At 37.7% G+C, this 224,444-nt stretch overlaps 7 protein-coding genes across 7 annotated transcripts; 2 read left to right on the top strand and 5 right to left on the bottom strand.

Moving 5' to 3' along the window:
* Nucleotides 1–4,087: 4,087 nt before the first annotated feature.
* On the bottom strand, nt 4,088–103,859 carry samd12 (sterile alpha motif domain containing 12). The gene is made up of 5 exons (XM_055023677.1): nt 103,695–103,859; nt 85,466–85,674; nt 76,647–76,776; nt 65,645–65,785; nt 4,088–10,786 (listed from the first exon to the last, which is right to left on the bottom strand). The coding sequence occupies exons 1-5, from the start codon at nt 103,753–103,755 to the stop codon at nt 10,755–10,757; spliced, it is 573 nt and encodes a 190-aa protein (XP_054879652.1). The 5' UTR covers nt 103,756–103,859; the 3' UTR covers nt 4,088–10,754.
* Nucleotides 103,860–107,212: 3,353 nt separating this feature from the next.
* Nucleotides 107,213–109,930, bottom strand: LOC129354167 (zymogen granule membrane protein 16-like). Its single transcript, XM_055023679.1, has 5 exons — nt 109,848–109,930; nt 109,733–109,753; nt 109,607–109,659; nt 109,400–109,520; nt 107,213–108,000 (listed from the first exon to the last, which is right to left on the bottom strand). Exons 3-5 carry the CDS (start codon nt 109,656–109,658, stop codon nt 107,688–107,690), a joined length of 486 nt encoding a protein of 161 aa, XP_054879654.1. The 5' UTR covers nt 109,659; nt 109,733–109,753; nt 109,848–109,930; the 3' UTR covers nt 107,213–107,687.
* Nucleotides 109,931–112,760: 2,830 nt separating this feature from the next.
* Nucleotides 112,761–114,417, bottom strand: LOC129354166 (zymogen granule membrane protein 16-like). Its single transcript, XM_055023678.1, has 5 exons — nt 114,311–114,417; nt 114,158–114,195; nt 114,018–114,070; nt 113,791–113,911; nt 112,761–113,327 (listed from the first exon to the last, which is right to left on the bottom strand). The coding sequence occupies exons 3-5, from the start codon at nt 114,067–114,069 to the stop codon at nt 113,009–113,011; spliced, it is 492 nt and encodes a 163-aa protein (XP_054879653.1). The 5' UTR covers nt 114,070; nt 114,158–114,195; nt 114,311–114,417; the 3' UTR covers nt 112,761–113,008.
* Nucleotides 114,418–115,721: 1,304 nt separating this feature from the next.
* LOC129354158 (zymogen granule membrane protein 16-like) lies at nt 115,722–118,415 on the bottom strand. Its single transcript, XM_055023671.1, has 2 exons — nt 118,411–118,415; nt 115,722–116,215 (listed from the first exon to the last, which is right to left on the bottom strand). Exons 1-2 carry the CDS (start codon nt 118,413–118,415, stop codon nt 115,897–115,899), a joined length of 324 nt encoding a protein of 107 aa, XP_054879646.1. The 3' UTR covers nt 115,722–115,896.
* A 633-nt stretch (nt 118,416–119,048) lies between these two features.
* Nucleotides 119,049–120,247, bottom strand: LOC129354170 (zymogen granule membrane protein 16-like). The gene is made up of 4 exons (XM_055023681.1): nt 120,160–120,247; nt 120,014–120,066; nt 119,750–119,873; nt 119,049–119,673 (listed from the first exon to the last, which is right to left on the bottom strand). The coding sequence occupies exons 2-4, from the start codon at nt 120,063–120,065 to the stop codon at nt 119,340–119,342; spliced, it is 510 nt and encodes a 169-aa protein (XP_054879656.1). The 5' UTR covers nt 120,066; nt 120,160–120,247; the 3' UTR covers nt 119,049–119,339.
* A 34,399-nt stretch (nt 120,248–154,646) lies between these two features.
* Nucleotides 154,647–162,258, top strand: LOC129354175 (mRNA cap guanine-N7 methyltransferase-like). The gene is given in 13 exon segments (XM_055023688.1): nt 154,647–154,698; nt 156,131–156,279; nt 157,003–157,132; nt 157,822–157,850; nt 157,853–157,946; nt 158,690–158,735; nt 158,737–158,803; nt 158,898–159,079; nt 159,162–159,326; nt 160,441–160,558; nt 161,561–161,662; nt 161,729–161,762; nt 161,880–162,258. Coding segments are annotated over 12 exon segments (1,146 nt in total). The 5' UTR covers nt 154,647–154,698; nt 156,131–156,138; the 3' UTR covers nt 161,918–162,258.
* A 2,864-nt stretch (nt 162,259–165,122) lies between these two features.
* abrab (actin binding Rho activating protein b) lies at nt 165,123–170,274 on the top strand. The gene is made up of 3 exons (XM_055023689.1): nt 165,123–165,571; nt 166,321–166,645; nt 168,636–170,274. The coding sequence occupies exons 1-3, from the start codon at nt 165,205–165,207 to the stop codon at nt 169,117–169,119; spliced, it is 1,176 nt and encodes a 391-aa protein (XP_054879664.1). The 5' UTR covers nt 165,123–165,204; the 3' UTR covers nt 169,120–170,274.
* The last annotated feature ends 54,170 nt before the right edge of the window (nt 170,275–224,444 follow it).

The raw sequence follows: 224,444 nt of genomic DNA, 5'->3' as shown, positions 1-224,444 counted from the left end.
ACGCCGTGTTCCTTAAACCAGCGTGTTCCCTAAACCAGCGTGTTCCCTAAACCAGCGTGTTCCCCAAACCAGCGTGTTCCCTAAACCAGCGTGTTCCCCAAACCAGCGTGTTCCCTAAACCAGCGTGTTCCCCAAACCAGCGTGTTCCCTAAACCAGCGTGTTCCCTAAACCAGCGTGTTCCCTAAACCAGCGTGTTCCCCAAACCAGCGTGTTCCCTAAACCAGCGTGTTCCCCAAACCAGCGTGTTCCCTAAACCAGCGTGTTCCCTAAACCAGCGTGTTCCCTAAACCAGCGTGTTCCCCAAACCAGCGTGTTCCCTAAACCAGCGTGTTCCCCAAACCAGCGTGTTCCCCAAACCAGCGTGTTCCCCAAACCAGCGTGTTCCCTGCCTCAGATGTTTAATTCGTGCAGCCGCCGGTTGGAGGAACATGGGAACGCTTAGCATCGGGTTTGACAGAAGAAAAGGAGAAATGAAAATAGCTACAGCTGGAAAATGTGTCTCACATTTGTTTCGGTTATTACGGCCCAAAATCAGAACTCAGACCCAAACCTTCAGACACACATAGAGAATATTACAAAGTCGGTCTTCTATCAGATGAAGAACATTTCCAGGATTAAAGGACTAATCCAGATCTAGAGAAACTCGTCCACGTGGCTGATTGTTGGGAATAGTTGTGTTTACATTGACCATGAAATTGTCCAAATTGGATTTATGAAAATGAATTAGCTGAATTGAAACATGATGATTTAAAACAAAAATCAAATTTTTGATGAACAGTTTTTGTGTTAGGATCAGGCAGTTTTTCTGCTCTATCGTTATTCGCAAACCTGCAATGGAAACAATTATTATTATCTTTTTTTTTTTTTTGCATCACACATGTTCAATAACAGGATGTTACCACTGGTGGAAAAGACAAAGAAGAAAGAATCTCACACGTGAAAAAACTGATATTAACTGCGTTTATTTAATGAAAACACAGCAGTTGTGTTTTAACATTAGCAGAATATCGTCAAAGTTTTGCGTGTATTTGTAATGGGAACGGAGCTCGGTGGCGGCGGCGGCTGCTCCTGCTGTTGCTGCTGTTCCCACTAAAACCAGGAAGTTAGAGAACATCACCCAGTTCGGGCTCCCTGCAGCTCAGAGAGCAGACGGTAAAATAATGCTAGTTCACAAATCACTGTTGTTGCATCAACCTTCTGGTTAACGTCCATGTCCCCACAATCAGAGAATCAGCATTCAGCGTCTGGGATCCATGAATCCAGAACAAACTTCAAAAAAACTGCAAAACAGCCGAAACACTGAGTTGCTTTAAATCTAGACTAAAAACCACCTGTTTAGAGTTGCCACTTGGAACAATGATCAACATGTTGGTTGGTGGGATTTGACTAAATTCAGTGTTTATTTCCGTTTCACACTGTTTACTGTCTGATGTTTTTAAGGCGCTTCGAGCCGTCATGTTGGATACAAGTAAACTTGACGTGGACTGTCAGATCCGGCCACAAGCAGAATGAGTGACAGTCAGAATCAAAGTTGCAATAAAAACCGAAGGAGAGAAAACAAACACAAATCAACAACAACTCTGGGAATCAGGACCAAAAAGCTCAGAGTGCTGACAGGGTTTGCTTGGAGACTCAGCAGAGGACGGCCAGGGACTGTCTGCAAGCGATTTTCTGTCATATCTCTTTTCCTCTTCATCCCTCACGCCTGCTCTGCAGCTAATCCCCCCTACACACACACACACACACACACACACGCACGCACGCACGCACGCACGCACGCACGCACGCACGCACGCACGCACACACACACACACACGCACCACCTGACCTCGCCTCAGTGGAACTGCCGGGATCAAAAACTATAAAAATCTCCAATTCTGGTTCTTTATAAGACCCGGTTTAATGTAGCATCCTGGCTGATTTGTTTGTCCTCCAAATCAAGAATCCTTTATTTTTCCTCTGTTTTCATGCATCATAAAAGTTGGTTAGGTAACGCTCAGCATCATAAACCCGGGAACTCAGAGGCTCTCGGTTCGAGACGCAGAGACATTAAATTGACAGCAAAAGTCAACTCATGATCAGCAGAAAACCATTTTTTAAAAGGTTGTCTATCATATTTTACCTTAAGAAAACCTCAATGATTTCTCAAAGTGAGTAAGCAATTCTGAAAAATACAATAAAAGCCTTTTCAGCCACAATCAATGATGATAAACTGCCTGCTTTACCAGGTGATGCTCTACCTTTACAGAGATGAATATACGTCAGCTAAATTCAGAATAATTTATCTAACTAACTAGCTTCTCTCCATTATGATAAACAACATAACAAGTTCACCAAACATGGCCGCTTTTCACCAAAAACTATGACACAACCTTAGACTTAACAGAAAAATGACAGAGTGCTCTATCAGGAAGAAAACTCCCAAAGTTTTAACTTTTATTGTTCCCTCTTAAAAAATAAATGCCCATGAATCGCGACACATTTACCCACAATTATCAGCCGTGGATGTAGCTTGTAGTGTTAAACATTTTAGGGCCGAATGACAACAAAGAGTCTTATAAACAGCCTGGTTATGTGGAAAAAAGTGAGACTTGCACAAAAACTACATAAGTAAACTGCAAGTAAACATAGTAAATTCAATGTTCATGTTCTGTGGAAAGTCCATAAATCTGACTTTTCATATCAGATTTATTAAAAAGTAAGAAGTAAAAAAGTAAATGAGAACATTTGGAATTCTCACAAATATTTCTATATGTTAATTAATATGCTATGAATATTGATCTTCTCACCTTGTAAAAGTGTTTGGTGCAAATCCGTGATTAAACGTAGAGCTGCCAATCAAAATGATTAATGGCCGCCATCGCTGCCATCTTTCTTCTTTAACATTCATAAAATAAATTGACAAGTTTGGTTTGGATCCTTGTCTGTTTATGCAGCCGACCCAAGAGCAGCTGATAACCGTTTAAAGTAAAACCAACTGAGCGATATTAGTTTACCAGATGTCTGTTTTCAGTCAGGTTGTTTTAACGACCGTCATGGCGGAGCGGGCCGAGTCGGGCCGAGTCTCGAAGAGAGTGACGTCACGTGCGATGGGTTGATATGGATTGTCCAGAAGAACAAAATGTCCAACGTGAGAAAGGCTTCAGACATCCCATCAGTAACAGGTACTGACAGTCAACCGCCTGCCGGGCGTCGGTGTAATTTAGTGGTATTATTAGTAGGAACCTAGTCAGACAGTTTCTGGATGAAGATTAACTCCAATAATAATAATAATAATAATAATAATAATAATAATAATAATAAATCACTTCCAAAATCCTCAGCCAGCTTTAGAAATTACTTCCTACATGCTGCTATAGGAGACAGTCTGCATGTTTTATCAAGACAATGGTTTTTATTCAGGTCAATGCATGGAAGAACTGCAGCGTCTGGTCTAGTTCAGAAGAGCCTGAAGACAATTTCAGACAATTACATTCACCTCCCCAACCCGCTAGAGACGGCCTGCTTTTCAGAGGAGGGCTCCCAAACATTATACTCAACATATTTACTCAAGTAAAAGTAAGAAGTAGCCCACTGATAAATTATTCAAGGAATTTCTTAGACACTCTCAAAATTTGAACAGAAATTTACCTGGAATAGTTTCCATCCACAGAAAAATGTCCAAGCTTTTTGCCACATGGGCCAAAACTGTGGACTAGAAAAAAAAGGAGCAAATTTCTGCCAGAAACTCAGAAATTGTATACAAAACTTGGACATTTTTTAGAAAAATGTCAACAGTTTTAATTCAGAAATTTCCAATGTTTTTCTAGAAAATTTCTGACATTAATATCAAAATTAAAAAAATAAATAAAAAAAAGACAAATCTTTGACTTTTGGAATTCAGAGTTTTCTTCTTTTTGCTTGAAATTTTCTGAGAATACTTTCAAAATGTCTGAGTTTTCTGACAGAAATGTTCTGGGTGTTTTCCACAACATCGGGTCGGTGTTCCCAAAATATCTCTGATATTTGTGATTCTGTTTTTTTGTTCCAAGCACAAACACGCCTCCCAGTAGCAAAGTCACATGAGAATAAGCACAGTAAACAGAATACATTGAGATTAATGACTTTATTGAATATACTCATCAGTATTCTCATCGATATCCATCATTAGGATCCTCACATGTAGCTCAGCGGGGAGCCGGGTCGTTCTCATGCCTTTTTAAAACAACAGAACCGAAACATGCCGCCAACAGGGTCCAAACTGAAATCCTTCTTTAGTTTTTCGCTTTCGATTGTAGTTTTGTTGATGCATAGCTCGCGTTGGGTTTCTACTGAGAATGTATCGTTTATGTAAATCCCACAGTGTGTGTTTGTGCATGCCTTACATACGTGTGTGTGTGTGACATATTGTGCAACATGAAGTTTGTTCTTTAACACGGATCAGCATCTTGGTGCCAAATGTCTTGGAGGGTGTTAGGAGAAGTGTGCCGGTTCAGGCAGGTTCCTGGACACCTCGGCGCAGCGGCTACGTCTCGAGCTGATTATACCTGAAAGTCAGAGCCAGGAACACAGTGGCAGAGTTCCCAGCATGCCTCTGGACGAGGAGCTACTTACAACCAGCGAGGAGGGAGCGAAGAATCTGCAGTACGGCAAGAAACAAAAAATTACCCCGGCTACAGTTCAGATTGATGCACGGCTATAGTGCACAAGAATAATCTGAATTTCTGTGAGTGTTATCGTTTTAAAAACTGAAGAACTAAAAGCAGCTAAAACACATCAGGTACTGATACTTTATTTCATTCAGTTTAGTCTCTTCTGATTGTATTGGATCAAAAATTTGACTTGTTCTGTTTTGGAAACGTTACATTAATGTGAAAACGTATTTGCTCCCCACATGATGATTTCATTTATTATGGGAAACAATTCGTTCAAACCAACCTGCTCGTAAAATCATAGATTCACATTGACTAGCTTAATTTCAACAGGCCAAACAGACGACTAGAATCAACAAATAACTTAAATACAACCTGAAATATTTATACAAAAAGATTAATAAAGCTACTTCTAAGGCAACATGTACAATTACACAACCACACATCTTTGAAAAGCAGAAGTGGAGCCTCCTTCTCAACAACAAAACGTCTTCCAGAAAAAAATCTGATAGAAACTTCTGTGTTCTGCTGCAATTGGTTGAATATTTAGAAAAAAAAAGAAAACATCAACTCTACAGACAAACATGGTGGTGGCAGAGTCATGGTGTGGGACTGCTTTGCAGCTCGATGATGTGGATAATTTACATAAACTCACGATGTGAAGAAAATCTGAAGCAGAACACCACAAGTGAGTCTGAACAGTTAAAAATAAAGATTCTGAATCGGCCTAGTCAAAGTCCGGAGGTCAAAGATGTAGCTGAATTAAAAACTAGAGGGAGCCAGAATTATTTCACAATGACAGAAAAGAGTTTCCCCAAACACTTATGAGGCTTATTGGGTAATTATTCTTTCACTTTGGTTGGTTTGGGTGAATTAAACATTTGGAAAACATTTGAATTTCACTGAGATTAAATTTTATCTAAAATACTTGAGATTTGAAATCATCTGTGGGAGCAAATACTTTGTAACGGGACTGATGGAGCCTCAGTCTTGTTCTCATCCTGACTAGCATCGTTCATTTTGTTCCTCGCCGATTTCCGCCATTTTGTGCCAACAAGCGAATTGTTTTGGATCCATTTACTTAATTATTGAGACAAAGTTTTGACATTTTGTCACAATGAATTTCTATTTTTTTCAGATTTTATTTTTACATCCTTGCTTGTTGCTCTTGGCTTGGGAAGGGAAAAACCGTTAGCGCTTTAAGCTGCTAATAATTCAACAGATTGGATCGGCTCTTGCTTTACAGAAGCATTTCCCCTCATCAATCTCTGTTTCCCACTTTCATTCTGAACACTTTCCCAGCTTGGAATCAGCCGTTGGGGGGAAACTCCAATTTGAGCTCCATCTTTTCCGCTTCCTGCTGAAACACAGGAGCGCAGCGTCTCCCCCCAACTGTGAAATAACCAGTTGTGCTTCGGCCGTCTCTCCGTGGCCGGTCAACACGCTCAGACGCTTCCTGGAGGATTCTGCAATCCCCGGCGGCCCGACCGTCCGCGTCCAGGAGAACTGATCGATACCATCCAATCAGCAGGCAGCTCTGTGTCTGTGCTGTACAAGCGACGAATGAAATCCCATTAAATGCGGCGGAGACCCACTTCCTGGAGACCAGGGTTTTGCCACTTGCACCAAAAATGTAGATTCAAACTTTTTCACCAAGAAAAGATAAAAACAACCTAAAATTAAGCAAATAAATTGCCAAGATATTTATTGTGGGTCCAAATTGTGAAAAGAATTCTTATTATGTTGGTCTAGTTTCTAGTGCAAATATCTAGCAAGTGTCTCTTCAGCAAGAAATATGAGCCGTCATGTCAATAATTATTAATATTGATAAAAAAGAAAGTTTTAGTTTCACTGCCAGATTATTTCACGTTTGAAAATAAATTTTTCTGCAAGTTAAATAAGCTGCCAGTGAAATTAGAACTTTTTTATATATATTTAGGAATTATTCACTTAAAACAAGCTATTATGTCTTGATGAAAAGTCACTTTAAGTTAGTTTTGTCTTGTTTCAAGTGTTCAGAGATATTTGGACTAGAAACTAGACCAGAAATAAACAGAAAGGTTTTTGCAGTGCAGGTCGAGAAACTAAGAAATTTTCAGATTTATCTCAGAAAATTAGGAAACTTTTTAGAAAAATGTTAATAAAATTTTCAGCAGTTGAAATTCAGAAATTTCCAAGTTAATTTCTGACAATTTAAACGTTTTTGTTGGTTTTTTTTTTTTGCTTCCAAATCTTCAGCCTTCGAAGCTCAGAAATGTCCTTATTGTTTCCAGAAACAATAAGGACATTTGTACAATATGCTGTGGTAAATTTTGCTATACAAATGGAAACATGTAGTTTTTAGATTCTTTTGGGCTCAATTGATTAAATTTATCTTCAATAGTGACAACAAGGTTTAGGTTACCTTTCTTTAAAAACCCTCAAAACTTAAGAAAAATAAAAGCGGATTTGGTGCAGCCAAGTTGGCTTTTCAGTAAAAGTCTCTTGGTTTTGCTAAATTTTGTTATAAAAAGATGAATACTTTGTGTTGTACTTCACATTTTCCTGTATAAGTAAATTATATTGGCGGCCATTTTTAACCTGGTTCCAAATGAAAACTTTTCCATCTGGACAGAAACAGCTCAGGCTACATCAGCGTCTGGTAAATATCAGCTGACGCCGTTATAGTGGCGGCTAAACGTTGTATTTACACATTTAGAGGAGAAGAAGTCAACAGTTCAGCTTCATTACAGACACGTGTGCTTCTATATGCAGTTTAAATGCCTATAATATCAACAGTGAGTGGCCATAATTCACATTTACAGCTGAGGTTTAAGTCACTGATCACACTTGAATGACGCTCCGCCTCGCAAAGGTTTTCTCTCGGCGTTTTGTCCAGTCGCAGCTGAAAGGTTCGGAGTTTCAGGTTTTAAACCAAAACAAAGTAAAGCAGAAAAACTGTGGAGGGAAATGATAGTTTGACCAAATCCTACCAAGAATATCTCTAGTTTCTAGAACTTGAATTACGCTTGTTTTAAGTCAATAAGTCTTGACTACTAGATCCATTTAAAAAATGTGCAGAAACGAGTTAGTTTGACTTTTTTCAGGTAAGATATTTGCACTTGAACTAGACCAAAATATCTTGGTAGGATTTTGTGTTTTTGCAGTGTAATAAGCCCCTTTTAGTCTGCACTGAAAAAACACAAAATCTTAACTTTGAGGAGTTTTATTTCAGTCAATAATTCCCTAACACTGATTAAAAGAATTACTAGTGGATTATTTAACTAATAACAAGACATTTTCATTGTGTTATAAGTTAAATAATCTGCCAATGAAACTATAACTTTTAAAAAAAAATCAAAATTAAGAAATTATTGACTGAAATAAAACTCCCCTTTCTTGCTGAAAAGTCTCTTGTAACTTACAAGAAAGTTTTGTCTGAGTGCAAATATAGAAATTAAACAAAAATACCTGGTGAGACTTAATGTTTTTGCAGTGGAGGGCCAGAGCAAATTTCAGCCCAAAAATTTTAAATTCTTTCTAGAAAACTTGAAATCCTGGAGGTTTATTCACTGGAAGTGAAATAATCCATCAGCTAGAACTTTTTATAAATCAATATTAATTACTGGAATTAATATTCATCCAATAATTAATATTCATCCAATAATTGATATTCATCCAGGAATTACAGACTGAAAACAAGCTCTGATGCGTTTCTGAAAAGTCATTTTTAGGTTAGATATTTGACCTAGAAACTAAAAGTCAATTATTTGAATTCCTTTCTTAGACCGGAACCCAATTCCTCCATTATTATTATTATTATTGTTATTATTATTATTATTATTATTAGGGTTAATCCTAACCCTAAATAGCAACTATATGTTGCTATTTGACCTAGCAACATTTGAGTTTGTAGATGTACACCACACTTTCCAGATTTTTATGTTTCATTTTGGCTCTCGTGGCTTTTACTTTTCAGACGTTTATTTGTAAATAAAAACGTTCCTCCCACTTCGTGCGGCTGAATCCGAACATTTCAGCTGTTAAAAACGACAAAACAACAAAGTTCAAACGCTTTTGTGAGGCGCCGAATATTTGGTTTTAACGAGTAACAAATAACAGCAGGACGAGCTTCGGCTCACAGCACGTCTACACTTTCTGCAGATAACTTTTCTAAAAATAGCCGAGATAGAAAAGCAGACAAAGCAACGCGAGGCGGAGGAAATGAAAAAGCGGCTCCTCTTTTGTCATTTCTATCGTCTTTTCTTCTTGTCCTCTCCTCATTAGAGTGAAGGATCTCAACTCAAAACATTTCCTCGTTCCCAGAAACGCTTCTCCTTTTTTCCTTCCCATCCACAAATTAATTCAACTCCCAGAATCCTTTTGGGGACAGCCAGCGAATTTCCTTTCTGCACTTTCATCTCTCTGGAACTGTTTTCCCTCCTGGATCAGAGGTGTCCAAACTTTTCGCCACGTGGGCAGAAACTGTAGAATCAAAAGTGAAATAAACTAAAGACAAGCAAAGGAAGTACAGATGTGTGTTATAGATCTAAAACAAGAAGGAAGTTTCTAATAAGGTGTATTAAAAAAATTTCTGATAGAATTTCTGAAAATGTTCTGAATTTTTGTAGAACGATTTTGACAATTGAAATTTCCTCATTTTCTTTCTTTTTTTTTCTTCTGACATTAATGTCAAAATTTCAAAAAAAAATTCTGGAGCTCAGAAATTTCCTTAATTTCTGTAGAAAATTTCTGCGAGTGCTCAGGAATTTGTTCGTGTTTTTGTACGTTTACTGCTTTAAAAGAAATACAACTAGTTTTCTATTTCTTTTGGGCTCAACTGAATAAATTAATTTCAGTAATAAGAACGGGATTAGTAACCGAACATTGTACTCAAGTAAAAGGAAAAAGTAACTGTCCAAAAAGTTACTCAAGTACTGAGTAACTGATCTGATGATCAAACATTTAATACTTAAAAACTTCATAATCAGATGAACCAAAATAAAAAGGTAAGCGGAAAGGTTCATATTCTAAGAATGAAAATTAAAATAACTTGGATTAGTAACAAGTAACAAAATCAAGCAAAATAAATTTTCCCAAATCGGTTTCTTTTAATGAAAAACGTACAAACTAACAAAAACTGCAGGTTTGTCTCTGATTCTGTTGATTTTTTGGTTAAAACGTTTGTTTTTCATTCAGTGGGTAGAAAAAACAGAAATTTTATTCAAATAAAAGTAAAATGCGCAGCGTCGTAAAAAGACTCCTAAATGTGCCTTTTTTCAAAAAACGTATTCAAGTAAACGTAAATAGTTATCACACAACTTTCAAAAGTTAAACTTTATTTTGCCAAATTAGTGCATCAAATTTCTCTTTCCAGTAAAAGTTTCTTGATTTTCAAAGTTTGTTGTACTTCCAGAAAATTATGTTTCCGATCATTTTTACAAATCAAAAGTCTGAGGATCAAACCTGCATCGTTTTTGGTTTGCCGTTTGGACACCCCTGACCTTAGTGACCCGGTCCGTTTTTTACACCAGAACCTGTTTTTCCAGCCCTGTGGTCCAGAACCCAGATGCAGTGAAAAGCATAGAGAGACATGGACACTTCACCACGCTTCATCTAACACTTTGTGACGGGCCATTTCACAGAATGACACACAGAGACCGGAGCACAAACATGGCGGCGGCGGCGGCAGAGTGAAACGCGCCGCTCTCCGAGGATGAAGAGGAAGAGGAGGGCGCAGCAGAAGAGGAAGAAACTGGAGCCGCAGACGGACACAGGGAGGAGATGCGCTGAAATTATTGTGCAGCTACAAAGTAAACGGTGCAAAACCTTCCTTCATAAATGTTCCTTCACGAATCAAGTGTGCAAATCTCTGCAGTCTGAGAATCTCAGTCAAGCTTGAAGGAAGTTGAAGCACTGGACTGGAAACGGCCCAAAAGAGACGGGAGGACGTCAGCAGGGGGCAACGTTCAGGAACACACGGAGAAAAAACAGAAAACGAGAGTTCTTCTAATCCAGGTCTGTGTGGAGAAAACCTGCGAGGCGAGGAGCTTCGACTGGAGGAAGTTCTGGGTGGATGTGAGGAGGAGGAGAGGCGGCGAGCGTCCGGCCCGATCCGGCCCGATCCGGCCCGATCCGGCCGTCTACGGCGAGGACGGAGAGCACTCCAGAGACGCTGCGGAGAAACGGAGCAGATGGAAAACGTTACCAAATCATAGAAATAGGACAGGACGGCGTGAAATGAGAGGGAAATATGATACAGCTGGAGAAACCGGGATGAAAACACAGCAGAACCAGAGCAGAACCACTCCAACATACTGTTACCACGGCAACGGCAGTGAACCATTACTCAAAAGGTAGAAGTACAGAGGAACTGATCGATCAGTTAACTGATCAATCAGTTAACTGATCAATCAGTTAACTGATTGATCAACTCATTAATTTAATGTTTAAAAAATTTAAATATGAAATATATTTTTTAAATTTTATATTTAATTTTTATAAAATTTAATATTTAAACATTTTAAAATGTTTAAATTTTAAAATGTATTAGTATTTCAAAATGCTAAAATATTTAAATATATTTTAAATATTAGAAATATTTAAATATTCCTAATATTTAATATTTCCATATTTTTTACATTTATTAAATATCCAAAAAGATACATTTTTATGAGGTTTTCAAAACTTATCAATTTGAATTAATATTTAAATGTGCCAAAGCATAAAGTTACCTGGAAATGTTGGTATTTTAACTTCCAAAATGGGAATAATTCATATGAATAATTACAAAATTACGCTGGAGGATGCATGAAATAAAATTACAGGAATAAAACGAGAATTATTGAGAATAAAGTTGTGACGAAGTCAAAATATGAGAATATTCTCATATTATTTTAGCTTTTGTCTCATAATATGAATATTCTCATAGTTTTATGTTTTCATTCTCATTACTTTGACTTTATTCTAGTAAAACTAAAACTTTATTATTGCACAACTTTATTCCGTTATGAACATTTTGTTTTCTTAGTGTGGCCCTAATACTCTGTCGTACTTACAAAACTAAATCAGACATAAGAAACATGAATAAAAATCAGTTTTCTGAAACTTAATAAAAACTGCAGGTTTGTGTCTGTTTATGGTAAATCTTTGGTAAAAAAAATGTTTTTCATTCGGTAGATGGAAAATTCAAAAAAGTAAGATAATCCTCAAAAGTACATTTATTCAAAAAAGTAACGAAACTGAGTAAGAGATCCTGATGACAGAGGGAGAGGAAAACCTGCACAGTGAAACCAAACGAAGTGAGAAAAGAAATTAAGAAGTTGAGATCAAATGGAAAAGAAAAGAGAAAAATGGCTGAGATAACAAGCAGTGAGTCACAAAAATGGATCTGGAGGGAGGTCGGGATTAGAAAAATAGAAGTGAGAGCGGGGAGATAAGAGCGACGCGATGAGAGGGAGGAAGAGGGGAAACGGGGGAGGCAAATGAAAAGAGGAGACATAATTATAAAACGGCAAAAGAAAATCATTGCAGAGGGCGTCGCTGCGCTTTCGGGCGCAGAGGAGACGGAGAGTGGCGGCGTGTCCGTCAAACGCGTCACACACAAAAACAGGAGCTCTTCAGGTGCAGAGCGAAGACAACAGGCTGAGAGACGGTGACAGGTTTCTGTGAGGACAGAGCCGCGCCTGTTGGTGCGTTTAGAGGAGGATGGGATTCCTCTGACGTCTTAATAAGAGCTCCAATCCCACAAGCAGCAAATTAAAGCTAAGTTTCCACTATATTGGTCACTCAGAGTCCCGACGAAAAACAATAAAACTTGATTTTCTTCAGCTCATCTTTTCTCTGCTGATGCTGAGAACACTGCAAAAACACAAAACCAAACCAAGTAGTTTTTAGTGCAAATATCTCAGTGCAGCTGAAGTTAGACAAAGTAACTTTTCAGAAATAAGAGCTAGTTTTAAGTCAATATTTCCTTAACATTGATTTAATCATTGGCAGATTATTTCACTTGTTAGAAATTTTTCTAAAAACAACATTTCTGAAGTTCAAATGCTGAAAATTTTCTTAAGAAAAATGTTCTTAGATTTCTACATTTTTTAAAAATTCTCAGTTTCTGGTAGAATTTTTTTATTCTTATCTACAATGGAAAAACAAAATTGTACCAAGTTTTTTTGGGAAAGTTTCTGGTGCAAATATCTTAGTAACTTAAATAAGACTAAACTAAACTACAAGTAACTTTAGCAAAAAGTAGAAGCCTGATTTCTCCTTAACATTGACAAGAAAAACCCTCTGGTTTCACTAGCAGATTATTTCATTTACAACACAGAAAAAATTTATTTTAAAAAGTGAAATAATCTACCAAAGGTACTTGAACTCTTTTCATCAATATTAAGGAATTATTTACTGAAATCAAACTCCTATATTTTGATAAAATGTTACATGTAAGTTGGTTTGTTTTATTTCAAGTGCACTAAGATATATGAACTCGAAACGAGACCAAAGATACTTGGTTCGGTTTTGTGTTTTTGCAGTGTAGGTGATGAAAACTCAACCATTTCTTCATCCTCATCATCGACTAACCCTGCGAAGCGTCAACACGGCTCAGCTGAAAAGCATGTAAACACAATGCCAGCCAACACACACCCTCACACACACTCCTGTTTAACTGAATTAGTGCTCGGGACCACACACACACACACACACACACACACACACACACACACACACACACAGATCGGAGGAGTGGAAATCATAACAGTCGTAGGAGGTCGTGGACAAGCTGTCAGCGTATTTAGAGTCTCTTTAAATCCCCTCCTCGCTCTGAGCTCCTCACAAAAAGTAAAAGTCTTTATTTCAGCTGCAGCCTGAGTTAATGCAACAAATAAAATAATAAGATATTTTCCTGTGTGACATTTTAAACTTATGCATTAACTTTAACATGCATGCACATTCATTGTTTTAAAGGCAGCTAATGTTAGCTAGAAAATGTTAGTTTTGTTTAGAGGCGGCAGCGCTAAATAAAGCTAACGTCTCAACAGGAACTTTTACTATGAAACAAAATGGCATTAAATAATCTGTGTATTAAATAATCTATATCTAATATTCTTCTGAGCTGAATAGCTAATTTACTTTTAGGTGAAAAGGTGGCAGACGGCATAAATTTACACTTTTTTCTGCTCCTTTTTTTAGTAGTTACATAAACTACTCATTTTTCCTACCCAATGGTTCAGTAACAGATAAGAAAATTAAGAATAAAATGAAATCTTTAGTGACGCAGCTGGGAATAAATGGGATTAACTTTGAGTATTTATTGTAAAAAGCAAAGAGGAGCATGACGACGACTTTAAAAACTGTTTGTTTCATAATAAACATTACAAACTCACAAAAAGAGGTTTTGATCTACTAAATAAATATCTGTATACGAGAATAAATAAGAGCAACCACAATAAAATAAAAGCTATTTGAGTCTTTTGTATAATTTACTCCGTTTATTAAAAGCCCAAAATCGATATGGCTTTGAGATCCAAACACCTGATTTCACATTTGACTTATTTTATTACAAACAAACATTTTCTCCTTCATCCTCTCAGCACCACTAATGTAAAGTTTTTAATTTGAAACATTGATTCTCAGACGATCAAAGGAAATAAATTAAAAGTTAAGTTCTTTACACCTTGCATGTTTGAGCTGCAGCTGCTCCAGCTGTCAAGGACATAAAAAAGGGCAGAGTGCTCCGCCAATCTGTTCCTCCACATAATAACTATAATCTGCCCAACTGAAATTAAACAGACCAGCCTGTGGAGGCTTCTCTGGCCTAATTATGATGTGTGTGTTTGCCAGTTGCAAAATCTGACAGAAAAATTACAATCCTGCTTCTGTTGTGTGCGATCGAGGAAGCTCTGGTTATTAAACAAAGAAATTATAAAGCCTACCCTCACATTTACGTCTGGGAGGGAGAGGAAGGTGACTGGTGGAGGTGTTGATCTGTTATCAATTCCCCATGTCACACACACACACACACAAACACACACCCACACACACACACACACACCCCCACACACACACACACACACACACACACACACACACACACACACACACACACACACACACACACACCAGGTTTCCTCCTTTATTTTCCAACAACTCGTTTTTTCCCCAGTACGATTGTTCCCTTCTTCCTCCTACCAGGCGTCACTTGAGGTTTCAGCTTCCTCTTCGCTCCATGCATTTGTAATCAGGGATTTCTTGGCTTAATCAAAGCCCACCTTGGCGTGCAGCTACACCTATCTCCTCTCTGCTGGGCTGGAAATCACTCTGTGTGAGATTTTCCTTGATTTCTTTCAATTTTGTAATCAAAAACTCAAACTTCAGAGTGGTTTGGATCAATATTTATCTTGCAAAGGACTTTTCAGGCGTCCATTTTTTCCTGATTGTTCTACTTTCTAAAACGCAACACTGTCAAACTCGAGGCCCGTGGGCCAAATCCGGCCCGTCACAGCTTTTTACGTGGTTCTGTAGAGTCTAAACACTGTGTGCTTAAATATTATGTTATCAATTAAATCAATTCAGTCCCTCCAGAACGAGACCAAAAAATCCTGGAGGAACTGAAAAGACGTTCATCACTATTTAGTTTTAAGAATTGATTGATATTTCCAGAGTTTGTGAACTGGTTTTATCAGTACATTCTGGAACAACCGGCCCTTTAAGAGCATTCAGGATTTTGATTTGGCCCAAAACGAAAATGAGTTTGACACAAAGAATAAAAAAATCAGGCAAATATAGACAATATTTAGTCTGTATTTATCTTCCTCCCCCAAATAATACATTGATTTATTATTAATGACATTATTATTATGACCTCTCCACACTAATATCATTCAGATCACATAATTATTTACACACTGTCTCACAAATTAGTGAATAGTAATATTCACTAATGAATACAAAATATTTTCTGTTTGCTCGTATTGTGTTTGTAAAAGAATTTTTAAAAATTAGCCAAGAAAAACTGAAATAAACTGAAACTGCTGATCTTCCTCAGCAGTACCATTATAAAAGTTCTCAAAAATGGCTGCCTGGGAAGAGAAGCATTAAAACATTTTACAGCTCTGCAGTTGCACCGATTCTGTCCCTCCAGTACCAATTATACACTGTATCAATTCTCCAGCAGAGCTGCAACTTCTGCACAAACTATCAAAAACACATAAATGGTGTTTTTATTTATTTAGCTCCCGGTTTTGCTGCTTTGTCTGTGGAAATGTGTATTAAAATGAGTCTATAAAGGTGGAAAAAGAGACAAAAAGTCTTTAAAAGCGTTTTAAAAATCTGGAAAGATTAACGTTTCCAGAAGAATCTGAATTTGTTTCTTTAAGTTATTCAATAAAAACACCTTTCTGACATGAAAGGTTGGAGTATTAACAGGTGATTTATTTGCTTTTAGAAGTTAATTCTGGAAAATTAATTGTCCTTTGGTACGTTTGCTAACAGTTTCGTTAATTCACATCTTGAGTCTTGCTTCAATGCCTTGAATGTGTCGATATTGAATCACAAGAGTTTTTCAGTCCATTAGAAAAGCATCTTTTTTGTTTGACTTACTCTGTGGTGTACCTCAAGGATGTATTCCGGGTCCCATCCTATTTTCTATGTGCTTCATTTTCCATTTTCAGGAAGCATAATATTGATCATTTTGACGATTATCTCCAAATCTACCAGTCTGTCTCTGGAGATAGATCAACTTAAAGGGGATTTGTTATGCAAAATGAAAACCTTCCATGGATTTGTACTTCCATTTGGGCCTCTAATATTTCTTAAAACAGCCCAAACACTAAAAAAAGACGTTACAAAAACCTCCAGAATGTAACATCGCAAATCAGCAAGCAGTCCTTTACGCAGCAATCCCAGTAAATCCCAGCATATTACCTAGCAACCCAAAATGGAGTTCCAGCACATTCAGTCAGCTGGTTTTACCACTGGCTGTGCCGTACAATGGCTGCTGGAAAAGACAAGTGTGTTGTTATTAACTTACCAATCAGAAACCACTTACTGAATACTTCCTGTTTGTGCAGGAGGCTCTACTTCTGCTTTTCAAAGACATGTGGTTGTATAATTGCACATTTGTTTGCAGATATTTGAGCGTAGATGTCAAGTTTCTGTCGTGCTTATAAAGATTTACTTATAAAGATTTAAAGTGACAAGACGCCTTAAAACGTCTCATTCTGGAAGGATTTTAAAACAGGCAGAACTGATTGAACTAAAATATCATTTCAAAAGTTAGTGAACATGTTTTCTGTATCCTAACCTCTTTAAGAAGCACTCTAGGTCACCTATATTCTATCAAAGGAGTTTGAAAAAAATAATTCATGGTTTTATTACATCTGGCTTAAATTATAGTAATGCTTTCTATGTCTGTCTCGATAAATTGTCTGTTCAGCAGCTGCACGCTGTACACAATGCTGCAACTCGCCTTCTGACAAGAACCCAATGCTATTATCAGATTACACCAGCGCTGGCGTCTCTGCACCGACTTCCTGTTCCAGTCGGGATCCAGTTCAAGATATTGCTGCTGTTAGGAGTCCATCATGTCTGTCTGAACTGGTCCACCTCCACAGGTCAATGAGTGCAGCTGTGTTATGTTTGGTGCATGTTTTTATTGGAAAAATAATGTCAAACTCTATAAACGTTTACAAATGAAGGTGTTTGTCTTTGCTGCCGTCAATATTCAGTTAAAAATGTCGAATAAAGCTATAAATGACTGAATGAAGTGCAAGTTCATGTAATAAACTGAAGATAAAAACTAAAAACTTGAGAAAAGATATTTTTTATAAGTGTCCTTGTGAGCCTCCTGCTTTATTGTTAAATTGAATATAATTTCAGATTTTTGTGTAATTTCTGTCCATGTTAATTTAAAAAGTGAGCTCTTATTGTTACAGGTTAATTGTTAGTGATGCACAAATATGGAAAATTGGGCCGATGTTGATATTATATGTTGTCACTGCTGTTATCTCAGTACCAATAATTAGCCAATTTTTTTTATTCAATCACTCAATTAATCATAACAATAAAAACCAAAACAATTCAGTGTTTGTGTCAAGTTGTATTTGTTTAGCGGCGCATTTTCCCCGCTCTGCTCCTGTCAATATGCCGACACGTGCGCAAACCGTACCTCCATGTTTGCAGAGTCCTCTCGCTGCTCAGCAGGGGACACTCGGATTCGGCTCCACAGTTTTTGTATTATTTATCCTCCTGCTTCATCGACGCAGCAAATCTCTCCTGACGTAAATCTGTCAGGGCCTCCAGGGCTTAAAGGCGGCACAGAAAGTGGAACGGCAAAAATAAGCCTCCTCGGTTGTGTCACAACAAGCGAGCTGACATGCATGCTTCTGAATATGCGGCTGCAGAAATCTGAGGATGAATCATGCAGCCGCAGCTTCTGCAGAAACACACAGATTCGCCCAGTTCTGTTGTGACGGTATAACTGGTGTGAACTCTGACAAACACCGGAGGGTTAAACATATCTAAGGTCACAACACCCAAACAAAAAACAAATGAGGGAACGCCGCAAACTGCAAACCTCAGCTGGGACTTTTACAGCTGAAACATTATGTGAAATAAATGCAGGACTGCATAAAAAACATCAGGATAAAAGCAGATATTTATCACTCTGACTGACAATAAATCAAACTAAGCTTTTTCTGTTTGAGATCAGCTATGATTACCAAAATGATTTTCTAAATGTCAAAAATAATGAGAAATATTTTTTTTATTACTATTATTTGTGCCACATTACAGACAAATTGGACGTCCAGTTATCACAACGTTCAGAACAAGATTAATGTGTTTTTACTCAGCAATTGAATAAATAACAATCAGTGCATTAAATAAAAATTGAATAATTTAGGCAATCTTAACTGATTTAATGTCACAGTGGAAAGTTGTGTGTGTTATTTTTTATTCAGCAAAGTATCTGGACTCAACTGTCTGTGTACGATACATGAGTTTTGTGACAAAGGAAGAGTATTTGAATACATCTGTATATTTTGGTAAGACTGCAATGTCATAATTTCTCAACACCTAAATAAAACTGTTTGTTTTGAAGCTGTCTGAAAGTTTTTATTACCTAAATTGGAGTTAATTAAGTTAATTAGGCCTTTGGGGACTCCATAATGATCCTTCATTTGCTTTAGCTGTGAGGCACAAATAAATCCCATCGAGATTTTAAATGCGAGTTACAATAAAAACAAAGGAGCTTCCACTGCGGCTGAGAGAGAAGATTATTTCATCACGCCTTAAAGACCTCGAGCGTATGGAGATTTAAAATAAAAAAAAGTAATAAAACCACTGGAAGACAGTCCAAAGTTTCATCAAGAGCCCTTAGCTACTTAAAACAAAAAAGAAAAACCTCTGTGACTAAGAAATCTGCAGGCGAACAGATAAAAGTCTGAACAGGTGATTCAGAGGCTACTAAGGACAGGCAAGGAAAGGAATCATCAAAAGTCAGGAAGAATCGAGACGGAAATCAAGAATTTCATGAGACAGAATGAAACCAAAGAAGCTGTTTGCACAGTTTTGACACCAGTATGAGAGCAGTAATCAGAGAGGCCAGGGCAAATATGGAGGAGCTGCAGAGATCCTCCGCTCATGCTTCTGCAATAGTAGCAATATAAACTGAACATTTTGTGTTCAGTTTATATTGAATAAACAACAGTGACAGCTGATATCAGCTCGATGTGCATTGGAGCCTCTTGCCTTTATTTATGGTTTTATTTGCTGAAATCATTTAGTGGGTCGCCATCAGCCGCATCAGTGCCCGAATCTCCTGGGAGGACACCAACTGCAGGTCGCTACATCACGTAGCAGAGTCGATTCCATTACAAATATTTGCAAAACTTTGTCAGTATCAACGCCGTTATCCTCCAACTACTTCCTGTTGTCGTCCTCTCTGGCAGTTGTAACAGCTGGTTATTAATATCAAAGTTTGTGTGTTTTGCAAACTACACAAACTTTGATACAGCCAAAAAACTTCACATCATCTTAGACAGAACTTATCAAAAAACAGATTTTGAAATGAGTTTTTTATTAAAATATGAACATTTTATCTCAAAATTAGCAACTGTCTCCCCAAATTGAACGTTTCCTACTCACAAACACTAGAGACTGTAACTACAGAAAGTGGCGGTTCTGCAAATGGATGGATGTGTCTATCAACATCAGAAATAAAAAAATAAAAAAGTTTATATTTTTTCTTCAGCTCATAATTATGCACTGTTATCATAAAAACTGCAGTGAAGTTTGTCACGGCAGTGCAAGAAAATGCACTGCATCTGTTTTCAAACCCACTGTAAACCTGGAGTCCCTCGTACTTCTTCTGCAGCCGGTAACCAGTGAGAGGCAGCGGAGAGGTTGGCTACAGCCATTAACCTTGTAAAACCTCAGCCAGGCCCTGTGATTAACGACGCCCCATTATGTGCTATTAAACAGCACTGGAGGAGGGTCTTTTCTCACAAACCCAAACAACATAATACAGCTCCAGAGAAACTCTCACTGTATTCTCCCACAAAGACAAGAAAGCATGAAAAATAGAGCTGAAAAAAGACGAGCTGGCACGTAGAGCAGTGACCCAGTGTGGCCTGATATCCTCTGACTGCGGCCACATGCATGTTTCTCCTCCCTGTCTTGTTCAAAGCTGTTATTGTTTATTACAATAGAAGTTGGTGGATTCCCCACAGCAGGCGCAGTGATAAGGAAAATACTCTCGACACAGAAAAGAGGCTTTTACCATATAAAAAGGCACAGGGAGAAAAGACAGAGGGGAGAAGGAGACGAAGAAACGCGTGAAGTGAGGGAAGATGGAGGCGCGGGGATGTGGGGCCGTGTGGCAGGCAGGAGGGGAAGATAAAGGCAGAGCTGTATTCCCTGATGTGGCTTCTGTGCTCTTCGCAGCTCCTGCTCCAAGGATTACTGCATTTACACTTCAGCTTAAAAATAGCCCCCGTGATAATTTATTTAGCTGGAGCTCACCATCCTGCATTGTGTTTCAGGAGAATGGCTTTTCCCTCAGCCTGGGTCTCTTTCACATACTTTCTTTTCTGTGTATTTGTATTCTTACTTTGTATTTTTGCAGATATATTCCTGTTCGCCGCACAAAAGCAGCATCCAGCAATAATTTTAGCAGGGAAGGTGGATTCGTGTACCTCTGATACGGTTTGACTCTTTGTGCTGAATTAATGGAATCGTAGGGTTCGTTCACACCAGCCCTGGTTAGTCCACTTTAACCGAACTCTGGTTCATTTGGGGGGATGTGAATGTAGACCAAAAAAGCAAACAGTTTCTTCCAATAAAGAAACTAGATCTAGGTGAACCTGGCGCAGTTTGAATGTGTATGTGATGCTCCAAAAGCAGGAATTGGACTGTGGCACAATGCATTCTGGGTAAATACAACCAAAACAAATGCATGTTTCTAGCGCTAGCAGGAAAAATTACTCAGTGTTTTTTGCCGAAGACAAAAGAGAAATCCTACAACCGCCAAAATCTGACGTCACTCCATTTTCGTTTACATTTCATGAAGACAAAATGGAAACAACTCCTGTCTTCTTCAAAGGTTTTCATGTTGCTTCCTTCAGTGGATCTTGGTGCAGCGCCACCAAAGGCGAGGATGGGAATAGGTTTTTCAATTCGCCAGGCATGATTAAAGTCATTTTTAAGCAACATTCCTGACTCCTCGTCTGTAGAGGAAATATCGGTCGACGTCTCGCTGCATCAGCATCTCTGCTTCAGAAAGCAGGAAGGGAAATATTATTCTAACTACGTAAACTATTTACAACCAAGTTAATAAAATAATATATAACTTGCAACCAGCACAGATCACCTTTCTTCGTCTGGTGCAAATCTCTCATGATGCGGCGTCTGCATTTTGAAAATAGTATGCGGCTTTCCTAAATAAATGACTGAAAATACTTTTGGTCTCCTTTTCAGTTGCCTGTTAATCTGAGTCACGGATTCGTTTTGTTGCTGAAGGCACCGTTTGTACTGATGGCATCATTATCCTTTTTCACTCAGTCCAACTTACAGAAACAGCCTTCAGCAATTAAACACACACTGAGCAGCACTCTGTTCTCCCCACAATCCAGTCAGTCCAAGAAAATTATCTTAAAAAGTGATGAAGCTCTTGCAGTTCTGCCTTATTATTTTTTTTAGAGAGGTGCTGGATATATTCTTCTAATATGAAAAGTACAACAAAGTGTTCCTCTTTGCTGCGTCGCCAATCACAATGAAGTAAAAAATTATTCGCTGAAAACTTTTGGTGTCACTTTAATTCTCCTTAATTTGATTGTCTGGTAAGTAAATAAGAAATCAATTGGTGCATTTGAGACAGTAGGAGAACAGAAATACTCATACAATATTTCTAATGAGTTAGTTTCCTGGCTAGGAAATGTATTATAATCACACAGCAATTTAATTTAAGCTGTTTTCTAAAACTTATTTCTTTTTCTGGTTTGTTGCCATGATGCGTCTCTGCAGGAGAGAAAATAAATTAAAAAATAAAACAATAAGTTACTGTAGAGTCACTGAATACGAGCCAAACACAAAATTAAAAATATTTCTCCAGAGAATATCAGAAGGTGTGACATAAATACACAAAAATAATGAAATAAAAATATTCTAGAAATATATTTGACCTTTTCACACAACTTGTTTTGTTTTTAATCACACTCTTTCACTCCCACCGCAATATTTGCTCAAGAAAAAGTTAATTTCACATAAATTATATATTCATAAACATTTAAGTAATTAAATTTATAAGGACTTAAATAAAAAAGGACTTAAATAATCAGGAATATTCAATATTCCTGATTGAATATGATTCAATCAGGAATATTAAATATTCCTGATTGACTATGATTCAATCAGGAAGTTGGTAAATTAGTAATCTAAAATATTTCAATAACATTTAAATTAAAATATTTTATGTATATTATATTTATGCATACACATATATTTCACTGACAAACATTGATGACAAAAGAAAATTATATATAATATGTGTATATATGTGTGTGAGATATATCTGTCAAATATTTCTTTAAAACGACTAAACAAAAGAATAAATCATAGTTATATAAATATTATGCTAAATAAATGAGCAAATAGCAAATATGCAAGAATGCAAGAAAATAAAAACTGAACTTAAAATTAAAATGTACATATGCAAAATGATAATACATTTAATACCAAATAACTGATCTATAAAATATGTAAATAAATGGTTTGAAAAATATATATGCAATAGTAAAAAAAAAAAAAACCTGAATCTTGGAAGTAAATAATTTTAATTTAATATTTTCATTAAATAAATCCATTACAGAAAATACTTTTAAAATAATGTTTCAGTCAGAGTTTTAAGTCAATTCCAGGTAAATAATGGCTACATATTTCCCAGTAATTGGGTTTTTCTCTGTTTTTCAGCCTGGAACCCTCCCTCTGGTTCCCTCATGTCCCTCTGGTTCCCTCATGTCCCTCTGGTTCCCTCATGTCCCTCTGGTTCCCTCATGTCCCTCTGGTTCCCTCATGTCCCTCCGGTTCCCTCATGTCCCTCCGGTTCCCTCATGTCCCTCCGGTTCCCTAATGTCCCTCCGGTTCCCTCATGTCTCTCCGGTTCCCTCATGTCCCTCCGGTTCCCTCATGTCCCTCCGGTTCCCTCATGTCCCTCTGGTTCCCTCATGTCCCTCTGGTTCCCTCATGTCCCTCTGGTTCCCTCATGTCCCTCTGGTTCCCTCCGGTTCCCTCATGTCCCTCTAGTTCCCTCCGGTTCCCTCATGTCCCTCCGGTTCCCTAATGTCCCTCCGGTTCCCTCATGTCCCTCCGGTTCCCTCATGTCCCTCCGGTTCCCTCATGTCCCTCTAGTTCCCTCATGTCCCTCTGGTTCCCTCATGTCCCTCTGGTTCCCTCCCGGTCCCTCTGTTCCCTACAGTTCCTTCCGGTTCCCTCCCGGTCCCTCCGGTCCGGCTGCTGTGAAGCGCACCACCTGAAGACGTCGTGTTTCCTGTGAGCGCCGGTCGCTCCCGCTGACTCTGCAGCATCAAATGTATATTAACCAGCTGGGGGTCTGAATGCTGGACGACGTTCCCCCTGTGGGACGGCACTGTACCTGCCGCAGCGCCGCGCCGTCACCTGAGCTAAGCACCATCACCTCACAGTTGGGTTTGTGCGCCACCTCAGCTGTGTTAACGCATACATTATTAGTTTCGGGGCGTGTAGGTCCCGGCGGGTACGATGGGACATCTGCAAGCAATGATGTGGGAATATAATGAATAATAATCATCATATCAAGTTCAGATGTGAAGGGGGAAACTGGTAGAGAAATTCCTGCAGGCGATAAACTGTTTTCCTTTAGCTGCATACATTCACACCTGCTGCTGCAGAAAGGTGTTTCGCTCCAGCATGCTCTGCTCTGTACCGAGACTAGAAGAATATTTCACCTCAACATGGATCTGAGAGCAGCACATCTCCTACCTGTAGGAGTGTAATGGGTCTGGGTCAGCAGACAGTGGGTAAGCAGAGGGAGGTTAATGTGGAGCAGAAAGTGTCTTTGCTCCACTGCTGCTGAACATCAGCGTTGCTTTTGTTGTGTTAGACACAGCTGGGTAACGGTGGCAGCTAGCTGCAAATACCAATCTAGATACACACAGGTTAGATGGGATTAGATGCTTCAGCCCTGAGTGTGTACAGCTGTGGATCCAGGAGGACACTGGCGTCTGCTCCAGTCGCCCACAGCAGCCTTTAGGTACTGCGTGGAAACGTGACGTTACGGTAGCTCAAAATGCGACGCCACAGCTGGCTAACCAAAGGATTGTGTATAAAAATAACGATGGATCAATGGGTCAAACCGAGTCACTCATTGAAAGGAAAACAAGGCCAGGATTGATGATCAGAGGAAGTCAGGTTACACCTGCTGATGAATGAATCGATTCTTTTGAACAGCTCTGTTGATGAGAACTGTTCTTTGCTCAGACGTCAACAACTATTGTTATTCCATTAAAAATGATTAAATTGCCTTAATTAAATACAATAGCTAAACAGTATTGATAGAAATGGGTGGATAATTTTAAATTAAATGGTAAAGAAGAGGATTTTTATTTTTGGCAATGCAACACAAGTCTATTTTTTTTATTGTGCTTCTAAATTACAAATATAAGCACAACACTTGGTCGTAAAGAACAACTCCTTTGTTGTCAGTGCATTTTTGATTTCAGAATCTGTAAATAACTCAACATGCCCCGAGTAGACGTGTTCGTGACCTGCTGTATCGACCAAACAGCATGGATGAACAAAACAACAACAATCAGTGCATTAAGCTACTAATATTTTCATTTCAGGTTAACGTGTTATTGGGGGGAAATTTCTAGTTAGGTGGTTGGTGAAATTGTTCCTGATCCTCTGGATCTTTAAGTAAAAGAAATGAGTTATCTTTCAGCAGAAGTATAAGTCAAGCCCCAAGTATTTCAGTGAAAAGTCAAACCACTTTATATTCATATTAGTTTGTCAGGACCTTCAGTCAACAGCACACCTGTTCTAACATTAAAAAGTTTGCTTAAACTGTCTACATGGTTGGAAAAGTAGTCCCACAATGAAGTTATTATGTTAAATTGTGTCATAAAGAAATTTTGGTTAGACCTTTGGCTTTATGTGGATCATACATAACAAAAAAAGACACATTTGACCTTTAATTGCATCGACTTTAAGCAGAGTTTTAAAAAAGAGGCAGCAGAACTCGTCTTCTGCAGATGAAAGCAGAGCAGAAGAGTGGAGAGCACATAAAGCGTTACACAAGTACGCCGTTAAGAGGGGGAACTCGGTGTGCTGCAGAATAATTCTCATGCATTAACGGCAGGCCTGGAACGAGGTGGTATCACCTATTCACAGAGCAGAAGCCGCGTGTTTTATGGAAATAGATCTGCGGTGGAGCTGGAAGGTGGAGACCGCCTGGTGACCGACCGCGTTTGATTTAGGGAGAAAACCGGTTTATCTGGGAAGTGAAAGTGGAGACAGGGAACATTTGTACAAATGATGACTAATTGCCAGAGTCTTGTTCCCACACGCCCCGCAAATAAATGTGTCACCTGTTTTTACCGCCTACTTGACAGTGAGTAATCGCACAGTGAGAGACATCTGCCGCGATATAGGATGGCGTCTCACCGCCGGATCGGCCAACATGAGCGCCCAACGAGTAAGATACTGCAAAATTAAACCTGACCTCTTAAAAATCAGAGAGAAACATCCATATTGAGAAGTTTTGCTCCTCAGAAAATCAGCAATCAATGCATAAAACTAGCCGTAAAATAAGAAGATGTTTGGAGAAATGACTAAAAACAAAAGTAGAAGGCGGGGAAGCAAGAGAACAGTTTAGCTAATATCAGCAGCAGATGGTTAGGCTAAAATTAAACCAACAAAAAGATTCACAGGGAAGCTTTCTGGCTTCGATTTAGCTTGTGTGTTTGTGTTGCAGCTTCAAATAAGCCTTGAATGTTTTACAAGTTTGTTTGAAGTTTTGCTGCATCACTTGGCTGAGATGAAATCAGGTACATTGGATGTAAGCCAGTGGCGCTTTAATAGTGTTTGTTATTTATATATCCTCCTCTGTAAAGCCCTGGTTATTTGCTGCTCCAAGAGTAACTGTGAATCTGGGAAGAGCTCATTGAAGAACAGATAGAAATACTACATAACTTCCTCCTTCACTCCTCTTTTTTTGCAGAGCTATGAAAAAGTATTACACATTTCTTCTGTACTGTTGTTAGCTTCTTGTAGCTTCGTACTGATAGATCCAGTTTTTGCATTGACATTTAATTGCTAAAATAGCTTAATAAACATTTATCACAATTAAGAGCAACCTGTCAGAGTAGTACTTTGACTTTATTCAACGTAGTGAAATAAATTAATAAACAAAGTTGTATACAAACAGAATTAAATTAAAACAAAACAGTAGTAATCTGTGGCATCATCTGATAAACTGCTATTCATGCTAACTTGGTTTTTATTATTTTATATATCTAGAACGTCACCACTTGATATCTACGTGTCTGTCTATCTGCACAGCATACCCACTGAAAGGAAACAAACACACCCAGTACAACACTTTGATTCTATTGGTTGAGAGGTTGCCAGGCAACGTTTCTTTTCTGTTCCAAGAACGAGCAGAAAATGTTTCACAAGCGAGCAGAGAGGTCTGCAAGCGGAGATTTGATTTAAGCAGAGACACGTTTTGAGAGGAGAAAGGTTTGTAAACGCTCAGTGAACATTTGAAAGAGAGGTGAAGTTTTTACTAGAAGTATTAAAGGTTTTGAGAGCAAAAGACATAAAATTCTGCTTTCAAACTGAAAATGTGCGCTCTCGAATTATGGCAGAAAAATTCCCACACAACCTTAAAGTTGGAATTAGTGATGTGAAAAAATGCAAAAGGTTTGAATACTTCTGGCATGACAGAAGAATGTCAAATCAAAACACAATTTCATCTATTTCAAAAGGTTTACAGGCAAGGGGAAAAAATAAAAACGCTAAGTAGTTTAATTCCAGAGATCTTGACGTTGCTAACCACGGTCTCCATCACGCCGGCCGAGCCTCAAACAGCCGCACATCATTACCAAGTCATTGAGCTTTCTCTGAAGATCAAAGGCAGCAAACTAACAATGCATGCTTGAATGGCTTTTTAAATGAATTAACTGTCACACTGAGAAAGCTCAGAGTTCTTCAGAAAAAAAATCCAACTGACCTCCTTCAAGTGCTCACAGGAGGAAAGACAAACGTGAGCCAGTCCCACCGCCATTAAACAAAAACGTCATTCTCTACAGCTGCTGGAGGAGAAAATGAGTTTGTATTAATGGATCAGTGATCATGAGACGAGCAGGTAGAATGCAAATCACCTCGGAGCTCACCTTGACAACCAAAAAAATAAAATAAAAAGAAAGAAAGCATACAGCCACATAACACGGGGCTCCTACTCGGCACGAGGCCGACGCTGAATAGCTAGCAGTGATTCAGACAGTTCGTTAAAAGGAGTTGATAGACTCCCTCGCCTCGCCTCTGCCTCTCTTCGCTCTGTGAAAAGCTGCACTGGGGTGATTGATGGCTGAATGCAGGCCTTAATTTGTGGGACGTGAAAAGATTGCCGGGCTACAATGGCTGACAAAACAGGAACAAAGGGAGAGGAGATATAGATGGACGACAAGCGGAAAATGAAGATGTGAAGATTCATTGTTAGTCCTCGTCACAAGGCAGGTTGACATTTTTTGGTGTGGTGCAGCACTGATGTCTTCTTAATAAGGCAGTAAATAAAGCCGCATTTATATTAAAACCGTTTTAGATTTCTACAAAAACAGATAAATACGATAAATGTTAAGAGCTTTCACAAAATATGTTCACTTGAGTCTTTATTGATGTATTGCTTAACAATCTTCAAGTTTTGCTGATTTATAACATACAGTGTCAACATTTCTCCTCCTGTAAAGCTTATTGTAGTTCTATTAAGCTGCGGGATTAAAACTGGATTTAAAAATGTTTGTTAACCAAAGCTGAAAGTTGCTAAAGATGGAGGATGTTATGTTTCTAACACCAAACCTTCCCAAGCTGTTAATGTTATTGTGTAATGTTTGTTTATGTTGTTTTCTTTTCATTTAAGTGCTGCAAAACAATTTCCCTACTTGGACAAACAAAGCTATCCGTCTGTCTGGAAGTTCTGATTGTAAAGTTTGAATTCAAGTCCATTGATTCAAGATTATTTGGTGAATCAGGATGAAAAAGTCAGATGGAGATCTAACAAACCAGCACCCTATGCAGAATTTTAAAAGCACCAAGACTAAACCACAGGACTAGGTCTGACTGAAAAACCAAAAACTATGACAGCATTTCATTAGACCAGGGGTCTGAGACAATGCCTCTTCCTATTTGGCTAAAAAAGTGCAAAACAAAAAGTTTTTTAAAATATAAATATCAGAAACGAGGATTTTAGAAGGTTCCCATATATTATTTTCCACCAAATAAATCCTGAAATGAATTTCCACAACAAAATGACAAGTATCGCTAATATTTCATATTTTTCTCATCACTACATTGATGAGAAAAATCAAGGACAAGTAAAAAAAAGTGCTTTTTTAAAAAAATTCACACCATTTTCCACAAACATCGACGTTCCATAGTAGAAAATTAATCTATTATTCTTTTTGTAAATGTTTTGTTTTTCTTTCTTTTAATAACTAAAAGCAAACACAAAAAGGTGTTTTTTTTTGAACACTCCTGCTGATTTTACCATTGCTGGAAAAGGCAAATGCTTTGTTGTTCATACATCATCCAGAAACTATTTGCTGCATTCTTGTTGGTTGTGCAGAAGGCTCTACTAACGCTTTTCAAAGATGCATATAATTGCACAGCTTCTCGAAGCCATTATTTGTGAGTGTAAATATTGAATTGGGGGCGTGGCCAGTAGTAGCTTATTTAGATTTAAAGTGACAGAGGCAGAATAGAGTAGCCTGAAATTTCATCATCTAAGAGTGATTTTGTGCAAAAAAAATGTAATGAACGTGTTTCGTGTCGCCCATATACTTGTTAAAAGAAGCATTATGTAGTAGTCCAACTACAAAACAACAAATGGTTCAGTCCGAAAAGTCTGGTTTTGTGTGGTCCAGGGAGGAACTCCAACAAGTTTCACTCTTTAATGAACAGAAATCTTTGTTTCAATGTGAGCCACAGTTCAAAGGTCAGCACCAGATTTCAGACGAGCTTAACTTCCTGCTAAATAAAAACTGAGCATCCAAATAAATTCTGGTTTGTTTAAGATGTTCCATTTCACCAACTGAACAGTCGAGTGTAAAAGCGTGTTTAGAGTGAAAATTTCGTTTTTGTTTTAGGATTTCTGTTCCTGTTTTTTCCGCATGAGAGAAGTCAGAGATTCACAGAAAGATAAAAGTTTTGTCAGGAGGAGACTTTCATTTTGGCTTCCAGCTCCTCATCTTTTTAACTCAGTTTCCATTATCCTCCATGTTTCTTCTTCCCCTTTAACTTTCCTTCTCTGCAGTGTCTTTAAAGCTCGCAGCTAATTACGGAAAATGTGACTCAGTCACAGGTATCTGCAAGTGTTTCAAGATCAGTTACAGTCCACTTGTCACATCTGTGCAGAGAAGTCAGCCATGAACATAATTATTTACACAAATTGGTGTTGTTGGAGCAGAGAGTCTTCTGCTTCAACTTGCAATTACAGAAGCTGCCACTCTTCGCAATTTGAAAGCAGTGACAGTAGACTGAAGTGTTTACATCATCAGCGCCTCCGCAATTGGAGGAGAGCTGGAGACGTGTGAAGATTAAAGAGCAACAAGTTGGGTAAATGGCGCCTTTCATGGGACGCTGACGGAGGCGAGGAGGGGAAATACGCAGAGGTGACAGGTAGAGCTGAGCGGAGTAAAGCCGGCCGGATGACGATCGGCTTTACAACAGAAAACACCGCCAGGCATCCAGCTTCATGCTGAGAATGTTAATGTGAGGGAAGAGAAATGGTTTTCAGGAATGCGTTAGCAAACAGACGAACTGCTGCAGATCCAGCTGATCGGCTGGTAGAGGATCAATAATTATAAGAGATGGCTGGAATTCAGAGGAGGCGATTCGCTAACAGAGGGAAAACTTTGTACAATGAATCCATCCATCCTTTTGTCCATCAGTCTATTATCCATCCATCCATCCATCCATCCATCCATCCATCCATCCATCCATCCATCCATCCATCCATCCATCCATCCATCCATCCATCCATCCATCCATCCATCCATCCATCCATCCATCCATCCATCCATCCATCCATCCATTTGTTATCTTCTATGAATTCATTTTATTTTTTCATTGTCTCTGTCCTCTTCCTACATTGTTTAGCGTTGTAATAATACACCTTTAAGCTCCAAAGTAAATCTGATGCATTGGATTAGCAGAAACTGTCTGTTGCTCAGTTTGATGCACAAAAGACGTTAAACTTGTGAACAGCAGGTTCAGAGTCAAACTCAACATCTAAAATCAAACGAAAGTGAAACGACATCTGCAGTGATTTTAGGGAATCTGTGATTCTGACAATCTGTGAAGGTAACAGTTTCCAAACTATCTGCAATGAGAAATAATATTCACAAGGCTGGAAATGGTTAGGATATCCCCAAATCTTTCCAGAAGTCAAAGCTCATACAAAAAGGTTGAGATTTTCAAAGATAAATCAAAACAAACTCATGATAATTTTTACTTTGACGGGTTGTGGATCAGTCATCCAGTCTTTTTGGTAAAGATTTACTTTTTTTTTCTCCACTGCAAGGTAAAAACTACAAACACATTTAGCATCAAAAAGCTGGAAGGAAGAGAGATGCTGCCTTGATTGACTCCTCTAAAAATGTTTCCCACCAAATTAATATTGAAGAGGGAATAACATTAAGATGAAGTAAACAGAGTTCTGCCATTTCAGTTGCTGCTTACACGCAGCAATTTTCTGTTAAATATAATTCTCAGGAAGCTTGTCAATAGAGCCAGTATTCCTGGGTTTGTGTGATGCATGCTTCAGTGTTTTCCATCAGTGTGTTCTGTCAGGCAGCCCCGTTTGGCCGAACCATCGTGGCAGACGGTCGCCTCTCCTCTCCCCGGAGCCAGTTCGCGTTAATTGAAGCGCCGGTGAAACACTGCTGCAGCTCTCACAGCACCGTTATCTCCAGCATCTCTGCCATCCTCAGAAATTAGACCGACAGTTCACTGGTCTGCAAACCTGCAGGGTGACAAAGTGCTGGAAACAGACCCGCGCATATTTTCTTTAAAAACAAACACACACGCAGGGAGAGCGAGTTAAAGTGGCCGCCGATCTCCGTCCGCAGACAAAATTTGGACCAAATTGGAATGAGGTGCAAAATAAAACAGAGCAAAGACTCAAAGCGGGAAGTGGAGCGAACCGTGACGGTAGAAACCAGGGAGAACAACACCTGGAAAAGGACGAGAAGGTGAGGAAAAGGGATGAGGGGGCGGCTCTGTGTGAACAGAAAATTAATGGCTGTCATCTCTGCGGTTTTCATTCCAGCTCCTCTTATGATCCGGGTTAAGGTTGAAGGCTGAGAACTAATTATTGTTTAGGTCCAACAACAATAAAGGAATACAACGATGACTTGGTTTTTCATACTGTCTGAATATTTGATGAAACGACCCTGAGACTCAGCCGATGAAGTTCAAGTTCAACACAGAGCAAACCTCAGGAAAAAATAATGATTGAATTGAGTGAAAATGAATTTTTGCCAATGCAACATAACTTTAGTTGTTATTATATCGATTTTATAGAGCTAGTTTGCAAACGTATCTGAAACGTTGTGTCAGTTATGAGCTTTTTTTCACCGTCCACGTCTCTCATGGATCTCATTTCTACCCATTTTCGTTCTTACGTTGAATTGTCAAAGGATTAAATTCTTTAGAAGTGAATTCACACCAAGCCCTTGTGGTCCGCTTTAATTGAGCTGTAGTTTGTATTCAAAGAGAGTCCGGTTCGTTTGAAATGTGAATGTACAATCGAACTCTGGTGCGCCTAAAAACCGAGGTCTGGGTTCGGCTGAAGTGAACTCTGATGAGGTTTCTGGGTAAATACAACCAAAACAATTGTGTACTTCTAGCGCTAAGGGAGTTATGTTAAACTCATTTTGGTCCACCACATGATCAAGAATGTCTTTAAAGGGCAGCTTGTGTTGATAAAATCACCTATTAATATTAATAAACAGCTGCTTCTGCATTCTGTGAGAACGTTTAAATATTAAACATGTTTTCTTCTTTATCTATACAAATGAAACTGCTGATTGGTAAAATGATATAGAAAAAACACACAACTTTTATCTTAAAGATTCGACTTCCACAGGCCAGAGGGCCACATTAAATCTTCTGGCGGGTCAGATTTGGCCCGCGGGCCTCGAGTTTGACACGAGGGTTTTTTTCCAAATATATGGAGAACTCCTACAATCATTAAAATCAGACAATACTCCATTTGTTGGTGGAATCAACCGACTCGCTCGCTCTGTGGTGACAGAAGTTTGAGGTTCTGTTTAGCATGCAGTAAGTGGTTAAAAAAAAAACAAAAAAAAAAACAACTAATCAATAATTATTGATGTGGAACATTGATCCATATTTTATCCATATTGAACAGCCCTTCTAGACTGATGGATGTTGATTTCTCATTTTTTTCTTAATTTTCTGTAAGAGATTGGTTGATCTACTTCATGTTGTTTCTGAGTTATTTATTGAATCAGCAGGCCTTGCTGGTAAAACTGAACTAATTTTTCAAAAGCAACGTAATAAAGAGTGAGAAAATACTTTGACATGCATTTCTTTTGTCTTCCTTAGCAAAAGAAATCTGCACCATGTATTTCTGTTTCATAGAACAGTATTTTCAGTTTCTCGGCTTAACAAAGCATGACCCAATTATGAAATCCATCTAAAAATGCTTCAGAGGTTGTGGGCAGTTTTTGGCTCACAGCAGCTCCACGCTTGTTGATCTGAAATGCTTTTTGATTTCACACTTGCAGCCAAATGGAAGATGAAGAGGCAGTGAGTTATCAATAATTGATCAGCCTCCAAACCCTCGGGCGTCTCCCTTGTTTCGAACCATGACTGGATCTTCTGGAAGCCAAGGTCACATGGTAGAGACTACACTTCATCAGCAGCAGCAAATTTCACACAGTTTGCTAATGTATTCGCACCATTAGCGCCTGCATAATGAGCAGCAGGACACTGTTTAGCATGCAGTAAACACCTGCTTGGCCCCAAATCATATTTCACCGTTTCTCATCGTCAGCAACTCTGGTGGTGGAAGGTGTGGGAGAGGACGGAGGGAGCGATTTGTATTCTGCTAATCGTCTGGTCCGGCGCTGCAGAGGCTAATGGGGGTTAACGCGGACCTCCGTTTAAACACACGGCGAGCGCCCGGCTCCCACTTCGTTTCTGAGGGGCCGGGGGAGCCAGACGTCCGCGGACTGACCCTTCAATTTGCTTGTTCGCTACAGGCTGGGTCGGCCCTGGAGGGGTTTGGAGGTGTGTGTTGGAGGAGGCTGGAGAGAAGAGGATGGTGATTAAAACTACAGCGGTGATGAAAAACCACATGTGGTCGTAATAAACTGTTAGTGGAGTTTGTCTGTGGACTAACATACACACTCATTTATAATTTTAGAACTTGCTTTTCTTTTAGTTTTATCATATTTCCAGATTAACTGCAGATCGTTTTAGTTCTGTATGGGAGCATTGACCTAACAAATCAAAAATTGCTCTTGGAGTCAACAATCTTTAGATCAAGCTGCAGCTAATTAAATGTATTGATCCAGAAGGATGAACTTGGTTTCTGCAAAAACACTAAATCCTTTCACAAAGCATTTTTCATCTAGTTTCTAATACAATAGACATAAGAAAACTATCTTACAAGATATAGGAGTTTAAACCAATAACTCCTTAACATTGATAAAAAACTACTGGCTATAAATGAAATAATCTGTCAGTGAAACAATAATTTTAACATATTTTAAATTAAAATGTTTAGTCCACTAAACTTTATTTCTTATTTGTTATTAATATTTATTGATACTCTTATAAAACAGTGGAGAAAATAGTAAAAATAATCCTGACAATATGAATTTTAAAATAAATTTTTTTTAAAAAATTACTATTTTGGATTTATTGTAACAATAAATTATTTGCCATGATAAACGATAAAATAAATGCCCAAAAAATGGTTTCACACCATGGATGGAATTTGTAAAAAAAAAAAAAAATGGAGCTAAAATTGTCTCATAATTAACAAATGCACAAGATCCATAAATGCACAGAACAAGATCCACACTTGTATTTTTGATGCAAACACAAATATATCTTGATTTACGATCTGTTTCTGGCCTGCAAGTTGCGCTGCATTTGTGTGTGAATTTTGAGACTCCACTGACGTCTCAATCCGGAAATGTCTTTTTAAAATAAATGGTCAACCAATCAATAGCTTCCTTGTTTCACCCAATCATGTTGGGCTGGCCTATGTTTCAGCCAATCACATTGACCCATTCCAACAGCGCTGTCGCTGTGGCGAAGCTCAGACAGTTTAGGCCTCAGCTTGGCTTCTAGAAGCCGTTATTGAAATATCTATCTAATGTATTCAGCTATTTATCTCCACGTTATCATTATTAATGTTGATTGATTTAATTGTGCAACTATCATCACAAGCTATCAATCTGAGTAAACTACAAGTGTGGATCTTCTCCTTTGCATTTGTGAATTATGAGACAATTTTAGCTCCATATTTTCCTGCAGTCAAAATGTCCAGACTCAGCAGGAAGTTTGTTTTAAATGGGTGTATTTCATTTTGCTTCAATGAATTATTAAAATAGAGAAATCTAGACAAATGACCACATCTTCCATTATACAATGTAGCTACAAAATTAGCATTTTACATGCAGGTCTCACTTCTTACAGGTTCAATGCATCTGCAATATCTTACACAAAATACCACACTCTTATTTTGTTTTGCATAGTTTATGTTCGGTTTTGAGAGCCAGAATGAGCTTGTCAAAGTAAAACAACCTGAATTAAACCAGAGTTATGCTTCAGTACATATTATAGAACATATGATAGCATCAAACATTACTTCTCTTATAAGCTAAAACAAAGAAACTCTGTAGTAAAACCACTTCATTCCTGCAAATACGTAAGTTAAATTATTGATTCTGAATGTAAAAACACAGCGGCTCTAAATCATATATTAGCTTTACATTTGCACATTCCATTTACTGCATGCAAAGGTTTTGAATTATAAATTCCCTGTGAAGAAGATTTGACCCGAGGCTTGCGGAGCAACCATGAGGCTCATAAAGGGAGTATCATGATGTTTTTGTTGTGACTAAGCCCTGAAATGTCTTTATAGATGATTAGTTTGTGTTTTACAAGCCGGTCACTCCTTGGAAACGACGATGGGAAAACATTTCCAATTTAATTTTGTTTATTTGTTAGATTTTTGCATTTGATGTACAGTAAATACATATATTTTTAAGTCAGCTCTGGATCTAAACGGAGCGGGAACTGGAAGGAGGTGGAACAGATTTCTTTTGAATTCCTTTTAAATATGGTCGGGCAGGAAGTTCTGTAAATGCTTCCCTTCAGCCATAAACTCCACAGTTCAGGCTGTGACGTTTGCAAGTATTCAGCAAGATGAAGCGTCTTAGAGCTAACCGGCGAAGCATTGTTCTGGATGTGACCCTGCAGTCACCTCAGAGAAGAGAGAAAACATCTCTTCCTGGTAGCAACTCCTGAAATATTTAGAGCTACAGTTTTCTTCAAACAAGATGACCAAGGTGCAATGAATAGATACAACCAAAGGAAGCATTTCTGAGCTTTAAAGTTCAGGCAGGGAGGTCACTTAGTGTTCAATACAACACTGAGGGCTGAATCTTACAGAAAAATATCATTTTTATCTCATTTTTTCTCCATTTCTGATTTTTGGAGCTGATTCACACCAAACAAAAGCTGCCATTAAAGGTGCTAGATATGCTAAATGTTTGAAAATTAGCTTTGTGCAAAGTTTGCTATGTTTTAAGTTTTATGCTTTCACATTATGCACATTTAACTCGTTTTATGGAGCATAAATGACCTTAATTATGATAGCAGATGTTGTATTTATGGTGTAAAAATAGTAGAAAATATTAAGAAACATATTGGGTCAGTTGTAATTTAGGTCATAACTATTTTTACAATACATTTAGAATATATATAATGAATATGTATAGTCCTGATACTGTGCAGCCCTGTTTGCAGGTTTGAAGGTTACGACATTGGGGGCAATGAATGAAACTTATATTTATCTAGAAAATTAGTATAACAGTTCATCTGAGACATTACATTTAATATTTGACCATTTTGTAGGTTACATGAAATTTTATGAGCATAATCTCACGGTTCTGTAAGTGACCTTGTGTTTGCAGCTGTGCTTGAAGTTTGTGGAATAAGCGAATGTGATACTGTGAGGAAGAACTGTTTGTTCTGGAAATGTCTCCAAGGAACTGATTGTTGCTTCTGCTGCTTCCACAGATGTTGGATCTCTGTGAAATCTACAACCTGCTGAAGCTTAATGAAGATGTAGGTAACCAGTTTGCCGTTTTTAATTTTTAATTTTCCCCTCCAGAGTGGATTTAATAGACCATCATGTCCTGTCACGGCTGTGTGTTGCTTTTTGAGATGTTGCGGGTTTGAATAGTGCTGCGTTACCGGGATGAAGGTTGAGGAACTCAGTGTTCTCCTGCGTCAGAGCAGGGCATGTTATTACTGTGATTTTCTTTATTTTTTTATGGTTTATACATCACAAAACCCGCTTTAAGTTAAATGTCAACGCTCTATGCATAGTTCTCACAGGTTTGAAGTGATCCACGCCATCTTAGTAGGCAAAGCAATGCACAGCGGACAAAAAGAAAATATATGGACACTCTTGATCACTGTACAAGAGAAAATAGATGAACAAAATGGCTGCTGTTGGGTTTGACCTGTATGATTCGGAGATGTTAAATGTCCAAAAATGTGGACAAGCTGCCTCCAATTCCAAACTACGATATAGTTCAGTCCTTGATGAACAGGAAGTGTGCGTACAACATGGAGGAGCTTCACGGTCTGAAATCATTGGACATATGTGATCAGTGTTTAAATGGCTTTGTAAATAATGTAGGAACTCTTTGTGAATAAAAAAGTTCTGGTGACTGGCAGATTATTAGTTACTATAATCTGATGTTATAACTCAATGAGACTGAGTTATAACATCAACATAACATCATTGTAGTAGTTCTGAAGGTGGTGAACATGCACAATTTCTGTGACTTTGCGTACACACCTCCAAATTGCGCATATATTTATGATGATTGCTGGGAGACCAAGTGAAGTTGTCTGTTTTTCAGGCAAAGGTTCATAAAGACAATCGTGACAGAGAGAAGTCCTGGAAATGTAATTAACAAGGAGGAAGGCCAATTAGGAAAAAGACTAGTAATCAGATTTTAGAGTTAATGTGTGTAATAAATTCTTACTTAAAGCTGAAGACAACAGAATGGCTGGAACTAATGGAGGCACAGAAACCATTTTTATTTTGGAAATTCGTTTAAATTATTCAGAAAGATGTGTTGCGTAGGGCGACAACATTGGTAGAAAAAAAATCTTTGATAGTTAGTAGTCAGTATGTTGATGTAAAGGACCATTAACATTTCTCTGTGCATGTAAAATAAAACAAACAGTTGGATGAAAAGCTAAATCTGTTGTTGAATCTCAATATTAACTTTTAAAAGTACAGTTTGTTACTTATTCAGTTGTCTTATAGACCATTAACATTTTCTCCACAAGTCAAAGTTGAATACAGGAAGCTCTGAAGACAGAATTAAGTGACATTTAAAAGTGAAATACGACCTCACAGAACTAATTATGCACCACATTCAGTCATTAAAGAAATGAGTCACAGTCAAGGTTAGCCTATCCATTTTGTAGCGGTGCAAAAAGCCCATCACTGAAGCAATTAGAGTTCACAGAAACACTAGCAGCTCCGACCTACCTTTTCTGAGATTTGATAGGCTTAAACTTGAATGACCTCTTTCATTACTGGAAATTAAAATTTTATACCTTGTATGGGACTTTTTTTTTCTCTTGGGAGATAAAATATATATATATTTAAAAACAACATGAAACGAGACTTTACAATCAGTAAAAACATCCAGATATCTAAATATTTTTTTAAAAATTTCCATTTTAAGAAAATGCCTACTAAAAAATAACTACTTTTTAGTATGCAGTTGGCTTTAAAGGGAGTTTATAGAAAGGGTAATAAAAATCTAACCTTCTACTTCCAAAAAAAAAAATAAAATAAAGGATATTTTGCCCATAAATACAGACTTTGAGACCCACTGATGCAGCTTTACCAATGAACAGCATCATATTTCACAATGACTGAACATCCGTATGGAGCATTTTATTTTTACTTTCTGCAGAAGAAAATGCTGACTAAATGTAAACTCCCGGTATTCTCCCCATTGCCTCGTGATTCTGTTTCATCTTTTTCACTATAAAACCCTAAAGGTGGACAAAACAGCCGGGCGCCAGAGACTTCCCAGAAAGATTTTATCAAAGCAGAAATCTAATTTGCAGGAGAAAACAAACTTTACGTAACGGTGAATAAAGACAGAACATGAAACTGTAATTCAGACACAAAATTCAGAGCATTTCATGTTCATACAAAACGTAATTCTAGATCATTTTAGAATACCAGCTTATTGTAGATAAGCACAGGCTTCTCCAAAAATGCACCATTTTAACTGATTTAGTTAAATTAGAAACATATTTAATCCCACTGAACATTCGGTGCAGCCTCGACGTTTATTTCCAGGATTTTTATTTTGTCTTTAATCCGGATCACCATGATCACCGTGACAACTAAGAACATATAAACATTAAAATACAAAACATGAGCTTACAAAGCAAACAACACAACAAAGCAAATCGTACTTCACTGCTTCCACCGGGGGATACAAAGCATTGCTCTTTGTGTCTTTATGCAAACATTTCAATGTTCCAGCCATTCATTGGTCTTTTATTCGGCCTGAACTTATTGGCTACGGCATCCCACGAGCTTCAAATGAAAAACTACATATCAAAACTAAATATAAACACCATCGACAGAAAATCTACACAATCTGGAAAGTAATTTTAAATAATTTACAATCCGTTGCACTTACTGTTATTTTTTTTAATGAGAAAAAAGCCTTCCTTCAACCAGCTGACCGGCAGTGTGCAGGGTCTTGTAGGTCTTGACCAGTGCTGCATGTTTCACTCAGGTAAATGTAGGTTTGGATTTGTTTCAAAACTGCATTTTGTGTTTATTTGTGTTGTTTTTAACTAATATTTAAATTGATTTGAAGTTCTGAAAAACTGACAAATAGAAAATAAGGAAACACATTTTCTCACTCCATTGTTGGCATTAATATCGAGGTTAAAAGTGGGAACAGTGACTGGACTTTAGAGCTCCAGTAAACAGTTCATTTTGTTTTTCAGAAAAAGAAAACAGTTGGAGGAACAGTGCTGAGAAATCAGGTGTTGTTGCCACTGATCCAGTAAGAATGAAAGTTTATCTCATCATTCGGAGCTCAGCTATTTAAAGCTTTGGAGTAGATCTAGATTAGATAACGGTAGTGTTATATAAAACGCACATACAGAAAGCCAAATGTCAAAGAATTATCAAATAAATAAATGAAAAACTGCCAGAATACTTGGAGGTGTTTTAAAATCGAATCTCAAATGGGAAAACTAGTTTTTTTCTGTCTTTTCTCCGATAATCCACCCTACAGGCACAGAAGCTGTTACCACAGGAAGGTCACCTGTGAGCCTCTTAGAGCTGGGTCAAAGGTAAAGGTCAGACAAGATCATAAACGCCTTTGGACGGAGGGACACTGCAGAGGTGGAGCTCCACACCGTGACCTCTGGGGCCCGCAGGGTCAACACATTCACACACTGTTTGCCGGCTCCTGGCTGCATGCCCTTTCCTTCCAATAAGTCAGTGTTAATGCCTTTTTCCCACAGTTGTATATAAAACCGGCCACAGAAACGGTAAGGGACATGCGCTCAATATCTTTGTCAGATAGTATTGTAATTGCGTGGGGCGAAGGTGGCAGGAGCGACGCGCCTTGGTTTGGATATTGCCCGGATAGATTTCCCACGAGCCTGATGCAAAGTAAGTGGTCTCTCCTGGTGTCTCCTCTCACACCTCTGCTGCTCCACCTCCTGTATTTTTCACACTGCCTTCATTTATTGCACCAAAAATCACCTGCACTTGGTTACAGTTTCTTTTTTTTTTTAAGCAAAAGAAAATTTAGTTTTTTCACAAAAGGAAACTGCAGCAACATGCAGGCTGGAAAACAAACCACCCACATCATGGCACTGCAGAAATGCTAAATCACAAAATGGTGACGGAAAATGTAACAAAACTCCAGAGTCAGTTAATCTTTCAACAATAATTAAATGCATTTCGCTGAGTATTCATTACCAATTCATGTATTTATAATCACAATAAAATACTCCGACCTGAATGAATGCTGCACCTAAAGAAGTGAACCCTTCTCCACTGAATGTGTCGACGATGATCCGTAATACTGCTACACTTTGCGCTATCTGAAAAATTCCAATAGTTTCTGAAAGGGGAGACGTTGCACTTTCCAGCCAATATCGAGTAATTACGGTAATTTCATTCCAACCGAAGCAGGAAGTGAAGTTAATCTGAGGGGAACTCTTAATAAACGGTAAATTGTAAAAATAATTTGGTAGATATTGAAAGTTTCAGTTGTTCAGGATAAATGGATAAACATGTTTCCTCACAGGACATTTTCAAGAGCTTTGTACAATTAAAAAAAGGAAAAATATTAAGGTGAAGATTTGAAACCTTCTGAACTGAACTGTTCAGAAGGTTAACCAAAGTATGAAAGTATGTTTACAAGATTTAACTACTTCTTGTAGTAGTTAAATCTACTACTACAAGAAATAAAAACTAGCAAAAACATGAGAAACTAATTAACGCTAATTGAATTAGACAAACAAAAAGTCACAATGAAAAACCCAGAACTATTATGACTCTGCTTCACAGCAGGATTTTAAAAAAGTAAAGAAATGCCGTCTGAATCTGGATGTTGGTTGTTTGGTTGGATACAACACCAGAACTTGTGCTTTTCATTCTCATTCCAGTCAAAATGCAGACAAAGAACCAGGCCTAAAAGGGACTGGAAGGAGGAATGCATAAAGAAGCAGACAGAGATAATCTGCACCAGGGACATCTCTGAAACCGCTCAATAAATCATATCGCCACATCACACTTTCTTTGTGTCGTAATCCGTGCATCTTTCTCACATCCTTCTTGTTCTCCTTTTGCTTTTCTTTTCCTGAACACACATGGCTGGAAATCACATGTCTGGCCTCCCCGACTCCCCTGCTGCAGCCATGATGAGCCGGCCGAGGAAACGGGGCCAAATTCGGAAATAGGATTAAGGGGGAGAAAGTTCAAAAGTACAGGGGAGGAAAAAGACAGCAAATGACAGCTAGGGAAAGACAGAAGAGAAGAAGAGACTATGAAAAGGAGCTGGAATGTGTGGGAAGAGGTTTGACACATCATCTTGTGTTCTTTTGCAGAAGGGAAATAAAAAAAAACGTCCTGCAGAGACGGGCGAGTCAGACAGATGGGCTATAAGTTGCTCTGCAGCGTTCTTTCTGCACCGCAGACGGAAGTGATGAATAAGTCAGCGCTGTTGGCAGCTAGTCAGGATTAAACTATGCAGATGTACATTTCAGTTATGACAGATGCTAGCTGTTAGGAAAGGTCAGGATTTGATGGACTCCACGTTTTAAAGTTAAAAAGGCAATGCATAAAAAGTAAGAAACCAACCGATGGCTCTTTATTGCATCTGCAGCGCGGTGGGTCAGAGTTTGGATGCGAGACATAAAGGATAATCCTCATCCGTAGCCGAGTTCAGTGAAATGAACTTTCAAGTGTCTGATATTTTCCCAGAGTTCCCATGTGACGGTAAACAAGGATGGATGGCGTCCCGAGCTGCACATAATAACAGCGGATGATCATCACCATCGCTTCTCGCGGTGTTAAGTGAAAGATGTTACTTCCTGTTGAGACTATTTGTCACACTTATTGTGTTCCCCTTCAGTTTAAAGTCAGTTTAGAAACTGAAATCCTGTCAGAAATGCAACCAATGTATTACATTAGAAAATGAAAAATGCCAAATCACTAAAAAGAAATGTAATCTGAATTTTAGAAAAGTTCCTTGAATGAAGCACAAACATCTATTGTTCACTTTAGAGTTTGTTAAATTTTCTGCAGAACGAGATTCTGCCTACTGCAGAGCAAAAAGACAAAATATAATTTATATTTTGGGTGTAGTTTCTAGAGCAGATATCTTACTGCACTTGGAATAAAACAAACTAACAAGTAACTTTATAGCAAGAAATAGAGGCTTTTTTAAAGTAAATCATTTCTTATTATTGGTGAAAATGTACCAGTTCTATTTGCAAATTATTTCATTTATAAAAATAAAATTTTCCCACTCTACAAGTTAATTTATCTGCCAACGAGGCAGCACATATTTGTCTATAATAAGGAATTATTTACTTAACACAGACCTCTATTTCTATCTAAAAAGATACTTTTAAGTTTCTTATTTAAAGTATATAAAGATGTTTGCATGAGAAACAAAACCAAAAATACTTCAGATTTGGTGTTTTGCAGAAATGGTTTAGATAAAATCTTATTCAGTTGTTAGAACAGCCTAGTCAAAGCCAATTACGGAAAGACTGTAAAGTCAATTTCCACAGACACTCCATCTTATTTTGGTAAGATTCATGGGAACAAATAATCTCAAAACCTATAGAGACATAATCTGTAGCTTTATAGTATTGGCTGAATATAATAATCCCACACTTTAGTCCTTCACATTGTTTGTGATTAATTTACAACACATTTCCCTGATAATTGTGCAACACTATTTTTTTTCCATCAATGTTTTTATTGTATTTTTTACAGATATAGCTGCCATATAACTAATACAATCAACAAGACCAACAATCGCCCTTGAAGATACATATCTGCATAAATTTCTTTAAGTATCCAGGAGATAATATTCCACTGCTGAGGCTCCCTTGTTTAACATTATGGTCTGACATTAATCTTGTCTTTAGGTGGCTTCTTCATCTTTGTCCACTCCTTCAATAAAATTATATTTTATTTTACTTCAAAGGTGATTTCCAGCCACTTATTTATTACCAATATCCATTGATCAACAGCTTTATTTTAAGCCATTAATAAAGATACAGCAGGGGAAGGATAACACTCCCCTGTAGCTGCTGTCATTAGATTAAAATCTCCACTCACACTGAACATTTTAATTTTGAACCACAATAAACCTGTCTGTAAGTCTCACCTCTTAATAACCTGGCAAATTATGACCGAGAGAATCATAATCAGCCCCTCAGTCCAACACTTTATTACATCAGCCTCGGCTCTACTGTTCACACACACGTAAAATATAGCCTCCAAGATGGGATTCAGCTGTTGCACTGAAGTGATATAAAATACGGTGCGTCGTTGGTCTCCCTGTTTATCAAATGAGAATTTCATTTAATCTAATAAAACATGAATACAGTTACAGCCAGGAACAGTGAGGAATGCAAAATTTATGAGGAGCTCTCTGCAGATCCTTCATGGTGGCAAACCACAGGCGCTGCGCACATTTAAATCTTGAAGCAATCTCTGTAGCAAGACAAGAAAAGAGCCATTTTTATCTGAAACGGCACTTGAATGTGAGGTTAGGAGGTTTCACTTTTATCTTTAGGAAACTGAGCTTCTCAAAGAGAAAATTTCACTTCAATATAGTGTTCACCAGACTAAATTCCATACTATTACTTTATTAAAATACAACTAAATGAACAGAAAGGTCACTAGTAGGAATAATTTCACAGCTTCCACTCCCACACTGACTGACAGGTCCTGACAGGCAGCTATTAGCCAACTCCAGCCTTGTAATTCATGTTTTTAATAATAAAATTATTCAAAATTGTGATTGAGAACCATAGAAAATGAGTGAGTGGTGTGAAATATACAACTAACTCGTTAGAGATTAGGCTAAATCAGTAAAAATCTCCTAAAATTAATGTTAGCACTCTGGGATATTCTGGTTTTCTGGGTGCTCAGTCCAACTGAGCATGCTCAGATCAACATCCTCACCAGAATAAACAGTGACTCACAGAAACGTCTCATCTGTTATAACTTGTTCCTGTATGACGGGAAAACACCGTAGCTTTAATTTGACTGGGTCAGCCAGGATAATGTGCATAAAACCAAAGAACAGTGCAGCAGTAAAGTTAGTGTTAAGCTTCAGCTCACAAACCACAACAAAGATTTAACCAAATTTATCTCTTCCATCTGCCAGGAAAGACAGATATGCAAGTAGTTTGAGCCTCCAGAAGCTTTTTATTGTAAGACTGTTTTGGTAAAAACTGTTGCAGCTGTGAAAATGAGGCCCTGTTGGTAATAAGTGGCATAAAGTGTGCCAAGAAAATATTCCCAGAGCTATTATACGCCCAGAACCAGTCTGAACCATTGATTCAAAGAGATCCATGCTTTTCTGGTTATTGGACTACGGCTGCCACTTAGCTTAGCATAACAAGAATTTCTTTTAGGTGCAGAGAAGAAAACGACAGCGGCTTTCGCTTTAAGAAAGAATGAAAGGGATTTTAAGAAATCCACTGCGCCCAGAAATATAATCATTTACTCCTCTAATTTCAGGTTTTTAGTAAATTCAATTACATTTACTGTCAAACCAGATGGAAAGCATCATGTTTAATTGGTCACCTTTTAATATTAAGAACACATATCTCAACAGTCTTGACATTTTTCAAGTTGGATTTTATTTGCGTGAAGTAACATTCAGATTCACGGGTAAGTTAATAGAATGTGATTTATTATGAAAATGACTAATTAACTGTGATGCTGCAGCAGGTTACAGTCTGGTTCACTGAAAAACCATATCTAAAGACGCCTTTAAGACTTTATCATAACTAACAATAAGTTTTGGTCGAGTGTTTCATGTCATCAAATTACCGTACAATAATAAAATTAGATTCTTTAAAAAAGGATTTTTATAAAAAGAAGAAGATTCTTCCTGTCAGTCAGAGGCTTCTTCAGAGCTGCTTGTAACACAGACTGCTACAGGAGATTATTTTTGCATTGAAACTGAATCTGAATTACATTTAATTTTCCTTTGGGGATTAAATAGACACTTAAAATCTGACTAATATGCCAAGTGTTTATTCTATACTTTAAGTGAAATAACAGTAAAGAAATGCTAACGATCCTGTTAAAATAACCAATATTAAGGAAGTTATATCACTTTAACTGCAGCTTTTTGTTTAAACAAAAGCAATTAGGCTATGTGATACACTTTTATCTTAAATTGTGACTGTGAGCCTGTGCTGTTTGCCCAAACCCATTTATATCTGAATTATGACTGCTTTGATAATGAAGACATCGTTCATGGTTCCGTTTTCCTCCCAGACTGTAAATGAGAAAAACACCAAAGTCCCATAAAAAGCCAGAAGATTTGCAGCAGTTATGAGCGCCAGCCAGCTGCATATTTCACCGTTGGTGACGGCGAGCAGGAATCTGCACCGAGGCAAAGCAAATCTATCGTTAATGTGTTCAGAAATGAACGATTTCCAAGTCGCTGCGGTAAGAGGGAAATAAAAGTCTGAAGCAAAAACAGGAGTTCTTGCAAATGTTTTCAGGCTCTGAGATGAAATCACGCCCGCGGGAGGGGCCCAACATTTAAACTGATGATTTAATGCCTGCATAATTGCAAATAATCCATCCCCCATAAATATCCACAGGGTGGATTTGGTGTCGTGTGCCCGAGGTGTGCACTGCATCATGATATCGGTGGATGGTAAATGACGGCCGTGGAGCTGCAAAGCGCGGCTAGCCAAAGCGCGGCTAGCCAGCCTCGTTCTGCACCTTATGGGTTCCCTGCGCTCATTTTATACCAGCGCAGTTAAAAAACGGTGACATGCCGTAACTCAACGCTTTCTGCAGCCAAAAGCTGTGACGGTAATAGACTTAAAAAAAGAAGAAAAAAGGTGGAGGTGAGTAGAAAGAGTCTAATGAAGGAGGCGAAGAATAAAGAGTTGAGTTTACATCCAAATGGTTTTGTTACGAGTCGTTGGTCGATGCAGAACAAATTACGGTGAATTAAATTATTAGTAAACATGGTGGGAAAAGAGGAGTTGAAATTAAAGTGTTGCTCTCTAACTCTGCATGTGCGTATGGATATGAGAGTGTGACCAAACAGGTGAGATTTACTCCTGTGTAGGAAGGAACAATTTGTACAACTTTCAGTTAAACAGTTTCTTGTGGTCACTTGACGTAAATAATGTTTTAATGCTTAAGCAAAAATGCATATTTTGTGCATTATTTAATGAACTGACTCAGTTGTACATTCCTCTCGACTGGAGTACGCTTTTATTTTTATAACTAAACGTTTTCTGCATTGCATGTTTAATTTTTGCTTTCATTTTTGTTTGATTTAAATATTCATTCATGTTGCTCTTTTGTTTTTCACTTTAGCACTACTTAACTCTGTAGTTTGTTACACCTTCACTGGCTTTAAGCCTCATCTTCTCATCAGGTTTAATCCTTATTTTCAGGATGTGAATCTAAGTGAATCAAAATGTGAGGAACAGCAGCCATAAAACTGTACAAATTGAAATTATAAAAATAAATCTGCTCAATGGAAAAGGGAAAATAAATTTTTAAAAGTTTTTTTGTTAGTATTCCGCAAAACCACAATGGAAATTTTTTTTCCCCGCATCATCAACAGCCAGATCTTAGAACTGGAGGAAACGACAAAGAAGACAACAGGAAGTAGGAAGATGATGGTTTGTTGAAGTTTCTGTTTTGGACATTATTCAAACATGTTGAATCCATAACTCTTCTGGAAAATCGCAGATTATATTTTCTCCAAAACAGTGCACATGCTGCCAGTTTAAGGTTTTAGGGGCTCGTCGTTCTAAGGCCTGAATAAGACGCCGACGTCTCCTCTGATGAGCGCTGGCAGTTGAAATACCTCAGGTAAGCATTTACAACCATTGCTGAAATGATTATTAATGACTTACTGCATGAACAAGCTTATTTCCATGTGATTTTAATGTAATTTCTTATTTAATGGAAACATAGCAATTCCCAAACTATTGTTTTTCTACAACAGCATCAAAGATTTGTAATGGAAATGCAACTAGTGTGAACTGGTAGGGATACTCAAACTCTGGCACTCCATCATCGTTATTCTGACAGGTCCTGTACATTTTCACATGACAAAACATGTTTTGTTCCAAATGTGGAGGAAATGAACTTCCCCTGCATTGTTTGTCATCTTGAATGTTTCATTTTGCTTCTCTTACTCTGCTTCTTTTAAATATCCACTCATATTTAGCAGTACTTAAGTGTTTAGCTTCACATCAGTTCCCTATCCCATCGCTGGATGTGAGCGAATCAGAGTGTGATGAAGCAATTTCCTGCAGAAGACATTTATCTGCTGAAATCCCTCCAGGCCAAGAGCTGCTGTTTAGCATCAACACGCTTGTCAGCAAAAGACCAAAGCAAGGCTTCATCAGTTGCAGAGTAAACTTCATTATTTGGTGTTTAATAATATGAGGGAATACAGCCGCAGGTGTGAAGGCGGTGAAACAATAAATCAAGGAGTCAGCGAGCAGTAGGGAACGTCGGGCGTTCCTCATTAGCTGCAGCTGGCTGGCTGCTGCATGAAGGCCGGGCCGTCCTCGGGTCAGGACAGAACCATAATCAAAAGCCAGAGTCACATCAGGAGCTGCCCTCCAGCACTGCCACGGTCAGGGGCAAAAAGGACCGGCAGCCAGAATCAGAGACAGAACATGAAAGATATGAGCAGATATGAGCAGAGACAAAGAGGAAAAGAGCGTGATAAAGATGAGGAAACGCCCTCGAGGAAGAAAAAAAAAAGTTTGTCCTGTTCGAATAAAAAATAAAAGAATTGATGTTACATATTTACAGCACCCATCTAAAAACAAGAAATGTGAGGAAATTTGGTGGCAGTGGTGAGATAAAGGTCAAATGGGGAAAAACAAAGAAAAAAAAGGCAGGTTAAGATCATTAAACAGTCCAAAGAACTGGTTTTAATTAAGCCTCACTCACAGCAGCAGGACACCAACTAAAAACAGCCTCCCCTCTGTGAAGAAACTGGATTTTTAATAGTCCTGCCCTCCAACTCCTTACCGGAACAAAGGTGCAGGCATGAATGAGTGCTGGGAAGATCAGAAGAAAAGGATACCTGATCTGAGCCATTATGTTGTACTTTAATGTCCACAGAACCATGACTACACCATCCAAAAACTTCTGGTCTGTTAAGTCAAAGCAAGCAGAACTCCAGCACATTTGGTCTGCTTGTTTGACCGCCGTACAATGGCTGCTGGAAAAGAAAAGAGTTTTGTTGTTGACATATTATTCAGAAACCACTCACTGCATTTGTGTTGGTTGTGCAGAAGGCTCCGCTCTTGCTTTTCAGTTGTATAACTGTGTATCCATTTGCAGCCATTTTGTACTGAGTGTAAACATCGAGTCGGGGGCGTGGCCAATAGCAGCTTATTTATATTTAAAGTGACAGAGACACTAAAAACGCTCATTCTGAAAATAACTCACAATAGGAAGAACTGAGCAGAGTAAAATCTAAAATGATTCTGTAATGATTCTGAATGTAATTAACATGTTCTGTGTGGACCACAGAGCAACCCTAACCTGTTCAAAGCAGCACAACAGGTCACCTTTAGGTAAATAAAAGTGAAAATTGAATTCCTCTGAAACAGGGGTGTCAAAAACAAATTTTCTTTGAGCCAAATCAAAAATCTGAATGTTCTTAAAGGGCTGGTTGTGCCAGAATGTCTTGATAAAACCTATTAAACTGTTAAAATATCAATAAATATCTGTTCAAGCATTCAATACGTGTTTTTTAACATTAAATAATACTGAACATCTTTTCACACTGATCAGTCCATTCAGGATTTTCTGATTGTTTTTATGTGTTTTGTTGCGGGGTTTTTTTGCAATCAAAATCACAGGTTTTGTGGTGCTAATTTAAAAATATTCGTAAGAAATTTTTGCTCGGTGTATCGTTCACAGACTATAACTACCACTAATGCTGAGTCACTCAAACTGAATGTTTTTGGCAATTTTGAGAAAAGAAATTGGAGTAAAACAAAAAAAAATGTTTGCAGATTTGTAAAAAAAAAATGGAGACACTGATGTAATTTGGAGTCTAGACGGCCACATAAAAAGCTGCAGCGGGCCAGATCAGGCACTCGGGCCTCGGGTTTGACACCTCTGCTCTAAAGCACAGCAAACACCCAGATTTGCCACTTCACATGGCTGTGAAAAAATATTTGATGGACTGTTAGCCAAACAATGTCTCATCTAGAGCCAAATCCTCAAAATGTATGAGGAAAGTGGTAGCACACATGATATTTTTCAGATTTAGATGTTCAAAAAACTTTCAAAACAGGGCATGAATGATTCCTTATGGATTGTGATTAATGCGTTGGATTAAAAAGTAACTCAGTTTCTTAAGAATCAGTGCCAATTTGGAAACCTTGAATGTTCAAGCAGCTTCAGGGCAAGGTAACTTTCATCAAAGAAGATTTTTGCATTTCTCAACTCTGACATTAAACATTATGGTAAAAAAAAAAAAAAACTATTTTCAGATTCAACTTTTCTAGCAAGATCTGGCAATTCTATCGATTTATAAACTTTCCTCCTGGAATCAGAAATGAAAAGAAAAAATGAGGACAAACTAACGGAAAGAAGGCAACCAAGGTGAAACCAAATCAAGCTTGATTAGCCAGTTAGAGAATATTTTTGTAACTTTTGTAAATTTTTCCGTCATGTTTTTTCTTCAGAGCCAATTAAATTGAGGAGTGATCGAAACCATCCGGTGACCTTGGGCTGACCAGCCAGCTTTGGCCTGACTAACACAGGCTGACCTCCTGCAATGAGAAACAGCTGCCGGGTTGTTTCTCCTGTCAGTGAAGGTGAGAAATTAGAGAGTGAAAACTTAAGGTCAGGAAACCGGATCACTACAAGATCCGGATCACAATCAGGTGATCTGTAACGTTTTAAAAAAATAATTCAACACTGAATTCATCCCGGTTTCCTCTTTCTTCTCCCTAAACTTCCACTGTAAAATAATTAATTTGGAGTTTTTTTATTCATAAATCACCATGAGGTTGTTAAAAATGACATAAATCCTCAGAGTTGTGGATTTTAGCTATTTCAAACAAGTTAACCATTTCACCACAGACCAAGTTTAGTGATATTTATTATTTTAGCCATAAAAAAACATGTCCTTATTAGTTGTTTAAACCAAAACAGAATAACCTTATGTCAGCTTATGTCTCATTTTTTTGGATAAAAAGTTACTTATAAGTTTGTTTTATCTCATTTCAATTGTACTGAAATTTGCACAAGAAACTAGACCAAAAAATACATTGTCCGATTTTGAGTTTTTGCATAATTAATCTATATTATGCTGAATTAATAAGAAATATTAAAGTAAAATGACAGACGGTTGAGACACAATTAACCAGTGACAGAATAGAACAAATTGTTGCTTGTTTGCAGCATTTTTAAAATTAGTTTTATTTGGTCTACATGCATCGCTGAAAGCCTAATTTTCCTGAATGTTCAATAAACGGCAGCGTTGGAGTCATTCAGGACAGAGTGTTATTTCTCTGTCACGTTTAATTGCCTCCATCACGACCTGAGCAGCAGGCGGCGTGCGGCGCAGCGTACCTGCCAGGAGGGCGTGCTCCAGGATCATGAGCTCTGATTGCCAGGCCTCTCGCATGCGGATAAAAAAACTCTTTTTCCAGTGCTATATTTTTATGTCAAAAACTGCCAATTAACAATAAAAGGCGAGACATGCATTTAATTACTTAGAATTAAGTATAAAAACCCCTTAAAGTTTGATACCGCGAAAACAGAGAACGACAAATGGGATCAATTATGGGTTATCAGCGTTTTCATTTGGGTTTTTACAAACCAGCCTTTAAATTGAAGCAGTTAAAATGAAAATAATCATTTAGCTTTCCCATACAATAAAAGTTTCAGGGACTTAGACAAGTGTTCAATGTGGGAGCTGCACAAAACAAGTGAAAATAAAAAAACGCATCTCATAAAAAAAATTCTTAGAATTTTAATTTTGATTTCAATACTTTTTTTTATATTAAATTGAAGTTTTGAAAAAATTATTTAAATTCACATTTTCAGAAAGCCAATTGGCTGCAAGCAAAAAATGGTAAAAATCTTTCAGCAGCATAAAACCGCAACAAATGTGGAAATAAAATAACATTTGATGTGACTTGGTTACATAAAAAAGATTGTAATGAAAAATTATATTATCTGATAATAAAATGTTCTGTCACAGAAGCCATGGCCCGTATCTGAAGGTTGCAAATGAATGTAATAATTATTGAATAGTGAATAAAAACACTATAAAGGTTGTTGTTTCTTTACATGTTTGTGGTTTTGCAAAGAGGTTAATGCTCTTTCCTTTCAAAATTTTATCAAACTACAAGGTTATGCTCTAATTAATCTGCACAAAAATATTTAAAAAAATATGTTTTTCACCTCAATCTTCATTTCTCCTGGCTCCTAAATCAGTTACTAGTGACAAGTTAAATAAATGTCTGTCCTTTAAAGACGATGCCCAGTGGCCGATGCCACCTTTCTAAATGCTCCGTGTCACTTTTGTGGTAATTATAATTTCAACCCAAAGTCATTAGCAGCTTCCCATCCATCATGTCTGCCCCCAGAGAGAGAGATGTTACAATAATAATGGATGGTCAGGTGTGCTGGAGCACTGTTGTTGAGTACGGCGCCATAAATCCTGGATACGCAAACCGTGATCCCGTGCTGCCAGAGCATACATCACTTCCTTTTATGTACCCGCTCGCTGCACCCCATTTCACTCAAAATGTCCTTGGTATCCCTCTCCCTCTTCAGTCAACACTCTCCCCTACATATAAGGTTGTGCACTAAAAGACCACTCAATAAATGTGGCTTTTATTCTCATTTATCCAGCCTTGAGCGTAGCTGGATATATCAACTTGGAGCTCACCTATAAGCCACTTTGTAATTTACATTTCACATCATTCCTCATGAAAAATGGAAAAAGTGACAACTTTGTAACGTCATAAAGCAGGTAAATGGATTGTAATAGCGCTTTCATACTAAAACTACTAATGGACTCATTAATATAATCAAAGCCATTTCAGATACAACATTTAAAACGAGGAATTGTTTTCCTAATGCGCTACTCATTAAGCAGGCTGTGGACTTTCAAACTAACCCTATTAATAACTTATCTCAATTAAATAACCACAGAAGAGTACCACATTAGCACATTATCTCGTCTCTCCTGATTATGCATTAACTGATGGGCTCCAGCGACTCAAAGCTGCATAATGGTTGCCTTGACAAACAGCAGCCAAAACAACTCCTTGAGTGCCATTTTTCCCCCCATTCTTCTCCATTACACACAGCAGCTCTGGAGCCAGTGCTGGGGGCATGTTTATGGGAGTAATGGATTGTCTCGGAGTAAAAGTGAGTGTCCTCTGGATATTGATCCAACAGATTGTCAGATCATGAGCGAATGCTGGGAAGCTGGAGGCGCGCGCTGAGGATTCTGGTCTGTCCAGGCCGGCTGGGCTCCTGGATGTCCGGAGGTGGTCAGGGAGGCTGGAGGCTGCAGCAGACTGACTGGAACCGGCGCTGCTGCCCACGCGACTGATACCATGACTTCCTAATGGGTTCTGTTCTCTTCGTAAACTGATTACATGTGTGGGAAACCTGACCACTTCCGGTTCGAAAAGGCGACTTACAAGAACAAAATCAACGAGTTTCAAGAGGCATCAACTGGTGCTGCTGTTTTATAAATGAGCTCAGGTTGTGGTTCCAGAAAAGAGGTTCGAGACTGACCCAACTTTAACTGATCGGATGGACAATAATGGTGTGTTCACAAAAACATGTCCAATGCTTCAAAGTTTGCTGTGTGTGCACTTTGAAGACAGACATCTGAAGTTTTGTGCGTCGGACGCATCAAAATCATTCTGGGCAGCATTGAGAGAAGACGCCTTGGCATACGTGTTCTTCAGACTCTTCCAGCATGTCCTGCATATTTCATCTAAATTTATATGTTTATTTTTACTGGACAGATTTGCAAAGCTCAAATGCGGAGAAATATTTTCAAACAGTAAAAATATTCCATCTTCCTCGCCGATCCTTTTCGAAGCAAGATTTCTGTCTCTGTAGTTATAACTTGATTGGTCGTAAATTATAGGACAAGAGCAAATAGTAACAATTAGTTTATCCTGCATAGTTTCTTTTTTTTTTTTTTTTTGCTGAGATCACGTTGGAAAATGCGCTATGTACCAGTTGATACTCTGTATTGAGCGACGAAAGTTCAAACTTTTCAACTCCAATGTTGGACGCGCTTCAAATCGGGAGAGCAACTCAACTTCGACATGTAAACTAGTCTCGCCTGAAGCTCAAAATGTATTTGGTGTGAACGCATAAATCAGCAGAAACATGACTGATATCAATGGACACATCGTCTGATAGAATATTCAATAAATTCAATAAACTCAGGGACCGGACTGGATAAGCCACAGCTTCTTCTTGCTCCCTTTTGGACCAGCTTTTGTTTTGTTTCACTAATTTATGCTACTAATTTTTTTTCTGCACATATTTATTCTGTATATCTACATATATTCTTTGTAACAGTTTGAAACACATAAACAGATAAATAAAAATAACTCAGATGCAGAACTGCATAGCATTCTCTGGGATGTAGAGAGAGGAAAGACGAGCCGCTCACTGCCAGCTCAGCAAAGTTGGTGGAATCAACTCACTCACTCGCTCTCTGGTTCCCTCGCAACCTGTTGACTAACTGTGTGAGGTTTCTCCAGTGTTTCATTACTACTCAAAAGTAAAAATAAAAAATGGAGTGAAGTGGAAACTGTGTAAAGAACAGGAAAGATCACATAAGTACGTTTGGCTGCATTTCAGATATTTAAAAATAAAAACTAAATCATAATTATCAATATCTACCAATATAAAACGCTTACATTGTGATATATTTTTCAGCCGCATTGTAAAATCCAACTCCAAGACTGAAATTTAAGTACATGTGGAAAACGTCCGCTCTCGGCTTTGTACTTGACAGCAGATGAAAGGAAACTAGTCTGAATCATCGGCTCTAAGTGGGAACAAACCGTCCTCACGACGGACACCAATTAACGCGCAGTGGATATGAAACCTGCTGCTAAAGTACAACATGGTGAAGGAGCCAGAAGACCAGCACAACATCCAGATTCTACCATGACTTATTCATTATTTTGTAAAATCATGTCTCATGTAACATAGCATCCAGACAGCCGAGTTTCCCCTACAACAGTGACATTACAGAGCTCTCTCTCTCTCTCTCACTGCGGTGAAGCCTTAAGCCCTGCTGGACATTTGGCAGCCAAAGACTCCCGAGAGACTCTGGCAAAAGAGCAGAACATCTCATGATGTCAGTGGACCTGTCAAAGCAATCTGTTTTCCTCCGCCAAGGGTTAAAGGCCAGGATGTTGAGGCACGCATGCACACACACACTCAGACACGCACACAGGACGAGTGCTGATGCTGTGCCTTTGGGCAATTCCACCTGTGCTCTCCATTTCTTCCTCAGAGTCTCTCTCTCTCTATTTATCTTTCCTGATTATCTGTAATACTTTCTGCGTACTTTTCTCTTCATCCGTTTCCTGGCTTTGATTTGAATTCAAGTTGTTATTCACAATGGGATTTAATGCTGATTGAAGTAAAAATATAAAAAAATAAACAGCATTAGCATTCATCCAGGCATTTTCTGACACCCTTGTCCCTAGTGGGGTTGGGAGGAGAGCTGGTACCGATCTCCACCTACGTTCCGGGTGGGAGGCGGGGTCACCGGGGTCATCGGGGGGCAGGTCGCCAGTCTGTCGCAGGGCAACACAGAGACAGGCAACCATGCACACACACTCACATTGAGGGAGAATTTGGAGAGACCAATTAACCTGATAAGTCATGTTTTTGGACTGTGGGAGGAAGCCGGAGAGAACCCAGGCCTTCACTGGGAGAACATGCTAACCCCGTGCAGGAATCGAACCCAGGACCTTCTTGCTACAAGGCATCAGTGCTACCAACTAAAATAAAGAGATTCATTTAATTTAAAAACAGCTATTTTTCAACTAAACTTGTATTGTTGGTAATTAAGAATAATATATGATTTGAAAAATGTAAGAAAAGTTCCAAACTATTGTTATTGTACAATGGGGTGTTCAAAGTGTGGGTCAGGGGCCATACACGGTCCGTGGAATAATGACGTGTGGCCACAGCTCAAGAGTGATACCAACAGATCTTCCTTTTATGAGGCATGTTTGTTTTAGCTTTCATTTTAAAGTAATACACTCCATAACCTCACAAAGTATTTTTTGTCTACTTTTTCATGCAAATATCTAAATATCTAAACTAACTTCCATTAATCTTTTCAGTGCAAGTTTATTTCATATCAATAATTGCTTAATAGTGTTTTAAATGAAGTACTATTTCCACTGGCAGATTCTTTTTCAAATACATTTTTCCCAGGTTATAGTTGAAATAATCTGGAACTGGTACTTTTTTTCCTGATATTAAGGAACTATTAACTTAAAACAATCTCTTAAATCTTGCTGATAAGTTAAATTTCCGTCAATTTTGTCTCTTTTCAAGTGTATTTAGATATTTGGATTAAATACTAGACCAAAATTACTTGGTAATATTTTGTGTTTTTGAAGTGTAAGCCTACAAGCAGCAAAGTTTTACTAAAAATAAAAAAGCAACCCCCCAAATAAGGCAAAACAATCTTTAACCTTGGCTTCATACAACAAAATAAAGCATTTCAGAAAGTTAGGTGAAATGCAAAACACTCAGAAATACAGAAACCCCAGCAGTAAAATTTGCTCAATTTCTAAAGTAATTATACTGATCATTATAATCTGATTGCATCGATGCTTTGGTCTCGTTCTTTTAGCATTTCGCAGTACCTTTGTTTTAAGAGTTAGTTGCTCGTCAGTCAACAAAAGAGGCCTCTCAGCAGGGGAAGTTATTATTCCGTTTTGTGACATTATTACCAATAGAACAGTGCAGCTTCATAAAGGATGTCAACTTGTGGTATTAGGTAATCATTTAGATATAAATGACATTTTCTTGCATAGAAACCTGAAATTGCTCCTAAAGTGGAGTCACCCATGGCACCGACATTGTTTTCGTATTCAAACAGAAAATGAGACTTTGGTGCACTTTAAGAGGGATATTGGACACCCAGTCGCCTCTTTGAACAAGAAAAATCACATTATTCACTTTGTCAGACACAGGTGTTTCACTTTTTCTCAACCTTTATCACATCTCTCAAGCTTGGAGCCTCTGAGGGAAAAATCACAGACATATATATAAATATATATATAAAGAGTTAATCTGACCTTCACCAGAGGTAAAAAGAAAAAAGAGCCAAAGAGGAAGAGCGAGGGAAGAATGGAGGGGACGTTTAAGGAGAATTTGCCCTCGCAGAGAGCAGCAGCCTGAGGAGAGGACTCTGATAATGAGAGCTCTCGGTTCCCCACACACTCCAGAAAAACATCTGATTCTCAGAGAAAAACGCTGAGGAAGGACAGGAGTTACCGCCAGCTCCACGAGTCTTTAGAGTTAAGGCGCTTCATTTCAATAAATATTCTGGAGGAATGAAGCTTAAAAGTATTCATCCCTGATGCCCAACGGGACATACTCAATTTGTCATCCATCACTGGATACAGAGGTGAAATAAAATCCGGTTTACATCGGTTTAACAAGATCAGTTACACTTTTTTAAAGAATCTTCCTCGTTCCTTGCTCATGATTAGCCGTAGCATAAGGATGTTCGTACCTCATACATCAGGAGACTCAGTTTAGCTGGGGGCCAAAATGGCAACATTGGTTAAATTTTCAGCTGCTGTGCTTCACTTTAAATGGGCAGAAATATGTAAAGTCAACTTTGTTTTAGCTATACGTTATGTTATACGTTATTCCCAATCAGAAACATTCCTGGAGTGTTTGATTCTTTTATGCATCTCCAGGGCCCTGGAGATGAACCTGGGTGGACTTTGAGGTGCAGCTCCTTCAGACTAGTCAGCAGAAATCAGAAAACACCTGGGGAAACATCTGCTAAGCTCACCATGCGAGCTACTTCTCAGTGAAACGCTGGTAATGTTTCCAAAAGTTTAATTCTCGCATTTCTACAACAATTGAAGTTAACAGTTGATTAATTGTGATATAAAATTGCACGTTGTGCCAGGAATCGACAATATTTTCCCTGTTCCACCGCGCTGCATTAAATGATGTAAATGGAAAAAAAAACTGTTCCCCTCCTTGCCAGAGGTGGCGCTGCATGACGAACCGCTGAAGGAAGACGTGTGACACTGTGTGTCAAAGGAAGACATGAGCACAACTTCACAAAATGTAAACAAAAATAGAGAGGCGTCAGATTTTATAGATTGAAGGATTTTCTTTCGTCTTTGGTAAAAGACCAGGACTCATTTCTCACACCGGCGCCAGACATGTATGTGTGTTTTGGTTGCATTTACCCAGAATGCTTTGCACTTTAGTCCGCTTCCCGTTTCTGGAACGGCCTCCAGTTTGCATTCGAACTGCGCCAGAGTTCATTTAAACTAAACAGCCACCTGGATGTTCAGGTCAGTGTTCACTTTTTTGGTCCGCATCAGAGTTTTAAACGCATTCACACTAACAAACTAGAGTGTGATTAAAGTGGATTAAACAGGGCTGGCATGAATGCACCCTTAACATTTATGGAATTAAAATTATATCATTTTCATTTTGTTTAAATTGTAATTGTGTTGCTGTATTTGACAGACAAACTCCTGGAAAGTTTGCTTGAAATCACTGTGTGTAATAAATCGATATACTGAGTAATTAAACAGATTCAGATATTTTCAAGATGCACCTGCATGGAGTTTCTTTTCACAGTCATTTATTGATTTGCCTTCTTGTTATGAAACAGACTCTAGGCTGTAAAATTGAGTGCTACTCGATCAGCGTCAACATTTTCCCTTCCTTTGTTCTCGGCGCAGTGAAAGTTCTTACGTCGTTACCGAGCTTCACGTCAGCAAACTTTAGATGATCAAGTGTAAAAAGACAAATATGCAGTTTAGCAAAGCGCTCCGATCGGAGTGTTTCCTTTCATGAAGCGGTGAGAAATAATTTATTACGATGCCTGCAGCAAAGGAAGCGAGGTCTGCTGGAGCAAAACAAGAAGACTTCCTTCATTTACTGCCCGAGGCCACAGATTTTTACAGACACAAGCACACTGGGGCCTGAATAACAAATTCAGACAATCATCCCTAAAGACTGCAACCAAGAAAGTCAGAGCCACTCTTGTTAAATAGGAGATTAATAAAAAAATAAAAGTAAACACTTCAATAACGACGTAATCCATGAATATAGAATTATTATTCTCACACTTAATTATACATGATGAACCTCCTGCAAACTTTTTTTTTTCAATATGAAAACTGTGGCAGACAAGGAACAATAAAGCTGATTGATTTCCCTAAAGTTGACTCTGTCTCCTGACTCAAATGAGACTCTGTTACAGTAAATGAAGCGTACGCAGTGAGCCTGTGTCTACATTCACAGATTAGCACCACATTCTCAAAAAAGCACTTTCCATGAGCTCCGTCAGCTGTGTAATTCAAGTAATTTAAGTTGCTATTAAAAGTGATGATTTCACAAGTCAGTAATAGCATATTTACTGGCATCAGGCTGTTACTGAAAACCCTGAAATGTTTACAGGCGTGAAATTAAATACAAAAGCTTCTTTCTTTTTGGTTTAATCAATTAAGAGGAGCAGAGAAATGACGGTTTAGCAGGTTCCAATCTATGTTGAGTTAATTTTGCAGGTTTAGAAGCACCTCTTCTCACGAAAATCACAATGTCAGACATCTTGATTAAACAACCAACTGTAATTTTCTTTCAAATTGGAGTTTGAATTCCAGCAATTAGCCAGATGCTTTAGTTTATAACCACAAATTTTTCCTAGATTAGAGAACCACTGCATCGAGTTGAGAATATTGCATTCAAAAACACATGCATGACTTTTGTTCCTGGGTTTATTGTCTACCTTCAGTGCAGTAAAACCTCGAATCTGTTGCATATATTTTTAATTCGGTTCAACATCAACTCTGGTTTAACAGTCTCTTTAATGCACATTTTGGATCTTTTGTATCATATATTTATTTTAAATTCACCAAATGACTCGAAACGACTTCTTAATTTACTTTTTGTTTAATTTTGCTTTTTTATATATATATATATACTTGAATCCGTAAAGCAGGCCTGCAAGCATAATTAAACTGAGTAAAAGCCGGTCTCGTTGTGGTCATTATTTAAATAAATTAAATAAACATAAAATGCTGCCTTTTTATCAAATGTTTGAGTAAAGTTTGCAGCCAGAAGGAGTTTGTGTCGGCATCAACAGCGGCTTTAGTTTTGGCTTCAATCAGGCATTGTTACCTTAACTAAGAGAGTAACTCTTAGGCCTGGGTGCTTACATTTTACTGTATTTAAATTTGAATGAATAGCATGTTATCATGTCATTCCCTCATCAAAGACATGTCTGGGATGTTGTTTTGACTCTTCATGCACATTTGAGAAATCTTTTCATCTCTCATAGCAACCATTCAGCCCTTCCCTGCAACTCCTCCAATCAGCTTCTTCAGACTAGCCAGAAGCAATTAAACTAAAAACCCAGCTGTTTAGAGTTTCTTTTGAAACATTATGAATGAAACACTGACCAACATTTTGATGTGCAACAGCCGCACTTCACAAAATGTAGCACTTCAAAATGTAGTTCCATGACTTTCGCTTTTCTATGATGTAAAGCACTTTGAACTGTGTTGTTGCTGAAATGTGCTTTACAAATAAACTTGATTGACTGTTTGAAATCGCCCTGAACTGAAAACACCAAGAGTAAATGAAGAAATCGCGAAAAGACTCCCACCATTGTCAGTATTCCACCTGTAAGTTCAGAGTTTCATCTGCATTCCTCCTGCTGCTGCTTCTTATCCCGCCATGCATAATAAATGGTTTTAAATATGAAGAAACAAAGTGCATTTAGAGGAACATCAGCTCTAGTCGGGTATAGGAAATATGTGCTGCTCATGTCCTCCTGCTCATCAAACGGCTCTAACTCTATCCAGACTGTACCCCTGATGCTCTGAGGGCTTTGTTGTTGAATATCGTTTTCTGTTTGGAGAGCCTCAGCCCACCTTTGATGATTATAAGCAATAAGTGATCCTGAGCCTCTACCGTCGACGACGGTGAGGGAAATCTAATTATTTCCCTCCCATGGCTCGGCAAGCCTTAAAGGTTAATCACTGTCCATTGAGCTAATTCTGGCTGGGTACACTGGAGTAATTACAACGCCTCGCTCTCTTGACGACACGGTGCTTTTACCCTTTTGTGTACCTTTCTGACTCCAGATCCTCTCATTTCATTGCTCTCTGGTGGCCATGTTTCATCTTCTTCCTGATGCCAGCTGAAGTGCACACATTAAATACCTCTTCATTTAAAGCTTTAGCATGTAACTTCCATAAAAAATATTTATTTTACATATTTGTTTAAATCAGGGGTCTGCAACCTTTACAGTCTCGCTTACCTTCTCCTAGTGTGCTCAGAGATAACTAGAAATGAGGAAATTGTTAAGTCATAATGACTTAACAATAGCTTAATTGTTAAGTCATAATTGACTTAGCAATTATGAGATTTTTGAAAAGGCTTGTTTTCCAGACACCAAAAAACCCTCACCTCACTGCTAAAAAACAAAAAAAAAACTGCTTTTAGAAGCAGTTGAGATACCAATTGTAAAAATTTTTAGATCAGAAGAAACCAATAATAACTCAAAAATGGCCAAACAAACTTTTCCTGAGTTAATTCTTTAGTTTTACCATTATTTCAAGATAGAGCAATGTTTGCAGAGACAACATTTTGTGGGTCATCATTCCCACAAAAAGATAATTTATTTTAGCATAATATTATTGGAGAAGGATTAATATTAATTTTTACACTATAATTATCATGTGCTGTTAAGAAAATGTTGGTTTTAGTTTTTTGTCAGTGCACCAATAAAGTTTCAGTCACCTCAGCATGCTGACGGCTTGAAACTGATAGTGAACTTCTGGGCTTAAAATTCTTTCTGCTTACTTCAGATGATTTCTTTCTGACCACATGGCAAGCTATTAAAATTTCACTCAGTGAGTAAGTCAGTACTAATATAAAAAAACAAAATAAATAAGATGAGATGGTGACAGTTAACATACTCATGTTGACGGAGCTAAATGCAAAATTCCACCGTATCACAACAAAATCGACATACTTCAAAGATGTGACAGATTAACATATCTCCTCGATCCAAGATTTGAAGGGAAAATGAGTAAACTACTAAAATAGAAAGATAATCTATCCATGCAAACAAATACAGAGATGAACCAAAGCTTTACACAACTCTAGATTTTCTCCATTTCGTCGTCCAACGTTTTTGGCACCTATCTCAACAATTGCACCATTTATATTCCTCCTCTTCTTTTTCTTCATTACCTCATCATCATTCATCCGTTGCCACTTTTTCACTTCATTCGTTTCCCTCCCTGCTCTACTTCAAACTGAGTACCACTGTGTCTCTCTTTAGCAACAACGAAAGGAAGTTTGCCTTGGAACTATTTCATCTCCTTCCAAATTTTGTCTGATTTCTGCCAAAAGAACTAAAAACTAAGGGAGGAACCTTTTTTTACTTTTGAACATTTAGACTTAACATTGAAACATACAAATTAAAAACCAATCAACAAAATCATATAGTACATGTTTGTTTGCTTTGTTCACTCTATGGTTCCATTCTCACTTGTAGTAAGTTCATATTTTATTCAAAATAACGTTAAAAAAAAAAGATGCTCTTTGATTTTCTTCCTTTTGATTTTGTCTTTGCAATTCTAAATTTTTCTGCTTTGTCAAACTTCAGTCTTCTCAGTGAGTATCCCCAAGGCTCAGATATGCTCTAAAAGGCAGTGCCCTGCTGAGACGGGTGGGCTGTCTGCTCCCATATCATCAATGCAGAAAAAAGGAGATGAAGAGCAGGGAGGATGAGGCAAGAAAAAAAAGACAAAAAAAGGGAAGAAAGGCCGAGGATGCTGAGGGTAGCCTTTAGCGAGCGTCATCACTCAGCTAAATGCCCTCTCTTGTTCCTCCTCTCACTTTCTATTTTCACCTCGCCGAGGGAATAAAACCGAGCTGTGGCTTTATTTCAGTCCAAATGTTTTCCAAGAATCTGGAACCCTGGAATTTGTTCCTCGGCTCCTGCGGCAGGCCCGTTTCTCAGAGTCTGTGCAGATGGGTGTGAAGGAACAAGCGGCACCGATGCGGTGGTGGTTGGCGAAGGAAAGCTGCTGGATTTGCTGAGCGAGAAACAAGACAGGCTGAGCTTCACAGGGTGGAAAGGAGAGAACAAGGAGAACATGAAGCGTGCTACTGTGTGGAGAGTAAGAACAAACAGGTTTGAGCTGGAAATATTGTTGTTTGGTGGAACAAAGTTTGTGCAGCAATGATAAATGACAGATGTCCCAATAAATTACCAAACGGAATCAGAGCCAAGACACATGTGACCTAAACAGGGCCTCCACACCACAAGGGGGCCCCCAAGAGTACCAAACTAGTATGATAAAAGTATATATACATGCATATATATTTAATATAACATTGAACAATAAATGTCACTGAACGACATTTTGTAGTCATTCAGTGAAAATGCTATAGGATGCGTTATTGATTATGTGTCTACAGTGACATATATTGTTATTGATTTATTGCACAGCCCTGTGACGGGGCAGAAACACTGAGTCTAAGCACTATAAAAAATAGAGTCTTAAATTGTGTTTTCTTCATCAAGTTGACGAGTCAAAGTAAACCAACTAAAAACCGGGTTTTAGCTGGCTTAAAATTCAGACATATAGTAACAAAAATGCTGCAGTAAAACTGAAAACTTTAATAATTGATGGACAATACAAAGAGAAGTATTGTCCAGGAAACACTGAAACCTAAATGAACAGGAGCTGCTTGATTCATTGGGAACGTTGTCTGCTTTGTTGCCACTGATTTCAACTTTGGCAGCACGGCTATTTACCTGTGTGAGGCTTTTAGTTTGGCTATACATGAATTAAAAATGGCTCATCAAAAGATTTAATTAACATAATGGATTACCACTGCTGTTATACGTGCATAAATTGCAAACAGAGCCTCTGCATATTTTGAGGCTGAATTGATCCTGCTGCCTTTGATTAATGCTACAAAGTCATAAAAAAGGCATCAGTATTCTGAACATCGACGGCACAAAAGTATATTTATGACAAAAAAATAAACAGTGAGGAACCAAATAAAATCACTCTGAAATATTTAGCTTTTTTTTGTTGAGATATGAGGAAAAGGTCAGAGTATGTCAGCAGAGATGACTAATCTAGACTAATAGGTTCAAGACAATTAAATAAGGAAGCACAATAAACATCTAATTCATTAGACGTTTTTGTTGCCTTCATAATTGGTGAAAAAGCCTCCGAAATGAGCATCAAGGCGCTTTCAAAACAAATGTCCAACACCACTTCATAACCAACACAACTGTGACTCAAGTACCATAGCAATGACCAATGAAGTTTGATGCTTTGGTCTCAACTAGTCCTTTTTTAAGGACAATTTTGTTTTCAGAGAAGTCAGCATTTTATTTCTGTTTTGTTTATTTAGTTTAGATATTTAAAGTATCTTCCAGTTCCAGTGATAAACATTAATTAGAATTTAAAATTTATTGATCTTTGAGCATTGTATCACTTGAAAATGGTCTCACAACAACAATATTACCGTTTATCGAAATAACTTCTGGGGAAATTTATAGTTCAGCAAAATTGGTAATGATAGGCATAACTACAATTTTCCGAAATGCAGCATATATTATATACGTAGCCATTCCTAATTATAAGTCACTTGTCGTTACAAGGCCTCAATAAGACGCTGACGTCAAGTCTGATAGTTGATAGTTGATTGCACCGTGGCTGAAATATGATATGATTCTTCACATATGATTGTAATTACATTAATAATGGAAACACCATGATTGCGAAGTTGTGTTTTTCAGATTTTAACAGAATATCAAAAGAAGTTTTGCTACTGACAGCTTGACATACTTTCAGATTCTTTTGGTTAATAACTGGCTGACCTAATGGTGACACAACACAATGAGATTTCTGTCTTAGTCGACTGAAATAGATAAATATGTCCAATGTTTAAAACAAGCGGCTTCCAGTTCCTGGCGACATCCAGAAACTTCCCACAGTTATTGAAGAGATTTGGACCAAAAGCACCTGATTAATATGATGAATGGTTGCACAGAGTGAGTGGTAATCACAACAGATTCTGATTGGTTCTCTGATCCCCAATAAAGCAAAACTGCTAATTTCACAATGACCTTTTATTGTCACACACCTGTGCAACAATCAGGCCGTCTAACCAGCATCTTTGCATGGCACACCTGTGAGGTGGGATGGATTATCTCAGCAAAGAAGAAGTGCTCACCAACACAGATTTGTGAACAGTATTTGAGAGAAAATAGGTCTACGGTGTGTACAGAAAAAGGTTTGGATGTTTGAGTTCAGCTCATGACAAAATGGGAGCAAAAACAAAAGTGGTGCACTTATATTTCAGCCCGGTGTCTACAGCTTTGGACCTCTTGAGCACTCATGAATACATTAGCTGCATCTGTTACGTCTATCTGGAGCAACCATCTGGAACAACCTTGCAGCGTATCTCAGCAGATATCAGCATACTCAGGTACTATCTCTGCTTGCGACATGAGAAACCGACAAGTTCAGAGTCAGCAGAGTTGGGACCTGCGGCTACAGGAGCTCATCACGTGTAAAAGTAAATCTATAAGGAGACAACGACAAGCCATCATCATCTGGACTCGATGGCTTGTGAGCAGAGCAGCTGAAGAAAATGTTTCTGCAAGACTCTTTTGTTGCGTAATCATTTTCTGATTCATCATTTCCTCCAGGCTTTGAAATATGCAGCGATTGCCATGGCGACAGATGGCTCGTGAATAATGAATGATTGGTATATTTAATATAATGTTTGTTATTGAATATTTTTTAACCTAGAAGAAACTAAATCCTCAGCGTCGGGGACAGGATGCGTAATGCAGAAAAACGTCTCAATGTGACATTTAGATGCTGAAAAGTTTACCTTGTGTGAGGAGCTGGAGAGTCCTGACTTCCTCGCGAACACGAAGCTGCAGGACTTGCTGCAGGATGTGCTGCCTCTGGGCTTCGTGGATAATCCCCATTCGCTCCAGCTTTCTGTCTGTTAGTCTCATGAGGGCCCGTCCTGAAAATAGACAAGCGAAAAAAAATAAAATAAAATAAAACACAAGGCTTAAGGATCCAAGCCAGAGGGAGTTTAGCAAACACCGCTTCAGATGTTTGCTAAACAACATCCTCTTTACGTCCGTGGAAGAGGAAACTCACAAGGTGCTGCGGGTGAATTAAACACAAATTGGACTTTATAAGGGTAGATTAATAAAAACAGACGTCTCTTCACCGTTGTGCGACCATCAGTCTGAATTGTCCAATTAAGCTCAGCAGAACCATATGTGAGGCAGATCCTTCTTTGCATAAATATCAGAACAGTACATCCCTGGAGCAAGAATCCCTAACAGCTCTGTAGCTAATTGCAAATCCTTGTATAAAATAATTTAATCATCCAATCGGCTTCTATGAAAAGGACTTAGGCAACTAATAAAAAGGCTTGTCGAATATTGTGTGATTATTAGTCCTTGTTATGAGTGTTTTTGCAACATAGAGGATGGTAAGCGGATAGGATAATCTAGGGTAATTACGAAGCAAAATGCTCGTTTTGCTCTTGTGGCCCCGACGGCTGCTTTGACAAGATGCTGCCACCAATTAGCGCCACGGTTGGTTGGAGAAAAGTCCTTAAAATCACCAGGAAGTCAAAGCGACTCTTCAGTTGATGAACTGGGAATCTGTGTAGTTGTTAATGGCAGTAAGTATGCAATTCTAGGTTTTTATCTAAAGGACCTGACCTGAAAGAAACAAGTCTTTGCTGAAGAAATGTGTTACTGGGGTTCAGGGTCTTGAATCTTAGATGTTTCTACTCAAGTACTGAACAATGCAAGAATTTTATCTACAAAGAATCTGGAAAACTACATGATTCACTTTGCAAATATTCGCTCACAAATAGCGTAAGAGCACACTGAAAGTTAGGATGTGGACTTAAAATTTTATCATGAGATTTTGTGTTACAATTAATTACTTCCTTGTTTAGGTAAATGTATAGTTTCAACTGTGCGTCACATTCATTATAGCCTCACAAACACAAACACTACTCTTGAAAAACTTTCCCATTTGTAATACACTTCGTTAGGACAATAGTCACATTAAGAAATGTGATTTGTGTCTCCAAAATGTACACTAGCTGCATTTAATCATGTTTTCAAATTTATTGGTGATAATGTCATTGCTTAATGATCAATAAACTTTAAATTCTAATTAATACTCAACGCTGGAACTGGAATACATTTTACAAAACCAAAACAACTAGTAAAGTGATCAAGTTTCTGAAAATAAAATTGTCCTTCAAAAAAATGACTAGCTGAAACCAAAGCATCAAACTGAAGACCAATTTTGGTCTTTCTCAAAGAAATGCATTATGTAAATAGAAATTATTGAGATTATTTTACTTTATCACGGGATTAATTGATTTGCTGTTTGTTGTGACAGGCCTAGCTTCGACCAGATGGGATTAAAATCTGAGCATTTCAGTGGAGATTACATCAGATGTAACCAGTATATAAAATCCAGACAGATAGGTAGAGTCATAAACACTCACAGGTAGCAGCAACATAATGAAAGAACAGATAAAAGTCAAAGAAGGCGGCGACCAGATTGAGACGTTAAAGTTGACATGACAGCGCCAACATGAGCCATGCTGTAACGGGTCTATAAATATTGACCAACCATCACTTGCCACCTGAAACCAAAGATAGATTGGCATGGCAACTGAGACTCACATTTCTCTCTTTTGCTCCTGTAACATCTCTTGTCAATAACTGCAGGTATAAGGGAGACAACTGAGCATGACACACACTGCAAGATTGATGATATTTGGGATTTCCAGTATATTAGCATGAAAAACAGCTGCAGCATCAGGCAGTGTGGTCAAATTAGGACATAACTTGATGTAGATACAGACCAGAGGCTCTTTGTACAAGTTCTTACTCCTCTAAGTTTTTTAATGATTTGTCAAGTTGCAACCAGGCTTCAATTTTTTTTAATTTGCATCTTATAATATAGACCAACAGAAAGACAAAACAGTTAATTGAAAGCTGAAAATTTTTCACTTAAAATCTAATTGGTGAGCCCATTCCAATTTCCATTAGAGTTAATCTGATAATTTATTGGTGATACTGGTTTAAAAACAAATGTTCTGGGACGATCTCTGATGTTTGAACAGTTCATTTTGGAATGTTGTTCAAAGCTTGAGATATTGTTTGTAAAACTTTAACCATGTCTATGTTTCTAGGTGTTTATTAATTAATGTTCCCCAGCAATCATCATCTAAAAATAGAAAGAGCATGAAATGACTGGAAATGACACAACTAAGGTGGCTCATGGTGCCTGGAGGAGCTGCGGAAATCCATGTTAAACTTTTTAAGCACTCCAGAAATCTAGTTTTGTTGAGAAATTGTTAACATTCAAATTTTATGTGTTTTTGTTCTTCCATTTAGGTCTCTACTGCTTCTAAAATAGCAAAAAGAGAAAAACAAACAAAACTCCCAGCCATTTTTTTGGACAGCAAGTTAATGTTTTTTCTGGTGTCTGGAAAATGAGTCATTTTAGCACACTTCCAATTGCTGAGTCACATTCAATCGGCGCTGCTCTGTTACCTAGCAACCCTAGCAGAGCTCCAGCACCTTTGGTCATCTGGTTTTACTGTTGTATGTGCTGTACAATGGCTGCTGGAATAAACAAGTGTTTTGCTGCCGACTTTCCATCTAGAAACCACTTGCTGCATTCTTATTGGTTGTGCATGAGGTTCTACTAATGCTTTTCAAAGACGTACGGTTGTGTAATTGTGCATCTTTTTGCAGCCATTTTCAAGTGTAGAGATTGAGTTACGGGATGTGACCAGCAGCAGCTGATAAAGTTACAAAATTTTAAGTGACCCAAAAATGAAAGGAGCTAAAGTGGCACCAACTAAAATCTCATCTAAGAATGATTGTGCAAAATGAATGTACACATTTTGTGTCGCCCTGGCTTAATCTATTTATGAAAGCATAATTTGTAACCTTTAAGAAAAAGCTGACTTAGAAAGAACACCATCCAATCTAACAGAGCTTGAGTTATTTTAAAAAGAAATGCATTGACCTGTTATTCCTTCCACTTCAGTCATTGATTGCTTTGTGTTGGTCGATCAGTTTTGCTCGTAATAAAACTGCAAAAATTGAAAGGAGCAGATCAAGATGTAGATTCATCAGTCTGAGAGTCTAAATCGTATCTATAAAATGATAATTTAATGGAGTAGGTGACTGCGTCCTTTGAGATCTTAGGGCTCTAACATCGGACCAGTCAAACATCCGTATGCCAAAACATACTAGGAAAAAACAAGTTCAGAAAGCTTTTTGAGCAAATCCCAGGTTGAATCATTTCTTTTTTAGATATTTGCATGTACAGAAGCAACCAGCATGAATCTTTCACTTACAAAACCAGACTGTTGCCTTTAAAAAAAGCCAGAGCAAAGCCAGTGAAGTGCTGCAATTACTGCGATATAAGAATACCAGTGATTACAATAAAAAACACTCAGCTCAACATTCAGCCAAAGTACCATGCCTCCTTGTCAGCAAGGCAACATCAGTGGGGTGGAACAACTTCTGTAAGGAGTCCAAGCCTTTTAACTCTCTGTTCCTCCAGTTCTGAGGAGTTCTGAGTTCTGAGGTCTGAGTTCTGAGGTGGCATCGACGATCCCACCATGTCTCAGCGGGGAATTTTTCATACCACTATTAATGCACTGTGCAGTGTAGCATGGCCAGGAGGAGAGGAGGAAGAAAGGGGGAGGAAGACGAGGGCTGGAGAAGTGGAAAGTGGTCAGGAGGAAATAAATGAGGTAAGAGAAAGAGTTGCTTTGGAAGCAGTTGAATGTCTGATAGTGAGCAGGGGGGAAAGGCAAATCAGCTGTAAAAAAAAGCTCCTGAAACAGAAGGAAAAAGTAGAGGTGAAAACTAAATATTAAGACTTCTGCTGCTTACTCAATAGAGTTACAGAAACTGATTCACTTAACAATCTTAAAACATTAAAAATATCTCACTGCTTCAGTAAAATATTTACTTTCCACTTCACAATGGAAGCTTCCCGTCTCAGTGAAGTGGTTTGGGCAAGTAGGTGGATTTCTAAATGTAAAAAAGATTTTTCAACAGTCGTCTGAAAAACGACTGTGCAGAGCATTAATTTTAAAATGAGTATTTCTCATCAATTCAACCCGAGCATACAAAAAGATGTTTAAGCAGAGATGCTATTCAGTCTTACAAATTACATCTTCATTCACAAAAACATAAAATTATGTTTTATATTTCAGAAAAGCAGCGTTATAGGAAGGTCTGGTGTCCAGTAAGGCTTTTGAAAAGTCAACTTAAAACTGTATAAACAAAGATTACAACTTCAAAGGGACCCAATATAGTTCGTTGAACAGGTTAGGATAGATCTATGGGCTAAACAAAACATGTTCATCACGTCTTTAGTACACAATTATTCATAGAGATTTTAGTCTGTTGAGTTCTGCCTATTCCACTGAAACAACAGAAGCTGTTAGCATTATGCTCAATATTATGCAATCCTGAACACAAAAAGAAAAGCTGGAGATATTGGGTATACAGGTGATACATGTCGCAGAAAGGTGGCAAAAAGAACAGAGAAGGAATCATTAATTTTTACTTCTTAATGTCTGTACGACTTCATTATTTTTAAGATTCTTCCACTATATAAAGAACAAATGCAGCGAAGCATGTTGCACACACATATTTTACAAAGACTGGGTGATGTGCACACAACCACATTGTGCCTGAGAATCGGATTAATGAGTGGTGGGTGAGCAGCCGTGTTGTGCTGAAGCTGATTAATCTGCAGCTACAGCCTGGCACAGTAAACTGCGGCTTTGATGAATGGGAGCTTAGAGTGCATTTGTTTACATCCGCTTCAATATAAACACAAAATGCACACACATATATGCATTGATTCACCAGGAGTTTGCTTCATTTTGCAGGTAGAAATAAAAATAACAGGTGCACAAAGGTCATTAACACATCACCTCAATTTAATAGAGATTGGTGAATTTGAGTTTGTTTCCTCAGGTTAATGTTCTACAACAGCAGCACATTTTTTAACACTTCCTGTCAGCTGTCTGCTCATTTTTTGTCTCATCTGTGGAACAATAGAGATCCTGTTCAGACTTGGCATTAAAATGCGTTCTGGCTAATTCAGTTACAAGTGGGCAGTTTCAAGCATGACTGTTCGTGATTGTCATTAAAATCTACCTTTTTTTTTTGACTGATTTCCACCTCACGATGAATGTGACTATTGATTGCAGTCAATAGTCACATTCAGAAAAGTCTTCCTCCAATCAAGACCACATATTTTTACTGAGCTGTGTTTGTTTCAGTGAATGTGGTTTCCATGGTTTTGTTTATGAAAACTCAAGAGTTTATCCAACTTTTATGGGTGGTGCAGAAGAATGGTTCGTCAAGGGTGCTTTTAAGGGCCATTTGGTCAAAGATAAGACATTTCCACACTCTTGACACAAAGTCCGGCTTGCTGTCAGTGCAGATTGATTACAAACTTCACCAGTGATCCCCGTATAATCAATACGTTTATGGATTCATGGACAGAAACTCAGGATGTATTCATGGAGAGGGGGGTGCGGTTAGGGGCACCTCAGGGATCTTTCTGCTGGAATTTAATCCAAACTCTAGTTCGGATAAATGATCTCTAGAAAGAACGGGTTGATGAGGTGTGAACGTGTAATCAAACTCTGAAGCAGACCAAAAAAGCAAACAGACGTCATGACAGACATCAAAACAACCAATGCGCTCCTTTGAACCCAGCTTCTTTTTTAGTTTATTTCACTTTAAAGATGATCACAGGATGCAGCACGGACAAGGCTGCAAACCGAACGCGTCATTTTATTTTGTAACTTTTAGAGAGGAAAGATGGCGGCGATGGATAGAAACTGTTAATCATAACGACTGGCAGCCGACGGTTTATTCACGGGATTGTAGCAAACACTTTTTACAGCGCAAGAATTTTATACTTTATGATTAGAAAAATATCAAATATTGCATTATGGAGAAGGTAGCATCTAATCATTGGTAACACCATCATGTAGCACTTCTGAGGCCATCATGGCACCTCAATGGTTAACTTATGTAGTTGGAAAGTGTCAATAGTGCAGGGCATTCTGGGTAAAAAGAACCTGATCAAACCGAAATGTCCGGCAATAGTGGGAAGAATGACTCACAAAAGAGAAATCCTCCAAACACCAAACTCTGATGCTGCTCCATATTTGTTTACATTTTGTGAGGGAGGGAGTTGAGCTTGTGCCTGAGGTTTCTGTCATTTTCTTCAGTAGTTCTTGGTGCAGTGCCACCACAGGTGAGGAGGTGAATAGCAGTTTTTCCAATTAGTTTGGATTATTTAGCACAAACTGCACCATGTCGATACGGTGAGCAACAACGAGAAACAACTATTTAAGTGCTAGAGACGGCTGTTCCAAGTCATGATTAGAAATTCATACAGTAAAAATTGTTTAACAAGAAAAGCTTGAGAAAAAAAAACATCCCACATGTAAGGCTACTAAAGTCTAAAGCTGTAGGATCTGGGACACTTAAGCTATAGCTGTTAGAGGTAGCTAATGAATCAATAAATGCATTTTTACACACCTTTGGTTTCCATAATTGCTGATCTGAATTAAATCAGCAGCTATAATTTGTATAATTAATCATTATTTCATCTCAGTATCAAACTGTCCAAGAAATGGTCCATCAGGAGGAAAGAAGAAATCTTCATGCTACGCTGCAGCTTCCCAGCTGATGTGCAGCCCTGTTACTTCAGTCTGTTTGACTCATTTGCTGTATGTCTTTTTCTCCATTAACCAGCTGCATTTCTATGACAGCAGCCGGCGGCAGCCTGCACAATTCATCTTCGAAGGGCTAAATGGCTGTTGTGGTTAGTTTCTGCGTGTCCTCGACTGTTCTGAAATAGACTTTGTCACCTTTTGTCCTTTTTTTGGGCCTCATCAAATATACATTTAGTATCCAATGTGAGACACTCCAGTGGCAGAAAATGTCTCGTCCAGAGCTGCCTGCGCTCGTTGGTATTTTCCAGGCAGCTGAAATGACGTGTTTGACTAGCGGGGTGGATAGAGTAGCAGGACTCCAGCCACCCTTCATTTAACCACTAATATTACAGGCTATTAATTATTCAGAGCAAGGGCTTATGACACCATATATCACTGAGTTTTGTGAGGGAAACTTTCCCAGACTGAAGAGAAAAAAATGAAATGGTTGCCCCCACATAAAAATAAAAATAATATTTTGAAATCAATCAGAAGGTATATCTTAGTTGGAAACATTGTTAAAGGAGCAGTATTGTGTAACATTACATTTTTCTAGGTTTAAATCAGGCTAGAATCTCATTCTCTCATCAAAAACACCTGGAGTGTTGCTTTGATTCTCTCATGCACTTTTGAGACATTTTAATTTTCATGGCAACCATTCAGCTGTGTAAAAACGCCTGGGTGGACGTAGCCCCGCCTTCGAAACACAGCTCCTCCTCAACCATTCATCTCCTTCAGTCTAGCCAGCAGCAATTAGAAAATATTTTAAAGAGACTAAGGCTCAATTCCAAGACATTAAATCACAAAAATTGTTTTTTTATATATATATTTTATATGTATAGCATTTTTATAACAAAATTAAGTTAATATAGTTGAAATAGCACTATGTCCTTGGAAACACATAATACTGCCCCTTTAAATGGGGCAAAACGTCTGGGTGGACGTAGCCCCGCCTTCGAGACACAGCTCCTCCTCAACCACTCAGCTCCTTTAAACTAGCCATTAGCAGTTAGCAAACACCTGGTGAAACTGAGCATCTGCTGAGCTCATAATAGAAGTTCATTCTCAGTGAAATACTGGAAAAACATTGTTACGGGGTTAATAGAGGAGCCATGTTGACTTTCTGAAGGCGGAGTTTCAGAAGGCAAAGAAGCTTCTTAAAGAGAGAGAGGCCCAAATTCAAGAAGTTAAATTACAAAGCCATATTTGATAAATACAGCTTTTCCATAACAACTGAAGTCAACATATTTATGTGGCTGTGCTATAAAATGGCACTATGTCCCTGAAAAGACAGAATACTGCCCCTTTTTGTTGGAATTTGAAATTCCCAATTGTTGCAAAAACTATACAGTGCTTTTTATGTCAGTATTTTGCTAAATAACGTCACACCAACCAGTTCCTACCATCTTTACCAAGCTTCCTCATTGTAAAGATGACGGATTAGGAACTAATATCTAATTATGCCCTAACATGCTTTAATGGATTTTAAATAGAAGCTGGGTGTTAAAGCCATATTTGCAGCCGTGTCTGTTGGGGGTGGGAGGTGAGGACTGAGGAAGGGAGGCGTCTTCTTGGCAGTGGAGGCTGGAGGGAGGACGGGAAGCATTGATTCCTTTGGCAGAGGTTACAGCAGTGAAGCGGTTGCTGCATACTGAAGTCGCTCGATGCTAAAATGTTGCACGCGCCCGGTACGCTGTGAAATGCATTCCCCATGCTGCTGCTTTATGTCTAAAGAGGGCGGACGCGATTGTCTGTTTGAATTATGATCTAGAAAAGAGAGCCTGCTTATTGATTTGGTACTTAGTGAAAGGGATGACAATGTTGCCAAGACAAGTGAGATTGAGCACCGCTGGCAGTCGAAAAGAGGTATTCAGTTATGGATGGATTGATGGGAATACAGTGCACTGAATGCAAAAGAAAAAGTCTGGCGCAAGGAAGCCAGACCCCGGCCTTCCTCATATGGTTTCAATTATGAAAAGGTCACAAGTAGAGTCTGACAAACACACCGAACAAACAGATAATCTCCTATCTCAGATGCATGCCTGTATTCTCACATAAACATATTCAAACTCCTTGTTTGCTTGTCTACACATGATTGTTTTCCCAACAGTGTTACACTGGTTAGTTGTGTTTATTCTGTTGCTGCGTTGAAATGAAACAGAATGTTGGCATAATATTCCTAAGATTGATTAGGATGCAAATTGCCTTGTGAGTCCAAATGGTAAGGCTTAAACCATTTTAATTGGCTTCTGTTAATTAATGCCAAATGTGGAGACAAACTGAATTACTTGCAGATTTTCTGCGCGCCATTATCTCCCAATTGTCTCAGTTTGAAAGTATAAGTCTATAGTTCTTATTTAATTCCTTCTTTACAATAAATGGCTGCAGAAAATTCAGAAGCAGATATATTATAAAGTATACTTGAAACAAAACTATCAACACCATATTCAGAGCAGTAATTAAGTAGATAAAGAAGCTTGTTTGAAGTCAATAATTCCTTAATATTGGTGAAAAAGTACAGACAGATTTTTTAGTACTTTCTTGCTGAAAAGTGACTTGTAAGATATTTTTGTCTTATTTGAAGTATACTAAGATATTTGCACTAAAAGCTAGAACAGATATACTTGGTAAGATTTTGTGTTTTTGCAGTGATGGAGAAAATTGGCAGTCTTGGTGTAATAAAATGCTTTTGGCTTCTAAGAAACCTTGTGATGTTTAACTTTGTTCTGAGATAACCCTAATAAAACTTTATGTATTTTTTCACACAAAAAGTGATTTCTTTTGAGAAAAATACAGAAACTACTCAGACATACCAAGCAAGAGTTTTTAGTGGTAGTTTGTGTTAATCTTCTCTAAACCAGCAGCAAATTATGTTTCAACCACATCAATCCACTTCGGTGCAAAAACCTAAAAATCACAATCAATCTATCAAAGTGTGATAGTTTACAACCTGAATGAAAAGAAAACAAATCAAATGCTTCTAAAATGTTTCTCCTTGGGAGTTGCTGTCAAATTGAAGCGGCGCTTCAGCAGGCATGCAATGAACCATGGGTCATTTATTCGACCTCTTTGCAGCTGATGAGACATTTGCGCAATTCGCGGCGCAAAGCAGAAAGATTCATATTTTCACTCCATTAAACAGGTGATGTTGAAGCTCCACGTAGACATACAGCGGTTAAAATTGCATCAAAGAGTGACTCAACGCGCCGCTCATCGCAAGATTTATGTCTCCAGCCGGTCGCCGAGTTGAGGATTTCCTCAGGAGCAACAAATAAACATATTAGTGTGACCAGCCGGGCTGTGAGAGAGAAGAACGCCGTGAAAATTAATGGTCGTCTGTTTCTATGAGGACTGGAGCGCTGTTAGACCCAGGGTCACCTTGAAGGGCCTCGTTAGGGGAGTGATTGACGTGGCAACAGAGACAGAGAGGAGGGGAGGGATGGACAGACGGGTGGGCTGTTAGCCAGACAGCAGGTGTGGAGCGCACCTGGGAGGTTATGAATGAAACCTGGCTTCTCAGAAGCAAGATGTTGAAACTTATGAAGAGTGTTGGAAGAAAGAGGAGCTGGTTTGTCTCCAAGTTTAGGTCAGAAGACAGATTTCATGGTCATTTCTCACTTGTTTTTTTCAAAATAGGAGCTAAAAAGGAAGGATGGATATATTGACAGCAGCAGAACTACATTGCTCTGATAAACCCACAACGGGAACGTTTCACAGCATTTTGAGGTACATAAAAGCTTGAGGCTGAAGATTATGGTGGCTGAAAGATAAAGTAACATTGTACAAAATAAAATAATTTATTTAATAGACAGAAATGGGGAAAATGTTAAACATATCCACAAAAGAAAAACATGGTTGAAACCACATTTTTGTTCTTAAGGATCAACTTAAAGTTTTTAAAAACAGAAAGAAAATATTAACCATTTATAGTTTTATAAAGGCTTGGTTGCATTGGAGACTTACATTTTTTAATAACTCATTGTGTCCAGCAGCCATAATACAAGCTTAAGGCTCTTGTGCGAAACCTGTTGATCGTAATGGTCGCTGTTTGGGTTCAGAAACGTACCTGTGATGTCGTGCTGTTTGAAAGAGTCGCTGTAGATCTGATGCTGGTTGGGACAGTGCTTTTTCAGCCATTTGCAAACATCCTGCTGAGTCCACAGGGCCACTGGTTTGGACAGCTTCACGTATCCAGGCTGAATGAGAGGAAAAAAATGAAAAAAATAAATCAGAAAGCATTCACTGAGCGACCTTTCAAATCTAAATCTGTCATGGGTCATTTCTTAAAAGTCTTAAACTACCCCTAACTTCACAGTAAGTTTCACCAAAATCTGTGAACTGGTGTTAATAATTTTACTACTTGCTAAAAAAAATTTCAAAACATGTTTCAGCAAATGTTTTATTATAATGCTTGTACTCCAAACTTCTGCTCTCTTTTAAATACTCACTGTGCTTTCTCAAACCCGTCTCTGCTCGGATCAAATCTCCACTTGAAAACCTTTCTGCTCGCTTGTGAAACATTTTCTGCTTGTGCTCACAGTAAAAAAACACCCTCGCCTGGCAACCTCTCAGCCAGTAGAATGAAAGTGTTGCACTGTGTGCGCTTGTTTTCTTATAGTGGGTGTGCCTGTTTGGTAACTATCAATTGTAGCAACCTCTACACATAATTATTTATAGATAACCATTAACCGAAAACATCTATATTTATCAACCGCTGAATGGATCAATGTTGTGACTAAGTAGTAACCTGGCTGGTTCTGTGGATCCATTTTCTTTGGTTGGGTGAACAAACTCCATCCTACTGGCGGCTGTTTAGTGCAACACGGAGCAGAAAGCTGAGGTCGTTGTTTCTCACTACATCCAGTCGGTGGCGCACTAATTTTTAGATGTATTCTGAGCAGTTTCAGTGTGCTTTCTTGCTGAGTTGGTGTCAAATTAAGCATTTCTTAATTTGCTTATGTTCTGTACTTTCTTCAGCTACAGCTCACTGAGCTTCCTTGGCTGACATAAAAATGGCTCATAAAAGTCCTTGAATAGCCAGAAATGTTCCTCACATTTCAGAAACCAAAATACTTCAACAGCAGGCAACGCCTTATGATCTCTCCTCAAAGTGTCTGCAGTGCTTCTGATTCTGATTAAGAGGCTATTAAATTTGCAAACAGAGAAGTGATTAAAATTTCACATCTACAACCTGCTCTTCGGGCTGCTTTGTGCCGCGGCGTAGCAGAGGAAAGTCCTTGGTTTTCCCTTTTGGCTGCTTCCATCATCTCTGCCCCAAATTCAATCTCCTACAGTCCCTGTCAGATGGAACGGGTTTTTTCTCCCCACAGCTTTTCACCTGTTTCTTTTCTTCCACCACTACTCCCACTCGCTCTATATCTAGCTTCCTAGAGAGAAAGAAATTGGGGGAGAGGCGCACGCTGGTTTGGGCATATGGTCGGTATCTCCAGGGTGTAGGTGAAATGACAGACAGCCAAAGCAAGCAGGCGAGTGTGCGGGCGTGTAGAAGAGGTCGCAACTCTCAACGCAAGTGTGCATGGATAGATGTTGAGTGTATATAGAAGAGACAGGGTGCTGTCACAGGAAGAAATCACATTAACCATTAAACACAACTCGACTCTGTGCTAATTAACCCTGACTGGAAGCCCTGAGGCGACGAAGTAGAGAGGAAAGCCAAGATGGAGAAGGAAGGAGAAGAAGAGGGAGAGGAGAAGCTGACAGATGAGGTAGCGAAATAAAAAATAAAAAGAAGCCAAAGCTGTGGAGTAGACTCAGCAGATTGACATGAGAGGCTCTTCTTTTCCATGAACCCATTTGTGAGTCAACGGCCATCTGTGTTTTACATTCTGCACTGATTTAGCCCGTAGCTGTTCTCATCGGGCCGCTACGAAAGGCTACCTGGTACCTTCCTGTTCGCCAACCAGCAGAGAGAGAGAGACCACAACGGGCCATGGTAGATAAAAAATTTAAAATTCAAAAAACTAAAACTTTGAGATCAAAATGTTTTTTGGAAACAGCCAGGAAATTTCAGTTCCAGAAGTCAAATATTTGCTAGAAAAAAAAAATGTTTGATTAATGTCAGAAATTTTCAGTCTTACAAGTCAAAAATTAGCTTATGATCTCAAATTTTGAGAGCTCAGAAATTTTCTAGAAAACACACTGGATACATTTTTTTTACATCAAACAATAAGCATGATGAACAACAGGATGTTGCTACTGGAGGAAAAGACAAAGAAGACGACGACAGGAAGTGATGATAGCACGGCATGTTTTAAATGACTTATTAGTGGAATCTCTAAAAACGTTTTGTGCACATTTGTAATGGAAACGTAGCTACTGCTTTCTCTGATTCATTCTTGAATTTCATTCATGAGGGCATGATTTGTTTCTTTTTTAGATCTTTTGACCTAGGTCCTGTTTTCAAATGTTCTCTATCCCCGAGTATAAAGGAATGCAGCTTTCCCAAACTGTATAAATCAGTTTCATAATTAACTTACCAAGTGCAGCAAGACTGGTTTCTCATATACGACCATTTTGGTTTGGATAACTTTATATTCCTCTAATTAATTGAGTCACAATTAAATAAGTGTTTCTATCCATATTCTTGCAACTTTCTTGTCACTATTTGTAAATAACTTGTCTTAATTATCAAAGAAACATGCACAGTGTAATTTAATTGATCAACATTGCTCTGGACTGGAAGATTTTTTGTTTATATTCTTCTAGTCTTTTAAATGTAAAGATGGTTTAAAAACTGCACTTTTGATTTTCTCTGGTTTTCGTTTTGCTTATATAAAAGTTTGATTAACAGAAACATTTAGACGCAAAAAAGCAAAACCAAAATAGTACGGTGGTAAATCTACAGCTCCAACCCAGCTTTATATTTTATACTTCACATTGTGTCGTTTTTATTGTTGTATCGGACATGACCAATTAAAGTGTGAAATGCCCCAGAGTAAATGGAACAACAGAATACAGCTTCCAAATTTATCATAGAGAGAAATCAATACCTCTCTGATGGAAGTGGGAACGCTACGGCAGAACTGAAACTAATCCACTGCTTAAAGCAAAGTTTAAAATAAAACCCCACAGTAGATCTATCATCTTGTAAACTCTATAATCTGAAAACTTAAACTGCTGCACAAATGTTCATTCCTGGTCTCAGTTGATTTCTTGTCTTTATCCAGCAAGAAACTGCAGATTTACATTAAACCTCCACACCAGCAGGATTCACTGTCGCATAGTGCCCCCTGGTGTCCGAACAGAACACTGCACCATGAAGAGGAAGGCGCCTGCAATGACTGCAACCAAGTTAGGGTTTTTTTCTCCTAAATTTTAATTACGTTATTTAATAACACCACTATATGTGAACACATAACGCCTACCTGCTTTTTTCTAACAGGGGTTTAACTTTCCAAACTCAAATTTTCTTTTTGTTTTTCCTTGTAAATTTTTTACTTTTCAAGATCAGAAAGTTCTTGTAATTTCTACATAATTTCTGACAATCTAAATTTTTCAGAGTTTTAAGTCGGAAATTAACTCATGTTTTTTCTCTCAGCCCCAATACTTTATTGTAGTATGGAACCTTATATTATTGTTCAAATAAATGTTCTATATTAATAATTCATCTGAAACATTTATTCACCCCAGTAGTTTCTTTGTTTCTACTGTATTTTTATATTCACTCAGGTATATTTGTTTTATTTAATTATTTGTCTTGCCTTCCAGAGTTGTGCTTTCTTTCATGCACTATTTGTTTACACCATCTTCTTCTCTCGTCAGTCACCATTTGAACAGAGAAATTGGTTTCTGAATCAAGTCATGACACTAAATATCTGAATTGAATCGTTAAGATACTGAAAAATGTGCATTTCTAGTCTCCAGCAAAGTTAGAGTTGAATTTCTTTAGCTGGTCTTGATTGGCACCAAGTGACCGGCTGCTGGAGCCTCAAAGCTCCACGTTGTCTCTGCTGCGCGGCTAATTGGCAGCTCTGCTGTCCCTCGGCTCCTTTTTCAATCGGTCCATCTCTCTCAGTCCAGACCTGGCAGGAGATGAACCCCCCACCCCGACCCTCCTCTTAATTAATCTGCAAGACACACGAACACGGCGGCGGAGGCGGCGTGTGCGTCCCGGATGAATTACGAGGCTTTCATACGAAGCCTCTGTTTGAAATTGGATTTTCAGGCTGCAGCCTGAACTCAAGGAGCGCGCAGGCGGCCCTTCAGAGGCCCACGATCTTCATATTTGGTCGGGTCCATAAAACACAGCAGGGCGTGTTGAACCCAGACGAGATGAACTCACCTTGAGCTGCGTATTGATAGATGATTTGGTGTGGATGTTGGCTCCCTTTTGACTCCAATTGGTTTTTATACATCATGTTTAATCTGTGGTGAAAAGCTCTGACTCCATTATAAACCCAAGCGATGATTCATCAGCAACACGGATTCAGAAAGCGATACGGTTGATGAGATTAACCGAAATATAGCTGCACTGAAATAGCGACATTACGAGGTGTTAAGATTTAATCAGAGTCAAATTAAAGATATTTTTTCTTTTGTCGTTTGGTCTTACAAATACAGCAGTGATTTGGTTTGCTTAATTTTTGTTTATATTAAATTATTTCTTAAGGTGCTTGAAATTTATTTACAGTATTTGTATTTATTGGGGATTTAATGTGACAAACACAGTAAATAACAGCAAAATGGAGAAAAAATAATGCATATTTTTTAGGAATAAGGGGAAAAAAATTAAGTTTTAGGAGAAAAATATAAATAAAGTAACATTACAGTCATATTTAATTAATTACCATATGTGTTTGGATGAAAATAACTTAAATGACTATTAAATATAATTTTCATTAAGCCTATGTTTTGTTTAATATGAAAAAGATAAAGCATTAAGAGTTTTGCTATGTTTTGTTTTATGCCATTTTCAGTTCCATTTGTTCATCACAAAAAGTGGATTTTGTTTCACTTTACGAATTATTATATTGCTTTGGTGAAAATGAATAAAATCTAATTTAAAAGTGCTACAATAGATCCAAATGACCAAACAATACTATATTGTGTAACTGTGTAGATTTTTTAAACTGTAACAGCAACATATCCTGGAAGATACAATGAATAAAATTCTAAATCTGAAATCAATGTGCACATTTTTAGGACCTACAAAAATGATTAATAACATCAAATTATTAATTTTTTTCTTTTTATTTTCCACTCCTGACTGTTTTAGGGTTAAAAAAGTGTTTTCCCCTGAAACAAACTAAATATTTGACATGCTCGAGTTTAGTTCCCCCAAAAAAGAGCAGCTTATGTTCCTATTTTAAATAATACGGCTCTGAAAAATCAGATTTGAAGGATTTAATTTGAAATCACATGTTAAAGCGCAGCACCAGCTAAATCCAGTGTCTGGGCCATTATGTCACTGTGACTTTAATTGAAGTTAACCTGCTGCAGCTCGGTTTAGCTCAGCTTCTGCATGTATTAATGAACGCTGTTAGGCTGCCTAATGGAAAACATTAACATTATTCATAATTTAAGCTTTAATGCACTTGATCTGTTGGAAATTCTCCAAAAGAGCGAGGATGTTAACTCTAATGCAGACACTTGACACTGAGATGGCGAGCTCTGTCGCTTCAATTATGCATTATAGTGCAAAAGTTTTAAACCAGTGCTAATTTTTAACTGGCTGCCTCCAGGCAGCCATCACCAAAGTCTTGATGAGCAGCACTCCAGGCTTCCTGAAGGCAATTTGAGGTTTTTATTTTTACTTCATTCATTTCCAGACTGGTTCATCTTTAACAACAGGCAGTTTAGCAAGCACTTTTTCTGCCCAAAATGTTTCTTTGAGGTTGAAAAGGAGCATTTTTCTACCCAGAAAACCACAGGTTGCCAAAACAACCAGCTGCTTGTTGTCTTGACAATTTCATCAAAAAAAACTTTAACAACAAAACTATTTAATTACCCAAACAAAATGTATTTCTGTTTAGCTTTTAAAGAAAATATTCCTGTGAATTTTTAAATATACGGTTATTTTAAGTGTACATATTAGTATACTCTTGGTCCGATGAAAAAGGCACGAATGCTAACTGTTAGCAATGAATTGGATTCTCCATAAACCTTAGCACAAAGCTAGTAGTAACATTTATTGGTAACCCAGCATTACTTTACAGATGTTAATTGGTTTATGATAGCTTTAGGTACAGCTCATTAAATTAAAATGCAATTGAATAGTTAATTATTATAGTAATTATTTTTGTTTTGAATTAAAGATAACATAATATAAAACTCAGTTTCTCAGAAAATTGTACTGCATCAGTAAAATAGAAAATAAAATTATACTGAAATTTTAGCCAACAGACAACTTATATGAAAGCCAACAGACAACTTATATGAAATATCTATTGGTCCAAACTCTTGAATGTGCTTTGCTTCTAAATACACTTGAGTTATTCTTTTTGCAACAGTTATTCCCTTCTATAACAGTTTTTCCTTCAACTAACTTTTTTTAATTGATTTTTTATTTTAAATTGTCAATACAGTAGCCATAAAACCTCTGTTTTAGTTAGTCTTCCATAAGTTTCTAATTGTCTAAATAATTTAATTCTTATGTTTTCACTGAGTGCCAACCATAATCAAAAGTAATTATAAAAGCCTTGAACTCCATCACTACACGTTTAAACTTCTTAACTGCTGAAATAAATTAACCACTATAAGATAATTGAATATCATGAGCTGCCTCTCGATTTAAAAATATACAGCCAAGGCTTACACTGCATGTTCAATCTAAAACATGTTTATTTGTTCTTAGTAGCTACAGTTTTCCAGTGTTTTCATATGAGAAGCAAGAGAAAAACAGTCTGAAGCTGCAAAGTTTCACCATCCATGTTGTTTATTAGTCAGCTAGACTGTAAGAATGTCGACCAGTGCCGGTTTTCTAGGGGAATTTCTACCCAGATAATCTGGTTTTACTCCAGTACCAGCAGAGAAAGATAAACAACCACCTCAGAAAACTATTTTTGTTCTGCGCAAATCCATTCCTGAAAAGGAAACGCACCTTGTGTTTTAAACGAATAAGAGGCTCTGTCTGGTTTTTAAGTGGCTCATCCAGGATTTACACCGAGCCCTTTTCTCACTCTAAGTGCTTCCACTCGCTCAGACTGACAGCTGATTACCAGATGTTTTACTCTGAGAAAGGAGAACCTGAGCCTGCGTCTGTGCATTAGAAGCAGCCGCTCCTGCCTCCATCCTCGTATCACTCCATTTCTGGAGAGGAAGTAAAGGATCACTCTGTTCATACGTAACAACAAATGACAGACTTGCAAAACAGGCTGACTAAACCTTCCCTGGTTTAGTCAGAGTCAGAGCTCTGGTTTAAACAATTTCTTCAGATCCAAATATCAATTCAAACTATTACGGAAGATGTTTGAGAACAAACTAGGGACGGAAGTTATCAAATTACGAGTCAATCTAAAATTTTATTTCTATGGTCCATCAACTAACAATTGATGGACTGCGACTTATTTTCAGACTATAAGTCGCAGTTTTTTTTTCATAGTTTGGCCGGGGTTGCGACTTATACTCCGAAGCGACGTATATGTGAAATTATTAACACATTATTATATCATATCACATGTTATTTTCACTCTAAACAGCAAGAGGGCCCCTAGGTCTATGTTGATAATGTGTGCTGTAGAAGCTACCTTCGGAGTTAGCGGAGTTGTTTAAAAACAATACTGAAGATGAAGATTTCATCGCGTTTAGTGATTTGGAGTGACACATATGGTTTGGTAAACTTGTTAGCATGTTATTTATGCTATAGTTATCTGAATAACTCTTAATATGTGAACATACCAGGCAGGATCTCAGTTTGTTGTTTGTCATATAATGTTAGCATATCGTACAATTATTCAACCTGTTGTTGCCTGTATTCTATTTTATTGCCTTTCAGGATGACATGTGTTCTTGGTGTTGGATTTTATCAAATAAATTTCCCCAAAAAAGGCGACTTATACTTCGGTGCGACTTAATAGTCCAGAAAATACGGTAATTGATTGGCAGACATCTTTTTTTATCCATCTTGCATCAGTGAGGGTGTCTGTCTTTCCATAACATAAAGGATTACTTTTTCTTAGAACACTGAATTTTAAGATTTATTTGTGTTATTTGAATTAAATACTGACTGAATAAAGAGATCATTTTGGTTAAACGTAGACATATTTATAAAATATAAAGCTAGGGGCCTCCTAGGTTGCTGCCTTCCCTATAAAGTGGTGGTTTAAGAAATATTAATTCTGTGTTTTACAGAAATAAGGTTTGTGGCTGCTCTTGCATTAATATTTAAACTTCACTCCACAAAGCGCTTCAGCTCTCAAAAATCAATATTCCTTTATAAGGATCATAGCGTTTTTCTGTGATGTTACAATTTGCCTCCATCATCCTGCTCGCTTTTCTCACATCATCGCCTTTGTAGCACAGCGGTCATTTTTTTAAATAAAAAGTTCACGCTGTTCCACCATGAAGCTCGGATGAATAAAGTGAAACTTAAAGAGCTTGGCGAACGTTTTTATTTCAAAACAAACCCACATAAAGAGCATTTTGCATCTCAAACCTGACTCTCTTCCGACTATTTTCCTTCTTGCAGTATTATCTCCGCCATCTTTGTTTCTATATCAATGCCTACGCTTGAGGATGACCAGCGGCGCCCACTGCTGGATGGCGGCCAAATTACAACACTAACAGAAGGTCTAACGGACGTTACTAGCTAATCGAGTTACTAGCTAATCGATTCATTTGAACTAATATGAATCCAATACAGTAGTTAATTGTAAGTCAACTAATTGTTTGCATCCGTAAAACAGACAAGAAACACAAATGTCTTACCCGGGTGAGCTCGGACTCTGAGACGGAGCGGTGCGGCGGGGAGCGGCGGTGGTACGAAGGCCGGCGGAGGTCCGGGTAACTCGGGCTGTCGTCGTCCAGCAGGACGGCCTCCGCGTCCACCAACTCCTCGTCCTCCTCCAGCTGGGAAGTCATGTCCTCGGGACGCAGCTGGTGGTCGATGCCATTTTGGCTCAGGTTGCAGTGAACAGCTGGACGGGTTGGAAGATGAAGAAAAAATAAATAAACCAAAAGGAGAAAAGGGTCATTTTCTCCTGAAACCAAAAAACTTAACCTAAGCTGTATGTAATATGGTTCATTTGTAACAATGTGAGAGGATGACCATGACAGAAAGGTTTGTAAAAAATTATAAAATGACGAGCACCGAGTCTGAGTAATGACTGTTTATAAATTATTTCAGATTGAAATTGTTCCACTGTCCACTAGATGGCAGCAGATGGTGAGAAAAAGTAAACCACATCATGGTCCAACATCAATAAGCAATTAATCCATGATAAATTAAATTGAAGTCAATAATTCCCATTCTGATCAATAGTTTTAAGGGCAATTCTGTTCACAGAGACACCATCAAGCATTTTATTTATGGTTTCTGTGGTGTGTGGTTTTAATTTATGCTTTATTTACCATTTCTGGTTGTTTTGAATATTTAAAATATCTTCCAGTTCCATTGATGAGGTTTTTTTTTTTTTTACAATTAAAATTTATTGGTGTTTGTCATTAATATATTACTTGAAAATTGTCTTAAAAAATTGTGATCTTTAATGTGTTTTTGTCATTACTTGAAAAGGGTCTCAAAACAGCAAGTTGAAATTTTTTATTATAGCAACTACACCACAGTCAAACAATGGTTGTTCACACCACCTTTTATGATAAAACACAAACAAGTCATCACTTGATAAAGAACCATAAGAATATCTGGAGATTGTTTGAATCATGTTTCTTGTAAACTTCCATTATTTTTGCCCGTTTCACTTTGGAGTATTTATTTTTAGTCCTGTGTCTCTATGAAGTGTGAGGCCAAAACACTATTTTAGTTTCATCAGGCGGCGAGGCGGAAACAGAACCGACAGCCAGCAGTGTGACTTGTTACGTCTGACTCAGACAGACTATTTGTCATCCTCCAACCTGCCCGCTTGTTCTGAAAGCGCTGGCAGGTTATTTATGAGAAAGCAGGAGGCGACCCGCAGATTCTGCTGCATCTGCGGGTCAAAGGTGAGAGGAGCTGCTGCACATTCTGCTTCACTTAACAGGCCAAGAAGAGTGTGTGTGTAAAATTAGAAGGAACGTTGAATTTATTCAATGGTATTTGATTATATACCAAATATAAGCAGCAAAATGTTATAAAGCTGATGATATTCCAGCTCTGCGTTGGTCAAATACGAAGCAGTGAGCCCAAGATAAAGAATCTGAGAGGGATTTCAGTCTGCCACAGCAAGTCTGACACAATTTAGATCAAACTCCAGCAGCTGTAGTTTGTATGAGGAGCTGGAGAGTCAGATCCACTCCGGGTGGTCCGCTCTGCTCCCCTAAGCACAAACACAAGGCACTGAAATCTGCTGAATCACTTTTAATTAAAAATATCAGCAGTTCTGCCACAAGGCACTTTCTGGATGAAGATTGGAGCTTGGCCTGTCGCGATAATGGCAAATGTTACTGGCCGATAAATTACCCCAGAAGTTATTCTGATAAATGGTAATATTGTTATTTTGAGACCATTTTTTAAGTAACATATTAGTAAAGGCAAAATAATGCAAGAACACATTCTGGAAGATAAACTTACAATTCTAATTAACTTTTAGCACTGGAACTGGAAGACATTTTAAACATCCAAAATAAAACATCAAATAAATTTAATTGTTTACCCTCTAATCAAAAATGTCCTTCAAAACAAGGCTAATTGAGGCAAAAGCTCCAGACTGAAGACTTTTATCATCCAGATTTTGGTAGAGCGAGGAAGCAATAAATAATGCAAATGGGAATTATTGAGTTCATTTTCATTTATCATGCGATTAAACGATTTATTACTTTTTTGTTACAAACCTAACTAGAGGTCTAGAAAGAGAAATAATGGAAATTCAAACAAAATTTAAATATGTAACTTTTGTCATAGCATTACTACAACTTGTACATCTTAAACTACGTAAACATGTTGAGAAATATATTTTACATATCCTCAACAACAATGTTAGTTATTTAAATGACTGGTGTAGTTAAATGTGCTGTAGTGGTGCAGAGTTATCAAATAAATTTGTAATTTAGTACATTTATGTCTCTTTAGAAACAAAAGAGTTGGTTCAGCACCGTTTTTCTGTACACTAAAACTCAGATATCTGTATCGTATCGGAAGTGGCGCATCGCTAATTTTGCATGTTATTTTTGTATAAATCAGTAAAAATGTTTAAGACTCAAAAGGTAAAAGAAGCTTTAGATTTTCCAGCGTTTCACCGTCTTCTCCACCAGCACCATCCTATAAAATAATGTTTTACTCTAAAAGAATTGACGTTTCTGAAACAGCGCATTTCTAATTATGCAGATATCATAACTAAACAAATTTGAATACCGTTTATCATGATGTCATTTATTCTGTTTTTGTTGCCAACGAATAAAAACAGCAATAGACGCTCTGCAGAACCTCCATGAGACGGCCGAGGCTCAAACACACCCGACTTGAGATGCTCGGCACGAAGCGCCGCTTCCTCTCATTGGTTCCTTGTTCCCTCTCCCCTCCATCCTTCCCTCCATCCCTCCTCTCCCCCCCGACTCAATTCATGACTGGTGTGCAACCTCGCTGTGGAGGAGAGATGAATTATACATCCTCTGCTAAGAGGGTCTGAACAATGCGATGGGCCGACCACGGAGACAGAAGGATGACGAGATGATAAGAGGGGAAGCTGGGGGGGAGAGAGGAAGGACATCTGCAGCGCTATTTTCATCGTTTTAGGCAAAAAGAAAGAGAAAAGAAGGGCGGGCGGCTGGAGGAGGAGGAGAGGATGGAGAAACGTCTTTTTTAAACAGCAACAGTTGCTATAAATAGCCCGATTACATTCTTCCCTCTGTTCTCGCTGACACGCGCTGTGAACGCATCATGTTCATTCTTCCACCTTTTCTTCTAATCAATGAAATGTGGAGAAACAGGAAGTGAACGGAGCTGGAAACATGTCAGAATCCAGAGCTAAATTAAGAGAACTGAATCGTTCCGTCGTTGCTGTTTACAAGCAACTGGGATCAAATCAGCAAACACCAACAACAACTCCAGTTTATGTGGAGTAAATTATCAGGATACATGGATTTAAATCTTACATTTCAGGCAACAAAATGTAAGTTTGAATGTTTAATATGTGGCATCTATGTTATTTTTATAAAAGAAAATATTAGATTGAATAAAAAAATGTATTCAAACCTGCACAAACTGGTAAAATGCCTTTAAGTTTATCATCTCTTACAGCCTTCAACATCCTGTAATTAGGCCCATATGTGTTTCGGTTTTATTTATTAATCATTTATTTTCATTTGTACAGGAAGAGGGAACATCTCTGCAGACCCCACATATACTGGACATGAATCGCAAAGATTTAAATTCAGATTGATGAACTAAATAACAGTTTCCACAAAGGCATTTCTCCTCCACAGGTTGTATTTCTGACAAACACAATGAAATTCTAGCAGTCAGAATAATTAATTATTCTACTATGAAACAAAATGAAAATATTTTAGCCCAACATTGAGTAATAATGAAACATAATGCTAAAAAAGTAAGTGTTTGAGCAAAAATGTAATAATTACCTCAAAATAATTTAAATATAACAAGTGAAGCAGTGATAACAGAACATAAAACTTTTATTTTTCTTTCTTTTTACAGTTTGGAGCAATTTAGTAATAAAAGTTTCATTCAATGTCTCATGTGATTCTTAATTCAGTTCAATTAATCAATTACTGTTAAAAATATCTGACTACAATATAGCTCAGTTTTATGAGTTTATAAGTGCTTAAATTATTGGATATTATTAAATTATAGGCAAGTCTTTAAAAAATGACTCCTAGACTGATCAAAACTATCAATTTATTGGCAGATATCTAAATTATTGGCTGTCAAATTGGCTTAATTAGACACAAAAGGCTTTTTAATATTTATAGTGATACATTTTTATCTGAGTTTTAGAAAAAAAAACCCATTAATAAGCGTTTTAATCATTAATTTAAACCCCGTTTCAAAGGAAAACCGACCAGCTGAACAGCTTTTCGGGATCGGCAGTGAAAATGAGCAGCCAAATGTTTTCGTCTCATCCAGCGACCTGCAGCCTAATCCCATTATTACCTCCACAATTACAGAGTTCTCCGACGCGTGACTAAATACTGATTAAAAACTTTCCCACTGCAGTAAAAAGTCGAATGAAAGCAGGTGTTACAGTGGGTTTTATCCAGTTAATGTGGCGAAGAGTCTGGCTCAGAGAGAAGAAATCACTGAGCTGATGATGAGGACGATGAGGATGAAGATTCTGGGGGAAACAAATTCAGCTTTTTTACCCGTAAAGATGTTTTTAAGCAAAGTCTAAAGCATTTATTATAACTAACAAAATGTTTTATGTTGCCTTCTAATACGATGTACACAAAACTTTATATATGTGTGTGTGGTGTGTGTGTGTGTGTGTGTGGTGTGTGTGTGTGTGTGTGTTGTGTGTGTGTGTGTGTGTGTGTGTGGTGTGTGTGTGTGTGTGTGTGTGTGTGTAGGTGGGTGGGTGGGTGGATGGATGGATGGATGGAAATTTGAGTAAATATTCCTGGATTTCAGGACGAAGTCAGAACTTCACACGCAGTGAACTTTCCCTGTGAACTCTGGCTGCTTAATGGGTCCAAACCCAGATGAAAGGAGACAACAGAACCAGGGCAACGGGAGATTGCAGCCTCCAATCCTCCTGGACGCTTCCAGCTTTACACAGCAGGAACTGGTTCAAAGTGAAACCAGAAGAAGATCCTTAATCAAAAGTGAAGTCAGGTTCAAAGTGCTCTCTCTCTCTCTTACCAGAATAAAATCTCAGGGAACCGAAATGAGTTCTGACTCAGAAGAAAAGCCAAGAGAGGAAACTAAGGCGAGCAACTGTGCGTGTTAAACACTCTGGGATTTAAGGAGATGGATGAGCAGCGACTGACAGCTGAGTCCTGCACAGCTGCACATCTTCCAAAATATTCAGCGCGGATTTGGAAACCGGTTTCCGTCTCACAGCTGGGCGGAGAAAAAGAGAAACAGTGAGCTGATCAGCTGCGGCGCGAACGTGTTGATTGAACCGCCGAGGTTCCTCCATCTGTTTTCCGTCTCCACGTCTTAAAACAAACAAATCTGCACACACCCGCAGAGACGGGATCTGGTTATTCACAACTTCACCACAGAAAATGTATGCAGCACTAATTCTGCCCCAGTTTGATCAGAGGATCAAAGTCAGCAGATGAGCAGAAGATCTGAACTCACTTACAGGAAATAAAAAGTTTTAAAGGTTTTTCAGAAGAAACGTGACGTTCAGAGAGCATGATGGATTATCAGGACACACTGAGAAAAATAAGACATTACAACATCTCCATGTTGGAGAAAATAATATGAGAATAAAGTTGAAATAATACAAGAATACAATAAAATAGTCAATATTTTGAGAAAAAACATTGATTATATGAGTATGTATTTATATAATCAATATGAAAATAACGTTATAATATGATAGTCAAAATATTTCAAGAATAAAGTTATAATATTTTGAGAATTAAGTCAAAATAAGAATAAAGTTGTACAAAACAGATTTGTAGTAATGCGAGAATAAAGTTGAATATTTCAAGAATAAAGTCATATTTTTATGACTTTTTCCTGGTAATATTCTGACTTTATTCTAATAATTAATTTTTTCTATTTTTATGAAGGAGCCCCAACACTCTGTCCTAAGAGTAGGAACCAAGTCTTCATTGATTTAAAAAGATGGAAGAATCTACCTAGAAATATTTTAAAATAAAAGAAAGAAAGAAAAAGACAAGAATAGTTTCTGAGCAACATGACAAAAAAAGCATCACTAAGTGTCTAAAGTTTCCAGAGTTGCTCTGATAACTTTGCCTAAAAAATAAAAAGAACCAGTTAATGTTTTAAAAATAGATACAAAAACAAAAATTTTTTAAGTTTTTAATTTTTTTCGTTCAATATTTCAATTGAATTTCCTCAAAGTATCAGGTTTGTTTAGATCTGTTTTTCTTGTCATTAAGTTGGAGTTTCTGTTTTTTCCCAAAGGGGGAAAAAACATCTATTCTCTCTCTGCAGTGTTGTGTTTACCGAGCTACTACTCATTTGCAAAAGCAGATTTTATCTAAATGTGTTTTTTTTTTTCAAAAAGTTGTGACATTTACACCTCTAACAAGTTTTTGTTTGAATTGAGAGAAAAATTGTTCTTCAGGTAATAAAGATTGCAGATCCGTGATCTTTCTCTTTAAGACAAAAAGCATATTGTTCTGTAACTCAACCCAGAAAAAGCTTTAAAATGCAGAAGAAAGTAGGACAGTTTTCTCTTTCCCATCGCTGCTGTTCAAAGCTTTTTGTGCAACATTAAAATTCATGATCCGCCTCTGCAATTTGGAGGTGGAGTGCTCTAATGTGACTCTCATTCAGTGGGTCACCACTCATATAGTCATCAAATTAAACAGAGTTCAGCTTCAACACTTGTGTCCAATTAGTTACTTAAATCAGAGGTTCAAACTACTTTATGCAAATGATTAGAGTTTGATTTACAAAGTGGGAGCAACAAAGCATAAATATTGAACTGAGCTTGAATCAAGTCTTTGATATGAATGTAGCGGCTGCTGCGCATCAATTCAGGTCTAAATTCGGAGTTGGAAGGAAAATTTCAAAATAGAAAATATAAATTTTGTTAAAAACTTTATCAAAAAGGATCAAAAACATACATTTAAAAAATGTGGTTTGTGAAATAAGCTAGTTTTAGAGAACCAATTCCACTGGAATTACCTTGAACGTTTGTTCCAACGCTTTGTTTCAGTGCATCCTTCCCCCACTCAGCTCCTTCAGACTAGCCAGCAACAATTAGCAAGCACATGGTGGAACTGCACATCTGCAGAGCTCGTTGTAGGAGCTGCTTCTCGGTGCAAAAACTTTGTTAAAGGTTTAATAGAGAAGCCATGTTGTGATGACATCCTGAAGGCAGTTTCAGAAAGAGCTGGAATTTTCAAAGGGACAAAGGCCCAATTTGAAGGCATTGAATTAGGAAGTAAAATTTATTTGAATTCATATCTGATTATTTTTAGTAATTGAAGTTATAATAGTTACTTTATCAAGCTACAAAATGGAAAACATAATACGGCTGCTTTAAGATCTAAAATGTGTTGGTAAAACTAGCAGGAACCGTAAAACCTTTTAAGAGCTTAAAAAGTTAAATTTAAGAGCTGAAATGTAACTTTTTAGCAAAGGATGAACGCAGCATCGCATCAGAAATGAACAAATGGAAAAAACACTTTAGCCCTGATGGACGCACAAAAGCTAGCTGACGAGCTAATATTAGCAGCTAGCTAGCGGTAGCCGCAACCACCTCAAGTCACAGAATGCAGGGATTATATCTGTAGGTGACTCAAACTTTTGCCTGACAGAAAATTCCTGCAAGAAAAAAGAAAAAAAAAAAAACAACATGTAATGTCACCCTTCTAAAATTATGATTTTCTTTTCTGGTGCCGAAATTAGTTTTGGACCCGGTCATTATTCTAGGAAGGCGACTATAAACAAAATTAAATATTCATCACTTGATAAAACTTAAGACATTTTAAGGCTTTAAAAACTACAGTAATGCCTATAAACAGTCTGACTGAGGATGTTTAATTTTCAAACTAAAGCCAAGAACCGAGTTATGAGATCCATTCTAACAAACTTTTTCACGCTGCGTCGCTTGTAACTCCGGAGCTCGATCAGCTTTGATTGGTTGGTTCTGTGTCATGCAGTCGCAGATGTTCTTCCCTTTCAATCTCTGCAGAGCGGAGACTGAGGGAGGATAAGGAATAAAAAGGGCACGGGGAACAGAAAAGAAAAAAACGACATTAGATGAAAAGAAAAGAGTTGAATGTGAAGCTAGAAAGGCTGGAAAATGTCTGAGGAAGAGTTGGTAGGAAAAGTGAAGCGATGACCCAGTTCAAAGTGAAAAGGGCTGTTGTTCTTTTGGCTCGCAGTGAAGCGTGCATCTGCAGCATAAAGCTGTTAGTGCTTCAAAGGGAAACAGTCAAAGGATTACAAAAATAGATCGTCTTAATTTAGACCTGAATAAAAGCTATTAGTATTTTATAAAGGAGACAAAGATCCTCCATTTGAGCAGCAGGAAAGTTACTAATCCAGGCAAAAAGGGAAGTTTCTGATTTCACTGTTTTCATTTTGTGCTGCTTCAAACTTTAGATGCTCAATGTTTCTGCTGCTAAATCCCAGACACATTTCTATAGCATGAACCAGGATTCAAAAAATATGTTCAACCCCCCTGATCTGACAGCATCTGGGTCCAGATGAATGTGAGATGAAGTCCAATCTCTTTAGTTCACAGGTAATGAAGTTTAAAGATATAAAATGGAAAAATAAGAAACAAAAATGATACAAATTGAAATAAATGACCATGTTTCATGAAACATGGTCATTTATTCAGAGTTTATTTTAAAAATGTAGTTTTGTGCTAAATTAATAGACTTACAGTTTTGTACACTTAAAGAAATATAACTTAGAAACATGACATTTTTATGTCAGTATGTTAAGGTGGTAAAACAGATTACTGAGTGCTTCTTTTTAAGAGGTTTTCTTTTTGTGGTGTCAGAAAGATCATCATCCGGCCCCACAGCGCTCCCTGGCTGTCTGACCGTGACATCTGCCGCGCTCCTCCTGAGCATCAAGCGAGAGTCAAGAGACATGGTTCATTGGACTCAAGGAGCCGTCCTGGCGGGGGACAAACGGATCCCGCCTGCACTTTCACCCCATGTCTGACCGTGACATCTGCCGCGCTCCTGCTGAGTGTCACTCCAAGGCCGTGGGAGGTTAAACCAGATAATTTATGTTTTTGCAGCTGCCTTTTTAACGAAGCAAACAGGAAGCCACATGGTTACGTTATCAACAATCATTATCGCAGTTAGCCAGTCGACTACAGCTCTCTATCGTAGGCCAAATTTCCATCGCTCATTCCTACCCCTCTCCTTACATTTTTAGTTGTCACACTGAAACAGAAATGAATGAACATTTTTGCATCACCGCTTTGTTAATGGGTCTAAAGTGTCCATCCATTTCTCCCGGAGCAGATGTCAGATGAATCGACGTCCCGGCCGTGCCAAAAGCGGCCATCTTCACCTGACACCGGCTCCATCCATCTGTGCCCGATGTGTAATCAGCGGCACACAAACTGTGTCATATCTGCAGCTTCAATCAGTCAGCAGAACGGGAGGCAGCGAGCTGCTTGGTCATCAGGGAGCAGAGCTGACGCACCGCCAACTTTCTGCTCTTGGCACAGCAGGGAGCCAAATATTCAGGGGGGAAAAAAAACAAAAACACAACAAAAGTTGTGTTTTTGAGGGGATGAGCTTTAACAGGGGTGAAATAAAAAACGACTGACTGGAACATTCAGCAAAAATCTGGCCTCTCCCACAGGTTTCATTTCCCTGCTCCTCATATATTACACAAAAGGTCAATAAAGCTATAGGATGCAGTACATTCTGCTCTGCCCTCTCCAGACAAGGACCCATGCTGTCAGCTGTTTTCATTTTGCATTAAAATGCGTCACAGGGGTCAGATGTTGCAGAACAAAGTGAAAATTAAGCCCTTCAACACTTTGGGACGTTAAATAGCGACTCATATTGAGGCGTTTATGGTGCAAAAGTACATGACTTATCAAAGTTAGTGGCTTATTCACACTTATTCATGTGTGATTTTAATTTATGGGAACACCACAAATGAGAAATTGTCGTTTTTTTCAACAGTAGTAGAAAAAATATTTTGTGCACATTTGTAATGGAAACCCAGCTAGAGAAAATAAAACCATTTAACATTTTGAAAAGTTGAATACCAACGTATATGGAGGTAATTTTGGTGCAAAATATGAGAAGTTGAAGTCAGAGTGAAAAAACGTCTTTGCTAATGGATTTGCTAATTTCTTTACTAACTTGTGTTGTCATGAACTTTAATATGCAGCTCTTGGTTTTCTTTAGTCTTGCAAGTTCATTTGCTAAAAAGGTTGGCGACCATTTTGAATGTTTTCCAAGTTATTTGTAACTTGTGGGAAGGAATGAAGAATTCATGAGGGTTAAACATGAATTTAACCCTCATGAACTTTGACTTTAATTTTGTCCAAAGTGTCCAAAGAGGCCGTCACTCCGACACCTGAAGCTCGACACCGAATGGGTCGTCAATAAGACTCTCATCATTAACTAATCTATCCCAATAGTTATTGTGCTAAACGATAATATTATGGAGATGATTTTCAAATAATGCTAATGGCATAAAAATGCAACACATTCTCAAGTTTTAATTTTGAATAGACATTTAAAAACTCAACCAAAAGGACAACAAAGATGGATAATAAAGTCTCTGCAAACCAAAGAAAATCATGATTCCTAATGAGTATATAAGACATTTTAAATACCCAGGGAAAATAAACAGAACAACAAAAATGGAGATAATTGACACCAGTGAAGCTTTCTGTCGTCCAGTTTTTGGCAGAAAGAGAAACACAAAAAAAGCAATCATGCAAATAGAAATCAAGCTTGTTTTAATTTACAATGTGATTAATTGATTTATTGATTGTTCCATCAGGCCTAATCATCAACAGGACAACGGATTTTAACGGTGTGGTTAAAATCCAGGCTTCATTATAATGTGGTGGTCAGACATAAACAAAGCATTGCACAAATAAATCTCTTTAATCGTCAATGAACTGATGAAACACACAGAAAATAACAACTCAAAGCTATTGCTGCCATTTCTGATGACTCAAAAATAAACCAGCATAGAGAGGATCCTCAGCAGCTCTGAGTCGACCTTGTTGCTTTTTCCTTCTCCTGGATTTCTTCCAAGTGAGCAAACAGTCTGAGAAAGTGACGCAAGCTGAGGCAGCAGAAGCCCTCTGGCCAGAGACAGATCCAGTTTAATGGTAATGACTGAACCGCTCTCAGATGGATAGAAAAAAGGAAAGTCTTACTCCTGCATATCCGCTACAAGATGGACAGATATTTGCACATGATATTTCCTTTCGGGAAAGCAGGCAGCAGCAGCTACAGTGCAGAATTTGAAAGATGGCTGTAGGTTCCCCTGAAGGTGAATGATTACACAACGCCTCCCTCCGATGACACGTTCCTCATCTTAATCCCATTTCCCTTGAATTAGATCGGCATGACGACCCGCTGTCGGCGCGGCTGTGGATTAATCCCAGCCAGGTGTAATCCTTCATCGGTGGTTCAAACAAACATGCTCATTCTACTAAATCTGTCCCTGCGCCTCCATCATGGAGACCGATATGCATTTTCTGAACGGCTGAGCAGGCCAGGACGTCTCAGCGAGGCGAGACTGACAAATCGAAGGGAACAACTTCCGCCAGGGGGGTAAACACTGCTGACTGGAAATGACATCCAGACTCGACTCTGATCACGGCAAAGACACATGTGTCTTCATCACGGTTGGATGTTACTCACTCCACACATCGTTCTTACTCAAAAAGACAATAAACCATCATTTACTGAATAAATCAGAAATATGAGATCCAAATAACTGAACTATAAACACAACAGACTTGACAGAAAAATCTTGGAAACTATTTTTTTGATTCTAGTCAAACATTTTAGTTCACTTGAAATAAGTCAAAACTGAATTAAAAATAACTTTTCATGAAGATATAGCAGCTTGTTTTACGTGAATAATTACTTAAGTTAATGAAAAACTAGTAGTTCCGCTGGCTGATCAATAAACTTAAAAGATTTAAGTTTATTGTTTAATAGTTTAATAATCTGCCAGTTAAACTAGAAGTTTTTCATAAAAATTAAGGAAACATTTACTCAAAATAAGATCCTGTATCTTGCTGAAAAGTTACTTGTGAATCAGGTTTTGTCTTATTTCAAAGGGCTGAGATATTTGCAGTAGAAACTAAACAAAAAATAGTTGGTAAAATGCTGAGTTTTACCAACATTTTACCAAAATGACAGATTTATACTGAGGGCTGATTTTCATTTTGTTTAAAAGTATCACTAAATATGCACCACACTTTTCAGATTATAGAAACTTTAAGGGGGAAAATAAAACCTTTCAAATCTTCAGTCACAATAACAAAAACTGAAGTTTGTGAGGAAAAATACAAAATGTATGAAAGAATAAAAAGTCCTATTTCAACTTGACTTTGATTAGAATTAAAATGTTATTTTTAATAGTTGAAGATCAGAAAAGATATTGGTGAAAATGACAACAAAAAAAAACAGCAAGAAGTCACCAAAAACAAATAATCATGAGATTATGTTTGCATCAAAGAGGTCCAATTAGCCTAATTTTCTTAAATAAAGTAATTAAACTGGACCGTCTTTGGTCCCTTCCTCAGAACCAGGTCCAGTTTCCTTCACCAGCCGCTTATTTTTCCACTGTCGTCTCAGTGAAACGCGTCAGCTCAGCGTCAGTCTGGCACGGCTAAATTTAACTTCGGCCACTAGGTTACGACTTTGTCAGCTATTTTGGGAAAGATCTTCGACCTGCGCAGAAACTTAAGGTTGAATTATTTAACACAATCTGTTCAGATGAATCGAAAATAAAATGACGCCTAGAGGAGACGTCTGTGCAGGTAAAACAGAGCAAATCTCCAGAGTTATTCCTCATTATTTATATTTTCCACTCGTTTTCTGCACAATACCTGGTTATTTTTGGAGCATTTATTATTTGTCCAGCTATAAAACTGGAAGCAACTATTAATTATTTTAGTCATCGGACAGAAAAAACATCACATTCTGCAGGTTTTTCATTTAAGATCTTTTCTTACAATATTATAAATATATTTAAAAATGGAAATAAACAATTGAATTCCTTTATAAAATCAAAAAATAAATATTTTATTGCAATAATTTAGCAATAAAAAATACTTTCAACAATAACTATGTTCAGCTCTTTCTGCTTGACATAGTGTAGGACTATAATGTATTTTTTTTATTCATTGATAAATAATTGGCAAGGGAAATATGTTTAAGAGTTTATTTCTTTTCTTACAGAATTTGAACAGGTGAAGAAGAAAACTACGCCACTTTAAGCAAAACATAGTTAAATTTTTTTAAATCTTAGATGCAAAATATGCATTTTCTGTACAATGTTGACATAATTATAGTCCTGAGTGTCTTTTGAAATAATATCCTTTTTGTACCCTCCAGTTAACGATTATTTGATTGCTAAATTAGCTGATTAATAACGATTAATCGTTTTAGCTTTGAAGCTAAATAGAAGCAAATTCCAGTTTGGGCGTAATGTGACTACTGTGTAGCGCAGCAGCAGATATGATCAACTTTCACATCACTTCCGACTCTGATTAAACCTCCGCAGTGAAATTCAAATAATCTGCTGACTGGCTGCAAAGCAGAGAAAAGCAATGCACACATTTTCCAGCCCACACAGGGAGCAGGTCTTCCTAGACCTCTGCTTCCTCACACAGCTTTTTGTCATCTCAGGTTGTAAATGATTCAGTAGACGACCCATATTCTGCTTTGCACAGGTTATTAGTGCAGCACAGATGGAAAACAGTGATGCAGGAGAGCGGAGCGCCTTTTGTTTTCTTTTTTTTCCTCCTCAAAACATCACTTCTTAAAATAGTGATGTTCTTGTTCCGCTTTGTTCCACCCAAAGGAAATTGTTCTTCTGTCAGGAAGAAAGAAAGAGCAAATCTAAGCACAAAGTGCGAGGGTTTTGTCTACTGCGCTCTGCGAAACACCAGGTTAAATATAAATGCCACTAATCTGCAGGTTTCTAAAGAAACTCAAATACCTGAAGATCCAACAGAAAGGGAACTATGACGCTTCAAATCCTGGATTTCCAGAGCATATCTCTAAAGTTTACAACATGTGGGACACATTTTTAGACATTTTCAGCAAAGTCCGTCAAACTAATTCAATGAAATGGATGACAAATTAAAACATGCTCAGTAATTTACATTTGCATGATATATTTGTTTATCTCTTTCTATCAAAAACTGAAGACAAAAGTTTTCAGTCGAACGTTTTGCCAAATTTGTTCACAGAGACGTCAAAACAAATTGTTTTGTTGTTGTTTCTGTATATTTGAAATATCTTCCAGTTCCAATGTTAAATGTTCATTAGAAATCAAATCATATTAATTTTTTTAGGGTGTAGTTGCATTATTATGCTGTTTAAAACAACATTATAATTTATCCAAGTAATTTCTTTTCCTGATGGGCCTATTTCCAATTAGTTTGGATGAGATTTATTAATAAAAGATGCATAAAGTGTTGATTTTGTGCACAAACCTCAATTTGATGCTTTTATTTTGATAAGTTAGCTTTTAATTTGAAGGTAAAACCTTTTTTCTTACTCAAGCAGTAAGCGATGCGAGTTTCCCAAAGGAATCTCACTTCATCCGAGAAAATAAAATAACAGGTTGATAAAGAGCGTAAATGTAAGTCTGTTGATTTTGAATAATTGTTATAAAGTTCTGTTGATGAGAATCATGGGATCTAATTTTGTTGTACGTCTGCTATCATAAAGAATGTTAAATATTTCCAATTTCTTCCAAAAAACGCAGGAAAATCTTGTTCAGCTACTGATTTAGCCCTCAGCAATCTCTTTTCCATCCAGTGGTGGGTATTTATGGTATCGTTTATCATTTATTGTGATAGATTAACTTATCAAAAGAATTTTAATTTACCATTGTCACAATTCCAATTGTGTTAAAAAGCAGTCTGTATTGTCGTTTTTGCTAATTTTCCTGATTTTTCCATTGTTTTGTCAATAAGTTTGAAAACATGATGAAGCTAAGTTACTGTGTGCAGTTCAGTGACACATATCTCACTTTTTTATGTCCTACAGATTACAAACAGGTTGGCTTTTAAATAGCAGTACTTGTGTGCCAACAGCTCTAGTTACCCAAAAAGTAGCAATAACTAGATTTTCTTATCACTTTTAGCTTTATAACAATGAAATCACAACATTCAGAGATAAAATTTAAGTTCACATCACACTACATAAAACCAGAAGGGATTTGTGACTCGTATGTTGGTAAGATAAATAAGCAAAGAGTCAAGCTAATCCATGGCTAATCCAGGCAAATTAAGGTGATAAGCCAGGCTTTCTTCTCCCCAGAGCTCACTTGACCCACTAAGGTCCAACCTCAGACCCCCTGCTGGTGGTTTGTGGCCCACAGTCGCATCCTGACCCGAAACCATCAACCTCCAGAAACACTGCTTGTAGCTGAACATTCAGAGCAAATATCGCAACCAGGCATGGACAACAACTCCCCCCACCGAGCCAGACGGACATCAACTGGCTTTTACACATCAGCACATGGCACATTTCATATGCAAATGAAAGTTTCATATGCAAACTTTCATTTGCATATGAAAGTTTATTTGCATAGACTTTCATATTTATTTGCATAAATATGAAAGTTATGCAATTCTGTGTAACTTTTTTATGCAGAACTGTTTTAATTCAGCCATGTTGACAAGTTTGAGCATTAACAGCCCACTTAAGGTACGGTCTGAGCTCGGACAATAAATCAATCATATCATCAAACACACATGATCAATATCAATAAATGATACGCCTGATGGGATATTCAACATATCCAGAATCGCACTGCATTCTGGGAGATGCAGGCAGAAAAGAAAGGCTTTTGCCCATCAACCTTTGATTTTTGGTTTATATTGATATATTTTTCAGCCGTATCTTTCAGCCCTAATATAACTTCTCAATAGGATTTAAGTACAGACTTTGACTAAGCCTCTCCAAAATCTTTTTTCCCAGAAAACTACTCTAGTATAATATTTTCCTATAGACTTGGGGATCATGTTATTTTCTAATCATGAACTCTGACCTTCACCGAGGCCTGAAGTGTTTTACACCTTCTGGGTTCTTATGTGACCTACATGAGGTTCATAATGTGCTTTCGGAGTCATTTATCCGTTTCTGTGAAGGAGATTTTATAAATTATTGACAGAAAAGCTAAATCTAAAGGAGAAAATGCTCGATAATGACGCTAGCAGCATTTTTCAGTTTGCTAAAACAAAGAGCTTTTCATCTGGATCACTGAATGAGAAACTGTTTCAGCGCTTCATGTCTCCAGAGTTATAAAAAAAAATCAGTTTGTGCTCTCAGATGTGATGTTACTGAAGTGATGTTACTGAAGTGTCACTGAGGAGAAATATTGCTCATAAATCACGTCTCACAACGACACAAGGTGGTGAGTCACTGAAGGTACCGAGATGACCTGCAGACACAAATGTAATTGTCGCCGTATTTTATTCTTTGTTTGCATAAGAGCAGCAGCTCAAAAGAACCATGAATTTAACACTTTGGGTTTATTATTTTACCAGCTTCTTCTTGTGACCTGCAGTCAGATTATTTCCAGTTATTACCAAATCCAGCTCATGTTGCATCAGATTTTCACTTTGATTTTATTCCCTGTCCTGAGTTTGATGTTAAAATATTGTTTGTCTCTTTCAAACGCAATTATCAGCAAAAACCTTCAAAAATTTTTCATTTTAACCTGGAAAACATGTTGAATTACATTATTATGTAAAACATAAACTCAGAACAATTGAAGTGTACAGATTTTACCTTTGTGGTGTTAATACTGCAGACAGTGTTTCTCCTGTCTGGCAGATAAAAGCCATGCAAAGCTTAACATTTGCATTCGGATGAGATAGTAAAACAAATATTGTTGTAAGTTTTACGTTTAAGTTTTGATGAAGAATTCTGCAAGCTAAAATCACTGCCAGGGCTGCAACACACAATAATTTTAGTTATCAATTAATTTATCAACTATTCTGACAATCAGATAAAACAACACATTCTACAGATTAACTTAAACAAGTAAATCAATTAAAAAATAAACATTTTATTGCCTAAAATGCCATAATGTAACATTCCTTTAGTAAACAGGAGCTGGGAAAAGATAAAACATGTTTACAGACAAAGAAAATGTATATTTTTTGTACAGTTTTAGCTTAACTGTTGGTATATTGCAGTTAACAATTGATCATTATATTAGTTAACTATTAATCCGATTAATCATGTCAGCACTAATGACCACTCAGGAGACAAACATTGCACTATAACGCTGAGGTTTGCATTCATGGACCTGACTGTAGTAGGAATTTTTATGTTTGTAGTAATTTCTGAAGTTTATCAAAATAATTTGTTTCTTGTTTTGTTTGCAGCAACGCCATGTTGGCCACTTGGAACTGGGACAATTAATGTGTTAGAATGGCCTAGTCCAAGTCCAGAACGCCATCCCTTTGGATGAAAAGTATTTGTGGTTCTTGCGATATGAATGTTATGCCATAAATGGTTAAATGATTCTTATTGTCACTTTTATTAGTAGCAAAGCAGAACTACAAAATATCATGATGAAATTCTAAGTCCAACCTCGAGACCCTGAGCTGTTTTCTGAGGAAAAATGGGTAAATATTTCAAAACCTCGACTTCAGATGGAGATATACTGCAAAATAAAAACCTTATATTAAAAACCAGAGATGCAAAGTATTGACTCAGTGAGGTTTAAACAAAGCCAGTTGAGGAGTTTGGGCTAAAACATGTTTATATACAGAGAAGATTATCATATTAAAACTAAAGTGTATATAATTACTGCTCTGAATGGGGTTTTTTTCTCTGCAATTTGCCTTTTTTGAATGTGTACTCCAATTAACAATAATCAATTACTAAGTCTCACAATTTACACATCAAAGAGCCTCATTAAATCATAAAACCTTGAAGCTGTCAGTGCATGAATACTTTTTGTCATTCAAAGAAAACTGCAGCTTTTTTCGTGCATAATGTAAAATCTCCCACATCATGGCTTCGATTTTTAACATGGGGAAAACATTGCATGCATGCAAATTACTATTTAAAGGAAAACTAAAAGGGGAAGGGACCTTTAAAGGTCATGTCGCTCAACACGATCAGAGACAAGCTGATTTTGGATGCAGGAGAACCAGCCTTTACCCTCATGTCTGCATCACTAACGTACCTCTCATTGGATTCTGGATCCACAAGATGCCTCCGATAAGGTGAGGAGACTGACCGAGCATCCCGATGGACCTTAAATAACCAAGGTGTCGATCTAGGCTGACTCTAGGTCCACATGTCAGAACACCTGCTGCCCCAAATGACGAGGTTCAGACAGACTGGACTCGCTCTCTGTTGCATCACAACAGAGGAGAGGAGAGGAGAGGAGAGGAGGGGGGACTGAAAGCTCTCCGTTTCCGCTGCTCTTCCTCCAGAAAACACGCGCAGCGGCAGGTAGAGACCTGTTCCCCCAGCAGGGACACGGAGGCTGCGCGCTCACTGCTCCGCGTGGACAAAAACCCACAGATCACCCCGGCTGAGCCGCCCGGGCTGGAGGCTGAGAACCTTCAGCTGGAACCAATTAACCCCGAGAAAACAAAACTGACAGCGCGAGACAAACAAATGCAGCGGCCTCACCTTCCACCGCCATCGCGTCACTCCGGAGAGCCGAACATGGTTTCCGTCAGCCGAGAGCAGAAAGAGAAACACAACAACTCAGCGCGCTTTCATTGCACCTTGTTCGGCGTGTTATCATCAGTTTGCTGCGGGCAAGCTGCTGGAGCGCACAGCTGCTGCCTCGCAAAGCACTCTGGGAAATGTAGGCCGGAATGTCAGAGGCTGGAAGAAGCCAGGAGCTTCTTTAAAAATTTATTTAAAAAAGGTGGATAGAGATAATCATATGATGGCGAGTTTTACAGTTTATATTATCCTGTTATGAATAATGACGATCATTAATAACTTTTAAATTATATATGTTTATGTGTCACCATGTCATGAAGGTATGACACAGATTATCTATGAAAAAAAAACCTCCCTGAGGCACTATTGCTGTGTGCAAAAACAACCAATCTACGTCAGGGGGAGGGTCTTATCGCTGTCAATCATCCTCGTGTACGCTGTTCAATTACATTACAGCAAAACTGCTTATCTGCCATCGTCTGTGGCTATGCTAACTAGACTTACCTGAGGATATGTTGTTTCAGCAAACAGTTGAGGCAGAGTTGTTTTTGGTTTGGTTTACATGCAGCTTTACATGCTGTTGAAAGTATTCTTAAAAGTTCATCTGATAATGTGCAGCTCATGTGACCAAACCAGCCGAGGAGGTGAAAAGTTAAAACATTGTCTTGTTCTAGCTGGGTGACCCCAAGATCACTAAGTCGTCTTAAAAGGTGAAGTCTCTGAGAACAGTTCTTCAAAATATAGTCAGAGTTTTCAGCAAAGTTGAGCTGACTGTCCAGGAATGACCCAAGGTATTTAAAATTAGCCACAGTTTCAACAGGTTAGCCATTTAATGAGCTCTACATCCTTAAGAGAACAAAAAATTAATAATAAATAACAACGGCTTTGTGATATTATGATCTAGCAATGTAATTAGATTAGTTGTGTTACCACCACCACGCCACTAGAGGCAGTATCAGGCCCGAAAAGATGCGACTATTTAGAAGTACACAGAAAGCAACAGAATTTGCACTGACGTAAATAAATGACTCAAGTTCAAATAAATGATGAGAGTGAAACTCCTTCCCAAACATGAAGATATGTCACAGATTTCAAAAGAAAATAAAAACGGGAGTCTGTGGATAATGTAGGAAATAGCGCCCCCTTCATTTCCAGAGTGCCATGGTTCCATTTCCATATGAGTTTGGTGCAGCGAGGTGAATTTGGTTCACACAGGAGATCACATGCAGCTCGCATTTATTTAGACTACACAATAAAATAAAATAAATAAAAGAATTAGAAGTGAGCATTTAGGCATAACGACAATCTGAGCCGTCACATTTACTTAGTTTGATGTATTTTTAAACTAAAGTCTCTGGATATTTAAATGAAAGAGTTTTCATACGGATCAGTAGCGCATATCTTATCTGGTGGAAACTGACATATTAACTGGAACATACAGTAAAGAGCAACACGTGATAAACTACATTCCTGCAGAAAGAGGTGCAGCAGGTTCAGCAACACACCTGACTCAGTGATTACATTCCACAAAACTACTGTATGTCATTCCTGTGCATATTTCCACTAAATCTGTATCCTTATTGTCACAATCTGCAAAAGGAAAGAAAACATGAAGAAATCCTGTTAGATAATCGATGCTGTTTTTGTATAACTGACCCAGGTACGGTGGATTTTGATTCAAATCAAGAATCTTTATGTGTCTCCTTTGGAGACGTCATTTCTGGAAACTCAATCCCACCAAGTTGAAATGAACTCAAAGGGAAGCAGGTCAGGCTGTTGTTCCAGGAGCGACTGGCAGTACAGGTATTACAGGTGAGCGTCAGGAAAACAAAACCAAGTCGTACAGTAAATGTGTATTTATGAGGTCTGTTGTCGCTGTCTGCATCTGCAGCCGTGCATGGTTGGGACAAAGGCCGCCTGACGCTGAGATAAAAAGATAATCTGACTGACAGAATGAGGAAGTATCACTTTTCTACTGTTGGACTGATTCCCACTCCTGCTGCTCCTTCTCGGCATTCATCTTTTCCTCTTCAGCCTGGCTTGTGGTTTTTTCCCTCAGTCTTGCTGCAGTTCAGGTGTTTCATCTTATTCCCCCACACTGTCAGTTCCACATAAAAAAATAAGATGCTCGAATATGTAAGAGGCAATAAATAACTTAAAAGCCTTATCCAGTTTGATTTTGCACCTCAGGTATTTAACTCTGACGTTGGCAATTGTAATAAAATCTGTCACAGATCATGAAGGTTTTCTCCTTTTACCATCAGAAATCCAGTGGAAAAACAAACTGTATCCAAAGCGCTAAATTAGATGATCTTTGTGACTTTATTCTATTACAATGCTTTATCTATTTCTTTCTAAAAAAAAAAAAACATTGTATCTCTTATTTGTAAAGTGCCTTGAGATTAAAAAGGAAAAGATTAAATCAATCTCCCCTAAACATAGAATAAATCTGTTGAAAATCTGTTAAAAAATAAATAAAAGTGAATAAAAACAGACAATATTCTGACAGTATTATGACAGTGTGTTAGGGCTCTGGTAGATTGGAAGGGAATAAAGTAAAATAAATTTCCACCAAAGGACAAAAGTCGTTCTCCAGAAGAAAAAAAATTATGTACGACAAAATCAGAAAATTTGCAATAAAAAAGTTTTTAAAAATTTTTAGATTAATTTCAGTAATTTTCCAGAAAAATCATGGAAATTTCTGAATTTCTTTACTTCTGAAACTCTATGTTTTTGCCTCTAGATCATTTCTGAGCTTAATCTCAAAATTCCTGATTTTTTTTCCAGCAAATTTTCAACTTTTGAAACTAGAAAATGTGTAAGATTTCAGTTTTTTTAAGCATAATTTTACTCCTCCTGGTTCTATTTACAGTGACCCTGTATGACAGATAAACACGTTGGTGAAAACTATTTGAAATTATTCAACAAAAACAGATTTTTTGGAAATGTTGATCTCATCAGGAGAAGAAAAACCAGAGAAAAAACATTGTTTTAAAAGTTTAATTGCTCTTTGGAGCCCCCTGCTGGCGTGTTCTGGGACAATTTGTCAGAATTAACAAAACTCCATCTGATAAGCACCAGGCCTGCATATTCAGATTTTTACATAACATAGCATACATTTTCTTGTTGAAATCAAGAAAAAAAATGACATTTTTTAGCTGATTTAAGTAAAAGAATTTTTTTTAAAAATCACAGAAATGATGGCATGCATCATTTTTAGAGGTTTTATTCACACCCTTTCAAAAAATAGCAATAACCTGATTTGCATCTTGGCAATTTTTTAAAACCAAAAGTACACAGGAACAGCAATAATTGTTAAATAAGCACTAATTTATTAGAGAACAAAAAAAACAACATAGATTGGCTTAAATTAGCAAATGATTCCACACCTATGTAATTAGTGTTGGAAGAGGTAAAATATATTAAATTCACAATCAGATTTTTCTTCAGACAAATAAAGAAAAAGGAAACTGAGTGCAATGGAGGTCCATTTGATTCACCAGTCCTGACCCTGGTCCAGGACGGCCCAGTGGGCCTGGAAGGCGCTGAGGCCTCCATGGTAATTGCCGCTGATGAAGCGCAGCTCGGCGTCTTGGTGGGTCGGATACATGTTGAAGGACTGACCCGAAGGCTGGCCCACCTGCAGGGAGCGGCCTTTGTTGGTGACGAGGATCATGGACTGGATGTAGTGGGCGTACTTCCCAGAGACCTGGATGATCTTCTCATCTTCGAACAGCTTGATCTCGACCGGTTGGTTGTACGTGTATCCGGCGATCTGGGACCAAATGGATCCGTAGCACAACTGGATGCTGAGGGAAAGAAAAGGGGAAAAAAATCACATTTCTTTCGACTTGATTTTAATAAAGAGGCTAATAAACAGCTAAACTTTTAACGTTTACAAATCTCTGGTGATTGTTTGCTGGTTTGGACTTTGAAAAGAACCATGTGTCATTTTTTATTTATTCTGAGACTTTTACTTTTTTCCTCAACTTGGAAAATGTTTTTTACTTTCTCAGTTTAAAAAAAACTAAAAAGAAAAATAGTGAAAAATGTTGTTTAAGTGTGAAGTTTTTTTTCTAATGTATTCAAAAAAGCCAAATGTATCAAATATGAAAGTTTTCAAAGATATAAAACAAGGTGATGATTTTTTTTCCATTTAAAAAAACTCAGTTTGAATAGAAAATCAGAAATATTTAAAAAACAATTGATTTAATGGGTAGCCCTCCAAAAACCAAAACAATAACAATAATAATCGTAACAAATGAATAAATAAAAATGATAAAATGTAATTATTAGAACATTTTGAACTGTCTGGAAAAGGAAATGAATGTCACACTTCATACATCAGGTTTTTGTTTTCTTAAAAATAATCTCATCAGATTAGATCTGCTCAAAGTCTGGATTATTTTAAATTGATACTTAAAACTTATTTTCATTCATTGACATTTCATTGGTACTGTAACTTTTCTGTTGTGATGTTTTATGTTTATTTTATTTACTTATTATCATTACTCTTATTTTTTGTGTTATTGTTTCTTCTCTTTCTGTTTTCAACAACTTATTCTATTGTTTTATCGATTATGAAATTTTAAACCTGGGTTTAAATGCTTTATAAATAAATTTGACATTGACATATTATTCAGTGGCTTAAATTTCCTAACAAAATGTGGATAGTAACAATGATTATTAATGTTTGTTAATGCCAAATAAGTAAAATTATTTATTTTAGAAATAAATGTTACATTTTTTATTTTTACTTTTATTTGTTGGATTTTTTTGTTTTTTTTTGCCTAGCACTTTTACAAAAACACGCATTTTAAAAAGATCAGATGGTAGTAGCATTATTTTTGTTCGATGTGTTTTTCTTGCCATTAGGTTTGAATATTTGCTTTTTAAAAAACATTTTTCACAAATACAAACATCCTACAGAAGTAAATGTTTGCATCCTCTCTTTTGCAGCATGCACTTTTTTTTATTTTACTTTATTTTTAAAACCTACAAAATAAAAATAAAATGGTGATTCCTTAAAAACGTCAACACATTTCCTTCAATCGATACATGTAATCGATAAAAGTGTAAAAGTTGCAGGTTTTTCTTCGTTCTGAATCCAAAAATGTAAACGAAAATGAAGTGATGATCGATTCGTTGTACTATTTCACAAAGAAAATAAAGTTTTGTAGCTGTAGACGAAGCCGTTGGCGTTTCTACCCGTAGACGTGGTTCCCCCAGGCCTCCCAGACCCGGATGGCCGTGATTCTTCCCTCTCCGGTTATGCTGTACGAGGAGCCGCTGCCTGACCCCACAGACGGCGAGAAGGAATAGTGGGAGTCTGCAAACCGAAATAAACATTTCAGAACAACTATTGAGATTTATTCTTAGTAGTTTAAAGGATCCTGCAGCAGTTTGTGGTCTGACCCTCTGCCCACACGCAGGCTGCCAGCAAAGCCAAGACGACGAAGCGGCGCATTCTGTGGAACAAATGAACAAAAGTTCAACATCCATCACCTTGTTTATGAAATATAGAAGGAGGATCAACTTTACCTGTCAGATTCAAAGGTGAACCTGCAGATTAAATATGAAACACTTTAACCTCCTCAGCAATTATCATAAACACTCTGGATATGCAGCAGATCTATTCAGTTCAACAAATACTTACAGTAATAAAAAGGGTTTTTTTAGCAGCTGTTTCCTCAGCGACTATCTTCAGCCTGACGCGACTGGCAGCTTTTTATATGTTCCTCAGGACACGGCTGAATAACTTCACTGTGGCTTTAACATGCTTCATGTCTGTCATTGGCTGCTGGCTGACAGGTGAACTAGTGGCTCACTGCCCCTCTGGTGAGAGACAGGAATGAGGAGCTGCGCGCCGATCACACGTTTTTCATGTGAAAACATCCAGGAAGACATAAAAATAAGTCTCTGGTTTATTTCCTTGAGACTCTGATGAAAGCTTATTCTTATGATTTTAAAATGAATTCATTATTTTTTTTGAAGTTTGGTAAATTTAGAAACTAAGAGCATAAATCTCATCTCATCACTGGGGGGGAACATGAACAGGAAAATGTAACACGAGTTTTGGTTTGGAAAGTTTTCTAACCACATTCAAGCTGCAGGACCACAAATGACTAGTAATGAACATCAAACATGTTTTATTCTTTTAAACAAATTGTTGAGAAGTAAAACTGTTGCTTTTGTTCAGTCTCATTGATCTAATCTCTGCTGCACCTTTACAAAAATTAAGGTTGTAAATATAAGAAAGCCTCAATGAGTAACTGCTCTCAATAAAATTTCTCTTAAATGTTAATTTATTGTAATGCGTCCCAGTTATGGGCTATTTAAATCATAACTTGTTAAGTTGCTTTATTTTTAAGCCTTTTTTAGTTTTGTGGTGTCCTGAGTGACAGAAAACCAGCTGGTAGCTAGAAATGAATATCGTAATTTAACACTTAAAGCACCAGGGTTCATAGAGAGAAATATTCAGATTTTATTTTGTGGTTTTAAAGGCTCTATGTTGAAGTCAGTGAAAAATAAAGCATAGCTTTCTGTTTTTCTATCTGTTCTCGGCTCCCACACACAGCCGGGTCCACTCGCTCAAACTCTTCCAATTAACTAAAAGTTAGAGTTAAATATGAATGAGATGTTTGCTACCTTTGACAAAAAAGCTTAAGTCTAAGAAAGCAGTGTAGCATTTTTGCGAATGAAATAAAACTGACTCAAAGTAAGAAAATAAACTGCAGTCTCATTTTTATTGTTGATGTGTTTCACTCTGTTGAGCAGTGGAAGTAAATAAAATGTGTTACATGTATTTTGCTTTAAGTATTTACTTCCCGGGGTTTTTTTTATTTGTGATGCAGAGCTAGCTAACAGCTAACAGCTAGCTTCTCACTGCAGCGGCTCAGATGAGCCTGTACCATTTGCAGCACAATTTGGACTGAACCACTGTTCTAACAGTAGTAGGGGGATTGTTTTCTGAGATAAATGGCAGATTTATTTCTTTTTTTTGTTTCTTTTGTCTTTTCATATTTATATTATTTAAATGCAAACGTTTCTTCAATTTTTTATTTTTTTTTCTAGACTTTTCCAAGATTAGGGGATCTGGACCCCGTTCACCCCCCCGGGATTTACGCCTATGTTAGAAACTTAGATTCATAGTTTTAAATCTAAGTTTCAAACCTGATGTGCTTATCTGATCAGAGCCAGTTGACCAGCAGGAGGCGCCCAAGAGCCTGTAATTGTCCAGGCTTTTTATATTTAAAACAACTGTAAATGTGCAAAGCTCTATATTTTACAAAAGTTGTTAACAGAGGAACAATTTTACATGAATGTTGCTAAAAATGATAAATCATGAACTCAGGCTTTTAGAAACAGAAATAATAACAAATAGAAGATTTTCAATTTGATCATAGAACAATTCAATTGAATGATGCTAAAAGTATCAGCAATGTTTTGTAATTTGTAATTAATCTTGTAATTATGTTGGAAACAGTTTTTTATAACATAATTTAACGTAAATATCAACATCCCGTTGAAGAACATGTGTCCACTCTCTCAATGCAAAAGATTTTCTTTATTTTAACGCGCAAAAATAAAAAAATCTTGTTTCTGTAGTAGATATTTGTTACAAAATAAGAAGTTATATATTTGATCAAAAAGTACTTTTAACATTTGTGGCTCTAAATGACTTTTATTTTGCTGATCTGAGGGGAAAATTGGCTCTATGGGTTGTAAATGTTGCAAACCTCTGGACTGTATTTTTGTGTTTTAGATTTAATGTTGCTGATGCAAAAAAGAGACCAGACTCCTGGCCTTTTTATTATAAACAGTTTTTTATAGTTTGTTGTGCATCTGCAGATTTGCTCCTAATAAAAGTGAATTTATTTCTTTGTTTTCTCAGCTGTTCATGTTTTATTTAGCTTTTGTTTTTAATAACAAAAAGTTTTTTGTTTTTCTTAATGAAGCTTCCTTCTTGTCTCAGAGTTTGGGTCTGTGATGAATCATTTGTTTGTTTTTTTGGCAGGTGATATGGAGGAAGTGGACAAACATTTCTGGTGTTTATTTTTAACCTGCTGTGATATGAAGACTGACTGGCAATCCCACTTTTTAATCTCTCGCATAATCTGCACGTACCGCTTCTGGATTTAAAAAAACACTCATTACAGGAAAAACAAATGCCTTTTGTTTTCTTCAAATGATGGCCTTCCTCCGTCATAACTAGACAATTAGACTGAAGCTGGAATTTTAATTTCCGCTTTTATCCTTCATAATGGAGCAAATGAAGATATTTTATCCGGATCTGTTATGAATGAACATTTTCATTTCCTGATTTTTGGCTCATAACCATTTTTAGCTACCTGGAGCTGAGCTAACATATTAATCTTTCTTTCTACTTTCCTCTTCCACTTTCAGGGAACGTTTTTCTTCTTCAGCCACAATAAGTTGTTGTCGAAGCCACAAAAAACGTCAAAAATACCCTGCAAAGTGTGATACTGACTCCATGTTTGTTAGTTCATCTGCGTGTATAAAATATAAAGCAGGCACAAATATGAAGCGATTCATTTTATTCATTTATTTTACTTTAAAGAAAGAACAACTCAAGAATGTTTAGCACTCAAAAATTAAGAAACAGACAATATACCATATTCCCTTTACCAAATTATACATATCGCTTAATAGAAACATTTATCTTTATATTTTGGAAAAAAAAAAAGAAATAAAGTACGGTGTTTTATGTATGTTTAGTTTGATACTTATTTTTTAAAAACACAACTGCTTTAAAATGTTGAAAAGAAATCATCACTTTTTCTCCATCACTACTCATTAATCATCAGTTAAGTCAGAGTCTGGGACGGCCCAGTGGGCCTGCAGGGCAGTGGGCGGCCCACTGACCCAGCCGCTCAGGAAGCGCAGCTCGGCGTCCGGGTGGGCCGAATACATGTTGAAGGAATGGCCTGCCGGCTGGCCGACCTGCAGGGAGCGACCTTTGTTGGTGACAAAGATGAGCGACTGGATGTAGTGCGTGTACTTTCCGGAGATCTGGATGATTCTTTCATCGTCGTCCAGCTGCAACTCGCTGGCTGGGCCGGAAATGTAGCCGACGACCTGAGTCCAGCCGGAAAAATCATACTTGAACTGGAAGCTGAGGGAGACAGGAGTTTATTACATTTATGAAGATAATAACCTAACTACTTGGTGTCTCTTCTTAAATTTCTTAAATTTCAACTTTCGCAGTATGTTCCTCAAAGCTGCAGTATGTAACTTTTATATAAAGAACATTTTTTACATGTTCGTTGTGACAGTTTGATATGAGACAGAAAATCTATGAAAAAAAATCAAGCTCTTCTGTCTTCTCGCAGTGCCAACTAGAAACAACCAATCAGAGCACGAAGGCGGGTGTTAGCGCTGTCAATCACCCTCGTGTGTGTCCCTGGATCTCTGCTATAGTGTCTTACAGAAAGCAGAGCCTGTCGCAAATGCTAAGGCCAGTTATCACAGCCTCCCATGACGGCAGGTAAACACATTTCCTGTAACAGTAAGTTGTTTCAATCATTGACACAAAAATCCCAAATCATGATGATCGATATCTAATCTTGGACAATCACCCGTAAATGTAGTTGCTGGAGAGCTCCCACACTCTCACGGCGGTGATTCTGCCGACTCCCACCAGGCTGTAGGACGAACCTCCTCCGCCTCCCACCGACGACGAGAACGAATAGTGAGAGTCTGCAGGGAAAACGGTGAAAATATCAGCAAAAGCAGAAACATCACAAGAAAACTGAGGCTGTTCTATAAACACATTTCTAAACTGTTGAGTTGGATGTTTACTTACCATCAGCCAGGGCACAGGCTGTCAGGACAGCAAAGACAGCAATGAAACGCATTCTGTGAAATAAATTAATCCTGATTCAGCAGGGATTTATTCAGTTCATATTAATATTTAAATCACAGAGAAGCAGAAATACTTCTTACATTTCTGATCAAAGGTTTGCAAGAGGAGCAAAGAAAACCTGAGGAGGAAATGTTTGAACATGTTACCACTGCAGATTGTTTACCACACAAATCCAGCCATTAACTAATCATAATAATAATAATAAACACAATTTTAAAAAATGGGGTACTCACAGTGTTTTGTTGTAAATGTTTCAGAATCTGTGTCTGGTTCTTCCTTTCTTCTCTCACATGCTAAGCAACACTAACAGTGACTTTATGCCAGTGTGGAATGACTTCAAGCACATTTTCTAGGTATTTTCTCTGACTGCTTTCCGGATTCTTATTGGCCGATGGGAACCGCTTCAATCTAATGTCTTCCTGAAAAGACACACCTTTCAACACAAAGAAAGTATGCATGGTACGCTCACTAACACAGTCACTCTGACTGGCAATGTTACAAAAAGCAAATTAGTGCTTTCAGATTGGATCTGTGGGATTAAGAGGTAATCTAATGTTTCTAGTGTCAACTTGAGTTTTTCTTCTTCGTGGCGCGAGATGCGACTGGAAATCTCATCTTTTTCTCATTTGTTGCAGTCATCAGGCGCCACATCTTTGAATAATCTCACTTAAACTTTAAGGAACTGCATTAAAGCGTATCAAGTTTTCAGGAAAAGTAAGAACTATTATTTCTGTCGTAGCAAAAAATCAGCACCTCAATCTTTAAACAAAATTTGTTTCAAGTTGACCGACATGTTTTTTTTTTTGGTAACTGTTGCCTGGACAGGTCAACCAGAAGAGACTAAAGGGTTGAAGGTCACAACTGACGGTAAAAATTCTCAGTCCCAGATTCTGGAAGGAGTCGTTTTTAACACCCTTCAAAATCATATCTTATTGCACTTGAGACAAAACTATCTTATGTGAGGAAGAAATAGGAGCTTGTTTTAAGTAAATTATTCCTTAACATTGATTTAAAAGCTCCACTGGCAAATAATTTCACTTATAACATTTGAAAATGTCTTACTAAAATTGCGCTTAGGTTGTTTTGATGTCTGTCGTGGCGGAGCGGAAAGGTTTCTGGAAACGTCATGTGTAAAGCATCAATATAAATAAAATAAACCGATTTATAAGTGTTAGTGAGTCTGTTCTGCGTTGGCCTGTGATGGACTGGATCTGTCCATGTTTCTCAGAATAACAAAAAAATCCACCAAGATTTTCTTCCTTGGTAAAAAATAAAATTCATTGATCATTTAAAATCCAACAGCTGGATGAGATCTGGAGTATTTATGTATTTTTAATGTAAGAACAATAATAAACATTTACTGGAAACACAAGCTGGAGCTAAACTGGGCAGTTTTTAAATGTAGGAAGCCATGTTTGTTTGTGTGTGTAGAAAAAAAGAAAAGCCATCCACATATACATTCTGATTAGTTTTTATTAAAGTTTCCATTGACAAATAAAATTATGATTTAGAACCATATGGGATTAAAGTTAGACAGAAATACAGGTTACATTCGTCCAGAATATTTAGGACTCATAAACAAAAACAAAAGAAGAAATAAACATATTAATATTTTTTTATGAATACTAAAATCATTTACGTTGAACCTGCAGAGCAAAATGCAAAATTAGAATTTCCAGTGAAAATAAACACAAATTGTCTTTTCATTGAAGCAGATCTTAATTTAAATTTGAATATATGAGGAAACATTTTGCAAATTAAAGTAAAGATCATCCAAACAGTGTGGAGAGAATATCAGTTTGAACATGATTTTTTTCACTCAATTACCCTCGCTGCTGTTGGTATCGAGGACGGCCCAGTGGGCCTGGAGGGCAGTGGGCGGCCCACTGACCCGGCCTCTGAGGAAACGCAGCTCGGCGTCCGGGTGGGTCGGATACATGTTGAAGGCAGAGCCAGCAGGCTGGCCGACATGCAGGGAGCGACCTTTGTTGGTGACAAAGACCAGCGACTGGATGTACTGAGTGTACTTCCCAGACACCTGGATGATTCTTTCATCGTCATCCAGCTTCAGCTCGTTGGGTTCGCCAGACACGTAGCCGACGACCGGAGTCCAAACGACGCCGTAGCAGAACTGGAAACTGAAGGAAACAGGAAGTGAGGTGTCATATGTTAATCTGGGATGATTTAGGAAGAAAATACAGATGGTACCTTCAAGTTACATCAGAAATATTTTTGTAATGGAATTAATTTAGTCATAAAAAGACAGTAAGTTAAAAATATTGTTGTTTACGTTCACACTACAAGCTTTAGTGCTCAATTCTGATTATCTTTGTATGCTTGAATTAAAATGAAATTAACAGAAAAGTAGCATATCAGCAATATATACAGACTTATTTCTAGTAAATAATTTCTTAATATTGATGGAAAAAAATACTATTTAAACTGACAGATTATTTCACGTTCATCATGGGGAAATTGTCTTGTTGTAATTTATCTGCTTTTTCTTCAATATTAAAGAATTATTGACAACAACAAGTTTCTATTTGTTGCTGCTAAGTTGATTGTAAGTTAGTTTTGTTTTATTTCAAGTGTAATAACATATTTTCTGTAGAACCTACACTAGAAGTACCTGGTAAGATTTGTTGTTTTTGCCGTGTATTTTTGACTTGTCAGGGTTTTGTGCAGACTCAACACTGACTCATGTCTACATGAGCCCTATGTGTTTTTTTTAAATGTTGAAACATAATAAAATTCAGCATGTATTAGTGATTTAGTTACTCACTTACCATCAGCCAAGGCACAAGCCGTCAGCAGAGCAAATATAGCAACGTTTGCATCCTGTAAAACAAATTGATGATGACTCATTCAGTTCATGTCACTAATAAGTTAACATTAAAAAACGTTTTTACTTACATGTTTAGTGAATTTTTTTGTTGCAGGATTAGCAACTCAACCCTGTATGGAAGTTAGGAAATATTACAATGATCTGCTAAAGTATAAAGAGTGTCTAATTAACAACTAATGATTTTCTAAGTAATATAAAGTTTTAAACAAATACTTACAATTTTCTTCCGATTATTCTTGAGAATTAGAGTGGTAGCATATGTGTCCAGCTACTCCTCTAACTAGTTCAGCACAGAGGTCTTTTATACGAGTGTGGGACACACCCAGGAATATTTTTACAGCTTTCCCACTGATAACCTTCCTGGTTCTCTCCACCAGTGAACCCAGTTCAGTTGGATGTGTTGCAGAAAATGAACAGTTTGTTAACAAACAGTGTAGTGCACTAACTTTAGTCCTGTTGTTTTCAATGTGTAGAGTCAAATGTTTGCAGTGTTCATTTGTTTTTCCTTCGTTTTTGCTGTGAGATGTAACAGGAAATAAAACTTCTTCACCAGTTATCATCCACTGTTTCTAGAAATATGTCGAGCTGTACTTCTAAGAACCGGATCAGCAAATGATTCCAGGAAAGCATCCTATTTATAAATGTCAGGTTAAGAATTTTTAAATGCTCAATGATTGCTAGGATGTGTTTTGATGGTGGGACCATATGCAGAGACATCAAGTAAATAAGGAATGTTTCATGAAAAAACGAAGGAAACCATAAGAAAGGAACACAGGGAGCCAAAGCAGAACAAAAACCATAAATGAAATGAAAAATCCAGCAGGGAAGAAACAGGCAACATAATACGAGGAATCAGCAAAGTGTGAGCAGGAGACGGGTTTAAATACTGAAGATGGTTGCTGGAACAAAACACCTGGGCTCATTAGCTAAAGGCTTGCAGGTGCAAGGAAAGAGAGATAAAATGAGTCAGAGCACACAAGAGACTAGAAAATGAATCTAACACTTTAGAATAACTAGAGATACAAACTGAGTAACAAGGAATAAGCAGAAACAAGAAATGACTATAACTAGAAACACTAAGAAGGACTGAATTAAAGTAAAACAGAAAGAAGACCGATCTAATCAAAGAAAAACATTAAGGAACACAAAATAATGATCAAACCTCAAAAATAAATCAAAAACAACTCAGGACCAAACAATGATGTTTGTATTCTGATGGAAAACTGACACAAAACACTCAACATTCAATGAAAGCAGGCTTGTGTCATACATCCATAAATCTGCATGCAGAGAGACAGAGAGACACCAGCCTGGGATCCAAACCCTGGACTTTGCTGCAACAAGGCAACAGTAGCACCAACTGAACCGATGTTCTTCTTTATTATGTCAGAAAAATCCAAATGTGTTGCTAAACTCCTAGAATCTTTGTAAAAATACGTTTGGGTATTCTTTCAGCTCAATTTCTGGACAGCAGAGACGACATTTCACAGCATCGTGTGCTGGATGACATCATCAGTTGCTAGCAAACACTCCAAATCCACCTCCTTTGCTTTTCCTCTCAAAAAGCTTGCTTTAAATGTCCACCACTGCTACTGAACCTATGACACAACAACAACTCAGTTATTGCAGCAATGACAAAATACTGACATTACTTAATCTCATGCTACATTATGCAAACTGTCTGTGCTAACCCTAACCCTTCACAAGCAAGACGCTGTAAACCGAGAGCGAAAATAACTGGATGAACTTTCTATTTAACCTGGGTAAAACTCATCTGATCATCAGATAAGGAGAAAATATTTTAATTATTTAGTTTACAGCAAAATGGCATTTTAATGTGTGACAGAAAACATTGTGATGGCAGGTTTTTAGAAAATGTGAGCTCGACTGAAGTTGTTTGGTTTGGTTTATGTGGTAAAAACATATATCAGAATTTCTATATGAAATGGTTCACATACTGCAAAGATTTAACCATGAACTCATTAACTGCTGAAACGGTAAAGTATTGCAGAACATATAATGTGTTTAATTATGAATGCAAGGCTAAATGATGTATTAAACTTAACTGGGAGATATTTTTGATGTGCTATTAATGGACGGTCTTGACTGAAAAATACCACAAACAGTTTTTTAAAAGTGAAGGCAGCTGCAGTTTATTCATAAATCATATTTTCAAGTCAACAGTTAACATAAACATCATTGTGTTTTCAGAAAAAAGATCATAATTGATTTTAACATAAGTGCAAGAACAAAAACCCAGCAGATTTGACCTTGAATTAAATTTCTGATGACGACAACTTGAAGGATGGATTTTAATCAAAATAAATCCTTCAAGAGTCTTAATTGCAATTAAACCAGTGCAGTAAAAAAGTTGTGACTCAGATTTCAGATCCCAACATCTGTCGTCTGCTCAGACCTTAATATCTAGAAGAGCTGTTGGTTGGGCTCAAGGACGGATCGACGATCGCCCAGTGGGCTCCCAAGGAGGTGAGGCCTCCGTTCACATGGCCGCTGATGAAGATCAGCTCGGCCTCGGGGTGATCCGGGTACATGTTGAAGGAAGTGCCAGACGGCTGACCCACATATAGGGAGCGACCCCGGTTGGTTGTGAAGACGACGGACTGCAGGTAGTAGGAATACTTCCCAGAAATCTGGATGATGGCTTCTCCGTCGTACAGCTGAAATTCCTGGTTGTTTCCGTAGGTATAGCCAGCACCAGAGGACCAGATGTATCCGTACCGGAACTGGATGCTGGAGGAAAAGAGAAATAATGTGAATAACTGCTGGCAAAACTTTTGTGTTGTAACAAGAATTCTTGCTAACTTACCCTTGGATGTGGCTATTATAGTTTTCCCAAATTCGCACAGCGGTGATTCTTCCCTGACCGGTGATCGCGTAGGAGCTCCCACCTCCTGACCCAACCGGCTGAGAGAACGAGTAATGTGGCCTGACTGGAATGGAAAAAAACAAACATGTTACTAGTCAGATGCAAAATATCTTTTAAAAATAAAAAACACGTCCTCCAAAGTCGAAAATGTTATCTAATCATCTCTGAGATTGATGTTTTCTCATGAGCAACATGGAGACTTACGATCAGCCGCAGCAAAGGCAACCAGCAGAGCAAAGACGGCAACAAAAAACATTCTGTATAAGACAAATAAAAGATTTACTATTTTACCCTTAGACTCTTCACATTGTAAATATAAACTAACAAAGAATAATAAAAAAACATTTTACCTGACTAGTTGTCTTGCTCCTAAAATCTGAAGTGTGCTCTACGTTGTCAAAAACTAAAGAGTTATGTGTGTCGTTCTCAACCATCTCACTTTTGTATCATGGTTCAATTACGTCTAATGTTTTCATTGGCTGCTCAGCAAACCTTAAAAAAAATGTTGAAGCATCAGGAACTTGCTGACAGGTGGTGAATTGTTTTATCTGACAAAGCCAGCATGCCAGTAATCTGGAAGATATCCAGCACAGAAATGACAAACATCATCATTTTGCAGTTATGTTTGCTATTATTATAAAATCTACAACTGTAATGAATACAGAGTGTAGAGTTATGAATGAAAACAAAAAGGTTTGGTTGGTTTTTGGTTTACAAATATTCTGTTTTGCTAGACAAAGTGTCTTTAAACGTTTGCCTGCTGATCATTCTTCAACAGTTTGGGCAGATATCTTATTCTCGTGTTTATAATTCAGCAGGTTAAATCACAGTAAACAGATTTAGTTTTGTTCTCACCAGGAAGTAAACATCTTGGGACTTCACGAGAAACACATTTCTATTTTTATGAGCATCAAGGAAGAAGTTTGTCCAGTAAGTTTGTGGCTTCATTGCAGCTGTGGCATGTTCTATAACTGGAATTACAACTTTCGTGGGTTTATAACATGTAAACTTGCTCCTTTGGTACGCTCAGCATCTTTCCTAACAACGGTTATGCAAGAGACTTTCCAGAAATCAAATCATCAAAATTCACACGTAAGTCGCTCCAGACTATAAGTCGCACCCCCGGCCAAACTATGAAAAAAACTGCGACATATAGTCCGGAAAATACGGTAATTACTAACAGCAAACACAACCCTAAAATTCTTGCAATCATATATTGATTGCCGAACTTTCCAAAGTTCGGCAACTATTATCATTTATTAAAGATGTCTAGTCATTTTAAAATATTTTTAAATTGTATCAATAGTTGTTTTCTGTTTTTTTTTTTTGTTTGTTTGTTTTCTCCTTACTTATTACGTATTTTTTATTGAAATCAACATTATTACTAAAATATCTCAGAACATGTTTATTATCATTTCCACGGGCCATCATCATCATCATCATCATCATCATCATCATTCTTGTGTCGCTCCAGAGTTTTTCTCACTACCTGGAGCTCTGTGTTAGCTCAGTGTTAGCTAGGTGTTAGCTCTGTGTTAGCTCAGTGTTAGCTAGGTGTTAGCTCTGTGTTAGCTCAGTGTTAGCAAGGTGTTAGCTCAGTGTTAGCAAGGTGTTACCACATCATCATCATCCTCCTCCGACGATATTAAAGGCCCTGAATCGCTCATTTCCTCTCCTTGTCCGCTACTGAATCTCCGCCAACGGCCAAGTTAGCTTGGTAATTAACATATCGGTTAGTTTGACACATTTTTCTAAATGGGCTTATGTGCTTTTTTGCTTTTATGTAGTTTTTCTGTCTTTTTCAGTCTCGTTTCCGCTCATTTTCTCAGACACCTGTTAAATGGCGCTATTTATAACCTCAGAGGGGATTGATGGGCGGGCCGAAGAGGACAGAGGGATTTCATTGGATAAGTCCAATGTCTGTCAATAAAATCAACCAATGGGCTGTCGCGGTCGATAAAAATTAGATTTAGCATAATTTTTGTTAAATTATGACAGCGTAGGGCCCCAAATGTGGACAGTAAATACATCAGTTTGGATTTCAGACGGTCAGACTTCCCCTGGACAGAAGTTCAAACTGAATGCAGCTTTTTTTTTCTTCTTTTTTTGTGCGTTGCAACAATTTACACGCCACTTCATACTTTTACCTGCATTTGGTTTGTGCTAATTTCCACCCCTGGTATAGACAAGAGGTCAGAAGGGTCTGACGTATCAGTTATGTGTAGAATGGAACAATTATGATTAGAAAAAACCTTTCTAAAATCATTTCTGTTGATGTAGAAATATAGTCCTAAACTAGATGCAAAATGATGGTAAATTAATCTGCTGAAACCACCTGTTAAACTGTGGAAAACTTTTATGGTGAGATCCACAATATTTTATGTCCATACAAATATGTCACTAATTTGCCATGTGAATGTGATGAGCTCTGATCTGTGATGCCACAAATGAAGCTTTATCCATCTGGGAGCTTATGTGGGGATGTTATTCCACCTTGATGTTTCATGGCAAATGGTCAGATTTGAGGCTTTGGTGAACAATTTTTTTTACGTTCTGTCAAGATGTACATGTGTGGTGAATTTTATGACTGTCGGCCAAAGCGTGGCTTAGGGCTGATTTTTAATATGATTCTGTGGAGAAATTAGTCCACACCCACCAAATATTGGACCGCATTCCTGCCAGGGGTTGGACAAGGATCAATCAGTGAATTTGGTCCAGCTCGGTTAAAACAGGTGGGATTTATAGCCAAACGTATGGCAGCAGCGTAAACCGTCACGTCGCCACGCCACCATTGCCACTTTCAGAAAAGTGAGACCAGCTTGTTGTCTGTCATCAGACACACGATCACACTCATTAGGTCAAGAGATGGAGCTTTTCAGGAAAAAGTAACTTCCTGTTCAGAGGGGGAGGGGCTCAGATGACGTCAGATTATGACAACATTGTCAGGGATCCAACCAGGATCATTCATGCCAAGTTTTGTGCCAATTTACCTCAAGTTAAAATCATAACGTTTTGTTTGCGATGACGAGTACACCAAATTTGCCGCACAGCCACAGCACCTGAACATGTACGAAAACTCAATTTGTTTGATAACTTTTAAAGCCCCACCCCTTAACTGCATCCTGGCCAAGAATGAAGCCAATAGGTTGAAATCCACAGTAGTTTGTTAAAGTTCTATGTGAATGAAAGTGAAAAATGACAAATTTTTGCACAGAGGAAGACTCTGCAGATAATCATGAAATCTGCCCAGAGGACTATTTGCTGCTCTGCCATTTCTCTAAGAACATTTTAAAAGACTCCTCACAACCCGGTCACAGTTTGTTCCAACTGGCTGCAGATAAAGGAGCATTGAAACAAGGACAAACAAACTGAAGATCAGTTTATACCCATGAGCCAAAAGGGCATTTAATGTCACCTAATACAATTTATCACCCAATTTTGTTATGATTCATGTCATTTTATTGAATGGTTGATTTTACAACAATACAGTTTGGAATTATTTTTGCTACAGAATATGCCATAAAAAAAAACAAAGCATCTGTCAAGGAAAATGTTTCACATCTCTAAGTATCTCAATGTTAAGATCTAAATGATCACATTTAAGAAATACTACAATTTCTCAGCTTTATTGTCATGAAATCCCGCCAGACTTTAATTTTAGTTTTTAACCAAATCTATTAAACAGTGAACCTCAACATAAGACACACATGAAAAATACTTCTACAGCTTTTCACCTGTGTGAATCATCATGTGCTGAGTTAAACTAACTTTGTGAAAAAAAACTTTTTCCACAGTTCACACATGAATAAGGCTTTTCACCTGTGTGAATCCTCGTGCTCAGTTAATTTTCGATTTTGATGAAAACGTTTTCCACAGGTCACACATAAAAATGTTCTTCTCTTCTGATGTTGGTTCTCATCTTCATCAGGCTCATAGAAGATGTCTTGGTTCCCATTTGGTTCTGATTCAGTTTGGTATGTTTGATCATCAAGTTTAACCTAGACTGGAGATATTTATTTGTTTGTGTTTCTTTATTAGAGAAACTCAAACATTCAACAAAACAGACCATCCGCCATCTCATTGTTCTTCCTCCTATTCTTCTTCTTGGAGACTTTATGACAGTCGACATTCACATTGTTGCATTAACTTCCCCTTCTGGATAATTTGAGCAAATAGGGTGAAATATCATTCACCTAGCACTCGAAAAGTGAGACAAAGATGGGCAACCGCCGGTCAGAGATTCGGTTGTTTTCCAACTTTTTAAATCAGTTTCAATCTCATTTTACTTTAAAGGCAAAACTATCACTAATACTTTTCTGCTAATTTTTTTTTTTAACAAACTCAATCATCATATACATTCTATTGTTGAGTTAAAAAAACAAAACAAAAAAATAATCCCCACAAACTTTCTCTATTGTACAGAATAATACAAATCAATCCCTCAAGTCCAATCAAGTGGGAATGTTCTGGAAGGGAGTCAAACTGATAATGCATGAAATTAGTCACAATGGACCACAATGTCTCTTCATCTATCAGCATCAGTACTGGCTCTCCTCAGGGCTCTGAGCTGAGCCCTCTGCTCTTCACATTGCACACACTACATACAGTTTGACATAAACAGCATGTTAATACAATAACATACAGTTTATCATAATTCTTTTTTGATACAGAATATGCCAAAAACTACAACAGATCTGGGAAGGAAAATGTCATGGCTGCACATCTCCAAGTATCTAAAGGTGAAGATCCAAATGATCCCATTTAACAAATACAACAATTTTCAGCTCTATAGACATGAAATCCCTCCAGTCTTTCATTCCAATTTTTAACAAAATCAATTCTTTCGTGAACCTCAACATAGGATATGTTTGGAAATTAGGCCTGTCACGATAACAGATTTTGCTGGGCGATTAATTGTCTCAAAAAATTTGTGCAATAAACGATAATATTATTTGAAGACCTTTATACACTGATTTAATGGAAATTACATAATAATCTGGGTAAATCCGATCTAAATCAAAGATTTACCCAGACTGGGAGAGTGACGCAGCTTGTTGACTGTGACCGGTAGCCAATCAGAAAGCGCGGATTCTCCTCGTGCTTTCTGAGGGGAAACACGGAGGGAATCCCGAACAGCTGACACGATGCAACCCGAAGTCCAGCGGACATCGGAAACAACATGAATGTTTATTCAACAGTTCGTGCAAAAAAAAAAAACATAAATAACTAGGGGAGAAGTTAAATTTCTACCAGAAAACCCCGTAACTTTTCAGCTGTTCTTCGTTAACGTGACATAAATAGGTTATAATGATTTTCATTTAGTCAGGACTGACACAAGCCACATGCATTGCAGATAGATTGTAGTGAGGAATTGATTAATGCCTGGTTTCAAAGTTAGTGAACTGGACTTATTATTTTGTGCCCATTGTTGGACACAACATGGTTCGATCAAACCTTTATATCTAGGATTTCTGTCGGCTAATGTGTCTCTGAGGTTTTGATAATGAGTCAACAATTCGCGACATAATGTGTGCTGGGCATTACACTAAGGAAGTAAGGAAGGGAGGGTCAGTGGAGTGGAGCCTTTTTTCATTCAGTGTAAGAGAACCAACAGTAAGGTAAAAAGGCAGGAAGAAACGATATAGACGATAATTGAAATGAGGTTGATAGTTTTAATTTATTGTGTGATTAATTGATTTATCGTTTATCGCGATAGGCCTATATCGGAAATACTTCTACGGCTTTTCACCAGTGTGAATCCTCATGTGCTTAGTTAAATTATGTTTTTCACTAAAACATTTTCCACAGTTCACACATGAAAACGGCTTTTCACCAGTGTGAATCATCATGTGTCGAGTTAAATTCTGTTTTTTACTAAAACTTTTTCCACAGTTCACACATGAAAACGGCTTTTCACCAGTGTGAATCCTCATGTGCTTAGTTAAATTATGTTTATGACTAAAACATTTTCCACAGTTTCCACATGAAAAAGGCTTTTCACCAGTGTGAATCCTCATGTGTCGAGTTAAATTCTGTTTTTTACTAAAACTTTTTCCACAGTCCACACATGAAAACGGCTTTTCACCAGTGTGAATCCTCATGTGCTGAGTTAAACAAAGTTTTTGACTAAAACTTTTTCCACATTTCCCACATGAAAACGGCTTTTCACCAGTGTGAATCCTCATGTGCCGAGTTAAACTCTTTTTTTGACTAAAACTTTTTCCACAGTCCACACATGAAAACGGCTTTTCACCAGTGTGAATCCTCATGTGCTGAGCTAAGTTCTGTTTTTGACTAAAACTTTTTCCACATTTCACACATGAAAACGGCTTTTCACCAGTGTGAATCCTCATGTGCTTAGTTAATGCCCGTTTTTCACTAAAACTTTTTCCACAGTTCACACATGAAAACGGCTTTTCACCAGTGTGAATCCTCATGTGAGCATCAAAAACAGATTTGAAAGTCAAATGCTTTTTACAGATGACACATGAAAAAGGTTTCCTTCTTTCCTGATTTTGGTTCTCAGTTTCATCAGGCTTTTTTAAGATGTCTTGGTTCCTGTTTAGTTCTGATTCAGTTTGGTATGTTTGCTCATCAACAGGAACCACCATGCAGGTATCAGTCTCCTGTTTTAATTCAATCAGTTCTTCACTATGACTGCAGTAAACTTCTTTCTCTTCCTCTTTTATCTGCAGGTGTTCTAGATCCTCCTGTTCTTCTTTTATCTGATGATCTTCTGGCTCTTCCTGTTCTTGTTTCACCTGCAGAGGTTCAAACTCCTCCTGGTCCAGAGTGGATCTCCTCTCCTGGTTATAAACGTTACATTGCAGGCAATCTGCAGAAGAAAACAGACAAAAAGAGTAATTGTTAACTTTACTGAATTAAATAGGAGAATTCATTCAACATTTAAAACAGTTCCTTTGTTACTTGCTTTTCTAAGTTAGACAGGAAGAACTGTGGGTCCATTTCCTGTAAGTATGGGGACTGGTAAAGGACCAGCATGCACTGGTTGGGCCTGTGGGTTTTGACCAGAGCAGGAGAAGAAACAATGAAAAGTAGTGATGGTGAGATGAAGCTTCATGAAGCTCTGAGGAACTCCATCCCATCATGGACTCATGAGCCGATGCACCGCGGTGCTTCATATGCTCCACTGTGACATCAAGTGGACAATATATGTAAAATAGGCAACGTGAAAACAACACGAAGCCTTACAATGAGTAAACAAGTAAAAGATGTTTGTGATTCTGATTAATCTGTTTGTATGAAACAATGGCTGCATCAAAAAGGAAACTAGAAACAAATAGAAAACAGAGAGTTGTGATTGGCTTGTTATTCGCTGTTTCACCAGGGGCAACGATTTATTACTAAAAATAAAAACTTTAACTGTATTCTGGTTTAGGTGAGTTCTCTGTTTTATGTGCTTCATTAAAATCCTCCTGGATTACTCGGCACATCACTAATGAAAAGTTTATTTTTATTATTTGCTTGTTAAACTGGAGAAATAAACTATAAAAGGAATCTTCAAGTTTTTTGGACATTGAACTTCTTTTATCTACGTATGAAGCAAACAATCGCCACAACAATTTATTTATTACAAATTATTACATTTTACAGCTTCTAACACCGCTATTATTAGTTTATGCTGCTTTCTTTACTAACCTCGCGCTGCATTGTTCACATTTCTCCCGTTTTCAAAAGAAAAACTCAGTAGTTAAAGGAGGAAGAGCCATAAAAAGGTCATTTTCTCTCCATAAATCAGCCATTCTCATTGTGATGTCTGCCTTCATTTACCTGCTAACAAAACATTTATCCGGGAAAAGAGCGTTTACTAAAATGATCCTCATGCAGAAAGGTGCAGACATTTAGACCTTAACCTGCATCCAAACGCTGCTGTTTCCTACCTATTCGGTGTAAGATGATCTGGGGAGTCCGGGAGAAATCAAGCAGTCTGCGCTGATCATCCATCTCTTCCTCCGACTGGACGATGATTTCTTTAAACTCTGTCAATGTTTCTGCAGTTCACTGCTCGCTGATTCACTGGTTTAAGCTGGACTGGAGATATTTATTAGAGAAAAACTCAAACATTCAACAACACAGACCACGTGCCGTCCTCTTAGTCTTCTTCTACTTCTTTTTCTTCTACTACTACTTTTTCTTCTTCTTCGGGGTTTTAAGACTGTCGTTCGTTCATGTCATCGCATTACCGCCACCTTGTGGATCCTACGATCATTACAGCTACAGATTTCTCATAAAGTGCCAGTTCTCTTTGCAGAACCTAAAATCTTTTCCTAGTAACAGAATAAGCTGCAACAGAAAAGAGAAAAATACAACTAAGACAAAAAAAAAACCCACTAAATTATTGAAGACAATAATAATCAACCAAACTACAGAGACAACATGCAAGTTTTTATACAATGATAAGGAAGGAAAAACAAGGGCAAGACGGTCTGGTTCTTATTCAGCTGTGGAAAACAACCTTCCAGCCTTGTACAAGTAACCCAAATAGTTCTTTACAAGAAATTCAATTCTTTTGGTCAGAGTTCACAAACATTTCACATGACATGACTAGCAGATGTGACCTTACTGTAATTTTTCCATGACAACTCGTTAAAGCTGGACTGGAGATATTTATTAGAGAAACTCAAACATTCAACAAAACAGAACATCCGCCATCTCATTGTTCTTCCTCCTATTCTTCTTCTTGGAGACTTTATGACAGTCGACATTCACATTGTTTATTCTGGATAATTTGAGCAAATAGGGTGAAATATCATTCACCTAGCACTCGAAAAGTGAGACAAAGATGGGCAACCGCCAGTCAGAGATTTGATTGTTTTCCAACTTTTCAAATCAGTTTCAATCTCATTTTACTTTAAAGGCAAAACTATCACTAATACTTTTCTGCTAATTTTTTTTTAACAAACTCAATCATCATATACATTCTATTGTCGAGTTAAAAAATAATAATGATAATAATCCCCACAAACTTTCTCTATTGTACAGAATAATACAAATCAATCCCTCAAGTCCAATCAAGTGGAATGTTCTGGAAGGGAGTCAAACTGATAATGCATGAAATTAGTCACAATGGTCCACAATGTCTCTTCATCTATCAGCATCAGTACTGGCTCTCCTCAGGGCTCTGAGCTGAGCCCTCTGCTCTTCACATTGCACACACTACATACAGTTTGACATAAACAGCATGTTAATACAATAACATACAGTTTATCATAATTCTTTTTTGATAGAGAATATGCCAAAAACTACAACAGATCTCAGAAGGAAAATGTCATGGCTGCACATCTCCAAGTATCTAAAGGTGAAGATCCAAATGATCCCATTTAACAAATACAACAATTTTCAGCTCTATAGACATGAAATCCCTCCAGTCTTTCATTCCAATTTTTAACAAAATCAATTCTTTCGTGAACCTCAACATAGAATATGTTTGGAAATTAGGCCTGTCACGATAACAGATTTTGCTGGGCGATTAATTGTTTCAAAAAATTTGTGCAATAAACGATAATATTGTTTGAAGACCTTTATACACTGATTTAATGGAAATTACGTAATAATACATGCGGTTTCCTGCCAAAGATAGAAACACTTTACTTTCAAAAGGACACTTAACACTGGGACTGATACACAAAATAAATAAAACCAAAACCAAAAATAAAATAGATTCTCAGTCTCCATTAACAATAAATGTACTTGAATAAAAACTAAACAACATAAAGCCAAAGTGGAAATAAACACTGCATTCAACCAAAAGAGTGCAGATTATGATGTCAGTATTGTATATTGGCCTTCAGTAATAATTAGATTTAAATAGAGAAGAATCCGACTTCCTGATGCAATAGTTTAAAATACAGGATTTTTTACCCCGATGACAATCTTAGAACGATATTCGTTCAGAGATTGTGACTTGTGTGTTACGGAAGATCGTTGTGGCCGCTCCGATCTAAATCAAAGATTTACCCAGACTGGGAGAGTGACGCAGCTTGTTGACTGTGACCGGTAGCCAATCAGAAAGCGCGGATTCTCCTCGTGCTTTCTGAGGGGAAACACGGAGGGAATCCCGAACAGCTGACACGATGCAACCCGAAGTGCAGCGGACATCGGAAACAACATGAATGTTTATTCAACAGTTCGTGCAAAAAAAACATAAATAACTAGGGGAGAAGTTAAATTTCTACCAGAAAACCCCGTAACTTTTCAGCTGTTCTTCGTTAACGTGACATAAATAGGTTATAATGATTTTCATTTAGTCAGGACTGACACAAGCCACATGCATTGCAGATAGATTGTAGTGAGGAATTGATTAATGCCTGGTTTCAAAGTTAGTGAACTGGACTTATTATTTTGTGCCCATTGTTGGACACAACATGGTTCGATGAACCTTTATATCTAGGATTTCTGTCGGCTAATGTGTCTCTGAGGTTTTGATAATGAGTCAACAATTCGCGACATAATGTGTGCTGGGCATTACACTAAGGAAGTAAGGAAGGGAGGGTGTTAGCAGAATCAGTTTTCGGCACAGCGTTCAGCGTGACATCAAGAAACTCGCACCGGTTTGGCTTTCGTTTTGTTCTCCCTTTGTTTGGAGGACACACCCTTTAATTGTACACAAGTGTGTTCAATTAGACAGGTCACGTGATGTGACACAATAATCCAATAATGAGAAAAAAAAAACAACAACAACAAATGAGAGCACAAAAACATTCATAATGTCAACACCCCCACTTGCTCACATTTGGGTAGCTTCCTCTGACTCTTGATATTTCAACCAAAATACATTCATGATTCGCCAAACATAAACATTTCATACTTCCTCAACTTAATCTTTGTTGCTGGTTTAGTTAGTACATCTGCAACCATTTCATTAGTTGGACAGTACTCTAGAAATACTTTTCCTTCATTTACAACTGTTCTGACAAAATGATATTTAGTATCAATATGTTTACATCTTTGTCTATTCACAGGATTTTTGGCTAAGGATATGGTACCCTGATTGTCCTCATAAATCTTAGCTAAATAATCCAGACCATCCATGTTGAACAACAGTTGTTTCAAGAAAAAGCATTCCTGTATAGTAGCAGCTAGTGCCATGTACTCTGCATCACATGTAGATAGAGCTACTGTAGGCTGTCTTTTGGTCTTCCATGAGACTAACGGACCATCTTTATTTAGACTCATACAGTAACCTGTTGTACTCCTTCGATCGGATACGTCACCTGCCCAATCAGCATCACTGTATGCATATATAAGGTTATCACAGGCACCCCTTTTAAAACATAGTTCTTTATCTTGTGTGCCTCTTAGATACCTAAAAACATGCTTTACAGTATTCCACTGCTCTGTGGTTGGGTTTGCAAAGTACTGTGCCAGTTTACTTACTACATAGCTTAAATCTGGTCTTGTACATGTTGACAAATAGATTAAGCTTCCTACTGCCTCCCTGTATTTTCTGACATCACTCATTACTTCAGCATTATCATCATAATTAAGTTTCTGCTCACAAGGGGTAGTTCGTGGCTTACAGTTCTGCATGTCAAACTTTTCCAGTATTTTCTTCACATACTTCGACTGTAACATTTTAACACTGTCAGCCTCTTTTTCAAAGTCAATGCCAAGAAAATGTGCCAACTTTCCTAAGTCCTTCATCTTAAATTTGGATGCAAGTTTCTCTTTTACATCTTTAAGAATATTCGTATCACTGGCAGCAATAATCAAATCATCGACCCATATAATGATATGCACAGTTTCAGTATCATTAATCTTTGTGTAAACACAATTATCAGCAGGGTTTTGAACAAACTTGATTTCACATAGGTAGTCATGCAACATTTTCTTCCAGTTTCTGCCCGACTGTTTGAGTCCATAAAGACATTTTTGCAGTTTATACACCAGTTTCTCATTTTCTTGAGATTCCTTCTTGTAGCCCTCTGGTTGTTCAATATAAAGTTCACATTCAATTGGAGCATGTAAATATGCTGTCTTTACATCCATCTGGTGAACAAACATGTTCTCCTGTGCTACCTTTTGCATCAACACTGATGCTTGTCATGCTAGCAGTTGGTGAAAAGGTTTCATCATAGTTCACTCCTTTCTTTTGACTGAATCCCTTAGCAACATATCTAGCCTTATATTTATCTGATCCATCATTATTCTTTTTGATTGTATACACCCATTTACCCCCCACTACAGCTTTACCCTCAGGTAAGTTGGTCAGGGAAAAAGTAACATTGTCCTGTAATGACTGCATTTCCTCATCCATTGCTGTAACCCACTCTTTTGCATTCACAGACGTTACAGCTTCTTTGTAGGTTTGAGGTACTCCACTTATCAGTCTGTAACAATAATCAATGTTAGCTATTTGCTCTTCATCATCAATGCTACATACATAGTCATCTAAATAATCTGGTTTCTTTCTTTCTCTGACAGGGTATCGCCTCTCAGGTTCTTCATGTTTTGTTGTGTGACTGGTACTCGCCATTGGTTCTTTTTCTATGCTCGGGTCCTGATTTACTGGATCAGCATCTGAAGTTTTGGTTGCTTTGGGACTAATTCTTATCATATCATCATCATCATCATCCAAAGTTACAGTCTCATTTTTCGCTCTGGATACAATTTCCACAAGCCTGTGTTTCTGGATTTTCCTGCTGTTTGGATAGTAGACCATATAAGCTGGGCTATTCTTGTCATACCCTATAAAAATGCCTTTTTCACACCTTGAATCCAGCTTCCCTTTCTCTCGTTTGTAAGTGTAACAAACGCATCCAAACTTGTGCATCCTAGAAATGTTAGGCTGTCTGCCTGTCAACATGAAGTAAGGTGTTTGTTTTGTGCGATTATTAAAACATCTGTTTCGCACTACAGCAGCTGTCTGAACTGCATATGGCCATAACATTTTTGGTAACTCACCATCGATTAACATACATCTAGCCATGTCAAATAAAGTTCTCCAGTTTCGTTCTGCCGTACCATTTTGATGTGGAGAATATGGTGCGGAGGTCTCGTGTCTGATACTATTTCTGCTCAGTAATGCCTGATACTCTTTTCCTGTGAATTCTGTACCATTATCTGACCTCATACATTTAATCTTTCCATGTGGGGTCATGTCAGCAATAAACTTTTCAGTAGCTTGTACTGTATCACTCTTGTTTTTAAAAAAATATACAAAGACTGCACTGGAATAATCATGTGTGAAGGATAATGCATATCTGTGACCATCTTTTGACATTGGATCTATAGGTCCTGCTAAATCTGTGTGGACCATTGCTAGTGGTTCTTTAGCTCTTGCATCTGGCTCCTTGTTCCTAGTTTGAACAAATTTTCCTTTTGTGCAAACTTCACAATATGGCATTGGTTCACCTCTCCCTTTAATTTCCATGCCATGAACAACATTTTCTAGCTTCAGTACATCTCTGGAATTGCAATGTCCAAGAATCTCATGCCAACCTTGTAAGTCATAACATTTTTTACACTGATCACCACATTCATTGTCCGTCGTTTGCAAATAATACAATTTGTTACATACGTGAATGGGGAACTTGGTATCGTCTGAGAAGAACGTTCTTTCCTTCTTTGAAGATCACCGTTGCTCCGCTGGATGTTGCAGCTTTCACTGAGAAGATGTCCTGCGGATATGAAGGGATGTACAATGCGTTCCTCAGCACCGTTTTAAGACGTCGACCTCTGTTGTCGATCAAACACACTTCCGCGTCTCCTCGTTGCTTAGCAACCCCAAAACACCTGGATCCCAATTCCACGCAGTGCGTCTCGGCCTGGAAACTCAAGCTTCCGAAACTTCCCGATGTCGGTGATTATATGCGATGTTGCACCAGCGTCCACCATCAGACCTCTCCTCCTGATGTCCACTCGCGTGTCAGCGTCGCTCACCCGGAATGCAAACTCTTTGTCGCCGCCCGTCTCTTCGGCTACTTTCCGTGCGTTGTCCCGTTGTTTTCTCCGTCTGCAGGTTGCGTTGCTGTGACTGTTATTCTTACAGTAACTGCACCATTGCTTCCGCTGGCAGGTTCTGCTGATGTGGCCTTTCATCCCACATTTAAAACACACGATCTCAGAATTTCCTGCTCCAGGATCATTTGCGCCTCTTGGTGCGCATTTTGTGCCAGAATGTGCTTTAGCTTTCATCACATCGTCTTCAGATACTGTAGCACGCATATTCTCAATGTCTTCAAAACTTCTGAGTTTAGTCTTAAACTCTGCAAAAGTCAATTTATCACCATCTTCGCTTTGCGTAATGTAAACAGCAAATGGCTTAAATGTCCCTGGAAGTCCTTTCAGGATCATGGCGATCAAAAGTCCATCGCTCAGCACCTCACCTGCATTCCTTAAAGCGGTGATCGCGGTCTCAGCTCTGATGATGTACTCTGTAACCGATTCACTGGGTGATTTCTGCAGCGAAGTCAGTTCATTGCACAAGTTAATTACTCTGGGCTTTCCTTTGTCGGCATAATGGGCCGGCAGGATTCCAAGTGCCGCACGTCCATCGTCTGCCGCGTCATGCATGATAAGTGATAGACTCTTGTCATCCAAAAACTGAATGAGCTCGGCATAAGCTTCAGCATTTTTCTTCGCGTGTTCCTCTTCATCGTCATCATCGGAGGGACTTGTCAAAATTGTCTGTTTCAACCCTTGCAGTCGAAGATGTCCTAAAAACTTGGTTTCCCATAGTTCATAATTTTTCTCATCTCCATCAAAAGAAGTCTTGACCAGCGGCTGTGTGCCATGTCTTTTTCTTTTCTGTTCATTTTCCTCGTTTACTTACACAGCAGGTGTTCACGGTCTGTCGAGACATTCACCTGTTTCTTCATTGATTCTGGGCCCATAACCTGTTAGCAGAATCAGTTTTCGGCACAGCGTTCAGCGTGACATCAAGAAACTCGCACCGGTTTGGCTTTCGTGTTGTTCTCCCTTTGTTTGGAGGACACACCCTTTTATTGTACAGAAGTGTGTTCAATTAGACAGGTCACGTGATGTGACACACAATAATCCAATAATGAGAAAAAAAAACAACAACAACAACAAATGAGAGCACAAAAACATTCATAATGTCAACAGAGGGTCAGTGGAGTGGAGCCTTTTTTCATTCAGTGTAAGAGAACCAACAGTAAGATAAAAAGGCAGGAAGAAACGATATAGACGATAATTGAAATGAGGTTGATAGTTTTAATTTATTGTGTGATTAATTGATTTATCGTTTATCGCGACAGGCCTATATCGGAAATACTTCTACGGCTTTTCACCAGTGTGAATCCTTATGTGTCGAGTTAAATTCTGTTTTTCACTAAAACTTTTTCCACAGTTCACACATGAAAAACGTTTTTCATTGGTGTGAATTCTCATGTGCAGAGTTAAACAATGTTTATGACTAAAACGTTTTCCACAGTTCACACATGAAAAAGGTTTTTCATTAGTGTAAATTCTCATGTGCCGAGTTAAACAAAGTTTTCGACTAAAACTTTTTCCACAGTTCCCACATGAAAACGGCTTTTCACCAGTGTGAATCCTCATGTGCCGAGTTAAATGCTGTTTTTGACTAAAACTTTTTCCACAGTCCACACATGAAAACGGCTTTTCACCAGTGTGAATCCTCATGTGCTCAGATAAATTCTGTTTATGACTAAAACTTTTTCCACAGTTCACACATGAAAACGGCTTTTCACCAGTGTGAATCATCATGTGCCGAGTAAACACAGTTTATGACTAAAACTTTTTCCACAGTTCACGCATGAAAACGGCTTTTCACCAGTGTGAATCATCATGTGCCGAGTTAAACACAGTTTATGACTAAAACTTTTCCCACAGTCCACACATGAAAACGGCTTTTCACCAGTGTGAATCATCATGTGCAGAGTTAAATTCTGTTTACGACTAAAACTTTTTCCACAGTTCACACATGAAAAAGGCTTTTCACCCGTGTGAGTTCTCATGTGAGCATCAAAAACAGATTTGAAAGTAAAATACTTTTTACAAATGACACATGAAAAAGGTTTCCTTCTTTCCTGATTTTTGTTCTCAGTTTCATCAGGATTTGTTAAGATGTCTTGGTTCCTGTTTGGTTCTGATTCAGTTTGGTATGTTTGCTCATCAACAGGAACCACCATGCAGGTATCAGTCTCCTGTTTTAATTCAATCAGTTCTTCACTATGACTGCAGTAAACGTCTTTCTCTTCCACTTTTATCCGCAGGTGTTCTAGATCCTCCTGTTCTTCTTTTATTTGATGATCTTCTGGTTCTTCCTGTTCTTGTTTCACCTGCAGAGGTTCAAACTCATCCTGGTCCAGAGTGGATCTCCTCTCCTGGTTATAAACGTTACATTGCAGGCAATCTGCAGAAGAAAAAGGACAAAAAGAGTAATTCTTAACTTTACTGAATTAAATAGGAGAATTCATTCAACATTAAAACAGTTCCTTTGTTACTTGCTTTTCTAAGTTAGACAGGAAGAACTGTGGGTCCATTTCCTGTAAGTATGGGGACTGGTAAAGGACCAGCATGCACTGGTTGGGCCTGTGGGTTTTGACCAGAGCAGGAGAAGAAACAATGAAAAGTAGTGATGGTGAGATGAAGCTTCATGAAGCTCTGAGGAACTCCATCCCATCATGGACTCATGAGCCGATGCACCGCGGTGCTTCATATGCTCCACTGTGACATCAAGTGGACAATATATGTAAAATAGGCAACGTGAAAACAACACGAAGCCTTACAATGAGTAAACAAGTAAAAGATGTTTGTGATTCTGATTAATCTGTTTGTATGAAACAATGGCTGCATCATAAAGGAAACTAGAAACAAATAGAAAACAGAGAGTTGTGATTGGCTTGTTATTCGCTGTTTCACCAGGGGCAACGATTTATTACTAAAAATAAAAACTTTAACTGTATTCTGGTTTAGGTGAGTTCTCTGTTTTATGTGCTTCATTAAAATCCTCCTGGATTACTCGGCACATCACTAATGAAAAGTTTATTTTTATTATTTGCTTCTTAAACTAGAAAAATAAACTATAAAAGGAATCTTAAAAGTTTTTTGAACATTTAACTTCTTTTATCTACGTATGAAGCAAACAATCGCCACAACAATTTATTTATTACAAATTATTACATTTTACAGCTTCTAACACCGCTATTATTAGTTTATGCTGCTTTCTTTACTAACCTCGCGCTGCATTTTCACATTTCTCCCGTTTTCAAAAGAAAGACTCAGTAGTTAAAGGAGGAAGAGCCATAAAAAGGTCATTTTCTCTCCATAAATCAGCCATTCTCATTGTGATGTCTGCGTTCATTTACCTGCTAACAAAACATTTATCCGGGAAAAGAGCGTTTACTAAAATGATCCTCATGCAGAAAGATGCAGACATTTAGACCTTAACCTGCATCCAAACGCTGCTGTTTCCTACCTATTCGGTGTAAGATGATCTGGGGAGTCCGGGAGAAATCAAGCAGTCTGCGCTGATCATCCATCTCTTCCTCCGACTGGACGATGATTTCTTTAAACTCTGTCAATGTTTCTGCAGTTCACTGCTCGCTGATTCACTGGTTTAAGCTGGACTGGAGATATTTATTAGAGAAACACTCAAACATTCAACAACACAGACCATGTGCTGTCCTCTTAGTCTTCTTCTACTTCTTTTTCTTCTACTACTACTTTTTCTTCTTCTTCGGGGTTTTAAGACTGTCGTTCATTCATGTCATCGCATTACCGCCACCTTGTGGATCCAACGATCATACATCTACAGATTTCTCATAAAGTGCCAGTTCTCTTTGCAGAACCTAAAATCTTTTCCTAGTAACAGAATAAGCTGCAGCAGAAAAGAGAAAAATACAACTAAGACAAAAGAAACACTAAATTATTGAAGACAATAATAATCAACCAAACTACAGAGACAACATGCAAGTTTTTATACAATGATAAGGAAGGAAAAACAAGGGCAAGACGGTCTGGTTCTTATTCAGCTGTGGAAAACAACCTTCCAGCCTTGTACAAGTAACCCAAATAGTTCTTTACAAGAAATTCAATTCTTTTGGTCAGAGTTCACAAACATTTCACATGACATGACTAGGAGATGTGACCTTACTGTAATTTTTCCATGACAACTCGTTAAAGCTAGACTGGAGATATTTATTAGAGAAACTCAAACATTCAAAAAACAGAACATCCGCCATCTCATTGTTCTTCCTCCTATTCTTCTTCTTGGAGACTTTATGACAGTCGACATTCACATTGTTTATTCTGGATAATTTGAGCAAATAGGGTGAAATATCATTCACCTAGCACTCGAAAAGTGAGACAAAGATGGGCAACCGCCGGTCAGAGATTCGGTTGTTTTCCGACTTTTCAAATCAGTTTCAATCTCATTTTACTTTAAAGGCAAAACTATCACTAATACTTTTCTGCTAATTTTTTTTTTAACAAACTCAATCATCATATACATTCTATTGTCGAGTTAAAAAATAATAATGATAATAATCCCCACAAACTTTCTCTATTGTACAGAATAATACAAATCAATCCCTCAAGTCCAATCAAGTGGGAATGTTCTGGAAGGGAGTCAAACTGATAATGCATGAAATAAGTCACAATGGTCCACAATGTCTCTTCATCTATCAGCATCAGTACTGGCTCTCCTCAGGGCTCTGAGCTGAGCCCTCTGCTTCACATTGCACACACTACATACAGTTTGACATAAACAGCATGTTAATACAATAACATACAGTTTATCATAATTCTTTTTTGATACAGAATATGCCAAAAACTACAACAGATCTGGGAAGGAAAATGTCATGGCTGCACATCTCCAAGTATCTAAAGGTGAAGATCCAAATGATCCCATTTAACAAATACAACAATTTTCAGCTCTATAGACATGAAATCCCTCCAGTCTTTCATTCCAATTTTTAACAAAATCAATTCTTTCGTGAACCTCAACATAGGATATGTTTGGAAATTAGGCCTGTCACGATAACAGATTTTGCTGGGCGATTAATTGTCTCAAAAAATTTGTGCAATAAACGATAATGTAGTTTGAAGACCTTTATACACTGATTTAATGGAAATTACGTAATAATACATGCGGTTTCCTGCCAAAGATAGAAACACTTTACTTTCAAAAGGACACTTAACACTGGGACTGATACACAAAATAAATAAAACCAAAACCAAAAATAAAATAGATTCTCAGTCTCCATTAACAATAAATGTACTTGAATAAAAACTAAACAACATAAAGCCAAAGTGGAAATAAACACTGCATTCAACCAAAAGAGTGCAGATTATGAAGTCAGTATTGTATATTGGCCTTCAGTAATAATTAGATTTAAATAGAGAAGAATCCGACTTCCTGATGCAATAGTTTAAAATACAGGATTTTTTACCCCGATGACAATCTTAGAACGATATTCGTTCAGAGATTGTGACTTGTGTGTTACGGAAGATCGTTGTGGCCGCTCCGATCTAAATCAAGGATTTACCCAGACTGGGAGAGTGACGCAGCTTGTTGACTGTGACCGGTAGCCAATCAGAAAGCGCGGATTCTCCTCGTGCTTTCTGAGGGGAAACACGGAGGGAATCCCGAACAGCTGACACGATGCAACCCGAAGTCCAGCGGACATCGGAAACAACATGAATGTTTATTCAACAGTTCGTGCAAAAAAAAAAAAAAAAACATAAATAACTAGGGGAGAAGTTAAATTTCTACCAGAAAACCCCGTAACTTTTCAGCTGTTCTTCGTTAACGTGACATAAATAGGTTATAATGATTTTCATTTAGTCAGGACTGACACAAGCCACATGCATTGCAGATAGATTGTAGTGAGGAATTGATTAATGCCTGGTTTCAAAGTTAGTGAACTGGACTTATTATTTTGTGCCCATTGTTGGACACAACACGGTTCGATCAAACCTTTATATCTAGGATTTCTGTCGGCTAATGTGTCTCTGAGGTTTTGATAAAGAGTCAACAATTCGCGACATAATGTGTGCTGGGCATTACACTAAGGAAGTACGGAAGGGAGGTCAGTGGAGTGGAGCCTTTTTTCATTCAGTGTAAGAGAACCAACAGTAAGGTAAAAAGGCAGGAAGAAAACGATATAGACGATAATTGAAATGAGGTTGATAGTTTTAATTTATTGTGTGATTAATTGATTTATCGTTTATCGCGACAGGCCTATATCGGAAATACTTCTACGGCTTTTCACCAGTGTGAATCCTCATGTGCTTAGTTAAATTATGTTTTTCACTAAAACTTTTTTTACAGTTCACACATGAAAACGGCTTTTCACCAGTGTGAATCATCATGTGTCGAGTTAAATTCTGTTTTTTACTAAAACTTTTTCCACAGTTCACACATGAAAACGGCTTTTCACCAGTGTGAATCCTCATGTGCTTAGTTAAATTATGTTTATGACTAAAACATTTTCCACAGTTTCCACATGAAAAAGGCTTTTCACCAGTGTGAATCCTCATGTGTCGAGTTAAATTCTGTTTTTTACTAAAACTTTTTCCACAGTCCACACATGAAAACGGCTTTTCACCAGTGTGAATCATCATGTGCCGAGTTAAACAAAGTTTTTGACTAAAACTTTTTCCACATTTCCCACATGAAAAAGGCTTTTCACCAGTGTGAATCACATCCATGTGCCGAGTTAAACTCTTTTTTGACTAAAACTTTTTCCACAGTCCACACATGAAAACGGCTTTTCACCAGTGTGAATCCTCATGTGCTGAGCTAAGTTCTGTTTTTGACTAAAACTTTTTCCACAGTCCACACATGAAAACGGCTTTTCACCAGTGTGAATCCTCATGTGCTTAGTTAATGCCCGTTTTTGACTAAAACTTTTCCCACAGTTCACACATGAAAACGGCTTTTCACCCGTGTGAGTTCTCATGTGAGCATCAAAAACAGATTTGAAAGTCAAATGCTTTTTACAAATGACACATGAAAAAGGTTTCCTTCTTTCCTGATGTTGGTTCTCAGTTTCATCAGGCTTTTTAAGATGTCTTGGTTCCTGTTTGGTTCTGATTCAGTTTGGTATGTTTGATCATCAACAGGAGCCACCATGCAGGTATCAGTCTCCTGTTTTAATTCATCAGTTCTTCACTATGACTGCAGTAAACTTCTTTCTCTTCCTCTTTTATCTGCAGGTGTTCTAGATCCTCCTGTTCTTCTTTTATCTGATGATCTTCTGGTTCTTCTTGTTCTTGTTTCACCTGCAGAGGTTCAAACTCCTCCTGGTCCAGAGTGGATCTCCTCTCCTGGTTATAAACGTTACATTGCAGGCAATCTGCAGAAGAAAACAGACAAAAAGAGTAATTGTTAACTTTACTGAATTAAATAGGAGAATTCATTCAACATTAAAACAGTTCCTTTGTTACTTGCTTTTCTAAGTTAGACAGGAAGAACTGTGGGTCCATTTCCTGTAAGTATAAGGACTGGTAAAGGACCAGCATGCACTGGTTGGGCCTGTGGGTTTTGACCAGAGCAGGAGAAGAAACAATGAAAAGTAGTGATGGTGAGATGAAGCTTCATGAAGCTCTGAGGAACTCCATCCCATCATGGACTCATGAGCCGATGCAACCGCGGTGCTTTCATATGCTCCACTGTGACATCAAGTGGACAATATATGTAAAATAGGCAACGTGAAAACACACGAAGCCTTACATGAGTAAACAAGTAAAAGATGTTTGTGATTCTGATTAATCTGTTTGTATGAAACAATGGCAGCATCAAAAAGGAAACTAGAAACAATAGAAAACAGAGAGTTGTGATTGGCTTGTTATTCGCTGTTTCACCAGGGGCAACGATTTATTACTAAAAATAAAAACTTTAACTGTATTCTGGTTTAGGTGAGTTCTCTGTTTTATGTGCTTCATTAAAATCCTCCTGGATTACTCGGCACATCACTAATGAAAAGTTTATTTTTATTATTTGCTTGTTAAACTGGAGAAATAAACTATAAAAGGAATCTTCAAGTTTTTGGACATTGAACTTCTTTTATCTACGTATGAAGCATCACCTCAGTGCAGCTTGTTGATTGAACTTTTATAGGATGTTTGGTTTGACAATTTATTTATTACAAATTATTGCATTTTACAGCTTCTAACACCGCTATTATTAGTTTATGCTGCTTTCTTTACTAACCTCGCGCTGCATTGTTCACATTTCTCCCCGTTTTCAAAAGAAAGACTCAGTAGTTAAAGGAGGAAGAGCCATAAAAAGGTCATTTTCTCTCCATAAATCAGCCATTCTCATTGTGATGTCTGCGTTCATTTACCTGCTAACAAAACATTTATCCGGGAAAAGAGCGTTTACTAAAATGATCCTCATGCAGAAAGGTGCAGACATTTAGACCTTAACCTGCATCCAAACGCTGTTTCCTACCTATTCGGTGTAAGATGATCTGGGGAGTCCGGGAGAAATCAAGCAGTCTGCGCTGATCATCCATCTCTTCCTCCGACTGGACGATGATTTCTTTAAACTCTGTCAATGTTTCTGCAGTTCACTGCTCGCTGATTCACTGGTTTAAGCTGGACTGGAGATATTTATTAGAAACACTCAAACATTCAACAACACAGACCATGTGCTGTCCTCTTAGTCTTCTTCTACTTCTTTTTCTTCTACTACTACTTTTTCTTCTTCTTCGGGGTTTTAAGACTGTCGTTCATTCATGTATCGCATTACCGCCACCTTGTGGATCCTACGATCATTACAGCTACAGATTTCTCATAAAGTGCCAGTTCTCTTGCAGAACCTAAAATCTTTTCCTAGTAACAGAATAAGCTGCAGCAGAAAAGAGAAAAAATACAACTAAGACAAAAAAAAAAACACTAAATTATTGAAGACAATAATAATCAACCATACTATAGAGACAACATGCAAGTTTTTATACAATGATAAGGAAGGAAAAACAAGGGCAAGACGGTCTGGTTCTTATTCAGCTGTGGAAAACAACCTTCCAGCCTTGTACAAGTAACCCAAATAGTTCTTTACAAGAAATTCAATTCTTTTGGTCAGAGTTCACAACATTTCACATGACATGACTAGCAGATGTGACCTTACTGTAATTTTTCCATGACAACTCGTTAAAGCTGGACTGGAGATATTTATTAGAGAAACTCAAACATTCAACAAAACAGAACATCCGCCATCTCATTGTTCTTCCTCCTATTCTTCTTCTTGGAGACTTTATGACAGTCGACATTCACATTGTTTATTCTGGATAATTTGAGCAAATAGGGTGAAATATCATCACCTAGCACTCGAAAAGTGAGACAAAGATGGGCAACCGCCGGTCAGAGATTTGATTGTTTTCCGAGTTTTCAAATCAGTTTCAATCTCATTTTACTTTAAAGGCAAAACTATCACTAATACTTTTCTGCTAATTTTTTTTTAACAAACTCAATCATCATATACATTCTATTGTCGAGTTAAAAAATAATAATGATAATAATCCCCACAAACTTTCTCTATTGTACAGAATAATACAAATCAATCCCTCAAGTCCAATCAAGTGGGAATGTTCTGGAAGGGAGTCAAACTGATAATGCATGAAATAAGTCACAATGGTCCACAATGTCTCTTCATCTATCAGCATCAGTACTGGCTCTCCTCAGGGCTCTGAGCTGAGCCTCTGCTCTTCACATTGCACACACTACATACAGTTTGACATAAACAGCATGTTAATACAATAACATACAGTTTATCATAATTCTTTTTTGATAGAGAATATGCCAAAAACTACAACAGATCTCAGAAGGAAAATGTCATGGCTGCACATCTCCAAGTATCTAAAGGTGAAGATCCAAATGATCCCATTTAACAAATACAACAATTTTCAGCTCTATAGACATGAAATCCCTCCAGTCTTTCATTCCAATTTTTAACAAAATCAATTCTTTCGTGAACCTCAACATAGGATATGTTTGGAAATTAGGCCTGTCACGATAACAGATTTTGCTGGGCGATTAATTGTTTCAAAAAATTTGTGCAATAAACGATAATATTGTTTGAAGACCTTTATACACTGATTTAATGGAAATTACATAATAATCTGGGTAAATCCAATCTAAATCAAGGATTTACCCAGACTGGGAGAGTGACGCAGCTTGTTGACTGTGACCGGTAGCCAATCAGAAAGCGCGGATTCTCCTCGTGCTTTCTGAGGGAAACACGGAGGGAATCCCGAACAGCTGACACGATGCACCCGAAGTCCAGCGGACATCGGAAACAACATGAATGTTTATTCAACAGTTCGTGCAAAAAAAAAAACATAAATACTAGGGGAGAAGTTAAATTTCTACCAGAAAACCCCGTAACTTTTCAGCTGTTCTTCGTTAACGTGACATAAATAGGTTATAATGATTTTCATTTAGTCAGGACTGACACAAGCCACATGCATTGCAGATAGATTGTAGTGAGGAATTGATTAATGCCTGGTTTCAAAGTTAGTGAACTGGACTTATTATTTTGTGCCCATTGTTGGTCACAACACGGTTCGATCGAACCTTTATATCTAGGATTTCTGTCGGCTAATGTGTCTCTGAGGTTTTGATAATGAGTCAACAATTCGCGACATAATGTGTGCTGGGCATTTACACTAAGGAAGTAAGGAAGGGAGGGTGTTAGCAGAATCAGTTTTCGGCACAGCCTTCAGCGTGACATCAAGAAACTCGCACCGGTTTGGCTTTCGTGTTGTTCTCCCTTTGTTTGGAGGACACACCCTTTTATTGTACAGAAGTGTTTCAATTAGACAGGTCACGTGATGTGACACACAATAATCCAATAATGAGAAAAAAACAACAACAAATGAGAGCACAAAAACATTCATAATGTCACAGAGAGTCAGTGGAGTGGAGCCATTTTTCATTCAGTGTAAGAGAATCAACAGTAAGATAAAAAGGCAGGAAGAAACGATATAGACGATAATTGAAATGAGGTTGATAGTTTTAATTTTGTGTGATCAATTGATTTATCGTTTATCGCGACAGGCCTATATCGGAAATACTTCTACGGCTTTTCACCAGTGTGAATCCTCATGTGCTTAGTTAAATGGTGTTTATGAGTAAAACGTTTTCCACAGTTCACACATAAAAACGGCTTTTCACCAGTGTGAATCATCATGTGCAGAGTTAAATTCTGTTTACGACTAAAACTTTTTCCACAGTTCACACATGAAAACGGCTTTTCACCAGTGTGAATCCTCATGTGCTGAGTTAAACAAAGTTTATGTCTAAAACTTTTTCCACAGTTCCCACATGAAAACGGCTTTTCACCAGTGTGAATCCTCATGTGCTGAGTTAATGCCTTTTTTTGACTAAAACTTTTTCCACAGTTCACACATGAAAACGGCTTTTCACCAGTGTGAATCCTCATGTGCCGAGTTAAATCCTGTTTTTGACGAAAACTTTTTCCACAGTTCACACATGAAAACGGCTTTTTCACCAGTGTGAATCCTCATGTGCTCAGATAAATTCTGTTTATGACTAAAACTTTTTCCACAGTTCACACATGAAAACGGCTTTTCACCAGTGTGAATCATCATGTGCAGAGTTAAATTCTGTTTACGACTAAAACTTTTTCCACAGTTCACACATGAAAAAGGCTTTTCACCAGTGTGAATCCTCATGTGAGCATCAAAAACAGATTTGAAAGTAAATACTTTTTACAGATGACACATGAAAAAGGTTTCCTTCTTTCCTGATTTTGGTTCTCAGTTTCATCAGGCTTTTTTAAGATGTCTTGGTTCCTGTTTAGTTTCTGATTCAGTTTGGTATGTTTGCTCATCAACAGGAACCACCATGCAGGTATCAGTCTCCTGTTTTAATTCAATCAGTTCTTCACCCTTACTGCAGTAAACTTTTCTCTTCCTCTTTTATCTGCAGGTGTTCTAGATCCTTCTGTTCTTCTTTTATTTGATGATCTTCTGGTTCTTCTTGTTCTTGTTTCACCTGCAGAGGTTCAAACTCCTCCTGGTCCAGAGTGGATCTCCTCTCCTGGTTATAAACGTTACATTGCAGGCAATCTGCAGAAGAAAAAGGACAAAAAGAGTAATTGTTAACTTTTACTGAATTAAATAGGAGAATTCATTCAACATTAAAACAGTTCCTTTGTTACTTGCTTTTCTAAGTCAGACAGGAAGAACTGTGGGTCCATTTCCTGTAAGTATGGGGACTGGTAAAGGACCAGCATGCACTGGTTGGGCTTGTGGGTTTTGACCAGAGCAGGAGACGAAACAATGAAAAGTAGTGATGGTGAGATGAAGCTTCATGAAGCTCTGAGGAACTCCATCCCATCATGGACTCATGAGCCGATGCACCGCGGTGCTTCATATGCTCCACTGTGACATCAAGTGGACAATCAACACACGAAGCCTTAGAGTAAACAAGTAAAAGATGTTTGTGATTCTGATTAATCTGTTTGTATGAAACAATGGCAGCATCAAAAAGGAAACTAGAAACAAATAGAAAACAGAGAGTTGTGATTGGCTTGTTATTCGCTGTTTCACCAGGGGCAACGATTTATTACTAAAAATAAAAACTTTAACTGTATTCTGGTTTAGGTGAATTCTCTGTTTTATGTGCTTCATTAAAATCCTCCTGAATTACTCGACACATCACTAATGAAAAGTTTATTTTTATTATTTGCTTGTTAAACTGGAGAAATAAACTATAAAAGGAATCTTCAAGTTTTTTGGACATTGAACTTCTTTTATCTACGTATGAAGCAAACAATCGCCACAACAATTTATTTATTACAAATTATTACATTTTACAGCTTCTAACACCGCTATTATTAGTTTATGCTGCTTTCTTTACTAACCTCGCGCTGCATTGTTCACATTTCTCCCGTTTTCAAAAGTAAGACTCAGTAGTTAAAGGAGGAAGAGCCATAAAAAGGTCATTTTCTCTCCATAAATCAGCCATTCTCATTGTGATGTCTGCGTTCATTTACCTGCTAACAAAACATTTATCCGGGAAAAGAGCGTTTACTAAAATGATCCTCATGCAGAAAGGTGCAGACATTTAGACCTTAACCTGCATCCAAACGCTGCTGTTTCCTACCTATTCGGTGTAAGATGATCTGGGGAGTCCGGGAGAAATCAAGCAGTCTGCGCTGATCATCCATCTCTTCCTCCGACTGGACGATGATTTCTTTAAACTCTGTCAATGTTTCTGCAGTTCACTGCTCGCTGATTCACTGGTTTAAGCTGGACTGGAGATATTTATTAGAGAAAAACTCAAACATTCAACAACACAGACCATGTGCTGTCCTCTTAGTCTTCGTCGTCGTCGTCGTCGTCGTCTGCTTCTTCTTCTTTGGAGTTTTATGACTGTCGTTCATTCATTTCATCGCATTACCGCCACCTTGTGGATCCTACGATCATTATATCTACAGATTTCTCATAAAGTGCCAGTTCTCTTTGGCAGTGGCGGAGCCAGAGGGGTGGCCGGGGTGGCACTTGCCACCCCCAACAGAGCCCTGGCCACCCCTCGTGCCACCCCTACTGCCACCCCACTGGAAATTGTAATTTTAAAATATAATACTTATGAGATCGGCAAAGATTTGTCAGGAAAACTGTAATTTCCGACTGTCCCTGAAGGCAGCTCGATGCCCGACGCTGTTCATTGGTCAAACTGACATGTGGGTCCTGCTTGATCCAAAACACATTTAGAGTTACACCGCCAAGGAGTTTTGCAGGTATTTCCAACATTTTACCGCTCAGCGGTAACCGCTGTTACCTTCCTAATGAGAGGCGGCACTTGTCATAAATTTCTAAAAAGAAAAAAAAAAAAAAGGTTTTACAAACCATGCGTAGTGCCTCGTTTATTATATTAGCCATGCTAGTGCTGATAGATGGTGTTTTACACAGATTCTTTTAACATGTTTTAGTGACATTCTGCCCTGTAATGTTTTATATCTCCAGCTCTTGCTTGAAATGTGTGTGGTAAGAATATTATTTTGTGTATGCTTACTGTGTGCCACATTTTTGCCTGTGAGCTGCTGGTAACTATAATTTCCTGAGGGAGTCTTCCCAAGGGATCAATAAAGTCAAGTCTAAGTCTAAGTCTAAAACCATTAAGTTTTATAATGACTGAAATGTAAGTAGGCTATGTCATATGAAGCTTTGAATTATAACCTCACTAGTTATATTAATTAATTTGAATTAATGTATTTTTAATTTAGTATTTTAGCTAGCTACAGAAAACTAAAAACTATAGTTTAAATAATAGTTAAAATAGACAATTTCAATTGTCTCTGCCAAACAGTCATGGAGTCTAAATACCAGGCTGTCTTATTTTGTGTAGAGCCCAAAAGAAGAGAAAAGAGAATATCTCCCTGTTCTTCTTAAAGAGGCAAAAACCAGAGCCAGACCAGGACCAGACAGAACCGTGCAGCAGTGACCAGGACCAGACAGAACCCTGCAGCAGTGACCAGGACCAGACAGAACCCTGCAGCAGTGACCAGGACCAGACAGAACCCTGCAGCAGTGACCAGGACCAGACAGAACCCTGCAGCAGTGACCAGGACCAGACAGAACCCTGCAGCAGTGACCAGGGCCAGACAGAACCCTGCAGCAGTGACCAGGACCAGACAGAACCCTGCAGCAGTGACCAGGACCAGACAGAACCCTGCAGCAGTGACCAGGACCAGACAGAACCCTGCAGCAGTGACCAGGACCAGACAGAACCCTGCAGCAGTGACCAGGACCAGACAGAACCCTGCAGCAGTGACCAGGGCCAGACAGAACCCTGCAGCAGTGACCAGGGCCAGACAGAACCCTGCAGCAGTGACCAGGACCAGACAGAACCCTGCAGCAGTGACCAGGACCAGACAGAACCCTGCAGCAGTGACCAACCTGGAGAATCCAGCCAGGAGACTCCAGGCCCAAGTGTATCACCAGTGGGTTAGAGGCTGTGACAGAGAGTTATTAAGTATTAAAATCCAATAAGCCTAATTCTAAAGGTTAGTGTAACCTGGTTGAATTTATATTTGTTATAATTACTCAAAATGTTTTTCTTTGGTTATTTGTATGGGTTCCTACCTGACTGAAAATCTCTGTTATTGTTTTAACTGTGTTACTTTAAGAACGGAAGCCCCTCCCCTTTTGTTTCTTCCTCTGTGGTATTGCCTTTAAAATGTTTGCGTCCCTTAGACCCTCCCCTTTTGTCATGTTGTCCTGTGGGAGAGGTGTGTATTATTTATTTTGTATCTAAATACATCCAGTTTATTTATAGATTTATTAAGTTAATTTCTGTTATGTACTTTTGTTTATGTAGGGCTTGGAGCGGGCAGCCTGTAACACGGCTATTTCCTATTTGTTATTCTTGTCAGGTATGTTGTATAGAAAGGTTTATTTTGCATATTTAACATGTTGTGAGCTAAGACCCGCCCTTTTGTCATGTTGTCCTGTGGGAGAGGGCTTGGAGCGGGCAGCCTGTAACACGGCTATTTCCTATTTGTTATTCTTGTCAGAATAAACCCTTTTAAAGGTGAACCACGGCCTTGAAAAAGAGTCTAGCTCCGCCACCGACCCGCCCTAGCTTCGAAGTTGTTAATTTTATTTAGTATTTTTATTTATACTTTTTAATCTCCAAGTGGCGAACTTTCTATTATTTGATACGGGAAGCGCTCCTGTACCTCCAATATATGTGCCGTTTGTTTACCGCACTTTTCCAGCCGTTGCTAAAATGTAGTCAAGTGTTTTTCCGAGCCACCTTTACATGCAACACAAGACGCTTTCACGGAGACGTGTTGCTGTGCAGAGGTGGACACTGGTGCGTTAGAGTCTTGGCACAAAACCAATTAACGACAAAAAATCTTTGCACAGTTGCTTTTTTCTAAACAAATAGAGGAAGTAAAGTAGCTGTTTGCTAATATATAGTAGCTAACATATATATATATATATATAATATATATATATATATATATATATATATATATATATATCTATATATATATATATATATATATATATATATATATAAAAAGCCTGCCTTAAAAAGCCTTAAAAAAGCCTGATGAAACTGAAAACCAACATCATGAAAGAAGGAAACCTTTTTCATAAAAAGTGCATATATATATATATATATATATATATATATATATATATATATATATATATATATATATATATATATATATATATATATAAAACAGGAGACTGATACCTGCATGGTGGCTCCTGTTGATGATCAAACATACCAAACTGAATCAGAACCAAATGGGAACCAAGACATCTTAAAAAAGCCTGATGAAACTGAAAACCAACATCATGAAAGAAGGAAACCTTTTTCATAAAAAGTGCATATATATATATATATATATATATATATATATATATATATATATATATATATATATATATATATATATATATATATATATATATATATATATATACACACATATATATGTTAAACTAGTTAAGAACAATTGGTTACAATTATGGGAGTAACACTGAACTTTTCACTTTTACTAACAGTAGTAGTCCTAATAATACTTACTAGTGGAAGTAGTAATATTATGAGCTATTGATACTTATGCTTGGTTGATTTTGTATCAAGAAATAGACTTAAGTGATTGGAAACAGATTCTTAGACTTCTGCAACATGTGAGCATATGTTTATGCAAATCTGAGCATAGTTGCTTAGCATTTTCTACATGTTAGTATTTACATAATTAGTTTTTTTTTTTGTATTGACAAACACAAAGTTGTTTATGTATTTATATTAAATGAAAGGCCAATTTACGGTGGCACCCCAAAATCAGCAAAATTCCTCTGGAGCTGGGTTTGACTGTGACTGTTTTTGCAGAGTTCACCAGTGGAGTGGAAAGTGGGATCTCCTGTCCTGCATTCAGTCGTTCACAATGCACTTCCCAAGATTCTTGTTTGGAGGTGGAGAATTTGTATTGGTGATATTTGGGCGATTGAGACTGGAAAAAACACAGTTAGTTGTTAAAATAATGAACAATTGAGCAACAATCTATGGCATTAATATAACAATGAGCTGATACCAGGTTGGAAAATTGCAGTTGCTCCTTTAACTGTACAGCCATCAATATTCTGTACAGTTTCTGAGTTTTACTCAGAAAACAATTGACAGTGAGCAACTGTTGTGAAAAAATGTGATCTAGTTTCTTCAGAATATGCTTTTGCTTTTATTGTTGATCTCTCAGTTTTCATCGAGAACGATGAAAGAATTATACAATGTCTCTTGAATGTATTGCTATTCCCTTTGTCAGAGGTTGTGAAAAAAAAATCAAAACTTCACCTCGTTCTTTTTTTAATTTGTACTTTTCTTATTATCTACAGGATTCAGATGCCATGTCAGACTTTATCCAGGTTCCTGTTGGGTTATTGACTGTTATGCTATGATAAGTATATCATTTTGTTAAAATAAAACATTGAATCTTGTGAACTTAAAATCTTTAGTTGTGGTTTCTTAATTTATGTAAGGCAATCTGTTTCATAGATTCTGCTCAGTAAACTGTACTGTTCATGTAAGTTGGACTAACTTGATGTAATTGAGTTAAGAGGATCATTTGCTTGCTATTTTGAAGTTGAAACAACTTCACTTAAGTTAAATTAACTTGACACAATTAAGTTAATACAACAAGGTCTGAAGTACATGTTAAGTAAACAAAATGTAAGAACAGCAGTTCAACTTAAATAGCAATTGGTTCAAGAAATGCACCAAATGACTGAGAAAAACTGGAATACCAAAAAGAAAGGCATGCCCATTTATTGAAGATAACCACAGATCCTTTGTACAAACAAAAAACAATAAATGAATTTAAGAGTGGAATAGCTTTTAAATAAGTAATTATATTGGTTATTAAAATGTCAAATAAATGACAAACAGTTTTAATCTCAGTTTAAAAACAAAACTTGTGTTTCAATTTTAAGGTTAAATGCAAACTAAATTTTTTTTTTACTGGAAATGTCCAAGTCCCGCCAAAACCAGATTATTTTACAACAATCATGCTATTAAAACTTCTGGTCAATGAGGTTACTAATCATCAAATGATCACAGTTGATCTTTTCCACAAACTAGAAAGTTAGAGGTCTTTAATATGTGTGAGTTCCTGAGGGAAAAGTTAATTTGAAATTTGAAACAAGAAAGTCCTCCTTTCATTCTGGTTTTTATCCAAATGATTTTACAGTGAACTTTAACATCATACATAAAAAATACTTCTCAAATTACGACTACTTTTCCTTCTTAAGTGATGCATTTAGGGAGTGTTTTCTTAAAAAGTTATTACAAGGTGACTAAGTACCTTTTACTCAAGTATGTTTTAGATGACTTACTTGGACTACAGCAGATTTTTATTTAACTAAGCACATGGACTTTCATGTGCTTAGTTAAAGCATGCCTCCGACTGAAACCTTTTCCACAAGCTGAGCATGAAAAAGGCTTCTCACCTGTGTGAATTGTCATGTGATCAGTTAAGCTACATTTTTGATTGAAACCTTTTCCACAAGTCAGACACTGAAAAGGCCTCTCGCCTGTGTGAATCAGCATGTGACGAGTTAAAATACCCTTTTGACTGAAACATTTTCCACAGGTCTCACACGAAAAAGGCTTTTCACCTGTGTGAATCATCATGTGACTTGTTAAATTCTGTTTCTGAGCAAAACTTTTTCCACAGTTCACACAAATATAAGGCTTCAACACCGAGTGACTCCTCATGTGAAGATTCACAGAATATTGATCAACAAACCGTTTACCACAGGTCTTACATTGGAAAGGCTTCTCACCTGTGTGCCTTCTCACGTGAATAATCAAAGAACCTTTTGAAATAAAATGTTTGCCACAGGTAATACACTGGAATTGCTTTTCACCTGTGTGAGCTTTCATGTGAACAGTTAGATTACTTCTTCTACTGAAACTCCTTCCACACTTGACACACAGAAATGGTTTTTCACCTGTATGAACTCTCATGTGGACAGTTAAGTCACTATTACAACTGAAACCTTTTCCACAGTTCACACATAGAAGAGGTTTCTCGCCTGTGTGGTCTGACATGTGACAATTTAATTTATCTTTCCGGCTGAAACGCTTCCTAGTTGAGACAGGCCTCTCACATGTCTTTTTACTCACGTCACTACTTTGAGGAAGATTTTCAGGACCTTTTTGCTTTGAACTGTCACCATACCCTCTGGTTTTCTGATGCCTCTTCTGTTTCTTCTCTTCATCTCTTTTTGCTTCGAAGTTGTTATCATTGCTTCTTTCCTGGTTTTGGTTCTCAGCTTCTGCAGCTTCCTGAAAGATGGTTCGAGTCCTGTGTGGTTCTGGTTCAGTCTGACATGTTTGCTCATAACATGCATCAGCCTCCTGTTTCAATGCAAGTTGTTCTTCACCCTGACTGTAGTAAATTCGTCCTCTTCCACTTTTATCTGCAAATAATCAAGCTCCTCCTGCTCTTCTTTGATTTGCTGATACTCTGTCTTTTCATCTTCCTGCTTCACCTGCAGAGATTCCAATTCCTCCTGGTCTGGAGTGAAGCTCCTCTCCTGTTTACATGGCTTATCAATGTTATGCTGCAGGTGGTCTGGACAATAAAACAGATAAAAATAGGAATTGTTAACTTCATCGAAGAAATCGTTTAAGACAGAAATCAACATGTAAGAAAACTCAGGCGTGTAAACAGACAGATCCGCTGTCCGTCTGTCATCCAGGTGTTTCGTACCTGTTCGGTTTAAGGCCGTCCGGGTAAAATCCATCTCTTCCTCGGTCTTGATGACAATTTCTTTAAACTCTGTGAATGTTTCTTCAGTATGAGTTATAAGCTCTCGACGAAGCTCTACTGAAGACATTGTTTTCAGCTATCACTTCCGCTTTGTATTCTTCTTCCTCTTCTTCTTCAGGGTTTTATGACTGTCGGCATCAACATTGCCGCTTTACCGCCACCCTCTGGATCATATGAGAATCACATCGAAATGTTTCTTAGGACGTCTTCAACTTTATCTTTCTAAAACTCTGTAAATCCATGGTTAATGTTCTCTGACTCATATTTCCGACATTTTGCAAACCAGTAGGATACCAGTAAGATATTCTCATTGTAGACTTACTTATCTCCTCTTCTTTCTGACGCCCTTCAAATTCTCGTTTTCCTTTGTCAGGAAGTAACAACGCGCAATTTCCCAATTCAGGAGAGAGTTACAGAAAAAAAAGTCTAATGGAAATGTCTAGAAATATATGCTTGATATATTATGACACCTTCTTCAACCATTTAACGTTGAACAAATCATTAGGGAAAACTAAACCCATTATTACTGATACTTCTCATCCTTTGTTGAGTTCCAGTTTCTGCCTTCTGGCATCAGGCTCAGACCTCCTAGTAAGAAAAGTAACAGACACGAGCACTCTTTTGTTCCTACAGACACATCTATGTTTAATGCAGGACAAGTTAGAGGGACCTGCACCTGATTTGGTGTTTGTGGCAACTGTCAGTCATTGATGAAATACACTGGTGTGCTTTTTCCATCATGTATTGATTGGTATTTTATGTCCTTTTTATGTATGTTTTGGTTTTGTTTTTATTTTTGAATCTTTGATATGTTGTCTTTTAGTCATTTGTACTTGCTGTAACATCAATTGCCCATTTGGGATACAAAAAAATCTGAATCGAGAGACTATTTATTTATTTATTTATTTATTTATTTATTTATTTATTTATTTATTTATTTATTTATTTATTTATTTATTTATTTATTTATTTATTTATTTGCGCACACGTTCCTGTCCACACTCCAAGCCAGTTGGTGGCGATGATGCATCACCTCATCGTTGTTTGCCAAGAAGAAAGGAAACGGTTCAGAGAGCGGAAGCTGCCCACTGCGCATGTGTACTTTCTACAGATTACAGTGAGTAAAATGTGTCTTTTTGTAACTTTTGGCGTAAATATGCCTACTTAGCTTTGACCCTGTCTGTGTTTCTGGTACCATCTGGCATCAGACAGCTGTTCGTCGTTAATTCCGCCTATTTGAGATTCATCTTCGGCGCCATAAATGTTGTTTTCCCAACATTTACGGAAAACAAGCTGGTTAGCGTAAGCTAGCTAACTGCTGGTCGCTAATGCTCGCAGGTGAAAGTAGTTGGTGACTGAGAACAGGCTGGATTATCCTCCAGGATTACATACATACGTTAAGACCAGGGTTCAACGAAACCCGAAAATAAAATGGAAATTAACCGTCAGTCTTTCGTCATTTGTCTTTTAATCGTATTAATGCTGCTACTAGGAAGTTCGAGGCTAATTTCAGTCAAAATGGTGATTTCTGTCTCGTAGGGAGTCGTGATAACCGACTCGACTTGTTTACAAATTAAACTTCTAACAATGGTGTGAGTCTCTGTGACACGTCTGACCTGTTATTCGACTTTTTGCCGCTGCTGATGCCCATTATCGATACTTGATCAGTTGTAAGGACATCGTGATGATATAAAAGTGAGAAAAAGATTGGTGGTTATTTTTCTAAAAAAAAAAATTCAGCAATTGTGTCACGACTTTTAAATTTTTTTTCATGTTACTGGCAAATCTAATTAGGATTAAAAATCTCGTTTAAAAGTGATCTGGGGTCAATAAGTTGTCACGCTCAACGTCTCCATGGCAACAGAACCTGACGTCCACCGTCATGAGATAAATCAGAATACGTACAAAACATAAATAATACGCAATAAACCAAGTGAAATGACAGTGACGTTCATCTGATGGCTTTTTATGTGATCATTGTTTTTATTTGAGTTTAATATTTTTAAAGGTTTTTGACACATGGTTGGATTTTTATTTATTTTTGCCAAAATCTGTTTTTTCAAATAGAAATTGAGTAAAAAAGGTTGGCACTTCTAATATCATGTACTGCACTTCAATGTACTGTGCAACTTGAAATGTTTGCATAAGCAATTTGGAGATGAAGTCATTGAAATCAGACATTAGATTTAAAAAAAATAAAGTTAATTGAAAGAAGTTGATCAAGTAGAACAGATTTTGTTGAAGCAAATATAGGAGAATATTGTCTGATTGTTGAATATGTATTTTTCAAACTTTCTTTTTCATCTTTTGCTGTTATTTAGCTTATGTTTGTTTGGTAAGATGGAGGTTTTGCTTCCAGTTGCTGTTTTTTAACTTAAAAAAACAAATTAATAATCAAATTGTAAATCATTGAGCTCATTTGAATTTATCACATGATTGATTATAGTGACGGGGTTAAAAAGCAGAACCTTTAGGTTCTAATGATGTGATGGTCTGATTCTGTGGCGTTGATGCTTCTAAGTTTGAGTTTGACTTGTGTTCTTTCCTAGCAGAAATAATGGAGCAGGCAGAACAAAAACAGGGAGGAGCGAATGAAGAGGAAGTAGGAGGAGGAAGAGAACTGGATCAGAAGACCAGGATGAAGAGAAGACATGAGGAAGAGGAGGCTGAGGAAGAAACTTCCCCCAATAAGAAGCTGGTAGGCTCACTGACTTACCCTTGTCACCGTCTTCTGTAGGGCAGCAACTAATTCTATTGATGAATGGGATGAAATAAATTGGTATATTTTATAGACATTACATTTAACTGCTTATGCCTTTTTATACAATATTAAAGATACATGAAATTGTCCAAATATGCAATTCAGTTCCTTTTTAAAATAAAAGTTTTACTGGCTAAAATGAAATCTTTTGTGAATTAGAATCAGGTGAATATGAAAAATGTTTTGAAGAGTTTTGGGTAAAACAATTACAGACAAAGATGTTTTTCGTTTTCTCAAAAAAAAAAATAGATGTTACTTTGCACAGTCATGGCTTAATTTCTATCCTTAATATGTTGTTTTTCTCTCGAAAATAGCCCCTAAGAAAATGCAATAATGTAACATTATTTTAATGAATTTGAACCCGGTGAAGCTAAAACTGCCAGTTGAGGGGTTTTGGCTTAAACGTATTTACAAACAAATATGTTTTTATCTTAAATTTAAAATATTTATACATATATGAACAGTTTTTTGCTTCAGTACTGATCTGAGTCTTGTTTCATCAGAAAATTGTCTGTTTTTGACTTTGTATAATCCAGTTAATAATTATTTCAATAATTTATTCATCACATTAATCGTTTCAATCCTAATCTTCTGTGGCTATTCCATGCCTTGCAGTTAAAGTGTCCCACAGCAGTTATTGATCTATTATCGATCATCCAGGTGAGCGATCATGGTGAAAAGGTGGCGAGTCACTACAACACGCTGCAGGAAGTCGGACTGGTGGTTCGAAGTCAAAGCAGGATCTTCTACATGAGGAACTTCAACAACTGGATGAAGAGTGTTCTGATTGGTAAGTGATCAATGATCAATACTGTCTGGCTAATGAAATAGTCTTATGACGGCCCCACAAAAACAAATACTGCTCTTTAAAGCCACTTTGTAATCATAAAAATGTGACTTTTATCACTAAAATGCACACAATAACTGCATAAAATCATATTTTCACCATTTATTGCTATTTATTGATACACCTTTCTTGAAAAAGCAGTGAAGAAAAATAGTAAAAAAATAACAATCGGGACAATTTTAAGACTTCTCAAACATCAAATGGAAATGGATTAACAATATGACAAATGCCCGATTCTCGTTTTCCCCTTTATTTTTGTAAAGAACTCAAACATTATGTGCAAAACTAACAACCTCGTCCAAAATCTCCCTTTTAAAAATGCTTCGGTTTAACTGAACAAAAACGTATATCACAAAAAACTAGTAAAAAATAAAAGCTTATTCACATTTCCATAATAATTAGGACTCTTTGTTGTTTTTTATGTATTCCGTCTTTTACAGAAATCAGTTGGAGTCATGACTGATTAGATCAACCAGGCACTGATAAACATACAGAACAGTTTTAAATTATTTCATAAATGTCCTGGTCCTTAGCCTTGCACTAAGCTTCGATTTATTTATTCCTGGATTCTGTCTGAATCTTTTGCATCGTGGAAACCACAGGTGTTTATTTTCCTTCTTCTCCGCTAACAGGGGAGATCCTGGACAGGTGCGAAGCGCAGGGAGCAGGAATGTGTCTGTGTTGGACCTGGGCTGTGGAAAAGGAGGAGACTTGTTGAAGTGGAGAAGAGGAGGCATCAGTCACATCGTCTGTGCAGGTAACCACTCTTCACAGACTGACCTCTGACCTCTGGTCTGACTTTAGTCCCAAAATGGCAAGACAATCTTCCCCTCGGTGGTTTCACCTCTGGAAATTATTTAATCTGTACATTTGGAAACAAAAATTTGTGACCACCACGACTTTTGACCTTGTTTTAAATGAACATGTGTAAAAATCCTCAGAATAAATTCTGTTTATACTGCAGCAAGGCTGCAACTGACAGTTATATTAATCAATTATCCTATTATTACTCCGACAATCGATTTAATCGGATAAAAACATTGGCACATTCTGTAGATTATTTTTATTAAACTATTTAAATCTTTCAGGTTTATGCTATAACATGTTGTTCATTTTCTAAATCAGTCTTACATAAATTCAAGCAATGTCTAACTCATTCAGATTACTAGGTAATTAAGATAACTCCGTAAAGTAACAAGACCTTTACAACATAAGGAAAATAATACTGTGCAGTTATTATTAAAAAAAACATTCAGACAAAAAGTGATGTGCAGCCCAGTAGGAGCATGTAGAGAACTAAATTCATTAATATATTGCATAAAAATCAATTTTAACAGGAGGGTCAAAAGTGCAAATAAAAGCAGAGTTATAAAGACTCAGTGGTGGTTAAAATGTTTTAGCTTCCTGATAGCAGGAGGGATCTGAAGGAACGCTACTTTGTACCTTGAGGATGTCCTCATTCCCACTTTCATCAGTTTGTTTCTGTTTTGTTTTTCTCAGATATAGCTGAAGTGTCCGTGGATCAGTGCCGGACTCGGTACGAAGATGAAAAGAAAAAGTCATTCCAATGAGAAAATCTTCAGCGCTCAGTTCATCACCTCCGACTGTTCGAAGGTAGATCTGTCCATCTGTGCAGATGTGATTGGTTGAAAATGTTAATAGAAGCAGTAATAAGACCAGTTTCCCTTTTCGTGACCTGCTGGTGCAGGAGGTTTTGTCGGACAGGCTGGACGACCCTGAGCTGATGTTCGACATCTGCAGCTGTCAGTTTGTGTATCATTACTCGTTCGAGAGCGAGCAGAAGGCGGACATGATGCTGAGAAACGCCTGTGAGCGTCTCAAACCCGGAGGCTTCTTCATCGGAACCACGCCAGACGCCTACGAGCTGGTGTAAGAGCAGCGACTCCTCCATCCACTGTACTGCATGTGTAACGTTTAGTTTTTGTCTTTATTGTTCTTTTTATGCTTCCAGTAAACGTCTGGAGGCGTCAGACTCCCTGTCATTTGGAAACGAAGTCTTCAAAGTTTCCTTTCAGTCCAAAGGTTCCTATCCACTGTTTGGATGTCAGTACCACTTCAGCCTCGAGGGCGTGGTCGATGTTCCGGAGTTTCTGGTCTACTTTCCTCTTTTTGAACAGTAAGATTTAACTATTATTGAAATCAACACAAGAAAAAGCATATATTTGTCTTCTAAATTCCCTGTAACGCTTCTTTCTCGAGTATTTTGCTCAGCTGAACTCTGCTCTGATCCATTGCAGTGGTTTCATGCGACGACACACTGAATTTTCTCGTTTCGGATCGCTCCGTCTCGCTCTCTCTGAATTGTCTCACCAGCCGTGAAGCAGAGAAATGTTGCGTTACTCTCAATGTCGTCCGTTCCTACAAGCTCCAAATAGACGCTATAAAGTAGAATATCCGGTCAACTGCACTGCAAAAACACAAAATCCTACCAACTTTTTATGCCTGGTTTCTACTGCAAATACATTTGAACACCTGAAGTGAGACAAAGCTAACTTAAAAGTAACTTTTCAGCAAGATAGACAAGCTTTTTTTTAAAGTAAATGTCTTTAATATTGATTTAAAAAGCAGTCGTTCCACTGGCAGAATTTTTTTTCACTTATTTCAAAATCAACTGGCAGTTAATTTTACATACAACATGACATTTCCTCATATTATAGGTGAAATAATCTGCCGGTGGAACGAGAACTTTCTCTTCGATATTAAGGAATTATTGACTTAAAGCACATATTTCTTAATGAAGCGTTACTTGTAAGTTAGTTTTGTCGTATCTCAAGTGTACAAGATGTTTGCACTAGAAACTTGGATAAAAATACATGTTAAGATTTTGTGTTTGTAGTCGACACGCAGGATATCCCAGCCTAAATGTTGACCAGTTGCATCTCTATGAATTGGATCCTTCCAGGCGGAGCTGTCTGCGCAGATTGCAGGATTTTTTTCTGACGTAGCAGAATCTCGACAAAGTTTTGCACACATTTCAAATGGAAACGCAGTTAGAAACACCAGAAATGCACTTTCTTCATCGACTCAACTTTCCTCATATTGACCTCAACTTTAAAGATATAACCCCCAGACAATCAGTGACCGGCGGTCTTCTGACGTCACGTTTTCGTCTTCTCGCCTCGGCCCGCTGAGCAGAGACTGCACCAAGTATCCAATGGATTGGAGCTGAGTTGTTACTCATGGAAAAGCTGCTTCAGATTTCTATGCATACTGTCAAACTTGCGTTCCAGCATGGCAAAGCGGTACAACATGCGTCTGGTGCTGAAGCAGAGGTTCTCGGAGTTCTTTGAGGAAAAGGTGAAAAAGGAGAGTCACCGCAGCCTCATGATGAAGATGATGGCTCTGGAGGTAAACTTCTGTAAATCTCAACACAAATGACAGGAAAACCTTCCTAAAAATTATGACGATTCCAATAATTGTGACAGAAAGCTAGAATGTTTTTTTCTTAAACTACTTTTTTTTTTCTACAAATTAAACTGGTTCTTTTGTGTTTGCTTTAAAAATGAGGAACAACATTCTTCAGACATTTATAGAACAGGAGCAGTTCCTGCTCATGCAGGACTCGCTTCCAGTCTGTACAGAGACGTCAAATGACAGCAACAAACAGAAACGTCGGATTTTATGTTTAATAAAACGTCAGACTGATTTGTGTCTGGCTAATTCAGATGATCTGATGCCATTTGTCCGTATTCAAATAAGGTTCCTGGATTAAAAGACCTTTATTTTTAGATAAATGTAAATCTTGTTTAAGTGCTGTTGTTTGTTGGAAGAAGAAACTGTTCTTGTTGAGCAAAAAAAAAAAGAACTTTTTTTTTATTTCATCCATTTACTGCTGGAAAATGAAGAAACTTCACCAATAAGTTTTATTTTATTTTTGTGTTTTTCAAATAAGTGTCTTTCCTTGTATGGCAAGTCCTTAATGAGCTTTTTTTCTGCAAATTTTACAGAAGAAAATTAGCAAAAAAAAAATCTTTGTGAAAAATTACTGCGGAAGAAAACAAAAAAAACAAATATTTATATATATACAAAAATATAAAATTAAGTATTACGGTGTCTTTAAAAATTTTTTTTTTATGCTGAACATTTGCCAGTCATTTTTATTTTATTTTATTTGTTTCCATCTTTAGGTTTTAAAACAAGAAAAAAGTTTTGCATAAAAGATGATTGATTTATTCTATGGGATGAAGATATCTCTAGAAAATTAGATCAATATATAGACATAAAAATGAATCAGTTTTCAACCCTCCGACAAGAAGCAAAAATTAAAAAACAAAAATATAAGTTTTTCAAAGAAAAATGAAGACTTTGTTCTCTGTTTTTTCTCCTGTCGTTTCCGTTGTGCTGCTTCAGCCTTTTCCCTGTGACGATGGAGGTCAGCAGGCTGCCGACAACAAGGAGCAGTACTGCCATGCTAAAGAGCACTGCGGCAGACCTGGAGTCAGACTGCCAGTGGTGAGTTGCCTTCAGCTCTCAACTCCTCCAATAATCCTGATTTAACTCTGTTTTCTGTGTGAACAGGGAACCCTGAGCAAATCTGAGTGGGACGCGACCAGTAAGTTCGATTATATCACATTTTGTTTTCTGATCAAGAAACGTAACGAAAGGTCAAAATTGTTTTCATAAAGCCGACGTCTGAGCAGAATAATGACTCCCTCTTGTTTTTTTGCAGGTATCTACTTGGTGTTCGTGTTTCAGAAAATGTCCTGATACTCAAAAGCAAAATTCTCCGCCTCACAAACTTACCTCACCTGTTACTCGGCTTATCTGTACAGTTTCTTTTTCTGTTGTCATATTTGAATTTTTTTTTTTTATAAAAATGTAAACCTGCTGTAGAAATTAAGCTGGAAAGAAAAAAATAAATCAGTTGTTCAGTCCTATTTATTTTATTTTTTATGTGATGCTGGTTAGAATTGTACGCAAAAGTCACATCAGAAAAAAAACGTTTGGAAGCAATAATTGTCGACTGATGAAATGTAAGAATCTTGTCTTTGTTATGGAGCCTATGCAATATTTAACCGCAATGCGCTGAACAACGACCTAAACGCCATAAGAGAAAAACATGACAGTGTGCTGAAGGCAAAATGCCTGAAAGGAGCAGGAGCTTCTTAAGAGACAGAGACCCAATTTCAAGACTGCATTTTTACCACACCATACAAAAGCAATAACTTTACATTTAAAAGAAGATTTTAACTTACTCTTTTTTTACAACACATCACCTCGGAGCCGTTTACTTTCTTAAAGTCCCACCACAAGATGTTTAGGTTGGACTTTGACTGGGCCCTTACAGAACCATATGTCTTTATTTTTTACTTCCTCGATTTGATGGCTCTGGAGAACATTTAGCATCTACGTCCCCAAGTCATCACACCGCCACCACCGAGCTTAAGGTTGGTCTGAGATTTTAGGTGTTTATTCAAACCTCTGCCTCTTTAACTACAAACTTCACAAGAGCTTTTGCGCCATTTGTTGCTCACTTAATTCATCAGTGCTGAATTTTATGGTTTACAACTGTTGATCAGCAGCAGTTACAGCGCTAAATTCCCATTGGCTTTCATCATAAATATTTAATGTTTTAATAAGCTGGGAAGGTGAAAATCCATTTGTTGTTTTCCTACATACAGGTGAATCTGAATCAGAATATCCTCCAACACTTTGACTAATTCAATTTAAAAAGCGAAACTTGGTATTTCTGCTACTTTTACTTATTTTGTCTGCCATGTTTTCCTTCCACTCAACTTTCCATCAATGTATTTGTAATTTTATACTGGAGAACTGCCATCAGCAGCAGTCTCCATGGTCATATATAACATTTTGCTTTAAATATTGCTTTTCCTGAACTTTGCCGGGTTTATGGTGTTATAATTAAATGAAAAAATAAATTAAACTTTGCATAAAGAAATTTACATTTTCTTTTCTGAGTCACTTAAACAAATCAACTTTCAGCAATATTCTAATTTATGGAGATAAATTTGAAACCAAGTTCTGCCTGAGCAACAGGTGCTTTTAACAATATTTACTGACCCCTAGTGGTAGATTACGTTTTTTTTTTTTTATTTTATCTTGAAAATCCCAATTAGTGGGGAAAAACATGCATGACTGCTTGAGCCACAAAATCTTCTTATAAATATTTTTTTATGAGTAGTTTTATTTATTAACAAAAACTGCTGTACTGACTAAACTTCTGCAGTTTAATGAATGTCGTCTGTCTTGTTTAGTTCAAACAAGGAAGTCCTTGATTACCTGAAAATGACATTTTTTGTGATGCGAATAACAGGAATGTTTTATGTGAGTCTAAAGTACTCAGACATTTTGTGCCTGCGGTTACTTACTGTAAGTGTTTTCTGATAACGCGGAAATATAGTTTCATTGAAAGCTTTTTCACGCAGCTTATGACGTATTTTTTAACCCTAAATCAAAGCTTATCGCATTATTGGCATATTTATATATTTATGTTGACATACAGGATCTCAGTTTTTCTTTAAGTCACAGATCTGGAGCAGGAAGTGTTGGCTTGTTTCTGTGACGGATCCCAGCAGCTGCTGCTGCTATTTATGAACCAGCTGGTTCTGTAAACACACAGATGAAAACTAAACAATTACATAACAAAGTTACCATAAAACACAAGATCTCAAACCAGAATAACTGCAGAATAGCACGAGGCACTTCAGATGCTTTCCTTTTGCTGTAGTTTGACTCTAGTTTTTGTTAACAAATAAATTAAAGTCATACTTCCTGTATTTCCAACTGATTGAGCAGAGTTGTGTTGTAACTAATTACATTTTACGGTTATATTCACCTCAGCAAATTTTTGAAAAAAAAAAAGTTATTTTGTTCTTTTTACTTTACTAGAGAGTTTCAGAAGCTTTATATTGAAACAAACTGGTTTGGAATATATTATTGTCATTTTGGTCCTCAAAACACCAACATTTTTAACTTTTACTCTATATTTTGGTCCGTCTGATTGTTTAATTAAATGATAATGAGCTTTTCACCAGGTGTTACTCAGCTAATTCCTTGGATGGCTGCTTTTTATTTACACTCCTGAAGTAGGTCACATAACCATTACAGATTAATCAACTTTTCTTTATATTTGTTCAAAATAAATACTAATGTGAAGCAAAAGAGCAAACCCGTCCCAAAAATTTTGCTTTTAAGCAGCTGGTTTAGTGAAAACAGTGATGTTGACCAGATGTTACGTCTTTATGTAATAACGAAGTGACAGCACATTTCAGTTCGACTTGTTTGTTAAAAGAGGAAATAATTTGAAGACAGATAAAGTCTCTGAATGCCTCCACTTCTTGATAAGTGATGGCTCATGACACTTTCCTAATAAAAGTAGTTAGAAGTTGGGCCAAAAGTTAGTGGCAGCAGCCCCAAAGCCCCATTTTGTACTTTATATAAGAGTCATAAGCTCAAGTATTTGAAAATTATGACATTCTAGGATTTACATGGAGTAGAGGGCAAAAGACGTATTAAACCCTATTACTTTGTCATCAGTTCATGCCTAATTCTTTATAATTATACCTGTTAATGCACTATAATTTGAGTTTTACCTACTAAAGTACTGTAACTTTCATTAGCAAACACATTTTACCGAATAAGGCACCAAAACAGTTTCCAAATCTGTTTTTGAGCTTTTTTGTTTGTTTTGTTTTTGTTACAAATTCTAATTTTGATTCAAAATTTGTCAAAAAATATTTGAATGTTTAAAAAATAAAAAGCATCGAATGACTCGCCATTGCCCTGCTTACAGCTGATTAAAAGCTCTGCTATCTGTGATGAAACATGACCCCATGGGTAGGGGTCATCGAGGTCAGAGTAAGATGACCCCGTTGGAAGCCTGGGATGACTGAAATACTTTCCACCGTCATGTTTCGGTTTCCTGTGTCTATTTTAGAGGCTACAGCTGCAAGCGTGAGGCTAGAAACCAGCACACGGAGAGAAATCTCCAGAAATTCATGCAAAAAAGTTTTATTTATTGAATTCTTTGAAAAATGTCTGAAAAAACAACTGGTGAGACCTCTGAAAGGAAAGCTTCAACCAACAAGAGCCGCAGGAAGCTGCAGGCTGTGAGCCTGTGCAGCCTGACCAGCGGCTGGCAGCAGTGGGTGGCGGAAAACGAGAAGAAACAAGCCAGCGAGCCCAGCGGCTGGGCGCCGTCGTCCCACGACGAACCAGGGGAACCCAAAAAGAGATGGGCCCCTAAAGAGCCTCACTCTACAAAAGCACTTTCAGAGACTCGAACATCTCAAGGAGCGCCCAGCGACGACGGCGTTCAGACCTCAAACGGGCAGCCATCTTGCATCAGAACAAAGCAGGTGGTGAAGACGGTGTCCAGCGGCGTCCAGGAGAAAATCACAGGTGGCTTTTTCTTCTTCTTCTTCTGTTTTTAATGGTGGTTGGGAAACAATCTACGGTGCTTTACCGCCACCTTCCAGATTGATCATAATATTAATATAAGAAAATATCATTACCAGAGTTGGTAGTTTCCAAAAGTTTTATTCAAGTAGCACTAGTGCAACATAAAAGTAAAAAATAAGAGTAAGAGTAAAAAAAAAAAGTGTTGGTAAAAGTTTACTCACTGAGTACTGATCAATTTATCAATAATTTCATATTTAAAAATTACACAATCAGGTGAAACAAAATCTAAAGTATTTTAATGAGAGTAATTCATAAAAAATAAAAAATAAAATCAGACTAAAGAAAACCGTTCCTGATCAGTTTCTTCTAGTAACAAACATAAAACTGGAACAGAAACTGCAGGTCTGTGTCTGGTGAATTTTTGGTTTGTTTTTCATTCAGTTGGTAGAGAATCCAGAAATTTTACCCAAGTAAAAGTAGCAACTTCTCACAATAGAGGTTTTAGCAAAATTGTCAGTCAAATCAATTCCTGCAATTCCAATATAAGCAGGAATCCAGACCAGCATGAATAATAATCTTTCTCCTGAAATCTGAATTTATATTTTGATAAGAATTATGAGTGAATTCTTATTGACGCACCACTTTAGTCTGAACAAATTCTAACTTTCTTCAACTTCTTCAATCCATTCTAAAACCATAAAATTTGACATTAATTCTCTCGTATGCGCTGTCAATTGATCTGTCACTCAGGTGTGGCTTCCTGGCTGAAAAGCTGAAAAGGGAATCTGTTCCTTCGGGTGATGAGATTGACCGCCTGCTGAGGAAGAAGAGCTCCCCGACGCGCCGCAGGAAGTGCTCCAACATGGTGTCCTCTCTGACGAAAAGCTGGAAGCAGGTGGAGAATGAGCGGACGCTCGGAAAGGAAGGAGGAGGGCAAGGAGACAAAGGAGGCAGAGAGAAGGAGAGCGTTGAGGAGCAAGTTGCTCAGAGACACAGTGAGACGTTTTCAAAGGCTGCGGAGAGAAGCGACTCTGACGAAGACTCAGTGAGGATAAAAAGACCTCAAGTCTCAGGGTGAGTTCTGGCACCGTGTTTCATTTAAACTGGATTTATTATGCAAAATTCACCTGTTTTTATACTTTTATTTGAGTTTTTAAAAAATGCTTTGAAAAAAATCACATTTTTGGCAATAAGTTGGTGTTTTTGGTGTCAGGAAAATGAGCAGTTTCAAAAACCTCCAGACTGTTGCCTGGCAACCCCAGTGGAACCCAGGGCGTCACCTAGCAACCAAAGCAGAGCTCAGGAGCATTTGGGCGCCTGGTTTTACGGCTGTAAACCTTTTTTCACTTCCGATACCGACACAAATTTCTGAGGTTTAGTATCAGTCGATAACGATCCGATACAGAAATCAAAACTGACTTGGAACATTTTTTCTTTCCTGAATCACAAATTTATTTGATAATTCTGCACCGGTTCAGCACAACTAAATACACCGCTAGCTTCACAATGTTGGTCAAACATGCAAAAACAACAAAACTTTAATTTGTTGGTGCAATTAGAAGTGTAACAGTAAATGTAAATGTAAAAAAATAAATAAATAATATAAAACAAAACAGGCCTAAATATAGGTTGTCTACCCTGGTCAAACATTAAAACTGAACTGCAACACACTTTTGTTCAAATAGTTCATAAAGTGCAATTATAAATTCTAAATATAATGTCAAATAAATACTAAAGAGAAGCTAAGAGCTCATAACATAGAATTAGAGTGCATAGATCTGTCCCTATGGATTGGGCACATTGTCACTAATACCCAATCTAGAATTTTCTTCAATATCAGGACCAGTAATATGTAGAGTACAATGGCTGCTGGAAAAGACAAGTGTTTTGTTGTTCACTTAACAGGAAAGCACTTGCTGCATTCTTGTTGGTTGAGCAGGAGGCTCCACTTCTCTTTTTCAAAGATGTATGGTTGTATAATTGCAAATCTGTTTGAAGCTATTTTCATGTAAGAGCATCAACGCTGATTTGGGGTGGCGTGGCCACCAGCAGCTTATTTGAACGTAATGTGACAAGAGGCCTAAAGCAGTTCCAGACAGGCAGAACTAACCAGACTAAAATCTCATGAACTAAGACTGATTTTGTGACGTCCATGTAACATCTGTGCTGTGTCGCCAATTCCTAACCTGTTTAAAGAAGCGTAATGGGTAACTTTTTGTCATTTCCGAAAACAAAAGCTAGTTTAACATTCCCAAAAAGTGTTCTTGCAACTTCCGTCTGGTATGTCCCATAAAACAGTTTGTTCTCATTGTTTTCACTCAGTGACAGACATTTGACATCCTTATTATACTCATCTTATGTATTCATGTGTTGAATGGAATTAGAAACATTTTCAGGAGGTGGAAGTTTTTATAAAATGTTACAAGCTGTACTACTTCATAAAATCAGTCCAATGAGAAACGAAGAGGTTGTCGGTTTAAATCTGACATCCTCACGTAAAATCTGGAGCATCTTATATAAATCAGTTAAGATCTGCATTTTTTAAATAAATAACAATTACTTCAAGCATTAAATTAGAAGCAATTCTAACACATCCACTCATGTACATTATGGCAGGACATAATGTAGTGCACAGGGGAATATAATCTCATCTTGTTGCAGTACTCTATAATCTGAGCTAGATGGAGCATTATTGACATTTAATCTGAGAAGTCTGACTTCAGTCTCAGAGTTCTGGTTTTAATCTCAGATTACAGACATCAATCTCAGGACTCTGACTTTTTTCGGAAGTCTGACTAATCTCAGAATTCTGACAATAATCTAACAATAATCTCATTTTTTGAGATTATTTCAAAAGGCAGAAATCTGAAAAAAGTCATTTTTCAAAGGGTCCTAATCCTCTTTTGTGTAATTCACGTTACCTTAAGTTATTAACAGCTCATTTAAGTATTAAATATGAAAGAAAATCTCAAGGTCTTCCTGTGGAGCTCTGCTTCATTTGTTCATATTTTAGTGCCTTTTCATGTTTCTGTCTGTCCATAATTGGATACAATGTGACTCCCAGGTACAAAAAGGAAGCTGAGGATGCCAACAAGATCAATGCCCTCTCCAAGAAACACAGCGCTGTTGGAAATCTAAAGAGTCGCTGGCAAAACTGGGCAGTGGAGCACACAGTCAACCAGAAGCTGAACCCCTTCAGCGAATACTTTGACTATGACTACTCGATGTCGCTGCGCCTGCAGAAGGGCGAGGAGGGCTACGGACGTCCAAAGGAGGGCACGAAGACCGCAGAGAGGGCCAAACGAGCCGAGCAGCACATCCACCGTGAAATAGACGACATGTGCTACGTGATCAGGACTATGGCCGATCCGGATCCAGACGGAAAGACCCGCGTCACGTTCGGACAGCTTTTTGACAGATACGTTCGAATCTCCGACAAGGTGGTGGGGATTCTGATGAGAGCCCGGAAACACGGGAAGGTGGCGTTTGAAGGGGAGATGCTGTGGCAGGGCCAGGATGACGGAGTCATCATCACGCTGATGGTCTGATGGTTCACGCCTGACATCAGATGGAAAAAAAAGACTGAGAAAAGCTGAGATCCAGGATCTCAAGAACATGTTTGCTGCTATTTTCAGTAGATACTTGAAGATTTTTATGTTCTGTCAGTGTTGTGAGATCATATGAGTTTTGCAAAACCTGCAACTATGAATGTTTTGACTGAAGTCTCCAGAGGTCATTTGGACTGCCATAATCTGCATTATTAGGAACACACTAAGAAAGTGGAAAAAAAGAATAATTAATTAAAATGATGAGGAGAAAAAATATCATAAAATTACAAGGATAAAGTCATAGCATCATGACATGATAATAAAGTTGTACGAGAAAAAAGTCAAAATGATCCAAAAATACATTCATAATATTTCAACTTCAGTCTCATAGTATTATGACTTCAGACTCAACATATTGACTTATTTTCATATTTTGACAATTCTCAACACATATCCTTGTAAAATTATGAGTTTGCTCTCATATTATTATGACTTTTTTCTCATACAATATTATTCTGTAGATATGAGGACTTTATTCTCGTATGAGATTATTGTGGTAATTGTATAAGTTTATTCCTGTAATCGTATGGCTTTAATACTGTGTCATAGCATTCAGAGTAGCTCAGATACTTTTATCAGTTGCGCTTTATTTACAGGTGGAATCGCTTTTTGGCCATTTCCCGAATCGGAAACCGACTTCAACTTCGTGAAACTTTTGGGTTCAACTGCAGAACTCTTGCTGACATAAAATGAGCAGCAGAAAAATGTTAAACAGTCTGCAAATCTGGTTACACAGCAAAATACTGTCAGCAAAAGTGAATAATTTAAAATCACTACGAAGGTCCCTACTTAAAAATGACAATATTTTATAGTAAGGCTTGCAAAGGTGGTCATTTATTGAATAATTTCAGTATAAAAGAGCGCAATGGCATTTAACCCATTTAGTGCAGTAGCAAGAGTGTATAAGCTAACGTTAACTAAATAAATATTAGTGAGGCAATCCATGGTAAAAATAAACAATTATTTTGTTTGTTGTCAATAACTCCACCTGGGACTTCCACCCAGGAACTGATTTTTGTCACAGGTACGTTTTTGCAATAGTACGGAGCCCCCTAGGGGACATGGGGATTTTTTTTTCTTTTGCGAGTTTTGCGAGAAAAAAAATAGACACTCCGTAAAGTAGACACTACTTCAAATTTATAATAATTTATTAAAATAAAAACAGTAAAATTTCATAAACTGAACCCAGTGGCAGAGGCTTTGCGGTCGCTGCTGTCAGGTCACATTGGTTGGATCTCCCTCCATCGATCCATGTCGATCACGGGAAAAGCCACAGCAAAAGGGGGCGTCACCGTCAAGGCCAAAACGCACCACCTTACTGGTTTATGTAGTTGGTGTGATTCTATGGAACATGTTTTAATAAGTTGTAGAAAATATGTAAATCAAAGATATGAGAATTTGAGACACAGATATGAGGATCCAATAGGTGGCAGTAGTGCAAGAGCAATGGATGCAAACTGCCGTTACAATGTAAAGGAGAAGAAGAAGAAAAAGTAGTAGAAGAAGAAGAAGACAGAGAGGACAGCACATGGTCTGTGTTGTTGAATGTTTGAGTGTTTCTCTATTAAATATCTCCAGTCCAGCTTAAACCAGTGAATCAGCGAGCAGTGAACTGCAGAAACATTGACAGAGTTTAAAGAAATCATCGTCCAGTCGGAGGAAGAGATGGATGATCAGCGCAGACTGCTTGATTTCTCCCGGACTCCCCAGATCATCTTACACCGAATAGGTAGGAAACAGCAGCGTTTGGATGCAGGTTAAGGTCTAAATGTCTGCACCTTTCTGCATGAGGATCATTTTAGTAAACGCTCTTTTCCCGGATAAATGTTTTGTTAGCAGGTAAATGAACGCAGACATCACAATGAGAATGGCTGATTTATGGAGAGAAAATGGAGTTTCTCACAATCTGAGCTTTGTGCTGCGTCAGTGTTTCGTTGTGTAGTGGAAGTAGTGTCAGTAGTCAGTTAAAACGTTGTAGCTCTGGAAGAAGGGACTTTGTAACGGCAGCCCCAAAACAAATACACACATCATGTGCAAATAAAGTTGCCGAAAGTGAAGAAGAGTCTGTTTCGTGAGTGCAACACTATTTGTGTGTTTGGTTTCCATCCATCCGTTTTCTAACTCGCTTATCGCGAGAGTTGCTGATGCATCTCCAGCAGTTGCATATTTAGGTTTATATTGTACATATTTCATACTTTAGTTGCACTTTTCCCAACTGGATTTTCTTTCATTGTACATATGTAAATCCAAATGAATTCAAAGTCTTTCTATCTTGTTATTAGAGGATGATCAGGGTCTCTGCTCCAACTCTTTATTTCTAACGGGTCGATTTGTCCAATTTTAGATATTTTTTCCATGTAGAGTTTTTTTGGGGCTTCTGGGAGAAGCTTTTCGCAATATAGCCCACTTTGTTTCAAACTGCTTTTCAGCATTATGGAAGAGGAGGATACAGCGGAAACGCTATAAAACCATCAGAAAAGGTTTGTTTTGGAATGTTGCCATACAAGATGGCGCCCAGCGACGTAAACGTCACACGCAGTGAACAGATAAAAATTAAGAAATGATTTAAGATAAATTTTCTACATCTGGGAAGGAATTTGAACAAATTCGTGAGCTTCACACATTTGAAATTTTAAGTGTCAGGTGTTTTAAACAGACATTTGATGAAGTACATTTGTCGCCTTTCTTGTTGATGCATAAAATATATACATATAGAAAAACTTTCACACATAACATGTATTGCATGCATGAGAAATATTTCACTCAGCAAACTGACAATGACTGAGAGCTCTGGCTCGGATGAAATTTACAGTTCGGACAACCACCTCCATGACATGGTGCATTTTTAGCGACTTGCAGCTTAATGCTTCCTGATGCAAAATACAATGAAATGTCCAAAACTCCCCCCTTTATTTGCAGCTTGTACTTTCTCTCTGAACTTTGTCACAACACCTGTCTTTTTCCCAATCATTGACGGCGCACCATCAGTAGCCAGGCTTATGGCGCGGGACCGGTCCAACAACAGAGCGGAAAATGTCTTCAGATGTCGTGGTGTCGGCCATTTTTATTAATTTTTTCTTCAATGGTAATGGTCCGGCTGGGGGCATTTAGACCCCGGGCCGGGCTAAATCGTTCATCGGGCCGCTTCCTGTCTAACTTAGAAAAGCAAATAAGAAAGGAACAAAACTAAACAACTATTAACCTACAAATAAATTCATGTTTATAACTCAACCCCAAGGATTTAAAGTGCACGAAAATTAGATTTAACTATTATTCAAAGTAATAAAAGAAGTAATGTATTGAAATAATACAGTTTACTATTAAATACTAACAATAATCCCTACGACATTTAATTTTGTAATCAATAAAATTATTTTTTAATCCGTTCATTTGAGAATTTTCCAAATGTCAGCTGGATTTGTCGACTGATGTGTATCTCTGTCTACGCTGTTGAATTTTCAATGTTATTTTGTTCATTTCTGTCTTAAACTGTGAACAATTTCTACTATTTACTTCAGTAAAGTTAACAATTATTCTTTTTATCTGTTTGCTTGTCCAGATTCCCTGAAGTGTAACGTTTATAACCAGGAGAGGAGATCCACTCTGGATGAGTTAGAACCTCTGCAGGTGAAACAAGAACAGGAAGAGCCAGAAGATCATCAGATAAAAGTGGCAGAGAAAGAAGTTTACTGCACTCAGGGTGAAGAACTGATTGCATTAAAACTGGAGACTGATACCTGCATGGTGGTTCCTGTTGATGAGCAAACATACCAAACTGAATCAGAACTAAACAGGAACCAAGACATCTTAGAAAAGCCTGATGAAACTGAGAACCAACATCAGGACAGAAGAAACCTTTATCAGGTGTCTTCTGTAAAAAACAATTGACTGCCAAATATGCTGTCAGTGATCATATCAGAATTCATAAGGGTGAAAAACCGTTTTCATGTGTGAACTGTGGAAAAAGTTTTAGTGAAAAAAAGGCATTAACTCGGCACCTGAGGATTCACACTGGTGAAAAGCCGTTTTCATGTGTGAACTGTGGAAAAAGTTTTAGTGAAAAAAAGGCATTAACTCGGCACCTGAGGATTCACACTGGTGAAAAGCCGTTTTCATGTGTGAACTGTGGAAAAAGTTTTAGTCAAAAACGGCATTTAACTCGGCACATGATGATTCACACTGGTGAAAAGCCGTTTTCATGTGTGAACTGTGGAAAAAGTTTCAGTCATAAACAGAGTTTAACTCAGCACATGAGGATTCACACTGGTGAAAAGCCGTTTTCATGTGTGAACTGTGGAAAAAGTTTTAGTGTTAAACTGTGTTTAACTCAGCACATGAGGATTCACACTGGTGAAAAGACGTTTTCATGTGTGAACTGTGGAAAAAGTTTTAGACAAAAACGGCATTTAACTCGGCACATGATGATTCACACTGGTGAAAAGCCATTTTCATGTGTGAACTGTGGAAAAAGTTTTAGTGAAAAAAAGGCATTAACTCGGCACCTGAGGATTCACACTGGTGAAAAGCCGTTTTCATGTGTGAACTGTGGAAAAAGTTTTAGTGAAAAAAGGCATTAACTCGGCACCTGAGGATTCACACTGGTGAAAAGCCGTTTTCATGTGTGAACTGTGGAAAAAGTTTTAGTGAAAAAAAGGCATTAACTGGGCACATGAGGATTCACACTGGTGAAAAGCCGTTTTCATGTGTGAACTGTGGAAAAAGTTTTAGTGAAAAAAAGGCATTAACTCAGCACATGAGGATTCACTCTGGTGAAAAGCCGTTTTCATGTGTGAACTGTGGAAAAAGTTTTAGTCAAAAACAGAAATTAACTCGGCACATGATGATTCACTCTGGTGAAAAGCCGTTTTCATGTGTGAACTGTGGAAAAAGTTTTAGTCAAAAACAGCATTTAACTCAACACATGATGATTCACACTGGTGAAAAGCCGTTTTCATGTGTGAACTGTGGAAAAAGTTTTAGTCTAAAACAGAAATTAACTCGGCACATGATGATTCACTCTGGTGAAAAGCCGTTTTCATGTGTGAACTGTGGAAAAAGTTTTAGTCAAAAACAGCATTTAACTCGGCACATGATGATTCACACTGGTGAAAAGCCGTTTTCATGTGTGAACTGTGGAAAAAGTTTTAGTCATAACTTTGTTTAACTCGGCACATGAGGATTCACACTGGTGAAAAGCCGTTTTCATGTGTGAACTGTGGAAGAAGTTTTACTGAAAAAAAGGCATTAACTCGGCACATGATGATTCACACTGGTGAAAAGCCGTTTTCATGTGTGAACTGTGGAAAAAGTTTTAGTCGTAAACAGCATTTAACTCAGCACATGATGATTCACACTGGTGAAAAACCGTTTTCATGTGTGAACTGTGGAAAAAGTTTTAGTGAAAAACGGGCATTAACTCAGCACATGATGATTCACACTGGTGAAAAGCCGTTTTCATGTGTGAACTGTGGAAAATGTTTTTGTCGAAAAGAGCATTTAACTCAACACATGATGATTCACACTGGTGAAAAGCCGTTTTCATGTGGGAATTGTGGAAAAAGTTTTAGTCAAAAACAGAATTTAACTGGGCACATGAGGATTCACACTGGTGAAAAGTCTTAAAAGTTCACTATAAATGTCATTGTAATAAAAATGTGTTTTATGGAGGGTTTACATCTATAAAGTGGTGGAAATTTTTTAATTAAGTTGTTAAGTGTGATATTTATTTGCACCAAGGATGTGTGTTTGTAGCAGTAGGAAGCAGGCCGATTTGAGAAGCAAAATGCCTGAAGCCGCAGCTACACTGATAGCTTGACTAGACGAAAAATGCCAGTCAGAAAGAAAATGTCATCACCTTAGCAGGAGAATGGATCAAAGACTAGAAGTCCTGAGAAACTCTTGTTTTGTAGCCCAGAGAAACAAGAAACAAGAGAAAAGTTTTTATAACCTCAAGAAATTTACAGACAGGATCTTCAAGAGCTACAAAAAATGTGCTTGGAAGACAACAGCTGCATGGATGCAGGATGACAACATTGTTTGAGCAGAGACTTGTGACTGAAATCTGGTCTCCTTCTATGCAAATGATTTGTAAGCAACGCCTCAATGTAATAAATATTGAGTTGTATGAGAGCACGTTAGAACTGGCCTGGAGACGGAGATAGCAGACGTCCTGAAGCTGGCTCTCCATTCAATTCTATTGCATTTAAAACTTCAACTGTATCTCTTTCGTCATATTGTGAAATGTTTGATAAATGTTTTGTGTTCAGATCCAACAGTTTCCTTGAGAGATTTTCTTGCTGTTGTTTTGTAATTGTTTTGCTTACAAATATATTCATGCCTTACAGTGAGTAATTATCTTGTTTGGATTAAAAACATTTAATCATTCTTTTTCAGCGTTATTCATTTATGCATTATAACAAGTAATCGTCTCACAAAGTTTCAATGTTCCAGAATCTTATTGTAGCATTCATATTAATGTTATAATATTGTGCTTTTAATGCTTCTTGGGATTTATTTGAACATTGTTCTGCAAAAGCAGTGAAAAGGTCAACTGCCATTCTCAGTGCTCTTGTGGTCCATTGTGACTAATTTCATGCATTAACAGAGTTTGACTGGACATGGACTCCCTTCCAGAACATTCTCATAAGATTGGACTTGAGGGATTGATTTGTATTATTCTATTCTGTATAGACAAAGTGTGAGGGATGGATGATGTTTATCTCAATACACTAATTATCAAAAATACAATGTGCTGTTATGCACTGATGTTACATTTTCTTTGATGATTAGATAAAAAAAAATCCATTTGAAAACTTTATGAAATCACTCATTGATTGTTCATGATTTTTTAAAAGTTTGGTTGATTATTATTGTCTTCAGTAATTCTCTGTGTGTCTTTTGTCTTAGTTGTATTTTTGTTTTTTCTGCTCTTTTCTATTACGAGGAAAACATTTCACGTTCTGCCACGAGAAGTGGCACTGAGAAAAATCTGTAGATGTGATGATCGTAGGATCCACAAGGTGGCAGTAATGCAATGACATGAATGCAGTTAGTCATAAAACCCTAAAGAAGAAGAAGACAAAGCAAAAGAGATGAAACGAGGTTATGGCTGTTAATAACAGAATTATTTAAATCTGAAGACAAAGGTATAGTTTGGAGAGGAAGCAAGAAGATTTGGAAAATTAGGTGGGATATAAATAAATGGAAGGCATTTATATACAATTGATGTAGTAATGGTTAGAGGAATAAACAAGGGAGGAGATAATTATGAATAGAATAAGAACCAGTCAGTTTTTTAAATTGAACTCTTTTTAAGATGGGGAAACATCTTACTGGTTTATGAAGTTGGTGTGATTCTATGGAACATGTTTTTATTAGGTATAGAAAATATGTAAATCAAAGATACGAGAATTTGTGACATAGATATGAGGATCCAATAGGTGGCAGTAGTGCAAGAGCAATGGATGCAAACTGCCGTTACAATGTAAAGGAGAAAAAGTAGAAGAAGAAGAAGAAGACAAAGAGGACAGCACATGGTCTGTGTTGTTGAATGTTTGAGTGTTTCTCTAATAAATATCTCCAGTCCAGCTTAAACCAGTTAATCAGCGAGCAGTGAACTGCAGAAACATTGACAGAGTTTAAAGAAATCATCGTCCAGTCGGAGGAAGAGATGGAGGATCAGCGCAGACTGCTTGATTTCTCCCGGACTCCCCAGATCATCTTACACCGAATAGGTAGGAAACAGCAGCGTTTGGATGCAGGTTAAGGTCTAAATGTCTAGTGTTACTTCACTATTGTATCCCACTTTATGTTGGATAATTACATAAAATTCTTATGAAATATATTTTCAGATGTGTTTATGTGATAAAATTTGGAAAAGTTCAAGGGTTAATACTTTTGAAGCCACGGGAGAATCAATGCAGTGAAGATGTGGCGCACCTAAAACTGCCACCCCATTATTTTATTTTGGTTGTATTAATATTTATTAAATAATTTTAAAATATTTTAATGTATGACGACTTATTCGATTTATTCCAAAAATGAACAAGTTATATTTTGTTTGTTTCGGAGCAGCAGTGGCGAAGCGGAACTTTTGTTTGGTGGACGTTGCTCTCGTGTTGGTTTTACGGTGGAGTTCCGGTTTTCTTTTTCTTTTGTTTTTTTTGTTTGGATGACTTCTCTCTTAAATGATGGAAGTTTTTTATTTACTTCAATGAAGTGAATTCCTAATTTTCTCTGTTTTCTTCTCCAGATCACCTAAAACATAACGTTTATGAGGATGAGCTAAGTCAGCAGGAGAGGAGATCCACTCTGGACCAGGAGGAGTTAGAACCTCTGCAGGTGAAACAAGAACAGGAAGAACCAGAAAATCATCAGATAAAAGGAGAAACGAAGGATCTAGAACACCTGCAGATAAAAGTGGAAGAGAAAGAAGTTTACTACAGTCAGGGTGAACAGCTGATTGAATTAAAACAGGAGACTGATACCTGCATGGTGGTTCCTGTTGATGAGCAAACATACCAAACTGAATCAGAACCAAACAGGAACTAAGACATGTTAAAAAAGCCTGATGAAACTGAGAACCAAAATCAGCAAAGAAGAAAACCTTTCTCATGTGTCATTTGTAAAAAGCGTTTTGCCTTCAGATATGCTTTTGAGGCTCACATGAAAACTCATACTGGTAAAAAGCCATTTTTATGTCTGACTTGTGGAAAACGTTTTTGTCAAAAAGAGGTTTTAACTCGACACATGACGATTCAAACAGGTAAAATGCCGTTTTTGTGTGTGATCTGTGGTAAATATTTTTGTCAAAAAAGGCTTTTAACTGGTCACATGAGGTGTCATACAGATGAAAAGTCTTTCATGTGTGTGATCTGCGAAAAGCAATTTTCTTTCAAATCTGCTTTCGATGCTCACAAGAGAACTCATAGGAAGGAAAAGCCTTTTTCATGTGGTACCTGTGGACAATCTTTTAGCCAAAAACATGTTTTAACTAATCACATGATGGTTCACAAAGGTGTAAAGCCTTTTTCATGTGAGAACTGCGGAAAATGCTTTACTTTCAAGTCTGCTTTCAATGTTCATGTGAGAACTCACACAGGAGAAAAGCCTTTTCTTTGCGTCATCTGTGGGAAAAGTTTTAGTTGCAAACAATATTTATCTGAGCACATGACGATTCACTCAGGTGAAAAGCCGTTTTCATGTATGACCTGTGGAAAGTGTTTTGCTTTCAAATCTGCTTTTGATGCTCATAGAACTCACACTGGGGAGAAACCCCTTTTAATGCGTCACTTGTGGGAAATGTTTCAGTCAAAAACATGTTCTACTTAATCATATTGTAATTCACACAAATACGAGGCCTTTTTGGTGTCTTATTTGTGGAAAAGGTTTGAATAAAAAATTTTATTTAACTGTCCACATGAGAAATCATTCGAGTAGTTATTAATTTAGAGCGCAAAAAAAAAAAAGAAATTCTAATAAAAAAGCCTAATTTGTCATTTTATTCCTGACCATAACATGGTTGTCATGGGTGACATGAATGCAGACATCTCAGATAAAAACTCAGTTTGCTAAACACCATTTTTTTTTTTACAAATTCTAATCTAGTATTGTCAAGTAAAGAGCGTCTGCCAGCTGCTAGCTACATTTATGTAAATGAAGCCTGGCATACTGTGTCTTGGTTGGACCATTGTATGACTACAGCAGATGCTCATCTTGCTATGCTATACCTAAATATCTTATGCAATATGTCCACTGTTGACCACATCCCCTTCGAGGTGTCAACTAAATGTGAACAGTAATCAAATAGCTCATTACTATGCCCAAACTGATCAATTGTTATGTACCATTAAAATACCAAGAGAGGCAGTTACTTGTTCAGACGGTAACTGCTCTATTATTGGACACAGAGCCAATATAACTGGATTATATTCTAATATAATTGAAGCTACTGGGAGCTGGCCTTCCTTATGATAAAAGTAATATAAAGATTCAAAACAGACCAGGCTGCAACACCTATGTGTCTAAATACCACAGTGAAGCTACTACTTCTTGGGCTCTAGCAGGTAAACCTAGGCAGGGCCCTTTATTTGAACATAAAAAGCGGTCTAATGCAAAATACAAATATGCACTATGGTTCATTATCCAGAATAAGAAAACCATGAGGGCTGACTGCTTGGCAAAAAAGCTTATAGGTAAGGATACAAAAGCCTTTTGGAAAGAGGTTAAAACCATCAATAACAGTAAATCCTCTCTCCCTTGCACTGTCAATGGCGCTTCTGGGACGAATATGATTGTTGATTTTTGGCAACATCACTACAGAAAATTATTTTCCTGTGTATACAGTGAACCCTTTCAAGTTGACAAGGTTAGTACTGTAGAAATGATCAAAACACACGAGGTCTATCAAGCAATTAAGGAACTGTCTGTAAATAAATCTGAAGGAATGGAGTTCAAGTGTCGCCCCTCTTCTTGCCTTGTGTTTCACTGATTTTATTATTCCTGTTTTTATTCCTGATAGCTTGATGAATGTACTTCTACTTCCGGTGATTTAAAAAAAAAAGCTGGTAAAATAGGTAGCTCTGATAACTATAACCTAGTACACACTCTGAAGTCTTTGAACTTATTCTTTTGCCAAAATTTGCAGATTGTTATGTCTGTAGACAATCAATTTGGGTTCAAGTCCAACCTGATACATGAGAATTACTGGATAATTATAACAGTAAAAACTCTACAGTTTTTCTGTGTTTTTAGACGCCACTAAGGCTTTTGATCGTGTAAATCAGAAAAAACTAATTTTAAAATTGTGCAACGCTGTGGTGGGCAAATATATAGTAAGATGTCTGTCCTATTGGTGTGCTAATCAAACTATGCAGGTCAAATGGGACAAGTGTATGTCTGCATCCTTTCGTCTGAGATAAGGAAGCATTTTATTTCCTATGTTGTTTAATTTTCATGTGAATGATCTCTCTAATCTCCTGAACCTGTGTAGAACTGGCTGCATGGATGGTGAAACTATTATTAATCATTTAATGTATGCTGATGACCGAGACGTTTTTAGTCCCAGTTCAGCTGGTCTTCAGAAACTGCATCATGTTGGTAACCTACATGATAAATTCAATCCATCAAAAAGTATCTTGATCTGTTGCACTAAGGAGGAAAAAAATAGGGCATTTCCAAATTTCAAGCTGTCTGGGACTCTATTGAATTTCTCTAATGAAGTAAAATATCTTGGTCATGTGTCGACAGACTGTCTGTGACTTACCGTCAGGTCCGAATGTCATCTGCTCAGGCAAATATCCTTGTTTAGATCATATTGTACATCACTGTATACTGCACATTTGTGGTGCAACGTTCAAAGAGCCAGTCTTCAAAGATTGAAGGTGGCTGACAATGACTTTTGTTAAATAAGCCCAGATGGACCAGTGCCAGTGAACTGTTTGTATCCGCTCGCGTCAGCATTTTGATGGCTGTTTTAAGAAAGCTTATGTTTAATTTTATTTGTCATATAAACGAGTCTAATAATAGCATTATCCTACTGTTGATGAAATATATTGCAGTAAAATATATTGCAGTAAAATACTCATCTGTACTCTGAAGACATTGGTATGACTGCCTCCTGAAACGCTAGGAGCCGTTATTTTATGTATTTTTTCTACTTTTATCGATTTGTTTTTTTTCTCTTTTTTTATGTAATTTGGACTTTGAGTCTGTAATAAAATCTATCTAAATCTATCTATAGTCTTAAACTTATTGAGTAAAATCTGCTAAGTGGCTTGACTTAGATAGGTTGGCTAAGGAGGCTATTAAACAAGAAGTTATTGATATGCCAGTAAAATGATTTAAATCTGAAGACAAAGGTATAGTTTGGAGAGGAAGCAAGAAGATTTGGAAAATTAGGTGGGATAATGAAATAAATTGAAGGCATTTATATACAATTGATGTAGTAATGGTTAGAGGAATAAACAGGAGGGAGGAGATAATTATGAATAGAATAAGAACCAGTCAGTTTTTTTTTAATGGAACTCTTTTTAAGATGGGGAAACATCTTACTGGTTTATGAAGTTGGTGTGATTTTATGGAACATGTTTTTATTAGGTATAGAAAATATGTAAATCAAAGATATAAGAATTTGAGACATAGATATGAGGATCCAATAGGTGGCAGTAGTGCAAGAGCAATGGATGCAAACTGCCGTTACAATGTAAAGGAGATGAAGAAGAAAAAGGAGAAGAAGAAGAAGAAGAAGAAGAAGAAGAAGAAGAAGAAGAAGAAGAAGAAGAAGAAGAAGAAGAAGAGGACAGCACATGGTCTGTTTTGTTGAATGTTTGAATGTTTCTCTAATAAATATCTCCAGTCCAGCTTAAACCAGTGAATCAGCGAGCAGTGAACTGCAGAAACATTGACAGAGTTTAAAGAAATCATCGTCCAGTCGGAGGAAGAGATGGATGATCAGCGCAGACTGCTTGATTTCTCCCGGACTCCCCAGATCATCTTACACCGAATAGTGTTGACATAGAATTTTAAGTTAGCACAATACTGCACAGGATAGCTTTGACACATATAAAATATAACATAGAAAGTTAAAGTACACTCTAGGTTCATATAAATTTAGATGAAACTAAAAACAACGGCTCAATCTCTGAAACGCAGATAAATTCTTAAAAGGAGGATCAGACAGAAGAAACAGAAAACAGGCCTAGACTCCTTGGATCTCTTGAGATAAGGAGCCTATATGCCAGGCAATTAACAAATTCCTGAGCATGGTTCAAAAGTTCACTAGGATCTTAAAACTTTTTATAATAATTTTATCTATATTAGAATTAACTATATTTCTTTAAGCATGTTTTTAATTAGTTACTTATTAGATCCAAACTTATAGTCATTATTTAGCATTACATTGTGTGCAAGCTTGGTTAAAAATACAAACTACTTTCTTGTGGAAACATTTTGAGGCACAGATAGCGCTGCAGCTGCAATCATATATCAAACTGGACAGCGGCTGATACGAGAAGGGCTGGGCCATATATCTGCTTTTGGGGCTCTTTAGCAGGAGGTAATAAAATTAACATTAAGACAGCCCACACAAAGGAAAAGAACACACCTCCTAATGCATATATTTAAATGATGAGATTACGCATTCTATAAAATGATTTGGTTTACAGCAGAAGTTGGAATCTCTTTGTGCTGGGTGAGAGTTTTCCCGGAGGATGCATCTTCTGTCTTTTTTACTCAGTTCTTTGTCTCTGTTCTGTAATGTCTTGGACTTTTGATGTTCTAGGTGAGATGATTATTGTAACATTCTTCTTGCATTGATTTTCTCTGGATAAAACTCTGAATATCTGAAGTCTGACGTCGTATGATTGCTCTTTTCTCTCTGCACACTTACACAGACACAGGAATTCGGGACTAAGAATTAATTAACGAGCTAAGATCAAGTTCTTCACGTTTTAATTCTTAACAATTGGGTGCTTCGTCCGGTCCTTTTTCTCTGTGTCTCTGTGTGTGTTGCAGTGGAGACTTGTTTGTTTGTGTTAGCCTGTGGAGCGCAGCTGGAACGTTGCGGAGTGATCTGCAGCGCGGCTATCCCCGCGGACTGATCTTGGTTAGTGTGTGATCTCTTTGTGTTGTTTTGTTTCTTCTTATTCTACTGAACCATTAGATAAGCTGGTTACACACCCGTAGTTGGCAGTGGCGCGCCTCAACCACACTCGACGGAGTGTGGATTTAGCTAGGTTGGCTCGACCTGAGATTTTACTACACTTAAACGGAGCCTGTGAGATGGGGTGTGAGACAGGAAAAGGTTTGAATCGACCTTGGAGTTTTGGTTCGCTCCGAAAGCAGCTGATTATTCGCAGGGCTTATGAGAATTGGCTACGGTTGTATCACCACGTTCCAGTTTTGTTCTGGATCGAAAGGACCTCCAGATTTAAAAGTTGAATCACTTAAGCTATTGCCCGAGCTTGAAAGGACTTATGCTAAATTGGGAGACGGTCTCCTTCCGCAGCAACTAGTGCTGAAAATGAAAGTGATGTGCAGTGAAGTGCAAGAGACAGACATTGGGGCCCCAAAGAATTAAACTCTTCTGTTATCGATAACAATAGGGACTTTCCTTTTGCTTTCTTATCTTTCTTAATTTTCCTCGTTTGTCTCTGTGTGTTGACGTTATTTTGATTTTTTCCTGTGTGTTGACCACCTTGTCTGTTCGTGTGTTTTCGCTGTTTTTTGTCTGTTTGTGTTGTTTCGCCGGCGTGTCTTCGTGTCTTTGTGTTTTTGTCTTTGTGTTTATGTCAGTACGTTATCTGTTTGTGTGTCGGAGTGACTGAGCCGTTGTTTGTCTGTGTGTTCGTTGTGCGGTGGCCGTGTGAGTTTTTGCCGTTGTCTGTGTGTGTTTTACGGCTCTCTGTATGTTATTGTGTGTATGGGAGACGCGTTTGAAGCTGCTGAGTGAGTGTTGTGTTATTTTGCCGCGGTTTGTGCTTATATACTATTTGAGAACTAATTATAAGAATAATACTCTCTAATATTAATAATATTAATAATACTGATGATATAATTTTTTATCAGGCTATGTGCTTATATGGCGGTTGATTTTAATAATAACGTGTTAGCTTGTTGGTCTGCTTCTGTCTCGTGGCTTACGGTACAGGCGCATGTACGGAGCTACGTTAGCATTTAATTCAGCAGTTTGGCTTGTTACGTTTGATGTGACTCCGGCTCGCTTTACAGTTCTCATGGCAGATGTAGTTTAGTCAATAAAGTGATATTTTCATTTTGATTGTCTGTTACACGTAGGCAGGTCGTGGTTGGTTACACATTGTGTCTGCAGAACAACTGCAGGCTGATTTTTCCCTGGACAGATGCTCTGTGAGTTTACAGGAGGCGACACAGGACAGAAAGTTGTGGACCCGTTTTGGTGAGTTGGCCAGGCATTGAACAATTCTTTATACAATGATTGTTATCTGTGACTTTTTATGGGGAACCGGTGAGTTGTAGTAATAATGCTAAATTAAAGCGGTGTCTGAGGTTTTGTCGCACCTCAGTCTGCTCCATTCTCTGCAGTGCTGGACTATATTTTGGTTGTTGATTAGAGTTTACAGGTAGACCCAGTTTGCAGGGTCATTTTTTGTTTTTTCTCTCTCCTGCATAAATGTTTGCTAAGTAAATGTGGTAGTTTTCTATGGTGTTAGAATTAAGCCTGTTGATTTGTATAGATCGGATTACAAGTGTTTTGCCTAGTTCCGCCTCTTAACAGATAAAAACAAAAAAAAAAAAAAACAGGGAGGTGTGATTGTCTGTGGATAGGATTGGATTGCATTACACCAGTATTAAATCCCTTCACTGGCTCCCTGTGCTCAAAGAATATATTTTACAATACTGTTGTTAGTTTACATATCACTGACCGGTTTAGCACCACAATACATCTGAAGATCTGCTGTTGTTGTATCAACTTTCCAGACTCTTAGGTTCTGATTCTGGTTCTGATTTTGCAGAGCCAGAACCAAGAGAGGGAAGCAGCTTTCAGCATCTGTGCACAAACATTTGGAAGTTAAATTAGTGGGTGGTTTTTGTTTCGCAGGGCCTAGTTTCACACGTCATAGTCTGGTGCGGTGTCATATTGCAAATCTAATGAATGAGAAATATATAAAAGTAATTGTATAATGACTAAAATATTAGACTCTTGGCTGTCAGACTATTAGGCTGTCCCGTTTCTTAGATGTGTCTCCTTTGTCATGCTGATTATCAGTCGCACCTCTGGAGAACAAATGTGAAACTTTGTTTTTGGTCTTGTTCCGTTCAAATAGGAAAGTTTGTCTTTTTGGACTTAATACTGGTGCTGTGTTGTGGATTAATTCTTTATTTACTTATGAGGATTTAAAATTGATTAGGGGAATTACAGGCCCTTTTTTTAGGTTCACCTCCAACTAAATATTTATGATTTTGCATTAAGCGCTAAATCTTCCGTTTTTTTTTCACTGACCACACACATTTTTACTTAGTTTTGGCTGTTTTGGATGGCGGACCTGGGGAATTTATTTCTCTTTTGCCGCTCCGGGTGTTATTTCTAAATTTTTGTAGGACATTTACATACATCCCTATATGTTTTTATATGAGGCCATAGAGTTGTGGAAGCATAATGTTTTTTCTGATAAACTATAAACTATATTTTTATTCTAATTTGTAGGAGCATTTTCGGCAACTGTGTTGGCGCCGTTCCTCTTCTGTGGCTGGTTTGATGTCACAAATCCTGTGTTGACCGGATGTGATCATGCAAATGGGGAAACATATTTGTTGCATAGTTTGCACATGTTTCAGGATATGAAGAGAAAAAAGGTGGACGATCAAGAAGAGTTGTCGCAGCACTTCCTTGGGCTGCAGTTGGAAGATGCTCAGTTCTCAGTGAATACACATAATAAACGGGTGACTATAGTTCCTGCTGCCCCTCCGAGGGCTACTTTTTGGCTCAGGCTCCTGTTGCAGGAACACGGTTTGGTCCACACATCTATGATGCTCCAAATTTGCAGACTGAGGTTTCAGCTTGGCATGGTGGTCACAGGCAGGGGCTCAGATGGTCTGGTGTTAGGAAAGGGTGGACGACGAAATGCCTGTCGTCGCTGTGGCGAAATGGGACATTGGGCTCTGCAGTGTCCTCATAGGTCGCCGTCATCTGCGGACGATCCTGTCCAACGGACTTCCCCTGCTGAGCAACCTCCAAATGCTGCAGTGATCCCTGGCGGTGCTGGACGCCACCCTCACCATGGAGAATGCTGACATGCCCCACAGAGGCCTTTTGATCAGGAGCGTTGGCAGATCCCCTGATTAGCGGGACAGTTGATGGACATTTATTGTCAGTTTTGGTGGAAACTGGAGCTCTTTTTTCTTTCCACTATGAACACTGCCATGCTTTTTACAAGACTCTCATATGATGCACAAGGGCTGAGGTTCTCTGAGGTGAAACACTCTGTCAGTGAATACATCTTTGGACACGGTGGGGGCAGATGGACTGATGGATCATGTCATGTCTGCTCTGTCATTTGCCTTCCTGGACAGTTTTTTGCTGCTGCTATAGGAGGAGCATATGGCTGATATGTATGGGGTCTAATTCAGCCAGAAAACCTGACAGTGCCGGAAACCCTGGATTCTGACACTTGCACCGGATGAGTAGAAGTCTGTTTCTTCATGTCACGCTGTCTAAAAATCTGAATGAAATCAAGAGCAATTGGATGTAAATTTAGCGGGTGGGACTGAATAGTAATTTTTAGAATTTTGTGGACCCAGAAGTGTTGCTGCCGCAGTTTGTCTGACTGTGGTACAATTGGTTTAACATACAGGACGAAGCAGTAACATGTTTTTTTGGTTCTGAACACAGCAATACAGTTCAGGACTTAGATGGTGTGGTAAAATGCCTTTTATAGTTTTGAATTTGAACATTATAGTTTCTCCTCCTCTATTTTTTCTCTCCATCGACTGACACGTATAAAATATAACAAACAAGAATTGTCTGTGTAAACACTGGTTTTGGGACGTCTTTGATCCCAGGAAGATAGGACAACTGGCAGGACACATGATTGTAGAAGACTGTTTTGACTTTGGTAACCTTGTAGTGCCGGTCAGTACTTTTAGGTTCCTCTCTGACTTATATTTTATGCTGATTTTGATAGCGCTTTATTTAGTTTTTCTCTTGCCAGGGTTGTAGAGATGTGTTTTCTTTTTCTTACACAAGGTGACCGTTCGTGGGATGTACTTCTGCCACAGAGGTTTGTTTTTTTTTATTTAGGAATGTTTAATTGGGTTTTGTAATGGTACTTGGCTAGTTGTCTATTTTTCAGTAGATGTGATTTTGGTTTAGTGTGTTGATAATCTCCTGCTATCTGCTGCTGCATATTTGGCTATACCTCATTATAATTTGCCGTTTAATTTTGATTTTTCTATAACAGAACTGATGTTCTTTGCAGTTCTGTTTCAGAAAAAGGGGGAGAGCAGATAATTCTCCACTAAAACATGAGATTGAAATGAGAGAACTGGAGAAAGCATTGCTTCTGTGGTGATTCATGCGAGGACTGTTGATGCTTAGATATAAAAGTTTGTAAATGGTAAGCATTGCGATTGAATAGGTGGAACAGAACCACGTGGTAAAAGCATTCAACATCAACAGAGTTTCGCCAGAAGAACTATCTATGTGGAAGGCAAGCAGAGCCATCATGAGATGATATCTAATTAAAGAGTATGTGCCATATATACAAATATGCACATCAATAACTTATTTTTGCAGCTTAAACGGAGACGGTTCATTGTGGGTGCACATGTGTGTTTCTTGGCTGGCATGCTTTCAAATCTATTTTCAGTCAGAAATTTTATCAGGATTTCTTTTGGAGTGTATTTTAATTACAACTTTATTTATTATATTCTTGTATTATACTTTAATAGTTTATTTGAGTTAGAAGGAAGTGCTTAATTGCTTAATTGTTTTGATACACTGAACAGATAGAAAATAATGTCACTATAGTAATCTCTGGCCTTGGCCCATCATTTTTGGGTGTGGTGGCCCGAGTCATAAGAGAAACCGTCACAGGTCAGGTTGATAAGGTGATTCTCCCCGTAAATATGAGAATTAATGTTTTTCCAGGTAACACAGGGAACGACACAGGTAGGTTTTCACAGGTAGGTATTGAGGTGTTTTGAAACCATTTCTCAGGATTTTTTATATACAAGGAGTACAATTAACTGTCACAAGGATTTGATTACTTATTAGATTCCAGTGATGGATTCCAGGAACTAATGAGGTAGGTTGATGCTACATTTCAGGTATCAGGATCTCCAGGAAGTGGAACAAAATCCTGGGTTTGAATCATTTTATTTTTGGTACAATATATTATCCATACGTTGCAGGCAAACGTGGGGATTGAATGGAACAAAATACAAAATTGGCTAAATCTGTGCACAGACAAAATTTTAATGGGGTAGTTGCAGTGCCTGTTATATTGCCTGTTGCTTTGTTGTCTGTTAGGATGTCCATTAATAAATTTACAGGGCTTTTCTCTTCGTACGAGCATGAGATCAGAAGAAGATTTCCAGGGCCAGCCGTCAGAACTCCCAGATGGACAGGTAACCCTGTACATTTATCTCATAAAAGATTTTTTTGATGAGTTACAGTTAATAGCAGCAGAGTTTGTGGAGTACCAGGGGTCACAGGAGAGGTCGGAGAAGTGATCTGCATCAGGATACACCTGGGTGAGGCTGAAGGTCATCACAACGGCAGTGGTCTGAATCCTGCTTCACTGAGCTCTACCAAGTCATGGAGAGGACGTCCGAGCCGCTCCGACTGAAGGTGTGATGAGAGACCTGGTTCTGATGGGGCCAGCAGAGGATCTTCACTTCACATCAGACCCAGAGGAGGAGCAACACTCTGGGCCAGAAGGATAGCAGATTTATTCCTGCTATAGGTTCTGGTTCATGGAGTTCAATGTTTTGAGGCCCAAAACAGGCATAATAATCCTTTTTGGGTTTTTCTCTGATTGAATGAGAGGATGAAATCCCTCAATTACACTCACGGTGTTGGCATAATAATCCAATATTCAGTGAGCATCGCATATTCAGGATGGACGCCTGCTAAAACTGTCGGGATCAAGAAGAAAGGAGTTGCCGATTATTGCGAACTCTTGCGAACTGTTGCGAACATTTCTTCCTATTTTTTCTCCAGTTTTTTAATTTTTCTTCACCAAAGATTTTATATCTTTCAGGAACAATCGATGGACACGAAGCAACATAAAGAAGTAAAGACATTATTGTTTAATATAAGTGTGTGTATGTATTGGTGTTATTTTTCTCTTCACAGCATTGTTGTGTTTTTCATGTTGTTGTTTTTACTGTTGTTATTTTAGTGCAGAGTTGAATGTTTTTACTGCTTTTAGGTGACAGGAAGTTTTTTGTGTTTTTGTGATTTTGTATTGATGTTATGTGATGTATGTTTTTCTTCTTTTTGATGTGACTGGGGGATCAAGTCTTGTTATTTTTTGGGTTTTGTTTGTCGGGGGAATGTTAATCTTTCTGTTAAATCCTTATGTGTTTGCTCCCAGGTAAGTATGGTCATACTTTAGGTGATCTCTTTTTTAAAGAGATCAAAAGGGGGAATGTTGACATAGAATTTTAAGTTAGCACAATACTGCACAGGATAGCTTTGACACATATAAATATAACATAGAAAGTTAAAGTACACTCTAGGTTCATATAAATTTAGATGAAACTAAAACAACGGCTCAATCTCTGAACGCAGATAAATTCTTAAAAGGAGGATCAGACAGAAGAAACAGAAAACAGGCCTAGACTCCTTGGATCTCTTGAGATAAGGAGCCTATATGCCAGGCAATTAACAAATTCCTGAGCATGGTTCAAAAGTTCACTAGGATCTTAAAACTTTTTATAAATAATTTTATCTATATTAGAATTAACTATATTTCTTTAAGCATGTTTTTAATTAGTTACTTATTAGATCCAAACTTATAGTCATTATTTAGCATTACATTGTGTGCAAGCTGGTTAAAAATACAAACTACTTTCTTGTGGAAACATTTTGAGGCACAGATAGCGCTGCAGCTGCAATCATATATCAAACTGGACAGCGGCTGATACGAGAAGGGCTGGGCCATATATCTGCTTTTGGGGCTCTTTAGCAGGAGGTAATAAAATTAACATTAAGACAGCCCACACAAAGGAAAAGAACACACCTCCTAATGCATATATTTAAATGATGAGATTACGCATTCTATAAAATGATTTGGTTTACAGCAGAAGTTGGAATCTCTTTGTGCTGGGTGAGAGTTTTCCCGGAGGATGCATCTTCTGTCTTTTTTACTCAGTTCTTTGTCTCTGTTCTGTAATGTCTTGGACTTTTGATGTTCTAGGTGAGATGATTATTGTAACATTCTTCTTGCATTGATTTTCTCTGGATAAAACTCTGAATATCTGAAGTCTGACGTCGTATGATTGCTCTTTTCTCTCTGCACACTTACACAGACACAGGAATTCGGGACTAAGAATTAATTAACGAGCTAAGATCAAGTTCTTCACGTTTAATTCTTAACAATAGGTAGGAAACAGCAGCGTTTGGATGCAGGTTAAGGTCTAAATGTCTGCACCTTTCTGCATGAGGATCATTTTAGTAACGCTCTTTTCCCGGATAAATGTTTTGTTAGCAGGTAAATGAACGCAGACATCACAATGAGAATGGCTGATTTATGGAGAGAAAATGGAGTTTCTCACAATCTGAGTTTGTGCTGCGTCAGTGTTTCGTTGTGTAGTGGAAGTAGTGTCAGTAGTCAGTTAAAACGTTGTAGCTCTGGAAGAAGGGACTTTGTAACGGCAGCCCCAAAACAAATACACACATCATGTGCAAATAAAGTTGCCGAAACTGAAGAAGAGTCTGTTTCGTGAGTGCAACACTATTTGTGTGTTTGGTTTCCATCCATCCGTTTTCTAACTCGCTTATCGCGAGAGTTGCTGATGCGCCTCCAGCAGTTGCATATTTAGGTTTATATTGTACATATTTCATACTTTAGTTGCACTTTTCCAACTGGATTTTCTTTCATTGTACATGTGTAAATCCAAATTAATTCAAAGTCTTTCTATCTTGTTATTAGAGGATGATCAGGGTCTCTGCTCCAACTCTTTATTTCTAACGGGTCGATTTGTCCAATTTTAGATATTTTTTCCATGTAACATTTTTTTTGGGCTTCTGGGAGAAGCTTTTCACAATATATCCCACTTTGTTTCAAACTGCTTTTCTGCATTATGGAAGAGGAGGATACGGCGGAAAGGTGATAAAACCATCAAAAAATGTTTGTTTGGGTATGTTGCCATACAAGATGGCGCCCAGCGACGTAAACGTCACACGCAGTGACATAACTTCCAAGCCTCTAGAGCAGGGTGTCAAATTCATTTTGGTTTAGGGGCCGCATTCAGCTCAACCTGATCTCAAGGGGCCGCACAAATTAACTCATTGCAATTAAATGGAACTAATGAAAGTGGACTCGTTGATTTTTAAATTAAACAAATTTCACTTTTACAAAAATATATTATGAATAACTTCAGACTTTTTAAGAAAAGTATATACAATTTCAACAATAATTTTACTCAGTTAAACATTTATTTAAATGCATTATGCATAAGAACTGATCACAGTGATTGTACAAAGTTGCAAAACATTTATTCAGTTTTTGGAACTTCAAACACTGTCCTGCGTGACAAAATACATCAAACAGATAAAAATTTAGAAATGATTTAAAATCAATTTAAATCATTTCCACCCCGACTCGGTCCATCCCGACTCGGTCCATCCCGACTCTGTCCATCCCGACTCGGTCCGGCGCTCCAACAACGGAGCGGAAAATGTCTTCAGATGTCGGTCATGGGCACCAACTCTAGAAACTCCTCTGACAGTCAACATCAACTCCACGAATAAATATGGCCAGTTGAGCGACATCTGCAACATCAGTACTCTCTCTCATCAATGGCAACAGAAAATGCCAGAAATGACTCCGTTTTTCGTTTGAGCTGGTTGTCCAAATTTGCCGATAGTTCTGAAATCCTGTCTGCGACGGTATTTCTAGTCAAGCTAATATTGGAAAAGCTTGTCGCTTCTCAGGACACAACTTGAGCAGCTTCAGCATGCAGTTCTTGCCGAACTCTCCCTTACAGTGAGGCTTTGATGCTAACGCTATTTGGCTAGCAGTTAGCTAGCTGGCTTTCACCGCAGCATCACTGGCCTCGACTCTGGGTGAAAACAGATTGCTGTTTCCTCAGACCGTCAACATTTCATTTATCTTCTGATTTCTCAGTTCTCCTTGCAAGTGCTTGTATTTTTCACCATGCTGAGTTTCATAGTGGCGGTGAATATTGTATTCCTTAAGCACCGAAACCTGCTGCAGGCACACAAGGCACACGGGTTTTCCATTCACCTGCATGAACAAATAAGCAGTCAATTTTTCTTGAAAAATCCGACACTCTGTGTCTACTTTTCTCTTTTTTGAGAAAGACATGTCGTTGATGAGGCTGCCGGGGCCAAAATAACACGCGGATGAAGCGATAGAATCGAAGCTGTTTACAGAACCTGAAGCTCATTTGAGAATTCTCCAAATGTCAGCTGGATTTGTTGACTGATGTATATCTCTGTCTACGCTGTTGAATTTTCAATGTTATTTTGTTCATTTGTGTCTTAAACTGTGAACAATTTCTCCTATTTACTTCAGTAAAGTTAACAATTTCTCTCTTCTCTGTTTCCTTGTCCAGATTCTCTGAAGTGTAACGTTTATAACCAGGAGAGGAGATCCACTCTGGACCAGGAGGAGTTAGAACCTCTGCAGGTGAAACAAGAACAGGAAGAGCCAGAAGATCATCAGATAAAAGAAGAACAGAAGGATCTAGAACACCTGCAGATAAAAGTGGAAGAGAAAGAAGTTTACTGCAGTCAGGGTGAAGAACAGATTGAATTAAAACAGGAGACTGATACCTGCATGGTGGTTCCTGTTGATGAGCAAACATACCAAACTGAATCAGAACCAAACAGGAACCAAGACATCTTAGAAAACCTGATGAAACTGAGAACCAACATCAGGACAGAAGAAAACCTTTATCAGGTGTCATCTGTAAAAAACAATTGATTGTCAAATATGCTGTCAGTGATCATATCAGAATTCATAAGGGTGAAAAACCGTTTTCATGTGTGAACTGTGGAAAAAGTTTTAGACATAAACAGAATTTAACTAAGCACATGAGGATTCATACTGGTGAAAAGCCGTTTTCATGTGGGAACTGTGGAAAAAGTTTTAGACATAAATATAGTTTAACTCTTCACATGAGATTCACACTGGTGAAAAGCCGTTTTTATGTGTGAACTGTGGAAAAAGTTTTAGTGAAAAAACGGCATTAACTCAGCACATGAGGATTCACTCTGGTGAAAAGCCGTTTTCATGTGTGAACTGTGGAAAAAGTTTCGGTCGAAAAGAGTATTTAACTCAGCACATGAGGATTCACTCTGGTGAAAAGCCGTTTTCATGTGGGAACTGTGGAAAAAGTTTTAGACATAAATATAGTTTAACTCTTCACATGAGGATTCACACTGGTGAAAAGCCGTTTTTATGTGTGAACTGTGGAAAAAGTTTTAGTGAAAAAACGGCATTAACTCAGCACATGAGGATTCACTCTGGTGAAAAGCCGTTTTCATGTGTGAACTGTGGAAAAAGTTTTAGTCAAAAACAGAATTTAACTCAGCACATGAGGATTCACACTGGTGAAAAGCCGTTTTCATGTGGGAACTGTGGAAAAAGTTTCGGTCGAAAAGAGTATTTAACTCAGCACATGAGGATTCACTCTGGTGAAAAGCCGTTTTTATGTGTGAACTGTGGAAAAAGTTTTAGTGAAAAACAGAATTTAACTAAGCACATGAGGATTCACACTGGTGAAAAGCCGTTTTCATGTGTGAACTGTGGAAAAAGTTTTAGACATAAATATAGTTTAACTCTGCACATGAGGATTCACACTGGTGAAAAGCCGTTTTCATGTGTGAACTGTGGAAAAAGTTTTAGTGAAAAACAGAATTTAACTAAGCACATGAGGATTCACACTGGTGAAAAGCCGTTTTCATGTGTGAACTGTGGAAAAAGTTTTAGTGAAAAACAGAATTTAACTAAGCACATGAGGATTCACACTGGTGAAAAGCCGTTTTCATGTGTGAACTGTGGAAAAAGTTTTAGTCAAAAACAGGATTTAACTCAGCACATGATGATTCACTCTGGTGAAAAGCCGTTTTCATGTGTGAACTGTGGAAAAAGTTTTAGTCTAAAACAGAAATTAACTCGGCACATGATGATTCACTCTGGTGAAAAGCCGTTTTCATGTGTGAACTGTGGAAAAAGTTTTAGTCAAAAACAGAATTTAAGTCGGCACATGAGGATTCACACTGGTGAAAAGCCATTTCATGTGTGAACTGTGGAAAAAGTTTTAGACATGAACAGCATTTAACTCAGCACATGAGGATTCACACTGGTGAAAAGCCGTTTTCATGTGTGAACTGTGGAAAAAGTTTTAGTCAAAAACAGGATTTAACTCGGCACATGATGATTCACACTGGTGAAAAGCCATTTTCATGTGGGAACTGTGGAAAAAGTTTTAGACATAAACTGGATTTAACTCGGCACATGAGGATTCACACTGGTGAAAAGCCGTTTTCATGTGTGAACTGTGGAAAAAGTTTTAGTCGTAAACAGCATTTAACTAAGCACATGATGATTCACACTGGTGAAAAGCCGTTTTCATGTGTGAACTGTGGAAAAAGTTTTAGTGAAAAACAGAATTTAACTAAGCACATGATGATTCACACTGGTGAAAAGCCATTTTCATGTGTGAACTGTGAAAAAGTTTTAGTGAAAAATGGGCATTAACTCAGCACATGATGATTCACTCTGGTGAAAAGCCGTTTTCATGTGTGAACTGTGGAAAAAGTTTTAGTCAAAAACAGGATTTAACTCAGCACATGATTTTTCACTCTGGTGAAAAGCCGTTTTCATGTGTGAACTGTGGAAAAAGTTTTAGTCAAAAACAGAATTTAAATCGGCACATGAGGATTCACACTGGTGAAAAGCTGTAGAAGTATTTTCCGTACATGTCCTATGTTGAGGTTCACTATAGATTTGATTTTGTTAAAAACTAGAATGAAAGACTGGAGGGGTTTCATGTCTATAAAGCTGAAAATTTTAGTATTTAAATGTGATCATATGGACGTTGTGCAACCATCCAACAATAATGATAAACTGTATGTTATTGTACTTATATACTGTTTATATCAGACTGTATGTTGTGTTTGTACAACGTGAAGAGCAAAAGCTCAGCTCAGAGCCCTGAGGAGAGCCAGTACTGATGCTGATAGATGAAGAGACATTGTGGTCCATTGTGACTAATTTCATGCATTAACAGAGTTTGACTGGACATGGACTCCCTTCCAGAACATTCTCACAAGATTGGACTTGAGGGATTGATTTGTATTATTCTATTATGTATAGAGAAGTGTGAGGGATGGATGTTGTTTATCTCAATACACTTATAATCAAAAATACAATGTGCTGTTATGCACTGACTTTACATTTTCTTTGATGATTAGATAAAAAATCCATTTAAAAACTTTATGAAATCACTCATTGATAGTTCTTGATTTTTTTAAAGTTTGGTTGATTATTGTTGTCTTCAGTAATTCTGTGTGTCTTTTGTCTTAGTTGTATTTCTATTTTTTCTGCTCTCTTATATTACGAAAACATTTCACGTTCTGCAACGAGAACTGGAACTGAGAAATCTGTAGATGTGATTATCGTAGGATCCACAAGGTGGCAGTAATGCAATGACATGAATGCAGTTAGTCATAAAACCCCAAAGAAGACGACAAAGCAAAAGAGATGAAACGAGGTTATGGCTGTTCATAACAGAATTATTTAAATCTGAAGACAAAGGTATAGTTTGGAGAGGAAGCAAGAAGATTTGGAAAATTAGGTGGGATATAAATAAATGGAAGGCATTTATATACAATTGATGTAGTAATGGTTAGAGGAATAAACAAGGGAGGAGATAATTATGAATAGAATAAGAACCAGTCAGTTTTTTAAATTGAACTCTTTAAGATGGGGAAACATCTTACTGGTTTATGAAGTTGGTGTGATTCTATGGAACATGTTTTTGTTAGTTGTAGAAAATATGTAAATCAAAGATTTAGAATGAGACATAGATATGAGGATCCAATAGGTGGCAGTAGTGCAAGAGCAATGGATGCAAACTGCCGTTACAATGTAAAGGAGAAGAAGAAAAAGTAGTAGAAGAAGAAGAATACAGTGAGGACGGCACGTGGTCTGTTTTGTTGAATGTTTGAGTGTTTCTCTAATAAATATCTCCAGTCCAGCTTAAACCAGTTAATCAGCGAGCAGTGAACTGCAGGAACATCGACAGAGTTTAAAGAAATCATCGTCCAGTCGGAGGAAGAGATGGACGATCAGCGCAGACTGCTTGATTTCTCCCGGATCCCCGAATAGGCACTATATGAGAAATTTGTAGTTGTGATGATCGTAGGATCCACATGGTGGCGGTAATGCGATGACATGAATGCAGTTAATCATAAAATCCCAAAGAAGAAGACAAAAAAAAACTGCAGCAGAAGAAGAAAACAAAAGAGATGAAATGAGGTTATGGCTGTTCATAACAGAATACGCGAACAACATAAAAATGTAATATAATTTTGGATTCCTGCTCATGTGGGTATTTTGGGTAACGAAAGAGCAGATAGGTTGGCTAAGGAGCTATTAAACAAGAAGTTGTTGATATGCCAGTAAAGTGATTTAAATATAAAGGCAAAAGTAGTTTGGAGAGGAAGAAGATATGGAAAATTAGGTGGGATAATGAAATAAATGGAAGTCATTTATATACAATTGATGTAGTAATGGTTAGCGGAATAAACAGGAGGGAGGAGATAATTATGAATAGAATAAGAACCAGTCAGTTTTTTTAATGGAACTCTTTTTAAGATCAGGAAACATCTTACTGGTTTATGAAGTTGTGTGATTCTATGGAACATGTTTTTATTAGTTGTAGAAAATATGTAAATCAAAGATACGAGAATTTGAGACATAGATATGAGGATCCAATAGGTGGCAGTAGTGCAAGAGCAATGGATGCAAACTGCCGTTACAATGTAAAGGGAAGAAGAAGAAAAAGTAGTAGAAGATTTTGATTTGATTTTTACAAAACATTTATTTACAATAATAATAAAACAATTTCATTTTTTTTGTTTTACAATAATCCTATGTCATACATTACAAAAAAATACATTATAATAAAACATCAGTATAAATTAGTTCATTATTTTCTGAAATGATGCACAACACTGTCACATCCCCATAACTCTAAAAACCCTGCACATTCCCAGTGGCCCTGTGGAAAGCAAACTCCAAACTCAGCCTCGCCTTGATGTTTACTTTCCACAGAGCCACAACATCAACTTGAGGTCCATCCTGCATCTTGTCTCTTCGAGTTATATATATAGCTAATTTTGCCTCGGCTAATAAATTTTAAAAGCCTTGACTTAAAACTAGTCGCTTTACTATGACGTACTCCGTTAATAAATAGTGCATCGGTAAAAATCATTTTAAAAAGACTAAAAACAGTCGATAAAAAACTAAAAAAGACTATCAATCGTGTGCAATGTATAAAAACATGAAAAACTCTCTGACAACCTACAAAATGGACACTCATTTATAAAACCAGGACTAATCACCGATAAAACGCGTTGGTGGCTATAGCGCCATGGAGTATCCTCCACTGGAGGTCGCCAATCCTTTTTCTAATCGGCGGTTTGTACATTGTCCTCCAGTGGATTGGTTGTCCTTTCAGTCTTTCAACCCACACGCTGACGTCCCTCTTTCAAGTGTTCTCTTGTTTAGGATTTTCACACAGTTTTTATATAAGTCTTTGGTGCCACTTTGCACAAATCCATTTCTGAGTCCATGGTCTTTAGCAGAGGACCGCTGTCCTCTTCAAAGCTTGGACTCAGAAGAACCTTAGGAAAAGGATCTGTTTCTTTTGGCAGGCATTCTCCATCCTTGTATGCCTGCATAAATTCTTCTCTTTTCCAGTCAATCTTTCTCTTATTCTCATCAGGACACGTTCCATCATTCTTGTAGACCTTACTTTCAGTGCGGCAGCGACCTTCTGGGCATCGCCAAAGTCTGCTCCTGATGCTCGGATCAGCCTCTTTAAGGTCATCATTCCGGCTCTAGACAGCGTCTCTGTTAGCCCCAGGAACGTGTCCTCTCTAACATCCAGTCTTGCTCCGTACACCAAGGGTTCTTCTAATAGCCAATGCAGAGAATCAGTCATTTCCGCTCTACGCAATCTAAAAAGAGCACATGATTTAAAAACGCTCTGATAAAATTGCGGAGTTCCTTTAAACCTTAAAAGACTAAAATTTGTTAAAAACAGAGCAGCATCCAATCCCAAGGAATTCACGCGTCTTAGAATGCAACTGGCTACATCCTTCCACACAGGAGATCCTATCAGGTACTTTTGTAAAAACTGTATCCTAAACACAGTGACTCTACTGGTCAGGTGGACAAGGCCCTGGCCCCCTCTTCTCTGGATAAAAACAACACCGGCTGTGGCACCCAGTGACGATTGTTCCAAAAAATTAATCATTTCCTTCTGTATTCTTGCCAGCAGCCCTGACGGTGGATCTAGTACAATGAGCTTGTGCCAGTTGTGATGCGACCAGATTATTAAGCACTAACACTCTTCCTCTGTACGACATTTTTTCATGCAACCATTTCCATTTTGCAAGTTTGTTTGATATTTTTTGTTCTAGGTTTTGCCAGATTTTTTCAACAAAACTTTTCTCGCCTAAATATTTTAGGCCATCTTTTCTCCAGGTCATGCCTTTGGGGAGAGCCGGGAGTCCGTCGGGCCACTCGCCAACAGCCAGGGCTTCACTTTTTCCCCAATTTACTTTGGCGGCAGACAGCATGGAGAACTTTCTTATGATTTCTGTTAAAACGCTGACGTCTTTTTGATCTTTAATAAAAACCACGAGATCGTCAGCATAGGCAGATAAAACCAATTTGTCTTTAAAACCGGGTAAAACCAAGCCGTGAATGTCTGATCGCATCTTCTTTAAAAGGGGTTCCAGGGAGAGTGCATAGAGCATTCCCGAGAGCGCGCAGCCCTGTCGAACGCCTCTCTAAAAGGAGCACACAGGTTGCCATTGATCTTCAGCACACTCTCAATGTCACTGTACAACACCTGGATCTTGGCAATAAGACCCTCGCTGAACCCAAACCTCCTCATTACTTTCCAGAGGAAGTCGTGTTCAACGCAGTCAAAAGCCTTTTCTTGATCTAATGAAATCAAGCCTGTCTGTACACCCAAAATATCCCGAATTAGGTAGACATTGTCCACCATGGACCTGCCGGGGACGCAGTAGGTCTGGTCCCGGTGGATGACCTGCTCCATGGCTTTTCCTATTCTCGTGGCCAGGGCCTTCGAGAGGATTTTATAGTCCGTACAGAGGAGGGACACAGGGCGCCAGTTTTTAATCTCCTGCAGGTTGCCCTTTTTCAGCAGCAGGGTGATGACCGCCCTGCGACAGGATAGGGGGAGCGAACCGGTAGCTAGACTCTCGTTGTACATTTCGAGCATGTCCTGGGCCAGAAGGTCCCAGTAGGCCTTGAAAAACTCCACTGTTAGCCCATCAACGCCTGGGGACCTCTGGCCCTGCATGCTCTGGAGGGCTGTGTGGAGCTCTTGTATGCCCAACGGGCGCTCCAGGTCGGTATTGATCTCCGCAGAGATCTGAGGCAGTTCTTCGCAGAACTCCTCCAACAGTTCTTCATTCTCTTTATATTCCCTCTGGAACAGAGAACTATAGAAGTCCACAGCCCTCCTCCTTATCTGCCCCGTTCGCTCATATGCTGCCCCGTGTCCGACAGTAAAGAGTGGATAATTTTCCTCTGACCTTGTTTCCTCTCTAGGCCAAAGAAAAAGCCAGAGGGAGCATCCATCTCTGTGATTTCCTGCATCTGGGACCTGACCAACGCGCCTTGGACTTTACTCTCCAGCAGGTTGGCCAAGTTAGCCTTTAGATTTGAGAGCTTCAAATACTCTCGATTTCCTGTGGTGTCAGTCGTTCCAATTCCACTATACTCATCTCCGATCTCTGATAGATCCGGTAATGTCACACGTGACATTGAGAGTGTGCTGTTGACTCAGCAGTTTAATTTGGACCTTTCCATAATCCCACCACTGCTTGATTGAACTAAAATCAGCTTTTGTTTTTCTAAAACCAGTCCAAAAATAATTTAAAACCTCCTTAAAACTCTGATCGTAGTCAAAGCAGAATTAAAATGCCAGTATGCGCTTCTAGGTAAAATGTTTCTGATAAAACACTACCTAAAAGCAGCGAATGATCCGTAAAAGCCACAGGTAAGATCTGGCATGTTTTAAACACATTAAAATGGTGTTTAAAACAATAAAACGATCTAAACGAGCTAAAGAGATTTTACTATCAACAATGTGGGACCAGGTAACTGCCTGGAGCCTGTGTGCATCCTCCTCCATACGTCCACCAGGCCATGAACGAGACCAGCTGCTTCAAGACGCGTTGGGCCATCGGATGCAGCTCTGTGTGATTTCGATCTAAACTCATTCTCAGTACAATTAAAATCCCCACCTATAAAAACATAATCCTCAGTCCCGCAATCCCCCAACCGTTCCCCAATTTTCTCATAAAAACGCTTCTTCTCTGCATTGGCTATCGGAGCATAGATATTAATTAAAACAAAATTAAAAAGCTCAAACTTTGTCTTCACTAAAAGACACCGTCCTTGTATGATGTGCTCAGTCTCTATGCTAAGTGGGGTAAAAGCTTTAGAAAAACAAACCCTACACCTGCACTTTTTGAGGTGCCGTGACTCAACACTATTTCCCCCCTCCACTCTTTAACCCATTCTGTTTCAGTCATTTGATCGCTATGTGTTTCTTGTTTGAACAAAACATCAATTCTTTTCTGATTGATCATTTGGTAAACCAAAGCCCTTTTTTTAGCCTCCCTCGCCCCATTAAGATTTAAAGATGCAATCTTAAACGAATTCATAATGAGTAAAAGGCTAAAAACAAAATACAAAAACAACCCGTGAGTAATGTTAAAAAGCTATTATGCATCATTAAAACTGTTTTCTAACTTTCGTCATTATTTTCTTTAACCTAAAAACCTCTGTGTCCGTAAACCCTGATACTTCTTTGTGTTTTGCATAATATCTTGCAGAGGAATAAAATATTTTTAAGTCAGGAAAATAGCTTTCTATTTTTATACCCCTAAGTCCTTTCGTTTCTTTTATGAATGTTCTAAAAGTTTCTACTGGGTATCTTGGTTCTTTACTCCCTTGTGACATCGAGATCTCACTGGTGTCAGAAAAACAGCTCTCCTCATCACTGCTTTCAGACATTTCTTTCCTCTCTCCAGTTACCTTATTAGCCTGCCTGCTGGCCTGCTCTGCGTCACCACATTCCTTCTCTTACTCGTCTCCTTGCCGGAGTATTCGCTTCCAATCCATTTCCTCCTCTGCCTCACCCTTTTCTTTCTCTGTTCCACCTCTTGCAACTGATTTGTCACTGTTTATTTCTTTCACCTTATCATCCACCTGTCCCTCTCCTCTCTCTCCCATATCTCCACACACTAGATGTATCATGTTCTCTTTCACTCCTTCCTCCTGCCCCCCCTGTACATCTCCACTCTCCCCTTCTACACTCTCACCACCATCACCAGTCAGCCCACCACCACACACCACCGTGCTCTCATTCTCTCTCTCACACACACTCCTACCACTTCCCTCCACTAACTCAACACTCACTTTCTTCAAAAACTCCCCACCTACCCTCTGTTCCCTTGCTACCGTTGACACCTTGTCTTTTCTGTTTAAAATAATGAAAAGTTGTCTCCAGTGGAGACAACATGTTTTAACAATGGCGACTTACAACCAGATAAGATCTTTTTCACCGGTGACACCACTTTTCCATGTCTCGATAATTCCTTTACCAAAAACTTGTCGCTTATGAAAGGAGGAACATTAGATAACACACCCTAGTGCTCGGTAATGTGAGAGGTGACACCTGTAAAAATAAACCATCAATTGATACACCCTTTCCCACCACCTGTTGTGCGTGCTCCACTTTCTCAACAAACAAAACCACTGCCCCATTTATTCGTGCTGCTGACCTGATGCTCCCGTGCCCAATCAATTCACCCACCGCCAAACAAACTTCCTCCACGCTGCACACAGAGCCAGCACCCACCTTGATGCCGTTCTTCCGTGTCAGCGTGGAGAAAGACCCACCACCGACAACACCCACCATTGTTGCCGTGAGACGCCAGCAAGCCAGGCACGCCCGACGGCCACACCCCAAACAAAGGAACAAAAACCCCTTAAAACGTGATAAAACTAAACACAAGAAAAAACAATTAAACAAGTAAATTAAACACCCAAAAAAACAGTAAGAAAAGACAAAAGATATAGAAAACCACTCGCTCTCGAGCTCTCTTCCTCCGCTCTTCCACTCACGTCCTCCTCACACCGGAAGAAGAAGTAGAAGAAGACAAAGAGAACGACACGTGGTCTGTTTTGTTAAATGTTTGAGTGTTTCTCTAATAAATATCTCAAGTCCAGCTTAAACCAGTCCAACTTAAACCAAATTTTTGGCTAATTAAAGTTAGCAAAAAAGTTTTGTGATAGTTTTGTCTTTAAAGTAAAATGAGATTGAAACTGATTTGAAAACTCGGAAAACAATCGAATCTCTGACCGGCGGTTGCCCATCTTTGTCTCACTTTTCGAGTGCTAGGTGAATGATATTTCACCCTATTTGCTCAAATTATCCAGAATAAACAATGTGAATGTCGACTGTCATAAAGTCTCCAAGAAAGAATAGGAGGAAGAACAATGAGATGGCGGATGTTCTGTTTTGTTGAATGTTTGAGTTTCTCTAATAAATATCTCCAGTCCAGCTTTAACGAGTTGTCATGGAAATTACAGTAAGGTCACGTCTGCTAGTCATGTCATGTGAAATGTTTGTGAACTCTGACCAAAAGAATTGAATTTCTTGTAAAGAACTATTTGGGTTACTTGTACAAGGCTGGAAGGTTGTTTTCCCCAGCTGCATAAGAACCAGACCGTCTTGCCCTTGTTTTTCCTTCCTTATCATTGTATAAAAACATCCATGTTGTCTCTGTAGTTTGGTTGATTATTATTGTCTTCAATAATTTAGTGTTTCTTTTGTCTTAGTTGTATTTTTCTCTTTTCTGCTGCAGCTTATTCTGTTACTAGGAAAAGATTTTAGGTTCTGCAAAGAGAACTGGCACTTTATGAGAAATCTGTAGCTGTAATGATCGTAGGATCCACAAGGTGGCGGTAATGCGATGACATGATTGAACGACAGTCATTAAACTCCAAAGAAGAAGACAAAGAAGAAGAAAAGGTAGAAGAAGAAGACAGAGAGGACAGGACATGGTCTGTGTTGTTGAATGTTTGAGCTTTTCTCTAATAAATATCTCCAGTCCAGCTTAAACCAGTTAATCAGCGAGCAGTGAACTGCAGAAACATTGACAGAGTTTAAAGAAATCATCGTCCAGTCGGAGGAAGAGATGGATGATCAGCGCAGACTGCTTGATTTCTCCCGGACTCCCCAGATCATCTTACACCGAATAGGTAGGAAACAGCAGCGTTTGGATGCAGGTTAAGGTCTAAATGTCTGCACCTTTCTGCATGAGGATCATTTTAGTAAACGCTCTTTTCCCGGATAAATGTTTTGTTAGCAGGTAAATGAAGGCAGACATCACAATGAGAATGGCTGATTTATGGAGAGAAAATGGAGTTTCTCACAATCTGAGCTTTGTGCTGCGTCAGTGTTTCGTTGTGTAGTGGAAGTAGTGTCAGTAGTCAGTTAAAACGTTGTAGCTCTGGAGGAAGGGACTTTGTAACGGCAGCCCAAAACAAATACACACATCATGTGCAAATAAAGTTGCCGAAAGTGAAAAGTCTGTTTCGTGAGTGCAACACTATTTGTGTGTTTGGTTTCCATCCATCCGTTTTCTAACTCGCTTATTGCGAGAGTTTGCTGATGCATCTCCAGCAGTTGCATATTTAGGTTTATATTGTACATATTCATACTTAGTTGCACTTTTCCAACTGGATTTTCTTTCATTGTACATGTGTAAATCCAAATTAATTCAAAGTCTTTCTATCTTGTTATTAGAGGATGATCAGGGTCTCTGCTCCAACTCTTTATTTCTAACGGGTCGATTTTTCAATTTTAGATATTTTTCCATGTAACATTTTTTTTGGGCTTCTGGGAGAAGCTTTTCACAATATATCCCACTTTGTTTCAAACTGCTTTTCTGCATTATGGAAGAGGAGGATACGGCGGAAAGGTGATAAAACCATCAAAAAATGTTTGTTTTGGTATGTTGCCATACAAGATGGCGCCCAGCGACGTAAACGTCACACGCAGTGACATAACTTCCAAGCCTCTAGAGCAGGGGTGTCAAATTCATTTTGGTTTAGGGGCCGCATTCAGCTCAACCTGATCTCAAGGGCCGCACAAATTAACTCATTGCAAGATTAAATAGAACTAATGAAAGTGGACTCGTTGATTTTTAAATTAAACAAATTTCACTTTTACAAAAATATATTATGAATAACTTCAGACTTTTTAAGAAAAGTATATACAATTTCAACAATAATTTTACTCAGTTAAACATTTATTTAAATGCATTATGCATAAGAACTGATCACAGTGATTGTACAAAGTTGCAAAACATTTATTCACTTTTTGGAACTTCAAACACTGTCCTGCGTGACAAAATACATCAAACAGATAAAAATTTAGAAATGATTTAAAATGAATTTAAATCATTTCCACCCCGACTCTGTCCATCCCGACTCGGTCCATCCCGACTCGGTCCGGCGCTCCAACAACGGAGCGGAAAATGTCTTCAGATGTCGGTCATGGGCACCAACTCTAGAAACTCCTCTGACAGTCAACATCAACTCCACGAATAAATATGGCCAGTTGAGCGACATCTGCAACATCAGTACTCTCTCTCATCAATGGCAACAGAAAATGCCAGAAATGACTCCGTTTTTCGTTTGAGCTGGTTGTCCAAATTTGCCGATAGTTCTGAAATCCTGTCTGCGACGGTATTTCTAGTCAAGCTAATATTGGAAAGCTTGTCGCTTCTCAGGACACAACTTGAGCAGCTTCAGCATGCAGTTCTTGCCGAACTCTCCCTTACAGTGAGGCTTTGATGCTAACGCTATTTGGCTAGCAGTTAGCTAGCTGGCTTTCACCGCAGCATCACTGGCCTCGACTCTGGGTGAAAACAGATTGCTGTTTCCTCAGACCGTCAACATTTCAATTATCTTCTGATTTCTCAGTTCTCCTTGCAAGTGCTTGTATTTTTCACCATGCTGAGTTTCATAGTGGCGGTGAATATTGTATTCCTTAAGCACCGAAACCTGCTGCAGGCACACAAGGCACACGGGTTTTCCATTCACCTGCATGAACAAATAAGCAGTCAATTTTTCTTGAAAAATCCGACACTCTGTGTCTACTTTTCTCTTTTTTGAGAAAGACATGTCGTTGATGAGGCTGCCGGGCCAAAATAACACGCGGATGAAGCGATAGAATCGAAGCTGTTTACAGAACCTGAAGCTCATTTGAGAATTCTCCAAATGTCAGCTGGATTTGTTGACTGATGTATATCTCTGTCTACGCTGTTGAATTTTCAATGTTATTTTGTTCATTTGTGTCTTAAACTGTGAACAATTTCTACTATTTACTTCAGTAAAGAACACTTATTCTTTTTATCTGTTTGCTTGTCCAGATTCCCTGAAGTGTAACGTTTATAACCAGGAGAGGAGATCCACTCTGGACCAGGAGGAGTTAGAACCTCTGCAGGTGAAACAAGAACAGGAAGAGCCAGAAGAACATCAGATAAACGTGGAAGAGAAAGAAGTTTACTGCAGTCAGGGTGAAGAACAGATTGCATTAAAACAGGAGACTGATACCTGCATGGTGGTTCTTGTTGATCAGCAAACATACCAAACTGAATCAGAACCAAACAGGAACCAAGACATCTTAGAAAAGCCTGATGAAACTGAGAACCAACATCAGGACAGAAGAAAACCTTTATCAGGTGTCATCTGTAAAAAACAATTGACTGCCAAATATGCTGTCAGTGATCATATCAGAATTCATAAGGGTGAAAAACCGTTTTCATGTGTGAACTGTGGAAAAAGTTTTAGTCAAAAACAGCATTTAACTCAGCACATGATGATTCACACTGGTGAAAAGCCGTTTTCATGTGTGAACTGTGGAAAAAGTTTTAGTCAAAAACAGAATTTAACTCAACACATGAGGATTCACACTGGTGAAAAGCCGTTTTCATGTGTGAACTGTGGAAAAAGTTTTAGTCATAAACTTTGTTTAACTCAGCACATGAGGATTCACACTGGTGAAAAACCATTTTCATGTGGGAACTGTGGAAAAAGTTTTAGTCAAAAACAGGATTTAACTCGGCACATGATGATTCACACTGGTGAAAAGCCATTTTCATGTGGGAATTGTGGAAAAAGGTTTAGTCAAAAACAGCATTTAACTCAGCACATGATGATTCACACTGGTGAAAAGCCGTTTTCATGTGGGAATTGTGGAAAAAGTTTTAGTCAAAAACAGGATTTAACTCGGCACATGATGATTCACACTGGTGAAAAGCCGTTTTCATGTGTGAACTGTGGAAAAAGTTTTAGTCAAAAACATAATTTAACTAAGCACATGAGGATTCACACTGGTGAAAAGCCGTTTTCATGTGTGAACTGTGGAAAAAGTTTTCGTCAAAACAGCATTTAACTCGGCACATGAGGATTCACACTGGTGAAAAGTCTTAAAAGTTCACTATAAATGTCATTGTAATAAAAATGTGTTATTTACTGGAGGGTTTACATCTATAAAGTGGTGGAAATTTTTTAATTAAGTTGTTAAATGTGATATTTATTTGCACCAAGGATGTGTGTTTGTAGCAGTAGGAAGCAGGCCGATTTGAGAAGCAAAATGCCTGAAGCCGCAGCTACACTGATAGCTTGACTAGACGAAATATGCCAGTCAGAAAGAAAATGTTATCACCTTAGCAGGAGAATGGATCAAAGACTAGAAGTCCTGAGAAACTCTAGTTTTGTAGCCCAGAGAAACAAGAAACAAGAGAATTTTATAACCTCAAGAAATTGACAGACAGGATCTTCAAGAGCTACAAAAATGTGCTTGGAGGACAACAGCTGCATGGATGCAGGATGACAACATTGTTTGAGCAGAGACTTGTGACTGAAATCTGGTCTCCTTCTATGCAAATGATTTGTAAGCAACGCCTCAATGTAATAAATATTGAGTTGTATGAGAGCACGTTAGAACTGGCCTGGAGACGGAGATAGCAGACGTCCTGAAGCTGGCTCTCCATTCAATTCTATTGCATTTAAAACTTCAACTGTATCTCTTTCGTCATATTGTGAAATGTTTGATAAATGTTTTGTGTTCAGATCCAACAGTTTCCTTGAGAGATTTTCTTGCTGTTGTTTTGTAATTGTTTTGCTTACAAATATATTCATGCCTTACAATAAGTAATTATCTTGTTTGGATTAAAAACATTTAATCATTTTTATTCAGCGTTATTCATTTATGCATTATAACAAGTAATCGTCTCACAAAGTTTCAATGTTCCAGAATCTTATCGTAGCATTTATATTAATGTTATAATATTGTGCTTTTAATGCTTCTTGGGATTTATTTGAACATTGTTCTGCAAAAGCAGTGAAAAGGTCAACTGCCATTCTCAGTGCTCTTGTGGTCCATTGTGACTAATTTCATGCATTAACAGAGTTTGACTGGACATGGACTCCCTTCCAGAACATTCTCACAAGATTGGACTTGGGGAATTGATTTGTATTATTCTATTCTGTATAGACAAGTGTGAGGGATGGATGATGTTTATCTTAATACACTTATTATCAAAAATACAATGCTGTTATGCACTGACTTTACATTTTCTTTGATGATTAGATAAAAAAAAATCCATGTTAAACTTTATGAAATCACTCATTGATTGTTCATGATTTTTTAAAAGTTTGGTTGATTATTATTGTCTTCAGTAATTCTCTGTGTGTCTTTTGTCTTAGTTGTATTTTTGTTTTTTCTGCTCTTTTCTATTACGAGGAAAACATTTCACGTTCTGCCACGAGAAGTGGCACTGAGAAAAATCTGTAGATGTGATGATCGTAGGATCCACAAGGTGGCAGTAATGCAATGACATGAATGCAGTTAGTCATAAAACACCAAAGAAGAAGAAGACAAAGCAAAGAGATGAAACGAGGTTATGGCTGTTCATAACAGAATTATTTAAGTCTGAAGACAAAGGTATAGTTTGGAGAGGAAGCAAGAAGATTTGGAAAATTAGGTGGGATATAAATAAATGGAAGGCATTTATATACAATTGATGTAGTAATGGTTAGAGGAATAAACAAGGGAGGAGATAATTATGAATAGAATAAGAACCAGTCAGTTTTTTTAAATGGAACTCTTTTTAAGATGGGGAAACATCTTACTGGTTTATGAAGTTGGTGTGATTTTATGGAACATGTTTTTATTAGTTGTAGAAAATATGTAAATCAAAGATATTAGAGTTTGAGACATAGATATGAGGATCCAATAGGTGGCAGTAGTGCAAGAGCAATGGATGCAAACTGCCGTTACAATGTAAAGGAGAAAAAGTAGTAGAAGAAGAAGAAGACAGAGAGGCACATGGTCTGTTTTGTTGAATGTTTCAGTGTTTCTCTAATAAATATCTCCAGTCCAACTTAAACCAGTTAATCAGCGAGCAGTGAACTGCAGGAACATTGACAGAGTTTAAAGAAATCCAGTCGGAGGAAGAGATGGATGATCAGCGCAGACTGCTTGATTTCTCCCGGACTCCCCAGATCATCTTACACCGAATAGGTAGGAAACAGCAGCGTTTGGATGCAGGTTAAGGTCTAAATGTCTAGTGTTACTTCACTATTGTATCCCACTTTATGTTGGATAATTACATAAAATTCTTATGAAATATATTTTCAGATGTGTTTATGTGATAAAATTTGGAAAAGTTCAAGGGTTAATACTTTTGAAGCCACGGGAGAATCATGCAGTGAAGATGTGGCGCACCTAAAACTGCCACCCCATTATTTTATTTTGGTTGTATTAATATTTATTAAATAATTTTAAAATATTTTAATGTATGACTTATTCGATTTATTCCAAAAATGAACAAGTTATATTTTGTTTGTTTCGGAGCAGCAGTGGCGAAGCGGAACTATTGTTTGGGGGACGTTGCTCCCGGGTTGGTTTTACGGTGGAGTTCCGGTTTTCTTTTTATTTTGTTTTTTGTTTGGGTGACTTCTCTCTTAAACGATGGAAGTTTTTTATTTACTTCAATGAAGTGAATTCCTAATTTTCTCTTTTTCTTCTCCAGATCACCTAAAACATAACGTTTATGAGGATGAGCTAAGTCAGCAGGAGAGGAGATCCACTCTGGACCAGGAGAGTTAGAACCTCTGCAGGTGAAACAAGAACAGGAAGAGCCAGAAGATCATCAGATAAAGGAGAACAAAGGATCTAGAACACCTGCAGATAAAAGTGGAAGAGAAAGAAGTTTACTGCAGTCAGGGTGAAGAACTGATTCAATTAAAACAGGAGACTGATACCTGCATGGTGGTTCCTGTTGATGAGCAAACATACCAAACTGAATCAGAACCAAACAGGAACCAAGACATGTTAAAAAAGCCTGATGAAACTGAACCAAAATCAGCAAAGAAGAAACCTTTCTCATGTGTCATTTGTAAAAAGCGTTTTGCCTTCAGATCTGCTTTTGAGGCTCACATGAAAACTCTACTGGTAAAAAGCCATTTTTATGTCTGACTTGTGGAAAACGTTTTTGTCAAAAAGAGGTTTTAACTCGACACATGACGATTCACACAGGTAAAATGCCGTTTTTGTGTGTGATCTGTGGTAAATATTTTTGTCAAAAAGGCTTTTAACTGGTCACATGAGGTGTCATACAGATGAAAAGTCTTTCATGTGTGATCTGCGACAAGCAATTTTCTTTCAAATCTGCTTTCGATGCTCACAAGAGAACTCATAGGAAGGAAAAGCCTTTTTCATGTGGTACCTGTGGACAATCTTTTAGCCAAAACACGTTTTAACTAATCACATGATGGTTCACATCGGTGTAAAGCCTTTTTCATGTGAGAACTGCGGAAAATGCTTTACTTTCAAGTCTGCTTTCAATGTTCATGTGAGAACTCACACAGGAGAAAAGCCTTTTCTATGCGTCATCTGTGGGAAAAGTTTAGTTGCAAACAATATTTATCTGAGCACATGACGATTCACTCAGGTGAAAAGCCGTTTTCATGTATGACCTGTGGAAAGTGTTTTGCTTTCAAATCTGCTTTTGATGCTCATAGAACTCACACTGGGGGAGAACCCCCTTTTAATGCGTCACTTGTGGGAAATGTTTCAGTCAAAAACATGTTCTACTTAATCATATTGTAATTCACAAAATACGAGGCCTTTTTGGTGTCTTATTTGTGGAAAAGGTTTGAATAAAAAATTTTATTTAACTGTCCACATGAGAAATCACTCGGGCAGTTATTAATTTAGAGCGCAAAAAAAAAAGAAATTCTAATAAAAAAGCCTAATTTGTCATTTTATTCCTGACCATAACATGGTTGTCATGGGTGACATGAATGCAGACATCTCAGATAAAAACTCATTTTGCTAAACACCATTTTTTTTTTAACAAATTTAATAATCTAGTATTGTCAAGTAAAGAGCGTCTGCCAGCTGCTAGCTACATTTATGTAATTGAAGCTTGGCATACTGTGTCTTGGTTGGACCATTGTATGACTACAGCAGATGCTCATCTTGCTATGCTATACCTAAATATCTTATGCAATATGTCCACTGTTGACCACATCCCCTTCGAGGTGTCAACTAAATGTGAACAGTAATCAAATAGCTCATTACTATGCCCAAACTGATCAATTGTTATGTACCATTAAAATACCAAGAGAGGCAGTTACTTGTTCAGACGGTAACTGCTCTATTATTGGACATAGAGCCAATATAACTGGATTATATTCTAATATAATTGAAGCTACTGGGAGCTGGCCTTCCTTATGATAAAAGTAATATAAAGATTCAAAACAGACCAGGCTGCAACACCTATGTGTCTAAATACCACAGTGAAGCTACTACTTCTTGGGCTCTAGCAGGTAAACCTAGGCAGGGCCCTTTATTTGAACATAAAAAGCGGTCTAATGCAAAATACAAATATGCACTATGGTTCATTATCCAGAATAGAAAACCATGAGGGCTGACTGCTTGGCAAAAAAGCTTATAGGTAAGGATACAAAAGCCTTTTGTAAAGAGGTTAAAACCATCAATAACAGTAATCCTCTCTCCCTTGCACTGTCAATGGCGCTTCTGGACGAATATGATTGTTGATTTTTGGCAACATCACTACAGAAAATTATTTTCCTGTGTATACAGTGAACCCTTTCAAGTTGACAAGGTTAGTACTGTAGAAATGATCAAAACACACGAGGTGTATCAAGCAATTAAGGAACTGTCTGTAAATAAATCTGAAGGAATGGAGTTCAAGGGTCGCACCTCTTCTTGCCTTGTGTTTCACTGATTTTTATATTCCTGTTTTTATTCCTGATAGCTTGATGAATGTACTTCTACTTCCAGTGATTTAAAAAAAAAGCTGGTAAATAGGCAGCTCTGATAACTATAACCTAGTACACACTCTGAAGTCTTTGAACTTATTCTTTTGCCAAAATTTGCAGATTGTTATGTCTGTAGACAATCAATTTGGGTTCAAGTCCAACCTGATACATGAGAATTACTGGATAATTATAACAGTAAAAACTCTACAGTTTTTTCTGTGTTTTTAGACGCCACTAAGGCTTTTGATCGTGTAAATCAGAAAAAACTAATTTTAAAATTGTGCAACGCTGTTGTGGGCAAATATATAGTAAGATGTCTGTCCTATTGGTGTGCTAATCAAACTATGCAGGTCAAATGGGACAAGTGTATGTCTGCATCCTTTCGTCTGAGATAAGGAAGCATTTTATTTCCTATGTTGTTTAATTTTCATGTGAATGATCTCTCTAATCTCCTGACCCTGTGTAGAACTGGCTGCATGGATGGTGAAACTATTATTAATCATTTAATGTATGCTGATGACCGAGACGTTTTAGTCCCAGTTCAGCTGGTCTTCAGAAACTGCATCATGTTGGTAACCTACATGATAAATTCAATCCATCAAAAAGTATCTTGATCTGTTGCACTAAGGAGGAAAAAAATAGGGCATTTCCAAATTTCAAGCTGTCTGGGACTCTATTGAATTAAATGAAGTAAAATATCTTGGTCATGTGTCAACAGACTGTCTGTGATTTACCGTCAGGTCCGAATGTCATCTGCTCAGGCAAATATCCTTGTTTAGATCATATTGTACATCACTGTATACTGCACATTTGTGGTGCAACGTTCAAAGCCAGTCTTCAAAGATTGAAGGTGGCTGACAATGACTTTTGTTAAATAAGCCCAGATGGACCAGTGCCAGTGAACTGTTTGTATCCGCTCGCGTCAGCATTTTGATGGCTGTTTTAAGAAAGCTTATGTTTAATTTTATTTGTCATATAATCGAGTCTAATAATAGCATTATCCTACTGTTGATGAAATATATTGCAGTAAAATATATTGCAGTAAAATACTCATCTGTACTCTGGAGACATTGGTATGACTGCCTCCTGAAACCCTAGTAGCCGTTATTTTATGTATTTTTTCTACTTTTATCAATTTGTTTTTTCTTCTTCTTTTTTTATGTAATTTGGACTTTGAGTCTGTAATAAAATCTATCTAAATCTATCTATAGTCTTCAACTTATTGAGTAAAATCTGCTAAGTGGCTTGACTTAGATAGGTTGGATAAGGAGGCTATTAAACAAGAAGTTATTGATATGCCAGTAAAATGATTTAAATCTGAAGACAAAGGTATAGTTTGGAGAGGAAGCAAGAAGATTTGGAAAATTACGTGGGATAATGAAATAAATGGAAGGCATTTATATACAATTGATGTAGTAATGGTTAGAGGAATAAACAGGAGGGAGGAGATAATTATGAATACAATAAGAACCAGTCAGTTTTTTTTAAATGGAACTCTTTTTAAGATGGGGAAACATCTTACTGGTTTATGAAGTTGGTGTGATTTTATGGAACATGTTTTTATTAGTTGTAGAAAATATGTAAATCAAAGATATGAGAATTTGAGACATAGATATGAGGATCCAATAGGTGGCAGTAGTGCAACAACAATGGATGCAAACTGCCGTTACAATGTAAAGGAGATGAAGAAGCAAAAGGAGAAGAAGAAGAACAAGAAGAAGACAAAAAGGACGGCACGTGGTCTGTTTTGTTGAATGTTTGAGTGTTTCTCTAATAAATATCTCCAGTCCAGCTTAAACGAGTGAATCAGCGAGCAGTGAACTGCAGAAACATTGACAGAGTTTATAGAAATCATCGTCCAGTCGGAGGAAGAGATGGATGATCAGCGCAGACTGCTTGATTTCTCCCGGACTCCCCAGATCATCTTACACCGAATAGGTAGGAAACAGCAGCGTTTGGATGCAGGTTAAGGTCTAAATGTCTGCACCTTTCTGCATGAGGATCATTTTAGTAAACGCTCTTTTCCCGGATAAATTTTTTGTTAGCAGGTAAATGAACGCAGACATCACAATGAGAATGGCTGATTTATGGAGAGAAAATGGAGTTTCTCACAATCTGAGCTTTGTGCTGCGTCAGTGTTTCGTTGTGTAGTGGAAGTAGTGTCAGTAGTCAGTTAAAACGTTGTAGCTCTGGAAGAAGGGACTTTGTAACGGCAGCCCCAAAACAAATACACACATCATGTGCAAATAAAGTTGCCGAAAGTGAAGAAGAGTCTGTTTCGTGAGTGCAACACTATTTGTGTGTTTGGTTTCCATCCATCCGTTTTCTAACTCGCTTATTGCGAGAGTTGCTGATGCATCTCCAGCAGTTGCATATTTAGGTTTTATATTGTACATATTTCATACTTTAGTTGCACTTTTCCCAACTGGATTTTCTTTCATTGTACATGTGTAAATCCAAATTAATTCAAAGTCTTTCTATCTTGTTATTAGAGGATGATCAGGGTCTCTGCTCCAACTCTTTATTTCTAACGGGTCGATTTGTCCAATTTTAGATATTTTTCCATGGCGTTTTTTTTGGGCTTCTGGGAGAAGCTTTTCACAATATAGCCCACTTTGTTTCAAACTGCTTTTCAGCATTATGGGAGAGGAGGATACAGCGGAAACGCTATAAAACCATCAGAAAAGGTTTGTTTTGGAATGTTGCCATACAAGATGGCGCCCAGCGACGTAAACGTCACACGCAGTGAACAGATAAAAATTAAGAAATCCTTTAAAATCAATTTTCTACATCTGGGAAGCAATTTGAACAAATTCGTGAGCTTCACACATTTGAAATTTTAAGTGTCAGGTGTTTTAAACAGACATTTGATGAAGTACATTTGTCGCCTTTCTTGTTGATGCATAAAATATATACATATAGAAAAACTTTCACACATAACATGTATTGCATGCATGAGAAATATTTCACTCAGCAAACTGACAATGACTGAGAGCTCTGGCTCGGATGAATTTACAGTTCGGACAACCACCTCCATTACATGGTGCATTTTTAGCGACTTGCAGCTTAATGCTTCCTGATGCAAAATACAATGAAATGTCCAAACTCCTCCTTTATTTGCAGCTTGTACTTTCTCTCTGAACTTTGTCACAACACCTGTCTTTTTCCCAATCATTGACGGCGCACCATCAGTAGCCAGGCTTACGGCGCGGGACCAGTCCAACAACAGAGCGGAAAATGTCTTCAGATGTCGTGGTGTCGGCCATTTTTATTAATTTTTTCTTCAATGGTAATGGTCCGGCTGGGGGCATTTAGACCCCGGGCCGGGCTAAATCGTTCGGCGGGCCGCTTCCTGTCTAACTTAGAAAAGCAAATAAGAAAGGAACAAAACTAAACAACTATTAACCTACAAATAAATTCATGTTTATAACTCAACCCCAAGGATTTAAAGTGCACGAAAATTAGATTTAACTATTATTCAAAGTAATAAAAGAAGTAATGTATTAAAATAATACAGTTTACTATTAAATACTAACAATAATCCCTACGACATTTAATTTTGTAATCAATAAAATTATTTTTAATCTGTTCATTTGAGAATTTTCCAAATGTCAGCTGGATTTGTCGACTGATGTGTATCTCTGTCTACGCTGTTGAATTTTCAATGTTATTTTGTTCATTTCTGTCTTAAACTGTGAACAATTTCTACTATTTACTTCAGTAAAGTTAACACTTCTTCTTTTTATCTGTTTGCTTGTCCAGATTCCCTGAAGTGTAACGTTTATAACCAGGAGAGGAGATCCACTCTGGATGAGTTAGAACCTCTGCAGGTGAAACAAGAACAGGAAGAGCCAGAAGATCATCAGATAAAAGTGGCAGAGAAAGAAGTTTACTGCACTCAGGGTGAAGAACTGATTGCATTAAAACTGGAGACTGATACCTGCATGGTGGTTCCTGTTGATGAGCAAACATACCAAACTGAATCAGAACCAAACAGGAACCAAGACATCTTAGAAAAGCCTGATGAAACTGAGAACCAACATCAGGACAGAAGAAAACCTTTATCAGGTGTCATCTGTAAAAAACAATTGACTGCCAAATATGCTGTCAGTGATCATATCAGAATTCATAAGGGTGAAAAACCGTTTTCATGTGTGAACTGTGGAAAAAGTTTTAGACATAAACAGAATTTAACTCGGCACATGATGATTCACACTGGTGAAAAGCCGTTTTCATGTGTGACCTGTGGAAAAAGTTTTAGTAAAAAACAGCATTTAACTCGGCACATGATGATTCACACTGGTGAAAAGCCGTTTTCATGTGTGAACTGTGGAAAAAGTTTTAGTGAAAAAAAGGCATTAACTCGGCACCTGAGGATTCACACTGGTGAAAAGCCGTTTTCATGTGTGAACTGTGGAAAAAGTTTTAGTCAAAAACGGCATTTAACTCGGCACATGATGATTCACACTGGTGAAAAGCCGTTTTCATGTGTGAACTGTGGAAAAAGTTTCAGTCATAAACATAGTTTAACTCAGCACATGAGGATTCACACTGGTGAAAAGCCGTTTTCATGTGTGAACTGTGGAACAAGTTTTAGTCATAAACTTTGTTTAACTCAGCACATGAGGATTCACACTGGTGAAAAGCCATTTTCATGTGGGAACTGTGGAAAAAGTTTTAGTCAAAAACAGGATTTAACTCGGCACATGATGATTCACACTGGTGAAAAGCCATTTTCATGTGTGAACTGTGGAAAAGTTTTAGTGAAAAAAGGCATTAACTCGGCACCCTGAGGATTCACACTGGTGAAAAGCCGTTTTCATGTGTGAACTGTGGAAAAAGTTTTAGTGAAAAAAAGGCATTAACTCGGCACCTGAGGATTCACTGGTGAAAAGCCGTTTTCATGTGTGAACTGTGGAATGTTTTTGTCAAAAACAGGATTTAACTCGGCACATGAGGATTCACACTGGTGAAAAGCCGTTTTCATGTGTGAACTGTGGAAAATGTTTTAGTCAAAAACAGGATTTAACTCGGCACATGATGATTCACTCTGGTGAAAAGCCGTTTTCATGTGTGAACTGTGGAAAAAGTTTTAGTGAAAAAAAGGCATTAACTCGGCACCTGAGGATTCACACTGGTGAAAAGCCGTTTTCATGTTTGAACTGTGGAAAAGTTTTAGTCAAAAACAGAAATTAACTCGGCACATGATGATTCACACTGGTGAAAGCCGTTTTCATGTGTGAACTGTGGAAAAAGTTTTAGTCAAAAACAGCATTTAACTCGGCACATGATGATTCACACTGGTGAAAAGCCGTTTTCATGTGTGAACTGTGGAAAAAGTTTTAGTCTAAAACAGAAATTAACTCGGCACATGATGATTCACTCTGGTGAAAAGCCGTTTTCATGTGTGAACTGTGGAAAAAGTTTTAGTCAAAAACAGCATTTAACTCGGCACATGATGATTCACACTGGTGAAAAGCCGTTTTCATGTGAACTGTGGAAAAAGTTTTAGTCATAAACTTTGTTTAACTCGGCACATGAGGATTCACACTGGTGAAAAGCCGTTTTCATGTGTGAACTGTGGAAGAAGTTTTACTGAAAAAAAGGCATTAACTCGGCACATGATGATTCACACTGGTGTAAAGCCGTTTTCATGTGTGAACTGTGGAAAAAGTTTTAGTCGTAAACAGCATTTAACTCAGCACATGATGATTCACTCTGGTGAAAAGCCGTTTTCATGTGTGAACTGTGGAAAAAGTTTTAGTGAAAAACGGGCATTAACTCAGCACATGATGATTCACACTGGTGAAAGCCGTTTTCATGTGTGAACTGGAAAATGTTTTTGTCGAAAACAGCATTTAACTCAACACATGATGATTCACACTGGTGAAAAGCCGTTTTCATGTGGGAACTGTGGAAAAATTTTAGTCGTAAACAGCTTTTAACTCGGCACATGAGGATTCACACTGGTGAAAAGTCTTAAAAGTTCACTATAAATGTCATTGTAATAAAAATGTGTTATTTACTGGAGGGTTTACATCTATAAAGTGGTGGAAATTTTTTAATTAAGTTGTTAAATGTGATATTTATTTGCACCAAGGATGTGTGTTTGTAGCAGTAGGAAGCAGGCCGATTTGAGAAGCAAAATGCCCGAAGCCGCAGCTACACTGATAGCTTGACTAGACGAAAAATGCCAGTCAGAAAGAAAATGTCATCACCTTAGCAGGAGAATGGATCAAAGACTAGAAGTCCAGAGAAACAAGAAACAAGAGAAAAGTTTTTATAACCTCAAGAAATTGACAGACAGGATCTTCAAGAGCTACAAAAATGTGCTTGGAGGACAACAGCTGCATGGATGCAGGATGACAACATTGTTTGAGCAGAGACTTGTGACTGAAATCTGGTCTCCTTCTATACAAATGATTTGTAAGCAACGCCTCAATGTAATAAATATTGAGTTGTATGAGAGCACGTTAGAACTGGCCTGGAGACGGAGATAGCAGACGTCCTGAAGCTGGCTCTCCATTCAATTCTATTGCATTTAAAACTTCAACTGTATCTCTTTCGTCATATTGTGAAATGTTTGATAAATGTTTTGTGTTCAGATCCAACAGTTTCCTTGAGATTTTCTTGCTGTTGTTTTGTAATTGTTTTGCTTACAAATATATTCATGCCTTACAATAAGTAATTATCTTGTTTGGATTAAAAACATTTAATCATTTTTATTCAGCGTTATTCATTTATGCATTATAACAAGTAATCGTCTCACAAAGTTTCAATGTTCCAGAATCTTATTGTAGCATTCATATTAATATTATAATATTGTGCTTTTAATGCTTCTTGGGATTTATTTGAACATTGTTCTGCAAAAGCAGTGAAAAGGTCAACTGCCATTCTCAGTGCTCTTGTGGACCATTGTGACTAATTTCATGCATTAACAGAGTTTGACTGGACATGGACTCCTTCCAGAACATTCTCACAAGATTGGACTTGGGGGATTGATTTGTATTATTCTATTCTGTATAGAGAAAGTGTGAGGGATGGATGTTGTTTATCTTAATACACTAATTATCAAAAATACAATGTGCTGTTATGCACTGACTTTACATTTTCTTTGATGATTAGATAAAAAAAATCCATTTAAACTTTATGAAATCACTCATTGATTGTTCATGATTTTTTAAAAGTTTGGTTGATTATTATTGTCTTCAGTAATTCTCTGTGTGTCTTTTGTCTTAGTTGTATTTTTGTTTTTTCTGCTCTTTTGTATTACGAGGAAAACATTTCACGTTTCCCCACGAGAAGTGGCACTGAGAAAATCTGTAGATGTGATGATCGTAGGATCCACAAGGTGGCAGTAATGCAATGACATGAATGCAGTTAGTCATAAAACCCCAAAGAAGAAGAAGACAAAGCAAAAGAGATGAAACGAGGTTATGGCTGTTCATAACAGAATTATTTAAATCTGAAGACAAAGGTATAGTTTGGAGAGGAAGCAAGAAGATATGGAAAATTAGGTGGGATATAAATAAATGGAAGGCATTTATATACAATTGATGTAGTAATGGTTAGAGGAATAAACAAGGGAGGAGATAATTATGAATAGAATAAGAACCAGTCAGTTTTTTTAAATGGAACTCTTTTTAAGATGGGGAAACATCTTACTGGTTTATGTAGTTGGTGTGATTCTATGGAACATGTTTTTATTGTAGAAAATATGTAAATCAAAGATATGAGAATTTGAGACATAGATATGAGGATCCAATAGGTGGCAGTAGTACAAGAGCAATGGATGCAAACTGCCGTTACAATGTAAAGGAGAAGAAGAAAAAGTAGTAGAAGAAGAAGAAGAAGAAGACAGAGAGGCACATGGTCTGTTTTGTTGAATGTTTGAGTGTTTCTCTAATAAATATCTCCAGTCCAGCTTAAACGAGTGAATCAGCGAGCAGTGAACTGCAGAAACATTGACAGAGTTTAAAGAAATCATCGTCCAGTCGGAGGAAGAGATGGATGATCAGCGCAGACTGCTTGATTTCTCCCGGACTCCCCAGATCATCTTACACCGAATAGGTAGGAAACAGCAGCGTTTGGATGCAGGTTAAGGTCTAAATGTCTAGTGTTACTTCACTATTGTATCCCACTTTATGTTGGATAATTACATAAAATTCTTATGAAATATATTTTCAGATGTGTTATGTGATAAAATTTGGAAAAGTTCAAGGGTTAATACTTTTGAAGCCACGGGAGAATCAATGCAGTGAAGATGTGGCGCACCTAAAACTGCCACCCCATTATTTTATTTTGGTTGTATTAATATTTATTAAATAATTTTAAAATATTTTAATGTATGACTTATTCGATTTATTCCAAAATGAACAAGTTATATTTTGTTTGTTTCGGAGCAGCAGTGGCGAAGCGGAACTTTTGTTTGGGGGACGTTGCTCCCGGGTTGGTTTTACGGTGGAGTTCCGGTTTTCTTTTTTTTTGTTTGTTTGTTTGGGTGACTTCTCTCTTAAATGATGGAAGTTTTTTATTTACTTCAATGAAGTGAATTCCTAATTTTCTCTGTTTTTCTTCTCCAGATCATCTAAAACATAACGTTTATGAGGATGAGCTAAGTCAGCAGGAGAGGAGATCCACTCTGGACCCAGGAGGAGTTAGAACCTCTGCAGGTGAAACAAGAACAGGAAGAGCCAGAAGATTATCAGATAAAGGAGAGCAGAAGGATCTAGAACACCTGCAGATAAAAGTGGAAGAGAAAGAAGTTTACTGCAGTCTTAGTGAAGAACTGATTGAATTAAAACAGGAGACTGATACCTGCATGGTGGTTCCTGTTGATGAGCAAACATACCAAACTGAATCAGAACCAAACAGGAACCAAGACATGTTAAAAAAGCCTGATGAAACTGAGAACCAAAATCAGCAAAGAAGAAAACCTTTCTCATGTGTCATTTGTAAAAAGCGTTTTGCCGTCAGATCTGCTTTTGAGGCTCACATGAAAACTCATACTGGTAAAAAGCCATTTTTATGTCTGACTTGTGGAAAACGTTTTTGTCAAAAAGAGGTTTTAACTCGGCACATGACGATTCACACAGGTAAAATGCCGTTTTTGTGTGTGATCTGTGGTAAATATTTTTGTCAAAAAAGGCTTTTAACTGGTCACATGAGGTGTCATACAGATGAAAAGTCTTTCATGTGTGTGATCTGCGAAAAGCAATTTTCTTTCAAATCTGCTTTCGATGCTCACAAGAGAACTCATAGGAAGGAAAAGCCTTTTTCATGTGGTACCTGTGGACAATCTTTTAGCCAAAAACACGTTTTAACTAATCACATGATGGTTCACATCTGTGTAAAGCCTTTTTCATGTGAGAACTGCGGAAAATGCTTTACTTTCAAGCCTGCTTTCAATGTTCATGTGAGAACTCACACAGGAGAAAAGCCTTTTCTATGCGTCATCTGTGGGAAAAGTTTTAGTTCCAAACAATATTTATCTGAGCACATGACGATTCACTCAGGTGAAAAAAGCCGTTTTCATGTATGACCTGTGGAAAGTGTTTTGCTTTCAAATCTGCTTTTGATGCTAATAGAACTCACACTGGGGAGAAACCCCTTTTAATGCGTCACTTGTGGGAAATGTTTCAGTCAAAACATGTTCTACTTAATCATATTGTAATTCACACAAATACGAGGCCTTTTTGGTGTCTTATTTGTGGAAAAGGTTTGAATAAAAATTTTTATTTAACTGTCCACATGAGAAATCACTCGGGTAGTTATTAATTTAGAGCGCAAAAAAAAAAAAAATTCTAATAAAAAAGCCTAATTTGTCATTTTATTCCTGACCATAACATGGTTGTCATGGGTGACATGAATGCAGACATCTCAGATAAAAACTCAGTTTGCTAAACACCATTTTTTTTTTTTACAAATTCTAATCTAGTATTGTCAAGTAAAGAGTGTCTGCCAGCTGCTAGCTACATTTATGTAATTGAAGCTTGGCATACTGTGTCTTGGTTGGACCATTGTATGACTACAGCAGATGCTCATCTTGCTATGCTATACCTAAATATCTTATGCAATATGTCCACTGTTGACCACATCCCCTTCGAGGTGTCAACTAAATGTGAACAGTAATCAAATAGCTCATTACTATGCCCAAACTGATCAATTGTTATGTACCATTAAAATACCAAGAGAGGCAGTTACTTGTTCAGACGGTAACTGCTCTATTATTGGACACAGAGCCAATATAACTGGATTATATTCTAATATAATTGAAGCTACTGGGAGCTGGCCTGCCTTATGATAAAAGTAATATAAAGATTCAAAACAGACCAGGCTGCAACACCTATGTGTCTAAATACCACAGTGAAGCTACTACTTCTTGGGCTCTAGCAGGTAACCTAGGCAGGGCCCTTTATTTGAACATAAAAAGCGGTCTAATGCAAAATACAAATATGCACTATGGTTCATTATCCAGAATAAGAAACCATGAGGGCTGACTGCTTGGCAAAAAAGCTTATAGGTAAGGATACAAAAGCCTTTTGGAAAGAGGTTAAAACCATCAATAACAGTAAATCCTCTCTCCCTTGCACTGTCAATGGCGCTTCTGGGACGAATATGATTGTTGATTTTTGGCAACGTCACTACAGAAAATTATTTTCCTGTGTATACAGTGAACCCTTTCAAGTTGACAAGGTTAGTACTGTAGAAATGATCAAAACACACGAGGTCTATCAAGCAATTAAGGAACTGTCTGTAAATAAATCTGAAGGAATGGAGTTCAAGGGTCGCCCCTCTTCTTGCCTTGTGTTTCACTGATTTATTATTCCTGTTTTTATTCCTGATAGCTTGATGAATGTACTTCTACTTCCGGTGATTTAAAAAAAAAAGCTGGTAAAATAGGCAGCTCTGATAACTATAACCTAGTACACACTCTGAAGTCTTTGAACTTATTCTTTTGCCAAAATTTGCAGATTGTTATGTCTGTAGACAATCAATTTGGGTTCAAGTCCAACCTGATACATGAGAATTACTGGATAATTATAACAGTAAAAACTCTACAGTTTTTCTGTGTTTTTAGACGCCACTAAGGCTTTTGATCGTGTAAATCAGAAAAAACTAATTTTAAAATTGTGCAACGCTGTTGTGGGCAAATATATAGTAAGATGTCTGTCCTATTGGTGTGCTAATCAAACTATGCAGGTCAAATGGGACAAGTGTATGTCTGCATCCTTTCGTCTGAGATAAGGAAGCATTTTATTTCCTATGTTGTTTAATTTTCATGTGAATGATCTCTCTAATCTCTTGAACCTGTGTAGAACTGGCTGCCTGGATGGTGAAACTATTATTAATCATTTAATGTATGCTGATGACCGAGACGTTTTTAGTCCCAGTTCAGCTGGTCTTCAGAAACTGCATCATGTTGGTGACCTACATGATAAATTCAATCCATCAAAAAGTATCTTGATCTGTTGCACTAAGGAGGAAAAAAATAGGGCATTTCAAAATTTCAAGCTGTCTGGGACTCTATTGAATTTCTCTAATGAAGTAAAATATCTTGGTCATGTGTCGACAGACTGTCTGTGATTTACCGTCAGGTCCGAATGTCATCTGCTCAGGCAAATATTCTTGTTTAGATCATATTGTACATCACTGTATACTGCACATTTGTGGTGCAACGTTCAAAGAGCCAGTCTTCAAAGATTGAAGGTGGCTGACAATGACTTTTGTTAAATAAGCCCAGATGGACCAGTGCCAGTGAACTGTTTGTATCCGCTCGCGTCAGCATTTTGATGGCTGTTTTAAGAAAGCTTATGTTTAATTTTATTTGTCATATAAACGAGTCTAATAATAGCATTATCCTACTGTTGATGAAATATATTGCAGTAAAATATATTGCAGTAAAATACTCATCTGTACTGGAGACATTGGTATGACTGCCTCCTGAAACGCTAGTAGCCGTTATTTTATGTATTTTTTCTACTTTTATCAATTTTTTTTTCTTCTTCTTTTTTAATGTAATTTGGACTTTGAGTCTGTAATAAAATCTATCTAAATCTATCTATAGTCTTCAACTTATTGAGTAAATCTGCTAAGTGGCTTGACTTAGATAGGTTGGCTAAGGAGGCTATTAAACAAGAAGTTATTGATATGCCAGTAAAATGATTTAAATCTGAAGACAAAGGTATAGTTTGGAGAGGAAGCAAGAAGATTTGGAAAATTACGTGGGATAATGAAATAAATGGAAGGCATTTATATACAATTGATGTAGTAATGGTTAGAGGAATAAACAGGAAGGAGGAGTAATTATGAATAGAATAAGAACCAGTCAGTTTTTTTTTAATGGAACTCTTTTTAAGATGAGGAAACATCTTACTGGTTTATGAAGTTGGTGTGATTTTATGGAACATGTTTTTATTAGGTATAGAAAATATGTAAATCAAAGATATTAGAGTTTGAGACATAGATATGAGGATCCAATAGGTGGCAGTAGTACAAGAGCAATGGATGCAAAACTGACGTTACAATGTAAAGGAGAAGAAGAAGAAGAAGAAGAAGAAGAAGAAGAAGAAGAAGAAGAGAGAGAAGAAGAAGAAGAAGAAGAAGAAGAAGAAGAAGAAGAAGAAGAAGAAGAAGAAGAAGAAGAAGAAGAAGAAGATTTTTGATTTTTACCAATACATTTATTATAACAATAAATATATATACAATTCACCACATTTTGTCTCACATCAATAAAAGAAACACATTATGATAATATTTTGTTATAGATTAATTCATTGCTCTCTGAAATGATGCACAGTACGTTGTCACATCCCCACAAGTCCAAAAACCTCTGTAAGTTCCCGGTGGCTCTGTGGAAAGCAAACTCCAACCTCAACCTCGCCTTGA

This window comes from Poeciliopsis prolifica, unplaced genomic scaffold, assembly GCF_027474105.1.
Source record: "Poeciliopsis prolifica strain line A6 unplaced genomic scaffold, Auburn_PproV2 SCAFFOLD105, whole genome shotgun sequence".
Lineage (NCBI taxonomy): Eukaryota > Metazoa > Chordata > Actinopteri > Cyprinodontiformes > Poeciliidae > Poeciliopsis > Poeciliopsis prolifica.
This window is presented reverse-complemented; position numbering and strand designations above follow the sequence as displayed.

What these genes read in the sequence shown, in the direction of transcription:
- samd12 (XM_055023677.1), bottom strand. Translation starts at nt 103,755, where the DNA reads ATGCTCGGTCAGTCTCCTCACCTTATCGGAGGCATCTTGTGGATCCAG. An exon ending in GATCCAGAATCCAATGAGAG is followed by an intron (nt 85,675 to 103,694) that starts GTACGTTAGTGA and finishes CAACCCGTCCAG; the next exon opens with CTGTTCACTGCAACCTGAGC. An exon ending in CAAACAGCACGACATCACAG is followed by an intron (nt 65,786 to 76,646) that starts GTACGTTTCTGA and finishes GTCTATTTTCAG; the next exon opens with GACGGGCCCTCATGAGACTA.
- LOC129354170 (XM_055023681.1), bottom strand. Translation starts at nt 120,065, where the DNA reads ATGTTTTTTGTTGCCGTCTTTGCTCTGCTGGTTGCCTTTGCTGCGGCT. An exon ending in TGCCTTTGCTGCGGCTGATC is followed by an intron (nt 119,874 to 120,013) that starts GTAAGTCTCCAT and finishes TTTCCATTCCAG; the next exon opens with TCAGGCCACATTACTCGTTC. An exon ending in TATAATAGCCACATCCAAGG is followed by an intron (nt 119,674 to 119,749) that starts GTAAGTTAGCAA and finishes CTTTTCCTCCAG; the next exon opens with CATCCAGTTCCGGTACGGAT.
- abrab (XM_055023689.1), top strand. Translation starts at nt 165,205, where the DNA reads ATGTCTGAAAAAACAACTGGTGAGACCTCTGAAAGGAAAGCTTCAACC. An exon ending in CGTCCAGGAGAAAATCACAG is followed by an intron (nt 165,572 to 166,320) that starts GTGGCTTTTTCT and finishes ATCTGTCACTCA; the next exon opens with GGTGTGGCTTCCTGGCTGAA. An exon ending in AAAAGACCTCAAGTCTCAGG is followed by an intron (nt 166,646 to 168,635) that starts GTGAGTTCTGGC and finishes TGTGACTCCCAG; the next exon opens with GTACAAAAAGGAAGCTGAGG.
- LOC129354166 (XM_055023678.1), bottom strand. Translation starts at nt 114,069, where the DNA reads ATGCGTTTCATTGCTGTCTTTGCTGTCCTGACAGCCTGTGCCCTGGCT. An exon ending in AGCCTGTGCCCTGGCTGATG is followed by an intron (nt 113,912 to 114,017) that starts GTAAGTAAACAT and finishes TTTTCCCTGCAG; the next exon opens with ACTCTCACTATTCGTTCTCG. An exon ending in TCCAGCAACTACATTTACGG is followed by an intron (nt 113,328 to 113,790) that starts GTGATTGTCCAA and finishes TGTCTCCCTCAG; the next exon opens with CTTCCAGTTCAAGTATGATT.
- LOC129354167 (XM_055023679.1), bottom strand. Translation starts at nt 109,658, where the DNA reads ATGCGCCGCTTCGTCGTCTTGGCTTTGCTGGCAGCCTGCGTGTGGGCA. An exon ending in AGCCTGCGTGTGGGCAGAGG is followed by an intron (nt 109,521 to 109,606) that starts GTCAGACCACAA and finishes TTCGGTTTGCAG; the next exon opens with ACTCCCACTATTCCTTCTCG. An exon ending in TGGGGGAACCACGTCTACGG is followed by an intron (nt 108,001 to 109,399) that starts GTAGAAACGCCA and finishes TCTTTCCCTCAG; the next exon opens with CATCCAGTTGTGCTACGGAT.